At 55.9% G+C, this 254,835-nt stretch overlaps 74 protein-coding genes across 74 annotated transcripts; 37 read left to right on the forward strand and 37 right to left on the reverse strand.

The window, feature by feature from the left end:
• Nucleotides 1-610: 610 nt before the first annotated feature.
• Nucleotides 611-3,499, forward strand: SPSK_00691 (uncharacterized protein; the record flags this gene model as incomplete). Its single annotated transcript, XM_016727641.1, has 2 exons — nt 611-1,520; nt 1,626-3,499. 2 exons carry the CDS (start codon nt 611-613, stop codon nt 3,497-3,499), a joined length of 2,784 nt encoding a protein of 927 aa, XP_016584231.1.
• An 898-nt stretch (nt 3,500-4,397) lies between these two features.
• Nucleotides 4,398-6,019, reverse strand: SPSK_00774 (uncharacterized protein; the record flags this gene model as incomplete). Its single annotated transcript, XM_016727722.1, has 2 exons — nt 4,398-5,304; nt 5,385-6,019. 2 exons carry the CDS (start codon nt 6,017-6,019, stop codon nt 4,398-4,400), a joined length of 1,542 nt encoding a protein of 513 aa, XP_016584232.1.
• Nucleotides 6,020-8,379: 2,360 nt separating this feature from the next.
• On the reverse strand, nt 8,380-8,604 carry SPSK_00964 (uncharacterized protein; the record flags this gene model as incomplete). The annotated part of the gene is made up of 1 exon (XM_016727903.1): nt 8,380-8,604. One exon carries the CDS (start codon nt 8,602-8,604, stop codon nt 8,380-8,382), a length of 225 nt encoding a protein of 74 aa, XP_016584233.1.
• Nucleotides 8,605-12,645: 4,041 nt separating this feature from the next.
• SPSK_00885 (endo-1,4-beta-xylanase) lies at nt 12,646-13,412 on the forward strand (the record flags this gene model as incomplete). The annotated part of the gene is made up of 2 exons (XM_016727831.1): nt 12,646-12,902; nt 13,001-13,412. 2 exons carry the CDS (start codon nt 12,646-12,648, stop codon nt 13,410-13,412), a joined length of 669 nt encoding a protein of 222 aa, XP_016584234.1.
• A 196-nt stretch (nt 13,413-13,608) lies between these two features.
• On the reverse strand, nt 13,609-14,157 carry SPSK_00913 (uncharacterized protein; the record flags this gene model as incomplete). The annotated part of the gene is made up of 1 exon (XM_016727855.1): nt 13,609-14,157. The coding sequence occupies one exon, from the start codon at nt 14,155-14,157 to the stop codon at nt 13,609-13,611; it is 549 nt and encodes a 182-aa protein (XP_016584235.1).
• A 466-nt stretch (nt 14,158-14,623) lies between these two features.
• Nucleotides 14,624-16,015, reverse strand: SPSK_00799 (D-lactate dehydrogenase; the record flags this gene model as incomplete). Its single annotated transcript, XM_016727747.1, has 1 exon — nt 14,624-16,015. One exon carries the CDS (start codon nt 16,013-16,015, stop codon nt 14,624-14,626), a length of 1,392 nt encoding a protein of 463 aa, XP_016584236.1.
• A 2,578-nt stretch (nt 16,016-18,593) lies between these two features.
• On the reverse strand, nt 18,594-19,461 carry SPSK_00872 (adenine phosphoribosyltransferase; the record flags this gene model as incomplete). The annotated part of the gene is made up of 2 exons (XM_016727818.1): nt 18,594-18,742; nt 18,906-19,461. The coding sequence occupies 2 exons, from the start codon at nt 19,459-19,461 to the stop codon at nt 18,594-18,596; spliced, it is 705 nt and encodes a 234-aa protein (XP_016584237.1).
• Nucleotides 19,462-20,046: 585 nt separating this feature from the next.
• SPSK_10980 (uncharacterized protein) lies at nt 20,047-20,268 on the forward strand (the record flags this gene model as incomplete). Its single annotated transcript, XM_016737201.1, has 1 exon — nt 20,047-20,268. The coding sequence occupies one exon, from the start codon at nt 20,047-20,049 to the stop codon at nt 20,266-20,268; it is 222 nt and encodes a 73-aa protein (XP_016584238.1).
• Nucleotides 20,269-24,818: 4,550 nt separating this feature from the next.
• SPSK_00690 (uncharacterized protein) lies at nt 24,819-27,746 on the reverse strand (the record flags this gene model as incomplete). The annotated part of the gene is made up of 1 exon (XM_016727640.1): nt 24,819-27,746. One exon carries the CDS (start codon nt 27,744-27,746, stop codon nt 24,819-24,821), a length of 2,928 nt encoding a protein of 975 aa, XP_016584239.1.
• A 1,000-nt stretch (nt 27,747-28,746) lies between these two features.
• Nucleotides 28,747-31,172, forward strand: SPSK_00706 (nitrogen permease regulator; the record flags this gene model as incomplete). Its single annotated transcript, XM_016727655.1, has 2 exons — nt 28,747-28,792; nt 28,858-31,172. 2 exons carry the CDS (start codon nt 28,747-28,749, stop codon nt 31,170-31,172), a joined length of 2,361 nt encoding a protein of 786 aa, XP_016584240.1.
• A 246-nt stretch (nt 31,173-31,418) lies between these two features.
• On the reverse strand, nt 31,419-33,559 carry SPSK_00726 (tyrosyl-tRNA synthetase; the record flags this gene model as incomplete). Its single annotated transcript, XM_016727674.1, has 2 exons — nt 31,419-33,204; nt 33,270-33,559. 2 exons carry the CDS (start codon nt 33,557-33,559, stop codon nt 31,419-31,421), a joined length of 2,076 nt encoding a protein of 691 aa, XP_016584241.1.
• Nucleotides 33,560-34,246: 687 nt separating this feature from the next.
• Nucleotides 34,247-34,924, forward strand: SPSK_00895 (succinate dehydrogenase (ubiquinone) membrane anchor subunit; the record flags this gene model as incomplete). The annotated part of the gene is made up of 2 exons (XM_016727838.1): nt 34,247-34,409; nt 34,554-34,924. 2 exons carry the CDS (start codon nt 34,247-34,249, stop codon nt 34,922-34,924), a joined length of 534 nt encoding a protein of 177 aa, XP_016584242.1.
• A 4,877-nt stretch (nt 34,925-39,801) lies between these two features.
• Nucleotides 39,802-40,916, forward strand: SPSK_00833 (uncharacterized protein; the record flags this gene model as incomplete). The annotated part of the gene is made up of 2 exons (XM_016727780.1): nt 39,802-40,554; nt 40,584-40,916. 2 exons carry the CDS (start codon nt 39,802-39,804, stop codon nt 40,914-40,916), a joined length of 1,086 nt encoding a protein of 361 aa, XP_016584243.1.
• Nucleotides 40,917-41,509: 593 nt separating this feature from the next.
• SPSK_00840 (cleavage and polyadenylation specificity factor subunit 4) lies at nt 41,510-42,601 on the forward strand (the record flags this gene model as incomplete). Its single annotated transcript, XM_016727786.1, has 1 exon — nt 41,510-42,601. The coding sequence occupies one exon, from the start codon at nt 41,510-41,512 to the stop codon at nt 42,599-42,601; it is 1,092 nt and encodes a 363-aa protein (XP_016584244.1).
• A 501-nt stretch (nt 42,602-43,102) lies between these two features.
• Nucleotides 43,103-44,869, reverse strand: SPSK_00755 (uncharacterized protein; the record flags this gene model as incomplete). The annotated part of the gene is made up of 3 exons (XM_016727703.1): nt 43,103-44,152; nt 44,224-44,751; nt 44,834-44,869. The coding sequence occupies 3 exons, from the start codon at nt 44,867-44,869 to the stop codon at nt 43,103-43,105; spliced, it is 1,614 nt and encodes a 537-aa protein (XP_016584245.1).
• A 676-nt stretch (nt 44,870-45,545) lies between these two features.
• On the reverse strand, nt 45,546-46,595 carry SPSK_00846 (uncharacterized protein; the record flags this gene model as incomplete). The annotated part of the gene is made up of 3 exons (XM_016727792.1): nt 45,546-46,327; nt 46,381-46,483; nt 46,545-46,595. The coding sequence occupies 3 exons, from the start codon at nt 46,593-46,595 to the stop codon at nt 45,546-45,548; spliced, it is 936 nt and encodes a 311-aa protein (XP_016584246.1).
• Nucleotides 46,596-47,103: 508 nt separating this feature from the next.
• On the reverse strand, nt 47,104-49,007 carry SPSK_00743 (uncharacterized protein; the record flags this gene model as incomplete). Its single annotated transcript, XM_016727691.1, has 2 exons — nt 47,104-47,364; nt 47,529-49,007. The coding sequence occupies 2 exons, from the start codon at nt 49,005-49,007 to the stop codon at nt 47,104-47,106; spliced, it is 1,740 nt and encodes a 579-aa protein (XP_016584247.1).
• Nucleotides 49,008-53,958: 4,951 nt separating this feature from the next.
• SPSK_00879 (uncharacterized protein) lies at nt 53,959-54,777 on the forward strand (the record flags this gene model as incomplete). The annotated part of the gene is made up of 1 exon (XM_016727825.1): nt 53,959-54,777. One exon carries the CDS (start codon nt 53,959-53,961, stop codon nt 54,775-54,777), a length of 819 nt encoding a protein of 272 aa, XP_016584248.1.
• Nucleotides 54,778-57,185: 2,408 nt separating this feature from the next.
• Nucleotides 57,186-59,453, forward strand: SPSK_00715 (uncharacterized protein; the record flags this gene model as incomplete). The annotated part of the gene is made up of 1 exon (XM_016727663.1): nt 57,186-59,453. One exon carries the CDS (start codon nt 57,186-57,188, stop codon nt 59,451-59,453), a length of 2,268 nt encoding a protein of 755 aa, XP_016584249.1.
• Nucleotides 59,454-60,015: 562 nt separating this feature from the next.
• SPSK_00929 (uncharacterized protein) lies at nt 60,016-60,428 on the forward strand (the record flags this gene model as incomplete). Its single annotated transcript, XM_016727871.1, has 2 exons — nt 60,016-60,026; nt 60,080-60,428. 2 exons carry the CDS (start codon nt 60,016-60,018, stop codon nt 60,426-60,428), a joined length of 360 nt encoding a protein of 119 aa, XP_016584250.1.
• Nucleotides 60,429-62,507: 2,079 nt separating this feature from the next.
• SPSK_00791 (alpha-1,3-mannosyltransferase) lies at nt 62,508-63,939 on the forward strand (the record flags this gene model as incomplete). The annotated part of the gene is made up of 2 exons (XM_016727739.1): nt 62,508-62,964; nt 63,005-63,939. 2 exons carry the CDS (start codon nt 62,508-62,510, stop codon nt 63,937-63,939), a joined length of 1,392 nt encoding a protein of 463 aa, XP_016584251.1.
• Nucleotides 63,940-64,339: 400 nt separating this feature from the next.
• On the forward strand, nt 64,340-66,862 carry SPSK_00702 (uncharacterized protein; the record flags this gene model as incomplete). Its single annotated transcript, XM_016727651.1, has 1 exon — nt 64,340-66,862. The coding sequence occupies one exon, from the start codon at nt 64,340-64,342 to the stop codon at nt 66,860-66,862; it is 2,523 nt and encodes an 840-aa protein (XP_016584252.1).
• Nucleotides 66,863-67,077: 215 nt separating this feature from the next.
• On the reverse strand, nt 67,078-68,331 carry SPSK_00814 (uncharacterized protein; the record flags this gene model as incomplete). Its single annotated transcript, XM_016727761.1, has 1 exon — nt 67,078-68,331. One exon carries the CDS (start codon nt 68,329-68,331, stop codon nt 67,078-67,080), a length of 1,254 nt encoding a protein of 417 aa, XP_016584253.1.
• An 873-nt stretch (nt 68,332-69,204) lies between these two features.
• Nucleotides 69,205-70,657, reverse strand: SPSK_00788 (NADPH dehydrogenase; the record flags this gene model as incomplete). Its single annotated transcript, XM_016727736.1, has 2 exons — nt 69,205-70,221; nt 70,274-70,657. The coding sequence occupies 2 exons, from the start codon at nt 70,655-70,657 to the stop codon at nt 69,205-69,207; spliced, it is 1,401 nt and encodes a 466-aa protein (XP_016584254.1).
• A 2,566-nt stretch (nt 70,658-73,223) lies between these two features.
• Nucleotides 73,224-73,712, forward strand: SPSK_00920 (uncharacterized protein; the record flags this gene model as incomplete). Its single annotated transcript, XM_016727862.1, has 1 exon — nt 73,224-73,712. One exon carries the CDS (start codon nt 73,224-73,226, stop codon nt 73,710-73,712), a length of 489 nt encoding a protein of 162 aa, XP_016584255.1.
• Nucleotides 73,713-74,107: 395 nt separating this feature from the next.
• On the reverse strand, nt 74,108-75,888 carry SPSK_00754 (uncharacterized protein; the record flags this gene model as incomplete). The annotated part of the gene is made up of 2 exons (XM_016727702.1): nt 74,108-75,686; nt 75,737-75,888. 2 exons carry the CDS (start codon nt 75,886-75,888, stop codon nt 74,108-74,110), a joined length of 1,731 nt encoding a protein of 576 aa, XP_016584256.1.
• An 821-nt stretch (nt 75,889-76,709) lies between these two features.
• On the reverse strand, nt 76,710-77,584 carry SPSK_00869 (uncharacterized protein; the record flags this gene model as incomplete). The annotated part of the gene is made up of 3 exons (XM_016727815.1): nt 76,710-77,051; nt 77,074-77,528; nt 77,572-77,584. 3 exons carry the CDS (start codon nt 77,582-77,584, stop codon nt 76,710-76,712), a joined length of 810 nt encoding a protein of 269 aa, XP_016584257.1.
• Nucleotides 77,585-78,465: 881 nt separating this feature from the next.
• Nucleotides 78,466-79,899, reverse strand: SPSK_00790 (uncharacterized protein; the record flags this gene model as incomplete). Its single annotated transcript, XM_016727738.1, has 1 exon — nt 78,466-79,899. One exon carries the CDS (start codon nt 79,897-79,899, stop codon nt 78,466-78,468), a length of 1,434 nt encoding a protein of 477 aa, XP_016584258.1.
• Nucleotides 79,900-81,189: 1,290 nt separating this feature from the next.
• Nucleotides 81,190-82,785, forward strand: SPSK_00775 (Cytochrome P450 oxidoreductase; the record flags this gene model as incomplete). The annotated part of the gene is made up of 1 exon (XM_016727723.1): nt 81,190-82,785. The coding sequence occupies one exon, from the start codon at nt 81,190-81,192 to the stop codon at nt 82,783-82,785; it is 1,596 nt and encodes a 531-aa protein (XP_016584259.1).
• Nucleotides 82,786-83,062: 277 nt separating this feature from the next.
• On the reverse strand, nt 83,063-84,126 carry SPSK_00843 (uncharacterized protein; the record flags this gene model as incomplete). Its single annotated transcript, XM_016727789.1, has 2 exons — nt 83,063-83,504; nt 83,591-84,126. The coding sequence occupies 2 exons, from the start codon at nt 84,124-84,126 to the stop codon at nt 83,063-83,065; spliced, it is 978 nt and encodes a 325-aa protein (XP_016584260.1).
• Nucleotides 84,127-84,449: 323 nt separating this feature from the next.
• Nucleotides 84,450-85,255, forward strand: SPSK_00883 (uncharacterized protein; the record flags this gene model as incomplete). The annotated part of the gene is made up of 2 exons (XM_016727829.1): nt 84,450-84,518; nt 84,575-85,255. 2 exons carry the CDS (start codon nt 84,450-84,452, stop codon nt 85,253-85,255), a joined length of 750 nt encoding a protein of 249 aa, XP_016584261.1.
• A 320-nt stretch (nt 85,256-85,575) lies between these two features.
• Nucleotides 85,576-86,244, reverse strand: SPSK_00898 (maleamate amidohydrolase; the record flags this gene model as incomplete). Its single annotated transcript, XM_016727841.1, has 1 exon — nt 85,576-86,244. One exon carries the CDS (start codon nt 86,242-86,244, stop codon nt 85,576-85,578), a length of 669 nt encoding a protein of 222 aa, XP_016584262.1.
• A 1,191-nt stretch (nt 86,245-87,435) lies between these two features.
• SPSK_00957 (uncharacterized protein) lies at nt 87,436-87,678 on the reverse strand (the record flags this gene model as incomplete). The annotated part of the gene is made up of 1 exon (XM_016727896.1): nt 87,436-87,678. One exon carries the CDS (start codon nt 87,676-87,678, stop codon nt 87,436-87,438), a length of 243 nt encoding a protein of 80 aa, XP_016584263.1.
• Nucleotides 87,679-88,032: 354 nt separating this feature from the next.
• Nucleotides 88,033-89,613, reverse strand: SPSK_00780 (major facilitator superfamily; the record flags this gene model as incomplete). The annotated part of the gene is made up of 1 exon (XM_016727728.1): nt 88,033-89,613. The coding sequence occupies one exon, from the start codon at nt 89,611-89,613 to the stop codon at nt 88,033-88,035; it is 1,581 nt and encodes a 526-aa protein (XP_016584264.1).
• Nucleotides 89,614-90,807: 1,194 nt separating this feature from the next.
• SPSK_00781 (cytosine-purine permease) lies at nt 90,808-92,346 on the forward strand (the record flags this gene model as incomplete). Its single annotated transcript, XM_016727729.1, has 1 exon — nt 90,808-92,346. The coding sequence occupies one exon, from the start codon at nt 90,808-90,810 to the stop codon at nt 92,344-92,346; it is 1,539 nt and encodes a 512-aa protein (XP_016584265.1).
• A 135-nt stretch (nt 92,347-92,481) lies between these two features.
• SPSK_00854 (uncharacterized protein) lies at nt 92,482-93,489 on the reverse strand (the record flags this gene model as incomplete). Its single annotated transcript, XM_016727800.1, has 1 exon — nt 92,482-93,489. The coding sequence occupies one exon, from the start codon at nt 93,487-93,489 to the stop codon at nt 92,482-92,484; it is 1,008 nt and encodes a 335-aa protein (XP_016584266.1).
• Nucleotides 93,490-94,505: 1,016 nt separating this feature from the next.
• SPSK_00800 (uncharacterized protein) lies at nt 94,506-95,894 on the forward strand (the record flags this gene model as incomplete). Its single annotated transcript, XM_016727748.1, has 1 exon — nt 94,506-95,894. One exon carries the CDS (start codon nt 94,506-94,508, stop codon nt 95,892-95,894), a length of 1,389 nt encoding a protein of 462 aa, XP_016584267.1.
• A 216-nt stretch (nt 95,895-96,110) lies between these two features.
• Nucleotides 96,111-98,045, reverse strand: SPSK_00740 (uncharacterized protein; the record flags this gene model as incomplete). Its single annotated transcript, XM_016727688.1, has 1 exon — nt 96,111-98,045. One exon carries the CDS (start codon nt 98,043-98,045, stop codon nt 96,111-96,113), a length of 1,935 nt encoding a protein of 644 aa, XP_016584268.1.
• Nucleotides 98,046-99,000: 955 nt separating this feature from the next.
• On the reverse strand, nt 99,001-100,590 carry SPSK_00778 (uncharacterized protein; the record flags this gene model as incomplete). The annotated part of the gene is made up of 1 exon (XM_016727726.1): nt 99,001-100,590. One exon carries the CDS (start codon nt 100,588-100,590, stop codon nt 99,001-99,003), a length of 1,590 nt encoding a protein of 529 aa, XP_016584269.1.
• A 1,287-nt stretch (nt 100,591-101,877) lies between these two features.
• Nucleotides 101,878-102,984, forward strand: SPSK_00835 (uncharacterized protein; the record flags this gene model as incomplete). Its single annotated transcript, XM_016727782.1, has 2 exons — nt 101,878-101,888; nt 101,964-102,984. 2 exons carry the CDS (start codon nt 101,878-101,880, stop codon nt 102,982-102,984), a joined length of 1,032 nt encoding a protein of 343 aa, XP_016584270.1.
• A 126-nt stretch (nt 102,985-103,110) lies between these two features.
• Nucleotides 103,111-103,544, reverse strand: SPSK_00925 (stress responsive A/B barrel domain protein; the record flags this gene model as incomplete). Its single annotated transcript, XM_016727867.1, has 2 exons — nt 103,111-103,398; nt 103,446-103,544. The coding sequence occupies 2 exons, from the start codon at nt 103,542-103,544 to the stop codon at nt 103,111-103,113; spliced, it is 387 nt and encodes a 128-aa protein (XP_016584271.1).
• A 1,353-nt stretch (nt 103,545-104,897) lies between these two features.
• On the forward strand, nt 104,898-106,058 carry SPSK_00826 (alcohol dehydrogenase (NADP+); the record flags this gene model as incomplete). The annotated part of the gene is made up of 2 exons (XM_016727773.1): nt 104,898-105,912; nt 105,988-106,058. The coding sequence occupies 2 exons, from the start codon at nt 104,898-104,900 to the stop codon at nt 106,056-106,058; spliced, it is 1,086 nt and encodes a 361-aa protein (XP_016584272.1).
• Nucleotides 106,059-106,515: 457 nt separating this feature from the next.
• On the reverse strand, nt 106,516-108,108 carry SPSK_00776 (quinate permease; the record flags this gene model as incomplete). The annotated part of the gene is made up of 1 exon (XM_016727724.1): nt 106,516-108,108. The coding sequence occupies one exon, from the start codon at nt 108,106-108,108 to the stop codon at nt 106,516-106,518; it is 1,593 nt and encodes a 530-aa protein (XP_016584273.1).
• A 1,836-nt stretch (nt 108,109-109,944) lies between these two features.
• On the reverse strand, nt 109,945-112,962 carry SPSK_00687 (uncharacterized protein; the record flags this gene model as incomplete). Its single annotated transcript, XM_016727637.1, has 1 exon — nt 109,945-112,962. One exon carries the CDS (start codon nt 112,960-112,962, stop codon nt 109,945-109,947), a length of 3,018 nt encoding a protein of 1,005 aa, XP_016584274.1.
• A 1,272-nt stretch (nt 112,963-114,234) lies between these two features.
• Nucleotides 114,235-117,320, forward strand: SPSK_00684 (uncharacterized protein; the record flags this gene model as incomplete). Its single annotated transcript, XM_016727634.1, has 2 exons — nt 114,235-114,490; nt 114,571-117,320. 2 exons carry the CDS (start codon nt 114,235-114,237, stop codon nt 117,318-117,320), a joined length of 3,006 nt encoding a protein of 1,001 aa, XP_016584275.1.
• A 393-nt stretch (nt 117,321-117,713) lies between these two features.
• Nucleotides 117,714-118,754, reverse strand: SPSK_00849 (quinate dehydrogenase; the record flags this gene model as incomplete). Its single annotated transcript, XM_016727795.1, has 1 exon — nt 117,714-118,754. One exon carries the CDS (start codon nt 118,752-118,754, stop codon nt 117,714-117,716), a length of 1,041 nt encoding a protein of 346 aa, XP_016584276.1.
• Nucleotides 118,755-120,158: 1,404 nt separating this feature from the next.
• SPSK_00738 (4-hydroxyphenylpyruvate dioxygenase) lies at nt 120,159-122,120 on the forward strand (the record flags this gene model as incomplete). The annotated part of the gene is made up of 3 exons (XM_016727686.1): nt 120,159-121,249; nt 121,439-122,000; nt 122,067-122,120. 3 exons carry the CDS (start codon nt 120,159-120,161, stop codon nt 122,118-122,120), a joined length of 1,707 nt encoding a protein of 568 aa, XP_016584277.1.
• Nucleotides 122,121-122,742: 622 nt separating this feature from the next.
• Nucleotides 122,743-123,792, forward strand: SPSK_00847 (myo-inositol-1(or 4)-monophosphatase; the record flags this gene model as incomplete). The annotated part of the gene is made up of 1 exon (XM_016727793.1): nt 122,743-123,792. The coding sequence occupies one exon, from the start codon at nt 122,743-122,745 to the stop codon at nt 123,790-123,792; it is 1,050 nt and encodes a 349-aa protein (XP_016584278.1).
• An 831-nt stretch (nt 123,793-124,623) lies between these two features.
• On the forward strand, nt 124,624-126,033 carry SPSK_00794 (MFS monocarboxylate transporter; the record flags this gene model as incomplete). The annotated part of the gene is made up of 1 exon (XM_016727742.1): nt 124,624-126,033. The coding sequence occupies one exon, from the start codon at nt 124,624-124,626 to the stop codon at nt 126,031-126,033; it is 1,410 nt and encodes a 469-aa protein (XP_016584279.1).
• A 362-nt stretch (nt 126,034-126,395) lies between these two features.
• SPSK_00827 (zinc-binding protein oxidoreductase) lies at nt 126,396-127,538 on the reverse strand (the record flags this gene model as incomplete). Its single annotated transcript, XM_016727774.1, has 1 exon — nt 126,396-127,538. The coding sequence occupies one exon, from the start codon at nt 127,536-127,538 to the stop codon at nt 126,396-126,398; it is 1,143 nt and encodes a 380-aa protein (XP_016584280.1).
• An 898-nt stretch (nt 127,539-128,436) lies between these two features.
• Nucleotides 128,437-130,265, forward strand: SPSK_00750 (translation initiation factor 3 subunit D; the record flags this gene model as incomplete). Its single annotated transcript, XM_016727698.1, has 2 exons — nt 128,437-128,638; nt 128,713-130,265. The coding sequence occupies 2 exons, from the start codon at nt 128,437-128,439 to the stop codon at nt 130,263-130,265; spliced, it is 1,755 nt and encodes a 584-aa protein (XP_016584281.1).
• Nucleotides 130,266-130,650: 385 nt separating this feature from the next.
• On the forward strand, nt 130,651-132,371 carry SPSK_00760 (uncharacterized protein; the record flags this gene model as incomplete). The annotated part of the gene is made up of 2 exons (XM_016727708.1): nt 130,651-131,337; nt 131,697-132,371. 2 exons carry the CDS (start codon nt 130,651-130,653, stop codon nt 132,369-132,371), a joined length of 1,362 nt encoding a protein of 453 aa, XP_016584282.1.
• Nucleotides 132,372-132,817: 446 nt separating this feature from the next.
• Nucleotides 132,818-136,750, forward strand: SPSK_00666 (snf2 family helicase; the record flags this gene model as incomplete). The annotated part of the gene is made up of 1 exon (XM_016727616.1): nt 132,818-136,750. The coding sequence occupies one exon, from the start codon at nt 132,818-132,820 to the stop codon at nt 136,748-136,750; it is 3,933 nt and encodes a 1,310-aa protein (XP_016584283.1).
• Nucleotides 136,751-139,482: 2,732 nt separating this feature from the next.
• Nucleotides 139,483-139,899, forward strand: SPSK_00928 (uncharacterized protein; the record flags this gene model as incomplete). Its single annotated transcript, XM_016727870.1, has 1 exon — nt 139,483-139,899. One exon carries the CDS (start codon nt 139,483-139,485, stop codon nt 139,897-139,899), a length of 417 nt encoding a protein of 138 aa, XP_016584284.1.
• Nucleotides 139,900-141,766: 1,867 nt separating this feature from the next.
• On the forward strand, nt 141,767-144,799 carry SPSK_00686 (uncharacterized protein; the record flags this gene model as incomplete). Its single annotated transcript, XM_016727636.1, has 1 exon — nt 141,767-144,799. The coding sequence occupies one exon, from the start codon at nt 141,767-141,769 to the stop codon at nt 144,797-144,799; it is 3,033 nt and encodes a 1,010-aa protein (XP_016584285.1).
• A 648-nt stretch (nt 144,800-145,447) lies between these two features.
• Nucleotides 145,448-146,428, forward strand: SPSK_00859 (molecular chaperone HscB; the record flags this gene model as incomplete). The annotated part of the gene is made up of 1 exon (XM_016727805.1): nt 145,448-146,428. The coding sequence occupies one exon, from the start codon at nt 145,448-145,450 to the stop codon at nt 146,426-146,428; it is 981 nt and encodes a 326-aa protein (XP_016584286.1).
• Nucleotides 146,429-162,163: 15,735 nt separating this feature from the next.
• SPSK_00865 (40S ribosomal protein S13) lies at nt 162,164-163,063 on the forward strand (the record flags this gene model as incomplete). The annotated part of the gene is made up of 3 exons (XM_016727811.1): nt 162,164-162,398; nt 162,772-162,818; nt 162,890-163,063. The coding sequence occupies 3 exons, from the start codon at nt 162,164-162,166 to the stop codon at nt 163,061-163,063; spliced, it is 456 nt and encodes a 151-aa protein (XP_016584287.1).
• Nucleotides 163,064-163,749: 686 nt separating this feature from the next.
• Nucleotides 163,750-164,197, reverse strand: SPSK_00924 (COMPASS component SDC1; the record flags this gene model as incomplete). Its single annotated transcript, XM_016727866.1, has 2 exons — nt 163,750-164,013; nt 164,087-164,197. 2 exons carry the CDS (start codon nt 164,195-164,197, stop codon nt 163,750-163,752), a joined length of 375 nt encoding a protein of 124 aa, XP_016584288.1.
• A 434-nt stretch (nt 164,198-164,631) lies between these two features.
• On the forward strand, nt 164,632-167,286 carry SPSK_00696 (fanconi-associated nuclease 1; the record flags this gene model as incomplete). The annotated part of the gene is made up of 2 exons (XM_016727645.1): nt 164,632-165,104; nt 165,177-167,286. The coding sequence occupies 2 exons, from the start codon at nt 164,632-164,634 to the stop codon at nt 167,284-167,286; spliced, it is 2,583 nt and encodes an 860-aa protein (XP_016584289.1).
• A 3,594-nt stretch (nt 167,287-170,880) lies between these two features.
• SPSK_00808 (uncharacterized protein) lies at nt 170,881-172,218 on the forward strand (the record flags this gene model as incomplete). The annotated part of the gene is made up of 1 exon (XM_016727755.1): nt 170,881-172,218. One exon carries the CDS (start codon nt 170,881-170,883, stop codon nt 172,216-172,218), a length of 1,338 nt encoding a protein of 445 aa, XP_016584290.1.
• Nucleotides 172,219-183,130: 10,912 nt separating this feature from the next.
• Nucleotides 183,131-183,985, forward strand: SPSK_00875 (nuclear transcription factor Y, alpha; the record flags this gene model as incomplete). The annotated part of the gene is made up of 1 exon (XM_016727821.1): nt 183,131-183,985. One exon carries the CDS (start codon nt 183,131-183,133, stop codon nt 183,983-183,985), a length of 855 nt encoding a protein of 284 aa, XP_016584291.1.
• A 3,487-nt stretch (nt 183,986-187,472) lies between these two features.
• Nucleotides 187,473-190,669, forward strand: SPSK_00680 (uncharacterized protein; the record flags this gene model as incomplete). Its single annotated transcript, XM_016727630.1, has 3 exons — nt 187,473-188,881; nt 189,355-189,551; nt 189,636-190,669. 3 exons carry the CDS (start codon nt 187,473-187,475, stop codon nt 190,667-190,669), a joined length of 2,640 nt encoding a protein of 879 aa, XP_016584292.1.
• Nucleotides 190,670-191,037: 368 nt separating this feature from the next.
• On the reverse strand, nt 191,038-191,865 carry SPSK_00878 (cell surface protein; the record flags this gene model as incomplete). The annotated part of the gene is made up of 1 exon (XM_016727824.1): nt 191,038-191,865. One exon carries the CDS (start codon nt 191,863-191,865, stop codon nt 191,038-191,040), a length of 828 nt encoding a protein of 275 aa, XP_016584293.1.
• Nucleotides 191,866-195,521: 3,656 nt separating this feature from the next.
• Nucleotides 195,522-197,676, reverse strand: SPSK_00725 (uncharacterized protein; the record flags this gene model as incomplete). The annotated part of the gene is made up of 2 exons (XM_016727673.1): nt 195,522-197,054; nt 197,149-197,676. The coding sequence occupies 2 exons, from the start codon at nt 197,674-197,676 to the stop codon at nt 195,522-195,524; spliced, it is 2,061 nt and encodes a 686-aa protein (XP_016584294.1).
• Nucleotides 197,677-203,737: 6,061 nt separating this feature from the next.
• On the reverse strand, nt 203,738-205,989 carry SPSK_00717 (uncharacterized protein; the record flags this gene model as incomplete). Its single annotated transcript, XM_016727665.1, has 2 exons — nt 203,738-204,743; nt 204,806-205,989. 2 exons carry the CDS (start codon nt 205,987-205,989, stop codon nt 203,738-203,740), a joined length of 2,190 nt encoding a protein of 729 aa, XP_016584295.1.
• Nucleotides 205,990-206,587: 598 nt separating this feature from the next.
• Nucleotides 206,588-207,857, reverse strand: SPSK_00813 (26S proteasome regulatory subunit T4; the record flags this gene model as incomplete). The annotated part of the gene is made up of 2 exons (XM_016727760.1): nt 206,588-206,708; nt 206,806-207,857. 2 exons carry the CDS (start codon nt 207,855-207,857, stop codon nt 206,588-206,590), a joined length of 1,173 nt encoding a protein of 390 aa, XP_016584296.1.
• A 696-nt stretch (nt 207,858-208,553) lies between these two features.
• SPSK_00917 (U6 snRNA-associated Sm-like protein LSm2) lies at nt 208,554-209,076 on the forward strand (the record flags this gene model as incomplete). Its single annotated transcript, XM_016727859.1, has 4 exons — nt 208,554-208,567; nt 208,639-208,786; nt 208,870-208,972; nt 209,033-209,076. The coding sequence occupies 4 exons, from the start codon at nt 208,554-208,556 to the stop codon at nt 209,074-209,076; spliced, it is 309 nt and encodes a 102-aa protein (XP_016584297.1).
• A 434-nt stretch (nt 209,077-209,510) lies between these two features.
• Nucleotides 209,511-212,360, reverse strand: SPSK_00692 (DNA cross-link repair 1A protein; the record flags this gene model as incomplete). The annotated part of the gene is made up of 1 exon (XM_016727642.1): nt 209,511-212,360. The coding sequence occupies one exon, from the start codon at nt 212,358-212,360 to the stop codon at nt 209,511-209,513; it is 2,850 nt and encodes a 949-aa protein (XP_016584298.1).
• A 619-nt stretch (nt 212,361-212,979) lies between these two features.
• SPSK_00733 (splicing factor U2AF 65 kDa subunit) lies at nt 212,980-214,988 on the reverse strand (the record flags this gene model as incomplete). Its single annotated transcript, XM_016727681.1, has 3 exons — nt 212,980-213,218; nt 213,284-214,891; nt 214,964-214,988. The coding sequence occupies 3 exons, from the start codon at nt 214,986-214,988 to the stop codon at nt 212,980-212,982; spliced, it is 1,872 nt and encodes a 623-aa protein (XP_016584299.1).
• A 370-nt stretch (nt 214,989-215,358) lies between these two features.
• SPSK_00804 (N-glucosyllase/DNA lyase) lies at nt 215,359-216,716 on the forward strand (the record flags this gene model as incomplete). The annotated part of the gene is made up of 2 exons (XM_016727751.1): nt 215,359-215,474; nt 215,546-216,716. The coding sequence occupies 2 exons, from the start codon at nt 215,359-215,361 to the stop codon at nt 216,714-216,716; spliced, it is 1,287 nt and encodes a 428-aa protein (XP_016584300.1).
• Nucleotides 216,717-217,210: 494 nt separating this feature from the next.
• Nucleotides 217,211-220,972, forward strand: SPSK_00668 (splicing factor 3B subunit 1; the record flags this gene model as incomplete). Its single annotated transcript, XM_016727618.1, has 1 exon — nt 217,211-220,972. One exon carries the CDS (start codon nt 217,211-217,213, stop codon nt 220,970-220,972), a length of 3,762 nt encoding a protein of 1,253 aa, XP_016584301.1.
• Nucleotides 220,973-222,362: 1,390 nt separating this feature from the next.
• Nucleotides 222,363-223,771, reverse strand: SPSK_00795 (S-adenosylmethionine synthetase; the record flags this gene model as incomplete). The annotated part of the gene is made up of 3 exons (XM_016727743.1): nt 222,363-223,490; nt 223,527-223,652; nt 223,706-223,771. 3 exons carry the CDS (start codon nt 223,769-223,771, stop codon nt 222,363-222,365), a joined length of 1,320 nt encoding a protein of 439 aa, XP_016584302.1.
• An 807-nt stretch (nt 223,772-224,578) lies between these two features.
• Nucleotides 224,579-225,781, reverse strand: SPSK_00821 (uncharacterized protein; the record flags this gene model as incomplete). The annotated part of the gene is made up of 3 exons (XM_016727768.1): nt 224,579-225,358; nt 225,520-225,579; nt 225,764-225,781. 3 exons carry the CDS (start codon nt 225,779-225,781, stop codon nt 224,579-224,581), a joined length of 858 nt encoding a protein of 285 aa, XP_016584303.1.
• Nucleotides 225,782-228,114: 2,333 nt separating this feature from the next.
• SPSK_00762 (uncharacterized protein) lies at nt 228,115-229,808 on the reverse strand (the record flags this gene model as incomplete). Its single annotated transcript, XM_016727710.1, has 2 exons — nt 228,115-228,245; nt 228,305-229,808. 2 exons carry the CDS (start codon nt 229,806-229,808, stop codon nt 228,115-228,117), a joined length of 1,635 nt encoding a protein of 544 aa, XP_016584304.1.
• Between the last annotated feature and the right edge of the window lie 25,027 nt (nt 229,809-254,835).

Raw genomic sequence — 254,835 nt, forward strand, 5'->3', positions numbered from 1 at the left:
GACTCTTTTCCGTCGCGGTCGTCACCTTGCTGCGGCTTGATACATGAGTTTCACATTTTACATGTTGCAGCCCCAACAGGTCCCATCCATTGTATGCGTGTGTCGTTCTCTCTTCCCCTGCCTCTTATCCTCTTCGCTTTCTTTCCTCTGGCCGCAACTTTGACCCACATCCTGCACCGAGCAAACTTATCTGCCTGCGTTCGGTTGTATCTTCGTGCATTGAATTGGTCCTTAGAGATTCCAGATCTGTTCCTCCGTCGCTGCCATTGTCTATCGTCCATCGTTTTATTTGCCTATTTGCTTCACCGTAACTTTATTTGCGGTGTTCGTTGGGCCTTATCGCTGCATGGCGTTCTCTCACTTTTCATTGTTGCGTCACACTAAGTTCCACGCGTCTCTTTATCGCCAAGCCTTCCTTGCACATTTATCCCTGGTGTCATATGTGACTCCTGCCCACAATCCATTGCTGGTATCTGCCGGTCTGTCATTAACTTGCCAATGGTTTGTACTTCGATCGTTTCAATAACTAACCAGACTTTCGCTTCAGTCTGTCCGTTTTTCCATTAAAAATCGTACCTAATCCTCAACAAACCACATACACACAGTCACAATGTCTGCCGCAACACAACAACCGGTCGTCCCCCCGCGCCCGATCAAGGCCCAAGACACGCCCAAGATCCCGCCACGCCCCGCCCGCCGTGCTGTCGACCGCTCTCTTTCGCCTAGCCGTGACCGGTTTGCCCCGTCGCCATTAGACAGCCTTCTTTCTAAGAGCCCCAGCCGGGCTACTTTCAACCCTGGCTCATCAAACCTGGCCTCCGATCCCATCGACCGGGCCGGCTCCGTCGACCTCCCAACTGTCGGTCAGGAGGGCATAGAATACGATGCTGTCGCAGAAGAGCTCAGCGCATCCAAGTCACATGCTGGCAGCAGCCGCGCCGCCTCCCCGGAACACACTCGTACCGTGGGCGACGACGTGAAGCTGCACGCCCCCAAGCCGTCGCTGCCTGCCATTAGCGCTAAGCAGCGCGTGGCCACTGTCACCCGCACTGATAGCGAAAAAGCTGCCTCGTTCGGCATTGGCCAGGCCACCAGCGGTGGTGACACCAAGAAGAAGGCCAGCACCGCCAGCCAAGACCTGTCGTCCAACGAAGACGGCCTCGAGGATGACGAACACGGCATCCCGGAGATCGGCCGTCAGGTCCCCATGTACCCAAACGCCGGCGATGTCCAGGCTCCCTCTCCGGGACCCGACGCCATGGCTGATGGCGGTAAGCGGAACCACAGCCGCAAGAAGAGCGCGCGTGGTTTCGGTGACCTGCCCCCAGGCAGCTATGGCCTCCACGGCCACGGTGTTATCGCGTCCGACAAACTGGAGAAGGCTTACTATGGCAAGCATCCTGAGCTCATTGAGAAGGAGCACACCCCCCACGACTCCGATCGCGCTCAGGACTACTCCATGACGAGCGCTGACCTGAACAAAATTGTGCGCGAGACGGCCAGCCGTGGCTCTGGAATTGGTAAGTTGAACAGCACACAAATTGATAAGAGTTGCGACGTCGCATAGCCCGCACCCGCATTTGCAGCTTGCCACAGTTGGTATCGGCGCTAACATTTTACTGCAGCGACGCATGGCAGCGCCGGCACCCCCAGCGAACAGGTTGGTTGGCAGGCTATTGACGAGTCGGTTTCCCGCCCCGCATCTGTTGCACTCAAGGGCAAGGCAAACAGTTTCGGCAGCCAATCCTCCGCTGCAGACAAGGGCGAAACCCCTGGAATCTCCTTTTCTGCCCCCAATGATGACAACAATGTCATCCACGTCGATGACCCCAACAACCATCGTAAGAGTGTAATGTTCAACGAAGACGAGGGGCCCGATTTCGATTACGAAGGTGAAGCACCTATTCTCGCGCCCGACGAGGTCGCTAAAGACCCATCCGGCTACGAGCACGAACCCGCCGTGGTTCCTGCATTTGAGCGCCGCCTTAGCTCGTTTGACGGCGAGGACGGCTCCAGCCGCCATTCTAGTCGCCCTGCCAGCATCTATCGCGTTTCGTCGATCCCCCAGGAGTCCGCCATTGCCGAAGAGAAGGCCGAAGACGAATACGAGCCACTGTTCCAGGACGGCGACAACAAGACCGGCCGTGCCGCTTCTGTCTCCGCCAAATCGATTACCGAGGAAGGTGCTCCCCGTTTCCCCAGCCGCGACATTTGGGAAGACGCCCCGAGCAGTGCCCACCACACCGCCGAAGTGTCCACACCCGACATGCCAATTGAGCAGCACCAGGAGGGCTATGTTGCCCAGCGCCCCTCGACCGACTCTCCACGGGAGGGTGAGACCCCTGCCCAGGCTTTCGCTCGGCAACAGGAGGAGCTCGCCGAGAAGGAGCTACAGGGAGCCGATGCATTTGCCGAGAACCGCAAACCCCGCGGGCCTACGTCGTCCCCATTGGCCAAAAAGGAGATTCTTGCCCCGGCGGGCAACACCCACGCGCCCTCCAGCAGCCCCGCCAGCGCCAGCAGCCTCCGTCGCCCACAACTCGGCCAGCGGTTCCCCAGCCGTGATGTCTGGGAGGATGTGCCCGAAAGCCTGCGGCTTCAGACTGTTGTCTCGAACCCACAGGGAGAGGAGGCATCTTCTCCTCTCGACGTATCAAAGCCCACCGTGCCCCAGAGACCGGCACGGAAGCTGACGGACTCGTCAGACAAAGCAGCACCAGTCGTACCGAGCCGGCCTAAGCCCAAGACTGCTTCGTCTGAAGAGGATGCTAGCAAGCCCGCGGTTTCCGACAAGCCCAAACCTGTTGTTCCCACTCGCCCGGCCCGCCACCAGCAGCCCAGTGCCGACCAGGAGCCCGAGTCTGTTCCCCGGTCTAAGCCGGCCGTCCCGGCTCGTCCTTTTGGTGGCAAGATTTCTCAACTGCAGGCCAACTTCATGTCAGACCTGAACAAGAAGCTTAAGATTGGCCCCCAGGCTCCTAAGAAAGATGACCCGGAGCCGACTGAGAATGCCCCTGAGGCTGAAAAAGCGCCGCTTGTGGATGCCCGCAAAGGTCGTGCCCGTGGCCCCCAGAGAAGCGCCCCGCGCGCTGCCGCTGCTTCGACGACAGCCCCTGCCACTTCCTCCGCACCGACCCTGGCCTTTTCCACAACCACAACCCTCTACAGTATCGACCCCGAAGATGGCGGTCTGATCGTCACGTCTGGCAAGATTTCGTCATCAATTCCAGAGGCCGAGAAGGACGAACCTGCTGCAGTTGAGCCTGATGCGGTTGAGAAGAAAAAGGGGGAGGAGCCTGCTGCGAAGGAGGAGGCAAAGGCTGAGACTGCCGAGCCAGCCGAGGCAGCTGAACCAGCTGAACCAGCTGAGCCAGCCGAGAAGACCCAGACGATTGCCTCTAACACGGCTGGCGAGCCCCTCGTCGAGGCCAAGGTTGAGGCATCGGGCGATTCAGTAGAACCCGCTGCTGTTGAGGAGCCAGTTGTTGCCGAGGAATAACTTGGGGGCGGTGTCTGATTTATCGTGGCGCATTTTGTTTTCGATTCTCTACATGTTACGCATGTTTATATTTTCTTTTGGTCCCGTGGAGGCTTAACTAGAAAAGAACACATTAATTCATAAGACGGGGGATTTGCATAGTAGCATAGCTGTTCCTGCGGCGAGTTGGATTTTATTTTCCTGCGGATTTTCAGGTATCCCTCATTTGTTCTTCACTGTTTCTTTCTTGACGTTTCTTTTTCTATTTATAATTTTACACGCTGCATTGCTGGGTAGTCTCTTGGCTTGTTTCCTATATTGAAACCGTCGTTTTTGTGCATTCTCAGCTCACTCCTTGTGATTGAGCAAAGCTTGACAGTACGACCGCAGACACAACACATTTGCTAGACACTGGTAAACATTACCACAATCTTTATGTTAACCCACCCTTAAGAGTAGCCTGAGTCATGGCTTGCGATCTGCTGGTATTGTACACACATATAAAAGCGCCAGTCTTTTCATGACATGGTAGAATTGAATATGGACAATTATATTTACTTAGTGTAGCTAGTTCAATTTGTAAAACAATCTTGTATTGAAATAAAATAACGTACTGATAACGGGTAGAGAAAACGTCGTAAGCATCAAAATAAACAGAAAAGAGAAACATAGTATCTGTTGAACAGGCCTGGCCAGCAGGGTATCCAATAGCCTCTTCTGTAATATCATTCTGTAATGTCATAAATGCCATGAATGTCACAAATAAATCAATCTGGTCTTCATCTTCGTCTCTCCAAATTCTGCATCCGTCCTGACAGCCGGTATTCACCGGAAGCGCCCGGCATCCGCCGAGGTCTTCTGTCGCTGCCACCTACCTTATCCGCCCACCACCGTCGGATGCTGCCGGTGAGGGACCGCTTCAAAAATTCTGATTCGCGGTGCTGGGGATTCTGTCGCTGCCGCTGGACCGCCGAGCAGAGGCTCGGTTCACACGCCGACTATTGTTCTGCATTGCCGCAAACTGGCCCACTTCAAGCTTGGCCCGAGCTACCTGGGCCTTGGTGACAACAAAGCCGCACTGGGCGACGTTACCGTTGGACATGAAGAGGGGCCAGACGTGGGCAGCGACGTCGTTGATGCTGTCCAGAGGTAGAACAGGCGACGGCGCATTTCCATCGTCTTTGTCCGGTGTGTCCGGCAGGACACGCCACTCGTTAACCTCGAGTTCGTCGTCATCCAGGTCAAGGAGGGCCTGGAAGACGTCGCGCAGAGGTTGAATGTCGGTGCGCCACGTCTCAGCAGTCTCGGCACACCAGCGGCCGAGGGCGACGAAGAAGGCGTCGCTTGCCTCTTGCGAAAGAATACCTCCGACAGCACCCCGGACACTGAGTGCCCGCCCGACGGCCTTGGCGCGGGCCGCCGCGTGGGTCTCTGCGTGGAATAGATCGTTCTGGACCCCGTCCATGGTCGCGGGCCTGGCCTCAGCACGGAGAAGCACACGGCGCACAAAGTTGAGGTGCTCGTCATCATCGATGCGTTCGTGGAGCCAGTCGCTCAACTCACTGCCGTGCTCCAGAGTGTAAAATGGCTGGAACAGCTTGGCAACGGCATTTTTGGCCAAGAAGCGCAGGACGGCAGCTGTGCGCATACGCTTGGCGTCAAGAGTGTTGGACGGCGGCAGCGGTATATTGGTGTCTCCAACAGCGCTTGTGAACGCCTTCCAGTCATCGCTGTCGCGGGCAAAGACGTGGGCCGGTAGGTCGGTGGCGAAACAACCGCTGACAAGGCGATGAGCACTCTGGAAGATGGAATCCAATTTTGCCGAACTAATTCAAGTAATTGCATGTTAGTGCGTTCGAGGGCGAAGAGTTGTGGGAGGTCAAGGGCATCGAGAGGATGGGCTTACGCGTCTTGCAGAGGCAGGTTGTGGATCGGGATGGCATAGCCGTTGAGCGTATCCAGCTGCCTCTTGAGCTCGCCCACTTTGGCATGGTGCTGCGTTTTCAGCGTTTCGACTTGGGCAGTCAGTTTGGCGAGTTGGGCTGATTGCTGGGACAATTTTCCTTCGAGAGATTTCTTGTCCCGCGTGAGTGTATCATTGGCCACAAGGAGGGCTTCAATCTTTTTCTTCTCTTCCGTAGCCTCGGACTTCAAGGTGGCATTCGATTCCGTGATGTTTTTGAGGTCACGGTCTTTGATGGCCGCTTTCTTTCGCAGCTCTTCCACACGGCCTTCGAGCCTCCGAATGGTTGTCCCTTGGGACGCAATTTGAGACTGCATGTTGTCGTTTTCAGCTTTGACCTGGTGAAAATGTTCCAAGCTGGCACGCAGAGCCCCTTGGCAGTTTTTGTTGTCAGAGAGTACGGTTTCGACGTCCTTGAAGACATTGCGATTCTGCCAGAGAGTCTCCATGCTCTGCTGGAGTGTACTCAGTCTCTCACTGAGCTCGATGGTCTGCAGCGGCGGCGAAGGCGGTGATGTGCCGTTTGACGGTGCATTGAGAACGGCAAGAGTGCCGTTGAGGCCGTTTGGAGAGGCCATGCTGATACTTGTGTAAATGTTTGAAGTGAAAGAACAAGGAATGTGGATAGCGGTGGTTGTGGTAAGGTATGACGGGCAAGCCAGGGTGTAGGTACTTGCAAGGTTAGGCTTGACGATGGATCTCATCAAACTGATGCTCGAGGATCATGCCGGGTTATATATCCTGCGCTCGCCAAGCTTGCTCAAGTAATCGATGAGCAGGAATGCAATTACTTTGTTGCCATGCGGGCTTCTGCGGCGCATGCATCGGGTTGTCATGTCTTGTAGGCCTCACCTCGTTCCTCATCATCTTGTAGATTTCTCCTCTTCCTGTTCCTGTTCCTGATTTGATTCTGATCATGGTCTGGCTTGCTAGCTTTCATCCAGTGCTTCCTTCCATCATCCTCTCCGTTGTATCCGTTTGTTTATTTCCAGCCGTTGACAGCCCCGGGATTTGGTACGAGGCTGGCCTCAATTCATTTTGTGCACATCTTTCCGAATTTCATGATGATTGTTGTGGTGCGGCCTCGGCCTTGCCCAGTGAAATCATAGATCACATCACCCTCTTTTTCTGCGGGGATTCCTCGATGCAGAAGGTTGTGTTTGCCGTTGTCCGCCTTTTTGAGCCTCTTTGCGTCCTTTCACCTCATCAATTGTGTGCTCATAGGCAAAGCGAAGAGAGGGAAAATGGTCTGGCCCCCAACTTTCCAAGCTGCAACTTACGGCGTTGACGTGGCACCGTTTCAGTGCTTGCTGTGGGCTGTCGGCCGACCCTTCTCCGCGCAACTGCGACAGGCCGTAAGTGCTTCGGACTCGGCTGGACCAACCACAGGATGAGGCGACCCCGATCGCCAGAGAAAATACGGATTAGAAAGCACAAAATTCAAGGCGACAAGGCGACTAGGCAACAATTCTGCAAAGCGAACATGATCCTCGGACGCGACAACAGCGCAAAACCGCGACAACAGCGCAAAACCGCGACGAGGTAGCAAAGAGCGGACACGGGCAGTTCGTGCAACAGTGAGGCTTATGCGGGGGAGCCTCTTGTGTACACAAGACGTTGTGAGCGTCAAATAGGAGGCCTTTTCTGGACGCGAACGGACGAATGGCATGACTTGTGCAGAAATGCGTCAGTGATCATGGACAACAACAATAAACAACCATAAGCCGAAGCTACGGATTGACTCAACCGCATCGCAGGCAGCCATTACCACACGAATGGTGCGGCAGAGAGAGACTGAGAGGTTAGAAGGCGAGAAGTGAGAGCCGGCAGTATTCCCGCTCGACGAGGTGGTCGACGACGATGAGAAGAGGACGGACAAACAAGGATACTATTTTCGAGAGAAATCAAAGCCCCTTAATCGAGAAAACATGACGCATCACGTGTATGGCACGGTCGTAATGTTCTTTGTTTTGGCTTGCCGACTATGGAAGGCGCGACCGGTCCGAATGACTTGTCCCTTACCTTTTGGAACCACACGGCGCACAATTTACAATGTTTTTATTGCCTGAATAGCAAGAATAAATGAAGTGAAAAATCACGTTCACCTTCATCAGCATCAGCCATCATAAGCAGTCTTTCGTACAGCCCATCAGCTCACCGACAGACGACTGCACGCGTGATGCTGCCCAAATCTCGTTTAGCTATGTGCTGTACTTGAGTAGACCCTTAATCATGTTTATTTGTAACTCCTTTGCCTTGTCATTTTGTTTTTGTTGTACAAACCTAACTTAACAATCCTCAGCAGATGGCCAATCATGGCATTAGCGTTGCCTTTGTCGGCTAAGACACTTATCCGTTAGTTTATACGAGTCGGCCGCCTTGAGACGTAGAGACTTACGGTACACTTGATAATAATTAATGAGATCGAGGAAGCGGATGGCGAGTTGGGAGGCTACGGACCAGGGTTTTACCTTACTGTAATATATGCTTGGTGGTGAGACTAAGCTCGGTGAACGTCGACGTCACGAATGGTGGACTGCGTAGGAGTGTAGGTTTCAGTCTAGAAGGGGTTTCCCTACACTTAGAACCCACAGTAGACTGGTATAACTTACGGTGATAGCCGTATAGTAGTAGTAATGTAATAATAATATTTCCTTATATTATTATTCACGATATAAGTGATCATTACTCTTCCCTCCCCTCGAATTATTCAAGTCACTATCCAACGAACAAAAGACGAGGCCGATACAATAAAAATATAAATCACCATCCAACCCAGCTCCCAGCACTGACACCATCAAAACAACACAACTGAAGCTGTGAGCGCCACCAGCGCCATTCCTGCAAACGTGACAGGATTGATTGAGTTTGACGTCGTGCCGGCCATGTGGATGAGCACTCCGTTGGACTGCGAAAGGTTGCGCTTGCTGGCGATCATTCAATCGTTGAAATCCGCTGAGACGTCATGCTCGTTCGTGCCGTTGAGCTGGCACCATTCCAAGCAGGTATTTACAACGTGCACGGGACTAGGGTGGCAGCAATCGACCATCCACGGATCGGACGCGTTGGTGCCAGGGATGACGGCGTAGGTAAGGTTGCGCGGGATGGGTAGGACGTCGGGAACGAGGTTCGTCAGGCAGCTCGAAGTACTGGAGTTTGACATGGTCGTGGTGCTCGTCTACTGCCTACAGAACGAGGCAAATTTGACTGGTCTTTTCAAACGATGGAGGTGGTTAAAATAAAATAAAAGCGAAGATGTGTAAGATCTACCGTGAAACAGCGAAACAGCGAGTTGCGATAAAAAAAGTCAAGAAGTCGAAAAAATCAAAAAAAAAAAAAAGAGGAAGGGACAAGGGGCGTTGTATACAGTGCCAACTATTTATCGGTACTATCGAGTTTGTTTGGTCAAGTGCAGTCAGCCTCTGCTTGACTGGGGCACAGTTGCTTCTATAATAATAGGAAATGCGACGGACAGGGCCTGGACCACGGTGACTACAGTATTTATTATACACCCAGTCTTATTGTGCGACTTTTAATTAGGCTGATAGTACCAGGCCCCCTTTTATGCTGTACCGAACATGTTGGACGCCTAACTGGAGAGTGTTTGCCGGTCGTATATCCGGGCCAGTAGACAGACCGTCAAGTTGGCTGTCTACTGTGGTTGACTATGTCCAAAATCCATAGATAACAAAATTCGAGGATTTTCTGAAAATGGGGGCCAAACCGGGTGTATTTGTCGGGCATCTAGACATCGGATGTGTATGATACACAACAAATCGAAAAGAAAGCTGTTTGCAGGGATATTGATAAGACTGTGCGTAGCATTCTGGGCAGTCTCGGCAGGATAAAGATTTTTTTTTTTGAAAAAAGACTGCCAAACTAAGTGGGAGGCTTGATGTTGCGAACTACGCAGCTACATATACGCACGTCGTCAGAGACAAGCCGGATATTTTGGGCTCTACGTTGAGTTCCAACTTTTTGCGGCTCGTACACATCAAATTTTACAAATTATCATGGTAGTAGGTGCTCAAAGTCATATGTGGCCCCCCGTTAACTGTGTATATTGTTCCTTGTGAGAAACTGCGCCCAACAAAACCAGATACCCTTGGATGCAACGAGCCATTCGATCCGTCAAACCTAATCTATAACAGAAGATGCCACCGGCCTTTGCGATCTTTGAATATCTGATCTCGACGGCCCTCAAAAAATATGGAGCCCCGATGGCAGTCCGTTTGTCATGTAGTCTCTCAATAAGGTCAATCGCAACGGTAGCTGCAACTGCGTTGTCGGCATTTGCCTGGCCGAAGATGATGCCTATTGAGACAAGAACGGCCGTGCTGGAAGTCCTTAGAGGCATGCCGACCGGCGTACCTTTATATCATTCTATCGATGGATGCGATGGCAATAACACGTGGCCAACCGGGCCGTACCCTTCGCATCCCCGGTATATATCCCCGGTATTGATCGGTGGTATACACTAGCGGTATCATGATAAGCGGTGGTAGGCACAATACTCCGGGTGTATATGTATGGGTTGGTAGCGCCGGCAAACAGTAAACAAGAACTCTTACCTACGTCATACCAAGAACTAAAATTACTGTACACTGATAAACCGATCTCTTTTTTCATTTTGCGAATGAGTTTCCTCCATTACTGCATTGTCTAGACAAGCCTTCACCACTCGCTGCCCTTGTAGATAATAGACATATCATGAGACTCGTACAATAAAATACTTATTGAAACTAGTTTTAAATTAGCAGACTATTTATTGTGTTGATTTCTTATTATACTCTTTAGATGTCGAAAGCGGCTTATAGGGGCGCTTAGGTTACTGGTAGTAGCCTTCAGTATACAGTGTAATTAATACGTCGTATGACTTGCTATTTACTGTGCATTTCCCCTCCCCCTACACAGTCAGTGTGTAGTTCGTTCCACTGGTTGTTAAATGTCACGCGGTGCTGCTGAGAGTGGCGAGCCACTGGGTCTAGCTGTCGACGAGACCGGTGCCGTTGAGTAATGTGAGGAGGATAACGGATAGGATAAGCAGTGATAAGAAGGTCTCTCAAGGACGAGGTGTTGGGGCTGGCGAAGGACGTGCGGAAGCGAGGACGGGCGTGTCTTATATCACTAGTTAGAGAGGTATATGCCGCTTGAGAACAAGTGGTAAGATTAGCCTTGAAGGACGCTACCGCCCGACGACGACGATGATGGCACCAGTCCTTGTCCCAGTCCAGCCGCATCCCAACTCAAAGTCAACTTGACGAGGGTCTTTCGAAGAGCATGGCCAAGAACGGGACGCCGGCAGCAACAATCATCACCATCATAGGAAAGGAAAAAGCGTTGAAGATCGCGAACATGAGTTCGACGAGGAGCGGGGACAAAAGGCCATGATCCAGGACGTAGCCGCAGCAGCAATTTTCCGAGGAACAACTCAAGCGGCCACCATACGAGAGTCCGTACTTTCCGAGGCCAAGAATATATTAAGGGTTCGCGGCGCGCGCGTATGAACAAACTCTTTCGAAGCTTGAAAACACGCGGCCATGAAATGGCCTCCACTTCGGGTCGACTGCAGCTGCTATTCCGCAAGCAGGAGCTACTGCCACTGGTTGGTATCTTTATCGGACCGCGCGCTGAACCTGCTGCGGGTAATGGTTAGGACAGGAGGCTGCAAAAGTCAAACATTAGATAGGTGTCAATATTCGACTCCGAAATTGGAGTATGTACGTAGGAAGTGGTTGAATTACATCATCATACTTTTCTTTTCGTCAGACAAGTCGACAACTGAAAACAACCTAAATCAACATTCGGGAGAATTCTCGTGTGGAGGAGATGGCCGTTTTCTCGTCTTACTCAACAATATAGTCGGCTGAGTTTAAGAATACAATAAAGTGGAACGACTGAACATTAGAGGACGGCTTCTTTTCGAAACTGTAATAGTCAATGAAGTGCCACATAATCTAAACGGCTATTCGCATTGTAAACAGTTCGTCCCTTCTTCCAATGTGGTGGGACGACTCAATCAAGTCATACTATAGAAAATGTTGTATTTTAGTTCCGTATTCATAGGCAACCGTTCACGTGGCCGTCAGGGTGCCTCGGGCATTTAGTCCGCCTAGACCGGCAGCCGTGGTCCTTACTCCCTCCGCGGAGTGGATGATGAGACTTTTGGTCGTATGATGCCTTGGTAACGTTGGTTTGCCAAAAGAAAAGGAATGTGGACATGGTGGATGGACATCTACGGGTCGTTCAGTTGGATAAAAGCTGATAAGAGCCGAAGCAGGGGCCTCCATGCCGAGCTGGTGAGCTTTTGGATTCTCGGACAAGCCTGCCGTATGCCATCTAGTGAAATATGAGAAACAAATGAGGTGTGGCCAGATGGCATTCGTCGAGGATGGTTATTATTTACTATAAACGGCAATGAGGGAGAAAGTTTCCAGGGAGTGGGCACTGAACGGCAAAGGTAAGCAAACGCAAGTGTTGCTTTGACCTACCATTTTTGTCAATATTCGTAAATAAATTGTTGAATCACGAACTGCACACTTGAACTGCGAAAACCTACATGAATGTTCGGCTCGCCGGACAACTTCCTATACTTTTATAAAGATGCATCCTTTATTCCATATTGTCTTCTAATACCCTCTGTTGTGGGGTTAGAATGGCCCCAAAAAAGCCGACTATATGAGCATAGCAAACAAAAATCGACGAAAAGGAAGAAAAGGAAGAAAGGAAGAAAGGGAGGCGTTCGGCTCCCCGCGTTTCGGAGACTGGTCTTCTCCGATCAGGTTTATCCAAAGTACGGAAGATCTGCACAGTAGTTCTGAGAGTGAGCGGGCGCCCCGTGCTAATCTGGAGCAAATATAACCCCATACAATAATATCTCAAGGATGGGTGCAATACTTTGGCACCCATGGAAGAATATGGTGATCTTATATAAGGTGGATCCTACCCTATTTTAGCCGGGAAACGTACACATGAGCGGGGAACGACAGAACAGGAAATACTGAGGATGAAAGACAGCCAAGAATGGACAAACGAGAAGATCAGGGAGACAATGCGGAGGAGGGCACGACAATACGGGGAAACTATATAAACTGCCGAATGGAACCGCTTGGCGCCTTGTCTTGTCCTGCCTTCTTGTCGTATCGTTTTCGTGGTCCACAAACACCTTGCAATTCGTTCAAAAATAACCAAACACCTAACCAACATGGTCGCCCTCACATACTTGGCACTTGCTGCCACGGCCGTCTCGGCCGCCTTGGCTGCCCCCACGGCTGAGGCCGACGCGCCTGACTTTGTCATCGGCCCCTCTGAGGCGGCTCTGGAGGCCCGTCAGGACTACAACCAGAACTACAAGACGGGAGGCAACGTCAACTTCCAGCCCACCAACAACGGCTACTCGGTGTCCTTTTCTGGTGCCGGTGATTTCGTCGTTGGCAAGGGCTGGAAGACGGGAACCACCCGGTTAGTTTTTCTTTGTTTTTCTCTTTCTTGGACTATCCTCGCGTCCCTTGTTCTTTCTATTTTCGCTTCGCTCGACCGTATCACTAATCCCTCTGTAGCAACATCACCTTTGACGGCTCCACCACCCACTCCGGTGGCACTGTCCTCGTCTCCGTCTACGGCTGGTCCCGCAACCCGCTCGTCGAGTACTACATTACCGAGTACGCGTCCGACGGCAAGGGCTCCGCCCAGGGCAGCAAGGTCGGCACCGTCGAGAGCGACGGGTCGACATACGACGTTTGGAAGCACACCCAGGTGAACCAGCCGTCGATTGCGGGCACGACGACCTTTACGCAGTACATTTCGCAGCGGCGCACCGCGCGCCCCGGCAGCGGTACGATTACGACCAAGAACCACTTTGACGCGTGGGCGTCGCTGGGTCTCAAGCTGGGCTCCATGGACTACCAGGTGCTGGCGACGGAGGGCTGGGGCAACGCCGGCGGCAACAGCAAGTACACGCTGAGCACGTAAAACGTCCCAATCTCAACGAGCGAAGCGAAGGGTGGCGAAAAGAAAAGAAGAAAAGGAAAAAAAAAATGCGTGTGGCAGAGTTGGCTTGGTGATGTGCACATATTGTATATCTTCGTTTTACGCTCTCGTAGTGTCAGAAATATTCAACTATTTCTTTTGGTCTAGATCCATATATATTATCAAACCACTCCCCATCCTAGTTTTTCGACTTGGCGTACTTGACCAGACCGTCGAGCCAGCGTTGGTGGCCATTGAGCATGGGGTTCGGCTGGGCCTTGGCCAGCTGGGCGGCCGGCTTGCCAATCTGCGTCTCCTGCGTCAGAATCCGCGTCAACGGCTTGTCCTTGGTCGACCACGGCGCATCCTCCACGATCCACGCGTGGTACACCTCGATCGCCGAGTCCGCATCGCCGTCGTTCCGGGCGTGCCAAGCCAGACGGCCGGGCGTGGTGGCCGTCGGTGGCACGCACTCGACGAGCTCCATGTCGAGTGGAGGAAAGCCAAACGTGGCAAAGCTGAAGTGGCTGCCGACAGCCGCAGGCATGAACAGAGAGCCGCCGGCGGGCGGGGTGATTTGGCCGATGTTGTCGTAGTACGCCTCCCAATGGGCGCTGTCGGCCAAATAAGGCCAGACTTGAGTTGCTGTCAGACCAACGGCGAACACCTCGTTGGAGACGTAGTTGTCCGTGGCGCCCGGGAGGAACTTGGTGGGCCAAATGACGGCAGAGGCGGTGGGGGTGGCCATAGTAGGGTTGCGTCCCCTTGTGGGCGGAACGAAGGAGTGATACTGATGGGTGGGCGAATAGAGAGTAAATAGTAAATGAGATGCGAGTAGACAATATGCAATATCAGGGACGTCGTACGAAGACGTGAAAGGCGAGTTGGGACGCAGCACAACCCGTTGCCGTCCACGGTATAAATGCAGCCCACCTTTTCGTCTAAAGTGACAAGTCGGAAAATCCATTGCCCCAATGGCCCCGAAAGCGGTAACGACAAGTCGTGTTGCTGACAAAATCGGGGTACAAGGCTATTGAGAGCTTAAACGGTTGGTCGATTGTATTTGACCGTCAGTTACATCTGTTCACTTTACGTACATTTTAATCGCAAAGTCCACATTTAATTTTCATTTCATGTTCATCCTAAGTTTGACAAACTCTGACGTGTTCGTGTCCCAGAAACTTTCCTATTGAGCCCGTCGCCAGCCCCAGCTTTCAATACGATGCAAGCTTGGGAATGGCATGCTTAAAAACATTCTTTGGATCGTACTTATTCTTCAACGCCACCAGCCGGTCGTACTGCGCCCCATAGATCTTCTTGTTGTCCGAGTCGTCGTCGCCGCCCAGCGACACGTACGTGCTCTCCAGGACGTTGTCTGGATCGGCTGCGCGCAGGTCCCGGACGAAGGCCTTGGCCCACTCGGCCGCCTTCTGTTCGTCGGCCGGGTCCGTGGCCACCGCAATGACCTCGAGCATTGCGTGGTCCTCGCGCGCGCCAAAGACGGAGGCCTCGTTGGCGGGCGGTGTGCGCAGCGCATGAATGGAAATGGCGCTCTCGGACGTCGGCAGGCTGGCGTTGTACTTGGCGAACACGGCGGCCATCGCGGGCGTGTACTTTTTAAAGTTCAATGGGAACACACGGCCATAGACGCCGTACGTCAGGTTCTTCTCGTTGTTCTCGGCGAACTGATAGACCGACGTCGGCGCCGCCTGCTTGACAATGGGGGGCTTGCCAAGCGAGCCCGCGACCTTGTCGACCCACTGGTTCGCGGCGTCATGGTCTTCGCCGGCCCATGTCACGCCGAGCGCAAACACGTGGCCGACGCCCGGGAAGGACACGCCAAAGGGCTGCAGGTACAGCTCGGCAGGCAGCTCGCCCGATTCGCGCCAGCCCTGGTAGGCAGCCGAGAATGCTGTCCAGGCACCGTGCAGGTCGCTCGGGTCGGACACCACCATGCCGGCCACAATCTCCTTGAGGGGGAATGCCTTGGCTGTCGTCTCGACAATCACACCAAAGATGCCGCCACCACCACGCAGGCCCGTAAGCAGTTCGTCGTCGCCCTGCAGCTCGACCAGCTCGCCGGCAGGATTAACCAGCCGGACACTCAGGATCTGGTCGACGCCGGGGCCGTGCTTGGGCGCGAAGGGACCGTAGCCGCCCAGCGTGGCCCAGCCCGTGTAGCCGACACTTCCAACAGTGCCAACGGGCGTGGCGAGTCCAAACTTCCCCAGCTCTCTAGACACATCACGTAGGAGGGCGCCGCCACCAACCTTGACCGTCTTCGACGCCTCGTCGACCACGACCGAGTTGAGGTCACGCAAATCAATTGTCAGCACGCCGTGGATCTGGGACCGCCCTGCCGTGTCGTGGCCGCCGACCCGCACGACAAAGTCGACATCGTTGTCGACGCAGAAGCGGATGAGTGCCTGGACGTCCGCGGCGGACTGGGGCCGCGCAATGGCAAAGGGCTGGGTGGCTGGCTTCGAGATGAAGGCGGCCTTGGTAGCAGCAAAATCGGGCGAGTTAGGGGTGTAGTATTTAATGGCAGGGTATTGCGCAAGGTAGTCGCCGAGAGTGGCCGCGGTGGAGGCATTGCCGGGAGCCATTTTTGTATGGGAAGTATTAGTAATCTTGGGGAATGCTATCGGGAGGAGGGAAGCTTTCTTAGGAAGAAGGTACGATCGTGATATTGTTGACCAAGGTCAAAGTAATTATTTACAAAGTCCAAACGGCAAGAGGCGGCGACGAGAAGATATAGAGACTCGCACCTGCCTAATGAGCGTGACAGCAATACGCGGAATGACGCCAGGTCCCGGCGCTCTCATTTCCTAATACTGAATTGCATGCATCGGCCACCAATGTCTGGCTCCATTGGCGTGGAATCAGGAAACACACGAATAACAGGAGGTAATACGTGGTAGAACTATGCGTAATACGGGACAATTACATGTCAACTGGAGTGAGCAATGGCTCGCATCAGCACTAACCGTCAGCCCTCTGATCGTCTCCACTCGAAACAACGACTGCAAGACAAGAGTGGATGATTCCAAAGCCACAAACCGTCCTCACTTTCGTCGCATTAACTACCAAAAGTCTTCCTTGAAGTTTTGGTAGAAATGGCGTCGTGGGCGTTGTCCAAGTTAAAACTCAGTTCAGGGCCGGCCGTCAAGATAACGGGAGTATGTCTCGGTCCACCGGGTTTGCTTGCTAGTGGGCTGGCAGAACCGCAGCCATTGCCGGCTAACAAGACTAAAATAAGCCGGTGTAGATTTTGCGGCCGCCGACACTTCGGGGCCGCCAGTCGCTGTGATCATTTCATTGTTGCGATACATCTCCGGGGAGAGGGTTGCTTTTCTTACAATAATAATCATCTCTGACACAGTCTGAAGCAAGAACCGTGGAACCTTTCTTATAGGAAGGAGCGTAGCACGACCAGAGACGATGACCAATGTCAACAACGCCAGGCAAAGACGCTCTGTCTCCAGTGAGTGTGATTTTGTCGAACCTTGAAACAGCGGCTTGTATTTTTGCTAATCGACGCGAATTGCAGCCGGCTTCATGGATGATGTTGTGGCTCATCAAATTGCCAACCAGGTCAGGCAGGCTATCCTTTTCATTTTCCTGCGTGGTCAGCAAGCCAACAGAGACGATATGGACCATGAAAGGATGTCAGACGACAAAAGACAACAGCTGTTTAGTTTCAATATGTATGTATAGATGGTCAATTTCTTAAAGTAATCTTCATTTTGTCTCGTATCAGTCGTCTATTGAAAATAATAATTGTCAATACAAATTATGATTTCATTATCAAAAATGTATCCTTTCACAAGAAATGCCATAGGAGCGACATTAAACAGGGTAAAAATGCCATGGCGACTTCACAAAGACTCGCGATTGCCAGTCTTTTACGGGCCACGGTCGTCATGTTTCTGAGACAGCTGTCGGAGAAGTGACCTGAGTGTTGTGGACCACTGTGCATATCGTTGTACAGCAAGCCCGGTTTGCACCTTTGCTGACTGACAAGTCTGTTGCACTGCAGTTCTATTGCGGGGGGAGAAAGAGAGACAACAGTCATCGTGCGCATCGGAGCTGTTGTGCAACCGGTTCCTTCTGACCATGTCAAAGGATGATGGAACACGAGAGACAGAAGTTGTCCCAGGGAGTAGATGAGGGAAGAAAAGGATAGCGACAGTGCGTCCTCGGCACGGAAGCGTCGTCCCTCGGGATCCCGCAGGAGCACAAACACATAAACAAAAAGCACAGATGCCGCACACATGCCCATTCCAGGTTGACGCGTGTAGCTGGGATTGGAGTTGGCAGGTTGGTGGCACACGTTTCTCCAGGTGGCACAACATAGCAACATGTGGTATAGGAAGGGGACACGAGAAACGACACATGGAGCAAGAAGCACGAAGCAGGAGGCAGCAAGCATCAAGTGCAGAAATGGAACTGCAAAGTGCAGAGACCAACCCAGAAAACACGTCTTGGAGCTCTATCTAAAATTAATGCCCGCCAGCACAAACCTGTGTTATTGCATGCGCGTCGAGAAGAAGAGGCAGGGCCTGTGAGGAGAAGGAAAAGATCAAGCAACGTATAAAACGAAAAGCAAGGCAGAAACCCATACAGATGAACACGTAAAAATCAAGAAAAATACAAATGCGGCAAAAGAAAACAGCAGATTGCCAACCCAAAAGCCAAATATGTCCAGCGACGCCCGGAATTTCCCCTCTTGTTGAAGATCAAAGGTCGTTCAGGCACCCGAGGGGCAAGATAAAGTCGTGTGCAGCGTTTGTGGGGGAGCAAAACGTCTCTGCAGCCGGCGTTTGTCGCCCTCGGTAGTATGGTATGCAGACTGGCCGTATTAATGTAGCGGGGCTGTACTGTGTATAATTTGAGGGATGCAATAGCGGAATAGATGGTGCTCGTAACGTGCCGGAAAAAGAAAAAAAAACGAATTTTCTTTTATGAAGTCTATTGTTTGTTGAACGCCTGGTACCCGAGTGTCGTGTCGTCTAAGTTACCCGGTAGTGCGGTCGAGGCGTTGATTTTCAAGTGTTTTTTTTTTGTATCGCTTTTCATATTTCTCAAAATAAATGCGAAAAGAACAAAATGATTCGAGCGAGAGAGGGAATGTCGAGGCAAGTCGCAAAAAAATCGAGGATAAGTAAGAGAGCACTTCGGTGGCTACTCCGCCTCCTCGAGCAGAGTGATCACAGGTACATCGCCGAGCTTCTCGCGGCCCTTGAGGAAGGAGATCTCCAGAATGAACATGTAGCCGACGAGCTCACCGCCGAGTTTCCGGACAAGTTCACCGGCAGCGGCAGCCGATCCGCCTGGAAAGAGGCACGTTAGCGGAGAAGAGGCACCCAAAAAAGCATGTGATCGAGGGGTTGGGATCAGAAATGCGCCCTAAGACCGCCAAAGCGCAAAACAACGCAACAACGAGCGCAACCGCGAGCGCACAGCGATCAATTGCGCAAAACAGTAGCAACTTACCCGTCGCAATGATGTCGTCCACAACAAGGACCTTCTGGCCGGGCTTGATGGCATCCTCCTGGATCTGGAAGAAATCGGTGCCGTACTCCTTCTCGTAGCTGGCCGTCACGCATGAGCCCGGCAGCTTGCCCTGCTTGCGCACCGGCGCAAAGCCGGCGCCAAGACGCAGGGCCAGGCCAGGGCCGAACAGGAAGCCACGGGCATCAAGACCGACGACGACGTCAACCCAGGGGGTGTTGGGGGTGGCGGTGACAGCGGGTGAAAAGTGCAGGGCCTGGAGTTCAAGCGCGCGGAGGAGACTGGCATGGACAGCAGGGTCGAGGAAGATGGGCATGATATCGATGAAGACGATGCCCTTGATCGGGAAGTCGACGAAGCGCCGGAGGGCATCATATAGGCCTATCTTTGTACTGGCGAGTTCGGTGGCGGCGGCGGCGGCGGCGGCGGACTGTCCTCCCGAGGCATTTTGGGCAACGGAGACGGTGGTGGCAGCGGGTCTGGAGGCGTCTGGACTTGTTTCCTGACTCTGGGCAGTCTGAGAGACCTGGGAGGTCATGATGGGGAAGAGAAAGGAAAAAAAAAGAAGAGACGAGAGAGAAAAGAGGCGGGGAGGGGAAGCGGAAAGAAAAAGGGAGTGGACGCGATCGAAAGGGCGGTATCAGCGAGGAGGAGGGGTGAAGTCGAGAGAGGAAGGGGGACGAAGAGTGTGTGAGAGGTTGAACACGAGAGATGCAGTGCACGGAGGGGTGCAAGATGGGAAATCAAACGCTGTACTGCGCAGAATGTAGGTGGTGCACAGGTGCTGGTCGACGAGGGTGCAATCTATGCGAGGCAGCGGATGAGGAGGAACGAGAGAAAAAAAGAAAAGAAAAAAAATCGTTGGCTGGAGCACAGCTAGGCTGTAATGGAGGGGTGTGCCGTAAGTGGGAGCCGTGTAAAGGAAAATAGTGAACGCTAAGGAAGAAAAAAATTGCAGCTGGGCACTAAAGAATAAAAAAAGATAAAAAGATAAAAGATAAAAGCAGACATAAATTAATGAGAAGTACTAGGGCCGAAATAAAACAGTTGTTAGAATGGAACCTGGAAAAAAACGGCCTATGAAATTCAACGCAAGGGCAACAATCTAGCGAGAGACATTGCCATGTATTGGCCCTTTACCTCGTTAACCACGAGCGGTAATCAGACGTGCTGCCTTGCGTCGGGGAAGCAGGAAAACGGCGTGCTGGAGCCACTGAGACAGCATATGGATAAGAAGGCGACGCCGACGCGGGAGAAGGAGGGCGGTGCAGCCTTCCGACGACCTTCGAGTCGCCGCGATGCAGAGAAGTGGCCAGTTGCAGTGGCAGTCGACGCAGTGGAATAGCAACAAGAGGATAAACAAGGAAGCATGGTCGGTGCTGGTGTGGAGAGGGAGGTGTGGGATGTAACTGCAAAAACGGCGCTGGAGATATCACGAAGTGGGATGGAGGAGGAAACGTGGGATGGGATGACTACAATGCCGCTTTTTGGCCGGACACACCCCACGGCAAGACCACGATAGGAGCGTCCTCCATCTTCTCCTATCAGGCTATCAACTCGAAAGGTGCGCCGTTTGCGCTTTCTGTTCTGGTTCCCCGGTCTTGCCATCGCAGCTGTGTTTGCACGTTTGCGCCTTCCTATTTTCGATCCAGACTCGTCAAAAATCCACACTCTCCATCCCCTGAAGCATGACAATAGTCCGTCCTCCCGACCAGTCCTCTCGTCTCTCGTCTCGAATGTGGTCTTGACCCACCAGGAAACTCAGAGTGAAGCGGTTTTTCTTTCGCTGTCTCTTTTGTGGACAAGCGGTTGCAGATGTCGAGCGAAACGACTGCTCGGCGCGGTGGTGCCTGGGCGTGCAACTGTCGCTCATTGGTGGTGCTGCAAATGGCTTTTCTGCGGGCAACCCACCATCACTCCTTCCCCGACGAGTAAATTTACAAGCCCCCAATGCGGCAACTACGCCCGCAATACACCAAACAGGAAAGTGAGATGGAGATGGAGCGGTGAGGCTGCCTCTGTTGAGTTTTCTTTCTTCTACCCCTATCTTTGCATCTTTTGCTGTCGAACTTTGCTTCACCCAATTCCCTCAGTTTTGGAGGCGTCGGCAATCGTTTTGTGTTCCTTTCACGTTCCTTGTCGCGTCCGTCCCAATCGCCCAGAAGACGCCGGTTTCAACGCCTCTAAACATGCCCTGCCAACCGCCGTCTTTTGCGGCCCGCACTCCGCCTCTACCAAGTCCGTTTCTTCCATAATGTGCAACTAAGTGACCTTTTTCACGCACACCGGTTGACTCATGTCTTTTACGCAACTCGTGTCGCCCCTGTCGTAAGTGCCACGCTCATACCGCCTCGAGATTCACTCATGTTGAGCGCCGACATTCGAATACTCACGCCTTCAGCCCACACGACGCGTGTTGCTGACATGCCTAGATTGTATCCATTGCCAGTCCTACAAAGAACGCATTCCGGGCGGTATCAAGTAGGCTAACAGCCTCGGACACAGCGACACGCCCTGTGCACTGAAACCGGCAACCAGAAACATACAGCAATGGACAGTCAACACTGTCCGGTTTTGCATTACAGGAGATAAAAGGCAGGTCTGAATCAACACATCAAAACTATGAAAAACAATGGATATGGCATAAGGAAAACCCGTCTTACCACATGTGGCCGTCTTAACAACCCACCTCCGCTGCAATGAAGCCACATCGTTTTATCTCATCCCATCCGAAGTCTTCTCTTCGCAAACGCGCGGCGCACTGGTATGCCCTTTTTTTTTGCGTGTCTGTGACTCCAAGCCGAACAGATCCTTCGCTTGCATAAGAACAACGGCTCTAGATTTCAGTTGGTGAGATACTCGCATCGACAAAGGGTTGAGGCAGTTCCTCGTTGCCTCGCTGCCTGGCTTCCGTGCCGTCCCTGCCCTGGCCTGTACCTGAATGGTAGCGGTTAACCGCCCCACGTATGCAGCTAAGGTTACTGGCTCAAGGAACATGTCGTTCAACGGACAAAGCTGGGCCAGGCCGAGCCAGAAAATACAACGCGGCGCTGATCACATCATTATCACCTCGATCGCTGCTTTCACCGTCTCTTTGTACAGAAGTACGTTTCCAGGCTCCACCAAGCCAGACCTCCAAGTACCACCACCCGCCCCACCTACGACCGAATAATATGCACAATGTACAACATACTTGGGCAGCTGCTCTGTACGCCACCCGTTGAGAGCATAGATACCATTGACCTTCGGAACTAAGCTTTCCCTGGCCTGTCACTACTTTGTATCCAGCTTTGCCACGGTCTGGTTTTCTCTCCTACTGCTGTCATCCACCAGTGTGCGTGGGAGGGAACCACAACCACATTGCTATCAACAACACAATCGAATATGAGTTCCACATCATGAACACCATACCACATTGTACAAGTATACGTCACTCGCGTACAGTGGGGCGTCACTGGCACTCACATTATTTCGAACCTGGTCCGGCCAGAACATAGAAGCGTCTACCATAGTTTCTGGTGTGCTCCCCGCCCGCGATGCCAACGGCCATGGCATGAACTTTTCCCGGGATTACTTGACTCTTGTCTAACATGAAACAAGGCAAAATGTTTTGAGCCTCGCCTTCTTTCTCGAACCCGAGATATAACTGCATTTTCCACTGTCACCGCTTGTCTTTCTCTCGCCAGTGGCCAGGTGAAGAACAAAATCACATATCGCTTTGTGATGGCCTTTTATGGTGTTTACGAGGCACTTTGCGTTCATTTTTCAACTCCTTGTGTGGCACACTCCTGCAGTTCTTCTGCCTCGCTTCTTCTCCTCGTTTCACGGCATAATCTGGTTGTTTGACAGCTGTCTTGCTGATGTGCATTGATACTGAATACTTCTGTCGTTTGCCGTGAGGAATGAAAAAGTCTAAACTTCCCTCTGGTATCGAAAGCTAACTGAGGGAGCAAAGTCGGGAGCTGTCTGGGAGGATCACACTTCAGAACTCTCGACACAGTGTTGTTCTAGACCTCAATTTTAGGCTGCTGACAAGCATACGATATTTATGTATATTTTATTTGGCGTACATCAGAAATACTTCAGACTTGGACAATTCTTTTTCACACATGCACTTCCTCTCATCCGTCGCACTCTTGGACCGTGCGACAACGCACCTGTATTTTGTACCTTCGCGCGGACAGCTAATGCATGTCTCATATGTTACCTGCGGGACATAAAGAGGATTTTGATTTGCATTCAGACTGTTTCATACTCGAAATACTTCGCCGCCTGTCCAGCCCACGGCCTTCTGGCTTATATGCACTGCAACATACGGTGGCTGTTCTCTGGCCGCCGGCAACGAGACCCGCCGACCTGCATCGGCTACTTGTTTATTCTATTCTCGGATTAAAATCCGGAACTATTTCCACTCATGCCCAACGCAAGTCCAGACGCGGCCCATGGCAGTGCCAGGTCAGGATGCCTGATTCACTCATCCATTTGGAAGAAACTTCCGGTGCCCTGTCATAATTGACGGCATCTGAGATGCATCTTGTTGGTGTGTGCCTTGCTCTTATGCCGCACCAATATGCATCAGCAGGAATGCTTCTCGATGAACAAGTCAGACAAAGAATATCCTTTTTTTTTAAAAAAATCTCCGGCAGGTTAGTATTCGGCCAGGAAGCCTCGACCATCATTCATTCTATCGAATACCGGAATGTGCCTTGGCAACAAGCTCGCGATACGGCTGATGCACCCCTTCTTGTCCTCTTGCAGCCTACCGCAGCAGTTTGTTTTTCAATCTGTTTTAACGCGTCATCGGAAAACGTTCAAGACAACATCTAGAACCTCGTCGTCGGACATCACATATTTCTACATCTATCCATCACACTTTCCATGTTGTCATGAGCAGAGGACGGCTGAGTAGTGAAGCGGGAGCAAGCGGAGCCCAATGCATCTGGTGCATTCAGAGTGCAGCAATCGTGCATCCGTGCTGCAGGGCGTTAGTGTGCTTCCTTTCCACGCATATTCCACCGTTCGCCCAACCTCGAAATCATAAACAGCAGAGATACGTACAGCTTCCGCCTTTATCTTACACGCTCTACTCTTCGTTATCCTGTAGTACACCGCTTTCCTATGCTCTGCGAGGATTCGGGGTTCAAGTTTTCGGCGTTCTTCTTTGTTTTCTATCAGTGCACTGCCATGGACGTGTTCAGAGCGCATTATTAGTTGCGATTCTGCTGTCATCCATCACACAACGGTTGCAGAAATTCTTACACCGGATGGACGTCCGAAAGGCAGCTCATCGACGTGTGTGCCAATAACAACTATCGAAATTCCCACCTGCTTCATTGCGGCTTCTAGTCAGGGAGAAGCAATTTGTTAGTTGGTGAGACTGTTTTTCTCGTCTCGACTTACACAATTTCGGGTCTGTCAATAGTGGAATAACGGCTGTGCATCTGACGTTTGCCGCCAGGACACTTCCGAAACTAGGTTTGGGCACCAAAACACGACGTATTACAACGTCAGGGTAGACGTTCACCCTCGCAGAAAGAGAACTGATGACAACAAGCAACACAATTCAATGATACGTATGAAGTGGGTATCCATATTAAGACATTGATATATACATTGGGTGTGCAAAATGACAGGACCATGATGAAACAGGGAAATGATATCATTAAGGGTATCGAGGAAAGAACGAAACAAGCCGGCGAGAGCCGAAAGGCAGCAATGACGTGTGAGATATGCAAAACGATGCAGAAAACCAAATCATTGCATAAAACGGGACAAGTATCAAGGTACCGGGGCCATGTTGAGATGGCCGTCGTTGTCGGGGGAAAAACGCGAAAAGAAACACGCACAAACGCTTCAGACAACATGGGTGCACGGAGTACACGAGGAGAGTGCATATTACCAAAACTGGATACGGACAATGGAAAACAACATGTTCTGCAGAACGTGCACAGACACGGCCACGCTCGTCGGCAGCAGCTCCGGCCACACGGCCAGGTCCATCTTGCCCTCCCCGACGACGCTGAGGTCGTAAAAATAGCGAATCAGGCCGGACACGATGAAGGCGGCAACCAGCTCGCAAGCCCACGTAATGCTCGAGGCATACAGCGTAAAGGAAAACGTGTAGCCCGGCCCACCATCGAGGCCGTCGTCAAAGGCAAAGTAGGGGTAGACGTCGCGATTGGGGCCAAAGTGGAGGACAAAGAGGCTGCCCAAAAAGGCGAGCATACTGGCATTCTCGGCGACAAAGCGCACAAAGATGTTGCGCACACAGACCTTTTGAAAGGCGTTGTAGGTCTGAGCGTTGAGGCCGAGGGCGACGAGCAGCCGGTGGGTCCAAGAGGACATGAGCAAGGGGCTGATGACAATCAGGGTGGTGGACGACAGGACTTGCAGCAGGACAAACTGCGAGGGCGAGCGCAGGCGCACGTACAAGGCACGCACGTAGGTCTGGTAGGTGAGCATAAAGTAGAGCTTAAAGACCCAGCCGAGCGGGTAGCTGCCGACGCGCTCACCCTGGCGGCCGCCCAGAATCCACCCGGTCACGGCGTCGAGCAAGAAGACGGTCACAATCCAACCGTAGACGTAGGCAACAGTATAGACGGTGGCGTGCTGCAGTGTGGGAAGGGCGGCTAGGAAGAGTGACGCCGATGCCTCGCCGAGCTCGTATACGAGAAGCGACATGAATAGGGCGCTCATAAGCCACAGGAAACGCACAAAGCTGGTCGGCAGCCAATGGCCTCCTCGGCGAGACGAGGCTACGGCTCCCCCGACTACAGCTGAGGATGAACCAGGGCCAAAGGGAGGCTCAAGTTGGCTGGCAAACGGTGGCAGGGTGGGCAAGGTAGACGATGATGGTCCAAGAATGTCCCCGCCAGGTGTATTTTTTGCAAGACGCGACGGTTTCACGGGCGATGTCTTCGCACTCGCACTTCCTCCGCGGCTGCCACCCAAAAGTGCCGACGTCTCAAGATCGTGTTGGCCGAGAGCGACCTCGGCATGTTCGTGGTGCATGGCCGGCGACGGCGGCGCGCTCTCAGCCCGGCTACGGCGCCCAAAGAGACCCACGCGAAACCGCCCCTTGGGTGTTGAAGAGGTGGCCTCCGCCGCCGCCGTCATGTGGCGCTGGTAGTTCAGTTTCTGCTGTTGCTCTTCACGCCACCGCCGGGGTAGCGTGTCCGCTTCGCCGGCCCACCGCGCCGAAGTAAATATACGCTGTGTATCCGACAAGGCGTGCCGGATCATGCGATGCCGCTCGTGCAGCAGCAGCAGCACAAGAGCCGCAGCCACAGGCATAGCCATTACGGCGAATGTCCACGTCACCCATGCGGTATTGTGGCTGGCCAAGAACTCGGCCGCGGGTACGCTCGTAAATAGCACGGCGGGCATGGCCAGCGAGAACGCAGCCAGCAACGACACACTCAGTGGGAAGCCGAGCGACGACGGCCACCAGTTGAGACTGTAAAGGTTGAACACTTTGGTGATCCAGACGAGTGCCGTGATGTTGTAGGGGCCGTAATACGCAAGCAGGAAGAACCAAAAGTGGATGCGCACACGAGCCTCGCCGTGGCCTGGTGTGCGGTGCTCGCCGCGCTTGCCGTCGTCTGCATCCAGGTTGTCACTTAGTGGGTACTGCGGAAAGGGCAGCGCGCACCAGGCGATGGCAAGAACAGCGGGCACGACGACCAGCAAGGTCCAGCGGCTCCACCAGCGGTCGACGGCACGGCGCACGGTCGCATTCTTGGGTGTCAACCAAAGGTTGCGTAGGTGCCGCCCCGCGCGATAGACCGAGCGACGCACCCAGCGGACAACACGACGGCCACAGTAGCGGGAGATGCGGTAGGTGCGGCGGAGTTTGCGGCGGATGCGGCGGTGTTGGAGCTGCCGTTGGCGCTGGCGGTACTGCTGGCGGCGGATACGTTGGTTCAGGCGGTACCTTTGGGCAGCGGAGGGCCCGAGAGCACTGCTGCGGCGCCGACGGCTGTCGTTGTTGCCCTCGGAGGTGCCTCCCGGTGCCGCGACCGAGCCTCGTCGCTGGTTGCCCCAGGGCAGCCAAGCCCAACGAGGCCAGCGTGCCCGCCGCACGGTGTGGTCAATGACGCCTCGACCTGGCACACTCTTGCCACCCTCGTCTTGGTTGCCAGCCACACCAACAAGATCTCTCGGACCAGAGACCGGTCCACCCAAATCGTCGTCGACGTAGGCGGGTTCGTCCTCATATTCGTTTTCAAGGTCGTCATAATCATGGCCGCTGATATCGTTATCGTCGTCTTCGTCTTCGTCGTCCTCGTCGTACCCATCGTCATATTGTTCTACCTCGTCATCTTCCTCGTCTTCCTCGTCGTCGTCCCCAATACCATCGTAGTACCCAGCCGCCGCAATGGCACCATACCCAGTATTGTTATAGAAGCCGTGGCCAGTGGCAACGCCTGGTGTCCGCTGGCCGCGACCTTTGCCACGACTGCGTCCGCCAAGCCGGCCATACCCAGTATAGCTGCTGTAACCACTCAAACCGCCATCACTCGACGACTCGTATCCGGTCGTGTTCCGCCGGCCAAGCCGTCCACCGCCCGCGGCCGAAAACGGCGACGGCGACCGCGAGGGTAGCCGCGAGACTGGCGCGTTCCAGTACGAGCGGCTGGCGAGGTACGGTGGACGCTGCGTGGGAAGGCCTGGGCCGGCGGGCAGCAGTGGTGGCGGCGTGGCCGCAGCCTCAGATGCAGGCACAACGGCCCGAAACCGGCCGACCAGCAGCGGTGTGGTTTCGGCCCCGCGCAGACGCGGATTGTTCTCGGCACCGGGCGTGAAGGAGAAGAATTCCGGCATTTTGAGAGATGCCGTGGCCTGTATTTCCCTTTCATAAAAAGATGCTACCGTCCAAAGTCCCTTAATCCTCCGCAGTTGGATTACCGTAGGCCAAACATGGTGTGTTGAAGACGGTGTGATTTCCTTATCTTCCGTGTGTCGTTTGCCGTCTGTCGTCGTTTGTCGTCTCGTTTTTGGTTGTCGCAATAAATCTGACCGTGATCGGACTGGTCGGCTGGTTGTCTGCACGTGTGCAGTGTGAGAGGTAATATGGTGTGGGTGATGTGGTGTGGGAAAAAGATAGACATATGCTTGGAAACTGGGAGGCGGGAAAGCACCAGCTGAGCAGATCGTTCGTTCCTGCCCCTTGCGTGGAAACAGCCGCCGTAACCAGACCCTTAATACGACGGTGTTTTCAGTCCAGGTGCACCTTCCCCCACTATCCGCGCACTAGTCTGGCCCGTGAAAGTGGGCCTTGCAAGGCTGGCGCTGTGCAAAGGAAGGCACATGCATCTCATCGAGTTCGAGCCTCGAAATGAGTTTACTTTCATTCCTCGTCGTCACTATCCGCCTGTTGAATCGACCAAACTACTTTCCATTTCTCAAACTATACGTATTTCGAGGTAGCACGAAGTAAAAAATGAACAAAGTGTAAATGGCCGCAAGAGAAAGAACAGGCCCAAATGCACGACCGTAACGCCCTACCACGTGACGTAGTTCGCTACTGTTAGCGCTCCCCAGAGAGTCAAACAAAGCATTAAGTAATACTCCATAGTGGGGCGGTGAACACTGGAAACTACGAAGCTTCACTTCAACCCCTCTGTTTAACATCAAATTCGACTCAAGAACTCGACACCACGAGCGATAAGCAGACCGCTAACCCTCGCCGACTCGATTGCAAGCTGCACTGTTCATCTAAGCACCGTTTCCACATTTCAACCAGGCCTCCGCGCGTTCGCAATGGCCGTGTTACAGGCATAGATCCAGCGCAATCAAGAGACAGCCTCATCCATTTGCTGGGATGACCATCCGCGGCATTTTTTATGCCCGGTTCCTGCCGCAGGAGGGTACGCTCAACGGCTGAATAGGTCGTTTACTAGAATTGTGGAGTCGGCTTCTAACGTCTTTCCAGGCACCAAGATTGTCGCGCAAAGTCCCCCCGGCTGCATCGTACCCGTGGCCGTGGCCGACGAGAGCGACGATGACTTTGACGACCGACACCGTGAGACCGGAGCCGCCTCTGCAACCGCAGCCACAGCCACAGCCACAGCAGCAGCCGGAGAACGGAAGGAGAGTGGCGATTCACTAGTCTCTCCCACATCTACGCGCGCTCTGGTCGGCGACGACAGAGACAATAGCGACAGCGACAGCGGCGATGACGAAGAGGACGATGCCACAATTACCGCAGCGGCTGCGGCAGCAGCTGCGTCGGCCCTGCTCGGGAGCAGCAGCGGCCACACACGCAATACACAATACACTCAACCCGGCACCAGTGGCCTGCCCAAACGCGGCCGCGGCAAGCCACTCGTCGACTTCGAGGTCATGCAAGAATACGTCATCCCGCGCCCGGCCTTCTTCAACCACTATCTAGCCGCCCAGGACCCCAGCGGACGGTACATCGTCCTGGGCCTGCCCGTTGCCATCCGCGACGCCAAGTACGACCGCAACGAATTCATCTTCAACTTCGGCATTGTCGTGGACGCCGGTGACGACCAGGGGCCGTACGAACGAGTTGTGCGTCGCCTTGCGTCAACATTTGCCGAGATGGAGAAGCAGAACCAGTTTCTGAGCCGCGAAGAGCTGCGCGAGCAGCAACGTTCGCGGAGCATGCTGGGACCAAGGACCGTGGCGGGAACGGGAAGTAGAATTGGCGGCATTAGCGAGTCCTGGCTTTCTCGGGGCACCAGGCCCGGCAGTGGCCTGCCCACCAACACCTATCCAGCAAGCCCTGCGGCTGGCATTGGCAGCCATGCATCGGGAACAGGGTCCGAGGCTGGTTCCGGCACACCCGGGTTCCACGCCATGGCCGGCGCGCTAGGAAATACCAAGGCTATCAGCAACATCGACGAGTTTCTCGACCGGCGACGCATTGCTGCACAGTCCCCTCAGACGCGCCCCAATCAACACGGTGGGGCGGGCAGCGGCAGCATTTGGACGGCCAGCACTAGCAAAGTTTCTGGTGCCAGGGCCGGAACAAGCACAAACAACATTGCCGCCAGTGCGACGGCTGCGTCCAATACTGCCATGGCCATGAACGAGCACAATGGCCACAGCCCGTACCACCGGCGGTCCATCCAGAGCCTGCTCGAGATTATCAAGGAAGACCTGAATCTGTATGGCGAGTGCATGATTCCCGTCGACGATGCCAACACCATCAACATGAAGCTGTTCCCGCTGCACCCCAACCCGCCCGCCGTTGAGGGCTGGCACGTTCCGGTCCCCAAGATGCGCCTCGCCGACACCGTCGACCCGTCGTGGGATCTGACCCTTCAGCGAGTCATTGCCCACATGGACGGCGTCTCCGACGTGCGCCGCATCGCCTTTGAGGCCGACATCTCCATGGAGCTGTGCCGCTCTGCTCTGCGCCATCTACTCTACTACGACACCATCTTACTGCTCGACATGTTCTTTTTCGGCTCGTGCTACGCGCCACGACCAGGCATCCACGATTTTGTCGCCAATGTCGGCGGAATCGTGGACGAATGTGCTCGGTATGTGTGTCTGGACAGGCAAAATCACCAGAACTACTACCAGCACGACGAAGACGTTGACGACGACGATGACAACGATGACAACGATGACGACGACGACCTTACCATTGGAGGTCACGGGGGCGGCTCGCGAATCAACATCCATAGACAACGGCCATACAGCGGTCTCTCATCAGATCTTGGCCATGGCCTCGATCACAGTCGTCGTCGCTGGCACGGACTTGACTCTGGCGACAACTCCGACTCCGACGACCGGCACGGCAACGACCACCGCCCGCTGCGTGTCAGCAACTATGACCTCGTCCGCCTCATGACAAGCTTCTGTGTAGGCCGCACCGTCACCGAGTGGCTCAAGAGCCATGCCGATGCCGGCTTTGACGTGCTGCGTTATGTCGACGTGCGCCGCCTCGTCCAGTTTGGCGTTATCAAAGGCTGCCTGTACCGTGTGCACAAGTATGTCGTCTCGAAGCAGTACCTAGCTTCGCTCGTCACGGGACGGTCCGCCCCTGACCCCATTCCGCGCCACGGCTACCGACCCAACTACAGCCGCGGCCACGACGAGCAGCAGCCACCGCTCCATCACGGCACCGCCAAAGACCCACTGCAAAGGTACACCGATGGACACCACCATTTTGACCAGATCATCACAGAGCAGAACGTGACCGAGGTCGAGCTGATTGAGCGGTTGAAACGGCTACCTCTGCCTGCCGGCGATCTGAAGATCTTGTATCGGTAGACGTGGGCTGCATATTGCAATGGTGATAGAGCATGTAAAGTATATACCAGGTCGGCGTTAGTAGCATCGTAAATAGCGTGTACAGTTTTATTTTGTTTTATTTCAATTTACAGAACGCCTACAGTGCCGTCTATAGTTGGTGTGTTGTACATATCTAACAGATGAAACAAGAAAGTGGCATGCGCTCCATGTTCATAAAGAGTGGTGTCATACAAAGCCGATCCGCCATTCGTCTCGCCGCCGTCATTAAAAGCTGGCCGTATCGTTGCCGCCGTTGCCGCCGTTGCGCCGCGCCTTTTCGGATTGCCGAGCGCGCTCGCGCTTGATGTCTGCCTCCAGGCTGCGCACCTGCGCCGGTTTCTCGTCGGGGAACACCAAACGGCCGTCGTCGGCACTGTCGGCACCGTCGGCACCGTCGGCACCGTCAGCTTCGAATGTCGCCATAAACGCCTGCTTCTCAGTGCCTGTGAGTCGGCGGTCCTTGTTCTTGCCGCCGTAGCCCGCCTTTGACGCCGACTTCTGCTCGTCCTCGGCCAAGTCCTCACGTAGCGACTTGAGCTGTTCCCGCAGCTGCCGCACTTTACCCGTATATGGCTGGCCCGGGTACGTGCGGCCCGAATCGGCCCACTCCTCGTCGCTGACAATCTCAATCACGCGCAGGTTGTGCTGCCCGCGGCGCAACACCATGTACTTGTCATCGATGATAAAGTTCTTGGTGTCCTCGGGGTACCACAGGTGCACAGGCGTAAAGTCGAGCTGCGTCAGCGGCATGCCCTTGTTCACGTGCGCCGCTTGGCCCGGTGACGCGCCGACGTAGGCGCCTTTTTGGATCGCCACGCGGTTGCCCTCGGACACACTGCCGACCAGGCCGGCTGCATACAGGATGCGCGCGACCTTGCCGGCCTCGAAGAGCGACCGCGGCAGCTGGATGTCGGCCTTGGGCGCGGTGTTCAGTGTCACGGGGTGTTTGCCGTCAGGTGCTCCGCCTTGTCCTGCGGCCGCTGCCTCCAGACTGGCACCGTCCTGCTTCTTGCCATAGGTAGCGAGGTGCCTGTCGCGCGTCTCGTTGGCCTCGGCCGTGCCGTGCACGAGCGCCACAACTTCGTACGCCAAGGCGTGCTGAGCGACGCGCTTGCTCGGGTCCGCTGTGTGCTCGGCCATGATGCCCGTAATGTGCTCCAAGGGCATGAACGTAAAGAGGCGCAGCAGGTGCTCGACGTCGGCATCGGGGCGCCGCACAAAGTAGCCGTACAGGTCAAAGCTGGCCGTCCGGAATTTGTCCAGCCAGATGGCGTTGCCAGCGCTCTTCCCGAACTTGGCGCCCGCGCTGTCGGTCAAGAGCGGCACGGTGAAACCGACGGGGTCGTGCATGAGCCCCGACGGCAGCTGCTGGGCCGGGTTGGGCTCGGAGGCACGGATGATCTTGAAGGCGTCGGCTCCCGTGACAATGTTGCCGTACTGGTCGGAGCCGCCGATCTGCATCTGCACGCCCTGCTGGACATACATGTGCCACCAGTCCCATGCCTGCATCAGCGGGTATGTGAACTCGGCAAAGGACATGCCGTCGCCCTGCGTCAGCTTGCGCTTGACCGAGTCGCGCGACAGCATGGGCCCAATGCGCAGGCCCGCGCCCAGCCGCTGCAGCACCTCGAGCAGTGGCAGCTTGTTCCACCAGTGCCCGTTCTGCAGCACGCCTCGACGCCACGCCCAGGTCTTGACATAGCCGTACCGGCGCGCCTGCTCCTCGACGTTGGTCCACAGCTTCTTGAGCTGGAAGTGGATCTTGACCATGTTCATGGCCACAACGGCATTCTTCATCTCGTCGCGGCTCTTCAGGCGGTCCGTCGGGTCGCCAATCTTGGCCGTGGCGCCGCCAATCAGCGTGACGGCGCGGTAGCCGTTCATGTACATCCAAAAGAGCGGCATGAGCGGCAGCAGGTGGCCGACGTGCAGCGACGGGGCTGTGGGGTCGATGCCGACGTAGGCGCCGATGCGCTTTTCTGTGAGGAGTTTGCGGATATCTTCGCGGGTTCTGTGCGCACTTTGTCAGAAACGCCCTAGCCACGCGCAATTTTCGTCCCTTCCACAGCCACTTACCCTGCCACATCCTTGACGTATCCGCGCTCTTCAAAGACATCCCACATGGCCTTGGCCTCGCCGGCCTCAATCTTCAGTGCCCTCTCTTTCCATTCGTCGTCGGCCTCCTTGATCTTCGCCGTGTACTTGGGCCCGTATTTGGCAAATGCCTTGCCGGTCATTTGCCGTCTCTGCTGTGCTTGTACTGGTTGCCTTCGCCGCTGCTGTGTCAGAATAAGCTGTCGGGCGCATCGCCGGCAGATCTCGGCGCCGGGCGACGGCCACCCCCGAACAACGGCCGGGAGCGACATTGTCAGTGTCAGTAGCCGGCTGGAGGCAAAGTGTGATGCCGGATATGGTGTGTCCCTCTGTCAGCCCATGTACTGCACGATTTCGCCCGCTTCCCCTATTCTGTAGGCAAATTGGCGTGTATCGCGTGTTCTGCGTCGCTTTTGGTCTTTCGTCAGATGTGTATTCCGTCCCAGCAAACAGCTCCTAACCAAAGCTTCAACTTTTTAAAGCGGGTCCTTGTAGCTTCTCACCACTTCATTGGCTCGCGCGTGGCTTTGGCATGTGCTTCGGAGAAACCATATCGCGGCCCCGCCGTCGCTCCTTCCCCCATTCTCCTTCTTCCCATTCCCAGATGTTCTCCGAGCCTTTCCCCACCTTCCGAACCCACACGGGCCAATCAAGCATGTGCGAATTGCGATTCTCATCAGTCATCCTCGGGCCAAGTGCAAGTGCAAGTGCAGGCGTGCCTGTTTTCCTATGAATCTCGGCTTCCGGCTTCTTCCCTTTTCGCCTACCCAAATCCCAATCGTCATTGCGTTTTCTCCAACGCATCCAATACAACGCAAACACGACACGGGCTTTTCTTGATTACGACCACGACGACCGTCCATTGACATCGCCGCTCCGTCCAATTCACAATCCTCTTTTCCTTGTCACCCTTTCCGCCATTCCCCTCCTCTTCCCATCAACATCGTCACATCTTCGCCATGGCCTCCATCGCGCGCACTTCTCTGCTCCGACAGGCCGCCACCGCGTCCCGGATGGCCTCTGTCCGTCCCGCCTTCCAGCAGCAACCCCTCTTCCAGACCACCGCCCGGATAGCCGCGTTCCACGCCTCGAGTAGACGGAACTTGCTGCCGCCACCGAAGCGTATGTGCCTGTCCTGAATCCGGCGCATGTGATCGACCGGAGCAAGCCTGTGCTACGTGCACTGTTACTTTGCAACGCATTCATGTACAGACCATATACAAGTTGCATGTTATACATGTTCTCGCTAACACCTTCCCCTTGCAGAGGTCGTCATCGGTGGTGTCAACGATGCCGCCCCCGTCCCGGCGCCCAACCCCAGCCACGGCTCCTACCACTGGACCTTTGAACGCCTCGTCGCCGCCGGCATCGTGCCCCTGACCGTCGTGCCCTTTGCCGCCGGCTCGCTCAACCCCACCACCGACGCCGTCCTGTGCGCCCTGCTGCTCGTCCACTCGCACCTCGGCCTCCAGGTCCTCGTCACTGACTACATCCCCGAGAAGCGCTTCCCAACGGCGCGCAAGGCCGCCTCGTGGGGGCTCAACGCTGTCACGGCCCTCGTCGGCCTGGGCCTGTACGAGTTCGAGACGAACGATGTCGGCGTCACAGAGCTTGTCAGCAAGCTGTGGCACGCATAAGGATGCATCGGTAGAAATGTCGTACGGTGGATCCCAGCAGTTTAAATAAAAGAGAAGGATTACAAAAACAATATAAAAACTTGAAAAGCTAGGAAAACTCGACAAAACGACAGGCGCTCGAGAACGGAAGGCATCATTACTGGCATTTCTTATGTGGAAAACCCCGGCCGAGATGTTTGCTGTTCTGGGACTTCTTTTTGTGTAAATATAACCAAACGAACTTTTTTTTTGTGTTTGTGGCAAATAGGCAGACGGTCATTTTATTTATTCAAAATAATTCATAACAAATCTTTCAAAAAATACGACACGTGAGTTGGAAGATGCAGATCGCAAAGATGCCTTCTGAATATTAACCCCCTTCATCAACTGCCAATGTCGTGTCTCTGATGGCAACTTCGGCTTGACAAGATCCAGAGGCGACGTTGGTATTGTGAAAGGGAAGAAGCCGCAGTGTCTGGTCTGTTCCTCCTAGGTTGATTCTGAGCGGTTTGAGATCGAGAAGTTACGGCAGTTGATAAAGAACGAGTCTGTTCAACTATCATGCTGTTGACATTGGCGGTTCACAGTTTAAGGTCATTGCTCAAGGACAAACATGAGTGTGCAGTGTCTTGTTGGAATACACTTCGTGTTTTGGTGGAAAACCACAATGGATTATAAAATGGCGATACGTATCGAGTCAAACGCAGTATTAAGGTCACGCTCCTAGTATGTTTGAGTATTGTAACCTGCCGGGAGCCGATACAACCTGTATGTTTGTAATGCTTACGATGGCCTGTCGTTATTGTTCGAGATACGGATATGTCACCTTGAGAAGATCCTTGTCATTCGACTACCGAGGCTCGAGGTGGGTATTACGTCGTAATTACTACGGATGAAATCTCGCAAATACGGTGTTTTGGCCGGGATATGGCCTATTATCTTAGACAGATGAAGGGAACGGCCGGTTCGAGATTGGAGACGGGATGATGAAACTGATAGCACAAAGAATATAAGAAGGCAGCAGGGAATGTAATTCGTAAAGGAACAACAATTGCCATTGATACAGCACGAAACTGATACATGACCCGGCCGTTCCCTTCAACTAACTTCAAATGGAGCAAAATCTCCGGTAAGCGTACTTGACCTTAACCATAATAAAAATTACTAGACAAACAGAGACAACGTCGGCGCAAAGGAGGGCTCGCGGTAGCCGGTCCCTTGAAATTGGGTCACTCACAAACTATTTCTACTACATTGTAAGCGGCCTTGTCAACAACTTCTTAAGTGAAAGCATACGGTGCCAGAATCCTGCAGCACAGTCTCACACCCGATTATTGGACACGGCAGATCCGCACCTTCCCGTCATTCCCGACGTTCCCGCTCGGCACTGAGGTTGGTTGAAACTGTACTTTCCATTACAAAGCCATTTGTGCCAGGAGTATCTAACAATGCACAATGACTATTTATGAGAGACTGCAAGGCTCAATGAATATCATATTACAACAGATAAAGAATATAGATTACACTCTCTCAATGTTCTGTATGCCGTACGCGGACGAAGAAAATAAAGACGCTCGAAACATATGTAAAAGAAAAAGAAACTATGGGTGGCTGCGAAAGGACAAGCCACCAACACACGAAGCCTAAACGGACGGCAAAAGGTAGAATGTCCCGGGACCCTGGTTCATTATGTGACATTAGAAGCGGACGAACGTAACCTGGTCCGTGTCTTGGCGACTTGCGGATAGCACAACTTTCCTGGGATTGCTGAATTGGGGTTTTTGCACCGAAGCAAATCGTTAAAAACAGAGCGTCGTAAAATGCAAGATAAGAGAAACAATACAAGGTCAGGAAACAACCCTGGCCAACTCCCGGAAGCTTGACCCAAGAGTGGACAACGGCTTGCGGAAAGTGTACGCGTAAGAATACGACCGAGCCTCCCCTGGCTTTCCGCAACACATGCTTCGTCAGATGTTTTCTATGGAATTGTTTTAGAAGTGCAGAAACAGAGGTGCTCTTCCCCGTCACACTCGATCCTGTCCTCTCCCTGCAGCACCTGTCGGGACCGATCCCCGGCGTAGCATTTTGTCTAACAAGGGGCGCTCGACCGGTGAGCGACAAGTGCGTCTTGCGCCCACGAGGTGCGTCCTGCGAGGTAGGTAGTTGCAGGAAAAAAGGACAGAATGCCAATATCCCCCCACGAGGGCCGGGTTTGGGTGATCTGCGAAACATGGAGCGAGAGATACTTTTGTTTCTCCTCTTTCTCACCGCAACATCCACTTGGGCGCGATGCAACCCTCACTGACTTCACCGGCCCCCTCGCCTCGACGAATTAATTCTTTTGTACGAAATAAATATAAATGGTTCATTAATAGGGAATAAAACAGTACTTGCTGAGTAAATCGTAGAGCTTACAATACCCTCATGGTTTGTTCGTGGAACTACGCAGGCCAGAGAAGAAAACTCTGTATACAACAGAGCTCCAAATTGAAGGCAACCCTCCTTGGGAAACTGCCCCGAATTATCACTGCCACTACCGTGCTGTGTGCATGAACTAGGATGCAGAGGTGGGGCAATAATACAAAGGAGAGAGGGAAACAAAAACCAGAGATGCTAAGCGGACGGACCACGAGCCGTGTGGATTGGCATGTCGTCTACAAAGGGAAATGCCACAACACGGAATATTCCGTCATCTACAGAGTAATAAATCGTATACGTCGCCAACATGAACAGGCCGACATCGTGATTACATGACAATTCACAGCCGGGCCAGCTGCCTTGGATGAGTCGTGGACAGCGATTTCAAGGATTTAAATTAGGAGGCGATATTCGAGTTTCTTGGGTGTACCGCGGAGTACCGTACGTAGACAGCCCAAGGCGCACAAAAAAAACAATCGGGCGTAGGACAAAGCGATCCCCAGACTGAGCGACCCAGTAGGGCGACCCAGCAGAGATATTCTCTCCGGCCTCTGAGACGATGCGAGCGGAACGAACAAACGAGCCAACCAGGGCAGCGGGTCCTACGCCACCAACAGCTCCCTACTACGGCCTGTTCGTCTCGCTTAACATGGTGCAGTCAACAGGCCCCAAGTATTGTCGTTAGCGTGCATGACAAGGTGCCGGGACGAGCTTGCTGGGACGAGCTTGCTGGGACGAGCTTGAGTTTGCTGGTTGGGAGGATGGAAGAGCAGGCCAAACACAAGAGCGGGACGTTCGGCGCGTCGATGAAGACGGAGAGGAAAGCGGGAATGACGGCCGTTGAAGCTTGAAGAGCGGTTGGGAGCGAGGCTTTTAGAAAGAGAGGTTGATCTCCAGCAAATTACGGGTACAGCAAAACGGGCAGTATCCCGGAACGGTAAGGTGAAAGCATGGGAGAAGTGGAAAAAGGATGGTAGACGGAGACGAACGCGCGTAATATGCCTGATGCAAGCAAGTGATTGAGCATCGAGGGGGCGTCAGACGGAAATGAAGAGAAGTACAATGCATGGAGCAGGGAAAGAAACGAAAGAAGGAGGCACGAAGAGATTATGAGAAAGAAACCGAAGAAAGAGGGGCCAGGGGGCCCCGACAACAGGGACCGGGGCGCCGATCGCTGGGCCGGGCGTGGCCAGACGCCTGGGAACCTGACAAACGCGATGAAGAGCATCTGTCGGCTAAGCGAAGTGAGCAGAAAAGGAAATAGATAGGCGGTCAGAGACAAAACGAAACAGCGAAACAGCGAAACAGCGAAACAACGACGCAACAACGCAACGACACAGCGTCACAGCGTCAAACGCGAGTGCACAGACACGAACCAATCTCGCCGGTCGTAGACAAAGAAACACCAGGCAACACAGAAGACAAAGACACAAAGACACAAAGACAAGACAGCCACCGCCAGATGTCAAACTGTGCGACGTGGCGTCACTGTGATACGCCAGCGCCGTTGATCCCTCAGTGGCTTGAGATGTCCTGTCCTCGGCACTCGTGCTCTATTCAATGTCTGCCCACAAAAGGGGTCCTGTTTGTTTCCACTCTCAGGCCTGTGTCCGCCAGAAAGCCCACGCCTTGGACAGTTCTGGTCCCTGGAGTTTGCATTATGCAGCGAGACTGATTGGGATGTACGGTGTTGCGGAGTATCTTGTATCTTCCTTGTCCATTCGTTCCCTCCGTCGTAGCTTTCTGTCTTGTCCTGTGAGATGTAATTACGGGGTACGACATAGTGATCCATTCTATCGGGCCCTTTCGTTCTGGGATGGATTCGTTTCGACGCCTGTTGGCGCCTTTTTGACGCCTTTTTTTTTATGGGGCCCGCCCCTAACCACCCGCACCCAAACACTCGGTAACCAGCCCATTTGGCCCCCTCTTTCTCCCTGGGGCCTCTCCCACCAGGCCGGTAACCAACTGCGATATGTCGACCTTCTCGCCACCAACATCACATCGTGTCTGCTGGTGTCCTGCTACCGGGTTCCCTATTGCACAATCACCTTTTACGTCTTTCTGTTCTCTTCATGTAGTGCCATTCTGTTTAAAACTGTGTACGGACGCTATTGGTTTTTTGCCGATTCGCAAAGGGGAGCAGCTCACTATCCACACCATATTACTGTTTTGCGTGTGAAGCAGACGCCTCTATTATTCGCCCAGGAGCTCCTCTGTTGTTTTCTCTTTTCTCTCGTCGTCTCTCGTCTTTCTTGTCTCTTTTCTCTCTTCTCCTCTCTTCTCTTCTTTGCCTGTTCTCTGCTACTTTCTCTCATCACTTATTTCTCTTGTCTACTATATTTCTCTTCCATTGCCCTTTTTTTTTCTTCATTCGTAACTTTCTTTTGTTCTTCCTCTCTTTTCACTTTTCACTTTCTCGTCCTTCTTCCCTTTCTTTGTTTCTCTAGCCCCCGACCATCGTCTCACCTCACACCCACACAATGGCTTCGGTGTCCTCAGGCCAGGCCTCGACACCCATCGAGTTGGCCGACGAGCCGCCCGAGAGTGACGAGTTCGACCCCGTCGCCGACTGGGATGATCTCAACTTGCCGCCGCGAGATGCCGCCACCGGTGTCTGGCAGCATGTCTACGAGAATGGCCGCCGCTATCACCTTTATAAATACGGCCGCTATCCCATTCCCAACGACGACGCGGAGCAGCAGCGCGAGGACATGAAACATGCCATGATGCTCGAGCTGACGAACGGCAGACTGTACTTTGCGCCCATTGGCGACAACCCGCAAAAGATTCTCGACATTGGCACGGGCACGGGCATCTGGGCCGTCGAGATGGGAGACAAGTTCCCCAACGCCGAGACGATATTGGGCACAGATTTGTCGCCCATCCAGCCCGAGTGGCTGCCGGAAAACGTACGCTTCATGATTGATGACTGCGAAGCCGACTGGGCCAACGGCTCCGACTGGGACTTTGTGCACCTGCGCCAGCTCGTCGGCTTGGTCACAAAGCCGGACGATGTCGTCCGCAACATTTTCACCCATCTCAGGCCGGGCGGCTGGATCGAGATCCAGGAACTGCACGCGTACCCCTTTTGCGACGACGGCTCCATGGAGGAGCCCGCCGAAGATGGCAGCGGCGGCGACCCCGTGGCCGCCTTCTATGACTTGCTCCGCGATGCCTTTGACCTGCGCGGCATGAACCACGACAAGGCACGCGCCATGCGGGGCCGCTGCAGCGTGCCGGCTTCACCAACATCCATCTCAAGAAGCTCAAGGTGCCCCTGGGACCCTGGGCGAAGGACAAGACGCTGCGTCTCATTGGCAACTACTGCAAGACGGCCGTGCTCGATGTGCTGCCGACCGTGCTGGCCCGGCCCATGGACGAGCTCGATCTGACGCCCGTGGCCAAGCAGGTCTGGGCGGCCAAGGTGCGCCAGAGTCTGGAGGACACGAGCATCCACCGCCATTTCCACTTTTACTTTTGGTATGCACAGAAGCCGTGTGGTGATGGCACCGAGGCAGGAGACGGAACGGGAAAGACAGAACAAGGCAACGAAACGGAGCCACAGAAAGGACAACAGAAAAAGGAAGATCGATAACAGGAAGAGAAAAGGGAAAAATCCCAACATCCAGTACATATACCCCAAAGATACCCTCTACAAAGAAATAGACAATCCCATCAATCCCATCGATCTGTAACAGCACGTCTGGAGTCACATGGAGTCGCTGTAGTTGACAGCTGCTGGGCTAGCAAATTTGTAGAGAAGACGAGCAGACGAGCAGCATTCTACATTCTGAACTGGAACCAAACCAGTTCGTTTCAAATTAAAAATAAATTAATAACAAAAAAAAAAACACGATAAATCGGTGAGGCACTGTGCTGTGGTACAATGCCCAGCGAAACATTAGCGCTTGTGTCGCTGTGAGGAAGCCGTCGGCATTAAAGATTACGTAACACTCGCCACCACCCAAAAGGTGTACGGGCCGCCGCCTGTTTGCGGACGCGAAAGGCTCAAGAACAAAGCTCTCCAGCTTTCGTGGAGCTGTGTGTGGAGAATTCAACTGCGCTCCAAAAAGAACAAAACCGCAACCTCACGACAATTGCAACGAACCAACGCCCAAATATTGCGACACTACTCCCATTATCTTACGAATCGCACTTTACAAGACCATCACTCACCACACGCAAACCATGGCTGCTGCCGTCCAGCGGCCAGGCGCAAGTGCCGCGCCGAACGAGTCGCCCTTGCAAGCCGCCACCAACCCGTCCGGCCGCCTCGCTGCCGGCATGCTTGTCCGCGGCGCCGGCAGTGCTCCGTCCCACTACGCCTTTGCTTTCACGCCCTTCCTCCAGACCACATACAAACACGGCCTGCCCGCCGACCGCCCCGTCTGCCGTGCCTACAGCACTACCGGATCCTGTCCGCTGGGCTCGCGCTGCCCGGACCGCCACCTCGCACCGGCCGCGGCCGCTGCCGCGATTGCTGCCGGCGCCACCTACACGCCCATCGGCGGATCCGGAAGCAGCCAGCACCACAGCGGCGGCCGCGACCAGGGCGGCTTCAACTCCCTCGTCTGCAAGCACTGGCTGCGCGGCCTCTGCAAGAAGGGCGAGGGCTGCGAGTTCTTGCACGAGTACAACCTGCGCAAGATGCCCGAGTGCAACTTCTTTTTGCGCAACGGCTACTGCAGCAACGGCGACGAGTGCCTCTACCTCCACATCGACCCCCGCAGCAAACTGCCGCCCTGCCCAGACTACGACAACCGCGGCTTCTGCGCGCTGGGCCCCACGTGCCCCAAGAAGCACGTCCGCCGCAAGGCCATTTGCCCCTACTTTTTGGCCGGCTTCTGCCCCGACGGCATGCGCGTCTGCAAAGAGGGCGCGCACCCCAAGTGGACGTCCGTGGCGATTGTCGCGCCGCAGGTCGCCGCCGAAAAGGCAGCAGCCGAGGCTGCGGCAGCCGAGGCGGCCCTGCGCGGCGAGACGCTCGACGAGAGCGGCCAGCCCGGGTCACCGTATGCCGGAGGCGACGATTACAGCATGGGCGGCACCAACGACCACCTCCAACACGATACGGACAGCCACAATCAACACCAGAACCAGTACCAACACCAATACCAACATTATGGCGGTGCCGACGATGCCAGCAGTATTGCAGGCAGCGACCGGACATCACGGGGCGACCACCGTGGCGGGTTCCGGGACCGAGGCCGCGGCGGCCGTTGGCGTGGCCGCGGCGCTGGTGGGCGTGGTTTCCGTGGACGGGGACGAGGGGATCATTAATGCGTTGCGAGGAAAGGGTTGCGAAAGCTATCTATATTGTACGCGTTTGTGGGCTAATTTTGTGTTATTTTGTGAACCATCATTTTTATCAAAAGACGGTAAACTTTGTCTCCATTGTATATGTATGTACGGTTTGGTACTTTCTCAGCAAGCGAATCATTTGCAACAGAAATAATGGAAAAGGCGAGGAAAGGCAGTATGCAGGACGCCACACACGAAATGTAGGAGAATAAAAGGTTCCATTAAAGGGGAGAGTATATGAAAAAAAGCATCCTCTGTAAATAATTTACAGAACATGCTTCCCAAAAATAAGAATGAATGTCTAAATAAGAGATCGTTTAATGGTCGAACCAATATGGTTGGACTTAATATTGTGCCTACCCTGTGTCGTATTCGTTTTCAGATGTTGCGTCGTAGAGTCGTTATCGAACAGCTTGTGCATGTCCCGTAATAGTTGTGTTTGTCAACCGTATATCACCGTAGATGAAATCAGTCCCCCATTTACTGCCAGATGTGCGAGTCGCCCACCTCCGAGCCCACAGCAATCACACCATTGGCCGCCCCTCGCTTGCTGCGGCGGCCGGGCGACGGACTGTCGCTGTTGTTGGACACCACCGATGACGTTGCAGTTGGCGGAATCGGCGCCTGGTACCAGGCGCTCAGGTCCTCCACCTTGCGCACGCCCATCATCCACGCCACCAGGCCCCGCGGCACAAAGCTGCCCACGAACCCGTACAAGTCCGCACCCAGGCCAACCCGCACAATCGCGTTCGTGTTGGACCCGTCCAGTACGTCAAACACGGCATGATGCAGGTCGTGCATCGACGTACCGCGCACACCACGGATCGCGCGACCACTGCCGAGCGCCGACGTGCTCTGCGCCGTAAAGTTACGGCCGTAGACGTGCCGTGCCGGTTCCGACCAAGACAGCGTCTCAGCAGCGGGCAGCGGCATGCGACCGGATATCGAACGGTGCGCTGTAACGCTCCGTGCGGGTGCAAACCCGGTGAAATCAAAGGTACCGAGTTGGATGTGTGTCACGGGGATGGCCAGCGGCCGCAGCTCGGCGGCAAGTACTTCCGTGAAGGCCGTCAGGGCCGAACAGACGGTGGACTCGGGCGCGTGGAACGGCGGGTTGACAGAGGAAATGATAGAAGGTGTAAAGACGAGCACCTTGGGCGGCGTCGGCGTCTTCTCCTTCTTTTCCTGAGACGCACTCGCGCTGGCCTTTTGGCGGATCTTGGCTAATGAGAGGCCAGAAGCGGCGGCCAGGATCGACGGCGGCTTGTCGCCGGGCTGCAAGGCCGTGCGTGCCGTTAGGAGAGGCAGGAATGCTTGAATTGAGAGGATCGGGTGAAGGAGGTGCGTGTTGAAGAGGTCGGCGAAGTTGGCGGGCGGGATTGTGGCGATGGGCGATGTCTGGTAGTTGAGCGAGGGAATGAGGATAATGCCGGTGAGCTGAAGGTGGCTGCGCTTCGCACCGGGGACCGCGGCATGGGGTGCATGGAGGTAGAGCGCGAAGCGCTCGAGGGCAGCGCTGGCGGCCGCAGTCTATATGAACGGTTAGAAAGCGGTGTACACAAAAGCGGGAGACAGCATCCAGAACGCGACTTGAGACATACGTCGGTAATATCAATCGACAGTGGTTTGATGTCGGGCCGCGACATGTGGCGGACGGCCTGTTCGTCTTCGGCAGAGCCGCACACAATGTACACCATATAGCCCCGACGCTCCATATCGAGGGCAAGCGACTGCGTCACAGGCAACGCAGGTGATGCAGCAATGACCACCACCTCACACCGAGCACCGTTCTTGGCCCGCTTTGCCCGCCGGTATTTCCGTGCCGATATTGATCGCCGCACAGCTCGGTAAGACAGTGTGCCGGCGAACAACACGGCTACGGTCGCCAGGATCTTGTGGCGCACCAGCCAGTCCTGAACACGCTCGTAGAAGCTCATGTCGGCTTTCGAGGTAAGCTCCATGGCGGTGGAACTCCGCGGCTTCGGCAGGTAGACCTTGACCTGTTCAGGAATCCACGGGGCGGAAGCCAGCTGCTCACGCAGCATGTCGGCAGCTCTGTCGAAGTTGCTGTCGACATACTGTGCTATCTCACCCGAGTATCGCCGGACTTCGCTCGAGACATTTGTGAGCTACATGTATCGACATATTAGCACAGACCCGAGGAAATGACGATCGAAAGGTATATTTTCGTGATTGTTGCATAGTACGCACCATGTCCATATACGGTTTGTTATCGTCGCTCGACATGTTGGCAGGTTTATCGTCGAACTACGGGGAGATGAGAGAAGAGAGAGGGCGGTTAGGGGGAGCGTGGTCGGGGGGTCAGGGAGAAATCATCGGCCAGCTGAACCGTGGATGAGCCGGTTGTGTCGTTGGTGTCGCTAATCGTCGCCGTCGCCTTCATGAAAGTCCAAAGACGTTTCGCTTCGAGAAGAAGAGGAGGTTCGTCGAGGAAGAGAGGACGGAAAGGCGGTGGACGTGAAAAACGGGCTCTACGAAGGGAGTGTTCCGGGGTTGGGCAGAAAAAAAAAGGAAATAAAAAAACAGCGTAAAGAGGATGCAGCACAGTACAGCGAAAGAGGGAAGGGGCGATCCACAATCCACATGCCTGCAGCGCGCCAGGCAAGGGTTTGCGTTATCGATAGAGGAAGGAACCGCCGTCTGCAATTTAAAGCGAGCAAACGTGAGGAAGGCACGAACCAACGGACGAGAGGTCCTGTGGCAATTGGTGCAATCACAAAGCCCAAAACGTCATTTGTTGCTGCTAAGGAGTTGTCCACTCCACTTTATTCTCCAGCTAGCGCAGCGCTGAAAGGTTTGTGCTCTAGGGTCTGAACTATCCCTACCAAATAGCGTTTCTCCATATAATTACTGCTTCATTGATCTCTTGGTTTTTTGCCTCACCTCATGCACACCTTCACTCTTACAGTTTCCGCGCCTGGACGCGCAGACGCACGTACTGCATGGTATGCGATCCCTTGGGCGTCCGTGTCGTGTACTCCAGCACCTCGACAATCTCGCGTGTGCACGCCTCGCGCTCCGCCTCAGGAACCGCATCCAAGAACGGCCGCGCCATCAGCCGGATCCAGCCATCGATGCCGCCGGCATCCGCGGGCGTCTCGCGCCACTCGCGCTCAATCTTCTCGACCTTCCAGCCGCCGACGCGGTTCTCCAGAATATCGCGCGCCCACGCTTCGTCGGGGAAGAACCACGGGTTTGCCTTCTTGGCCGCCTCCAAGCCGATGCGACGGCTGACGCTCGACACGACGCCCGTGACGAGCTCCGTAACGTTGCCGAGGCCGCCCATCTCAAAGACGAAGACGCCGCCGGGCTGCAGTGCGTTCTGGACGCCGTGGAAGAACTGCTCGTGCTTGGCGGTGTTGCTGAGGATCCAATGCATGGCCGCATTGGAAAAGGCCTTGTTAAACTGTCCCTTTTGCAGCTCCGGCTTGTCCACAATATCGTTTGCATCGTAGACTAGACGGCGGGGCGGTGTGTTAGCAGTGTGAGAGACAAGTGACTGTTTGGATGCGTGAGACAGTTTCACACAGTGACTCCACATGCCTTCAAATGTGCTGTTTGTGTAGCCAGCAGCCTCGACAGCTTTTTGTGAGGTCTCGATCAGAGACGGCGAGCTGTCCACGCCGTGCAGGCGGCCGGTGCCCTTGGATAGGATCTCGGCAAACTGCAAGTCAAGGACGCCGTCTAGGGATTGTTAATATGGATCACAGTCGTTGGGCAAATGACGAAATACACACCACCGCAGCCGAGATCCAGAATCACGTCGTCCTTTTGCACATCGAGCCAGCCGATGACCTTGCCCACCAGCTTGGGGACAAACGAGGCGGCATTTTGGTACTTCTATAAGTGTGTCAGCAGTTATTTACAAAACCAGCAACAAACGACAGCACGACATGATAACCGGGAAGAAGCCTGCCTCGGTGGACCAAATGTCCTTCTTTTCGGATGCCATTTTGATGGAGTGATTTTAACGGGTGTATGGCAAAGACGTAGTATGGGGTCAACATAAATCTGAGATAGGACAAGACTGGGATAGGTGTCAAGAATGAGCAGTAAAGGGGGATTGTTTACAGACAGCTTTATATATCTGTAATTGCTCAGCATCAGAAAGTGAAAGCCCCGCTTTTGGTGATGGCCTGGTTACAAACTCCGGCCATGATGATGAATTGCTAGGTCCGATTTCGGAGATCCGTGTTAGTCGACTGACACTGTTGACTATTTACAAAGTAGTACGGTAGGCCACACGATGTGTCTGAATTACGACCAAAAGGCGACCCTTGCAATCACGCTGCAGGTTATACGACATGTTTTGGCCGCTACATACGTTGACGGATATGGAGCATGGAAGAGTATTGATATGCGAGCGAATACGACGTAACAATGCATCATTGTTTCGTTAAACTCGCAAAATAAAACAAAAGCTAACTGCAATATCATACTTTCTCCATGCATCTCCATGCTCAGTCCAGGCTCAAGAGCTCGTACTTGGCATCTCCAAGGGCATCTTCGACCCGCTTCATAGCAGCTAGTACCTTCTCCTCCTCCAGTCGGCGACCTACCACTTGCACACCCACCGGCAGGCCGTGCATGGCGACGGAGTCATAATGCTTCATGGCGCCCTGTGCAACCCCATTCAGCTTGCGAAGTGAAAAGTCTGAAGGAAGGGCGTCTTCTTTGGCATCTACCCGAGTAACGGGCAAGACTCCGGCCGTGTAGTCGAGCTGTACATATGGTGTTAGTGTGGGAGCGATATCGGCCGTCAAATGGATTGGCAACATGTAAGACAGCGACACCTCGGGGCTGCTGAACCTGAGATGACCACTCATAATAAAATAAATAGGAAGCAGAAAATTTTAAAAAGAGCCAGAAAAGAGGAGGTGCATACCAAATTAAAAAGGAACGTGTAACCACAGCTGCTGACCGCGTCATGCATGGCATCGTGTGGTAGCGCCGGGGTCGCATTTGGAGGCGTCAACAAAACATCAAACTTGGTCGAGTCCCACCACTTAAACCAGCGTGCGCGGTAAGCCTCGCGCTGGGCGACGAGTTTCCAGTTTTCAAACGCACTCTTCGGACCCCAGTCACGCACCAGGCCGGCCCAGATAGGATCCCGCCGCACGTACCGCACCCAGGCGTAGTACATATAGCGGAATAGCGAGGGCAGCTTAGCCAGGAATAACAGCTGCTTAGCACCAGCGTCGAGCCACTCACCCGGCCGACGCGCAACCTCAAACATCTGGCAGCCGTCTGCGTTGAGGAGCAGGGACGCGAGGCGTAGTCCTTCGTAAGCATCAGGCGGCGGGTTCGGCTCGTTCTGGCCGACCATGGTGACGCTGTGGCCAGCCACCTGCAGTGCATCGACCACCGTCTCGACAGCCCGGCGGCAGGCAGGACTCGGGTCAACCACACCATCACTCATCATGACACCAACGCGCAGCTTGCGTGACGGCGACGAGATGTCGTCCTCGGTCTTCTGGTCCCAGGTAATGCGATGGACCGAGTAGTCGTACCGCCATGGCTCCATCTGAATCAAGGTCCGTGTAAAGTACGTCAAGTCAGCGAGGGTCCGTGCCATGGGGCTGTAAACACTCGGCACACCCTCTTGGCCGGGCATACTGGTGCGAAAAGCCATCTTGGGCCAGCGGCCCGTCGAGCAACGCACACTGTAGCAGCCCGCCCAGTGTGCCGGCAGCCGGACGCTACCCGCCACATCGCTGCCAATGCCAATACGGCTGCCGCCGGCTGCCAGTAACGCCGACTCACCGCCCGTAGAACCGCCGGGCGAGTACTTAGCGTTGTGCGGGTTCGTACAGCGACCCCACACATCGTTGGTCGACTCAAAGCTGAGGAGGGTGATTGGCATGTTGGTCTTGACAAACGGCACGGCGCCTGCCTCCTTGAGCATCACCACGACCGCGCCGTCCTCTTCCTGTTCCTGGTGCGTGAAGCTACTGTATCCTACTGTAGCATCGTAGCCACCGACCACCACCGTGTCCTTGAGACTGACCGGAATGCCCGCCAACGGGCCCTTGAGGTTGATGGTATCCTTGTTCAGCCACTCCTCGGCCGACCCAATCATGACCTCAGTCAGGCAGTTGGTCCTTTCGTGGACCTGTATCGCCGCCTTCCCGTACGAGCGCAGCACATCGACTGCCTTGACGGAGCCATTTTGGACCTCTTTGGCCAGCTCTTCGACCGGCGTATCGAGCGTTGCGCGGTCCTTTGCTGAGAGCGGCGTGTGGTACTCGGCAGGCAGGCTGCGAATGCGCTCGGCGCGCTGGTCCTGCTTGAATTTGCTGTCAAACAATGTGTTAATCCAACTGTAGAATAATAACAACAATAACAATAAGCCATAATCAAGCATTGTGGTGGATCACGTTACCAGTCCCGCTTGTGTTGTAGTCCAAGGAAGGATGACATCGCGATAACACGATGGCTTCTCTGATAAGAGGCAATTCAAAGTTCGGGTTCGTTTTGTTGCGAGAAGTTTCCTTAGCAAAGTTGATCTCCTATTTCTCAATTAATTGGGTTTGTATTGGTAAAAGAGGAGGGAATCAGATTGGGGAAGGAAACGGCGAACAAAAGTCACTTGAGCTCTTGGGCCGGGGCAGCCCCGCACCTGCCTTGTTGATAGTGACACAGGGGATAAGAGGGTGATAAGAGGCACACGGGCGACTTGGGGAGCCGCAAAGCCGCTAGAAGCCGATGCGGTCTTCCCCTGAGGCACCCGCTCGCCGTTGAGCTCTTTCCGTATGCGGAAGGTTTTACCTTTGACCTGCTCATAACGGCTGTCCAAGCCTCCGCTCTTAACAAAGCTAACAAGTTGGAAAGTCCGGGTCGACTCGCCCTTGCCTGTTTTAGTACAATATCGTGTAAGATGCCCACGCCAAGATAAACCGGACGATAGTTCTTGCCGTCAAGTTCGATACAGGTACACTTTTGAGGAAAGAGCACTCCTGCTTGCAACACGTCGTTTGTAGAATGGTGCTTTCCACGATGTTTACAATCTCGTCCCCCTTTTCACCCCCTATTTGTCATGATTGCGTCTTGACTGCATGTTCATGAGTCGTTGCTATTGATTGACTCCCCTTTGCAAGCAGAAGCGCCAAGACAACCACCAAATCCTCTTCTGCTAGAACATCCTTCGAAAAATGAACATGTCTCATACTGCCAGCCGTCACAGAACTATGCAGAAGTGCACCCTTTCGTGCACATGGCGGGAAAAGATTACACAGAGATACTGACACACACTATGCATTTTGTTTTTTTGTACTTCACTACATATGCGAAAGCGACGACGCGGCGAGCACGGAGAGTGTGCAATGCTCACCCACGCGGATGCACCCCTTCATTGGCGGACGTGCCTTGTTCGTTGCAGCAAACTGCGATTTCAAAATTGCGGCCGATAAGCTACAAGGCCTAACTATCTCGCCGAACCAACAAACACGAGAGAAGGGCAGCAATGTTGTTTTGGACAGCACGTGGGACACGGACGCCGTAACGGCCACAAGACGCCACCAACGTCAAAAGACAATCCATTTGCTTTACGTTGGATTTGGTGAATCACCCAAGGGCAGCCAGCGGTGCTCCTAAGTGGTGCCTGTTCTGCGGGGATGCCGACCAGTTTATTTTCCATGCAATCACCAAAATCATGCATTTAATAACTTTCAACTTGTATCTGCGTCGGGTAAGGTATCGACCACGGACTCTCATGCTAGGAATATGATGTATCGTTGGCAATTGTACTAATATCACTGCGTTCGGAGTCCTGAGGATTTCTCTCCAAGATTGTGCCCGCTTTAGTTACCACAAGGCTTAAAATACAACGGCCGATACAAGCAATATGAAACGCGGTTGCACTCAGTCCTCCAACTTCGTGACGGTTTCTCACTACGACTAATAATACGACCAGTCCGAGTCCGTGTTAGTGATTCAAGCTGCGGAGTAGAGATACGGTGACTTTACAGGGGGGTCCCTGCTCTGCGCCTGCAATGCTGCACCTCTGCTTCACGAACATTGAACTTTCTCCGCAGAGATAATCTCTGATGGGCGTATTGACAATTTGAGATCGGTTTGTTAAATGCAGTCACCCGCACTTCGCCTGCTTGAACTCATGATTCGTTTGAGTTAACTATCCTTTCTTTCCAATACATGCAGTTCTTCCTCTTCAAAACCATGGCCCGTTGCGTAGCTTAGTTTGACCCGGAACTTAGCTGGCTTTACAGAGACAATCCTCTCATATCATTTCCCGGCCTGTCGAAAGAAATATCGCCAGCGTACTCCTTTACGCTACTAGCAAGAATGCAAACAACGACTTCTGGCCGGTCTTGTTATTTTGCTCTGTGACGGTAATTTTCGATATTGACTTTGAGCTTTCCTGCTTCAGTCCACGGCGTACGATTTTACGCGGCACATGATTGTCAGTTGACGCGAGTTCAGCTCTGACAAATGGCCCGGCTGCGGTCAAGCCTCGATCGGAGACGACGGAATACGTGGTGCGACCTTCTGCAAAGCCACCCTCCCCACCTAAATGATACGCTCCGTTGTATAAGAATACTCGTTTTAATATGTTGTCTTGGTCCTGTCACCAACAAGTCCTTCCGAGGCTCAGGCCCTTAGTACCTTTTGTGTTGTTCTTCCGTTGGCAAGAGGCAAGGAAAGCCCCTGTGGGTTCTGTTTACCCATCTCACCCTATTCCCCGTGCAAATTACACACACCACGCTCGCTAAGTAGGTTGTGTCAAGCCAGACGTGAAAAGACAGTCCTCGAAATTTCGTTTCCAGTCTGTCGGGTTCCGGACATAGGTCGGCGCTTAATGGTCTCCGTTTGTTGGTTCAACACTGAGCCTAACTCGGCATAATATTCTGTCCGCTACGGTTTGGGCATTCACGGCATCCACATCCACATCCACATCCACCAACAAGTAACCCTCGCATGTTGGATGCCACCAACTTAACGAGAGTTGCTATGTTTCTTTTTTATTTCTTGCTTTACTTCTAGTTCTCTCTCACTAACACGGACGTATAGGCCATCATCACCTGTCCATATCCACGCGTGACTGGGAGTAAGCCATGAGCCAACCTTTGCTCACAACATACGAGTGCGTAAACGAATTGCTTCACATTCGCATGCCGCATGATCCATGCAGATTTTACTGTTTACTCTGTTGGTCAAAGGTACGGGGTTCATTGCTGTGCACTCACGAGGCTGAACAAGGGCGTATTATGCTCCACTTATCCTGGGCCCTGGTGGGCTCAACGACCTCGAACAGCCAGAGAGGCAAAATAGACGACGAAAACCTGCAAACTTTCTTCCGCATGTACATGTTGCTGATTATTCGCCCACGGGCCGAACCACGGATAATCACTTTACACTTTCACTCTAGAAAAGCACTCGCAAAGATATTGCTGATAAATTTTGCCACGGATCTGAACCAGTTTACCAACCTAGGCCAGCACATGTTTCCGGCTGCTCAGCTTGAGCTGTTGGCCCGTTTTGAGATGGATCACGATATAGCCATCTCGCTCCAGCTTGGACATGTTGGCAATCCGTGTCTAGCCTAAACGAGCCAGGACCTCGGTGATGCTATGTTGCATCCAGGGTGGTCGGCAAGTTGGAGGCCCATACTGATATGCCCTCGGGGGATTGTTGTGCTCGGAGGCCCGGGCGAGAAATAGTGAGAGAATTCCACCTTACTCTAGAGCTCGCATTTAGAGAAGCCCATCCCGTTTTTCATCAAGAAAAGCATTCGTCATGCTACCTCATCGTGGTTTGTTTGCCCATGATGTTTAGCACTTACTCCGCAACGCAAGTCAGGTATGGCATCCGCTGACGACTACTCGGTTGTGGTCATAATATCTTCTTGTTTCACCGTCAACCTTCGTCAAGCATGCGTAAAGAATATTATGTGCACCGCACAATGCCATTGCAGACTGTTTCCCTTTTCTTCGTCACTGGATAGCGGACTAGAATGGACTGCAGACATAGGTGGGTGGCAATGGTGGCTTCGGATGCGAGCAAGAAAAGCTGTCCAGAGCTTTTCAAGACCGTTTAAGCCAACAGATACGCATGGATTACTGCAGTGTTTGTCAAGGATGCCAATCCGCGTCCTGTTGGTTGCAAGCCACCCTCTTCAATTTTGCCATCTGCCCCTTGTCGCAACTACCCCTGTACTTTCTTGTTTTTTGTTCACCCCCGAGTTGAAATCTCAACGGCAAGCAAACATTTCGTATCCTCCGTGCCTCCTATTCGACAGGTGTGTTTTTAGCCCGGAGCGGTTGCTGATCCAGGGCCTGCTCTTGATTTTTCTCCATACGTCCTCCGTGCCCCCAAAACCTTTCTTTTTATTTATCTTGTTGTTGAAGATTTGCCTGCTTCTTTTATTCTTTCTTGTTCCATATTGATACACTTCTGCATTTCTGTTATTTAGAGACTGTTTATGCAATGCACATACTCGAGATATGAGCTAACAGATACCGTTTTGCGCCTTCAGCTGTCTCTGTTTTGCCACCTGTTTATCACAGCAACTGCTCTTTTTATTTTGTCCGCCTTTCCCCATTCACACTGCGAACTGGGCATGCTTACACACAATACCTGTCTACGTTTCGACACTCAGTGCTAATTGTTCACGACGTTGTTCCACCTTCCACCCACCTCGCACAGCTAAGCCCTTTCTGCGTCTGCTTTGCCTCCTTGTTGCTACTCGTTGCCTCACATCTATTTATGAGACATATGTCCAAAGTCAGTTAATACCAAGCAGCGCCGAATCAACGACTGGAAAAGACGTCGGCTACGCCGGCACAAGCGACTGCCCAACTGACAACCAGCAGGACAAACGCAACCGATACGAAACAACGCAACGAGCATTATACCAGCCTCGGACCGGATAGTCTTTACTGTCTCGTCAAAGAAATGCTATGTCTTCGTTCTTTTGATGTCTCCACTAGGATATGACGCTGCATTAGTTCATGGTATATAATGACCTCTTGCCATTTGTCTTTCCACTTCCATCCCGACCTTCTGCCCCTGTTGCAAGTCGACCTTCAATTACTTCATATATATTCCCCGCTGTGATTTACAGCGTGCAACCTCTTCCCTTTGTCTCTTTCATCGGCTACTCGAAGGATCTGTTACCATAACTTCGCCGATGCGATCACTTACACATCGACACAAAAACAACTTCCAGTCTATGTCTCGGTACTACCGCCGTCAGCCCCATGGTACGTCCTCGCCCCTGCTCTGTTAACGAACACACCATCAGAAAATCCTGCTTTCCCCATTTGAATAAAACATGGCAACTAACACGCATGTTTACCATGGGCCAGTCTGACCCGTCACCGGTTGCGCCTCATACACAGCACTGGCTTCTGCGGCTGCCACCTTACTTTTGGTCGCAGATGTATCTCTACCTCGACTACGTCGACATCTTGAATCTCTCCTCGCTAAACTCTGACTTCTTCGCCGAGGATGTCGTAAAATACCTACCTGAATCTGTTCGCTACACAGCGGTTGCAAAGGTTCATGCCAATTCCGACCCAAAAACACACAGTGCTTGCTACCTCTGTTTCCGCATAAAACCCGTTGAAGAATTCCAACAACCGTACACAATGGCCTCATACGCGCGAGTCTTGCAGCGCAACGAATATACCGGTCAGCGTATCTTCGAGGTGATTTCAGAGCCTTCTCCAGGTTACACAAGCAACATTTTGCAGCCTCCATCCCTCCCAGTGTCACCCGCCACGGTGAGCATGGGTACGGGCATGAGCCCTTTTATCTTGAGCACCGCAGTCAGTCCTTCAGAGCCTGTAGGTTACAGTATCGATATCGGGTTTCGCGGTGGCATCGGCGGTATCGGTAGCCAAGCTGCTTCCGGTTCGTCCAGGGCGGGCCGCTTGCACCGCAGATGGCAACCACAGGCGCCGGGCGCCGAGGTGGGCCAGATTGAGAGCCTCCGCACATACTGCATCCAATGCGCACTGGAGACGCACCTCGCGATTGCCGGTGATGTTGTGGAGCCACGTGTCGGGCCGAGGTTGTGGGTGTGCGCTTGTCAAGTGGCGCGCAGGCAGGACAACGGCCAACGGTGCTTGACTTGCGGCATGAGCCCAGTCTATCGAGATGCAGTGAACCAATAACTGCAGTGACGGATTACGTGGCTAGACTCTACTTGGTGTGTTCGTGGATGACAGCCGCTTTGATTACAACCTGTCCTGTCTTTCTTTCGTCGATGCCCTCTTTACACTGTACTCTCTTACTATACTCGCTCCTGTTCGTATTGCATAGCTAGAAGTGGTTGTTGTTTTCTAGATCGACTGTTGGTTTCCTTATTGTCTTTTTTTCTTCATTAAACATTAGCTGCTTCTGTTTTTTAAGCGAAGAGCGATTGCAAACTCTTGTTACTGTGCGTTCACCCGGAGAGGTGAACTGGTTGGGCAAGAGAAGAGAAGGGACTCTACACATGAAAACCACGAAAGCGGTGACATGACATCCAGCTACTAGCCAAAGTGCACATTGTGCAACGCTGCACTCTTTTGGATTTTTACTATTCCCTGGCCAACGCTGAAAATCCTTCAACTTTCTTCGTTTTGGCCAACTATCGCTCTTATTTTCATATTTGAGTGCATGTTTTGCTTTCCTTACGCACCATTCGTTTTATACTTTTAGACTTTCCATTCCCTGTGCAAATCCAATAGCTTTGAAGCTGCGATTTTGGCTCTGTGTTCTTTTTGTCCCTGTGGCTCCAATACGTATACTGTCAAGTTACTATAAAGTGGTGTCGCGGCAGCGGTCCGTATCGTGGTTGACAGAGGGGAAATGGACGGGATGGACAAGTGAAACAACGGTAACTGCATAGTATAGAAGAAAAGACAAGAAATTAACTGCGTGTAAACTGACCATAGCATAACACAAGCACAGCGCCCGCATGACAGCGCTCAAGCCGCGACGGCAGCCGACAATCTCCCATTCCCGGCCCCCATCACAGATCTGACACACAACAAAAGGCCACCTCATACATCAAGCGGGTCTTACGGAGTGGTTTGTCCTCCTTCGCAATAAGGCAGCTAGGAGACTTGGGGGCCGCACCAGATACAGAGCCGTTGGCCCCGGAGAATCTCAAAAATGAACAAACCACACACACATCAATACAAGTACACATTGTCACTATTGAAACTTTTGTGGGGCCAAGCAGTCACCCGCTTGGGTGACATGATAGAACATGGTTTAGTCCGGGGGCTGAAAGGGCGGCGCGGGCCCGACGGGCGGACGAGAGGCCGGGACAGGGCCTTGTTTCCATGCCCGAAGAGCCCCCGATCCGCTCAAGGCTGCCCCGTCCTCGGTTTCTTGTCCCCCTGTCATCTTCAGCGATAAAACTATGGGTTATACAGATAACAAACAATGGCCAATGCTGGTTCGCGAGGATCGCGCCGTCGCCATTTGTTGATGAGTACGATGTAACCGCTTCTCCGTTTATCGAGTTGGCCGGTGCCCCGTGTGCCCTGTGCGTATTACATGACAGGAATGCGCCTACGGTGCTCCGTCGTACGCCATTGGCTTAACAGAGCAAGGTCACTCCCAGAAAAGCACAGAACCAGTAATGATTACTTACTGTTTGCATTGCAAGCTGATTTTGTATATGTTGTCCAGTTCAAGCGGTTATCTTCGTGGGTCTTTCCCATTTCCCCTAATCACTCTTTCATTACCGCGAGGCAAGCGAGGAATGAAACTCAGCCACTAAGAGCAACAGCCATAAACAGAGTAGATCGGCAACGCACCAATCGCCGCGGCACTTCTTCCCGTTACTTTTTTTCCTGGTGGCCCAGCTTGTACATGTTACTCTCGTACCGCCAGATCTGTGGCGCGGCTCTTGGCAGTAATCGTATTTCGCATTCCGACCCTCCATCCCGCCAGCCCTACGAAGCAATGCCCCGTACTTCGAACACGTTCTCCTTGTGCCATTCGTGCATTTGATGTTTTAATGAGAAAGCCTTGGAGGGCGCCTTGTCCGCGATACGACAGTACGACATACAGTTAGCCTTCTGGGCGACAGACACTGAATAGTGCCGGCGACTAGGTAACACCTCTTATTTTGAAAGAGCGCAATACCATTTTCTTATTCAATTTTACTGTCTCTGTAGTTATTTAACTTCGAATTGACTGCGATGTATCTTGGAGGTCGAAATGCTGATACCTGGGCCTTGCGAGAGTGGGGCTAAAGGAACCCCCTAAGCCACACTAAATCTACGTATTTCGCATATTTCTCGGGCGATAAACCCCAAACGGGCTTAACCAGGCAAGAGTTTGGGCGAATCACGGTCCCGCCGTCACAGTGAGACGTGAACCAGAAGAAAGAACAAAATGGGCGACAAGGTCGAGATTGGGTTTGATGGTTTTCTTGCGTCGACTTCTCTTCCCATATCGTTTGTCTTCCATCTCTCTTTCCTTGTCTGCTGTTCCTTCCACTTCAATGAATTAGTTGACCTTGGAGCGATCCCTTCTCTTATCGCTACTCTTCGCCCTGTAACCGCCCACTCAGCGCGTCACAATGGGTTCCGACGGGAGGACCGTCGGCACGGCAGAGGAGCTCCTGCTGCGCGGCGAGCGCTACCGCGACACGTTTGGCAGGAACGAGATCGAGAGCCTTCCCGTTTTGAGCAACGACGACGACAACGACGACGAGGAAGGCACATCGCAAGCACCTTCCCGGCAGACGTGGCTGCAAAGATGGGGGCTGCGCCGCCCTGCTTGGATGGCCTCCAGACAGCAGCCTCCACGGCACTACCAACCGATTCACATTGGCGACGACAGCGACGACGTCGACGACAATGCCAGCACTCCGTCCGACACGACGACAGATGTTGAGGCCGATGCAGGCGTTGACTACAGCTACAGCGACGAGCCGGCGGCAAGGGCACAGAACAAGCAAAGACAACAAGAACGACGCGACAGTGATGACGACGTTGATGAGGACGACGCTGATGCTGACGCCGCATCCAACCCCCGTCGACGCGTCGCTGGCGCGGCCTGGTACCAAGCCCAACGGCCCGGCAGCGTCATTGCCCTCGTGGCCGTCCTTCTCTTCTTCCTCGTCTTTGCCGCCACGCTGGCCCTCGTGCCCATGTTGCGCCTCGTCGAGGACGCCATCTGCCGCCGGCATTATGGCCTCAACTACGGCGACGATGGCGGCAGCAACTCCACCGTCAGTGTCAACACCCACAAGCAGTTTCTCGAAAACGACTTCACGCGCACCGCCACCAACGGCACCGACGAGCGCCTGTGCAAAGTCGACGCCGTCCAGGCCGAGCTCGCCTGGCTCGGCGGCGTCGTTTCCGTCACCGAGGCCATCTTCGGCCTTCTTGCCTCGTTTCCCTGGGCTCTCTTGTCCGATCGCATCGGCCGCAAGCCCGTCTTCCGCATCTCGTTCATCGGCGCCTCCCTGTCCTTTGGCTGGACGTCGCTCATCCTGCTGCGACGCGACGTTCTGTCCGTCTGGTGGGTCCTGACCTGCGAGCTATTTTTGCTCGTCGGCGGTGGCGCCGGCGTCGCCGTCACTATCTTGCACTCCATCGTCACCGACGTCGTCGTGGGCGACCGCGCGTCTGGATTTATTTGGCTGGCCGTTGGCGCCGTCACTGGCTCAATCATCGGCCCTGGCTGTGCGGCGGTGCTGATGATGACCGGCGGCCCAGACGGCGAGGGCCATTCGGCGTGGCTGCCGATTTGCCTGACGCTGTTTGTTTTGACTCCCATCATTTTGCTCCTGACTGTGTTCTTGCCAGAGACTCTGCCAAAGAAGGTGGCAGCCTCGTCGTCGTCGTCATCGTCGCGGTCGACCGTCACTACGACGTCCTCCATGTCCACCGCCTCGTTCTGGATGGGCACCATTCCCGCCCACCTGCGCGAGACCTTTCAGCAGCTCCTCAAGACGCTGGCCGTCTTGCGCCGGAGCCGCCCTTCGCTGCTCCTGCTGCCGTCCTACTTGTTCCAGCCCGCCATCCAGAGTGTGCAGGGAGGCATCCTCGCCCAGAGCGTCAGCAAACGCTTTGGCTGGTCGCTCGCCCAGACCGGCTATCTCTTTTCCTTCCGTGGCGTCGTCACCGTTGTCGTGCTCATCCTCATTCCGATTATTACCAAGTACATTCTGGTCGGGTCAGTCACGGCCGCCGCGCTCCACACCAACAACAACAAGAAGAAGGCGCGAGGCGGCTGCACGGGTCTTGGTATGTCCGAGGTCCGCAAAGACTTGTTCCTTGCCCGCACCTCGCTTATGTGCCTCATTGTTGGCAACCTGTTGATGGCCACTGGCACATCCTTGTCTACCCTGGTTCTCGGCCTCGTACTCTCCACCTTCGCTGTCGGCTTCGGCTCCGTCTTACGGTCTCTCATTACCCACTTTTTCCTCGAGCAGCAAAAGTCGACTCCGACGAACATTGCAGCTGCTGGTCCAGTCGCGACCACCACTGCCGGCGGCCAAGATGGCCAGGACGACAAAGACAGCAAAGACGACCACACGTCCCGCCTCTACACCCTCACCGGCATGGTGGAGACAGCCGGCTCCGTCTTGGCCGGCCCGATGGTGGCCTGGACCTTCTCGTCGGGTCTTGCCCTTGGCGGCGCCTGGATCGGTCTTCCATTTTTCTATGTCACGGGCCTGTGTGTCGCCGCACTCGTGTGTCTCGTCGTCATTGGCGACGGCAGCCGCGACAGTGCTACCAGCAGCGGTAGTGGTGGCCGCATACGGCTGTCGACGACATCGGATCGGCGCGATAACGACCATGAAGAGGTCGGCAGTGGGCAGATCGCGTTACCGTAGATAGAAATAGAAGAAATAGGGCCGGCGTGTTATTTATGTACTTATTCTTTGGGACTGTTGGGGGAGGCTTTGATATTAGATACCTTATTTTGGCATTTGAGAGTACACTGGGACATTTTAGATTTTCTTTTGTTTTATTTTCGGCATATTAATACATTGTACTTTCCATTCAAATATATGAAACCGTGCTTTTTTTTATTGCGTTCGACAAAACAATTAAGTATAAATATATGTATATACAAACGACGCAATTTAACTCTTTTGCGTATTTAAATATGTAGCCAATGCTGATGGGCATAGTTCATTAGCATCGCTGAAAACCTAAACTCCATTTTCAATTTCAGACAAACCCCGTAATCATCGAAAAGCTTTGATAGTGTAGGCACTTGCTTCATAATTTTGTCTCCTGGTTGGGTTGATCTTGGGCATCAGTATCGTTCGTTCTTGTCCAAATTCGGGTCTGTCCGGCCCTCGAGGGTTCTCTTACATGCGACGCTGTGTGTTTGAAGTTGTCTTGCTTTTCTCCGTTTCTATTTTTTGTGGGCAGCCGAAACCACAAATAATGCCTCTCACGTTATTGACTTATACCTTCAATTTCCGAACAATATTGAATTTTAATGTTACAGATTTGTGCGGTCGGTGGCCGACCTGGACGAGCTGCAAAATATCAAGGTTGTGCTGGTCGCCCCGGGCTACGTGCACACGCCCATGTGGACGGCCGACCCGGTCAAGATGAAGCAGTTTGGCTACAAGCCGTCGATGGCGGTGATGCCCGAAGAGGTGGCGCAGGGCATGGTGGACCTGGTCACCAAGGCGGAGTACGGCGGCGGCGCGTGTCTGCAGGTGGCGGTGGGCGAGCGGCGCACGCTGGGCGTCTGGAACATCCCCGCGCCGGACACGGACGGCGCGCGGGTCAGCAAGGAAGTGCTGGAGCAGAACTACAAGCCGGTGCTGGAGAAGATGCGGAATGTGTAGGCGGGGGGACGGGGGCGTCGATAGGCCCGGGGTGCATGGAGCCGAAGGGTCAAAAATAGAAAACAGCTAAAATAAGCTTGAGTGAGATCTCGGTGACCTCTCGTTTGTAATGCTGCTGCCTGTTTCTGTCATTGTCGATCTTGCATCTCTGCATAAGACGTCGAAGGACGGTGCAGGCCTCCGCAGAAAAGCTTATTTTGAATGTGCCGACGGGCCGTTGAAAACACCATCACGGGTGAGAGTGTGAGATGCAGTGATGGGGCGTGATGGGGGTGTGCTGGTTCGTCGCCTAGCCTTCGGGCAAAACTCGTGTTTAAAAATAAATTAAAAAGGAAACGTGGACTGAGATGCAGGAGAAGGAGACGCGGAGCCAAGGGGCTAACAAGTAGAAAAGGGACGTTGGAGCGGCACGTCTGCATGGAAGCGGCACATTGAATCTGGACAGCGAATGGACGTCTGCTCTCCGCCTGTGTCGCGGGTTTCGAGGTTTTTGTCGTTTCTCCCGTCTGTCGTCTCGGCTCATTTCATTTGAATTGCCAATTTTGTGCGATACGGTGAAAATGCAAACATGGGCACTCCAAAACCGGGGTCTAAGCAAACACAGTGGCATTCTCTGGAGATTGGCTGGGTCCATCATTTTGGCAGAGTGGCATCTTACGTACACGGCGACGACACGCGAGCTTGCGATCGTTACGATCGACAGGGAGTGGAATCAAAAAGGGAAAGGCCAAGAGAAAGGGTACTTTGAGAACAAGGGAGACGCGAGAATGGAAAGAAATGGGAAAGGGGACGACGGGGATCTATGGAGACGAACCTATGAAGTACAGCCACCGTTGTGGAGAGGAGTGGGACGCCGCATCTGAGTGCCGTCGACAGCTTTAGCTGGCGCTAGGCAGCAGAATTAAATTCAACACGAAACGAATTTGGGCTGTGGGAGCACGTTCGACGAGACGTCGATGCAACGAGAGGCGTCTATTGAGTGACTTTGTTGGATCGCTCCCGATCCGTCCCATGTCCTTCGGGTAGTGTAATTATGCGCTGCTCACAGCCGACGTCCCCCTTGGCCCTTTTTCGTCGTCGGGTCCTGGTTGTGGTTGTTTGAATGTGCCGCTTCCCTGTTTCCAACCATTGCCTCGACGCCAATAGCGCACCTCCCAGGAGCCCCTTTGTTACTGGGCAATTGCTGAAAGGCTTGACCTATCCCTGGCCCGCGCCAAGTGTCCACCCGCAACCAAACAAACTCCCGGAGCTGCGCTGCAACGCCACTAACGTCGGGCGCGACGTCATCCACTCCAAACATCTGTACCTTACTGTGCCGAGGACCTTGTTTGGACATGTCATGCAGTGACGGGCGCTTTGTCTCATCACGTTGTTCCTCCTTGCGCGGCACAGTATCTGTTGGGCGGGAGTTGACTGGGATGAGTCGGAGGCGGGCGAGGAGAGCAAAGAAACCGAGGAAAGTGAAACAGACACAAATAAGTCGTGAGATAGAAACCGAGGACAAGCGCAACGATGGAACAACGTTTTGGCGTGAAACTCCGTCAAGAATAAGACACAAAATAAGAGACGGGAGAACTGCAGACAGGTCGAAATACAAGTCGAAGAACAACACGAGATGACAGCCAAAAAAACAGTCGTCGCCCCGTAAAAACTTGGTCGACAAGTGGGCCAAACCTCCCTGAGATCGGCCAGCAAATACAAGGTAGTCGAGACAAGCGAGGCAGGATACTTTTACTTGTTGTGCCCAGCCATCGCGTGGCCTGCAATTGAGCTCGCGTGAGCGTCTTCTATCGCAGACTGACACATTCAGTTGGTCATTGCAATCCCATTGTCCTTCACCTTTTGTTTCTTCCTTTTTTTTTCCTATTTCTCTTCTTCTTCCTCACACCTTAGTAATTTAAGGCTGGCATGCATCTGCGGTCCACGCCATTGCGAGTTCCTTCTTGAGCTGTGCTCCCTCGGCCGTGCGACAATTGCACACCTCGACCCGACCTGACTCGCCTTTCGATCGTGTCTCGACCGTTCTCGACAGTCCTTCCACCCAGTCCACCACTTCTCGGCGACCCCTCTCCTCACACCATGTTCCGCCAGCCATGGCACGATCGCGTGGCATCACGGCGTCGCCTTTTCAAGGTCGCCGTTGCCGTCGGCTTGGTCGGTCTGGTCATGCTTTACCGCAGCCTCTGGTACGACATCTCCTCGCCCGTTCCCTATGTTCCCTGGACACGCACCGACTACGGCGGCACATGGATGAATGGGGCCTATGCAGACGTTGAGGGCGTCACAGCCGCGCCGCCCGCACGCTGGACGCTGCCACCAAACGCGCCCGGCAAGGCCAAACACCAGCGCACGGCGCGCGTGCACGCCCAGCTGATCCTCGAGCAGGCCGAGGCGACGCCCGACCAAAACCACCTGGGATGTCCCGCCCTGAACCACGAACGATACGCCGAGCTGGTGCCGCAGCCTAGCGAGGGGGACGGCAACTCGCACAACTCCCACCGCACCTACTTTTTTTGCACTCGACTTGCGCCGGGTCGTTGGTCTGCTGCCCACGCTGCTGGGCTCTGTCGTCGAAGCCGTGCGCTTCCTGGGCCCCGCCAACTGCGTCGTCTCCATCGTCGAGGGCCACTCGAACGACGGCACCTACGAGACGCTCCTCCTCCTGCAAAACGCCCTCAACGCCATGGGCGCCGTCGTCTACATCCAGAGCACCAGCATCAACCCCCTCTTTGGCGACCGCATCGGCAAGCTCGCCAAGCTGCGCAACCTCGCCCTCGAGCCCATGCACCTCGAGTCGGCCAACATGCACCCCGACCAGAGCGTCATTCTATTTCTCAACGACGTCGCCGCCTGCACCGAAGACCTGCTCGAACTGGCCCTTCAACGGCGTCGCCAGCACGCCGACATGGCCTGCGCCATGGACTACCACCGCCTCGACCGCCAGTACGACTACAAACTGACCTTTTACGACGTCTGGATCTCGCGCACCATGGACGGCGAGGCTTTTATCATGGCCCCACCGGGCCTCGCGCAGTGGCGCTTCGCCGACGACCTGTTTCCGTACGACGACCTCGCGCGTGCACGCTATGCCCAGCGCCGGCCGTTCCAGGTGTTTTCGTGCTGGAACGGCGCCGTCGCTCTCACCGCCCGGCCGTTCTTTGACAAAAAGGTCGAGTTTCGCCGCGCGTACAAGAATGTCGGCGAATGCGGCGCCGGCGAGCCGACCTTGCTGTGCAAAGACATGTGGAGCCAGGGCTACGGCAAGATCGTGGTGGTGCCGTCCGTCAGTCTCGGGTACTCTGTGAACGAAGGGCTCGACGTCAAGGGCAGCATGGGCTACACGGCCAATTGGACGGCCACAGAGGACGCCGGGGGTGACGGCATTGAGCCCATGGCCGTCGACTGGGACCCGCGGCCGCCCACTGTGGTACGCTGCATTCCCAGTTGGCGCAAGCAGTTCTGGCAGGCCTGGGACTTTGGCGTGGGCAAATTGCGCGCGAGCAAAGCGTAGCCGTAATGGGCGGGGCGACGACTAACTCGAGACGACAATTGCATTTCTGGCGTCGGGCGCACATTCATTTGCAGCGTTTACTTTGTACAGGATCAGAATACCATTTTGACTTTTTAAATAGCACTTTTAAGTGGCAACTTTTGCATACCGCTCATTGTTCGAATACCACCACACGCGCCAAGACAGGGCTGAATTCCATGCAATCCCACCGACCGCCCCGCTAACCTGTCCTGACCCCGCGACAGGACCATGAGCTGAATGTTGCCGTGGGTGGGTTTCTATTGAGTGTCGTGGCTCTGATGAAAATAACGTGTGATGTACGTTTCTCATTTGTCCTCGCAGACGTCACGCTCGTCTAATTCCGTATTAAGACACAGCCGCCCCGCCACCTGCCGCCACAATGCTCTGCTCACTTTGTCAGGGCATGTCCCTCCAGCGACTGGTGGACCTCGCCAAGCGCGACTTCCGATCAGGCTTCTTTCCCAGTTCGGACTACTACCACCACCACGCGTCCTTTGCCGAGCTTGAGGCATGCGCCACCGGGACCAACCACAACGGGTGTTACCTCTGTCTGTTGATTGTCGACTGTTTCGCCAGTGCGCAGCACGATGCCAGCAACCCGCTGTGGCCCGTGCCGCCCAAGCCGGGAACGGCAACCCCGGCGGGAGTATCCGCGCCCCATACGGCAGGCGCGACCATGCGCGACGTCGCCCGCAAACTCACTCATTCCGACGTCCGCATCGCCCTTTGTGCCCGGCACGCGGCCACGGGTGCCACGATCCAGCGGGTCCAGATGTTTGATATGTTAGCAGTGCGACTCGGCGACCGGCTCGAGCTGGGCGACCCGCTGCGGGTGCCAGATCTGTTTCTGGTGTTGCGCATCCTCAGTTTCATACAGTCCGCTACGGAATACAAAACGCTCCAGAACAGCCTTCCCGTAGTGGATGGATACCGCATTGGCTGCTCTACGCCAGACAGGCACCTGGGCTCGGCCGGAAACTTCAAGCTAGCCCGCAGCTGGCTCGACGACTGCTCTCAGCACCATAAACACTGCTCAACGACGGCACATACAAAATTGCCACCTCAGCTGCCGACACGCGTAATTGACGTAACCTGCTCGCCAGCCAGGATTGTGCAAGCCGTGGACATTAACAAAGGCCGGCCAGACCATGGGTGTGCCGAGTACGTCGCCCTCAGCCACTGCTGGGGACGGCCGCCCATCAAGACTCTGTTAAAATCGACGACGATCAAGGAATACACGATTGGCATCCCTGAGCAGGACCTGCCTCGCAACTTCCGGGATGCCATCACAGTGACACGCAATCTTGGCGTACCCTACGTGTGGATCGACTCGCTTTGTATCATCCAGGATTCAGTCGACGACTGGCGGTATGAGTCGGTGCGGATGGGCGCGCTGTATAGCCGGGCGACATTCTCGCTGCTGGCCATGGCGGCCGACCAAAGCGGGAAAGGGCTTCTCAATGATGTGCCCTGGTCCATTGTCCCGGCGTGCACTGTGCCCTTCGTCACAGATGCGGGTACAGCCACCCTCCAAGTATCGCCCATCTACCAAGACAGCGAGAACTTGCGTCAGCTCAGCGACACGGCGCCGCTGAGTGTCCGTGGCTGGACCCTGCAAGAAGTTGTGTTTTCGGCACGCATCTTGTTTTACGGCGCCCACCAAATCTACTGGTTCTGCACCGAGGGCGGCTACAAGTCGGCCGAGTCGCTGCCGGACGGCATCTTGTATCCGCACAACAAGTATCCGAGCATCGCGTCGGCCTACTTTGGAGAGGACACCACGGCGACGCCGACACCAGCACCACTGTCGATCGCGTCCGCGCCCACCGTCGCCGCCTCCACCACGGAAGCCATCCTGACCGACTTTTACCACTTCGTCGAGTCGTATGCCCGGCGCACCCTGACCTTTGGCACTGACAAGTTCCCGGCCGTGGCCAGTTTTGCCCAGAATGTGGACCGCGCCATCAAGCGCAGCCAGAGCCAGAGAAGGGGGGGGAGCAAACCGGTCGACTACTCGTACGTGGCCGGCATATGGAGCGGTGACTTTCGGCGCGGCCTGCTGTTCTGCCCCGACGGCATGCACGCCCCGCACGTGCTGCAAACGAACGAAAAGGACGGGCTGTACCGTGCGCCGTCGTGGTCGTGGGCCGTGACGGATGCACCCATCGTCTTTTTGGCCGCGCAGACGCCCTTGACAGGCACGCCGAGTCCACTGAATGCCCAGCTGCTGTCGTGGTCCGCGCGCCCACGCGACCCCAACAACGCGTTTGGTGCCATTGACGGCGCCCGCATCGTCGTCAAGGGACGAGTGTGTCGGCTGCGACGGAGTGCCACGCACTTTATCGGGGCCTATACGTGGGACAAGGACGAAGAACAGGGGTCGGCATGGTTTGACGACCAGCCGAATATGGGTGCCGGGCCCGACTTGCTGTCCACGGCCAATGGCAACTGCATTGTTTTTGATGGAAAAACAGAGGAGGATACCGACGGTGAAGACACGTTCCTTTGCACATATTATGCGCCAGGCACGACAACAGGTGCAGGCAGCAACAAGCAGACGGTGGCGCCAAATGTCAAAGACTATGAGAGGCAAGAGTATACGCTGCTGATGGTCGACCTGGGCCAAGCAGACGACGAAAAGCAGGTGGTGAAGAACAAAGTAGATAGCATTGATGGAGGCAGTAACGACAGCAGTGATGACGACGGCTCCAACGATGACTTTGACGATGATGGCGATTTCGGCGGCGATGAAGACTGGGATATGGCCGAAAAGTTGATTCACTGTCTGATTCTGCGACAAGCAGCAGCCATGGTGTACGAACGCGTCGGTGTCGTCATTCTCGACTGGAAGAGCCGCAGTCGCGTCAACCACTGGCGTGAAGAGACCATGTCACTTGTCTAGACATATGGGAATGTATGTGATGATAGTATATGATGACAACATGACTATAAATGGATGTTTATGCTAGTCTAAACCAAAGCCAATGTGCACTGTATGCAGTGACCATTTCCGGCTGCGCACAGCTGCGGATCAATATAAATGAGAATCAAATGTACAATAACGCCAGTCTTTCCTTGTTTGTCATGACCTTGCGGTCTCTCTTCCCCCTCGTCTCATCATTGTTGCCCCTCTTCCACCAGGTCCTTGCAGAAGAAGCGCATAAATGGGTAATCGGTCGCCGTCTTCTTGCCCAGGGTCCAGTTCTCCACCCGACGGATGTGGTTCTCAAAGATGGGGCTCAGCACCAGGTTCTGGCCGTCGCCCAGGTCCAAAAAGGCACCCGAATCTGTGTACGGCCAGTTTACCGACATGTCGGCGCCCGTTTTGACGCGGAACTCGTCAAACTCAAAGTCCTCTGTGAGCCACGACTTGCTGCGAATGATGGCGTCGCGCGCCTGCGGCCACGTGATGATGTCGACCCACGGCGGGTGCGGGACGGTGCGCTGCAGGTGCGTCGGTTTCAGAAACTCGGGCAGCTTGTCGTAGCTGGACTTGTTGCGGCAGACGAGCCACCGCAGCAAGTGCGACAGCGTGTACATCAAGGCAATGCGTGTCGTGACCGAGCGGACGTTGCTCTTGGCCACGACGTGTGTCGCCAGGGCAAATGTCAGCGGTTTGGACCCGTCGTCGCCCAAATTGGGGTTGAGCAGCGACGAGATGCTGGGAAACTCGGCCTGTGTGAGCTCGCCGGCACCGCCCGACTGCTGCTGCAGCCGCCGGCCTGAATTGGTCGTGTCAAAGATGAAGCGGTCCAGGTCGTTGGCAGGCGCCAGGTGCAGCGGCACCGTCTGCCAGGCGGGGGTCGTGGGCGGTGCCAGGCTGTGTGCAAAGGCCATGGCGCTGCCGTCGCCGGCACCATCGACGTTTGCCAGCATCGGTGGCGACAGCGTCACGTCGTCGTCTGGGGGCGGCATCGGGAACTCAAAGGCAATGTTGCCGAGCTCGCTGTCATGGTGGTTCGGGTCCAGGATCTCGCGCAGGTTGACGGTCCAGATGGAGTCGCTGTGGCTCGCGTCGACGTCGTCGTCGGGGAGCACGCCGGGCAGGCCGCTGCGGTGGGCGACGGGCACGGCAATGGTCGGCATCGACGACAGGGACGACATCGATGTCGTCGACGTGGGGGGAGTGAGGCTGCCGCCGGCTGTGGCCGCCACCAGCTGGCCGCCGCCGCAGACACACGCGGCCGCTTTGGCTTCGGCCGCTTCCAGCGCCGCCGACAACCGCACCACCTCCTGCTCCAGCCACTGCATCCGTGCCTTCTTGCGCCGCTGACAGTGCTGCTGGTTCGCCCGGTCGATGGCCCGCTTGCGTTCGACCTGCGAGTCGGTCAGGTTCGACACCCGCCGCGCCGCCGGGTCCTGTCTGCCCATGGTCAATGATGTGTCCCGTGTCCTTTACGACGTATCGATCAGGCAGGTTGCTGAAGGCCTCGACGACAATCGTCGTCTTTCTGCATATGTCCCGGTTTGTCGTTTGTCGTCTGCTTGATTTGCAATCCAGGCTTGAAGAAAACCCGCATGAATCATGGTGAGAAAGAGGGGGCGGTGCGCACTAGAACGCTTTCGGGCGTTTTTGGAGCATCCTTGGGCCATCCTGGATCGTCTTGGGCCGTCCTGTGCCGTTGTCCCCCAGGACCGCGCGACTGGGGTTTTTCTGGGGGGAAAGGGGGTAACGGGAGAAAAGACCGAACGACTCCGCTTCTCCGCCTTTGACTCCAGGTGCGTGCAGCGGGGGAAGGAGCGACAGTATGAGCCAAAAAGGACTTGTCCCGAATAGGAAGGGCCGCACCCATGGCAATCCACCAATCAGCAGCATCGCAACTCGAGATGTCGTCAATGACAATTGAATCAACTATGGCTTACCCTGAGGGTATGGTGATTCAAAGACGAAAGTCGTTTCGGTTGTTAAAAGAAACAAAAGTATTGGGTGGTGTGTATAGATTTATTTATTCGGTTTTTTTTTTTTTTTTTTTTTTTCCTATTTAATCTGCAAAGTAAAACGCAGAAACATTTTATGCCCGTTCCTATTCCTCAGAGGATTATTTTTGTTGCTTTTGTCGATGCATACGTAAAATATTGAACCATCAAACTAGCAATTATAAAACGCGTTTATAAAACTACTTTACTTTGCCCCCATTGATATCTTACTTCCCTTTTTTCTTACGGGTTTCTGTTCTTTTGTAAACTTACGAAGTAATCTGCAACGAGCATTGTACTTCCTGTGCGCCTCAAACCAGAACGGCATCAAGGAATGCTAATCTTGGCATGGTCGCTCTTCTTGGCAGCTCGTCCGCCAAAGCCCCAGCCGATTTGATGCGCTAATTGGATTTGTGCACCAAGGTCATCGGCCCAAGCCCAGACCAAACCAGGATTTTTCTGGAACATGCGACCTGCTGCAATTAGGTCCAGGGGCACATCGTCTTCCGATTTGCCGCCCGAGATCAGCTCCTCGGCCAGCGTGCCCGTCTTGATGCTGCCGACAGCACTGACGAGAAGTGTGTCGCCCACAGACTTTTTGATCTGCTTCGCAAACGGTGCCTGGTAGCCGGGCCTGCCATTGACCTTTTGGGCAGCGTGGTTGCCGCCACTGGACACGTCCAGCACGTCGACGCCGCGCTTTGCGAACAGGTGCGCCAGCTGCACGCTCTGGTCCACCGTCCAACTGCTGCCCGCGTAGTCCGGGTTCGTGTCCAGCCAGTCGGTGGCGCTGATGCGCACAAAAAGCGGCATCGTCTTGGGAATGACGGCGCGCACCTCGTCGACCAGCTCCAGCGCCAGGCGCGTGCGGTTCTCGAAGCTGCCGCCGTACTTGTCGGTGCGCTTGTTGACGGCGGGCGAGAGGAAGGACGAGACCAGATAGCCGTGTGCGTAATGGAGCTCGATGACGTCGAAGCCCGCCGACACGGCACGGTGTGCTCCGGCGACAAAGTCCTTCTTCAGCTGGGCAATCTCGGCGAGGGACATGCTGCGGGGCGTCGGATAGTGCTCGTTGAACGGCTCATCGCTGGGGCCCACGACGTCGTCGGGCCATCCGCCGACTTCGACTGTCGCCGCGGCCCCGGAACTGAGCCACGGCGCGACGGTCGATGCCTTGCGGCCGGCATGGGCGAGCTGGATGCCGATGAGTGCGTTTTGGCTGTGGGCAAACTGGACGTGCTTGCGCAGCGTGTCGACGTGCGCATCGAGCCAGATGCCGGAATCCTCAGGCGTGATGCGCCCGTTGGCCTGCACCGCAGTGGCTTCGACCATTACGAGACCGGGCTGAGACATGTGTTAGTCGTTAGCGAGGGGCAGTGCTATGATGTCATTGAACGCCAGCGGCGGCGCGAAGCATGGAATGGGGCGTAATTACCCCACGTTGAGCCATGCCACCAAGGTGTGTAATGTGCCACGGGGTGTGGAATCCCTCATGGGCGCTATATTGGCACATGGGGCTCACCCACACACGGTTCGGCAGCTTGATGCTTCGGATTTGGAGCGGCGTGAACAGTTTCGGGAGCGCTGAGCCGTCGGCCGGTGGTATGCCCGTGCCCGCTGGCGGATCCTGCTCTGGCGTGTAAAAGGGCACATTCTTGGCAGCTGGGTTGGGGATCGGGGCCGTGCACTTTTCCTGCTTGGCGAGCGCAGGCGTCTCCGGGCGCGACACGGTAATGCCGTGGTGCGGATGGACGATTCTTTTCTGAAGATAGGCAGCCATGGCGAACGGTGGGTTGGACGTGACTGAAAGACGAATTGATGCGTGGTTGACTTGTCCGATGCTACAGGAGTATGGGCCCCCACAGCTGCTGCCCGTATATATATATATGTACGTAGAATTCTACAGGCAGGTGATTTCATGCTACTCTACGACGTCAAAGCCCGCAAATCGATATATTAATAAGGACCAAACACCGATGCAAGCGTCTGTGGCATCTGCCGTCCGCACCTGGGCCACGATCGACGGCGCTAGAGGCGCCCACACTGGCGAGCAGAGGCCAACGTCGAGCGGCAGAAGTATTAACTGCTTTACCGTCGGAATCTATGATGAATAATGCGGGTAGCAACAAACCTGAAATTCCGAATCGATACAGACCCTCCTGCTTCCGCAACGTCCGCTTCCGCCTCATCCCGGACTACTGACGGTAGACGCCGAGTCTGCTCCTGGGCGCGCACATCCCTCGGTATGGCTGAATAATAATGTAAAAATCAAAAATATTTGTCATACGACGACACGGCGTACGACAACCATGAAGGGCGATTTGTCATCACGTGATTTGTCCCTGATGGTGACGTGATGATGTTCTGACGGTTGGGGGGGGGGGGGGGGGAACGAACAGCAGCAAGACGGCTTAGGTCAGCAGCACTGTCCAACGGCCTCGATGGGTGCGATACATTCACTCGAGAGTGATCTCGCTCCTTCTGGCCACATTGTTATCTACCGTGAGTCGACACGAATATAGGTGGCAAAAAGCGTGCAGAGACGGCGGCCCAGACCAGATGCCGACCAACTCACCGCCAGAGGGCAATGCCGACCTCGGTGAATTTGTGACGCGTCTTGTGGCGCGTTGTGGGCGTGTCTTGCTTTGGATCAGCCAGTAGTGACGTCTGCGAGCCGGCTTGGCGACGTTGATGTGCAAGCCATCGCCAGAGAGAGGTCCGTGAACGGACGACAAGCAAGCAATCGTTGCCCGTGTGAGCCAGAATGCCTTGCCATGACCTGGCCACCAAGCTCGAGGTTGTCGTGTATGCATAAACGTTATCTGTCCAGCCAGCTGCCACAATTGCTTAGAGTTGATCTTGAATACTGGACCATACCAATCCGATTATGCTAGTCTCAACCTCACCAAGGAATCCAATGACTACTTACTGCTCAACATTACCATGGAACGCGACCTGGGGCGTAGTCTCTACGGCGTGCCATGGCATATCAACAGGCCTTTGGGGCGATTTCGGCGGCTGCATCCTCGACGCAGTAGCAGATTCGCGCGATTGGCACCACCCAACGAGTTTGCGTCGGCAGACAGTTCTTACATGCTTGCAGGAGTTGGCAGTAATACATGGCGTCGGGGGTGTTTTGTTTGGTTTTCTTCGAAGCTGGACGTGGCCAAATAGGCGGAGTGCCCTGTCGCCATGGAACAAGCCCGCACTGCGCAAAGACGGGCCAGCATCTTCCAGCGCGCCGGCCCAACCGCGAGCGAAGGTCAAAGACTGAATAATGCGGCTGCGTGGGCGGTGCTCTTGACTCTTAAAGTCTGAAACCTGTACGATTTAAGTCCTGCTCTGCATTGTGCAATACGAAGTAGTGATTTCACACATGAAGAGAAACATTTGCTACAATTCACGCAAATATTGAGTAAGCCTGTCAGCGCAATGTGCAGAAACTCCCCAGGTTTGGACCATTGGTAGCAGCGCTAACTCTGAAAAGCAGCTGTCACATTTTCGTCTCACAGCCCAATTTCCAGTTGCCGTACAACCGGGCGCGAAGTCGCGAACTGAACGTCCAGGCCATTGCCTAGCCATTGCAAAGCGCTCCACTGTTTTAAAGTATCTTAAATTCCAAATATGGGTTTCTAGCCAGGTACACAGTGACAACGGGTGCGTGCCGATCACCCACGGAAATTGTTCCGCTGCCATCACCAACCATTAACAACCAGCCCTGCTCGACCCACCGGTTGCCAGGTTTAACGTCCAACGTCCAATGTCCAAATGTCCTGCCACAGAGACGAAAATAATACACCGGATACATCGTGTCTCGAGGCGCAGTCGCCAACCAACGAATAAAAAGGACGAGCGCGGCTATTCCCTGTCGCGTCTCCCCCGGACTTGGCATTCTTGTTTCCGTCAAGCGGCAAGCGAGCATTGATCGCCGTTCTGCCGTCAGCACTATGTTGTATTGAAGCTCCTTATTCATTTTAACGCAGCTGCGAGCTGCAGTCAACAGACGATGAAAACAAGGTCGTTTGTTGTCTGAGCAGTGTGAACTTTGAGGATACGGCACGTCACAGGGGATGAGACGTATGCGACGGATACGAAAGATGATGGAGGAGAGGAAAGGAGAGCACTGTGTTTTCGTGAAGATTACCTTATCGTCCAATGTATACATATACCGCCTAAAATGTGTATGGACCTTTTGTTGGATGTTTCTTCTCATCGTTTTTCCTTCATCTCATCTATGTTTGCTGCATATCTTCCGATCCTCCAATAGTAACTCAACAAACTCGACTTGCCCAACCATCCACGCACTCCTCCTCCAGTTCCCACCCTTCTCCTCACCAGCAACCAATATGGTCCGCGGTCTCTTTGCTGTTGCAGCTCTGGCTGCCTCTGCCGCCGCCGAGGCGCACGTTACCGCTCTGGCCCGCCGCATTTCCGGCAACCAGCTCAGCTCCGCCCTCGAAAACTTTAGTACAGGGGAGCTTTCTATTGGCGGCGACGGCTCCGGCAATGGTAGCAGTGCCGTTGTCGTGATCAATGGCAGCACCGTCAATGGCGGCACCCAGACGACAGAGACCGAGTCGAGCGCCGCGACACAGAGTGCAGCAGGCGGCTCCAGCCCCACGGCCACGCCCACGGCCACCGACGGCAATGGCAACACCCAGTCGCCGACAAACACCCAGAACGGCGGTACCCCCGCGGCGACCACGTCGAAGTCGGCAGCCGCCGCTTCGCTTGGCCGTGGCAGCGGCATGGGCGCCGGTGGCATCTTTGGCCTGACCTCGGTCGTGGCCGGCCTGGTCGGAGGCGCTACCATCGTCATTGCGGCGGCTCTCTAAATGCACTTTGCCGTCTTTACTCTGTCCTTGTCGTACATACGCACACATCATCATTGGAGAGTATTGAATAGAACTCTCTGTTTCACTTCGTTGCTTCTTTTCTCGCCTGCTTTCTGTTGTATTCACCTCTTCTGTATCTGAAACATGTTTTATCATCGTTTTGCATAGGCCAAATAATTATTCGATTTTCTCAAGTAACTGCACCAATCTTCCTGCGGTTGCACCCATTTTAACTCTTTGAGTGCATTCCGAAAGTGGCCATGTGAGCAATCTAAAAGTTCTACTTTCACAACCTCAGGCTGACGGCAAACACGCTCGAAACTTGATTCACGCAACGAGAGCTCAAAAACAACTGGGAGGATCTAGCACCTCAACTGACTTGGAGCACAGACTGCTTATGCAAGGAATGGGTCGTCGTTATCGGCCGTATTCTTGCCTTTGCCCTTGGTCTTAGCCTTTCCTTGTCGCTTGCCGACGTCTCTGTCAGTGTCGCTGTCACTGTCGATGTTGTCATAGTCGTCGTCGGCGTCATCGTCGTCGTTATCGTCGTCGTTACTCTCTTTCTCCTCGTCCTCTCGGGCAAGCACGGCGGCAGTCGCTTGCGTCGCGAGCGCTTGTGCCGTTTTCTTGTCATCAATGCTGAGGCCGGCCATGACATCGGCCGCGTCAACTCCCCAGAAGAGCTTAGCGTCAGCCGCCGTGAGAATACCGTACTCGCGGGCAAAGACATACAGGATCGAGTTGCGCAAGTACTTGCCGGGACTGCCCCAATAGCTCTTGGCCACGGGCGGGAGGTTGTCAAGGTTAGCCCAGCATTCGTCGATTTCGGCGCGCTGGCGACGCAGAAGAGAGACAATAGCCTTGAAGTAGAGGTATTTCCTGGCAGGGCGGAAACCGTTCAGAAACTTGAGCGGTCGGCGGTGGAGGTCCTCGTATGTCCAGAAAATCGCGTTGCGCTCCCCAAGGTTCCTTGTCAGGAGGTGCAGGACAAACTCGGTCTCCTCAGGGTCATCGCTCGCCGGCAGGATAATGGCCTTGGCTTTATCTAGCAGCTCCTCGTAGCCTTTGCACACGAGCAGGCCGTTCCGCGGATTCCAGATATGATCCTGGCGCTCACCAAATAACGCTTCGGCCGTCTTCGGGCCCACACTAGCATTAACAATGTGAGCCGCCACGACGTCGGGCATGTGGGTGTGCGCAATAGGGCAGTATACGAGCTTGCCGTCGTAGAGTGCGTCGCCGCCATAGGAGCCAACCAGTTTTTTGCGAAACTGGTTCCTCTGCATTTCGGCGCGGGAGGCGCGGACGGTTTTGCGGGCACCCTCAAGCTCCGGGTAACAACGCAAGACAGCGTCGATCATCACCCAGTCTTCGGCCATGTCCCGCTTAATGCCCTCCGACACGATGTCGGTGGCCCAGCCGCTCACCAGCGCGGTGCTCTTGGACCGCAGGACCGACAATGAAATGGCCATGGCTTTTTGTTTGGCGAGGTAAGGCGCCATCTCAGCCTTGTACCGGGCCGTAGGCAGGTTAATGCCGCCCTCCTCCCAGTTTTCTTTGAGAGAGACGATTTTGTTTGTCATGTCCGCATACCTGTCAGCGAGAACTCGCTCATCCTCCTCCATATTTCGAAAAGCGCGGATAATCTTCGCAACGTTTCCATCCTTTTCGGCCTTCTCGTTAGGCGTCTGGGAGCAGAGGGGTGTCTTCTGTATCGCCTCATGCTCGGCCACGTCTTCGGCGGACATGGCTTGGCGTAGAGTGGGTGTCAAAGCCGGAATTTGCATCATGCCCTTTACGGGCGTAACTGGACCCGCGAGCCGAAGGGTGAAACGACTCTGCCGTGTTGTAGCGCGAGTGGTCGTGTCGGTGGCTTCTGGCGAAGCCTTGCTCTGTACATTGTCGACATTAGGATCGCTGGGAAGTTGGGGCTCATTCTTTTCGACGGGAGAGGCAGGGGCGTCTTGGGAGGATCTATTTAGTATCGAGTCAGTAAATTGGCGAGACAAGTAGGGCAAACACACGTTGTTCTTATGCTGCTGTTGTAATCGAGATCCACAGAGGAGGCGTTATGGGTGGTCGTTGCTCCGCTGTAGCTGGGGACAACATACGTCTTGCTGGCCTTTGCGGCCTTCTTCTTGGCGTTTGCCGCCTTCTTCTTGGCCTTTCCGGCCATTGTAGGAGCGTGGATGAGGGAGTCAGGGAACGCAGAGAAAAGATAATGAGGAAGAAATTGACGGGAAGCTTCAAGAATATGGGGTGTGGAAATGAGAAGCTAAGTAGAATGTGGGAGGCTTGTGAAACTGCGAGGAGAGTTGACAGAGGGAATAAGGTTCTGTGTTATAGCTACAAGCATGGTTATTTATGCTCGAACGATACTGGAAACGCGTCGAGAAGATTGTTTTCGTTTTCGTTTTCGTTTTCATTTTCATTTTCATTTTTATTTTATTTTACTTTGTCAAGACAATGTGTCTGGTGACTTTTGAATTCCCGTTTCGGAAGGCACTCGAATTTCGTGTAGCAAAAGAGGAAAGAGGCCGTTCGATGCATCAAACGCGCTGTTGGTTGCTTAGCTGTAGTCGAGACGTAGATGTGTACTCGTGACTGTATTTGACACACTAATGAATTAGGTTCCGCCAACCAGCGTTTGCCGCGTGATTCATGTCGTTCGTTTGTTTAGCTTACTACGTTTGCTTGACTAAAGATCGTGGGTGTTGAGCCTTGTGATCTTCGTGGCTACACAGCTTCATGAAACTTGCTACAGACAATGCCTGATGAGCAGGACAGAAAATAGAATAAATAGAATTAAAAATCCACATTGTATTCCAATGGCCGTTGAACACGAATGAAGCATACCAGAGCATTCATTCACTTAGCATCAGAATTCAAAACAACGCAAAAAGTTCCCACCCTCGTACAGGACATCGAGCAGGCCGTAATTAATGGTGCCGTTGAGCAAAGAGGCAGCGGTCCGGGTGGACAGAGATGGGTGGGTTTTCATCGGCGGGTGGTGTGCCTTTGAGGGTGGCGCGGAAGGAAGGGACCGTGCCAAAGGAAAAGTCGGTTTCGTTGCAGGGCAGGCGTGTCGTCGTGTCTTCCAGACTCGACGGGGCGGGTGACAATCTGCCAGAGTACAGGCTCGGGTGGCGCCGTTTGTGGCCGTGATGTCGCCTCAGTTGTCGTCGTCATCGTGGCGGTGGTCGTAGTCGTCGTGCTCTGAGACTGAGGAATGGCTACAGGGATAGCCGATGTCGTGGCTGAGTCCATTGAGGCATAGGTCTCCTCTTGTGCAGGCACAGCAACAACGCCAGGTTGAGGGCGACGGCCATGTCGATAGCACTGCGGTCGAGGTCCGCGTTACCCCATTCCGCAATGGACAGGACGAGTAAGGCCTGCGTCCGCTCGAGCGACGGTGCACATCTGCGTCAGGGCTTGCGCCTGGACTAAGCCGAGAAGGTAGTCGGTGGCGGCGGTGGGCGAGCTGTAGCGTTGGACCAGGCTCGGGGTGAAGCGCGATGTGATGGCCAACAGACAGCTCAGCAGGAAGTGACTGCTGCAACCATTGTCGCTTTCGTTGCTGGTGCCCGGACGCTATGGCACGAGTCGCTCCAAAAAGAGCGGCCGCGGCAAGAGACCCAGCCCAGCCGTCGACAACCTCGTCGTGCGGTGGCCAGCAGCCGCCGTCGCTGCTGTGTGGTGGCAAACGACGAAGGGTCTGTCCATACTGCCCCGGCCAATGTGACTGTGCCTGTGGCAGTCGCAGCCGTGGGCGTGGCAGCCTTCGGAGCTCGCGGTCGGCATTATGCTCGCCTCTCACTGGAAAGGCACAGCTGGCGGCCGTGTCGGGCCCAGCAGAGACGCAGCCCCGGCATTGCGTCTGGTCTTGGTCTTGTATGCATTAGGAATTTTTGCCGCGGTGGCAGGATGGTTCGGTTATTGGCTGTGGTCGGGGATGTGCTTGTAAGATCCTGATGAGGACAGGGCAACGAGAGTGGTTGCAGTTGACGTTGGCGATGCAGTGGAGCTGGTCGCTGTAAAATTAGGTGAGGTTAGCGCCATGACGAATGGCAGGCGCTACGTCTGACTGCGGGAAACAAGTGCTGTCAATATGCCCCCCAGTGCATAGCAGGTGATTGGCGGGGACGCAACTCCCGTTATGAGCAGCCGTGACACCCGGTATCCGCGCAGTTGGTTTATTTTACCTTATCGTCCGGGACTTGTTAGCGATGCCGCTACCGGATTTAGTACTTTTAGTGGATGGAACGCCACTCGGTTAGCTATGATAACAAAGTAGGTTGTGTATTAAACGCCCTCCTTGTCAGGTATCTTTTGGCGCGTCTTCCATTGTTTACAACCAGAAAGGTGGGCCACTGTACATGTGGCGAGGGCGAATAATGATCAAGGGCAGTGAAGGTTTGAATACGGCACGGTAGACACACTATGGACAGGGCTGTGAAAGCGGCTCTGCGGGCCCGCCAAGGACTCTCTTAATTGAACATGAGTGTCGGCAACAGGCCAGGTTGAACATGGCGATATTACGAATGAAATTCATAAAGCTGTACAGAACAATGAGTTAAAAATTCATACAAAACACGCGAAAAATACATGTCAAATCTCTCTAAATATGGGCGCGCTCCTCTCTCACGTATATGCATAAATATGGCCCGAAGACTCAACCAGACTCCGTAGATGCATCATTGTCACCCTGTTGACTCTCTCACTCTTCCTCTCGTCTCATATGCATTATACTGTCTCAGAGGTCTATGCTCGGCGCTCCTGCTTTGGAAAGAGCTGCATTGACGTCACTCAGCCTCTCTAAAAAGTGCGGCTTGTAGGCTGCGCGCTGCGACTCGGGTGCCGGATGGGCATCGACCACGGCATCCTTGGCCAGGAGCAGCGGAACTGTGATGTGGAACATGAAGGCGACGGTGTCCTCACAGATGCGAATGGGCACGAGGTCCTGCGTCGTCGCACTGACCCACGTCTCGTAGGTCTCGCCATGCGGCATGTAGCTGGCCTCGTAGCTCAGGCCGCCGGCCTCGAGCGAGTGGGCACTGCCGCCGTAGGTCCCATAGAGCAGGCCCATGACCTCGGAGGACATGTTGCGGTGGTAGTAGGGCGGGCGGAAGGTGTTGCTGGTGGGGATCCATTTCGGCGTGAACACGAGCAGGTCAGTCAACGGAACACCGGGGACGGTGGACCGCACGGTCAGGACACTGTAGACGGTCGGGTCGGCCTGGTCGCGCTCGACGTTGGCGACGTTGATAAACTTCTCGGTGGCGTACTTGAACGGCACCAGGTTGCCGCGCCATGCGACGACGTCAAAGGGCGAGTGGTCGAGCTGGGACACAAACAGCTTGCCCAGCAGCTTGTAGACCACCTCCCAGCTCTGCTCGTCAATGTCAAAGGCGGCCACGGGGCTCTCAAAGTCGTTGGGCAGGGCCATGCCGTTGGACCCCATAGGTCCGAGCTCGGGGAGGTCAAAGTGGGCTGCATACACCTCCTGGATGTAGCCGCGCGCGGCCTTGTCCTTGCCCGCGTCAACGTCTGGCAGCTGCACGCGGAACCGCAGCCCGGCCTGCACGACCACAATCTCGCCGGGCCGCACCATGAGCCAGCCCAGCTCCGTCTGGATCTGCAGACGGCCCTGCTGCGGCATGATGAGCAGGTCGCCGTCGTTGTTGCAGAAGGCACGCCGCCCCATGCTGCGGTTCGCCGTGTACATGTGCACCGCCAGTCCCTGCCGCAGACTCGGGTCGCCCTGGCCGCCCACTGTGCGGATGCCCTCGACAAAATCCTTGCTCTCGTTTTCGGCCGGCAGCGCAAACGGATCCCACGCCAGCTGGTCCGGCACCACCGCCACGGCCGGGTTCGTCGCCAGAAAGCTGGCCTGCAGTGCCGGGTTGAGCTGGTCGGCGGCCTGCAGCGGGCCGTGTGCAACGGACGGCCGCACGCGGTACATCCAGACGTGCTGGATGCCCGACCGCGGCAGCACGACAAACGACGAGCCATTGAGCTGTTCCGAGTAGAGGTCGAAGGCACACTTTTGTGGTGTGTTCTGGCCCAGCGGCAAGGCGCCAAGGACGGCCTCGCTGGCGAACCGATTGCCAAAGCCTGTCTGGTAGATGTAGGGGTCGGCGTCGCTGGGTGTCGTGACGTAGCCGCCGCGGGCCATTGCGGAGGCCATGGTGGGGGTACGTGTGTGTGATGGAGGGACAGGAGGGCGTCGTCTGTTGGTCGGGTGAGATTGTTTCAGCCAGGGTAGGTAAACCAAAACCAACAGGCAGGAGAAGGGGTGAGGGACAAAAGAAACAAAAGAGACAGATGAGTTCAAGGTCGAAATGCCATAAATGGTTCGCTCCTCGTGTATATGTAAACCATCGACACCACGCAGCTGAAGCAGCCCAAGAGAGCCCCTGCTGGTTCGGCAGAGACGGCTGGAGGAGGCACGAGGGAAATGAAGACGAACACTAGAGAAAGGCAACGAGGGAAAAAGGGAAAACGGGAACGAGGGAGAGAGGGAGAGAGGGGGAGAGGAAGAGAGGGAGAAAGAAAGAAGGTAATGGGACGCCTCTCGATCCAGGCCAGACGCCGCTGAAGAAGAGGAGGTGCGAGCCAATGTCTCATCCAAGTCCTCGTTCCCCTTCCGGCAGGCAAGAATCCGTACAGAATACCGACAAAACGAGGCAGAGCCAGCACGGGCAGGCGCAACCCCACGGCGATCTCACTGAACGGCCTAAGGGGGTCCCATTGTTTGCCTGCGCGCCCGCTGCTAGCTCGCCGTGGCGGGGCACGCTGGCTTTGGCCAGCGCATTTTGGTGTGCGACATGCGGTGTATTGCGACGTCGTAGTGTTGTATTGGACTGTGTTTTTGGGGCCCTCTGCCGGAACCCTTGCCGGAACTGCTGGCTAGGCCACACCGGTCGAGCCTGCCCACACAGAGCCAAGAGGTTCCCCGTTCGTGCTAGCGTTATCGCCGTAGCCTCTGCAGCTCCTCTGCTGTCCAAGTCCCCAACCCGCACCAAGCTCTCTTGGGCTTCTTGGCTGTTGCCGGCGGCAACGGGATTTGCAGGCAAGTGAAGTGCAGCAGGCCCCTGGCGCCCTCTCACCCTTTTGTCATCGTAGCGATTTTTACGTCAATCTCACAGCCATCACCACTTTTCTCACCGCTGCCCTTGCCAGCAGACTGGCCAGCCACCGTCATGTCATATCTGATCTGCGACGGCGGCAGCATCCTTTACGGAATGTCAAATACCGCTTGAGCGAGAGCAACAGACGACGAGCGGTCGCCAAGGGCCAAGTCAAGCTCGAATCGAGATCGCCACATCAAGCTCAAATAGCAAGCTCGCCGCGCCAAGCGCAACACACCAAGCTCATACAGCAAGCTCATGCAACCAAGCTCGGCACATTTGACAAGTCGATATATTCGCAACGACACCCACCATTCCCCTCCTCAAATCGTGCCAAGACCTTTCCCATGGCCGTAGGCTCAACCATCGTCGCGGGTGTCGCAACCTTGCCGCCCAGCGCGTATGCGTTGCTGCTCGTGCTCGCCCTTGCCGGCGTGGCCGTGCACCGCCAACTTGCTTATCGGCGGCGTCGTGCCGGCCTTCCTCTGCCTCCCGGACCGCCGGCGGAACCTGTCCTGGGTCACCTCCGCGTCATCCCGGCGGCCAACCCCGAGTACACCTACATGCAGTGGAGCAAGGAGTACCAGAGCGACGTGCTCGGCTTCCACATCCTGGGCCAGCCCATCGTCGTGCTCAACAGCGCGCGCGCCGCCATCGATTTGCTGGACAAGCGCGGCGCGAACTACGCTGACCGCCCGCGGTTTGTCCTGTTCGAGGCCATGGGTTTCAAGAAGACGCTAACCTTTTTGCGCATGGGCCCTGCGTTTCGTCTGCACCGTCGCATTCTCCAAAAACGCTTCCAGAAGAGCGCCATCACGGTCGACCAAGACTTGCAGACGCGCGAGACACACCAGATGCTGCGCGGCCTGCTGGCGACACCCGACCAGTGGGAGACGGTGCTGCGCCGTTTCGCGACCGCCGTTGTCCTGGGCATTGGCTTCGGCATCGGCATCCACTCCGACGCGGACCCGTACATCCAGATGGCCGAGGACGCGTCCTATGCCCTGGGCCACGGCGGTGCACCGGCCGGCACGCCCGTTGATTATTTCCCCGGGTTGCGGCTGCTGCCCAACTGGATGGTGGACCGCTCGCTGCGGTTTGCGCGCACATGGCGCTGGGCCATCCGCCAGCTGCACGAGGCGCCATACCACGCCGTCGTGGCCTCTTCGACCGCAACCTCGGCCGACGACGGCGCGCAGGCAAGCAGCCTGATTCACGGCCTGCTGGCGCAGCGGCAGTCGCAGCTGCGCACGGGCGCCCAGCCGGAGTTGAGCGAGGACGACATCAAGGGCGCCGCGGCGGCCGTCTACGCCGCCGGCCAGGACACGACGTGGGCCACGATGATTGTTCTCATTCTCAACCTCATCCGCAACCCAGATGTCCAGCGGAAAGCACAGCGCGTGCTCGACGACGCCCTGGGCGACCGGCTGCCGACGTTTGCCGACCGCACGCGGCCCGAGCTGGAGTACATTGAGCACATTGTCTCGGAGACGCTGCGGTGGTGCCCCGTGTCGCCCGTCGGCGTGCCTCATCGCACCGTCGCCGACGATGAGTACAGGGGCATGTTCATCCCCGCCGGGGCCTATGTGTACGCCAATGCGCGCGCCATCACGCACGACCCAGCCGTCTATACAGATCCGGACGCATTCGTGCCCGAGCGGTACTCCCGTGGTGAGCCGTTGCCCGTTGGCCAGTTCGGCTTTGGACGGCGTGTCTGTGTGGGCCAGCACCTGGCGCAGGCGAGCGTGTGGATTGCGGCAGCCTGTTTATTAAAGAGCTTTACCCTCAAGGCAGCGCCCAACGACGATGGCGACGGACAGACGACGAAGCCCGACTGCGAGGTGAAGCTGACCTACGGTCTGACGAGCCACCCAGAGCGATTTGGCTGCATTTTTGAGCCGCGAGGAGACGTGCAGAGTCTAGTGGACCGGGCGGTTGTTTGAGGGGATGAGTGAATGATGACTGAGTTTTTTAAATAATGATGCGTGGCATTTTCAAAGACGGCAAGATATATTGAATTTCATAGCGATAGTGTATTCATTGATAAATGACAAAGAAAAATATCATGACTGGACATCAGTTGATCAATTCGTAATGAAGCGCGAAACGAAAACATTAAGGCCAAATTTGACAGGGTCAGACCGGCAGGTCGCTGTTAACCTCCTTTAGCCGCTGTATGTCGCTCACTGTACCCTGAACTAAACGAGTGCACCACAGCACTTACACCAACCAGAACGGGCCCGTATCCCAAAGTCTGTTGCCGTTGTCATCCACAAGCTCCTCGCCAGACTGGTCCAACCAATACACGCCTCCGGTGACTGGGTCGACCTTGCGCGTACATCCAAACGGGCTGCTCGTAGAGGTCCCATCTGCCAGTCGCCAATGGGGCTTTCCAGAGAAAAAAGTGCAGCTCTCGGCAAGGGTGTTGTTGATGGGCGTATTGAAACGCCGCATGCCCTGGACCCGCCGAAATCCCTGCACAAGCAGACGGTAGAACGCATAACGAATTGGCGTGCCACCGACATTGTCTCGCGGGAATACCCAGCAGTCAACAGTGCAGTTGGTCAAGATATCCTCTGGCTTCGAGATACGGAACTGTAGCATCAAAAAGGTTGTGTTGTCAAAGCAGAAGATTTGTGGGCAGTTGTATTTGTGTGCGTAGCTAAAATGTTTAAGATAGTATTAGCGTTTATTATAACATATCACGTAAAATAGTAATAAGAGAGGGGGGATATAAACTCCACTGACCCTCTAAGCTCGCGAGAGAACTGTGACTGCACAGAGTCTAGATTTCCTTCCTGCCACGCGACTCGGCGTATGATGTTTCTCTTGAACTCCCCGATTGCTATATTGGGCCTCTCTCGACCACCCTCGAGACCTTGGACAATGTAAGAGAAATCCACCCGTTCGCTCCCGTGTGGTGGCGGATGGTGGCTGGTCTGTGTCACGATTGGGTATCGGTGGAAGGCCGGCAGTAAGACGTTAGACACCTCGTTATGAAACCAAGAGATTCCATCTTCTTCAGAGTAGAGTCGGTACCGTCTAACGTTCGGTCGGTGGGCCTCTTGCTGCATACGAAGGACATCATCGTCATTCTCCGGTGCAAAAACGTCAAAGTTGGCCGTGACCGTGAACATGTCGGCATTCATGTAAGTGTGCATACGTAGCTTCTTTATGGGAAGATAACTGTGTGTCCAGGCCTTATTGCTTTGTGGCATCATAGCAGTAGCTTCATCGACAAATGCTGGGTGCTCGTTGATGAGAGCCCCAACAGTGGTCGCCATGATGGAATGAGGTTGCTTTGACACAAAATGCTCGTGAAAAAGAAAAAAATAAAGGAAAACGAGGAAAATAACAAAGTAGGTACTTCATCGTGATTTCATTTGTATTAGGCAACAGCCGCCCCCAACTCTGCGGAATTGCTGTTGACGTACAGGGAAGGAGCCACCGAATCATATCATATCGTTCTTTTGAATTTCGTCACGTGATGTGGATTACCACTGTCTCAAATTATTGCCGCGTCGCTTCCCCTTTGACGTTCAGAAAGAATGTTACGGCGAGAACAAAATCAACCGCGCAAGGTAGCAACCAAGACTATCGGGGCACAATGGGGCGGCGCGACTCTGACTCCGAAGACTTCGATGAGCCTGTTATCACGTACCCGCGCATGGTCCAGGTACGTTTGTTGGCCGGCAGCTCCCTGACCTCCTCTCGCAGCTAACACGACTTTAGTTCAGGCTCGGTCTAAGCCGGATCCATGCGAAGGCGGACTTGCTCAACAGTGTATTCCCGCACGTCCTCCACCTGACTATTGTTCCGCGGCGTTGGTACGGTCTTGTCCGGCGCTGTACAGCATGGCTGCCGGTGACGTTCCAAGCCGTGGTTCACCGCCTGTGGCCCGGCGCATTTTTGCCCGCGCGTGTGGTCCTTAAAAAACTCTCCCGGCCAACACAATGTCGGACGGAGCTCTTTAACAACGAGATTGCCATATACACACGCCTACGCGCCATCCAGGGTAAAATTATACCCAACTTCTACGGCGAGGCGTCAGTCCGGGAGGACACCGGCGAGCGCAAGCGTGCCATTGTCCTATCTGTCGTCGATGGCGAGCTTGCCAGTCGCCAGACTGTTCCTATCCCTATGGAGGAGTTTAAGCGACGTCTGGGTGTGGCGCATGCAGAGATGTTACGGCATGGTGTTGCATACGATGACGTGCAGCTAAACAACCTGGTGCTGCAGGAAGATAGCAGTGGTGACGGTGGCGGACGAATTGTCTTTCTCGATCTGGAGTATGCATTTCCCAGCGAACCGGAAGAGGCCGAGCGGCGTGCAAGAGCCCTTGTGACCGACTACGGCTATCTCTATCGAGATTGTCTCATGACTTGGCAAAACAGGCAACGGGACGGATGGTGATGTGACCGACAGCATACACTGGAGGAGCTTGAGAACGGCCCACGCTCTTTATTTCCACAGCGTATTGTTTCTTGGTTCTTGTTTCTTGTGTAGCCCGAAATTATCATATTATTTATCTCATGTCTCCGAATCCATCGTGTCCCTCAACGTACCAGATCATTGGGCAGTCCGACTAATTTCATGGATATAGCCCTAGTTGAGCTCGTCATGTTGAGTTCGACAGTCTAGAGATCTTGATCTCAAACACAGAGAGCATCAGCGAATGAAGCAAAAATAATGAAATGAAGTGGTATATACAACGCTCATTATAATAAAATACCCTATAGCCAACCCTTCCTCAACTTGTCGAGTGCTTCCTCTTCTGCGACGACGTCAGCATACTTGCTGTCGAGATCAAACAAGTTGGCGTCCTGGATGGCCTTGGAGCGGTCGCCGCAGGCCGAGGCGACGACCATGGGACGGAAGCCGCTCTGCATGGCGTCGAGGGTCGACGCGCGGACGCAGCCGCTGGTGCTGACGCCGCAGACGACGACGGTGTCGATGCCCTGGACGGCGAGCTCGGTGGCGAGGGTGGTTCCGAAAAAGCCGCTGGCGTAGCGTTTCTTGACGACAATGTCCTTGGGGCGGGGCGTCAAGGTGTCGCTGACAAAGTCGGCGAGGCCCTGCCTGTTGAGCTCGCTGCCCGCCTGCCACACCGCGAGCGTCTTGGCCTTGTGCCAAAAGAGGCCCGCGTCCGCCATGTCCGGCTGGGTGTACTCGACGACGGTCCAGGCGACGGGGCAGCCGCCGTCACGAGCAGCGTTGACCAAGCGCTCGGCACTGGCCGGGACGCCGACGGCGTCTGGGTTGGCGGACAAGTCGAGCGGCGAGCCGGGGGTCCAGTAGGCCTTGCAAATGTCAATCAACAAGAGGGCAGGCCGCTTGCCCCAGCCCATGCGGCGGCCGTAACCCGAGGCAGCATACGACGCGGCGTCCTGGTGGTCGTCCATTGGGCGGAGGCGGTGATTGTGGGTGTGAGGTACGATGGTGTGGCGTGAACAGTGATGAAGGTGTGACGTTGATGCTGTGTGGTGATGTCGTTCACAGGGCTGTAGGTTTAGCGGGCTGCAGTGGTTTTAGTGCTGGAGGCGGGTGTTGTAGCGGTCCACTCTGACAGGTGTCTCGCTGCAGGTGGGGCCTTTAGCGCAAGCAGCCCAAGATACGTGCAAATATCCCGGCAATCGTCCGGCAAGTTAACTGTCCCATTTCCATTTCCTCACATTGTCTTTCGACGCCCACTTCTTGTTATCACCCACCAACTGTTAAGGCAGTCAGGAGGCGTAATCTTTTTATTTTTTATTTTTTTTTAATTTGTTTCATTTTTTCTGAGTTGGTTGGTTTTTATTGGATTTACTGTGTCTGTTGCAAAATTGTACTATATGTTCATTTGTGGCTTTTATTTTCATTATTTGGACCTCCTCCCATTCTTTCACAGTATTGAGACGTCGTTTTAAAGTAACGCACACCACCTTTCACCCATAACCCATACACCCATACCTCCCATGCAGCATGTCCCGCCAGATCTACCAGCCACTGCACCCGGCGGTCCGACCACTGCTTGACCCGCAGTACGTGGCATTCCACGATGCACACATGCAGTATGTGCAGCCAGACGACTCCAAGGTCTGGGATGGCAGTGCGCGGACCAAGCCGTCCTTGCCGCCGGGTACGCTGGATGTGGTCCCAGTGGGGTCGACAGAGGACATTGACGTGCCGGCACTGGACGGCAAAACCACGTTTCCGATGCGTGTGTTCCGGCCGTCTTCATCGTCGCCGTCGGCTTCGTCGACATCGTCGTCGACTGCGCCTCCAATCTTCCTCTGGTGCCACGGTGGCGGCTGGGCGATTGGCAGCGTTGCGAGCGAAAACGACTTTTGCACGCGCGTCTGCGAAGGCGCCGGCGTGATTGTGTGCTCGGTGGGCTACCGTCTGGCACCCGAAGACCGGTTTCCTGCGGCGGCGGACGATGCCTATGCAGCTCTGGCGTATGCATCGTCCGTCGAGGGTGGGCAGCGCATCGGGGGCGACCCGGCACGAGTGGCAGTGGGAGGAACGTCGGCTGGGGCGACGCTGAGCTGTGTCGCTGCTCTGCGGCAGATTGAGGCGCTCGGCAACAGCACCTCCCCGCTCCGGGGCTCCCTCTATATTGTTCCCGTGGTGGACAACACGGCGACGGTCGAGACAGCATGGAAGCCGAACGCAATGACCGCGCCGTGGCTGACACCCGGCCGGATGCTGTGGTACCGGCGAATGTACATGCCCGACGAGAGCGATTGGTCCCACTGGCATGCGTCGCCCAATCTGGCACCGCGTGAACTCCTGGAGAAGCTGCCTCCGGTGTGGGTGGCCGTGTCCGAGCAGGACCTCTTGGCGCCAGAGGGCATAGCCTTTGCCAAGCAGCTGCAGAAGCTAGGCGTAAAGACGGAGCTGCAGGTGCTCAAAGGCTGCACACATTCGGTCCTGGCCTTGGACGGGTGAGTCTGTGTCCCGTTTTCAGTTTCCCGTTGGTGGGCCACACGATTTACTGACTACTACTAAAAAACAACAGAGTCATGGACAAGGGGACGAAGCTGGTTGAGGATGCTATTGAGGCTGTTCGGACGTTTTTCAAATAATGGGACGCGCTGAACTGCATGATTTCATGTAATGCTATATGCGACGTGCTAATGCTATATTTATATCTATTATATGTACGTGGTTATATATACTTTTCTTACATTGATTGTTGTGCTGCACGCCTACTCCCCATCCACCTCCTTCTGTGCAGCAATCTCGCGCGCGCGACGCCATTTGCTGCCTATTTTGATTTCGGCGTACATGAGCGCAAGCATGCTCGCACTCACGAGACCCCAAAAAACATAGGTCCAGCGGTACGAGAGCGTGTTGGTCATCCTGTCGATGACGGCGACCAGCACGGTGGCGAGGAGACACCGGACCAGATTGGTGCAGGCGGTGGCGGACGAGCTGCGAGACTGCAGGACATCAATCATGAGCGTCATGGTGGTGTTCAAGATGGAGATGGAGGTCCACCCGAGGACAAACTGGAGGACCAAGGCGACGGCGATGTGGGCGCGGTACTCGAGGCAGAAGCCCCAGCCAAAGACGGCGGCCGTGAAGACGACCAAGTGGATGGGCATGGTGCGCAACCGGGCGTATTCGCGGGGGAAGTCGGCCGGGTTGGCCAGCGATTCCGGCGGGAACGTTTTCTTGACACGGGCAAAGTCCCAGTCGAGGAATTTGCCGGTCGTCGTGCTGCCGAAAATCATGCCGCCGCCGGTGGCCAGGTAGCACAAGCCGATGGATGTCTCGTCAAGGAACGGGTAGATGGTGGCAAAGGACGACGAGATGGTGGCCGTCACGGTGTAGTTGATGCTGTAGACGACACCGGTGAAGAAGAGCGTCATGGAGATATCCGGGTACAGGAAGATGCCAAAGGGGTTGGCCGACACTTTACGAGCGCTGGCCGGCGTTGGTGGATGGTTTCTGGGCACCGTTTGGCCATGGCGGCCGACAACAGGCACGAGTGGCCGGTAGACGCCCGTCAAGGCCACACTGCCGTTGCCGGCAATGCTGCGCATCGTCTCCGGCAGGAAGAGGATGACCAACAACAGGCAGACGGCGGCCATGACGACCAAGAACCAGAAGATGGACCGCCAGCCCAGCTGTTGGCTGAGGACGCCGCCGATCGCCGGCCCAATGCATGGCGCCAGCATCGGGCCTAGGTTGAAGTACCCAAAGTAGCCGCCGCGCTCTTCGGGCGTGGAAATGTCGCCAATGACGCCGGCACCAAGGGCAATGGTGCTCGCACAGCCGGCGGCCTGCAGCAGACGGAGGACGATCAGCAGCCAAAAGGCCGACGTCGGGCACAAGGCGAGGCCAATGCAGGACGCGATGAGGATGGTGAGGCACACCAAGAAGACGGGCCGTCGGCCGTAGCGGTCGCTCAGCGTGCCCCAGAGCATTGGCGAGACGCCTTGCATCAGCAGGTAGGCGGTGACGGTCTGGTTCATGGCTTCTGTCGAGACGTGGAAGACCTTGGCCAGCGTCGGCAGGGCGGGAAAGTAGATGTTGGCGGGCAGCGGGCTGTACAGGCCCGTGACGGCGACGAGGCCGACCATGACCCATTTCTCGTTGCGGGAGTAGACATGGTAGGGCGGGGGACGTGGTGGTGTAGCAGCCAAGTCTTGCAGGACGCCGTTGGGGGTGAGGGCATTTGGTGACGACACAACGGGCTCCGATGCGATGTCTCCCTTCTCGAGGTCCAGCCTGTCAGTGTCTGTGTTGACGTCGACTGGTGCATGTTGGATTGGTTCTGCCATTATGCGCCATTTCGTGGCGGTTAAGATGTGATTTAAGGGTGATCCTGGTGATCCTGTTGTGATCAGTGGGATTCGAATGGTGATCCGAGATGCAATTGAGCCGGCGACGATGACGGGAAATCAAATAAATAGGAAGACTCAACTCCGCTTCAAGAACACCCGTCGATAATTGTGAATAATTCCAAGCGCATCAAATACCAAACAAAACCAAACAAATGGCCCTTCGCCGAACACGGAGAAAAGCGAAATTTGCAGGGAAAATTAAGCTACATTCCGGTACAGCACGAGTCGAAAGAAGTCGCCGACTCACAGTACATTCGCACCGCAGTGGAGTCGGCAGCCTGCTGCTACAGCCTGCGAGCCTATTTTCAGTGGGCCCGACTGCATCGCCGGCAGTCCTCAATCAGTGGCCGTCCCTCGATATCGTTCTGTGTTATTCCCATTATTCCCATTTTCGCGATGTATGTCGGGCGTAGTATTTTACGATTTCATCCATGTAGTTGTCTCCCATACGAACTCCAACTGGCCAATCAGTTGATGTGGGAAGTTGAACGTAAAGAGTGTGCTATTGCTTCTGCAATCTTGCCTATCTAGTGGATTGGCCCTGTAGGCATTTGCGCCAGTGTGCCATGTCCATTGTCCACTATCAGTTGCCGGAGGCGCTTAACGGCAAGATAAGAATTGACGTTTCCACGCCAAAGGGTCAATGGGCAGTATGGAGGAGGAAAGCCGGCGACTCACCAAACCTCGAAGCGAGTGCCATAGCACCGCGCAATCGGAGCCGGTCCACTATTAGACCCGAGTCCACCAATCGCCAACGGCGGAAACGCCATGTGGTCCACTTTAATGATTGTCGACAATCGCTTTTTTGTTGTCTAATCTTTATCATGTCCTTGTTGAAATCATCTTTTTCTACATCCCATCCGCCCCTGAGATACCAACATCCGTGTTGTTATCCCACGCGACCGACACAGACCGCGTCGCATTTGCTGTTATCGGGCATATATTAGACGGTGCTCGCAGTCAGGGCAATGTCCAGGTTGGGCAGTTAAGTCATCCCATCAACCGAATCTACGGCTTCCGATTCGGACGACATTACGAATTACATTCCCGAGTCGACGCTTTCCGCTCTCCGCGTTCCTCGCCCATCGCCAACGACCCACTCCTCTTTGTCAACTCGCGCCCATCACCCCCATGGACGCCGACGTCGAAGCTTCCGCGCCTCCGCTCAAGTCGGAGAAGGACGCGGCCGATACCCACGATGCGTCCTTGTCGTCCTCTACCGACACCATGGCGGCTGCCGACGACTCCTCGGCCACGGCGCACAAGCCCTGGCACAAGCGCGCCATCGCGTACTTTACGGCCAACACGATGGAAGCGTCTGCGCAGGGCCCGACGCCGCTGGAGAAGCGCACCGACCGCCGCGCGTACACGGGCTTCACGCTGTGGTTCACGCTCAACTGCAACATCCTGCCCATCACGTTTGGCATGCTGGGCCCCGAGTTTGGCTGCTCGCTGCGGGACAGCGCCCTCGTGGCCCTCTTCTTCACGCTGCTGACGGCGCTGGCGCCCGCGTACTTTAGCTCGCTCGGCCCGCAGACGGGCATGCGCCAGATGATGCAGGCGCGCTACTCGTTTGGGCGCTACCTTGTGAGCATCCCCGTGCTGCTCAACATGGCCACGCTGACGGGCTTCTGCGTCATCATGGTCGTCATCGGCGGGCAGTGCCTGACGGCCGTCAGCGGCGGCAGCCTGAGCCCGTACGTGGGCATCGTCGTCATGTCCCTCGTGGCCCTGTTTGTCTCCTTCTGCGGCTACAAGGTGCTGCACCTCTACGAAAAGTACTCGTGGGCGCCGGCCCTGCTGGCCATCGTCGTGGCCACGGGCTGCGGCGGCAAGCACCTCAAGGAGCAGACCGCGGTCGACGCGTCCCCCGCGGCCGCGGTTGTGTCCTTTGGCATGGTCGTGGCGTCGTACATGCTGCCCTGGGCCGCCATCGCGTCTGACTTTTTCACCTACGTCGACCCCCGCGTCCGGCCGCGGACCATTTTCTTGTCCTCGTACGCCGGCCTCGTGCTGTCCACCGTGCCGCTCATGACCCTCGGCGCCGCCATTGCCGGCGCCCTCGCCAACGTCCCGGCCTGGAACGACGGCTACGAGGCCAACATGGTCGGCGGCGTCCTGGACGCGATGCTGCAGCCGGCCGGCGGCTTCGGCCGGTTCATGACCGTCCTGCTGGCCCTGTCGCTGATTGGCAACACCTCGGCCACCTCGTACGCCATCACCGTCAACTTCCCCATGCTCGTGCCCGCCCTGGGCCGCGTCCCCCGCCACCTGTACGCCGTCTTCCTGGCCGCCGTCGTCATCGGTGTCGGCATCGGTGCCTCCAAGGACTTTTACGACAACCTCAACAACTTCATCACGCTCATTGGCTACTGGGCCGCCGCCTTTATCGCGGCCTTTTTGGTCGAGCACCTGTGGTTCCGCCGCGGCGACTGCCGCAACTACAACCCGCAGGACTGGGACAGCGCCAGCCGCCTACCCCTGGGCATCGCAGCCATCGGTGCCGGTCTCTGCAGCGTTGCCCTCATCGTGCCGAGCATGTCGCAGGTCTGGTACGTCGGCCCCATTGCCGAGACGACGGGCGACTTGGGCTTTGAGTTTGCCTTTGTCGTCACCGCCCTGCTCTACGGGCCTTTCCGCCTGCTCGAGAAGAAGCTGTCCGGGCGGTAGTCCACGGAGCATGGCTATGCACACACACATATGTTGCCATCTATTGTACATTTTGTTTATGTTCTATACTTGTATCTTGTTATATATCGAGTCGTCATAGACAAACACACCACTGCCCCCAACCGCCCACGTCTCCTAAATGACATCGGGCAGCGACTGCTCGTACTTCATGTAGTCGGCAATCTCGCTGCACAGCTCGTCTGCCGCGTCCTGGGCGATGGGCGCTATCGGCAGTCGTGGCGCACCGCCGTAGCCGTGGTAGTGATCCAGGACGGCCTTGAAGCCGGGGATGGCGCGCTTGGTCAGGCTCCAGTCGGCTTTGGCCAGTGCTTGTTGCGCGGCACGCGCCTTGGGCAGGTCGCCCTGCACGGCCAAGTTGTACACCTCGACACAGGCGCGGGGGACGACGTTGGCCGCGCCGACAATGGCGCCGGTGCCGCCGACGACGACGGCGGGCAGAATGCAGTCGGCGACGCCGGAAAAGGCAAAGTAGGGAGACGACGAAGGCGACGCCGCTGGTGACACGTCGGACACGGTGGCCGGGAGGTCGCCGATGACCCTCGCCATCTTCCCCACGCTGCCGCACGTAAACTTGGTGCCGACAATGTTTTTGTGTTGCGCCAGCCGCACCAGCGCATCCGAGTCCAGGTCGAACCCGCCCGCCGCCGCCGGGTAGTTGTACAGCACGACCGGCAGCGGGCTCGCGTCGGCCACGAGCGCAAAGAACCGCTCAATGCCCGCGGGGCCCATGCCGCCGCTGCCACCGCCGACAAACGTGGGCGACAGGATCAGGACGGCGTCGGCGCCGGCCGTGGCGGCATCGCTGCAGAGACGGAGAGTGCCGCGGACGGAGTTGGCCGACGTGCCGGCAATGATGGGCACAGACGCAAAGCCGGCGGCGTCCAGCGCCCGCCGTGTAATCGCGACGACGTCGGCGCGCTCGTCGCCATCGAGCAGGGCGGCCTCGCCATTGGAGCCGTTGCAGACGAGGCCCGTGCAGCCTGCGCGGACGAGACGGACGGCGTGCTTAGCAATCGTGGCGGCGTCGAGAGAGTTGGGCGTTTCACTCGAATCCGAACCAGTGGTGGACATAAAGAAGGTCTGTGTCGGGGCGTAGATGCCCGGGACGAGTGAGCGGACCATTGCCGGTGGGTTGTATCGCCAAGATTGTGGGATTCTTGTGAGTACAAGTGTCTGTGGTGGTGATGAGGTAGAACAGTGCCTCGCTCTTCACGATGTTGAATATAAACTACTTTCTTGCTTAAGTGTGCACCATCAACGACTGATTATAAGCCACTGAAAGAGCTCATCACAGCTTGCGATTTCGCGGTCTGTCTTCAAATCCCCGCGTCTCGCCTCAAGGTATAGTATTTGAGCCTTTACGCCGTTGTCGGGGTTTCTTCCTTCTGTTTCTTTTTTTCCTCTCCATTTAATTCTCTCCGCCCGCAACGCGAGAACCGCACGCTCAGACTTCTTACCCCTTTCTTACCATATCCATCATCCATGCTGCCATGGCTCCCATGATGATCATGCTCGCCAGACCAGCAAGCAAGATCGTGCCTGCCGGGGTGCGGCGCCACGCACCCCTGCTGGTACTTCTTTCCTGCAGCGTAGCCGTCGCGTGTAGACGGCACGGGGAGCGGGGGAAGGCGGCGCGCTGGTTGTGTTTACAGTTAGCGGCTCGTTGGTGTGGATGGTGGAGACGGACGACTCCGAATTGGCGGCGCTGCTATGAGGTCCTCCGGCTGTCGAATTGGTCGTCCAACGGAAACCTCGCTCATAGTGGGCTCTCGCCTCTGCCGTCGGTCCTTACTGCTCCGCTGTCTCCGTGGTCGCAGGGTTGGCTTTGGCTGTTGGAGGCACAAATGCCAGAGCTCCGAGTAGAAGACCGTTTAACGAGGTGGATGCATTGAGGTCGTTTGGATGTGTATGGTCTACTTGCTGTGCCTCTATTAAAACATATTCACTCCGTTACTTTTCTGTTCGTTTATCTATTTCGTCTACTGTTTATTATTTGATCATTTTTGTTCTGTGTCTTGTCCATCTGGTTGATTTCTACTTTCCGACTTCAACCAGAAGAATCAGATCAACATTTCCAACATCTCGAACATTCTCCATCCTCTCCTCATCTCAACATCTCCATCGTCACTCTACCCAACATGGGCTCCGTCGCGTCTCCCAGCTTGACGGTGGCCGACGTCACCATCACCGGATTCACTGTCACCGACATCCGCTTCCCGACCTCGCTCGACGGTGTGGGCTCCGATGCCATGCACGTCGGCACCAACGGCTCGCACCCCTACATCCGCCTCGAGACGAACGTCGGCAGCACGCTGGTCGGCGAGGGCATTGCCTTTTCCAACGGCCGCGGCAGCGAGCTGATCTGCATGGCCCTGGGCATCTTTGCGCAGCGCGTCGTCGGCAAGACGATGCACGAGCTGACGCGCAACATGGGCAAGACGTGGCGGTACATGGTGGCCGACAGCCAGTACCGGTGGATCGGGCCCGAAAAGAGCGTGACGCACCTGGCCGTGGCGGGCGTGCTAAATGCCGTGTGGGACCTGTGGGGCAAGATTGTCCAGAAGCCCGTGTGGCAGGTCGTCTGCGACATGACGCCCGAGGAGCTGGTGCAGTGCATCGACTTCCGGTACATCACCGACGCCATCACGCCCGACGAGGCGGTGGCCCTCCTCAAGAAGACCCAGGCCGGCAAAGAGGCTCGTCTCGCCGAGGCGCGCGCCAACACGGCCGTGCCGGCGTACACGACGTCGCCCGGGTGGATGGCCTTTACAGGCGACCGCATGAAGGAGGTGCTGCAGGACACCATCGACCAGGGCTACACCGTCTTCAAGTTCAAGGTCGGCACCAGCGTCGAGGCCGACCGCGCCAAGCTGGCGGCCGTGCGCGACGTCCTGGGCTACGACAAGGGCTACCAGATCATGATCGACGCCAACCAGGTCTGGAGCGTGCCCGAGGCCATTGCCTACATGAAGCAGCTCGTCGAGTTCAGGCCCGTGTTCATCGAGGAGCCCACCAACCCCGACGACGTGCTGGGCCACGCGGCCATCCGCAGGGCGCTCAAGCCCTACGGCGTCGGCGTGGCCACCGGCGAGGCGGCCCAAAACCGCGTCACGTTCAAGCAACTGCTGCAGGCCGAGGCCACGGACGTGTGCCAGATCGACGCAGTGCGGCTCGGCAGCGTCAACGAGTGCCTGGCGGTCATGCTCATGGCGTGCAAGTTTGGCGTGCCCTGCATCCCCCACAACGGCGCCATGGGCCTCACCGAGCTGACGTCGCACCTGTCGACCATTGACTACGTCGCCGTCAGCGGCAACAAGTCCATGCTCGAGAACGCCGACAGCCACCGCGAGAACCTGCGGCACCCCTCCCAGATTGTCAACGCACACTATATCACGCCGCTGGCGCCGGGCTACTCGACGGGCTACACCGACGAGGCCCTCGAGAAGTACACCTACCCGACCGGCTCTTTCTGGCAGAGCGACGTTGGTCTGGAGATTAGTGCTCAACCAACAGGTGGTGAGTTGTAGAGACAGTCGAGGGAGGGGGGAAAGTGTGAGAGATGACATAGATTTCATGGCTAGGCTGGTTGTTTTTGGTTGCTTTTGGTTAAATTAAATTGCATTGAAGTAACTTGATTTGAATTTGAATTATCGCTGTCGTCGTAGTCGTTGGTCTCCTTTTTCGTCGTGCCCCCGTTCTGCAGTTGGCTGTCGCCTACTTTACCTCCCGCCCGTTATACTCGCTCATACCCTCGACAGTATCCTCTGCTTCCTCTGCATATCCTCCAAAATAGACACCACCGCCTCCAAACTCGACATGTGCCAACTGCGAATGTTGCGAATGGCCACCGTCTGCAGCTCGTCAATGTCTGGCACCAAATGCTTCAGCAGGGGACAGAGCGACGACAGCGTGACGACCACCACGGCAGCCAGCGAGCTCAGCGAAAACGTCCACGTGTACTGGCTGGGCCGCTGGATGATGTGGGTGACATTCAAAATGTACGAGCGGCAGGCGTCGATGCACAATGCGGCCTTTTCCCGAATGGACTCGGGGAGCGTGGCGGTCGGCGGCGTGCTGACAATGTACAGCACAAACGGTCGATAAATAATGTGCCGGGCGGCAAAATACCGAATGCGCAGCACCAGCTGGCGGTCGGTGTGGCCCTCGGGCACGGTGTTGAGGAGCGGTCGGTAGGGTTCGGGGATGGACGCGTGCCACAGGTCGAGCTGCCGGCGCAGCTCGTCACAGACCGTCTGCATGGCTGTAATCTCCTCCATGGTGAAATTGTCCGTGGTCATGAGGGCGGCGGACGACAGCCGGAACAGGTGCTGCTTGACGGGGTACAGGCAGTTGTGGATCCGGTTCAGCAGGCGGCGTATCGAGATCTCGGCCAGATAGCACGTGGACTGCAACGGCGACAAGCTGTCGCAGCTGGGCAGGGCCGTCTCGTCGGTCAACTGCTGGAGGCTGCTGCGGGGGAGCTCGAGCTCGGCCAGCCGGTCACACTCGAGCAGAAAACAGGACCAAAACAGGCGCAATAGCGACTCGTACTCGTGCGCAGCCGGCGACTGCTGTATCTGCCGCGCCTCGAGACCCGACAGCTTAAACTGCAGGATGGTCGACGCCGAAAAGATAAGGCGCCAGCTGTGCAGCGGCCGCACAATAAAGGCAAAGTAGTTGCTGGCCAGCACCAGCGCCTGCGCCAGGATCGTGCTGTAGGAAAACGACCAGGCGGACTGCGCGACGAGCGTCGGCAGGGCGTGCTGCATGTAATCCATGCCGGGTGGATTGGTGCGGAAGTCGGCAGCGCCAGGCGCCGACACGGCCACAGCGCCAATGGCCAGGACGACCATGCACAGGGCGTTTTCAATGCTGCTCAGTCCCGCATCCGCGCGAAACCGCGCATACAACGCTCGGAACTCGGCCTCGTCCAACACCGGGTGGCTCTCGTGGGCCATGCTGAAAAAGGCCGACACGAGGTAGTCGGTGACATCGCGGCCCAGTGGCGGCAACGGCCTTGGCTGCGTCGAAAAGGACGTTGCCGCGTCCAGAGCGAGCGGTGGCGGTAGTGGATCTCGTGATTCGAGCAGGAAGAAGAGGTCCGGTGGGTACTCGCCGATCAGTGCCTTCATGGCCGGCAGGCTCAGCAAGTAGCTCGACGACGTCTTGTGCTTGACGGGGATGGTCAGGGGTGGCACGCCGGCCAGGTCCTCGGCGATGTCAATGTTGGTAAGTGGCAGCGGTGTCATGGGCACGCCCATGTGTGACGTGGACAGCGACGCGGACAGCGACGCCAGCGACCGGTCGTCGGGCACGGCTGCGGTGGCGGCATGGTTGGTGCCGTTGTTGCTGCTGTCGCTGCTATTACCAGCAGTTGTTGTAGTTGTTGTTGCAGGCCGCGATGACGTCGTCGCCCCAAACCCTCCTGCCATCGACAGCAGACTGTCCGATTGCGCCTCGAGAAGGGCCTCGATGTCGCGCAGCCGACTCAAGATCTCGCGGCTGCCGCCCGACGTGTCAATGCGCTGCGAGGGCGCATCGTCATACTCGCAGTTGACCTGTGCCTCGATGCAGTTTTGACACGAGGGTTTGCCAGCATTGCATCGACGTTTTCTGAGGAAGAGGCCAAGATGTGTCAGTAGGCGGTGAAAGGAAGGGGTAGCCAACGGAAGGTACATGACAGATGGAAGGTGGCAGAAAAGTGGACTGTCAAGGAAGGAGCGAATCGACACATTCAACTCACCTGTGCCGACAATAGGTGCACGCCAAGGCAACCCTCTTACGGTTGAAGCTCATGCTGCCGGAGAAACGCTGGGAGAGGCAAGGGGAAGACAGTTACAATGATACCGGCTGGGAGTATTGCCGTCAGTATCCGTAGGTCTGTCAACGGCGGGCTGTCGGCAGTCTGCCCGCTTCGTTTGCTGCAATCTACTTTCGTCCCTGTTTGTTTTTGTTGAAAGAAAGTCCAAGTGGCTGCAAAAGAGCATCGGGGAAAGGCGCCAGGTGACACGCGCCTTATACGGAGACCAAGTGCATGCAAAAAGGCAGCAGGACTCTGAAGACGCTGGAAGCTGGGGACAGTCGCCTGAGGGCGCTAACGACTAGTGCCTAATAGCGTTGCCCACACGCTATGGGGGCCAAGTCGCGTGGTCTCGCGTGGACTACCGAATTATGGGGAAGGCAGAAGCCGAGGACGGCGAAGGAGTCGAAGAAGGCGAAGACAAGCGGGCGAAGAAGAAAGAGGCGAGCAAACAGCGAGGATGGGGAGTGGTGGAAGAAGAGTCCGAATAGCGGCAAAACCAGGAGAAGCATAGGGCGTTTGATTCGAGATCTGATGGTGTTCTTAGCGACAATACAAGGCCGTCATTGATACGATTATTTTTGTGCTGGTTTCGCCAACAATGTGACAAAAGGCGAAACTGGATGAATATCGCAAACAGCCATCACAGAGTGAGAAGTCGGTCATGTCGGCAAAAGGCTACTTGGTTTGGTGACACGGCAATAATCACATTATGTTCCAAACAGAGAGAAACAGTCGACACAATCAATTGGAGGTATTGTACACGCTATCTACAGTTGCTACATTCCAAAATACATTCTTGAGAATAGGGAGTGTGAGAGAAGGATGCTCGCTCACGCCTCCTCGACGTGCTTGCTTCTCACCTGTGCCTTCGTGTCTAGCACCTCCTGCCCCAGCTCCGAGGCCTCGGCGGCCGCAATGCGCTCGTTCTCGGCATCGATAAAGACCTGCGGGCGCTTGCGGTTGGTGAGGGCGGGCTTGCCAAAGACAAAGATGGAGGGGTGCGTGATGAAGATCTGGTCCATGTCCTCAAGCGTGCGGCGGGCTGTCTCGGGGTACAGGCAAAAGACAATGGGAAAGTAGGCATAGCAGATGATGGCAAAGATGAGGTAAAAGGCCCAGCCCAGGTTCTTGACGCCGGTGGCGGTGAACTGGGTGACGGCAAACGAGCCGATCCAGTTGGTGGCCGTGGCGGCGGCGGCACCACGGGTCCGCCACGACAGTGAGTTGATTTCCGAGTTGAAGACCCAGGGGACCTTGGCAAAGGACGTGCCGTACGTAAAGTAGTAGAGGAAGAACATGGACGTGGTGACGTTGCCGAGGATGCGCTTCTTGGACGGGTCGTTCTTGGCGCCGAGCAGGGTCAGGGCCGAAATCAGGTAGGTCGAGCCCATGGACACCGATCCGTAGAGCATCAGCTTGCGGCGGCCGACCTTGTCAATCAGCAGCAGACAGACACAGGCCGAGAACAGGTAGATGACGCTGTTGATGGCGGTGAACAGGCGCGCCTTCTTCTCGCTGAAGCCCAGGCTCGTCTCGAGCAGCGTCGGCAGGTAGTAACCGAGGGCGTTGACGCCCGAGAACTGCTGCATCAGCTGCGTGCCGCACGACAGGATGAGGCGGCGCAGGGTCTGGGTCTGGTCGCGGCACAGCAGGACGTCCTTGAGCGGCATCTGGTCGCGGCGCTCGAGGGCCAGGGTCTGCGAGATGTTGAGGAAGGCCGCGGTGACGGCCGGGTCGTGCACCGACACGCTGGGGCCCTCGAGACGCGCCAGGATGGCCAGGGCCTCCTCGTGGCGGTCTTTGAGCACCAGCCAGCGCGGCGACTCGGGCACGAAAAAGAGCATGGGCACGACGACAAGCGGGAAGATGAGCTGCAGGGCGAGCGGCAGGCGCCACTGCAGAGGCCCGCCCTGGAAGTAGATGCCAAAGTTGATCCAGCTCACGAGACAGAAGGCGGCGGTGTTGCACCACGAGCCCAAGGCCACGAGCTTGCCGCGGACCGTCGGCTTGGAGCACTCGGCCTGGAAGACGGGGCAGACGGACGAGGTGACGCCCATGCCGTAGCCATTGATGATGCGGCCGACGATGAGCTGGGGCAGGTCGAACGACGTAATCTGCAGGATGGCACCGATGATGTTGCAGGTCATGCCCAGAATGATGGACCGGCGGCGGCCAAATGTGTCGCCGTACGTAAAGGCGGTGATGGCACCGACAAAGGCGCCCAGGCTAAAGCACGACGAGGTGATGCCGGAGATGTTGGACTTGAGCGTCTGCGGGAACTGCTTCTTGAAGTCGGCGGACACGAGCACACCCGAGAAGACGCCCTGGTCGTAGCCAAACCAGCCGAGACTGATGGCGTTGACAATCGTGATGGCCACCAGCAGCTTGACGCCGCTGAGGCGCTCGTTGAGGGCCGGCATGGTGATGATGTTGTGGGAAATGTAAACAAAAACAAAAGGCAAAGAGGGACGAGAGAAGAGGTCAAACGAGGACAACAGTCTTGCCAGAACGGAAGAGAGGGACTGGAGTTGGGACAAAGGGTGAAGGTGGGAGAAAGAAACGATCGTCAAGACGGCGAGAGAAGACTCATATATAGACGATCGACAATGGAGGTGTGATTGCAACTGGTGCTAGATAGGGTGACAAGGGAGAAGCGAGTAACAGGGAGGAGAGAGGACGGTAAGGTGCGGACACGGCAGACGTGCAGCAACAGCTAACCGAGTTGGTGTGTTAATGGCCTGGGGGTGACACGAGGAAGACAATAGAGAACCTACTCCAGATGAAAGGAACGTAGGAGAATCTACGTCCGTCTATCAAGGCTGGGTGGCATCTCTGGATCCAAGTGAGGAGTGAGGGACGAGAGACGATGCTGATGCCGACTGTGTGCCGAGTGGGACGAAGAAGGAGACGGGTGAAGAAAGACAGACGAAAAAGAAAACAACGAACAGCAATACAAGGGTACAGAATCGACAGGCGAGAACTGGGGAAAACTGGAGACAGACATGGAGACAAGCTGGAGACAAGATGGAGAGGACGGAGACTGGAGAGACACCCGGGGCCAGGCTGGGGAACGGTGCCAGGGCCGTGGCTAGCCTGCAATTTGTTTCCATCTTGGCTTTTTTTTCCTCTTCTCGTTTCCTTGTCCGCCTGGCATGCGCTTCCCTTAGTGTTGGCGCGTCGGGTGTGGGCGGCAGCGCTTGCCGCTGGGACCGGTCACGCCTGCCTTTGTTGGTGGTTCGTACGCCGCTGTTGCCCTCTCCGGAAAGTGGATCCCTCTCCACGTCCGTTTACCCTTGCGACAAGGTCGTGCCTTCCCCGTCTGCCCCTGTTCTCCAATCAATAACAACATACTTCCCAAGGAAGGGACAACCCCACCAGGTGGGAAAGTGGAAGGCATCCACGGATGAGCTCAAACTATCTCCAATAGCTTCTCCGCTTTAACGCCAAGGTCTATCACAGGGTTCCTATCGGACGGCGTAGAAAGTACCACGGTGGCGGCACTGCCAATTCTATAACAACCGGTAACTCTGACAAGGCTCCGCGCATCGGAGAGGATACTGCCAAACTTCTCTTGACAAAGTCAATGTTTCTCAACATTCCACACTTGGCCTTCAATCGACACAGGCTATGACTGCCAACGCTTCCTCAACCTCGACCTTCCCAGCTACCCAACTCACCTTCCCTACTCAAATACAGACAAACACACCATGTCTTCACCGTAGGTGCCCACACCCTCCACCCGTCTCGACTGTCGTGAAGACCCTCTTCACAGCCACAACTGACCTCCTACCAGACAATACGTCCTCGTGACGGGCGCCACGGGCTTCATCGGTGCCCATGTCGTCGATGTCCTCTTGTCCCGCGGTCTGCGCGTCCGCGGCGCCACGCGTTCCGCGGCCAAGGGCGAGGCCATGCGCGCGGCCCGGCCGCAGTACCAAGACAAGCTGGACTTTGTCACGATTGGCGACTTTGGCTCGACCAACGGTGGCGAGCTCGCTGCTGCCGTGAAGGGCGTCGACGGCGTCATCCACGTGGCCAGTCCGTTTACGTACGACACCACCGACAACGAGAAGGAGCTGATTGTCCCGGCCATCAACGGCGTCAAGGCCGTTCTGGCGGCGGCAGCCGCCGCCCCGAACGCGACGGTCAAGAGAGTGGTCGTGACCTCGTCCTTTGCCTCTGTGCTGGATGTCGACCGCAAGGACCGCACGAACGGCGTCTACTTTACATACACGGGCGCTGACTGGAACCCCCTGACCTATGCCGAGGCCGCCGACAAGGCCACGGGCGCGGTGGTGGCCTACCGGGGCAGCAAAAAGTTTGCCGAGCAGGCGGCGTGGGATTTTGTCAGGGAGACGGCGCCGCCGTTCGACCTGGTGGCGCTGTGCCCGCCCATGACGTTCGGCCCCATTGCGCACCCCGTCGCGACAACAGCCGACCTCAACGAGTCGAACGCCATGCTGTGGAAAGTTGCGTCGGGGGCGACGCCGCTGCCGGTGGCGCGCGTGCCGTTCTGGATCGATGTGCGCGACCTGGCGCTGGCCCACGTCGAGGCGTTGCTCAGACCCGCGGCCGGTGGCCAGCGGTACATCCCTGCATCGCCCGAGCGGTTTTCGTACGGCCGGGCGGCACAGATCGTGGTGGACCATTTCGACTGGGCAAAGGCGGCGGTCACGCCGGAAGAGCAGCCCGTGGACGAGTCACACGGCGTCGATGGCGCGACCGCTGCACAGGCCCTCGGTCTCAAGTACAAGACGTTTGAGCAGACGGTGGTCGACCTCATCACGCAAGCAAAGACGATGCCGTCCAAATAGAGGATAGATGGTAGACAGTACATGGTAGATGGCTGTATCAATGATCTATGGCCGCTATTCTCTACTGGATGGCTTCCGCCTCTCATCGTACTTGTTCGCGACAGCCATTGGCTCGTCGCTCGTCGCTTACTCGTTCGCCAGCGCATCCTCAAAATACACAACCATGGCCCCCTCGTGCACCGACTGAGCAAATGTCCGCAGCTCTGCGTGCGCAGTACAGCCTTTGTCGTAATACTGCATGTCCTCGAGCGAGTCAAACACCGAAATGGCCGCAAACGTAAAACCCTGGCTGCGGGCGTCGGCCAGCGCAGGGCCGGCCTTGACGGAGCGGATGTAGGGTGCGCCGTTCTGCCACCAGTTAGTGGTGAGCAGCCAGAGCGAAGCGATGGCCACAAGCCAGCTGGGTGATAGTATCTACTGCCACAATTGAAATAAACTCAGTCTGCCTTTGCAGGACCTACCTTCAACGCTTTGGTCGGCATGGCTCGGTACAGGGAAACGAGTGCCTGCCGGTCCGCCGCCTTGGGGACTTTAAAATATGTGACGCGCGTGATGGCCATTCTGCTTGTATCGCTGTGAGTCAGATTGTCGATGCAGAAAAATAAAACAGGTAGAGATTCGTCGGCAGCATCAGTTTGGTTGCGGGGCCGATAGTGTTCGGATGTATTCCGTCATCGGATCGGATGTAAGCCCGGACGGCACGTGATTCAACACGTGGCATTATACACGACCTTGCTCAATGGCAACGATGGGACATGCCGAAATAACTGTAAGGACGATAAGACACGATGTGGTGGCGTTCATTAAAAGTCGTATAAGTTGCACGGGATGCAATGTTTCAGGTCGTTTGTGGACGTACGGATTATTTGTGGTGTGTTCCACGGCGTTTCAATATCGCGGCCCCTGTGGTATCCTTCTGCCTTTACTGGCATCGACACACTGTTTTGAGGTTTGCCTTCTGCCACCGCACCGTGCCAGACAAAAGTCCTTGTTTCTTTTCCGTCTTCGCTTTTGATTGCAACCCCCCCATAAGCCCATCACGTTCCAGCGTTTAATTGGGTTTCACCGTCGTCTTGTCAGCGCTCCTGTCGCCAATACTCTTCCTTCGTTCAGCTACTGTAACGCTGGTATACTCTTCGGCTCTGTTTCTGTGTCTGATATACATTATTTACTCCTTGCTGGCTCCTTTTCTATAAAAGCAGATGATAGTACTACCGCTGGAAACAACGGCACAGCCCACTTACACACCACATATGACGTCACATTTCTGAGCGGCTGATTCCCGCTTTTAATCTATTCGGCTGCCGTCCGATACAACTCCCGTTGCAGAATTCAATATCGAGTTTCGTTTATTAGTCGAAGTATCGTGTGAGTAGTCAGTTGGCACTCGGGCCGCAAAAAGTTAGGTTGCTCATTTGACAAGATCGCCACGCGAGCAGGACGCAAGGGTGGAGCTACTAGAGGCGACTCGGAACGCTCCGGGGATAGGCGGCATCAACATGCCGTTGGAGACGTTTGTCAACAGTCTGGCGCGGCGGCTAAGCGGGATACCTGTATCGACGCTTTGAAGCTCGTGATGCCAAAAAGAAGAAGGCGGGGAGACATGCACCCGCTAGTAGATAACATAAGAAACAGCGACCGAGCACCGCGACGGAGGAGGCCCTGTGCGGAGTCGTTGCTTTTTGGAGACAAGAAAAAAAAGAAGAAGAAAAAGAAAATCTAGAACATCAGCTCCGCCAAAAATAGCGCTATCGCGGGCGAGAAGGACGGTATATACACTTTGCCAGGTTAATAAGAAGAGTGTATATCCAGCTACATTCACCATTCATTTCCGTCACTCATCGCCATCAGTCTATTCCTTGTCCTCTAACAACCTTGTCACATCATCTTCGTACCTTCACACAACCCCCACCATGTATCCCGACACATTCGAGGGCTTCGCCATTCCGTCGGCCGAGCAGTGGAACCAGCCGAAGCGCATCGAGTTCAAGCCCAAGCCGTTTGGCGACCACGACATCGACATCAAGATCACGGCCTGCGGCGTCTGCGGGTCGGACGTGCACACGGCCACGGGCGGCTGGGGCAACACGCACTGGCCACTGGTGCCGGGCCACGAGATTGTCGGCCACGTGGTGAGCGTCGGCGCGGCCGTGACGAATGCCAAGGTGGGCGACCGCGTCGGCGTCGGCGCGCAGATCTTTGCGTGTCTGGACAAGGCGGCCTGCGGCGCCTGCGCGACGGACAACGAGACGTACTGCCCGCAGCAGCTGGACACGTACGGCAGCGTGTACCCGGACAGTGGGACGCTGGCGCACGGTGGCTACGCGTCGCACATCCGGGCGCACGAGCACTGGGTGTTTCCGATCCCCGCGGCGCTGCCGACGGCGCTGGCGGCGCCGATGCTGTGCGCGGGCCTGACGGCATACTCGCCGCTGGTGCGCAACGGCGCCGGGCCCGGCAAAAAGATTGGCATTCTGGGCCTCGGCGGCATCGGCCACTTTGGCGTGCTGTTCAGCAAGGCCCTGGGCGCGGAGACGTGGGTCCTCTCGCGCAGCGACAAGAAACAGGCCGACGCCAAGGCGCTCGGGGCGGACGGCTTCCTGGCGACGGCCGCGGCCGGGTGGAACGAGGCGCACAAGATGACCTTTGACATGATCCTGTCGACGGCGTCGTCCAACGACGGCTTCGACCTCAGCCCCTACCTGTCGCTGCTCAAGGTGCACGGGCGGTACATTGCCGTGGGCCTGCCCGAGGACGAGGGATGGCAAGTGCGTCCCCAGAGCCTGCTGAGCAACGGGTGTCTGATTGGCAGCAGCCACCTGGGCAGCCGGCGGGAGACGCTGGACATGCTGCAGCTGGCGGCCGACAAGGGCATCAAGAGCTGGGTGGAGACTATCCCCGTCGGCGAGGAGGGTGTTGGCAAAGCTCGTAAGTGAGAGGGCGGAAGGGGTTTATGCTGTATTACTGTTTGTGGAAGCGTGACAACAAACTAACAACATCTAGTGACCCGTCTGCACAACAACGACGTCCGGTACCGCTTCACCCTGGTCGACTACGAAAAGCAATTCCCATAGGAGGGTAGCCGCGTCCCTACGATGATAAAGTGGTTAGAACGGAAAGTTAAAATAGGTAATGTAGGGCCACTGACCGTGTCACAGCGTGTAATTTTATTCTCTGCTTATTGATAGTCTAAAAGAGGAGCCCCGTTGACAGCCGTTTGTGTATTTTCTCGTTCAAAAATAAATAGATATATAACGACTGGTCCTCTGCAGCGACGGCCGCGTATAAATGGAGAACAACGTCCGGCGTCCTCGACATGGCCCTTGCGGTAGGTGAGCTCGTTGGAGACTGTGTAGCTATTTCGGTACCTCCTACGTGTTTTCGCCTATCGGCCTCAATTAAAACCCGATGAAAGTTATTGCATGAACTTGGTTGAAACTTGATAATCTTGATTAATTTTATTATCAACTTAATTAAACATAAAAAATATAAACGGCCAGCAAAGGAAAGAGTGCACACCACCCCAAACACTTAGGCATACTCCTCCGCTGCTACCGCCGGCTTCTCGTCGCTCTCCTGGCGCTGCACGTCGCTGATGCGCGCCAGCTCGTCCATGACGATGGCGTGCGCGCCGCGGACAGGCTTGGTGGCAAACAGGCGGTCCATCTGCTCGAGGGGAATGGCCTTGGTCTCGGGCAGCAGGAGAAAGACAAAGACGGCCGACAGCATCATGAGCGCGGCAAAGAAGAAGTAGACGCCGTAGCCCATCTTGAGGAACATTTGCGGCGTGAAGCGCGAGATCAAAAAGTTCCAGAACCAGTTGTTGGCGGCGGCCGACGCCTGGCCGAGCGAGCGCGTGTTCTGGTCAAACATCTCCGAGTTGATGACCCAGGGCGTGCCGTTCCACGAGGGCGTGTAGACGGCCGTCCACAGGTAAAAGAAGAAGATGGCCGCGACACCGCCCGGGGACATGCCGGCGGAGGAGTCGACCTTGGGAATCACGTCCTTGACGAGGGCACCGATGATCCACATGCAGACGGAGCCGGCAACCGAGCCAAACAGCAGCAGGTTGCGCCGGCCGAGGCGGTCAATCAGGTACAGCAACCACAAGAACGTGATGGCCGTCTTGACGACGCCAAAGATACCCGTCGTCAGGAAGCCCGTGTTGGTGCCCGTGATGCCGAGCGTCTTGAAGACGGTGGGCGAGTAGTAGTTGATGGCGTTGATGCCCGTCGCGTTCTGCCACAAGAACAGCATGCCGCCGAGGAAGAAGCGCCACTGCACGCGGCTCTTCTTGAGCGCGCGGAACGGCTTGAAGAAGCCCGCGCCCACCTCGTCGCGGAACCGCGTCAGATCCTCGTCAATGTAGGCCACCTCCTGCAGCATGTACGTGTCGTCCGCCGGCAGCTGCCGCAGCCAGCACAGGACCTTCATGGCCTCCTCGCGTCGGCCCTTGGAGAACAACCAACGGGGGGACTCGGGCACCCAGAAGCTGCCAATCAGCAGCAGGCCGGCCGGGATCAGCTGCACGCCAAAGGGGATCAGCCATTGGGTGTTGTTGGAGGGCAGGTGCTCGCTGATGCCGTAGTTGATCCAGAAGCCCACCAGGCCACCAACCTGCCAGCCCAGCTCGTACATGCCGACGAGACGGCCGCGGATGGCCGGCGGGGACAGCTCCGAGATGTAGATGGGGACCATGTTGGAGGCGCCGCCAATGCCGAAGCCGGCCAGGAAGCGCGTGCCGACAATCACGTTGAGGCCGCGCTGCGCATTGGCAGCCAGCATGCCGCCGGCGCCGGCAATGAAGAGCACAGAAAACAGCCACAGCGACTTGCGGCGGCCAATGAAGTAGGAAGACGCATAGGCGGCCAGGGAGCCGAAGAAGGCGCCAGCCTGGTAGACGGAAACGATATTGGCGGAAATCAGAGCGCGCTTGGAGGCCGAGTAGGAGTCGAGGTTGAATTCAGCAATGAACGAGGGCAGAGCAATGGTGGTGCCAATAAAGGCCGAGTCGTAGCCGATCATGCACGACGCCCACGACACAACGACCGCACAGGCGTAGATGCGCCAGTTGTAGACGGCGCTGGGCGTCGGCCGGTCCTCGCGGAGTGAGAGGATAGACATGTTGTGGGAGTATGGTGTAGTCAGAGGCCGGCGTATAAGGGAATAAAAAACGAAGAAAGGCCCAATGATGTGGAGAGGAGACCCCGGACTCGATGACGGACGGAAAAGAAGTTGGTTGCAAGACGAAGGCACTGCCCGATATTATATATCTGGATGGGATGGGAATGGGAGACGTGTGCGAGCCAAGGGTCACACGGGGTACGGGGAAGCTAGGAAGAAGACGAGGTGACCTCTGTCCAAGCCAGGGTAGCATGGGACCGGGGTATGGGGAGGATGCGGAGAAGCTTGAGAATGGGAAGAGAAGAAGGGAAGGACGGGCGCGATGGAGGGGAGATGGAAGAAGGGATGGAAGAAGACGGCAACTCGGAATGTGCAAGTTGATTTCAAGTGGTGACGAATGAAAGGACCGCAGACACCGAACCCAGGACTGTGGATAGAGATGGGAAGACAGGAAAAAGAAATACACACAGCTAAAAGAAAGAGGCCATGGAGGAAGAACAGGAATCAGGAATCAGGAATCGGAATTCAATGTGAGAAAAGCGATGGGGAAACGAACGATGCGGCACATCGTTCAGGGAAAACAAAGAAGACGAGAAGAGATGGACGGCACTCAACCGCATGAGCCACAATGCCAATACAACCTCGACGCGCAACCGAATGCTGTGAACGTTCTTCCACACACGGGGCCGGCAGTGCCCAGTTGTGCCGAGTTGTGTCGACTGTGGTGCGGAGATGTGTGGACGAAGAACTGTCAACCACCTGGCCGACCTCAATCCACGATGCTTGGGGGAAAAATTGCGACTGCAGACATCTGGCGCTAGCGGCAGTGCCTGGTGGTTCCTGCGCTTCCTGGCGCTGTCAGGGCCTTGCCAAGCTTGTCTGTCCTACTGCTTTCTTTTTTGTGTTGACTCTAGGGCGTTGTTGGGCCTTCTGGCTTGTCTTTTGTCGACTCCTTGGCCCCGCAAATGTCCCCGGGTCGCAGACAGCTCCCCGGATTTATGGTCCAAGAAGCCCTGAGAGGATAAGAGTTTATCCAAAGTTGGTGTGCATTAGACCAGGGTCCTGGGTGGCAACGTCGTAGCGCGTGTGTTGGTGTGGGTTGTCAAAAAGGCTCAAGAGTCCGGCACTTGGCAGGTGTCAGGCAATTTGGGACATGTGCGTGGGACTTGGCTGGGGTTGGCAATTGGGTGCTAACCAGTGCCAGAATAGACAGCCAGCCACAGAAAGAGCCCCAGCTTTCTCCAGAATCTCCACAGCATCTCCAGATCCCTGAGTGAATGTTTTCCCGGCGGAGGGTATGTCGTGGAGAGCGCGTCGCAAAATCGGGAAGAAAATACACGCAGGCCGAAGACAGAGCGCCAGAAAAGTGTTACGGGAGACAACACTACCAATTCCAGGAATAAGATTGGCCGGCCAGGGTGATATTGATGGGGAAAACGTGGAGTGGGCATGGAAAACGTGGGCAACATGCCCGACTCGTGGCCAACAATCCAATGAGACACGGTGGGTGGGTGCAGGGTCATGACAGCAACAGGCAGACCACTGGGAAGAAGGCCATCCATTTCGTCTGCCAAGTTGGCAGTTTACTGACAAGTCCGCGGACATTTTCCGCATAAGAGACCATCCAGGTTCGGGACATCTGGAGAACGACAAGACTTGACGAACTGGGAAAGAAAGAAACAACGCTGATGACAGTCATCGTTGATGCCAACGGAATCGGAACAATGAAACGGAAAGATGGAAATGAAATGGGAAAAAAAAAGAACACGAACCGACGATGAAGATGGACATCGACGTGAACATGGAAGTGGCATATCTCATCATTACATAAACAGGCTACAAGCCACCAAACTCGCCCATCATGGCGCCCAAATTGTTGTCTATGCCCGGCGCAAAGCCCAGGTTGGCCATAAACTGCGAGCCAATGTCGGCGTCCAGTCGGTCCAGATAGTCAACCGCCGATAGGTCGTCCAATAGCGCTTCATAGTCGAGCGTGCCACCACTGGCACCGGGCGCCCCGTGAAAAGCGCCGTCAAAGTTATCGACAGCCATATTGTCTGGTCCGCCAACCGCGCCGTAGGACGAACCCGTCATGGGATACGTCGCGGCGGTATTGGCGGCATTGGCAGCAACAGCAGCAGTGGCGGCAGTGGCGGCAGTCGGTGACGCGATCGGCAGGGGAGGGAAGCCAAAGGCAGGCGACGGTCCGTTTCCATTGTACATGTTTGCATCTTGTGGCTGCGGCTGCTGTTGTTGAGTAGGCTGCACTGCTTGCAGGGATGTCTCCAAAATGGACAGTCTATGATGGCGTGCCGTTGGTGGTTGCTGTTGCTGCTGATGCTGCGGACGCACAGCTGCAGCTTCAGGGCTCGCAGATTGATAAACAACAGGTGCATTGTTTGCCGTGGTCATAGTTGCTCCGGGGATTCCTTGTCCCGAAGGTGCCAGCTTCTGCCGCAGCATTGCGTTGGGCCGTGGAGTGGTAGCATTTGCCACTGCAGGCAGCTGTTTTTGCGACTGCTGTTGCGATGTCGCAGTATCCTGCCAAACCGCCACAAGAGCATCTCTCAAGGCGCAAAATCGCTGCTGCAGGAGAGGCGGCAACTGCTGAAACAATGGATGCTCGACAACGGTCAGGACACACGGCACCAGTGTGGGCGGTGCGCCAGCAGATCCGAAACGGGCAACAAACTGCTCGAGAACATCGGCCAAGAGATGGGCACGGTTAGGATTGATGCTGCCATTGACGTTGCCGGGCTCGGAGAATGGTGGCAATAATATGTGCATCCAAATAAAGGTGATGCGGAGGATATGGGCCGATGGGACGGCGGCAGATGCTCGGTCGGTCGACCGCACAAAGGCCGAGAAGGGCACATCGGGTCGTATTACACGGTCCAGGGCATCGCCGTAGGGGTTGTCGTTCGTCCCTGCCGCCGTCGCCGCAACCACATCGTTGTAGTCAGAGGGCGAGGGTGCCTGGGAGAGGTTCGTTTGCTGGTGCTGCATACAAGTAAAAAGATCATGCAGCTGGTTGAATGTCGTCAAGGCGTACGCCGGACTGCGCTCTGATGTGGCCCCGCCGTCTTCAAGGCCAAATCCAGCACAAGGTACCCATGGCTGCCACTCATCGAGACCGTCTTCTGGCAGAGCTGGGCAATTGTGTGGGGAGTGAGGAGAGAAGGAGCCCGGGTTTTGATGTGATCGATACGCCTGTTGTTGGTGTTGGTGCTGATGGTTGTGGTTTTGTGGTAGAGATCGCAACGGCCTCAGAGATGACCGCACGATGGCCAAAAAGGCCTCAATGATGCAGCAACCACTCGTGACTGCATCGACAATGCGTCGGCGGATGGCCATGGGGCTATTCTCGCTGACTCGGGATAGGCAGTCGGCGTCCTGCAAAATCTGTCGCGACAAGGCCACAAGCACGCGTGCAGCTGTATGCCGGCGTCGGCCGATGTTGATCAGGGCCAGCAGCAAGAGAGCGCGCGCATGGGGGATCTCAAAGGGTCCGTCGTCGAGCGGGATCATTTGGCGGGCGACGTTGTAGATACGATGTGGCGGCCATGCGAGCGACGGGTCGCAGTGTGTTGTGGAGGGTGTGGCTGTTGACGTTGCTGTTGATGTTGTTGTGTTTGGGTCGGCCTGTTGTTGACTTCGCGACGCCGCATTCTGAAAAGAGGCAAGGGCTAAGACGCTCCAGAGCTCGGCAGTGGCGGCCGACGGAGACGATGGAGTGCCTGACGCAGTCGGCGCCGACGCTGGCTCACCCAGCTCGCGCTCGTACTGGTAGACGGCCTTGAGCAGGTCCTGGCGCTCGAGGATGGGGAACCAGCAGTGGGTATAGGAAAAGTACACATCCAGAAGTTGCCAGTGGTTCGGTGGGAGTGGTACACGGGAGTTGCAGCGTGCATCGTCGGTGTGGCCACCTGTGCCGGACCGCGGTGAGGGGATGGTGTTTTCAGACGGGGACCATGTTATGGCGGATGCAGCAGGCTCCCCGGACAGTGTATCGGGTGCTCTCCCTGGGCCCTCTGGGGAGGTGTCGTCGTCGGAGCCGGCCCTGTCGTCGGACACGGGCCGTGCCACGGCGGTGCTGAAGCCGTCTGTCGACAGCAGCCGGTTGATCTCGCGCCGTGCGCGGCTCTTGTGCCACCGCCGGTGGAGGCGGTTGTGCCTCTCCAGGTCCTTTTGCTGCTGCTGCTGGCTACCCGCCGCGCCGGCCTCGGGGTTGAACAGACGCTGTGCAGCGTCGCCGCCGTGCCGGCCAAACAGGCCGTCCAACGCGTCGGCGCAGCCCGGCACCTCGTCCAGCAGGGACGACAGAGTCAATTCGAGCGTGCGGATGTAACCCGTCTGGACACCGCGCTTTTTGGGGCTTGTCTTGTAGGTGCAAGCGCGGCGCTGGGTGACACACGAGGAGCACTGCGGCTGCGCACCATCGCACTTTTCGCGCATCGCCCGGCACTGGTCGCAAGCACGAGAGACGCGTTGCCGCTTGGGAGCAGGGACCGATGTCGTCGGGCCGGCTGCCGTGGTCGTGGCGGAGGTTGACGAGGCGGCGGGAGAGTTGTCTTGTGCGGGCGGTTGTTGTTGTTGTTGTTGTGATGAGGGCGGAAGAGGAGCCCCTTTAGACAATACTGTATTTGCTGACGCGGCCATGGTTGTGCCTTCCTTTCCTCGTCCTCCTGTTCCTGTTGCTCCTGCCGTTTGCGCCGCTGGTTCAGACGTTCTTTCTGTTTGTGCTGTGCCAGCTGCCGATGTGGCAGCAGCGACAGTCGATCTTGCCGACCGCGTGCCTCGAGACGGCGTGCCTGCGCCGCGGGCAACTTTGGTTCTGCCGGTGCTCTGTTGCATCGCTGCTTCCTCTTCTCCTTTTCCTCTTCCCTCTTCCCTCCTTCCTCGCCGTGGACTCCGGGGTTGTGGATCAGGACCACAACTGCCGTGGATCGGTGCCGACCATCACTACCAAGAGCCGACGCTGTCACTGAAGCCGCTGAAGCCACTGAAGCCACTGGAGCACCAAAGTTCAGAGAAACGCCACCGGGGCTGTCGTCGTCGTCCGCGTAGTCGTCAATCGTTAATTCGACGTATTCAGTGATCGAGGACGGTCCGGAGCTTCATGTAACTCTGGACATGTGCACGTTCAGGCGCATCAAAATCAAAAAGAATGTCAACGTGGCCGTGCAAATCTCGGCCGTCTTACGGAGTCCAATGAATTCTCCAAGCTACAAGCGTCCTTCCCCTCATTCAACGGTTGGGCGCTATAATTTAGGGTACCATACCCCCGTAGTTGCTGTACTTTGGATGCCATTCTTGGAAATCGCTTTTACTACGGCCTCGAAATGGCTCGTTTCTCGCATGCTCGTTTACTCGTGGTTTTCTCGGTGATTCAGTTTCCAGAAATTCTGGGGGAACACTGCTTATTGGGTTATTTCCATTTCCATGTGCGGGGAATCCTGAGAGCACCTGGTATGCGCCGAAAATGCCTGCCGCAGCGAATCGAGGCCGTTGTGTCTGCCGAAACGACAGGGCCTGGCCTGAGATGGAGTTGGAGGTAAATTGGGGAGGGTTGGGGCGTTACAGCATGTTAGTGGAGTTTTAGTACATTTTAGTGGACAATGAGACACCGTTCGGGTGCTCTGTTGGAGTACTCGGAAGAGTCTTTATCCAGAAAAGTCGCCTAACTGACGTTTGAAAGTCTGGGGGCGCGGGGTAGACAAAATCCCTTTGTTCCTGGCCAGAGCTGTAGGCGCTAACCGGACGTGGGTTCAGGGGACGTCCGATGCTGGCGTTGACACACTGCCAATTGTGTACGCCTGTACGCCAGCACACCAACTGGGCTTTGTGGTTGACTCGTTTCCAGTCCGAACCGGACACCTCTACCAGCATCTCGTGATACTCCTGCAGAGAAACGGCCACACATGCTGGCATATGGCAAACATGACCTTTTGCAGACAAAAACACACACGACAAACACTGCAAGCTCCTACAGCTCACGCATATCCATCAATACGTGCCCATGGTCAACATTTCACAGGCCTCTAACGTTGGCAGTGGGGAAAGCAATCGTCGGTTCTTTTCGTCCACATCCTCGTCATTCCCTCTCGTCAGCACAACATCGTCGCCATGGCTTCTGTGCTGAGCGGCGTCAAGCGCTCGTTCGCTGCAGCGTCGGCCGACTGGGACGGTCCTACCGCAGCAACTCGACCACAGACATTGGAGAGCGAGAGTGCAGCAAACGCAAGAGCAACAGCATCGTCGTCGACATCCTCAGTGTCCTCGATATCCTCCACAAAGTCCGCCTCCTCGGCCATGGACACCGCAATTCCAAGGTTACAGCTGCCAGTGGTACATGCAGCCGTGGCCGCAAACCATTCACGAAGTGAGTAGCAGGGAGGCAGGCAGCCAGGCGAACAGACAGAGCATCACCAGAGCATGGCTAACATCCAACACCAATCCTAGACGCATCGTTGCCCTCGCCCACCTCACAGCCGTCCGGCCGACCACACTATGACGCTGACGCCTCCGTCATCCTTACTGGCGTCCGCGGCGCCGGCAAGTCCACTCTCGCCGTGATAGCGTCTACGGCGATGCGCCGCAAGATCGTCGAGGCCGACAAGGTCTTCTCCGAGACCCACGGCCAGCCCAGCGGCGCATTCCAGCGCGAGCACGGCATCCTCGCCTACCGCAAGGCACAGTCTGCTGTCCTGCAGCACATCCTCGAGACGCACCGCCGGGGGGCCATTATTGTGTGCTCGTGGATGGAACGTGACGTCCATGCCCGCCTGGCGCAGTGTGCAGCCACCAACCCCATTGTCCTGATCCTGCGGGACACGGCGGCCATCCAGACGCATCTGCGCGTGTGGGACGACGCGCGCGTCCAGGACCTGGTCACGGCCAGCGGGCCCGTCTTCCGGCGGTGCGCCCGCTTCGAGTTCTTCAACATCTCGGAGACGCCCTCGACCGGCATCAACGAGGCAGCCAGCATGCATGTCACGTACAGTGCCCAGGCCAACTCTGCCTCGATCGCTACCAGCGCCCCGGCGACCGGCACGACCACCCCCGACGAAGACAGCGACGCCCGCGGGCCCGCGCCCTACCTCACCCTCAAGCGCGCAGAGCGCCACTTCCTCAAGTTCCTGTCCCTCATCCTGCCCCGCGGCGCCATCCCCTTCATCGAGTCCGCCTACCCCCTGGCGTCTCTGGCGACCGAGGACCGCCAGTTCACCTATGCCCTCTCTGTTCGCCTGTCCGACTTTGCCGCCGGTGATGTGGACGTCGAGGAGATGGAGGCCGGTGCCGACGCCATCGAGCTGATTGTCGACTGCGTCTCCGCCGCCCGCGACACCGCCTATCCCCGGCTCATCACGCCCCAGCAGGCCAACAACATCAGCCGCATCGTCAGCCACATCCGCCGCAGTACGGTGATTCCCATCATCTACCACGTCGTGCTGCCGGACCCGGATACGGCGGCACAGAACGAAAACCAGTGCAGTGCCTACCTGTCGCACGTGCTGCACGGCCTGCGCCTGGCCCCAGATTACGTCACCGTTGATTTGAGACTGCATGACGCCGAAATTGCCCGCGTGCGAGCCGCCACCTGGTCCTCGCGCATTATCGGGACGGTTGACGTAGAGGGCCCATCCCCGTCTGCGCCGTCTGCGACACCACCTCCCTCGTGGCACGACCCCACCTGGCTGGCCTACTACCGCCGCGCCGTCGACCTTGGCTGCCACGTCGCTCGGCTGACGCGTCGTGCCGTCGAGCTCAGCGACAACTTTGAGGTCTCCCAGTTCATCTACAGCGCCAAGATGTCCTCGTCCTCCTCCTCAACACCGCCCATCCCTCTCATCGCCTACAACACCGGCCCCAAGGGCCGCTTCTCTGCCTGCTTCAACTCCGTCCTCACATCCGTCGTTGCCGAGCCACCAACCTCATCGCCAGCGGCAGCGATTTCTACTGTTATCGGCTCGGCCAATGGCATGGACACCGCCGACACACGGACATCCACCACGCCCACGTCTGACTCCGTCTCACGGCCTGCACGTCTTCCGTCTCCGTCCGACTTTGATTCCTCCTTATCCTCGTCTTCTCTCACCGCCCGCCAGGCCACTATCGCCCTCGCATCTGCCTTTGTCTACGAACCCATGCGCCTCTACGTCTTTGGAGCCTACGTCGACTACAGCGTATCGCCCGCCATGCACCATGCTGCCCTGGCTGCCTGTGGCCTGCCCCACACCTACCGTCCCAACTCCACGGACTCCATGGAGCTCATCAACACTCTGATTCACGACCCGCGCTTTGGCGGCGCCTCCGTCGGTTTGCCGTTCAAGGTGTCGGCCATCCGCCTCACCCACACGCTCAGCAACCACGCCCGTGCCGTCGGCGCCATCAACACCATTGTCCCCATCCGCCAGCTCAAGGCCGACGGCAGCGTCCCCGACTACGGCCAGATTCTGACGACGCGCAACCAGTCGGGCCCCGTGCTCGCCATTTACGGCGAGAACACCGACTGGATCGGCATTCGGGCCTGCATCCGGCGGGGCCTGTCGCCGGCCAATGCGGTCCGGCCAGGCAGCGTCGGCCTCGTGATTGGCGCCGGCGGCATGGCGCGCGCGGCCGTCTATGCGATGCTGCAGCTGGGCGTCAAGCAGATTGTCGTCACGAACCGGACGGTGGCCAATGCCGAGAAGATGGTCGCCCACTTTACGGGCATGCTCGACCGGGGCGAGATGGCGTGGCTGAGCCGCGGCGACGACGCCGACCAGACGCAGGCGCAGACGCAGACGCAGTTCCACGTCATGCGCACGCACGACGACCCCTGGCCCGCCGGCTTCCGGCTGCCCACCATGATCATCTCGTGCATTCCGACGCACCGCATCGGCGCCGTCCCCGCCCCTGACCTCACGCTGCCGCCCGCCTGGTTCGGCAGCCCCACGGGCGGCGTGCTCGTGGAGCTGGCGTACAAGACGCTGCAGACGCCGCTGCTGAACCAAAGCCGCAAGTTGGCCCAGCAGGGGTGGGTCAGCATGGACGGTCTGGACCTGCTGCCCGAGCAGGGGTTTGCGCAGTTTGAGCTGTTTACGGGGCGGCGGGCGCCACGGCGGTTGATGCGGGAGGAGGTGTTTAAGGCGCACAAGGACGACCAGGGACGGTCGAATTTGCCGCAGCTGCAGGGGCGGCTGGACAATATTGTGAACCAGGAGCCGTAGGCCAAGGCTGCCTCAGGCGATGTCCGCCGGGACGATGAGGCCCGCAGGCGATGTTAACTACAAAAATAGAAGACGATGCAGATACCTTGAATACTACGATGCAAAATGAGAGATGAATGCAATTCAAATAACAATGCTACTAGTACATCACTTAATGAATACAAACAATAAATGCCTCTAACTGTCGTTGCCAATGTTGATGGTGCCGAAATGACCAGTCGCAAGTTTACACGTAATAATATGGACGGGACACGATTGTACATGTGTTTAACAATGTGAAGTTGTAATGTACATTGACTCGGCGCGTTCCAGTACACCGAATGACTGCAGTCTATGTCGCAGATGTCTATGGTCGCTATGAATAAAGAAGAGAAAGAAAACACCATACGTCATCTACATCTTGGGCAGCTGCATCAGGTGCGAGGCAACGGCCTTCTTCACCTCCTTGACCGGCAGCTTGTCCAGCGTCCGGCCCGTCCAATAACGGTCCTGCTCCAGCCCCTGGTAGATGAGCGCCTCCGTGCCCAGAATCACCTGCCACCCGGCCCGCTCGGCCAGCGCGCCCAGCTCCGTGTACGGCGACGGGTTGTAGCACATTTCGAGGAGGGCGCCGCCCTTGGGTGCCTTGGCGAGAAACACCTCGGTGATGCGGCGGGCCAGCTTCTCGTCCTCGCGCTGCGGAGGGACGTCGGGCACGCAGCCGACGGCGGCACCCGCAGCGGGCAGGGCCTCAGCCTGCTTGACGGTGGCCACGTGGACGATGTTGTCGGTGCCGAAGCCGGACGCCTGCAGATCCGCAATGACGGCGGCGACCTCGCTGGCGTCGCGGTTCACCAGGTAAATGGCCGTGCATCCGAGGCCCTCGCGCAGCGCGTAGACGGCACTGCGGGCGGCGCCGCCGCCGCCGACAACCAAGCCGGGGCGGCCGCGGATGCGCGCGGCGAGGTCGGCCTCGCTCAGGTTTTGCGTAAACGCGTCCCGCACGCCTACCGTGTCCGTGTTGGCGCCACACAGCAGGCGGCGGCCCGTGGCCGGGTCCTGCTCCAGGTAGATGGTGTTGCACGCGCCGACGGCGGTGGCCTCGGGCGTCAGCTTGTCCAGGTAGGGGAGGATGGTGACCTTGTTGGGCATGGTGACGGACGCGCCGTAGAAGTTGGGCGCGCGCACAAGCTGCAAGAACGTGGCAATGTCGGTCGAGTCAAAGCGGACCTGGCCCCAGTTGATGCCCAGGTTGGCGTAGACGACGTCGTGCAGCATGGGCGACAGCGACGCCGCCAGCTTCTTGCCAAAGAGGTAGCCGTGCTTGTCGAGGTGGCCGACGGCGGGGACGTCCGTCAGTGCAGTAGCGGCGGCTGTGGCTGCTGCCGCCGGCGTCGGTGCTCGTCCTGGTGCCGGTGGCGGTGGTTGTGACTGGGACTCGACCTGGGTCGCCATTTGTGATGTGCGGAGGTTGACGGGGGTAGAGAGGAGAAAGGAAGAGTAGGGAAAGAGAAAGGGACAACGCAAACGTGGCCGATGCAGGTAATGCTGCGTTCGCTCCTACAATTTGTGTCTGTGCTGAGTTTCGTGCCTGTCGGTGCGTTTGCCTCGGTGTTCTCGATGTTCTTTATTGTAGACCTTCCTTTTTGCGTTTGAAATATGTCCTTGTAAATATGTTTGAAATGAAACGTTTATGAAACCCAGTGAGACGATATTTTCTCGAATAGAGAGTAACCCAGATATATCACGACGGGGACGAGCGGCCGATCTCTCGCCTCTCCACGCCCACAAGACAAAGTCGTGATATGGAGTAATTGCTCTGGAGAAGACCAGCAGAAGGGTCCACTGCCTTCGACATTCCTTCTTGGGAGATGAGAACTGTGTGTTTGGTAGCCGGACCGTCGGCTTGCTCCCGTAAAGCGAAATGGGGAAAGGCAAAGCGTATGTGGAAGAACGCTTTCACTGCAAAGTTCGGCGTTGTTACTGTGTCGTCTTTTTGGCTTGGGATCGCCCGGGTTACAGACGGACTGCACTGAAGAAAATACCCCAAAAGCCCGGCAGATGTGCCGTACCTAACTAGGCCCACTGCAGCGGCTAGCAGACCTGAAAAAGTACCTTGATTCCTCTGGTAAACATTCTTCCGGCCGCCACACAAAACGGGTCAACGAACAGCAGCCCAAGAAAATGCGTTGCGAGTCTGACAATAAGTGGGTCCGTCACTTTCGTCTGTGTTAGTTGTTCTCCCTGCCTAATCAGGAAGTTCTTCCTTGCAGCCGTCGTCGCTTACGCCCAGCGGTATTGTGCAGACAGATCAGCGCAACCACCACTGACGCTCTGGATGGTTTGCTTTACGGAGTGCAATGCCATGCTGTGCAAACCTGGCAGAGACCACACCCTCAGCTTTCTTTGACGCACTGTTGACGTCTTTGGTGGTGCAGCCACCAACCTCGAGCAAAGCCCGTGTGTATCCGTATCAAGCCATCCCTCCATCGCTCCTTCCTAGCCACACTTTCGTTAAACGATGTGTGTCGTTGCACATTCGTAGCTGCCGAAACCGATTGTCAGCACGACGTACAGAGCCGTGACTTGCCCGAGACCGTAGAACGTGACTGCCTTTTCTCGTGCATATCTGTATCTGTTCTCTGTCGGCTCCCTCTTTCCTTGATGAATCGCTTGCCTACTGTTATCGTCTGCCCTTTCCTGAATACGTTGATATCAATTACCCCTAAGACTTCTTACTTTGCTGCTTCTGCCTCACTCTTTTACCCTTCTTTCACAATCCCCTCATATCATTGACTCACAAATACACAAGTCGACATCTCCAATCATCCCTCTCCGTACCTCCTTCACACACACACTATGGACTGCAAACTTGCCATCAGCTCCATGTCCCTGGGGCGGTGCTTTGCCGGCCACAGCTTCGAGCACAAGCTCGACATGGCGCGCAAGTATGGCTATCTCGGCATCGAGGTCTTTTACGAGGACCTGGTCGACGTCGCCCACACGCTCGACACGAACGCCACCAACAACGCCGGTGACGCCGCCACCCCGTCGGCCGAGAGCCACCTGGCGGCCGCCCGCTGGATCCGGGCGCAGTGCCAACAGCGGGGCCTGGCCGTCATCAGCCTGCAGCCGTTTATGCACTACGAGGGCCTGCGGGACCGGGCGGAGCACACACGGCGGATCGAGGAGTGGCGGCTGTGGCTGGGCATGGCACAGGCGCTGGGCACGGACCTGGTCCTCGTGCCGTCGACGTTTTTGCCGGCGGACCAGCTGCTGGCGGGCGGTGCCGTCCAAGGCCGCGCGGCCGACCTGGCGGAGCTGGCCGACCTGGCGGCGGCCGTGCACATTCGCGTCTGCTACGAGAGCCTCTGCTGGGGCACGTACGCGCGCACGTGGGAGGACAGCTGGGCGGTCGTGGACGCGGCCAACCGCCGCAACCTGGGTCTGTGCTTGGACACCTTCAACATCGCGGGTGCCATCTACGCGGATCCTGCGGCGCCGAGCGGCAAGGCCGTCGACGCCGAGGCCGCCGTCGCTGCGTCCATGGCCCGTCTGCGGGCGACCGTGCCCCGCGAGCGTGTCTTTCTCGTGCAGCTCGTCGACGCCGAGCGGCTGGATGCACCGCTTGGGCCGGGCCATGTCCTGTACAACGCCGAGCAGCCGTCGCGCATGACCTGGTCGCGCAACTGCCGGCTGTTTTACGGCGAGGAGAAGGCGTACCTGCCGGTACTGCAGATTGCGCGGACAATCTTCCATGGCCTTGGCTACAGCCACGACTGGGTCAGCCTGGAGCTGTTCAACCGGTGTATGTCAGACACGGGAGCGGGCGTGCCGGAGGCGCTGGCACGGCGGGGTGTTCTGTCCTGGCAGCGTCTGCAGCGGGACCTGGCGGCGAGCAGCGCGGCAGACGTGGCATCGAGCGAGACGCCCAAGATCTCGGCGTCATTGTAAAGCAGGGTGACGTGCTCAAACTCGTTTTGCCTTTATGTTGTATTCATGGCTTGCGTTGCTTTTTACCACATAATTTGACTCGCAACAGATGATGTCTCGTAGTCACACCTGTCGCTCTTGATAAAGCAATTTTTCAATCTGCATTACGGTTTTGATGTATCTCGTTCTTCATTCATCTTCTACAGTCGTGTTCCATTCTCCGTTTTCCACCACCACCTATTTGCCCTTCACTTTCAAGTGCTTCGCACAGAACTCAATGGCCGCCGTGTAGCCGTACGCGCCCAAGCCGGCAATCACGGCCGTTGCCTTGTCGTGGAAGTAGCTGTGGTGCCGCCAGGCCTCGCGCGCGTGCACCTGGCTCACGTGCAGCTCGACGAACGGGATGCTGACGCCCAGCAGCGCGTCCCGGATGACGACGCTCGTGTGCGTGAAGCCGCCCGGGTTGATGATGATGGCGTCGACGCGTTTGTGCTCCGCGTGGCCCGCGACGGGCGTCGTCACCAAATGACCGAAGCCGCCGGCCTCTTGGATGCGGTCGACAATGGCACCCTCGTGGTTGGACTGGAAGACCTCGAGCTCGACGCCCAGATCCTGGGCCTGGGCCTGGGCGGCGACCACGACGTCGTTCAAGGTCGTGGTGCCGTAGATCTCGGGCTCGCGGGTGCCGAGCATGTTGAGGTTGGCGCCGTTGATGAGGAGGATGCGGCGGGCCATGGTGGTGGTGGTGGTGGTGGAACGAACGATTGTGTAAGTGGGCAAAGTGTCCACTGGCCGACGTAAGTGACTTGTTATCTTACGGTGACAATATAGCAGCGACCTCGATGCTCATGCCCCCTCATCTCCCGATACCCGTACTCAAGCCCATGACGCTCTTGGTCTCCGTTGCCGGGGGCCGGTTGCATTTGTGAGTTTGTGGAGGTGTGGGGGCGTCAGAGGGAAGATGTTTGTGTAGTTACTGGGTTACACCAGGACCAGGACAGTGGAAGAGTGCTCTTCCGGTAGCTGGGCGCTGCAGCCACTGAAGGCGCTAAAGGATGCGCTATGAAATGGGAGAATTGGGGTGCTCACGCCTCCACACAGGCCGTAGCGTCCCACGTCCGGGAATCGTATCGACTCACCATTTCTTGTCTGGTCGACGCACTCTCAGTTTGAAGACGCAAGGCCGGCCACTCTCTTCAGATATGTCAGATACGTCGGGCACGTCAGTGAAGATCCGCGCGCGGAATTGGATCCATGCGAGGCTGGCTTCGGCTACTGGCGGTCGAGGAAGGCACGGAAGGTACGGAGGGCAGATCGGTGTTCACAACTGAAAGGGCTGCAGTGTAGCTTCCGTCACTACTGCCAAACAAAGTAGGAACAACAGTAACAAATTTTGAGCTCTTTCTGACGTTTGCTGTCAACCTCTTCTCTTGACATTTCACCTTGCCGTTTACTGTCCAATTTGCATTTACCGATTACCGATACACGCATCTTCCTCACCACCACCACAATGGCCGCCTCCTCCTCCAGCATGTCCGATGCTGAGCTCGGCAGCATCTACGAGTTTGCCGTGCAGCTGACCAAAGATGCCGGGCAGCGGCTGGCCGACGGTGCCAAGGCGCGCATGGCTGGCGGCGGCGTGCGTCTCGACACACAGGAAAAGGACAGCTCGGTCGACCTGGTGACGCAGGCCGACGAGGACGTCGAGGCGTTTGTCCGGGCGGCCATCGCCACGCGGTATCCGACGCACCAGTTTCTCGGCGAAGAGTCGTACTCCAAGGGCGCCTCGCGCGACTACCTGGTCGACAGCGCCGCGCCGACGTGGATCGTCGACCCGCTCGACGGCACCGTCAACTACACGCACCTGTTTGCCATGTACTGCGTGTCCATTGGCTTCGTGGTCGGCGGCCGTCCCGTGATTGGCGTCGTCTACGCGCCGATGCTCAACCAGCTTTTCAGTGCGTGCCGCGGCAAGGGTGCCTGGCTCAACGAGACGACGCGGCTGCCGCTGCTGCACAACCCGGTCGTCCCGCCGCTGCCGGCCAACGCGCCCGCGGGCTGCATTTTCAGCTGCGAGTGGGGCAAAGACCGGCGCGACGTGGCGTCCGGCGGCAACCTGGGCCGCAAGGTCGAGAGCTTCGTGACCATGGCCACCGAGCGCAGCGGACGGGGCGGGCTGGGCGGCATGGTGCACGGCGTGCGCAGCCTGGGCAGCGCGGCCATGGATCTGGCGTACACGGCGGCCGGGTCGTTTGACATTTGGTGGGAGGGCGGGTGCTGGGAGTGGGACGTGGCGGCCGGGTTCGCCATCCTGGAAGAGGCCGGCGGGTTGGTGACGACGGCGAACCCGCCGGCGAGTGCCACGGGGGACTACGCGGACGTGGCCGTGGAGGATGCCTACCTGGGCGGGCGCCTGTATTTGGCCATCCGGCCGGCAGGGCCATCGCCGTCATCCGGCAAGGACGTGCCGCCGGAGACGGGCCGGGAAGCCCAGGAGCGTGTGGTCCGCGAAGTGTGGAAGCGCGTGACGGCCCTGGACTACACACGGCCAGGTGTGTGAACGACAATAGGTGGTTTACGAGGTAGACAATCACGGACTCTCAGTTGTTCATTTCGCCGAAGAGAGAAGACTGAGGCTCGCCCACCGGACGGCGACGCTAGGATCGCCTGCAAGTCCCAAGATGGTAACGCCGCTGGCCTCTCCAGGCATCTCGTTCGTGCCAATTTCCGCGCTATTTCCTTCTTCGCACAGTTGCGATCCCCACTCTGTGCTCTTCGGCATGTGTCCAGGCGATGCCATTATGGCCTTTGTGGACGTCGTGGTTGTGCTAGTTTGGGCTGGGTTGGGGTTTTAGTTCTTCCCGGATGGCTGTAACCGGCACCGACAAACGCAACCTAGCAGCCAAGACCCGGCGATGGCGCAATGGGAACAGAGGAAACAACGGTGAAGGAACTTGACGAAATTATGAGCATGAGAGGAGCAGAAAAACTAGCGGAAAATAAACTACAAAAACTACAAAATAAACACACAGTCTACGGAGCGAGCCTTAACCAGCACCTGAATGCACCGACGAGCGAGAGAGGAGCGAGACTGATGTCGTCCAGTTAGACGGACAAAGACTCCACACGAATTTGACTGCATATTGCGGAGAAGGACATGACAAAAGACAGCCAACATAACCGATGAAAAGACAGCACGGCACCGGCGACGACGAAAAGAGCCAGGAAAGGGGAGGCCATGACATCTGAAGACGAGGCATATTCGACAAAATCAAATGAACGCTGTCAACACTGGCACAAGGCAAAAGAATAACAACGATGAACGCCAAGATCGGTTGACAAGAACAACGTCCACCATCAATGGCATACAGAGCCGATAGACATCGTCGGCATGGACACTCCTGTAAATAAAAAGAAAGTCGAAACAAACACTACACCTCAATCACAACCCCAACCACAACCACAAGAACAACAACAGCCGCTCGACGACACACCTCAGGATGCACCATTGACCGAATCCGCGCCGCTGACGCCCGGCCTGCCCCATGACCCGGCCCCCGACGGCGGCTTCCAGGCGTGGCTGCAGGTTGGCGCTGCGTTTCTGTTGTACTGGAACAGCCTGGGGCTGCTCAACGGCTTCGGCGCCTTCCAGACATACTACGAGCAGGGTCTGCTGGCGGACCAGAATGCGTCGGCCATCTCGTGGATCGGGTCGGTCCAGGTGTTTCTGCTGATGGCCGGCGGCTTCTTCTTTGGGCCGCTCTTTGACCTGGGATATGCGCGGTCCATGCTCGTGACGGGCACGTTCCTGCTCGTGTTCGGCTGCATGATGGCCAGCCTGGCCACAACGTACTACCAGGTCTTGCTGGCGCAGGGCTTCTGCATGGGCATCGGGGCGGGATGCCTGTACATCCCGGCCATCACGCTGGTCCCGAGCTACTTTGCACGGCACCGCGCACTGGCCATGGGCGTCGCCAGCATCGGCAGCAGCATGGGCGCCTCGCTGTACCCGCTGATGTTTGCGCGCCTGCAGCCGCGCATCGGCTACGCGTGGACGATGCGCGCCATTGGCGGCGTGGCCCTCGTGCTGTGCAGCGCCGCAACGGCCGTGGCCCAGCCGCGGCTCCGACGGGCGCCCGTCGTCGTTGTCGCTGTCGGCGGCACGAGCGCCGCCCGCTGGAGCCTGGCCGGCCTCCACCATCTCGCCCACGACGCCGCGCTGCTCGACCGCCGCTACCTCATCCAGTGCGTCGCCATCTTCTTCTCCAACCTGGCCTTTTTCCAGCCGCTCTACTACCTCGTGAGCTACGCCGAGGCGCACGGCACGCCGCCGTCCCTCGCCCAGTACCTGCTCGTCATTTTGAACATGGCGGCCATCCCGGGCCGCCTGCTCCCGTCCGTCGTGGCCGACCGCTACGGCGTCATCGCCACCTTTCTGGCCATTTGCGCCGTCACGGCCGCCGTCGACTTCTACTGGATCTCGGTGCAGAACCAGGCCGGCAACCTCGCCTTCGCCGTCCTCTACGGCTTCTTTTCGTCGTCCGTCGTCACCCTCGCCCCCGTCGTCCTCAGCAGCATCACCCACGACCTGTCCACCCTCGGCACGCGCCTCGGCTGTGTCGCCGTCCTCAAGGGCATTTCGTCGCTCATCGGCCCGCCCATTGCCGGCGCCATCCTCGACGCCAGCGGCAGCTATTTGGGCGCGCAGCTGTTTACCGGCACGGCCATGTCGCTGACGGCCGTGTTTACGCTGCTCATGTACCTGACCGTGCGCAAGATGCGGAACACGTCGGCAGTGTAAAGTCTCGGGATCCAGGGAGTCGTTATGTACATAGACTGAGGCGTTGCTAAAGCATCCACTAGAATATACATTTACTGCTATTTTAAGTGGAATTGTATCAAAATTATTTGATTTTTGGACGGTTTTGCCAAACATTTTGGTAAAAAATAAAAAATAGAGTAAAAGATTGCGACTGCAAATATTTATTATGTATTTGCTTATTTTAATTATCCGTTTTACTTTCATAAAAATCACGTATTTACAAGCAATACGTAAAGAAGTGAAATTATTTACCCACTACTTGATAAGTTCCTACTACAGCAAGCAAAGTGTCTACACAACAACTCAGAACATCTCTTAATAACAGCCACTCCTCACCGCACCTACAGAGTCACCACCACCTTCTCGGCCGACACACCGTTGCGCTGCAGGTCCATGGCCGCCTGCAGCGCCTCCAAACCGTGACCCGCCACGCGCGTCCGCGGCGCTGTGACGTACTGCTGTGCCGCCAGCGCCGCCGGTAGAAACCGTCCAAAGACGTCGCGGCCCACAACGCAGTCGTCCTGCAACAGGTCCTTGGTGTCGACAAACTTCGCTTCCACGCCCGTCGACCGTCCCGCCATCGACGTGCGCACGCCCTGCCACAGCGTCGACGCAATAAACGAGGCACGCCCTGTGACGGAGGCGACCTTGGGCGGCACCATGGCGGCGCCGGCCAAGGCGACGAAGCGGCGGCTGCCCGGGAGGCGACCCAGGACGTTCATGCAGAGTTCGACGGAGCCGTCGCCGACCGCCAGCGCACCGACGACCTCCCCGCCCGCCAGCGCCTGGACCAAGTCGTCCTGCAGTGTCTTGCTGCGGTAGTCAAAGACGGCCGCAGCGCCGAGGGCCTTGACGTAGGCGAAATTCTTGGGCGACGCCGTCGTGACGACCTGGTAGCCGGCCTGGGTGGCCAGCTGGATGCCGTTGCAGCCCACGCTGGAGGCGCCGCCGGTCACCAAGACCTTTTTGGTGGAGCTCACAGGCCGGGCAGGGACGGTCGGCAGATCCAGGGCCAAAAACCCGGGGTGGAAGAGACCGTACGCCGCCGTGGCGAGGGTCAGGGGCAGAACGCACGCGTCCGTGTACGCCATCCACGCGGGGATGCGTGCTGCCAGCGGCGGGCGCACGACCGTGTACAGCTGGAACGCGCCCTCCGCCTGCGCGGCGGTGTGCGATGCCGCCAAATCAGGCGCCGCGCTGCAGCCGAGGGCCATGACGCGGTCGCCCACGTGGAAGCCCTCGACGCCCTTGCCGACCTCGACGACTTTGCCCGCCAGATCGCCGCCGGGGACCATGGGGTACTTGATGAACGTCAGGACAAACTGGCCGAGCAGTTGCAGGCACCAGTCGACGGGGTTGATGGCGACGGCATGGTTCTTGACGACGATCTGGCCGGGGCCGGGGGCCGTGTAGGGTGCAGGTCCAACGACGAGCGGGCGTGCGTTGCGGGCCTTGAGCCACGCGGCCTGGTTGACGGGAGGCATTGTTTGGTCCAGCTGTGGAAGAGACAAGGGGTCTCGATGAGGAGGTGAGACATAAAAACACACTATCACGACAAACGAGCAACAAATGCAAGACCCTGGACATCCTGACACTCGTCTTGTTTGCCTCTTCCAAGACAAGCGAGTCTTCTTATCTGCAAACTTGCAGCCATATTGTTGTGGTCGTGCACCAGAACCGACCGAAACAGACCGGAATTCGGAGTCCGCTTTGGACGGTGTTAAGCCTTGACAGCCAACAACGTCCACATATGGCCCCTGCAGCGGGCTCAACAGTTGGGCCATATCCCGAGAGATGAACGTGTTCGACTGGTCAACTTGGACGAGCTCGCAGTCATCGTGCGCCCGAGCGGCCGAGACGGGCAATTTCGTGACATGGTTGTGTGGATGCTGGGATGGCATCAAATCGCGGATGCTCCTCTGCAGAGCGCGGTCAACTGTGACCCTGCCGGCTGTACGACAACATGGCAAGTCATATTCGCAGTCGGAGGAAATTCTTCCCTGTCTTCCCTTTCTTCCCTTCTTCTTCTTTTGTCAACCCTGGCAATGGTTTCGGACATCAATCAATATGAGATCGTCACCATATTTGGTCGCGTTTTGGTGAGGAATTGGCTTCGCACTACTGTCAGCCAAAGCATTACCATGAACAGTAGTCAACAACTACCCTGCCTGCCTGCCAGCTGGCACCAGCTGCAAGTGACCCACTTTTCGTACCCCGCCCTCCCACAAACGACCCAAACTTTTTTCGTGGTGTTCCTTTTCCCAATTTTTTCGCCCAAGGTGTAGTTGTATTTACGGCGACCGATTATCACAGACGACGAACCCCCCGATTCTGATTCACGATTCCACCTTCGTCGACACACCTCCTTGTATCGACACCACAATGGAGTCTCTCTCGCAAATCATCGCCGCTCTGCCGGACGGTGACGGCTGGGGCCCGCCGGTCTCGACCGAGTCGACGCTCAACGGCGTCCCCTATGCGCCGTTCTCCAAGGGCGACAAGCTGGGCCGCATGGCCGACTGGACCGTTGACGGCAAGGACGCTGGCCGCGGCGGCCGCCAGCAATACAATCGCTACAACAGAGGTGAGTCCGCACGAATCCTAGTAGCGTATGGCCTAACATTTGAACACAGCTGACGTTTCCCCCCCACCCCTCAGATCAACAAGTGTACGGTGCCGGTACCGTCTCGCTGTTTTCCGCACCGCCCGCCGAAGACGAGGGCACTTTCTCCGTTGTCAGCAACGTCCGCGACACCGGCAAGACGAGATTTGGCCGCGGTGGCGCCGTGTTCACGCGCGGCGGCCGCGGCGGTGCTGCACGGGGCGGCCGTGGCCAGGACGCTCGCGGCGCGCGCACGGCGCTGACGGCCCGCGGTGGTCGGGTGGGTGGCGCAGCGGGCGGCAGCGCGGCGGGCGGTGCAGCGGGTGCACGGGGCGGTGCGTCGAACCGTGGGCGGCGGTTCGGCTGGAAGGACTACGACAAGCCGCAGCGCAACCGCGACGCGTCGGTCAACATCAAGGCCGACTGGCACCTGATGGAGGAGATTGACTACAACCGGCTCAGCAAGCTGAACCTGGACGCGGACGACGGCGAGGACCTGGACTCGTTTGGGTTCCTGTACTACTACGACCGCGCCTTTGACAAGCCACCGGTGGCCAAGTCGAGCGAGCGCAAGCTGACGGCGCTGGACCGCGCGGCGTACAACGTGACGACGTCGTCGGACCCGGTGATCCAGGAGATGGCCGACAAGGGCGAGGCGACCATCTTTGCGACGGACAGCATCCTGTCGATGCTCATGTGCGCGCCGCGCTCGGTGTACCCGTGGGACCTGGTGATTGTGCGGCAGGGTGGCAAGATTTTCTTGGACAAGCGCGACAACGCGGCGCTGGACATGGTGACGGTCAACGAGAACGCGGCCGACGCGCCGCTCGAGGCGGCCGACGGCAGCAAGGACACGGTCAACCAGCCGGGCGCGCTGGCCGAGGAGGCCACGTACATCAACCACAACTTTGCCAACCAGGTCGTGCTCGAGAGCAACGCCGCCAGCGGCAAGGTGCAGATGGCGCACGCCAACCCCTTCTACAACGCCTCGGAGGAGACGGAGCCGCCGGCGTCCAAGGCCTACAAATACCGCCGCTTCGACCTGTCGACCAACGACGAGGACCCCGTGTACCTGGTGGTGCGCACGGAGCTCGACGCCGTGCAGAAGAACGCGACCAACGGCGAGGACCAGTTTTTGAGCGTCAAGGCGCTCAACGAGTTTGACAGCAAGGCGCAGGGCTCGGGCGGCGCGCTCGACTGGCGCACCAAGCTGGCCACGCAGCGCGGCGCCGTCGTCGCCACCGAGATGAAGAACAACTCGTGCAAGCTCGCCCGCTGGACCGTGCAGAGCATCCTGGCCAAGGCCGACGTCATGAAGGTCGGCTTCGTGTCGCGCGCCAACCCCAAGACCAACGATAAGCACGTGATCCTGGGCGTCGTCGGCTGGAAGCCGCGCGACTTTGCCGGCCAGATGAACCTGAGCCTGTCCAACGGCTGGGGCATCGTGCGCACCATTGCCGACATGTGCCACAAGCAGGGCGACGGCCGCTACGTCCTGGTCAAGGACCCCAACAAGTCCATCCTGCGCCTGTACCAAGTGCCGGCCGGCAGCTTCGACGAGGACGAGGAGGACGAGGAGGACGCCGCCGAGGAGGCGGAGGAGGAGTAGACAGGGACGCGCAGTGGTCTTGCTTTTCCCATTTATGTTCTGTCGTGTCGTCAGTCCTTGCATCTTCGGGATCGGAACGGTCGGGCAAAAAGTTTTTAATTTTCCAAGTCCTTATGTAGAACGTTGTGAATTTACGAGCGTACACGTGAGAATAAGACATGACGGAGCAACAGTGTGGCACACGTGAAAGTGAGGCAGATTGGTATGTGTACGTCGTAGATGGCTGTTGGTTGTGCATTCTGTAGTGGTGATTCGATACAGTGCGCATACAGTGCACAGTGTGAAATATCACTGTTGGGTCCTCTAATAATTGGCGTAGCCATCGACCTTCGACTCCGTCGATTTCTCCATCCACAACGGCACGGCAGCACGTCCACCCACCGTCATGCCCACAACCCCCATAGCGGCCACACCGCCCATCCAGCTGTACGCCGAACTGCTCGTCAACATCCGCCAAGTGTCTGTTTCGGTGTCGTTTGCGGGACCAATCGAGGCGCGGCAGACAACGGCCGAGGTGCTGCCGGATGGCGTGACGTTGCGAGTGCGACGGCGTGGCAAAGACGATGGAGACCAGCAAACTGCCGTGCTGACCCTGCCCGGCCGAGTGGCCGTGACGGCGGCCGGTGCACAGCTTCCCGTACCAGGCCCGGCGCTGGCGTCGGGGTACGTCGCGTGGCGGCTGCCTTTGCAGGGACCGACGACACAAAACGGGCAGACCGACGACACGGATCTGGCGCCGTGGTCAGCACCCGACTTGTCGCTTGGGTCGTCTGTGCGCTGCCGTGGATGTTCTGCCGAACTGGTCGCCGCCCACCGCATCCAGGCGTGGAAAGACCTGCCGAGCGACAACTGGGCGGAGATGATGGAGTTTTGGCACTGTCACAAGCCGGATGTGAAGGAAACGGAAACAGCAGGCGGGCCGGGTGCGGCTGCAAAGAATGGCGTCGACACCGGCACTGGTCTTGCCAACCGTGGGTACGGGGCCAACAGCACCATCTCGGCGGACGCGGGCGTGGGGTTTGTGGACCTGACGACGCTGCTCGTTTCCGAGGTCGACTGTCACGGAGTTTTGGTGAGTCGTTTCTTTCTTCAATTTTGCACTTTTTGTGTTGAGTTGCCGTGTCCCCCATACGTGGGCATCAAGAAGGCGGCCAAGCTGAGCTCTGCTCGTTCGATAGCATGCCCACCGATACAAATGCCCTAGAGCAAACTCTTTGCGGACGGCGTCACCTGCCACCCTTCCATGATTCAGTGTTTCTCATCAGAAGCATCGGCCAGAGAATGACGGCATGGAGGCGCTCGTTCGTTTTCCTCACCATGCCCTCTCTGTGCCCGCCAAACATACAGGGCAATGCACAGGGAGGTGACGAGGGACATGTCACGACGCAAACCCGTCCAAGTGAATGAATGCATACCGCTAACATCCCGCAGTTCTCCGAGTCCACCGTCGACAAGGCCTCGTCTCGTCTCGAGGTACTGTCCACCGTCCAGACCGCCGCCACAAACGCAGCAGCCACGACAGCCAACACGGTCGCCGCTCCACGCGGTCTCAGCGTCTTTTGTGCTGCGTGTCGTGCCCAGGTCGGCTACTTTACTCTACGGCAGCAGTCGATACACCTCTTCAAGTGGCAGGTGCAGGTCGCTACGACTGGCCAGCAAGGGCAGCCCACGATTGCCGACTGTGTAGCAGCAACGCTCGTGGCAACGATCCAGCGGACGGGCTCGTCCAAGTCGCTGATCTTGCCCATCTACGAACTCGAGGGACGTGTTCTGGGAACAGAAGACAGAGAAAATGTTCTCCAAGTCTGGGTGCTCAACGGCAGCATTGTGTATTCATCGGGGAGGTCACGAAGCCCGTCCACCCCCACGCCATCCCGCGCCGTCAAGCTGCTCTACAAGCACATCCCCCGCGCCGAGGCGGATACCATTCTGGAAAGCCTGAATTCGGACGTGCAAGAGATCAACTTGCCGCGAGAGACGATCGGGGCGGTGACCGAGTTGCTGGAGTCAAGCACACAGCTTCTACCAGCACGAGACCGAGATTTTAAAGAATGGAGGATTGGTGTACTGGACCGTTGGGATCCGAGGAGGCAATCCAATGGATAGTAGAGCATAGACACCAACGTACATCATGACAAAAGAAATACAATCAAGGTATTTTGTTCGTAACCGTATGGCCCTGCCAACAGTGTTTACAGTGGATGCCCCTGTATTTCCAGCGGACAAGTCACACCATTGCATCCGCTAATATTATTATTCAGCGAGGGTGCTCCACTTATTCTAGGCACCGCACGACGTCCCAGCTGGGCCAGCCTTGCGAAATGGGAAGCCGCTAGTGGTCAGCCTCTTTCCCCATTTTATTCGTCGTTTCTCAATATCAAACATCAACGCCGCCGACGGGGTAAATAGGGAAATACGGACATTTCACGCTGACGCACCGATATTCCCCAGACTCGCCTGACTCACCTCGGACTAGCGGCATGTGAGACGGTCTCGGCGTCCTACGGCTTCTGCCTGCCTTTTTAGTATTATTCAACTCCTTCTCTCCCGCCATGGACATCCCATTGTCGGCGTACATTGCCGCGGGCAGCTTTACGGTGCCCCTGGACGGCGCTGATATAGTGGCACCGGACCAGTGGCTGATGGTCCAGCCGGAGGACGCCAAGGGCAGCAGTGCTGAAGGTGCGAGCACACTTCCCCATGACACGACGCTGGCCCTCTTGAAGCTGCCGGCGCTAGCGCCCAGCGTCCGCCCACTCCTGCACCGGTGGATCCGGATTGCCTTTCGGGGCGCAAAGACGGCGGACGGTGCAGCTGCGACGTCCCTCGGCATCTGTCGCCTCTACGTTCTACCCGATGACGCGTACCGCCGGCTGGTGCCACGGTCGGACATCAAGGTGCGGCGTGACCTACAACGCCTGCTGAACGGGCTGGACTACGCGGACGCGGGCTGGCGGGGCGTCGCGACGGCGTCGCCCCTCCTTGTGCACGATGCGCGGGTCAGGGTACGGCAGGATGACGACGACGACGACAACGACGACGATGACGGCGGGGCCACGACCCTCCTGCAAATGTTCAACACGATCCCGTCGCCGCAGCCACGGGTCGACCTGGTCCACGACGAGTCGTACCAGCGTGTGATGGATGCACTGATGACGAGCCGGGTGCCCGGGCTGAAGGAGACGACGACGTTGTACGGGCACCAGATGCGGTCGGCGGCGGTGATGCTGCAGAGGGAGCTGCAGCCGGGGCGCGTGGTGGATCCGCGGCTGCTGCGGTTGCGGGAGCAGTCCGAGCAACCCGAGCCAGAGCGAAGTGAGGACCAAAGAAACGAGCGAAGCGAGGACCAAAAAGACAACACTTGGTACTACGACGACGTCACTGGCGAGGTATTGCGAACGGCGCGGCTCTACGACGGCGTGTCGGGCGGCATCCTGGCCGAGGAGATGGGCACCGGCAAGACGCTGATCTGTCTGGCACTGATTTTGGCGACGCGGGCGTTCCCAGCAGAGCTGCCGGGCGTGTACGACCATCGCGTGAGCGAAGCGAGCGAGGACGACAACAGAAGGAAAGGGCCACGGTCGCTGGGCGACATGGCCGCCACGATCGTGTCACGCCAGTCGGTGCCGTGGAAGTTGTACTTGGCCGACACGGAGGCCAACGCAGACGAGTTCCGCCACTGCATCGCGGCCATCCAGCGCAACCCAGCGATGTACGTACTGCCACGCTTCAAGGCGACAGCGCGGGACAGTCCGCGGGCGTCGACGTCGTCGTTTTCTCCGGCGTCGTCGACGCCCATCACGCTGAGCAGCTGCAGCCTGGTGCTGGTCCCTGCCAACCTGGTGCGCCAGTGGGAGGAAGAGATTGCCAAACACACGCAGGGCCTCAACGTGCTCGTCGTGGCCGGTCAACGTGCACCTGTCCCGACGACCGAGCAAATTCTGGAGGCGGACGTCCTGCTGTTCTCGATCCCCCGCTTCGAGAAACTCGTGCACGACCGCGAGGTCACACGTGCCGGCTATGAACTGCGCTCCCCGCTGGCCGCTGTCCACTTTAAGCGAGTCATTGTCGACGAGGGCCACCGCCTGGGTAACGCCAAGATGGGCCGCAAGAGCAACCTGCTGCTAGTCCTGGACTGCCTGCAGGTGTCGGCACGATGGATCGTCACGGGCACGCCGTCGACTGGCCTGTTTGGCGTGGAGCAGCAGCAGTCGGATGGCGTCGAATCCGTGCCCCCCTCGCCGCCCGGGACGCCCTCCACGCCCTCCACGCCCGCCACGGCCGCCGCGCTGCAAGAGCGCAAAGACCTCGAGCGCATTGGCGCCATGGCCAGTCTGTACCTGCGCGTGCGCCCGTGGGCCAACACCATCCGCGAGGTCGGCGGGCATACCACGGTGGGCATGGCCGTCGGCGACGCCCCCGCCGACTGGGCCGTGTATGTCATGCAGCCGCACCACAGCAACCGCAGCAGCGGCGGCCGCCGCGACGGCCTGCGCGCCACCCTCGACTCGCTCATCATTCGGCACCGCACGTCCGAGGTGGGGGCGCTCTTGCCGGCCGTGGACGAGCGCGTCGTCGTGCTGGACGGCTCGTACCAGGACCGGCTGTGTCTCAACCTCTTCTCGATGATGATTGTCTTCAACGCCGTCCAGTCGCAGCGCACCGACCAGGACTACTTTTTCCATCCGCGCCAGCGCGGCGCCCTCCTGCGGCTGCTCAGCAACATCCGCCAGGCCACCTTCTTTGGCGCCAATTTCTATTCGGCCGCCGAGATCGCCACCGCCCTCGAGACGGCCGAGACGTTTCTGGAGGACCGCAAGGTGCCCATCAGCGACGCCGACGAGCAGCTGTTGCGACAGGCCATTACCTTTGGCCACGTCGCCGTCGGCAACCGCTTCAAGCGCCTGGCCGACGCCTGCCACGAAGTGCCCATTTACGTGGCCGACATGCCGGGCGGGGGATCCTTTGCCGCGTCGTGGTCCATTGATGGCGAGGAACCGAGTAGTGAACGTGGTGGTGGAGGTGGAGGGGGCCTCCTCACATGTACGGCCGCACCCATGGTCCGCGCCCTGCAGCAGTACGTCCGCCCGTGCATGGACGCGCCGACGTCACTGCGCGCCATGTTCGACGATGGCCGCTTTGAGCAAAAGGGGCGCGACGTGTTGCGCAAGCAGCAGGAGTCGGCACAGAAGCAGTCAACGTCACGGGCAGGTGGTGGTGTTGCCAACAACGGAAGCACGGCCAGCGGCACCACCGTTGCTTCTGCAAATACTGGGAGCAGCAGCGCGGCACCGGTCAAGGGCGATCCCACGCTCGCCGGCAACACCAAGCTCGGCGAAGACAACCATGCGGGTTCACTCAAGAGACGGTCTTCATCAGGCACGGCCCTGGACCCCATCGCTGTGGACGGCAATGCATCCTCGGCGGACGTGTTTCTCGCGGCGCCCCTGGCCAACACGCGTCTCGTGTCGACGGCGTCGGCCAAGCTGTCGTATCTGCTGGACGCCATTGTGCGCCATCAAGCCGAGGAGCAGATTATTGTCTTCTACGACAACGAGAACGTGGCCTTTTACTTGGCCGAGCATCTGGAGATTTTGCAGATCCAGCACCTGATCTATGCGCGGGGGATTACGGCCGAGCGGAGGGCGCAGTACGTGGCGACATTCAATGGCGATGCGGCGGTGGCGATGGCGACCGGCACGGCGACACCGACGCCAACGTCCTCGCCGTTCCGCGTTCTCTTGATGGACCTCTCGCAGGCCGCGTTCGGCCTCGACATGCGCTCCGCGTCGCGCGTCTACTTTACGTCGCCCGTCCTCAACCCGCAGGTCGAGGCGCAGGCCGTCGGGCGTGTCCGGCGGATCAGCCAGGGGGCCGCCCGGGGTGGTGGCGTGGGCGTCCACGCCAACGGAGAGAGGCGCGTGCTGCATGTCGAAACATTGGTCCTTCGCGACAGCTTGGAGGAGGTGATTGTCGACCGGCGGCACGCGCTGACGCCGGCGGAGCACCGGCGCATCAAGACGCTGCTGGACGACGGGCCCATTTACGAGTGGGTGCGGAATGCACGGGTCGTGCCGATGGCAGGAGACGGGATGGCCGGGGTCGGCGATGGAGCCAGCCACGGCTCGACGAACGCGACGAACAGCGACGTCGCCAACGCGTCCGGTCCGGCCCAGATGGCCCCTCTGCAGACGCCGCAGTTCTTGTTCGGCCGCGGGTCCGGGCGCGTGGTGCACCCCGACGAGGGACTCGTGGTGATGGAGCGGGCGGCCAAAGAGGTCCCGAACCGACCCAAGGTCAACTTCAGCAGCGACAGCACGCTGTCGACCAACGGGCAGCATGAAAACACCGCCAACACCGACGGAGCGCACACCGGCGGGCCGTCGAGCACGACGCCGCACCCCACAGACGGCGACATCGCCTACGAAACACGTAAACCAAAGAAGCGTAAACTGCTGCCCAATGCGCCAGTCAGGTTTGCTTGAAGGAGGGATGCGGTTGCACGACGACGTGGGTAACGTGAAAACAATTTTGCATATTCGTCGTCTTGCTGTTGTGGTCCTACAAACCGCGACCGTGAAGCAGGCCGTGAAGCATGCAGCGAGCGTGTGCCAAAGGAGGTTTTCTGGGTTTCTGGGGACGATCAGCGAAGCCGTTGATCCGTCACGACAGGATACGATGGGATTGCAAAAAAAGGGTATGGTCAGCGGAAGCAAGCACCCCGGACCCAAACCTGGACCCTGAACGGAGCAGTTTATTCCGTGTCAATCCAAAAGACAAGGTGCCAAGCTGACAGTATCTCGACACTATCTGTCTGGTGCCTGGTAATGTCTGTGAGGCGTGTTACACGGTGTCTGCCAGGGCTGAGCCGCCGATGGTGGAAATGAAGGCTGCGAAAAGAGACAGGAGTTGTGGACGTATCGGGATTTTGGCTGGAGTTGCGATTTAGGTTTTGGTTTCTTTCCGTCCGTTCTGCCTTGCTGCCGTTGAAATGGGACGGCGCCACGGATTGCTTTTGGACGCAGTGTATTGCCATTTACGACAGCCTTTTGTTTTTATCTTGTCCGGCCGACCGGCGCCAATATATTTGTGTTACGCACGGGCTGACGGGCAGACTTGTTCTCCCACACCAAGAAGACGATGACAAAAAGACCTCCCTGGCGATGAGATGCAATATTTTCCGCCCTCGGCCTCCCTGGGCTGAGAGATTTGGTGCCTGGCAATGAGCAGACCATCAGACCATCAGACCATCGGACCATCAGGGATAGGCTAATTAGTATCTTCGGACACCGCTTCCCAAGCTCGTCCCTGTCAACGGGCTGAAGAATTTGGGTGTGCGGTGTTGGTGCACGTAACGCGCCGATCCCTTTCATGGTCCCTTGCATGGTGTTTATGGAAAAGTGGGAGCCAAGGAAAGTTGACGACGCAGAAGCAAGGACAGAAAAAAGGACAAACAGCAATTGACTCAAACGGTCAAGACAAACAGCCAACTACAGTTGCGAGACTGTCTCGCCTGTCAGTCGACGGTCGTCGTCGTCGTCGACTCGTCACTCGCCCACGGCAGACCTCCGTTGCACATCGCCCCGCCCGTCCTACACGGAAACGACAAGGACCGAAACGAGGCCGACGGCCCATTGCCGTATTTGGTATGTGCTCTGGCAATAAGCACCGAGTCGTGTGCGTCTTCGTCTTTTCACCCTCCTCGTATCTCGCGTCTCGCGTCTCTCGAGGTGGTAGCACCCGCCATAGGCTCACAGCGGGTCGGTTGTACCAGGGACAGCGGATGAGGGACGCCAATATCGACCTTGTCGTACGGAGCCTGTGGCCAGAGCGGCGATGCTGTGCGGTCCCGCGTTGGTGTTGTTTTGTTTCTACGTTGTTCTGGGTTGGCCAGTCTCGCTCGCGAGAAAGCGACTGTGTTGCGTCGCCAGGCACACCTAGCGACGACTTTGCAGATGGCCAATTCATACGGGCATGAGTTTCTGCTGTGCACGACGCTGTGGTTTTGCGCCGTGCTGCTTTTCCGGAGTGATCTGTGGTGATGCTCTCCCGGGTACAGAAGTACGTATTGGGCCCGTTTCATTGGCTTCCCTACGAGACTGGAATTCCGATAAAGTGGCGTTTTCGCGTAGAGTGCTGCGTTCTGGAGCTCGTTTGAGGAAGGGTTCTGGAAATTTCTCATTTGCCTTTATTCGAGGGACGAGGGAAAGGGTATGGCGTGCAGCTGGGAAGGATCGTCGACAATGTGTCTTGTTTGTGATTTCAGTCGATTTTACAGAACGCAGGGGTGGCAGGCTGGTGGCAGCAAGTGGCAGTGGTGGAGAGGCAGACAGGCAGAGTGGTGAGAGGCCTGCAGACCTGCTAGATTGAAAGGCAAAGTGATCGGCAGCGATCTGGGGACGATCGACAGGACGCATGCCAGCGTTTTGGTGCACACGCTGATGACACTCTCACACCCGACGCGAACGGCACCACGGACTGGCATGCCAACGGAATGTTTCACCATGAGTTTGTCGTGACCGCCAACTGGTGACATCACTGCGGTCCGGTTGGGCAGTCTTGGTGTCCTGTTTGACTGGCTCGACTGGTTCCAGCCATTAAAAAAGACAATCTCGCACGGCACCTGGGCACACATTGCAGTGGATGAGACACAATGGAGCAAACGACGGCCACATCTGTGGGAAACGAGACAGTTGGCAGTAGCGAGGAATGCGGCTAAGAAGGGTAGCTCGGTAGGAGGGAAAAAAGGGAAAGAAGGGGAGGAAGACATAAGAAAGAAAGTGACAGGGCGAGAAAATGTGGAGGACCGGTGGGAGACGAGCTGGGAGACACGGCGGGAACAAGAAATAACGAGAAACGGGAGGCGATCACGAGAGACATACAAGTGTCATGGAGAGCCGGTAATGGAGGTGATGGACAGATGCACAGAGGGCAAGAAAAGGGATTGTCGCGATGGACAAAGACACGCGCCTCGACGAGAGCCTGTTTTCGATGTGGATGTGGATTATACGTCTCGTCGTTTCTTTTCCTCTTGTCCCTTGGTACTTTATTCTGGTCTCTCCTCCCTCGGTACCTTTGTTTCTGTTTCTGTTCTGTTCTTGTTCTGTTCTTGTGTTCTTGTTCTGTTGTTTTCTCTTTTTCTTTTGAGATTCATTTTTTCTGAGTTTCTCTTTTTCTTCTCGTCATCATGACATCGACCATGCCAACAATGCCAACAATGCCAGCGATGCCAGCAACACCCACTGCCGCCGGCCGGAGAGTCCGCCGACAGAACCCGACTGTGCGGCCGTCCGGAACATGGGCATCGACAGCACCCGCATCCCGATTCAAGCCCATGACGATTCGCGTGGTGACATCCGAGGACGAGGCCAGCAGCAGCAGCGACGAGAGCGACCTCACGGATCACGATGTCGACATGGACGGCTTCGACGACGACGATGTCTTTATGCCCATTGTTCAAGCCACGGCCACGGCCGTGCCGGTCAAGACACAACGGGCACAGGCTGCGAGGACGGTCCGGAAGACGGCCAAGCCGGTGTTGTCAGGGGCAATGTCGACGACAACAGGCAGCAGGAGCCGCAATGGCACGGCTTGTCCACAGGAAGAGGCCTTTCCGCCAGCATTGGTTGCGTGAGTTACTTTTGTTTTCTTTATTATTTTCCTTTACTCATGATGTCCCCTTCTGCTTCGTCGTTTGATTTGTTTTCTCTTTACCTCTGCCTGAAGTCCAGGCCTGTCCGATTCGTACATTTGATGCTTCTCTCCATCGTTGTCTGAACACATCCGATTCTGGTACCAGGATCCAGTCATCCACAGCATAACGCCTGCACAATGCGACGTACGCCACTTTGACAACAATGCCCTGCAAATACAACTACATCTGCATCCGGGATGGGACAGGGGTTGTACGGTGGAGGCCATCGTGAGGGGTTCCTGTTGACAGGGGTCTGCCCAACGAGGCTCTTTCAGCGTCTGACTCCGGCGTCACTCAGCCCTCTTTGCCGAGCCTGGCCTCGATGTCTGCCTCCACACCTTGACGCCTTGACACCATTCCGCCATTCCGCCATCGTCGCCCAAGCTTAAAATTTTAAAATTAAAATTGGCTCGGAGCTTTTTTGGGGGAGTGGGTCATTTTCTCTTTGCGCCTCTACACTCAAAGCAACAGCTCTGGCAGCAAAGCAACAGCAACTCAGCTTCTCAGCTTGGCTGCCGGCGTCAATCCCAAAGAGGACGACGTCAAGCGGCAGTGCGGGTCGGTCAGCACAAGGGTTGGAGCGGGAGTGGGAGACGACTAAACAGGAACGAAAGCTGAGAGGTGAGGCGAGGATGGAGACAGAAGACGGGAAGAGAAATCATAAAAAAAAAGAGAAAAAAAGGAAAGAAAAAACAAACGCACAATCAACATCACGAAAAAGAATACCAAAGGACAAAAGGACAAAAGAGACGCCATCCGACAAAAACAACAACATCAACTCTCAGCACGTCTCATCCACTCAGACGCCACAAATCCACCGGCGCATCCTCGATGCAACTGCACTGCATGCAACTGACACAGCACCACCCGCAACCGCTCGCTCCTTGTCGGGGCTGAGTACTTTGTCGTCTGTGTCGTTTGGCAGTGTGCTGTTTTTGGACCTCTGTTTTGGCCCTCTGTTTCGGCCGCCGTTTCTCTTTGCATGCGTCTGCGCCAATGGCTGCCGGCCACTTTTCTCCAATTTAAGATTGCGCTCTTTGGCGGCGGCTTTCTTTGTGAGGCGGCTTCTTTTAGGCGTTCTTCACACTACTTGGCCGTTGTTGACGCCAGCCGTGCACCAGTCAACGGCCGTCCACTTGCGACTTCGCCGTATTACGACCTACGCTGCCCACTTTCTCCAACAATCTTCTCTTTCTCGTCGTCCTCTTCTCGTCCTCTTCTCGTCGTCCTCTTCTCGTCGTCCTCTTCTCGTCGTTCTCTTTTCGTCCTTCTCTCGCTTGTGTCTCTCCAGCTTTCCTCTTCATTGTCTTGCTCTCAGTGAAGACTGGTTTTTTTTTCTATTTCTTTTTTTTTTCCTTCGTTCTTGTTGTCCCTTTTCCTTCATCGTCTCATTCCTTTTTTCTGAAGTCTCTTCTCATCAATAATACGGCAATACGCACGCCAACACCAAAACGGACTCAACCCCACAGCCCACGCAAGTGCTGGCGAGAGTCTAATTTGCGCACTGGCACGTTTTCTGCACATCACTTTGGAATAGGGGGAATACGACACGAGGACGATTGAAGACGAGGAGACGATCAATATTGACTGAAAAGATCGAAAAAAAGAAAAGAAAAAAAATCGACTATGTACTGACTGTCCTCCTTTCAGCTTCTTGCAAGACGATACCGATCTTTGGTATGCGCAGTTTGCCGGTGTTTGCAAACCCAACAACATCAGCTCACAGAACCAGAACGAAGTGAACACCCACAACACCCACAACACCCACTCTGCCCGCTCTGTACCTGCATCAGCTCCACCGCACTACATGCACACTGCTGGCCCGCCATCAACTAGTCTGCCGGCGAGGCTGCCCACGAACCTCATGGCAGACTCGACTGCTGCCTTGCCCGGACGGTTGACGGGCGCACCAGGAGCGTCAACAGGAGTGTCCACAGGAGTGTCAACAGGCGCGTTACCAGGAGCGTCCTCAAATATGTACGCAGGACCGACCCGCCATACTCTTGTCGAGTCGTATGTGCCTGCACCGCTGCGCATCGAGAAGAAGCCGGCGATCCAGACGACTCAAGCACAGACAGCGCAGACAGCAGTCGCACAACCACAGCAGGCGACGATCCAGACAGCAACACCACCCATGCAGTCGACCCAGGATTTTGTGCGCCGCACCGACCGGAGCATGGCCCGCCAGCAAGCCCAGGAGGCCGTGATGCAGCAGCAGCAGCAACAACAACAAAACTACGGCCATCAGCCACAACAGCAGCAGCAGCAGTATGCCCATCAACAACAACAGCAGCAACAGCAGTACGCCCATCAGCAACAGCAGCAGCCACAGTACTCCTTGTACCAACCGCGCCGGCCGGCACCCGCCCACGCCCCTGCCCACCCTCATCCGCACCACAGCCACCTCCGCGGCCCCAACAGCGCTCCCTTCCAGTGGCAGCGCCCGGCCCTCCTCAAGCCGACCAAGGTAGCCCCGGCCCGCCCGCGCGCGCCGGGGGAGATGTTTGCCGCGCTGCCAGGCGAGGTCTTGGAGCTCATTCTGGACGAGCTCAAGAAGTCGCACATGGAGGACGGCCAGAGCTGCGCGACGTGCTGGATGCGCGACGCCTGCGCGATGGCGGTGACGGCGCGCAAGATGCTCAAGTACGCGCGGGTGGCGCTGTACGAGGGCATCGAGCTCGCGGGCGCCGAGGCCGTGCACGCGCGGCACGCGCCCAAGGCGAAGAAGCTCAAGTCGCCAAAGGAGCGAGACGAGGCCGCGCAGCAGCAGGCCCGCCGCCTGCTCGCCGACTCGCGCCTGTCGCTGCTGCTGCGCACGCTGGAGGCGAGCCCGCCGATTGCAGCGATTGTGCGGACGCTGCGCGTGCCGCCAGCCTTTGCGTCCGACGTGCTGCTGACGGCGCCCACGGCGTCCGTGGCACCCGTGGCGGCCGACGCGTACGAGGCCCTTGTCGCGTCCGTGGTGCAGGCGTGCCCCAACCTCGAGCGCGTGCTGGGCTACTACCCGGCCTACGACCACAACGCCGCGCACGGCCGGTACGCCGCGGCCCTGGCCTCGCGCACGCGCCTCAAGGAGATGACCTGGGTGGTGGCCCCGCTGCTGTCGCAGGAGCAGCGCGAGCAGCACGCGCGGGCGCAGCGCGAGCACGATTTGCAGCAGCAGCAGCCGAAGCCGCGCGCCCGCGGCAAGTCGTTTTCGCACATGCGCCGTCCGGTGTTGCTACCGTCGCCGCCCGTGTCGCCGCGCCTGGCCCAGGACGACGGGTTCGCCGAGCGGATGCGGCCGCGCACGGGTTCGCCTGACGCTGATGGGACGCCATTTTCGTCGTCTTCCTCTTCGTCCGCCATCGCCCTCGCGCCGCGCCAGAGCGCCCGCTTCCTCAACCACCACATCCACTGGCAGTACCTGTCGACGCTCGCCGTACACTGCCTCCCCGGCGCCACGCTGACGCCCTCGACGCTGCTGGTCGACGCCCTCATGTACCTGCCGGCCCTGCAGAACCTGTACCTGTCGCATCTGCCCGCCGCCGCGTTCGACGACGCCAGCCTGCTGGCGCTGCCGCCGCTCAAGAAGCTCGCGCTCGTGCACCTGCCCGGCGTCACCGCGCAGGGCCTGTCGACCCTGGCCACGCGCGGCACCAGCCGGTCGCTGACGGACGTGTCGCTCGTCCACGTCGGCGACGCCGGCAACATGCCCAATCTGCCCGCGCTCGCGCGCCTGCTCAGCAAGCTCGACAAGCTGACGTCGCTGTCGCTCGTGCAGGCGCAGGCGCCCGCGCTGCCGTCGGGCGACGTCATCTGGCTGTTTCCCTACCTGGCGTCGCCGTCCCTCGAGAAGCTGCACTGGGACGTGCCGACACCCACGCCTGTGCCAGCGGCAGCGGCAGCGGCAGCGGCAGCGCCCTCCGAGAGCCCCTTTGGTGCGCCCCTGGCCGGAGACGTCGTCCTCGCCCGCAGCATCGCCGCCCAGGGCTTCCCGCGGCTACGCCAGCTGCGCACGCCCAACGACCCAGAGGGCCTCTTCCAGGCGCTGTGCCGGCCGCAGGAGCGCGTCGTTCTCGCCAAAGACCGCTACCGGGGCGCGGGGACTACCTACCCCAGTGCATTCACGTCACCAGCAGGGACCACGTCGACGCCTCCCTCGGCCGCGGGCGGCCACCGCCAACGCGACTCCGAGTCGTCCCTCTTTTCGGCGTCGTTTGGCACGCACTCGCGCACCAACAGCACCGCGTCCTTTACGTTTGGAAAGTCGTCGGCCGCGTCGTCGCCGTCGTCGTCGCCGTCGTCGTCGTCTACGTCGAGTGCGGCGTCGTCCGCCTCGAGCGCGTCCTCCACGGCGTCCGCGCCGCCCACCGCCGAATGGACCTGCACCCACCTGGGCGCGGCCCGCGTGGCCGCCCAGGCGCGCATCGACGCGTCGCGCCGCGCGCCGCGCATGCTCGTGCACGTCACCGACGAGCACGGCCGCCTGGTCGACCAGTACGGGCTGGCCGGGTTTGTCGGGACCGTCGGCAGCCCCATCACGTACCACCTGCTGCCGGACACGGGCGCGTCGGACGAGAAGGGCGGGCTGGTGGACGTGCACGATGTCTTGTGCGGCGGCGGCGCCGGCGGCGGAGGCGCTGCCACCGAGGCTGACGACGCCGTCGCAACAAAGAACAAGACGGACAAGAAAAAGGAGGCCACGTCAGACGCGAACGCCTCCATCGCCGCCTCCGCCTCTTCGACAGAAGGCTGCACGGGCCAGTGGAACGCCAACTGGGAGCTTCCGCAGAAAAAGGACCGCGCGCGCTGGTGGCACACGGAGCGCCCACGGCCGCGCGCGGTGACGTTGTTTTAGGCTGATGGAAGTAACGGAGACCATCTTGTTGCTACGTTGTTGTTGCTACGATAAGTACTAATGAAAGAAGAGGACGACGGGCCACAAAATCTTGAAGCTATGGGCATCTTGACGATTTATGCAAAGCGATTTCTTTGGGTTTACGTTTCTGGTTGATTTTTGTATTACTTCATTACTTTCAGTCACCCCGTCTGTATCTATTAGCATACCCTCGACGCCAAATTAAATTGCAGAATGAAGCAATACTTCAGACGCCAGCACTGTACATAAAGACGTCTACCTCTGTCCGACATACTCCTTTGTCGCGACTGTTGACATCTCCGCCAATCTCCACGGGCTTTCGGCGTTAATTCGCAGTGGACGTCAAGTGTGCTATCCGGCTGATGCCGGCGCCGAATGGCCACTATAACAGCCCAGTACTACTGCGTAATTACGTCGCCCCCTGCCACGGGGTTCGGCGATGCCAGCGTGCAAGGCCCACCAACGCCCTAAGCCTCGACGTCATATTCTCCCCGCGGGCCTGCCAGCGATCCGAAAAGCTACGTTTTTTTTTCACACGCGAGCCAAAGCTTGCCAGCAACACGACGTCGACAGCCACGAACATCACGACGACACCCACGTCTCCATTTCGCCCACAACAAGCACACAATGCCACGATTCGCAGCATTGCCTGCTCTCGGTCGCGCACCGCTGTGTGCGCAGTGCGCGCGCGCTGCACGCCGCAGTATGGCGCCGACAGCAGCAGCAGCAGAACGGCCGCCCATGTTTACGTCCACGTCTCGCGCCATGACCACGGCACGACGGTCGTTTGCGTCGGCCCAAACGCGCACGTCTCTGCAGCAGTCGCGATGGCTGTCCCTGTTCACCCGGCTGTCTGCCGCCGCGCGCGGCCCACCGGCAACCGATGCGGCGTCGTCCTCATCCCCGTCGGCTGCCTCGCCGTCGGCCGCATCCCCGTCGACGCCGCCCTCGTTCTACGCCCTGTTCCCCAAGACGTTCCCGCACGGCGCGCCCCCCGCTGGGCCCTTTGCCGTCGACGTGCGTGCTCTGCGCACCGAGTTTCTGAGGCTGCAGGCGGCCGCCCATCCGGATTTTCACCATGCGGCGGGCGCAGCCGACGCAGCCGACGCCAGCGATACGAGCGAAGCGAGGACACAAACAGGGACACAAACAGGGACACAAACAGGGACTGGCCACTCTAGTGCCCGCGCCCGCGCCGAGGCGCTGTCGTCGCGCATCAACGAAGCCTACCGCACCCTGGCGTCGCCCCTCTTGCGGGCCCAGTACCTGCTGCGGCAGCGCTTTGACGTCGACCTCGCCAACGACGAGTCGACGCTGACTGGCGACCGTGGCAATGGCAGTGGCGGTGGCAAAGACATGGACCTGCTCATGGCCGTCCTCGAGGTGCGCGAAGAGATTGAGCAGGCCCAGGCCGAGGCGGACCTGGAGCCCGTGCGCGCGGCCAACGACGCGCGCATGCGGGCGAGCGAGGCCGTGCTGGCGGCTGCGTTTGCGGCCGACGACGCGGCCGCGGCACAGCGCGAGGCGGTGCGGCTGCGGTACTGGGTGAGCATTGACGATGCGCTGCGCAACTGGGAGCGGGGCAAGGACATTGTGCTGGAGCATTAGGGACTGCAAGCGAGGACGGGCAAGATGTGTGCTGCGAGAGGACGGCATGCCGGGACATACAGCTGCATCTTGGGACCATCGGCACGGCCATTTTTGTTGATTTGCTGACTGTCTCTGACAAATGCGAGACAGCTATAGAAGTGGCAATATACAACGAGGACGCAACACGATGCCCACAGACCGACTGAATATAGCTAGCATCCTTCATTTGCCCACCACCCTCAACGGGCGAGCCGTGGAGAATGCCGCTTCGCGGTAGTGGCCATGAGATGGACGGATCGTATGGACGAGCAGGTTTTGTGGCACCCGTCCGTGGAGTACAACATACAGCGTGCGACGATATAGGGTCTGTCAAGACCAGCACACCAGACATAGTAAGAGGAGACAAGAGCAAGACGAATAGCAGCCTCGGCATGCCTAATGCAGTATACGAAAAGCATCCGCCGCACATTGTACCCTCCAGCTTGAAGACACGTGGGGGTACGCATGGGGGAACGGTGGATGTGCGGAGTGGGATGGAGGCAACAAAGGTAGCGGGAGGCTTGACAGCGGGATCCTGCAGGTCCGCACGCTGTCCGCATGGCCTGCTTGCCGTAAGCCAAAAACTGCTGCTGAGGCTGCACAGATTGCATGAACAAAAAAGGCGCAAAACAGGGTCACTACGAATAGATGAATGCCATGATGCGTACGGCGTGCTCCAATCTATTCCGTGGTTGTCCAGCCACGACTCAAATCAAAACCGGGCCCTTTTTCATTTCTTGTCTCGCGTCGCCCATTTTCAACCGGCGAGACCTGACCACGGGACCCTTTATGCAAGTCATAGCCGAGGATGGTACGGGGTCAAAGGCTTGTCTAGGCGGCAACGACGCACTCGGAGCAATCAAAGATAGATGACAGGGAGAAGGCCTATGACGCACGATGCGATGGAGAGGGGGGGTAGGAGTAGACTGCGATGTGATATATGATGCGACAGTACTTCGCTTGATGTGCATATTGTACGCATCAAACAAGACAATCAAATGCATCAATGGACGTGGAAGTGGAAGAATACAGCAGGATTGCGCCATTGTGAGGAGCCATGTTTTCCGACATCGTACAGAATACAGATGTCCTGCGTCCTCGGTGGAGAGCAAGACGAACCAGAGTCGACGGAAACGCGGTTGGCACAGCCGGCCAAAACTCCTCAGCACCACAAGGACCAAGAGAGCCAAGACCAGGCACACCAGCCAGGGCAACAAGAACCACGTTTGTGGACTCTTGGTTGTGAGGCACTTGTTTGCGTTGGGTTTTATTTCACGTTTCTTGTCTTTTGTGAGTGGGTGTTTTTTTTTTTTTTAAATGTTCCCAATTCACAATATGTCACACACTAACCGGGCCCGAGCTTCCGTTTATTCACGGTTTATTTCCCGTCGACACCCCTCGACCTCGTCGTGTCGTCCCTGGCTGGGTCCAGAGTCGAGGGATCGTCATGTCGTTGCCTCGCGTGTTGCGCCTCGTTACGGGCATCGGCCTCGTTTGCATAGTGCGATAGACAAAGTGCGAATACGGCGTAGGATATGCTCCATACGAAGTACGAAATACACCCACAAGTGTATGGTTGCAGTGGACCCCATTTCCTGGGAACGGGGAAAGACTGCATGCACTGCAACGCTTTCCCCTGCATATGCCACGGTGGATGTGTCCGGCGTTGTCTTGGACAGCATCCACAGGCCGACCGCGCTGTGAAGATATCTAACCGAGATTCGAGGGGACGATGCCAATACAATTAGTTTGTTTTGTTGTGAGGCGCGTACATAGATAGCACGTAGACTTGGTTACTTTTCTCCATTCTCAATACCTCAAAATGCATGAGCAAGAATCCTGCAACCAAGGAGGCCATCTTCAAAACGTTTATCCCCTTTTATGACAGAGACCTGTGTAAATGCCAACACATCCGCAGCATCCGGCAATTGACGCAAACTGGAGACTGGAGACTGGGTCTCGTTGTATGTTGTAATTACATCCTGATACAGGGGTAGACACTTTGACGGAGCACTGAAGCGTTGCAAAAACGTGGCCGAGTAGCATCCATCAAGGTGTCAAAATTCAGGATTCGTAAGGTAGGGAGATTGGAGATTGGAGATTGGACAATACATCCATAATAATTAATCAGATGGAGGTGGCCAGGAGTCCCTTGCAACTGCAGCATAGATTGCAACATAGATTGCACACCACGACAGTACTGCACCACCAGTCAAATAGTTGCTCTACTAAGGAGGGACCGTTACAAATACTGTCGATGGTCGTCCGATGATCTTTCGGTCTTGACGGAGAGTGCAGTCTCGCCTGAGTGCGAGACACTCCTTTAATTGCTTACTTGTTTGCAATCTGTGTACACTTTATTCCGCTATGCTGCTTCCGTTTTGCTTTCATGATGGGCTGAAAGCAGGTTCTTGGAATGAGAGACGAGCCAATCTGCCCACCTCTCCATGATGCGACGAAAAGTGATGGAGGACGCTGAACGAGTTTGGACAAAGCTTGTAGTGACTCCCTCCTAGACGGGGAACACACGTCATGGTCTTCTCGGCATATGTGTCCATCCTCTGTCCATCCTCTGCCCATCCTCTGTCCTCTCTCGGCCGGCGGTGTGCACATCGTGGGGGTTCGAGCTCCCCCTTGCCCCCAATTCGCCCAAACAGCCGTGTGCTCTGGCCTTGCCAGGCCGCCGTTCCGCGTGGGATGCATCACGGGATGGAAAGATGGAACGATGGCAAGATGGAGGGGGGGGATAACACGGTTATTAAGATAGAGGATCAAAGTTGCAATTAGAGGAGGATGTGCCCATGATGGCCCATGATGACCCATGACCCATGACCCATGACCACGATGGGTGATACTGAGCCGCGCAAAAGGTCAGGGCTAGTCTGGACTGGGCTGGGCCGAGCTCTGCCGTGTCGTCTTTTTCGTCTGTCTCGTCTGTTTCGTCCGCGTCGTCCAGGTCGAACCGGTGTCCAGCTGACCCTGTTTCGGCGGTGAGCCTATTAATTCAGGTATAATAATGTCCTTTTCTCTTGTCCGCTGGCGAGCGCTGCCAATAACACGGCTCTTATCAATAAGACGGGCCGCATTATGGCGCGAGGTTTTTCAGTAGGACCTGATAAACGAGACGGGTTAAAAAAACATCGAATGGCGTCATTCGTATGTACGCTCACAGTGGAGAAGTCGGTCGACGACAGTCACCATGTATTTTCTGACCCGAGCCGTCGCTGTTCGGCGACAGAAACAGCATCTGCATCAGGACTCCGTACGGCGTACAAAGTAGTGGGCGATACGCTCAACCTGGGCACCAACCTTGGGCACGGACGTCCAAGCCAGAAACCACTTCTCCAACGACCAGGCCACACCTTTTGCGCGCAACCAAAACGTCGCGTCGCCACCGCTCGGGCTCGTCAAACGGGATGTGCTAGGAACAAATGGTCGACGGAACCATTGAATCGAGGTTCGAGAAGCTTTTCGAGAAGCTTTTCGAAAACCCTTTCGAAAAGGTTTTGTCTTTAGTCGAGGGCGGCAGACGTTTGAACAAAATAAAAAGAACGTGCGCTGCAGCTTTGTTGCGTACCTTGCAGAACGACTGTCCCTCTCCTAGCAGCACACCTACTTTAGCCCTCTCTGACCATCTCTGACCACCTCGGACCATCTGAGACATGCTGTGCACAGAACGTGCACACGGCCAGTCCGCGTCTGTGGTGTCTGTGAGTTGGGTGCGTTCAGTGTGTTGGGGCGCTGTGTAGTAAATTGCATTCATACGACATGCTTCTTGGAGACACGGAAAGGCACCAGAGCAACTGCCGGGCCGAGAAGAAAAAAGGGGAGACGAACGCGAAAAAAATGGACGGGAGAGACTCGACCGCAACACGTGGGCTCTCGATTCGGTTCTCTATCCGGTCCTCTGCCCACATCACACGACTTGTCCCGTCTGCATTCCTTCTTCCTTCCGCGTCCAGAGCCGCCCACTGTTCCCAGGCAGCAAACATCAAACGGCCATGTGGGCTGCCCCGGGCGTCCAGGAGGGCACATCACGCAGATCGCTGTTGGATCAGTGTTTAGTTTTGGCATGTTTGGGGGACAGGGCGGGACAAAATGCGTGGGGAAGCACGGCAAGCGTTGTGTGATTTTGTGTTTCTGTTCTTGTTCGAAAATAAAATATATGACATATATGCCATATATACCATAAGGTCGAGTGCTGGATAGCCCGATTGGGTAACCCTGTGTTATGAACAGTTCGACGTGGCAGGATCCAACATCGTATCCGCTCACGACGCGCCGTTGTGGTTTCCAGGCGATTGCCACTGCCCAGTCCTGTCGTGCCCGGCACATTCCGTCTGCAGTGCATATGCTCCCTTGCTTCTTGTCTTTTTCTACTTGGTCTCTGCACTGTTTCAAGACTACTGCACTCCAGAATGCAACATTCCGCGTCGACGACAGCGGCCAAGTCTCGACAGTGCCCTCTCAGTGCCCTCTCATCTCTCCAACGGCCGGCTTAGCCCCTTCTGTTCTGCATGACTAGTTCTCTTCAGGTCTCTCCGGCTATACTACTCGCAAACATTGCTGTTTTGAGTTACGCCAGTTTACGGCCAGAAGCGTGTTTTTTGTATCGTGACCTTGAGGCTGTTTATTGTATGTCAGACTGGGAAGGGCAATGTCGACGAACATCTACTTTTGTGCAAAGTGACTTCATAATGCACTGTAGCAGTAAACAAGTCACAGTCACAAGTGTACGCCCACTGACAGGCTCACTGCCTTGGACCCATTTCGCTTGCATCTCTGTTTTGCGTCGCATGGCTGTCCCCATTGTCGATCGCCATCGTATGCGACAGGGCCCGATCCTGGCCTGACTGGCGGACGGTCATTGCGTGTGATGGGAAAATACGATGTAAACCAATCCCAATTTGATGTGCTGGCAGCTTGTACATGTACTCTGTCATTTGTCTGCTGCAAATGCCCCATTACGACCTTGTTGTCAGTTGTTTCCGGCAGTTGCGGGGAGGACTGCCGTTGTTTGTACATGTACGAATTATGCAATGATTTTATTCACGTTGATTTTATTATGTATTGTGTATTTGCAATCCCTGCTTGCAATCCTTGCTTTTTTTCTGTGTTGCTCTTATCCTCTCACATCCGCCTCGGCTATCTTCCGTTTTAGGACAACTTCTTTATGTCTTGTATTTCGCTCTTTGTTATCCCTGTACTCTACTCTCCTATTTTTCGTGACGAAGCACGTTTCGGTCGATGCGCTCGGACCTCTTTTTGGAGAAGAACATTCACGCGACTAAGAAAAGACCACGCGAAAAAAGGGGAGAGCACGGCCAAAGTAGAAAATCAAAAATGGAGAACAAAACAGAGAAAACAACAGGCACACAGACACTCCATATTCTGCCCTCTGTAGTCTGTATTCTGTATTCTGCATTCCGCATTCACAGCTACAAACATCTAGACTTCAAGGTGAAGCAGCAGCATGTGCGACGTCAAGTGATCTGATACATGCTGATCGTTTTGTGGGATGTGTAGAGTAGACAACGCCGTTTCTTTTCTATTTTTTTTGTGTGTCTAAACTGACTCTTACACACGTGCAGCCTTGCATACTCGTGCCTGCATGGCGCCGTATGCAGTCTGTCCTGCACGACTCTGCACCAGTGTGCACGTGGCTCAAAGAGGATGCGTCCGGTACAGCAGACGCCATACAAGAGGACATCACTGGGGAGTGGCTGCACGACCGTACGATGCGAAGAAAGCTGCCAGGGCCTCTTTGGCGCTCGAAGTGACGGCTGAATGCTATGATGTGATAGTCCAGAGTATGTCCATCTTTCTCGTGCCATCTTCTTCTTCTATGGCTTCTCGTTATGCGCAGTCTTGGGCTTGTTTGGCTTCAATATCAGACTCTGTACAAAATATCTTCTTTTTCTCCTTTCCCCCATCTCCCATCACTCTCCTCCCCTCTCCTCGTCACGCCTTACGCCGTAGTTTCCAGTCCGTCCGTGCGCAGAGGCTACGACGTTAGCCCCATGCGACCGTAGTCAGTGGCCAACAGGGGTCAAAAATAGCCCCAACAGAGAGTGACGTTGTCTCCCAAGTCGACTTTTTTCCTTCACCCCTCTGAATCTCCCCTCTCTTCACCTTTCACGTCGCCCCTTTTTGTGCCTCGTTGCCTTTCTACCTTTCTGCCTTTGTTTCTTTTCATCCCCTTGCGCGGTGGCTCTTTGTGCCCCCAACCATCGACGCCTGACAATCTCATTCGTGGACTGACAACTCCGTGTGTCGTAGGCCCTCGCTCTGTAGGGTTGTCTTTGCCAAGGTGGTGGTCTGTGTTCGTCGCTGCCGAGCCATCCTGTATGCAGCCATCCTGGTTTTGTATCTTACTCTTGTCTTGGCCGTCGTCGTCCTGTGTATCTCTGTATGTCGTAATTCCTCCGTAATTTCTGGCCCCTGTCCTGGTTTATTTTGCCAGCCTGGTCGACTTTTCAATCCATCGTTGAGTAGACTATTCGTGTTGGTTGTGCTCATGTAGGCGGTTGACGGTAGGTGGTAGGCGGTCGGCGTCTGTCAGAGAAAGACGGAAGAGATTGAATAAAGAGCACGTCGCAGCAACACGTTTGGATGAACCGGCACTTGAAAGATGAATCGATGCAGGTGATGCGTAAAGTGGTATGCCGTAGATGTTTGTACGACACAGATACATGCAAGGTTGTGCAGGTTCGATGTGTTTTGCGATTTGGTTCTGTCTGGTGGCATCGGTCGTACTTGGGCCACACCCATACTGCCGCCTTTTGTCGCCCAATGCTTCATTACAGATTACTTAGCCTCACCGCATCGTACGTCGCCCATTTCATTAAATCCTGCAAGGCGATCAATGGCGTTTTGGCAAGAAAATATGTCGTAGTAGTCAATGTGTGTACGACGTAATGATTCAAATCTCGAAAATCAAAATAAAAAAGCAGGTGAAATGTCGACTCCAACATCGAATCAGGTCTAGCCCGGCGGAGCACAGTCGTACTTTCCTTGGCGCCCCCCTGCCCTGCGACCGTTTGACGGAACATCGTTTTCTTATCGTGCCACTGGGCATATAACGACAAACCGGTCCGGCCAATGCTGCCCTCCACGTCCGCCAGGCCCAGGGATCGCAACCAGAGACGGATGCCAGGGCCAGGATGGCCGGTCCATGTTGCAGCCCGTCAGAGTCGTAGTCGTACGTCGTCGATGGCCTGTTGGGTGCACGTCACCCCTGGATGTCGTGACGGGGGACGATGCTCATCAAAGTATGCCGACATTCGTACGAATGTATGTGCAAAATAGATGATGTCGGGTTTCGGCCAGTCGGTCACATCTCCGCGAACCAGGTGGCTGTAACCGGGAAGCAAAGGAAATAGTCAGATGCTCCGTACGTCGCGATCAACGGTCAAGCCAGGGACGCGGCAGATGGAGGCCAATCTCCTCCTCGCCATTCGACATTGATCGTCCGTAGTACGATTACACGGATACACTGAGGCTGGCTCCTCGCCAGGAAAAGAAAATAGCCGCAATGTCCGTGTACCTTGGCCTCGTGTGAAGTGAAAGAGTGAAAGGCGGCCCTGCTCTCGCTCTCGGCCCTTTGATCCTTTGCCCCTGGCTCACCTGGACCTCTGTGCGCGCATGATTTGTTGTGTCGTTTTGTCCGTCGTCGTTCGTTCGTTTTTTTTTCTTTATTTTCCTTTTTTTGTCCATATCCTTGATCGTCGCCCCTCTTCATCCCTGTTCTCATACCGTTTCTCCGTACATGCGCATTGCCCTCCGGCAGCGTATCCGAAAATGATCAGTGTTTGTGAGGTAGTGTTTGATTTAACGGCTCATGTCCTGTAATTTGTCTGTCCTTTTTTATTCCTCTTGTCTCCAGCCTCCATTTCTCGGTGTATGACGGTGTGTGCTCAACGTGCATCACGGTACATGCACGTCTTCCCCCATTCCTCATCCCTCGTCCCTATTCCCTCACGTCCCACTTGAAACCAGGTCTAGGCGGCCTCTCAAGCCTCTCGACACAATTGGGGCCTGCCAGTTTCTTTTCATTTTTCTTTACTCGCCTTCGTTTCTCCCTTTGCTTCTTCCTCTTCTTCCCTCCTCCCACCAGCTACTTCTCCACATCCCCACCGATCATCTCGTGCCGCTGTCACTTTTTGACACAACGGACGTGCCTCTAGGCCAGACTAGACTAGACTGTGTTTGAGCACGATCAACACGTCTCTTGACCACAGTCCACCACGCCTTTTGCCCTTTTTCTGACGGCCACCTCTACAAAAGGCTCTCTATTTCGTTCTTTTCTTTTTCCGTTGTCTTGGCATCCACGGCGTTTCCCTTTATTCCCTCGTTTCTTTTCCGTGCTTGTTGACTGTCTGTCTCGAGTTCTGGTTAATTTCTCTTCTGGGCGTTCCGCGTTCTCTGTCTGTGCACCCTCTCTTGCCCCTCTCCCGGCAGGACGACCTCTCTCTCGCGCAATACACTTTATATAAGTCGCCCAAGCTGTACTTTGTCCTCATATAACCCGGACGGACCTTGCCAAGGCCAGGCCACGACAACAGGCCAAGCATCTCGTGGCTGTTCTGTTTGTTCGGTTTGTCCTGTTTTGTCCTGTTTTGTCCATTTCTCTTTCTCTTTTCTCGTTTCTTTCATTTGTTTCCCATTTCCTCCCGCTTCCCGTGTCCTTCGGCCTGTGTTCTCGTCTTCATCTGTCGTCCTTTGCTCGCTTGTGGTGTGCAATAAGGCCCGCAGTCGGTCCAAGGTGGTCCAATTCGACATCCAACATCCAACATCCACCATCCACCATCAATCCACAATCTACAATCTACGATCCACACCCTTCCCCCCCCCCCGTGCCCTGGTCTGCGTCCTTTTTTTGTCTTACACCCTCGTGGCTGCGTTGCACACCCCTCTTTGTTTCTGGCCCTCTCTTCTCCTCTCTTCTACAAAAGTACCCTTCACGTCTCTCCCTTTGACTCGTTAATCCCTGCCTTTCTGCAGAGGACTGCCTTTTTTATGTGTTTGATCGATATTTGATCGTTGTCCATTTGATTCTGTATTTTATGATTTCCGTTTTTGCTAGCCTTCTTTCTCCATTTTCTTTTATCCACTTCCTTAATCATTCTCGTCACCTTTATCTACTTTGCCACTTGCCCTGCAGTGCTTGACTCCTTCAGTCGTACCCCCCGTCTCAGCCAAACTACCTCGCCATCGACCTCTCAATTCGTCAACCTCGTCAACATCGCCAGTTCTCGTGTCCTTACGAGTCCAATTTACTATTTCATCATTCTCTTCCCCACCGCCTCCCCTCCTCCTCCCACCCTCGCCTCGGATCGTCAGTCTTCTCTCGGAAGCCGGCCACTCCCTCTCCCTTAGTTGCACCATCCAGGATCCATCATCCATCGATCCACCTACCTTCTACACCTTGTGGCCCTGTCTCTTGTTGATTGCTCACGCAAGACTCTATATTGTATAACAAGGTGCAGGACAACAGCCCAGGACACCTCGCACACATATCACACACTTCGCTTCGAGGCATCACTCTCGCACATCTACACCCCTCACCGTATCCATCCATCTCTCCATCTCTCATTCTCTCTGGCTCTCCATCTCTCTCGTCTTGGCGCCGATACTCAAGCCGAGACACAAAAAACAGCTCATATCTGCTTCCTCCTTATTCTCGTCCTCCACTATTCGACCAGGCAGAACAGACCGGGGTCCCGGACGAGGCAATACAACAGCGTTTCTCGTCTTTTTTCGTCCTCCTTCATCCCTCTCGTCCAACAACACAGCCGTCACGCAACTGGCTTGGCGTTTCTCGGATCGTTTGGGGTTGGCATCCCCTTTGGTCTTGTCGGCTCTCAAAGCCATCTTGCACCTGTCTCGAGATATATTAAAGACTCCTCTCGCCTCTCGTCTTCTGGACCTCTCAGCCCTCGTCTCTCATCCTCTGTCATCCTCTCTCACCCCTTCATCCTCCTCTACCATCTTTCTCTTCAACGCCAACCACGCTCACTCTCTTTTTAGAGTTCCACCATCACACCACTGCGCCACCATGTGCGACTTTACAAAAAACTACTACATCTACACGTCCTGTGTCGACCCGGGCGCACACTACTTTGGCACCTCCGTCGACGGCAGCCGGAAACACGCGTGTTCCAAAGGGCCGCATGAGCGGTACATTGTCCTGCCGGGGCAGTGTCCTCTGTGTTGTGGATAACCAGCAATGAGCGATGAGCGATGATCGATGACCGACGAGGGACGAGCGAGGCGAGTCGTCAGAAATCGACGAGCAACGCGTCGACAATGAACTCCGCCTCGTCGTCTCCGCTATCCTATCACACTGCTCCTGAGGTGCACAACAAACGCCACTACTGTCAGAGCAACGCCAGAGAGCGTCACAACCGTCCAGCCACCAGAAGGTCGCTTGAACTGCGGTCACGCACCGGGACTGTCACGCGTACAACGCCAAAACGCCTTGACGCGCGGAGCCGGCACTTCTTTACATCACGGACTCGTCCTTTTTCTACGTTGCAGCCTTCGTCTTATGTCGTTTTCTTCCTCCGTTTTCTGCTCGTTTCGTTTTATTATATCCCCTGTTGCCAGCATCCATTGATTGTTTTGGCGGCTTCTTTTCCGGTTTTCTTGTCCAACTTCTAGTCTTTTTTGGTACTTGGAGCGAGGCGCTACAGGATCTTGCGTTTGACTTTATGTTTAATGTTCGTTTTCTATACACTTTCTTATTTTCCCTTTTCCCTCGCCACCCTCGGTGAACCATCACCTCTGTACGCTATGCAAAGACAGTCGTTTCACGGTTTTCTTCATCTTAATATTTGTGGTCGCTGCCACCGGACGACACTTGGGCTCTCCTGGTAGGGCCATTCTTTCGTCGTTTCTCTCGTTGTTTATTCCATTATAAAAGACTACAATAGTGCATTATTACAATACTACAAAGTATCCGTTACTTCAACATGATCTCTTTTGGATTTTCAATCGGTAATGGTCGCTGTCGCTGGCCGTGGTCACAAGGACCTCCATCCACGCCCGACCTTCACGCTGCATTGCCCTGCATCCTTCATCTTCTACAACCTTCCAGAAAGCAGGAGACACGGCACGACCAGCAGGAGGGGAATGGCTAGGCGAGGGACAACACGAAATCAACAGGAGGATCAAGCCAGCCGGGCACATACACGGGGCCAAGAGGGTGTGCACCAGTGTCGTGGCCATCCATCTATGTTGCTATGCGTTGCATGCAGAGGACGTGCAGAAGAGACGCAAAGGACATGGGGACGTTCACAGGACCTGCAGGCAGGATAACCGACGAGAGCCGGGCGCGAAGGCCGGAGGGCCCATCCCTCCAACGGCCAAGAATCCAGGACACCATGATGAGTCTCGACGAGTGAACACGACTGGGCAGCGCACACCCTAATCAGGACACGATCGGACACGACGCACGCCCGGACAATGACAATGACGTCTCTCGTCCATTAATTCATATCGCTTTGCCGACTTGCCCCCCTCTTCACCCTTTGGCTTCTCCTCTCGTCCCTTCACTCGCCCCTCCCTCATCCACACCGGAACCAGGGGGTGGAGCTGGCCAGCTCATCACATATAGGTGCGGCGGGCTATATGGCGACCGGAAAGCACGTAAGACATATGTCGTAGAAGAGGAGACAGAGGGTCAAAAAAGATGGTGTCGGCAGGATAAACAGGCTGTGTTCTGCGGACAGGGATCTCCGAATGGTGGCCGTTGCCTCTCGTCGTCCTTTCGTTTTTTTGTTTTTTGGCACTCCTTCGCGTCCTTCTGCATCCTCCGCAAACACTGTTTTCCCCCAATCCACGTTTGTTCGTCTTGCCTTTTTTCCTCTCCTCGTCTCTCGCCCTCCTCGACCCCTGGTCCTTGGACTCCCCGTCCCATTCCGCATCGCCGCCCGCCTTCCGAAGCCAAGCTTTGCGGGCCTGGTTTGATGAATCAAAACAGATTAACAGCCCATGGCACCTCATGACCGTAAACAGTCAGACGCATCGTCCAGCTTCCCTCGGCTTGTTTGGGTTGTGATGGCCTTGTGATTGCTCCCTGTGCCCATCTTTGCCTGGGCAGAGGATATTCCTGTTCCAGGTATATCAAACAGACGAGAGCAGTGACTGGTCCGGAGAGGATGACTGCCCAAACTACGTTTGTGGTCTGCAGCATATGAGTGGAGTGGGAGGGGGCAAATCATCACTTTGTATGATCTTCCCCGCTTGATGGGCAGGGCAGGCCAGGGAAGAGAAGGACATGTTGAGGTATTATCGTGGGAGGGTGTATGGAGTATCTGCACACCATACACACCATACACACCAAATGCACGTTATGTAGCATGCCAACAAGGCAGACAGGGAGATGAAAAGGGCAGCCGGCCCGGGGTATGGGCATTACGGAGTCGATAAAACGCTACACAGTCCAAGCAGAGGCGAGGTATTGCTTTCAAAAGGATTGAAGTTTTCAAAAGGATTGGAGTTTTATTGCTTGGGGTTTGAAGCGAATAAAGTGAAAATGTAAAACGTCTGAAAGAGGAATGGACCTTCAGACAACACAACTGTCGTACACATCCATCTAGATAACTACATAAAACAATGCAGTGACACTGACAGGGTGTTGAATATGCACGTCGACGCATCCAGCTTACAGGGTACAGAGTGCGTTGCACTTACGCAACTTTTATTCAACAAAATTCATTTTGTTTGCTTTCGTTTTTATTTATTTTGGTTATTTTACTTATTTTGTATTTTGTATTTTGCATTTTTATTTCTTTAATTTTTATGTTCCTTGTTGGTCCCCCTCTTCCGGTCTCTACCTTCATTCTCATACATTTTCAATCTGCGCTTTGACTTGAAGTCGACCAGGTTTAGCTTCCGACATTGTTCATGCACTGCGCACGGATTGCATTATAAAATAAGGACAAACGTGGAATTAAAATTGAATTAAATAAGTACAGCAAAGAAGGACGCTGAGACGCTGAGACGCTGAGACTGTCGAGAAGGTCGTATGTGAAAGAATCAAGTTATCGAGCTGGTCCTTTTGGACACACTCGGACACAGAATTAAAATTAAAACAGGCTACAAAATAATGCCCAGACAGGCAACAAGTCTGGGCATAGAAACAACACAGACCATTTTTCTATTTGTCTGTTGTCTTTTGTCTTTTGTTTTTTTCGAGCGACTGTTGGTTTCAATTAGGCTGTCTGGACTGGACACTGGTTGTGCACGGTAGGTCAAAACGTTGCTCAGGAAATTAAACAAACAAACAGATACTCCCTCGGCAAAAGAAATAACAGAAACGGAAATATAAAAAAATCCGGAAAAGGAATATGAGAAAAAAAAACACCAAATGTAAACGTTGCCAAACACATTGTCCACGTCGTAACTCTTGCCCCAGTCGTCTGCGGATACTCCCTCGCCGTCCCTTCCCTTCCGTTTTTAAAACGCTAAAAATTGGGTCTCTACAGGGGACATGTCTGTAAGGCAAGTTATAACTTGGTACGTGTCCTGACAAGGTATGGTATGGTGCTCAAGCCATTGTTGCACTCTGGCAAACTAACAACAAATACAAACGTCGAAGGGTAAAGTCTGAAAAGGTCTGGCCATGTCCATTTCTTTGTTCTTTATTTAGCACAAAACCTATTGACGGAGAAAAAGGGGGGAAATCACATATTCAAGTGTGCATCGCAGTGTGCAGACGATCAGGACATGCAACGGGAAGGGGGAGGGGAGCGGGAATCGGATCGATGCATCGGTCGAGATGAACTCCGTTTTGCAAGAAGTGATAGTTGACAAGTTGACATGTTTGACAGGTTGGCAGACAAGGCAGACAAGAACGAACACGAATAGGACAAAGCAGACGGAAAGAATACGTACAGGGGCCACAGCCCTGCGGACACGGCACGGGGAAGCAAGTCGAGCGACGCGGCGAGCAAATCAGAGGACAGGGCAACCCGGCCATGTCGATGAGGTATGCAGGGCGAACGGCAAATGGCCAACCATAATTGCAACGTCGACAACAACTGTCGCATTCTCTCGATACGCCAAACAAGGACAATAAGGAGACAGACGGGCAGATACGAGAGAAACGTGGGAAAATACACATCAATGAAGCATAGACTGCAGGGAACAGGCAGTGGGCGCTTGACGGGGCGAAGCGATGATGAACAAAATCAAAATAGCATCGCTGGCCGGCCAGGCTGAAAACGAACCCCACTTACACCATACTTTGACACGGCAGCACGGCAACGCATCGACACGTCGAGGCCCGCAAACGACGGGAAAACCAAACTCGGTGAGGCCCAGGAGATGCGGCCATGAGGCACAAAATCAAGCCGGGACGGGATGTGGGCGCAGGAGACGCGGGAGGACGCGTGGTGGAAAATAGGACAAGACACAGACGGTTCCAAATACGACCGAAGCGAGAAGTTGCTACATTGACCATCGACGGGCCGTGCAGACTTGGGTCCTGCATTTACAATTGTCATTTCGTTTAGTTGGGTGTTGTTTGCCACTATCAGCTTCGCAATCGGTTTCAACCGTTTAACTTGAAGGCATCCCAAGAATAAACACAGTATGAAAGTTGACGACACGCTGGGCAGACAAAAATAGACGACGCCAGAAGGCAGAGGAAATATGAAATGCATTATCCCGGCATATGAGAAGCGTTCTACATTCATCTCTCGTATCCTCAAGAAAAAGCATCAACATGCGGCAGCAACTGCTGGATACAATGGATGCAACTAAACGAGAGCCCCGGATACCCGGCCGCCCCATTTCCTCAACCGCGGCGCTCAACTTGACACGTCGACTCGTCACCGTACCTACGTAGGACATGCCAACGACTTTCGGTATAATTTTATTTTGCTCAAGGCACACCCTCGTCAACATCGTCGGTCGTGATCAGGGTCCTCTTCGATGCGAGGTCATCCGTCCACGAATGATGGTCCCAAGACTATCCCTCTGCCGCTGTTAGCTGAAACTGCAAACACAGTCTAGGAGTAGACGGGGAGAAGCAATGATGGCAGAATGCAGGGCGCGCAGCAACAAATCAGAAGTCCGATGAATTCATGGGGCCACTTCGAGATTCCCGAAGCAGCCCTAACATAAGAGGTACCAGAAAATTGTAAAGGTGATGATCATCATTTGATTGCTGGCAGTGAATGGGAACGAGGGGAGAGTGTGGTCGCAAGAAAGGGCATCGAGAACTTACCAAAAGGCTGAGCAACGCGCCCCGGGAGAGGTCCTGCCTCGCCCAAGAGCGGATGTTGACGAGGAGAGAAAATTTTAGCAGCAAACGAGCAGCCAAAAACGGCCCTTTGAAAGGTAGCGATATGAAGCTCTGGCCCGTGCTCAGTTGCTTGCTAGCATCGCTTAGTCATCTGTCACGTGCACAGCTCTAGAACCTTTCTCAAGCTAAAATGACCCCTAAGATGATACCAATGTGCGCACTTTTATTTTTCCGCTCCCGGCTAGCGTCGCATGGAGCAGCCCACCACAGAGAAAAAAGACTTGGGTGGGAGGTAAAAAATTAGCCCCAGCCAAAAAAATTAGAGAGTGGTGTGCAGTTTTCTTCGAGGCTGTCACGACGCTACGGATTTTCCTCGCCTATTTTTTCCTCCTCTTTTTTGGCATCTCGACAACCATCAACAACCTCGACAATCACCACCACATCCCCATCCACCAGCAAACATGGGTCGTCTTCACAGCAACGGAAAGGGCATTTCGTCCTCCACCGTCCCCTACTCCCGCACCGTCCCGTCGTGGCTCAAGACCACCCCCGACCAGGTCGTCGAGCAGATCTGCAAGCTGGCCAAGAAGGGCGCCACCCCGTCCCAGATCGGTGTCATCCTGAGAGACTCGCACGGCATTGCCCAGGTCCGCATCGTGACCGGTAACAAGATCCTGCGCATCCTCAAGTCCAACGGTATGGAATGAATCCGAATCCCGTGTTTTTCCGAGATCTGGACCGACAGAGCGACGACAAAGTCTTGCGAGCCGAGACGAGAACCGAGACGGCAATTTGCAACGGGAACATTGAGAAGCGAGCAGACGAGAGAAGAGGAATAAGATAACGGAGGGGAAACACCACCAGAGCCTTAGTACCTTGACTCCTCCGTCTTCTCGGCCTCGATTTCTCGGAGAGACCATCGTCGACCGTTTTCGTTTTGAGGAGCACTTTGCGTCGCTTTGTGTATCCTCTCGCCTTTATGTTTCACTGTACCAAACTGGCTTTCTCCTGGTGTGGAGATTGTCCATATGCCTCTGGCTGGTCATAGACTGACAGAGTGATTGATTAGGCCTGGCCCCCGATATCCCGGAGGACCTGTACATGCTGATCAAGAAGGTGAGTCCCAACGCATACTGTCTCTTATCTGTACCCTGTTTGTCTCTCGTCCACGCTCTAACAATCCCCAGGCTGTTGCCGTCCGCAAGCACCTTGAGCGCAACCGCAAGGACAAGGACTCCAAGTTCCGCCTGATTCTCGTCGAGTCGCGTATCCACCGTCTGGCCCGCTACTACAAGACCGTCGGTGTCCTGCCCCCCACCTGGAGATACGAGAGCGCCACGGCCAGCACCATCGTCGCATAAATTGCCATCCGTATAACAATGGATGTGTAGTTTTTGGACGTGTTCCGCTGGACGGTTGCGTGAGCTGAGAAAGCATCTCGTGTCGTGGATGGGAGACACGAAAAGAAAAGCAAACATAAGGGCGTAGGACCTTCTTTCTGGTTCTGGTCTTGTTCTGGTTCATTTCCATTTCATCATCAATGGCGTTCAGAACGGGGGACGTGGGAAAATGCTTTGAGCGTAATTAGACGCTCAATTCAAGTCACGAAAGCTAAAAAAGCAAAATAAAGCATAAAGAATTATGATTCCCGCCCACCCTTTGTATTTCTTATTGTCCTATCCGCGGCACTGTTGGTGTCTTTACTCTCGCTCGCGCATCACAACCCCCAATAGCATGGAACCCAATTGCTAGTTATAGGAGAAAAAAAAAATGGGAAAATGATAAAACGCAACAAACGAATTTTGATGGACCCGTGTCGTGTGCCGTAGAATAACATATAAACATCTGTCCGTTGCTGTATGCCGTGATGCCCTTGCTCTCCATCATGCGCTTCGCGCCTTTGATCACATCCCCGTCCCGTACCCGTAGCCACTCACTTTGTCCCCTCCAGTTCTTTCGATCGTTGCAGCAAGTACTCGCCAAGGACGCGCAATGGGTCTCGTGGCCTGGAAGTGTCAGTTACTCGTCGTCTTCATATTTGACTTCATCAGAATACAGCCCGGTCCAACGCTACGTACTGCTCCTTCGCAATCATCTTCATGCCGTCCAGCAGCGGCTTGGTCAGCTTCGAGTTGATGTACTGCCGCACCGGCGCGCCGTGCAGCGGCGCCTCGCTCGGTATTGTGAAGCTCGCCTCTGGATGAGCCGACGCCGCCCTACTGCTGCTCTCCAGACGCTCGCCGCCGTTGGCCGTGTGCCGCACTGGTGTCCCTGTCCGACCGGCAGAGGTGTGTGCAAGAGGGGCCGGGGACTACACGCGTCGGTGTTTGGGATTGGTTAGCTTTGCATCCTACTTGACGTCGCATCACGGACGGCCCACTCACAGCTGCACCGTCGGTCATGGCGATCTCGCCGGTAGATGCATCGACCGAACCTTCGGGTGCAGTGTCGGCGCCGTCACTGGGCGGCCGTCCCTCAATGTCGTGGTCGGCCATGTTGAGTGGAGACGTAGTCGACGGCGGTGAGGGGGACGGGGTTGGCAGGAGGGAGGATGGTTGAAGCTGTCGTCTCGAATTGTCGCGCTTTTCGTTTGTTAGTCGCGATGCGCCTGAAGAGGGAAGCTGAAGCTTACGAGCTGTCATTAGCGGGCGCGCAGAGGCTTTCAATTAGTGGTCATGTGATAGCGTGTGCGCCTGGCGCCACCAAAATGACAGAAAATGTCCCCTGAAACGCGTTGCGGTCGTGCCCCGCAACCTGAGCAAAGCCGTTCCCGGTCTTGCCAAGTTCACGACTACGCGAATATAGGGCGAGATCGCTCTTTCCTTTCTGCTTCCTTGTCTCTTTCTTAGAGGAAAGAACGACTCAAAAGTGCCCCTTTTCTTTGGCTGTCCCTTTCATACTATACCAGGAGCTAGAAATATGGCCCGGAATGGACAAATTTCTTGTCCGGCGAACACGCCCGTCTTCTTCCACGCCGTCCTCCCGAGATCGTGAACCATCGGACGAGAAACGTGTGAAAAGGACGAAACTTGAGAACGACGACACTTCCACCGACACTGGAAACGAGCATGTTCTTCTTGACTACCTAAAATACGAAGAAGAAGAAGACGATGCTGCTGACAGCGGCAGAGGTCTTGAGCTCGTCGCCGGTAGTTACGAAGGCGTCCCCTTTGAAGAGCCGCTGGCTGCCATTGAGGCGACCGACGAGGTCATTGACGACTCGTACGGTGCGACAGACGGCGCCGCGACTGGAGGTCCGACTCTCTACCGGAGTTCCATCTACGTTGACGCTTTCAACATTGCCCTCGACACCGTCCTCGAGCAAGAGGAGCATCTCTTTAATGAGAAGGAGAAGACCGTCTTTTCAGCCTGGCGCAGCCTCGACTATGAGGCTCAGTACCTGTAAGCACTGTGGTGCTATTTTCCTTTCCTTTTTCAGGGGGCGCTTGAAATTGACAAGCAACTTCTATCCAGATATGTCCGTCTCTTCCTGAGAAAAGAGGCCGCTTGGCACAGGACGCAGCGTCTCAGCTACCGGTCCAACATTGGAGATTTGCAGGCGGCAATTGAGACACTGCAAAAAGAGCATCAACTGCCGCTGTGTGAGGACGATGTCCGAAAATCACCACTCTCTGAAGCTGTCCCCCAAGACTGGGCCTTGGGCGACACCTTTGTGTTTGCCCAGATGTTCGACAATGTCGACACGACCGTCGAAGAGGCCGTGTCACTCTTGTCACTCGACGAGCTCAAGACCATGGCAAAACAAATGAAGGCTATTGGCAAGACAAAAACAGAGCTACAGGCAGCCGTCATACACATGGCCACAAGGCAGCGGACACTCATGTCGGCCGGTCTCCGCCGCCACTCGACCACCGATTCCGCACCAGGGACACCGGCGACACCTGGCACACCAGTGCCGGAGCTTCGACGAGACAGCACAGCTTCGTCCAATCGCGGCGAGCAGCTCATCGAGAAAGTAGCGGCCATAACCGGCCCGTGCATTCGCATCTGCCCGTCTGTGTTCAGACTGTTTGAGCGCGTGCACTTGGTCTTCTACCGGACAACGGAGTGGACCGAAAAGTCGCTCACGACCATCGTCCTCGCCAAGATGTCCAAACGCAATTTCCCCGACTACATCGTCTCGCGAACTGCAAACATTTTCGAGTTCCGCCAGCAGCTGCTCGATTTCGAGGAGGCTTTGCGGCTCGAGTACCGAGTCGATCACATTCTCAACGCTGACGGCAAAGAAGACGGCTTTCGGGACGTTGTGTCTCTGTTCCACAGCATCGCCGAGCATTGGCGGGCCCTCCTCAAAGACGAGAAACGTCGACAAGACGAAACAGACATTAGCGGCTCTGGCGACGAGAGCTACCTCCGGCGCTTCAAAGCCGCACACGTTTTTACGCGCATCGCCCACTACGCAGCCCATTGCTTTGGTCGACTGCATGAGTATGTGGACGAGTATGCACTCATCCAAGAGCTTCTTGACCAGCGGCTACTTCATCTCGCACGCCGAGGCTCGTGGTATCAACGAAAGGCTCTGTTGGAAGAACGCTACATGGCCACGGCCGCTTCCAATCCCAAGTACAACGACGAAGATCAGCAAAAGAAGTATTGGTGGCGGAAAGCGCTCGAGACATGCGAGCAAGCGCTGCAGGACCGTGACTGTCACCTCATCTACCACTTTGATTTGCAGAAGCGGACGCTCAAGCTGGAGAGACGGCTCCGGATCCCTCGGCGGCTTCAGCACGACTTTGGCCACGCACGCCTTCTTGCGCCCGAAGAGCATTTTGTGGAGGGTGTGCAAATCAAACGAGACGAAGGCGTGCTACCACACCTCACAAGAAAACCCAACTCTGGCAGCAACCCGGATGGCACCGTCAGCGTCAGCAGTGTTGGGTTTGGTGGTGGAATGAGTACAAAGACTGTCTGGGTCGACGAGCAAGAGGCCGAATCCAAGGGTGACGGCGCTGCTGCAGAATGCTCTGTCGAAGAAATGTGCCTCAATGAATACCGCAAGCAAGGCTGGAAGGGCTACCATTCTGAAGGGGGCATCGTGCGAACCCTCTTTGCGTACCTGTTTTACGACATTTTGTTCTTGTTTATCCCCAATGTCTTCCAGACGCCGTACCAGGCGTGCCCCCTCGACCTCCACACCGACACTTTCTACCCATCGCGGGCCTCGGAAATCAACCGCCGGCTCGTCGAGATTGCCAATGGCGAGGCGCCACGCATTGTGCGCGAGGTGCATGCCGCACACTTTGAGCGCCGTACGTGCATTGTGGGACTCAAGTGGGACTTCCCACTCGAGGATGTGGTCGAGCTAACCCAGGGCTTCCGCGGCGACGCCCTCGCCCTCGTGTGCAAGGTGCTCGCACAAGAGTACCGCCAGCGAGGCGGCGGTCTGCCGGACCTGTTGCTTTGGCGCATGGAGCCCACGCCCGAGGTCCTGTTTTCTGAAGTAAAGAGCGCCAATGACCGTCTCAGCGACACCCAGCGCATGTGGATTCATGTTCTGGCGGGGGCTGGCGTGCGTGTCGCCGTCTGTCATGCAATAGCCAAGCAGGTTCGAGTCAAGTCATAAACAAGGGGGTGGGAGGGAACAAGCGCGTTACTCGTTTTTCTCCACCCATGCCGGCTTCCCTCCAAACTGCGCATCGTTCTCAGATTGGATACGATGGTGATATCGTCTCGGTATCATTGTTTTCCTCCAAAGATGCATGCACACCACCTCGTCTGTATTAGCTGCGTCATCACACGCACGATGATTGGGGAGACGGTTGCAGAACGACAATAGCGCGGACCAACACCAACAGGCGTTTACAAATAAGCGCGGCCTGGCCACATCCTGGATGCTCTTGTGCGGAAGCGCGGCACCAGCATGGTGTTGGGAGAAGCACCAAATTGAAAGGATTCAATACGAAGACGATGCTTCCCAACGTGACGCCCATCACATCCTCTCCTCTTTCAGACCAACCATTAGAAAACTGTGAGAGTTGATACGTACCTTCGTCTACTCGAGGAAGTCGGCCGAGACATCAAGGAGTTGCGTCGTTAGGCTCGTTGTTTTTCTGGTACACTCTGTGTACGAGCAGGTTCGAAAGTGTCGGTGCTTGTTTGTTCATCCGGCATTTTGTTGGATGCTGTTGCTCGCTGTTGGAGTTTGTCAACGCGACTGCCGGCTGTTATTGTCACACGTTGCAGATCTCCCAGCCTCTACTTTGAATCTCTTCGTGGCCTATGACACGCATTGGACACAGGCCCTGATGAACGCAGCCCAGGCACGACCGCATGGTCTGGCCTTTGGGCCATCTCTGTGTCCTTAACCGCGCATTCAATCTGTTTATTTGTTTACATGTTCCCCGACCCACAGTTCTTATCACCTTCTCGCCCATTCGCGCTTCCTGGAACGACGCTTGTTTGTTTTTCTGCTCGCGGGAGGTGGTCCAATGGTTCACCTCGTTGATGTATGAGATCTGCAACATCTGGGGACCAGCTGTCTCGACCCATCTGGCCCAGGCGTGGCCCTACCTGGCCGAGCTGTCTCGACAAGATGAAAGAGATGACAAGGATGGAAATGACCAGAAATACGGGTGGCTGGCATCGGCGGGTGATCAAATGCTTGCTCGAACTAGGCCGCCAGATATGCGGCCAAGTCATCTAAAGCACGCGCCGAATGATATAACGAAAAGTGAATGGGCCTGTCACAACTGGAGGGGTGGAGGGGAGGTTGGGCCTCCATATCTGGCCGCCGCGACCACTGCGAGGATGCACAACAAGACAAGACGCCGGCCAATGGCTCTTTAAAAAAGAAAAACACATGCATGACCTCGCGCGCGGGTCGGTCTGTTCCTTCGACGTTGTTTCTACGCATCCAAACAACATAGGGTTTTCTTTGGCCTTGTTCAACGCGTTCGAACATAGAGCGCTGCAACGATCAATGCATCAGGGAGATGTGGAGACCATGCATGATCTTTTGTTGACAAGAAGCAAACTTGACAGTTGTTGCCTCAGGACCTTTGGTGGGGTTGGACGTTCGATGGTGTCGATGGTGTCGACGAAGTGTTAGTTGAACGGTCCCATACAGGCGGTCACCAGCTAAAGTTTTAGCGCTGTTCGGGCCGCCCACGTCTCTCTCCGCCCCCTAGCGCCTTTCCGATTTAGGCAACTAAAGCGGTTACTGCCCTGGCCAGGCGAGGCCTGGGCACAAAGTCTCCCCACGACGTATGACGACGAACGACGTGCAGCGCGAGTGAGTCTCAGCGAGACGTTTCTTTTCAGTCACTTTTAACCAGACGCTGAGCCCCCGTACAAGCCTCCAAAGAGACGCCCGCAATCACATTTCAACTTTTTTGTGCACAAATCCTACGTTCCCTGCAGCGAGACCCGCCGACATCCTCATTGGCTCATGGCCCTTGCCTGCAGATTCGACGCTAAGAGAGATCCTTCTGGTCGGGGGTATTACAGCGCTAGCAGGCTCAGCCAATCGTCCTCATTCGTTGCTTGCCGCCGGGGCTGGTATTGAAAGAGGTTGTGTTCACTTTTCAGCACACACGAAGTCACTCTGGGTCGCCTTGGAGCTTGAAGTACCGGGGACAAGCTGCAAACTGAAGAATGGGACAAGACTAGTGGCATCGTGCCGCCTGTCGCTTTGCGTTGCTTTCATCGGCACTCTTGCCCTCGGATTAGCTTGCTTCTTGTCCTTCTCAGGCGCAATCTGAAAAGACGGTTGAGCGCTCAGGCCCGAACTGAGAAGAGCCTTACCGAACAGAGCTGCACGGAGTAGTGAGTACTCTCTCCGGAATCGTCGAACCCCTCCAGCAGTCGCCCGCTGGTCATCGGACCGCCTCATACCACCCTTCACTTACACGAACAATACGCTGACGTCGCGTCCGTAGTTGTCTCAACGTCTCCCATCCCCAAAGCAATTTTAACCTTTTTCAGAGCAGTTCAAGCTAATCCCTCTTCTCGCGCGCTCCCTCTCGATAATCCCCATTCTACGGAGTACGCCACCTCTTCATTTTCTCCCGCCTTGCCTCTCAATGTGCTCTTCTCATTCAGACTTCGTCGCTGGGACCTCTTTTGCGCGCCAACGAGCGGGTCGCAGCCTGCTCAGAAACTCAAACCCCCTGCTAGCTCCCCCTGGCACAGTCCAGTCCAACGGATCACAAAAGAGGGCCTGGGGGGATGGCCTGGCAAGCCAAGGCCAGCGTCAGACTCCAACACCCGGCGGCAAGCAGCACAAAAGACCTGGCCAACCAAACGCAACACACAACAACGGCAGCGCTCGACACCAACGCGCATGGTCCATTAGAGCGGTCTGGCGCACGCGCATTCGTTTTGGTCTTTCGCCAGCTCCTCTGACCCGTTTCTTTGGGATTTCTGGCTTTTTCTCTTCCGTCGCGATCCCTGTTGGCGCCTGCGGGAGGGAGGTGGGGAAAGTAGGAAACGTGATGGGGATGGGTGTAAGTACTCCATACAACGTGCATTCCCCATCGAAGAATAGACACAGACTTCAGACCAAAAGACACGGGCGGCTCCCACGCATCGACGCTGGCGCTGACCTTTTTGAGTATCGACCACTTACGCCGCACTACGGAGTACTTTGCCTGCCCACAACTTTATCTACTGCGACCTGCACTCCTGATGCACAGTCAACACTCTGAACACATTGAGCACACATAGCACACTTAGCACACATACGACATACATCTACCAAACGACACACACCCTCCTTACTCACATATCCCGGCCCCCCTTCGCCAGGCGCCCATTTTCCTTGCCGCCCACCCCATGCTCCCATGCTCCTTGTGGCCCTCCTGCTGGCCCCGAACGCGAGCGTTTCGGTTTCTTTTCCTGGGCCATCCCCCCCTTCCTGCCTTCTTCACCACCCCAAAGTGTTCTTCGTGTACTTGTAGATAGGTGCATTACTATATGTACACCTGGTTTTCCCATCTCCAACATCTGGAACCGTTTCTTCCCTCTTCCTTCCTTCTCCTCTTTTTTTGTCTTCTCTTCTTCTTCTACTTCCTCATCAGCCTTGCCCTTGACGTTGTCCCACTGTTTCGTCTACGCCTGTTGCGTTTTTCCATCTGCCTCTCCTCCGGAACGAGTCATTTGCTTGGCTTGGTCTTTGGTCTTTGACTGTTCTCTCCCCTCGTCAACCGAAACCGCCATCATGCCGTCCCGCAAGCCTACGCTGGTGCTGTCCACACCCGTCACGGCATCGTTTCCCGCCGAGGCGCTCATGTCGGCTGCCTCGGTGCGCACGCCGCACTCGGCTATCTCGACGTCCTGGCGGGAGTCGGCAGCTTTGCCGTCGGCTGGTCTGCCCTCTGCTGGACTTCATTCTGCTGGGCTCCCCTCTGCTGGGCTCCCCTCTGCCGGTCTCCCATCTGCGGGGCTTCCGTCGGCTGGCCTCCATTCGGCGGGTCTTTTGTCGGCGGGCCTCTACTCGCCCATTGTCGCTATCAAGACCGAAGAAGGCTTGATGAAGACGCCCTTGTCACCGCCCGTCGCCTACATGGATTTCTTGAAGCTGGCCAGCCCCAGTGCCACCAGCCCCTGCACTAGCAGCCCGGTCACCACCACATCAGCTGCCGCCACCGCGGACACTAGCACACATACGGGCAGTCGCTCAAATCACACCCGGCCGCGCATGCTTCACCGTGCCTCGATATCCGGACCGGTCAAGATCACGGCGAGCAATCTCGGCTCAACAAAACCCACTGCCGGGGTGAAGTCCGCTGCTGCTGCTGCCGCCGCTGCCGCCGCCACGGCATCGTCGACATCACTAGCGTCTACGTCGTCTGCATCCAACTCAGACACCGAATCTTTGGGCAACGACGCCGAGGACAAGGACACCCTCGACAGCGGACCGTCCACGGCGTCCAGCAACGCCACAGACTGCTGTACATGTGAGCACAGCCACGAAAGAGCACACAAGTCACCCAAGATAGCACGCATCGACACGGCCATTCCCGCCAGCGCCTTTTCCCCGAGCAGCATCCCCACATCGGCCCCGCCCATCGGCCGCACGACCTTCCCGAGTCTCAAGATCCCCATCTCACCGGCCATCTCCAACACCAACTCGCCCATCCGGTCGCCGTTCAGCGCCAAGTCCACGAGCATCACGTCACCGTTTGACTGGGAGTCGGCGCTCAAGGCGCGCTATGCCGAGTTCAAGGCGCCACCGGCCAAGTCGCACGCGCATGCCCTTGCACAGGCCAAGGCGCCTGTCCCAGCACCTGCTGCAGCTGCTACTGCTACTGCGTCGGCTTCCGCATCGGCGCCTGGCTGCGCCAAGTGCTCAAACAAGGCCGTCCCATCCAGCACGTCCACGTCCACCACGACGTCCATGGCCGCCTCGGCCAGCAACGCCGCCAAAACCAGCATCCGCCATATCCGCGAAGTCGTCACGCGCACGGTGACATATACGCCGCGTGTGGATCCGCCACGCATGAACGCACCGCCCAAGGGCAAGAAGCGGAAGATTGATTGCGACGATTCGGCGTGATGGCAGATCTGGTTCCGATGCCAAGGGCCTTCAAAAAAGCAGGATTGTAATGGGCGATGCATATATGGCGTGGTTGGCATTTTTTTACGGAATAATGGGATATCCAAAACTGGACGATGGGTAGGCGTTTTGCTTTTTGTTTCTCTCCAATTTCTGTTTTCATTTTTCAGGCACACACGCACATCTCTGAAAATCTGCAGGGCAGCTTTTCGTCCCGCTGTGGTTTGCGCTACAAAGCCACCCACGCTTTTGACTGTCACCCGACTTTCTCACAACACTCAACACAATCTCTCACAATTTCCTTTGTCACCTTTGTTTTTTTTTCTTATGTTTATCTACGATACCACAAGCAAATGAGGATACGAAGTATTTTGGAGGCAGGATTTGATGTCTGTTTAGTCAGTAATGCAAACAATAACCTCACCAGTGTCTTCCGATGATCTCGGCGTGACGAAATGAAAGACTGTGTCACACCTGGTGACAAATATTTCCTTTTTTTGGCCCTCTGTGCTGGCACTGAGAACAGACCACGTCGGGTTCACGGAAAAGTAATAAATAAAATAAACTGCAGCTGATATCACACTCAGGCCGTTTGCATCCGTCTTTCGAACCCCTCTGCTGTACGGATGTACATACTTTTTACTTTGCGCATGCAATCACCATCACCCGCCCCCTTTCTCGTCACCCAGAGATTTCCACCGGGCACCACTACCGAAAACCAATGGACACAATCCAAGAGAGAGGGGGGGTGTAATTACATCGTACATCGTCGGGCGGATAGAGGAAAACGGCCGTTGCATACGTCGTAGACAGTGTAATATTTTGCTGTCTGAGACGCCCCCATGTGGCTGTTGCCCCTGCCGTCCTTATTTTGTCGTGTTTTGTTTCGCAGTGTTCTTTGGTAGCTTCCCCTATGCAAAAGAGGCCCTTCTTCGGTGATTACGAAGAGGAAAAGGGGAATCTCCTATGTCTTGCTGCAGGGGACGGCGAAGGCGCTGACAAGTTCATTGAAAACAAATACAGCAGCAGAGTACGCCGTGTAGTTTGACGAGGACGAGAGGGAGGCTCATCATGAAGCACGCAAAAAAGTTAAGCGCCGGCTGGGGGTGGGAATTGAGGACAACGGAGAGGTGGGAGGGCGGCTGGGTGACCTGATTGGACAGCAGGTGTCGGGGGGGTGTTCTGCACAACACTGCAGAGAGTGTGCCCTCCTCGGTCGAAAGTTCGAAAGTGTGGTCGCGCTGGTCTAAGTGCCGGGCGCTGATTGGCTTGGGGCGCCGAGTGTGATGAGGTGCAGCAAGAGCAAATAGGTGCAGAAGAAAAGGGACCCACACGACCCAGAAGACGACGACACAAAACAAAAGTTAAGCGCCGGACACCCCCTCGATGAGGCAGCAATGGACAATGGATGAATGAGAAACGGGTACGAATTACAAAAAAACGACAATGAGCGTGCTCTGCGTGCAGATGCAGCAAATATCCCCCGTACGCTCTCTCCTTTTGATGAGGAAGAGATATTGTCCTCCGTCCACTCCTCTCCTCTCTGCCTCTCCCAGTCCACGTCACATCCCATTCCGCCTCCTCATGTGCTCGAAAACGCTGCGTCTCCTGCAGGAGGCAGATAAGTCTAGTACAGACGAGGATCGTCGTTTTGCCCTACTGTGCCGGTACTAGGTACAATATGCAGCTGCCTTTGGCACTTGTACAGAAACGGAAATACGACTCGCCACTGTTGTCTGTACGTCGTATTGCTCTGCAGAGAGGATACTTTGCAGCATCAAATCTTGCACCTATTGTTCGCTGATTTGCAGCATTGTACAGAGTACGTCACGTTCGAAAACGCGACGCATATGTATACACATGTGTATTCAAAAAAAAAATAAAAAAAAAAAAAAGGAACGGAACTAATCCGGCGACGTTCCCTTTACTTTCTTCTCTTCCAGGAACCCTACAGCTGAGATTATCGAGAATGGACCACAAGCCTAAGCATCTACAGACCCATTCCGCCCTCATTTCCGCTCTGCCCCATCTCCCGAAAAGAAGCATATTCTCGATGCACCGAGCAGACGACCAAGCGAGCTAAATAACACCAAACGTCCAAAATAGCACCGAAGGAACGTAAGACGAAATAACTTCACGTCGCCTTCGCCGTCCTTTGCACGCACAATCACAGTCACGCTGGCGATGCTACCCCAGATCTGTTTCGTTTCAAGGCAACAGGCTCACGTACCATAAAAGAGTACAGAAATAAGGGGCAAGGGATGCCGTAAGAACAGGGGAAATGGAAGAATATGAAACAGTGTGCCCTTGCCGATTCGACCAACAGGTCTGACCGACAACCAACGACTCGGTACGAGGTGTCCGGGGTGTACAGCACGCGGAGTAATGGGATGGCATTCGTTTTATTGCAGTGTGTGGCAGACTCTGTATTGTGTGCATCGAACGCTCAATGCCAAATTGCCTCCCGTGTCTTTTTTTAGATCCCGCACTTTGGCGTCACGACATGGTCTTGGTGTTGAACAGTACTGTAAAGGACATGTACGAATAGGGGAAACTTAAAAGAACAGAGGGAAAAGGGAAAGAAACAATTCTTGTTTTCATCACGGACTGCCAAAAATAACTCGGCTACGATAAACTGCTTCGACAACTGGCGATTACGGGATGCAGCTGCCTCGGATCTGTTCTATCAATAGACCTAGGTATTTGTCCGATTTCAGTCGACGATTCCCAGCTGCACGTCATGCTACCTCTAAAAACAAGTGCAATTGTCCAAAGTGCATAGGTGAACATTTACTGAGGCTGAAAGGGAACGACATGCCATATCGTGAATCATGAATGAGAATAAGATGGGTGACGGATGTCAATCAATTTATGACATACCTGTTGTGTAGATTGCTGCTTCAATCAAGCAAAAAAAGAAAAAAAAGAAAAAAAGAAAAAAAGAAAAACAATAAGAACAAATAAATACAACAATAAAATTAGATACAAAAAATCATCATCAGTGCAACACCTTGATTATGACAAGACACTGCATGTGTTTTTTGCATTGTCTGAGTAGCCGTCTCCGATGTGCCGTCTCAGTGAAAGACCCAAGGAACTAATTCTCATCCGTGGATCATATTAGTTTTTTCCTGTTTTGTTTTGAACGTTTCCATGCATTGTTGTGTAGTGAGACACCTGGATGTGTTTTATACGTGTTTAAATAACGAATAAGTGGTATTTATGGATGATAAGAAATATCAGAGCATTTGATTCAAACGATGTGATGAGTGCCGTATATTTTTTTTTGCGAACGACAGAAATGTTGATCAAAACGTCTAGAAAGAAGCGTGCAGGAAAGAAATCCTGTTTGAATCTTAAAAATACGAATATAAAAATTTACAACCAATTTCTTGGTCTATGTAATGAAACGTCTAATAAAAGCCTTCCCATCTCTTTGCAATGGAAGATGATGGACCATGATAGAAAGAAAAAGCTAATGTGTAGGGAGATGCAAAACACGTTGGCAGACAGAAACACGCGCATTTCTCAGTCCGATTTCTTTTGACAGGAAAAATAAAGTTGGTTATCGAGAAGCAATGAGAGCTCAGCCTATTGTGTGGCATTGCAAAATTCTGGCCTTGATGCTCATAGGTCGACCGACTTTGTGAATGTCAACAAACCATCAGGGGGGACCAATGTAAACAGAAAGCCGTATTTGGCATCACGCGACCAATCTACTTTCATTCGCCCGGTTCTCACTCTGAAGGTAGTTATTGACTGCCCGCAGCATTGAAATGCGGCCTATTGCTCATTCCAAAAGTACAATGAGCAAAGCAATGAGCAAAGCAATGGGCAAGGAATCATGACGAGTAGGTCCACAGTTGTGATGATCAAAGACGTGACGTCCTATCCTTTGAATGTTGAATTTAAAACAACCACGCCACGAAATGGCAACTTGGAGTCAGCCAATGTCCGTTCATCTGCACATCTGGGATTCTTCATCACACTCTAAAGAGGAGCTCATTTCCGCACTTCCGCAGTGCTGTGGTCATCGACTCGGGCGAATGCACAGAGAACAGCTCGATCAGACCAAGCAAGGCCTTTATTGGAAATACGATTACTTTTTGATGACGCCGTCTATCGTCATTCTTGCCATGGAAAGCTTGCACCTTGTCTGACCTTTCGTTGCTCGAGTTGTTCACCCAGAGTTATGAGACCAGAAGACAGCCTCCGGTCTCCATCAACGGTGTCTAAAATCGCTGTGCTCCTTCAGTCTCCTCTCCCGAGCAACCCGAGACTCGGGCCACGCTCGTTTTGTGTTCGTGTTTCTGGGTTCTCACCAAGCTCGTGCATTTTTATGGCGTACAGCTGCAAAGCAGTGGCAATGTCTTCCATATACGGCCGTTGGCTACGATCGGTCCGTCTTTGATTCTATATCACCACGGAGGTAGCGATGTGTCATCAACGGCAGGTAAGCTTATTTATTCTTCCTGCAAGTATTATGTATGGTACCGTTTACGTCGTACATGGGTCGTCAGGCCACGACCAAGGAACAAGCTGCCCAGTGTCGAGCTGTCTCGGCATCCGTCTGCAGTTGATGCAACACTGATATTGCAAGCTACCAAACGAAGAGGCTCTTGTACAGCAGCAACGGAAACTGTGACCCAGATTGTCTGTGGCACAAAATAATGTTCGGGTAACATATCAAAGAAGCATGTCCACCAAGACAACTCGCATGGCGATCGTCACGTTGTTCTAGAAACCTTTACACTCTCGACCTTTCGTGCATTGAAAGCAAGAGAACTCTTGTCCTACCCGGCACGTTGAGGTTCCAGGACGCTTCACTTCTCGAATTTGGCCATCTGACAGTGATACAAAGAGTCATACAAAGACGAAAGAACATCCGCGCCACAAGGCGCACAGCATATACTGTGAGAAAGGGATGACGTTGCCCGTTGCTCACTGGCTTGGCCGTTGCCACGAAAAGAGAAACGAGGAGGGAGCCTGCCAACACATAGTACATCCGCTACGAAGCATCCTCCACCTTTGCCCACTGTCATGGAATCTTGCATTCGACTCCCTGCATGCATATCTCTGTTCCTTTCATCCCATATCCTCGCGGCATTATCTAATATTAGCTGCCTACTATTGCCTCTTATCCCTCCCCACTTCAATTCTTGATTTTGTACAAGGAGGACAGCGCACAGTGCACCGTAGGTTTCCTGGGGACGTCGTGTGGCAACAGGTGAGGTTGAATGCTGAGCAAAACCGGCTAAGCCTCTTGGGCACACGAGATGTCCATCGACGTAATGGGCAATCTTCCTCACCGACGACTTACGTTTTAGCCTCTTTGCTTCCGGTGTACGGTCGCCTCATGTAGTAGCTACTATTTTTTAACCTGATCTTCTGAGACTAGAAGCATGCTCGAGCCAAGTGGTGAACGGGGGAGGTAAAAGACGGGCGACTAAACGTGACATTGACAATCTCGATAAAGGACGAGCAAAACGAAGAGAACAGAGAAGAGCAGAAAAAGAAAGCAAGATTCGACGTCGAGTATGTCGCACGACATACAGGTCAGACATGCGTCTGAGTGCAATGCTCATGCCGGCCTCACCGACATTTGGGGCTGGCCCTGGCCTTTGGGGGTCCATCGCAGTCACAGAACGGAGAAAGGCGGCGCAGACCACAGAGACAAAGTGAAACGAAAGCGCAGTTCCCTTGCATAGGGGAGCATGGAGTACTACTGACTGGGCTTTACTTGTATTTTTGATTTTTGGAAGGAAAATAAAAAAGTTGAAAGGTGGTTGGGATGCAAGACAATTGTCGTCACGTGATGATGAAAGACACAGCCAAGAGCCTCGCGGAAGCCACTCCCAGAAGAACAATCTTTCGTGCCCAAGCCATCGTAGCTACGCCTGCCGATCGTGAATGCGTTTATGAATGCGTTTATTCTGCTACGAAAAGCGCGTTGACACTCGGCACATTTTGCATCTTCTCTTTATTCCTTCTTTTTCCATTGCATTTCGATCCAAATTGCGATGTTTCTGTCAAGTAACTGTCAAGTAGCTTTACACCGAACTTGTGTACAAAAGTACCTTGCCAATGCCCCACTGTTCTCATCACCCACGACAAATTAAAACGGCCCAGGATTCCACGCGCCCCACTCGGCGGCCCCGCGACAGAGGAAGGTGCGCGACACGAAAACTTTTGCGTTTGCGACCAGCCCGAAGCCTGAGTCCTGGGTCAAGACTTGCGGTCGGGCCCAATATCTAGATATTCTCTTGTATTTTCGTCTTTGGGCTGTGACTGCTCGCGGGACGAGACGCAAGATGCCTTTGGGCACGGCCTTGAGTGTCTTTTGTGAGGCTTGTGAGCTGAGGTCCCTCAGGCGGCTGGCCAACTCTCGCAGTGGACGAACGCGCTGAAGGGTTTTGGGTAACAACGTTCGCCTTCGCCGGCCCTTTCCCCTTTTGGCTAGGCGCCAACGCACACAACAGGAAAACGGGAAACGGGCAGGAACGGCCAACAGTTTCTTCACGCACCGAGCTACCCCTGTCACGCCTGCCCAGCCACCGCGCCACTCTCTGCTCTGCCCGCCAAATTCGCAGGCTCCACCTACTGTAATTCCTGATGACCGCCTGAACGAGCACTCGTGTCTCACGGATGGTGCCTTTCTCGACAAGGCCCCACTCCATGGCTGATTCAGCCAGTCACAAAGACGGAAATCGTGCCAGCCCCTCTTTTCCCAGTTTTCCCGCCTTTTCCTCAAATCACATTTCATCGTCCCTTCCTTCTCCCCTCTCCTTCTCCGGTCCTGTCTCCTCTGCTTTCCCTCTTCTCCAATCATCTTCATCTTGCCTCGTTTACCTTGTGTCGCTCCTTCCCCTTGAACCAACCAGCTCCGTCCACTCACAGGCCGGGAAGCAAGGTTGATAACGCGAATGAGAAACGCTCACTGTTGACATTGACGACAAGATACGGTTTCATTGCTTGTTTTATGGTCTTGTCTCTCGACCTTCTCGGCTTTTTCTCTTGCTGTTTATTGATCAAAATTCCACCCAACACTCGTCAAATCACCATCCGGCATCCCAGGAGCTGGCTTGGACCAACAAGCTCCAGCTTGCCAATCAGCGGTGAGTCGCAAAACACCCAAGGTGAACCGAACACGGCAAAAGACGAAAAAGAGGAGACGGCCGGCCCAGGCCAGTGGCGCCTCGTCGTCTGTCGTTGGCCAGCCCTGTGGGCAATGACGAACAGCGAATCGACGAGGAAGAAAGACGGTCCATACGACGTGCTGACAGTCTCAGTTGCAACCTCACATCACGCATTTCATCAGACGTCTCAGCGTGAGAGAACAGAAAAAGAAAGAAAGGCAGAAAAAAAGAAAAATAAAACAAGTAGAAAGAACGCAACGCGAACTGCACAAACTGTGCGACATTCCACCACACCACCACGCGCTCTCCAAAAAAAAGCGCATCTGCAACCACTGCAACCACGACTCAACGTCCAGCCGCATCCAGACACGCATCCAACACGCATCCTCGGATCGCACGCCGCCACAGACACCCGCCACGCAACCCATAAGCATCGCACCGTCCGCGATCCGGTTTCTTTCTTTCTTTCTTGTAACTTGCTGCCTGTACTCTTTTGTGCGCCGTGCCCTACGACAAATACAGGACCAGGCCTCGTCACCACTGGATCCTTGCATCTCCAACGGTCAGCTCTGCATCAGACAAGGTAGGCTTTTCCCTGTATCCAGCTCCTCCAGCACCTCCAGCACCAACACCTCCACCCAATTCGGTTCTGCACCAAGCTCTGCTCGACCAGCCCCGGCTCCGTTTGCACACAATCGCTCCTGCCGTCACCTGCGTCACCTGTTTGATCCGGTATTGCTCCTTCCCACTTTTATTCTTCAGCCCGCCAGCCCCTGCCTTCGTTTTCCTACCCACAGAGTCACACCTTTGCACCTGCCAAATTTGCAGCGCGTCTGCTCAGAGCGGCAGTCCCACAAGAAGTAGAAAACCCACGGCGTGCCTTCCATTTTGCTCTTGAAGAGTGTCCCAGCCCCATCCCATCCCATCCCATCCTCGTCCCCATTCCCATCGCCCCCTTGCTCTCTTTATTTTCATTTTTTGCGCCAGCAAATCAGCACGCGACTTTCCACCTCCAACTCCAGCGTCCCTCTCGAACCGCCCGGCCAAAGACACCCCAGAAGACACCCAAGAGCAACGCTTCCTGCTTCTCATTTGCCCAATTCGCCCAATTTTGCTTTGCGCAGTCTATTTTCCCACCGCCGCACCGCCCTATCATCGTCCAGAATCGCCTTCTTTTGCCTCTTCTCGCACCTCATTGGCCTCGCATCGAACAAGACGATACTGTCGCACGGCTTTTCCCCCGTCGTTGCTCGCATCCCTTTTCATCTTTTCCTTGTCGACGTCCCGTGATTGTCGTGGCCTGCGGACCGCCCGGCCTCAGCACTTGTCAGCGATCTCCCCAGACCGCAGCATCACCGCGCTCGTCAAATCAGAGCAGTGCACTGGCCGCTCTTGGTAGCCTTTCACATCGCGCCCTCGTCCAGAGTGTGCGTGGCCCCTTTCGATTCCCTTGTCTCTCACACGTCCGCGTCCCATCCCCATTCGAGGAGCAAGCGCACGTTGTGGAGAGCTGTGCCGAGGACTGTGCCTGGATGAGGAGAGCTCTGGAGCGCGCGTTTCCGAGCTGTCAATTCAGTCATTACGGCCTGTGCTTTTGCCTGGCGCATCTCTTCGTCTCTCGTGCCTCCCTTCCTTTCTTTCCTTCTTTTCTTTTTTTTTTCTTCTCAGCCTTTCACCACGCTCGTGCCGACCTCCATCATTCCTTTGAGCGGCCGTTGACTGACATCACTTCGCGCCAGACTTGGATTCCTCCTCCCGCGACCGATCGCTCTTCGTGCGACAGCATCGCCTTACGGTACGTTTCTGTTTTTCCATCGCAAATGCTCATCGGCACGGTCTGGCGCATTTTGCAAACGTTGCACATCTCTATGTATTTCGACACAACAACTCTGCAAACTGCACATGCCGCATGTAATGTACACCACTCTCGCTCCTCTCCCCTACACCCATTCCGTTGCAAGCACACGGTCCGTCGCGCGCACGTTTGGCTGTTCCCCTTTTCCTCTGTTCCCCATTCGCCTTTTTTTTCGGCTTCCCTTCTTCCCCGGTGCCCTCACCACACGAAGCCTTTCACCTTCGCTCCCACCTTGCCCCTGACTTATTGGTCGGTTGTCGCCAATGAGTTGCCTCTGGTTTAGTTGGCATTTCTCATTGTTTTTTCCCATTGTCTTTTATGTTTCCCGACCGCGTGTGCCAACTCTTGATTGGCTCCACTGGTGGTAAGTGCTGCCGTGCCTCAAAAGCTTCCAGCGCCTCAGGACGCCAAAGACGCGCTGCGAACCCCGCCTTGTCGCGGAAGCCGAAAGAACAGAAACAACGTCCAAAATCCAACATCAAATCCCCACTCCATGCATCCGGGGTGTGCAATGGGCGCGAAACATGCAGAGGTGCAAATTGTCCAAAAGTGCGCCAAACAGCTTGCATGTCAAAAGTTGTCGCTGCTGCTGCCTTGGTTCACCCACACCAATCTCGCCAGCCGCCTTGTGAGCCCAACCACCGTTGGCCGCAGCCTGATGCGCATTCCCCATTCCTGGCGCATACCTCAGCCCCGTCCCTTGGGGCTGGTGTCTCTGGTGTATCTGGTGCTTCCGCCGACCAACCTACCTACCGCCTTTTGCTTCTTCCTCATCCCGCTCTGCTTCTGTCCCCTGGCTCTCCTGTTTCCCCTTTCTGTCTGACTCCGCTCTCGTATCCAGTCTTTTACCTTTTGCCTCTCAAACCTGTATTTCTTGTTTCCTCCCCTTCTTACCCAAGTCTCGCCTGACTATTCTTCTGTGCCGCCACCCTCGTTCGCTCTGTTACTGCTGGCTGCCGAAGCGCTGCTGCGTTGGTTGGCACGAGGGTGGGCTTGGCTCGTGCATATTCCGTCATGCATGCCAGCGCATCAACGAGTGCTGGCCCCCAGGGCGCAAACATAGTACCCACCCACCCTCTCGCCCTGTTCCTCGGTTCCGTAGTTCCCTCGACCTGGTACCCCCAAACCCCAGTCACTCCATCTCCCAGGAAAGACAATGACCTGCTTTTTTGCTGCGTTTTGGCTTGCTACCTTAAATACCGCAGGCACACAGCATCACCAGCAGCAGCAGTAAACTAACAATTGTGGTTGGGCAGATCTCTATTTTTTCGAGTCCCTCTTTCTCTTAGGCAAAATCCGCCAACCATTCGCCAACCAGCCCGGCCGACGCAAGCTACCGCGACGCCGCTCTAGGAAACCAGAAAGGACCTTTGTCATTATTCCGCCTGTTTGAGAACCGCGTTCTTCAACGGAATCGACAATTCGACAAAGTGAAAGCGAAAAGCGAAAAGCGAAAAGCGAAAAGTCTCGCGTTCGACACGCGCCCAGCGCAACTGTACATACGCACTCATCGGTTGCAGGCTGCTGCATATGCCGTAACGCGATCAATTGTTCATCTCCATCCTGCCTGAGAAACAACGCTGCCAGCACATCGCCGTCTGCCCAATAGATAAGGGTGTGCCCATCCCACCCTTTTACCCTTTTTGGTCTCCCACCGCCACCATCGAACATCGAACATCGAATAGCGTACCTCCGCACTTCGAAACGCGAGCCCAACCCGTTGCCTCTCTCACGACCCGAGTTCTCTTTGTTGCATTTCGTTTGCCGCAATCTGCGCGCCCTCTCGACGTTCGCTTCGTTCGCTTGGTTCGCTTTGGCGCATAGAACGATCCATCGCTGCCGACCAGCCTTATCGCTAGGATCCTGAAAGCTGGTCTCGACTTTTCCCCTTTTGCTTCTTTTCCCACTGCTTCACTAGAGCATGGAGTACGGACAATATCAGCAGCCGAACAACGGAAATCCTCAGAACCTCCCGCCCCAGTCGCCCCAGCAGCACCACGACCAAGACCCCAACGCCATGTACCAGCAACAGTACGGCATCGCCCAGCCGGGCATGCACTACGTCCAAGCGGCGGCAATGGCCGCCACCGCCGCCGCCTCTGGGTCTAACTACCCCTACGGCATGGCGTCCGAAACCGGCCTCCCGCAAGCAACGTCTCCGCGCATGAATAAGAAGGATGGGCGGGACCCGCGATCGCCGCCACTGAACAACATGGGTGGCCCGCAGGGCCGCCGAATGAGCAACGTCACGAGCCCCGGCGTGCCGAACGCCCAGTCCATTCTCAACAACCATGGCGCCGCCACACAGCAGCAGCGGGCCCCTGGTGTGGGCGTACCGGCCGGCCAGCCGCAGCAGATGCACGCGCCCCCCTCGCCCGAGCTCGCTGCCGCCCCCGTCGAGGAGTCCCCGCTCTACGTCAACGCCAAGCAGTTCCACCGCATCCTAAAGCGTCGCGTCGCTCGCCAGCGCCTCGAAGAGGCCCTGCGTCTCACGTCCAAGGGCCGCAAGCCGTATCTGCACGAATCGCGCCATAACCACGCCATGCGCCGGCCCCGTGGTCCAGGCGGTCGCTTCCTGACGGCCGACGAGGTCGCCGAGATGGAGCGCGGCAAGACCGACGAAGACAAGGAGAACGACGCCGCAGCCGCTGCTGCTGAAGCTGCCGCGGCGCCGCCGCCGAGCAAGAAGCGCAAGTCGGAAGCGGTGTCGGCCGCCAACACCAAAAAGATCAAGGCGGCGCCGACGGCCGACAAACCAGACGGTGAGGAGAGCTAGACTCCCCGAGTCGGGCGCGCTCTTTTTCCCTTTCTCTTGTGTTTCCTTGTCTTTGTTTCCGGCGTTCTCTATACCCGGCGTTACGACGTGATGAACATCTTCTCTCTTTTTCGACGCAACAAGACGGCACATGCCATCGCATATAACCGACGGAACCGTCCAGGGCCGCGCTCCGGTCGCAACGCCCATCCATGCGCACATTCGCCCTCGGCGTCTTTTACATAGCTTTACATTTTCACTTTTCTTTAGTAGTATTTTTGTGTTTTATGTTTTTATAACTGTTCCTATTTTCTTTTGCCCTTCTGCGCATCTACTTTATACACTTCCTTTCGTTCCTGTTGCTTGTCAAACCACACCCAAGATTGTTTCCCTCCGAGACATTGTTGTCCCTGTCATCTCACTTTGGGGGCAGAAGGCTTCTGGCCCACCTTGTCTATTCTCCTTTTATGCCATTTTCCGTGTTTTTTGTCTTGGGATTCGGGATTTGGAGGGATGGTGCTTGGTTCGTGAATGCGGCAAGACTGAAGAGCAATGGCAAGAACAACTGTTGTCGCATTTTCCACATACACACCCACGCACACACACGCACACGCGCGCAAAAACACAAAACAACCAGCAAAAAAACAAACTAGCGACCCTGTTTTATGTTTATTTTATTTATTTTATAGGATTTATTGGAAAGAGCTGCAGAGCTCGCACAGGGGAGCAAATGGGACAAAAACATGGTTTTTTTACAAACTTTTTCTTCTCTTATATCAATTTGTTTACTATTCTTTTTTCTTTTGCTCTCTTGTGTCTCTTCCTTTCAAACCAACCTGATCCCTGATTCCTCCACGTTGACAATAGCCTTTTATCCTACTATTTTTCTTTTTTGTTTCTTTTGTCAGTCTTCTGCTGTTCTTCAAGCGTCCTTTAAGCGTCCTTTTTACAGCAAGCGATAGCGTGCGTCCTGCTTTTCGTCTTTTTCTTCTTTTTTTGGTTTGCTGTTCTGATTTTGTGACTATTTCTTCCTGACTCTTGTCTCCCCGCCTTTTTTATCTTGCAAATGGTCTGGCTACCATTGTCAGAATAAAAGGCGCCACCGGGATTGGAGTCCACATGGGAGTGACGATGGAAAGCGGCGAAGGAGATAAAAAGACTGCCACCGGCCGCTGGGCCAAACATTAAGCACCAACACCAAGACACTCTATTATTTATTTATTTTGTCTTTACTTTGCCCTGCCTTTTTACTTTTTTGGTTTTTGCTGAATTCATATAGTGTTACGAATTTTACATCTCGTCTCTGTCTCGTGTTTGCCATGACATCTCATACAAAACGTACGTCTTCTGTTAGGTACACCAGTGTTGGTGATGACGAGCCAATTCAAAATCGACCTGTTGCTCCTCATTTTGTTTCTATAACATGCCATTGGTGAACGGCCCAAACGGCCCAAACGGCCCAAAGGCAATTAACAAAAGTTGCTGTCTTGTGGTTGGTGATTTCCATGTTTTTGGCCCTGGTTAGTTCTGTTAGTTCCGTCCTTTGCCCGTGAGTGTTCATGCCCGAAAATTGAGGCACCCATGAACGCCCCCCAGTTGGCTCGCGCGCGCCAATCACAGCCGTTTACGTCGAGGCATTGACGTCGTCGCTCCACTCTGGACTGGCTGGGTTTGGCGGCGAACCGTCAAATGGATGCCCTCACTGTTTTGTCTTTGGCCAGCTTTTTCAAGTTTTTTGGCGATGCTGGCTGCACCTCGTCGTCTCTGGCCATCCACAATCCTGTCTCGTCTTTTCTGCCTTTAGCCTGGCCCCGCTGTTTGTCCCAAGAGAGCCAACGAACCGATGTCTCGCTCGTTTCATGTCTCGCTGTCATAGGATCTACAACTCTCCAACACGCTTTAGGCGCTCGCTTGACAAGCTCAACAGAGCTTCTTAAGACAGCAAGACAGCTCAACCGATCGAAGTTGATAGCTAGAAACTCGCCCCAATCGCGTGATTCCGTTTGCAGCTCTATCCCATCCCCCCGAGCTACTACAGATTTCCTGGATAGCTCTGATGCCCTCGTCGTCACGAGCTTAGGAGACTAGGCTCGCCCAGGAAACCGTCTGATAGTTGGGATCTACGCCTGCACCGGCAGGGGATCGAAGCTATCCCTGTCCGGAGCAGCGCGGTCCCAGTTTCTCTGTAGTCTCGCCTGTACTCAGTAGTCTCGCAAGAGCAGCCGCCTAGCATTGGTTTTACCACCTGAGGACCGCCCCAGGCCGACTCGGGTCGCCTCGGTTTTTGCATGCTCTGGCTCTCTGGACACTACCAGAACTGCTGTCCTGTGCTCTGTGGTTTGCTCTTTCTTGCATGTGCTGTGTTGCGCTGTGCCCTTGTTTGTGTGGCTTTTGTTGTTTTGCGGGCCGCTTGTTTTGGATTCCAGCCATGACGTAGTGGGCACTTGTGTGAGGACGTGGGAAGTGGGGACGACGTTGCTTCCTTTCCCCTGGCCTTGCAGAACCTCTTTCCCTGAGAGCTACCTTGCCAGCTTGCTACCTTGCTACCGTGCTGCTCCTCCCATATCGCATATTACCTTGCAAGGCAAAAGCAAGACAGGCAGGTGTCGCAGTGGCCGCTCTTGCTGTAATTTGGCAGTGGACCAATGTCCCACTCCATGTGGACGGGGAAGGAGCGACCGCGACTAAACACCCAGGTTGTATCGGGAATTTGCATACATGGACACAAGCTGGCAAGGCAAGAACGGCCCAGATCAGGTCCAAATGCCGGCCAATGTGCGTCCAGATTCTCCTCACTCGCAGGTTCTCTGCTCTGTATGCACTCAAGCAAGGTCTTGAATTCATTGCGGACTAGCTCGCTAGCTGTCCAGCCCACGCCCCGGTGCGCGTCTGATACGTTCGATGGCGTCTCCAATGACACCTCTTGATGACGCTCGATGACGCCTATTGCTTCTGCCATCTTCCGCTCCTTGTCCTCGCTGCCCTTTGCTGCCATTCGCTCCTTCCCTGTCATGAATGTCTGCTCCTCACCGCTCGCTTCTCACTTTCCCCCCTGGCCCTAACCCTGTCCCTGTCATTCGCTCCTTCTTCACGACGTATCTTGTCTCTTTCTCGGAGTGGTTGGGTGTCACTTGCAAGCATCGGGCCCATTAAATCTCCACAGGGGTGAATATCTGCCGTCGCTGCGTCGTGCCAAGCACTCCTTACGACATACGTCACACAATATTGTCCATACCCGAGAATCACCAGTAGTTAGAGAGCACGCATGCGACATGCACGCGGCGTCCAGCAGCCAGGCTGAACAACTCTTCGCGACATGTTTTGCCATGACACTCGTACCAGAGAACATGCACGCTCGTGACTGTTTGCATTTGTTTTCTGTCCATCTTCCCGTCCATTGTCCTTGGCTTGTCACGATCCTCATACACACCACCTCTGCATATCAGTCCATCGAACACAACCCCCTTGACATTAGACCAGACACCTCACATTTCCCTTGCCACCGACCATGAATACCGGCGGCGGTGGCCGCCAACGCCACAAGAACCAGCATCAACACCTCCCATCACACGGCTCGACAGGATCGATCGGCGGAACGGCCGTGCCCCTCCCGCCGCCCTTTGGCCCCGGGCCTGCGTCAGCATCGTTGCCGGCGACGACAGCATCGACACCCACACCCACCCCAACGCCCACCCGCGCCAACACGGCAGGGTCGGCCGCGTCTGCCTCGTCCACCTCTACCACGACCGGCTCCGTCCCTGGCCAGCGCAAAGAGCGCGGCGCCATTGCGGCCCAGGCCTGCGACACGTGCCGCAGCCGCAAACAAAAATGCGACGAGCAGCGGCCCGAGTGCGGCACTTGCCAAAAGTTCAAGCTGGCCTGCCGCTACCGCGAGCCCCAGCCGACCAAGAAGGACAAGACCCTGAGCGAGATACTCGACCGGCTCAAGGCGCTCGAGGGCAAGATCGACGGCCTGGGGAGTGGCGGGGCCGTCAGGCAAGCGTCGGCTGGATATGCCGCGCCGGCCCTCCTCGGCCTGCCGCCACAACCACCCGTGCCACCCGTGCCACCCGTACCACCAGTGTCACCGTATACATCCACCACTGCTGCTGCTTCGGCAGCAACAGCACCCGCCACACCCTCGACATACCGGTACTCCCCGGCCGTGTACCAGATGCTGGGCTGGCCCGTCGTGCAACAAATGCTCGCACCGCTGGCCCCGCAGCTGGCGATCCTGCAGATCCACGTTCAAGCACTAGGAACCGAGCACGACGCTCAGGCCGTTGTCCTTGGGCTGCACCATCCGCAGCAGCGGCTGCCGACCAACGACTCCATGGGTGGCGGCGTGGGCCTCGCCATGGGCGGCGTGCCCGGCGTGCCCGGCATGGGCGTCGGTGGCATGACGGCAGCCCCCAACAGCTTTTATCCCGCCATGCCAGCCTCTGTGGCAAGCCCCATGCCCTTCTCGCTTGGCGCCTCCCTCGGCTCGACCATGGCCACAACATCCCTGGGCGGACCGCCGCTTCTGTCGTGGGACACGCTCTACCGCCTCAGCACCGCCTACTTTGACTCGTTCAACTACATTGCGCCCATTGTCGACCGCCAGACCTTTCTGGGCGTGACACTGCCCGTCGCGTTGGAGCTCGGCCAGGATGCCGCCAACCCGGCCGACAAGACGAGCAGCGCCGGCACCAACGACCAGGCAAACTCGGCCCTTGTACTCCTCGTGGCCGCCCTCGGCGATGTTTCCATTGCCGGGGTCCAAGGCGCGCCTGTTCTGGGGGCCACGGGCGGCGTGAAAGGCGGCACCGTACGGCACCCACCGGGCCTTGCCCTCTTCAACGAGGCTCGGCGTCGCATGGGTTTTGTGTCGGGCGACTGTAGCCTGGAGAACATGCAAATCTACGCTCTGGCAGGGTGAGTCAAGTTTGGCACGATGCACAGCCGAGCTGTTTCGCTGACTTGTTTTGTTCTTTCCCTGTTACCTAGAATCTACTGCTCCACATGTCTACGACACATGGTAAGGATGCCTCGACCTCCTCGACACAAATTTCACTACTTTCTTTGACGCATCTAACCGTCTAGGACTACTGGCGACATACAACGACAGCATCCTTGTCCTGTCAAGCCCTAATTACAAGGTATGCCGGGTGCCGACTTCGTCCAACCGCTCATACGTGTCTGCTTACATTGTCCCACTAACACATCCAGCAAACCCTCCGAGTTGGCATCACCCCGTGCGGATCTGATCCGCCACATCTTTTGGTATTGTTTGATTATTGAGACGTAGGTTTTTTTTCTTTTCTTTTCTTTTTCTTTCCTTTTTCTTTTCCGGCTTGCGGCTTTCTCCGCCCCTTCCATGATTCTTAACTCATATCTGACTTGCAAAGCCACTTCAACATCGAACTCGGCCTGCCCCTGACCGGCCTTGACCGCTTTGAAGACCTTGTTGGACTGCCGTCCTTCAATGGACCCTACGCGCAAGACGACTACCTTGCCAACCAGGCATCCCACTTTCAGGAGCATTTTGCTTCGCAGATCGTGCTGCGGCGGCTGTGCGTCGACTTTGACAGAACCCTTCGTTTTGGTAAATACTGGCGACCCGTTCCTCCCGTCTAGGTTTTTGTTAAATACAAACCCTTTACTCTGGATCCAATAAAACTGACAACAGCACTCATCTGGGCCGTGGTCACAACAGGAGCGGAAGGAAATGGAGCAACAACAAAGACGCAGACATCAACGCCAAGTGCAGCAAGCATGGACGGGCAGACCATGGGCTCCATGGGTTCTATGGGTTCCATGGGTTCCGTCGGTTCCATCGATACCCCCGGCAGCCTCCCATCTCCGCGTACGTCCTCCCTCCACAGCGCGCCCGCGCTGTTTTTCTTTCCGGCGAGCATCGCCCAGATGGCCCAGCAGCTTGAGGGCTGGCGCGGGATGCTACCACCTCACCTGCGCTGGCAAGAGTCGCGACCGGCCGACTTTCCCAGCGCCGGCGTCTCAGACGACTTTGTCGTTGTAGACGGCGACTCGGTGGACGAGGACATGGTCGCCCCTTCGGCCACGGCGACCTCCTCAATGACCTCGTCAATGACCTCCTCGATGGGGTCGTCCAGCACATCCGCGCTTGCGTCGACCTCCGCCCCGATTTCGGCTACCACGTCCATCCACTCCTCGGCCACGCCGGCGCCACCCGCACCACCTGCACCACCCGCGGCCACCATGTTCTCGGCCGACCTCGACGCCACGCCCGTAGCGTACCCCTTCGCCCTCGATCTGCAGGTCGCGCTCCTGCGCTCCCGCTACTACTACACAAAGTACCTGGTGTACAAGCCGTGTCTGTACAAGGCCATGCACCACCCGGCGCAGCTGTCGCACGACGACGCCGCCGGTGCCGCCGCCTGCTTGCAAGCGTGCCTGTCGTGGCCCATTGCCATGTCGCCGACGTGCACACGCAAGCGGCTGGTCCCGTGCCTCTTCTTCTACACGCAGAACTTCCTCGGCGTCCTGCTCGTCCTCCGCCTCGCCCAGCAGCTGCCCATCCTGCAGCGCATCACGGCCACGCTGTGCGGCGGTGAGCAGTTTGCGCGGGCGGCACGGACCACGACGGCGCTGTGCATTGCATGGCTGCGTGATCTGCGCGGCGTTGACCGGGCGGCCGAGTGGGCGTGGTCCGTGGTGCAGGCCCTGTACAATGTGGAATGATGAGAAGGGGCTACAACGATATACACGGTCCATTTAGCAGGATAGACACACTGTGGATGATTTGCTATGTCAGCTTCTTGGATATCATTTGGGCGACAATCGGCTGTTCTGATTAGGTTTTAACTCATTTATTGATCTCTCGAAAAGGCACAGCCTCTTCATGATATATGTACAAGATGTTACTGTTTCTCTGTCTCTCTCTTCTTCTCCTCTTCGTCTCTTGCACTCTCCCCTATTCATTTGCCCTTTCTGCTGAATGTCTGCTCTTTCTCTGTCTCGCTGTCTGTGCCATCGTCACTAATATGTACAGGATCTGGCAAATCAGGGGTTGGCTATTGGTAGCCGGGGTGCCCAAGAGGCCCGTCACTTTAAGCGGTGAACTTGACACCACGCTTGCCGCTCTTGTTCTTGTTGGCCTTGGCCGACACCGCCTCGGCCGTGCTGGCCGAGCCGGAGGCAGCAGCGGCCGAGGCGGCGCTGTCGGTGGAACCGGAGGACGAGGAGGTCGACGAGGCGGCGCCGTTGGCGACCTGGAAGGCGACGACGCCGCCAAAGGGGCCGGCCGGGTTCGAGTTGGCAATCTTGGCCAGGCACACGTTGGACTGGCCGTTGACGGTGCCGGTGCAGGTGGTGCCGGCGGGGACGGCGACGGCGACGGGGTAGTCCTTGTTGACGTTGGCGGCGCGCTTGGCGATGACGCCCATGGCGACGAGGGCGCGGCGGATGGGGTTGCCGGAGGGGGAGATGTTGCCAAAGGTGCCGGGGACCTGGGTGGTGACGTCCATGAGGGCGCCGTCGGCAAAGTTGCCGGTGCCGGTGGTGTCGAGGACGGCCTTGAGGGGGCCGGCGCCGTCGGTGGTGACGATGTGGAAGACGCCCGAGAGCGAGCCGTTGTCGGCCGAGACCTGGGGCAGGTCGCCGCCGCCGCTCAGGGCCTGGGCCTGGCTGACCATGTCGATGGTGTTCTTGCCCTGGCCGGTGGTGCGGCCGAGGCCGTTGGACTGGGCCTTGATGGAGCTGAAGACGGTGGTGTCGACCTCGGTCTTGGAGTTGCGGCCGGCGCCGGGCACGACGCCGCCCTGGATGCCGAGGCCGGTGGTGTTGCCGCCAGCGTCGCCCTGGATGGCGGCGATCTTGCCGTGGGCAGCAACGAGGGGCGAGGACGCCAGGGCAACGAGGAAGATCTTGGAGAACATTTTGGTGTGGGGGGTGGAGGAGTGGATCAGAGTGGAAACGTTGAATGTGAAGTCGAGCAAGAGAAGTGAAACGAATCAATCGTATAAGAGTAAATTGTAGTGAGCAGAAAGGGAAGCACGAATCAATCGGCTGAAGAATGGAAAGTAGAAGAAGAAGAAGAGAAGAGAAGATGAGAGGATGGTGTTGAAAGGTTGTCAGAAGATGCTGTTGCTGATGAGGAAAGAGAAGATGGAGGAATGGAAGTGGGCGAGACGACGAGGTGTTTTATACTTTTTTGGTCCCACGATGTCGAACAAGAAGAGGACAAGAGGACGCCATCTATGCTTCTCTTCCAGACTCTGCCCGCCTCTTGGTCGATGCTTGGTCCACCTGGTTGAAACAGGCGTCGGCATCGGCCAGAGATGCGTTGTCGGCCGCGGATGCTGTCGGCGTGTAGGAGGCAGGCGAGCGGCCAGCGGCAGCCCATCACGCCTGGTCTGCCCATTGAATTACGAGACAGCATCGTGACGCCAAGAGTTGAAGCGTTGGAGCGTTGGAGCGCTGGAGCGTTGATGATCTTGGTGGGGGACATAAACGCGATTGGAGCATCGAGCCAAGGGGGTCGTCTACACGGAAACGACATGACACGGGCTGTTTGGACACGGCCCAGACAGAGAGAGTGGCCCCGCAGCACGATCGTTTCGAGAAGCAAGGAGCAAGGCCGCAGGGGGATCTGCGGGAACGTTTACTCGGTCGACAAGGTCTGGAAGTGATGCGAGAGGCTCGGTAGCTGTGGGGAAGCACAAAGGGGGGAGGTAAAGGGGAGGTAACAAATCGAATACCAAATCGAAGAACACAAGGGAAGAAAGGAAACAATGCAAACCGAGTGGCGGAGCGTCGCCAGAGCTGCGACGTCAGAGAGAGGCCTGCACTCATAAGCATATGCCGTGGAGCATGCTCCGAGCCGTCGGAAGTAAGAGTAAAGAGACCACCATATCGTTGACGAACACGAACAAGACACAGCAAAAAGCTTGATGAGCTTGACGAGCTTGGCGAGCTTGACGAGGATTTGAGCTTTGTCGATCCTGGCTTTCTGGTACGAGCGTGTCTGTGTCCGCTGTGAAGCTGCCAAGCCGTGCCAGGACCGCCCACGGTTGCGAGGGGCTTTGTCCACGATCTCTCACAGGGATGCAACCCAGGATCGCTGCGATATTCGCAAAAAAACCCCGTACGGTAGGCCGCCTGGGAACTGCCGGGTGCGACTCTATGTGTGACGGCAGCCTTCCAGGTCGGCGGGCCTTTTGCGGCCCGAGCTTCTTTTTCTTTTTCTTAATTTATTTCCTTGTTAGTTTTTTTTACTGGCTACCCAGAAAATCAATATGAAACGGCTTTGTGGCTGGGCGACTAGCGAAACGTTTTGGGGGAAGGGAAGCAAAAATGCGAAAAGAGAAAAGGAAGCGAGGGACGGCCGTGGTAAACGAGGCTGTGTTGAACTTGATACACTGTTCACTGTTTTTCCAAATGCAGCGTCTCCAAACGCCTGCGAAATGCAGAGCGGCAGGAATTCCCCACACTCCACGCCTTGCGGAGTGTTCTGTACGGAGCATATCTGTTTCACTGCATCCCTGTCTGCGATTCTGCGATCCTCGTCGCGATCTCTGTCAGGAGGCGACCAGCAAAGGGCGATCGCAGGTTGCTCTACAGATGGGGACTGCCGTGTCTTGTCGATGCAGCTGTCTGCGAGGATTCAAGGAGACATGCGGTATGCATTCAGGATCGCTCCAGCATACGGCCACTATTCTCCGCGCCTCGCTTTTTTTCATGCGTCACCATTGGTTGGTCGGCGCTTCTCAGCTTGTCGACGTGAATGAGTCGCCATATGAATGAAACCATGTCAGCTTTGTCTTGTGCTCTCATTTGGAATTCATGAAATGAATTCCGTTCGAGTAAAAAGATGGAAAGAAATGCAATGTCTTTTTAATTTATTTTTACTATTTTTTACTGGTTTATTTTCAATTCATGAACAACTTAAATTACAAAGCTATCACGGACTACTCCATCATTTCCTTGTGCCTCCATCCATAACGCTCTCTCACCCGGTACTCGTTTCCATGATCACCAACCAAGCCGCAAAAAAATCGTGCGTCGTAAAACCCCCAAAACATGTTGTTGCAACACCGTTTCACACACAAATAAGCACAGATGCCGTGGTCGTTGGCAGCCAAAACCTGGAACAGTGGAACGTGCATCGTGAACTGGACGTGCGCACGACCCTGTCTCACGACCCTCGCATTGTCTGTTCGCAATGAAACCCACCAGGCGTAGGCCGTACCAGCTCGCGAGCGTGCGGGCAGAGCCCTCTTTGTGCAGGCGTGGACGTCCGCAGGAAAACATCACCGTCATGGATCGGGGCCACCATGGCCAAATACCGAACCCAGCTCGCCCGTCGCCCTCCTTTGGTTCTCTTGATCGACGTGCATCCGCAACAACCCAAAGGACGCGCACGTCCTCACAACGTTCTCCCCCAAACCATGCCTATCCCCCCGATTCCTGGATGCCTTGGTCCTCTGGCTCTTGGCGAATCGTCAAACTAAGCACCAGGCCCAGACCCAGACCCAGACTCAGGATGTCCCAGACTCGCATCATTGCCCGAACTGGGAAATGTTGCGAGGAAAGCTGCCTGTCGACCGGTGACGCACGAATCACAAACCACAAACCACAAACCACAAACCACAAACAACCAGGGGCCGCAGCGAAGAGGGCTGTGCTCGGGATCGCAGGATGTGTTCCAAGGGACATCGACTCCGCCTGCTCGGAGCTCACAGCTACGGTGCACCGGCGTGCGATGTGCTGCAAGGACGAGGTAGGTCGCAACGGTGGGGTTTTTGGTGTTCGTGAAGGGCCAGTTCTTGAAGGGCCAGTTTGTGAAGGGCCCGCTCTTCTTTGTGTCCGAGACTGTTCTTCTCTTCCTAATGTCGCCGAAAGCACAACCTTTCCTCTTTCCTGTCTCACGATGCGTGAATTATCGACGAGCGCCCCTCACCTACCCCCTCGTTTCTCCCCATCAAAGGCCGAGCTCGTGGCTGTTGTGTTTCAGCTTCTCGTGTTTGACAGTTTTCGATGGACGGTGTAAGTTCAGCAGCGACGTCGGCACGGTAGCCTTGACGTATCGCACCACGGGCAGTAAGCAAACGGCTCCTTGCTCACCAAGAACCAAACTGCAACACACGCGAGATTCTCCTTTTTTCACTCGTATGGTAATGCAATTGTCATGCAAGAGTCGCGCCACAACATGGGCAGAATAATGGTTGGTTTGTTTTGTATTCAAAAAGGTATCAAAATGTCTATTAAAATGTTTCACCAAGAACCATCGTCCATATATATATATAATATACGAAAACGGCAGAAGAGTAAAAAGCGAGGCTGTCAATTTAGATCCAAGAGACTAGACTGCCTTTGTGTCCGACAGACACACAAGGGGCTCAGTCTCGTGTAGGCAAAATGAGAGGCAAGGCAATAGGGAAATACAAAGGCTCATGGCTCATGGCTGATTATGCAGGAGACAATGGTTAAAGACGCACGAGTGTGCCCGGAGAGAGAGGGAGGGGGACAGGGGAATCAAAAGTCAAAAAATACAGAAAAAAGGCGCGACTGCATTGACATGCCGACTCGCAGTTTACTGCGAGCTCTCCGACGGACCGCTGGCCTTCTCGTTGGCGCTGTTGGGCAGCGCAGCGTCCTGCAGCACACCGTTGGCCTGGCCGTTCTGGCCGGCCAGGTACGGGCTGTTGGGGCTCGTGTGCAAAAAGTAGTTGTGCGCCTCGTCGGTCAGGCCAGTGTCGTCGAGGACGACCTCGCCGTCCTTGCCGTGCACCTCGGCCTCGCGCTTGGCGTTCTCGCGGGCCTCCCAGTCGGCGCGCAGGTCCTGGATCTTGGCCTTGGCGTCCAGCTCCGGGTTGTAGTACTTGCCGACGCCCCACAGGCGCTCCCAGAGCGACAGGTGCGTGGGGTGCACGGCAATGCCGTGGTACTCGGAGTCGCGGCCGTCCTTGATGTAGCTCCAGCGGCGCTCCTGCTCCTTGAGGTCGAGACCCGTGGTGTCGGGCAGCCAGACCAGCGTCAGGAGCATGCCGGCCAGACCGAACCAGGGCACGACGTAGAACTTGGTCTGCGTGTCGATGTAGTTGTAGAGCACCGAGGCCAGCAGCGCGCCCGACTTGCCAATGCAGGCCGAGAAGCCGTGGGCCGTGGCGCGGATGGGCGTGGGGAACACCTCGCCGGCCACGAGGAAGGTCACCGAGTTGGGGCCGAACTGGTTGAAGAAGGACGACAAGAAGTACATGGCCTGGAAGGCGTGGATGCCGCTGAGGCCCGAGTAGTACTTGTAGTGGAAGGCGGGGACGACGAAGAAGATGAAGCACATCAGGAAGCCGACCTGCATCATCATCTTGCGGCCGTACAGCTTGTTGTCGATGAGGAAGCACGCCAGGTAGTAGCCAAACAGGGAGACAATGCAGTTGCAGATGTTCCACACCCAGGTGACCATGACGCTCTTCGGGTTGTCGGCAATGACGTTGATGAACTGGCCCTGGAACAGCTTGTTGCCGTAGAAGAAGACGTCGTTGCAGAACCAGGTGCCGGCGGTGGCCAGGATGCGGCCGCCAAAGTGCTGGAAGATGGTGCGCAGCGAGTTGACGTCGTAGCCGGTGACGTTGGCGCGCTTCTTGACGAGCTGCAGCTGGCGCGACGCGTTGGGCATCTTGTACGTACGGTAGTAGACAAGCCAGAGCGTGCCGACCGCGGGGAAGGCAAACGACAGGCGGAAGGTCCACTGGACGGTGGACAGGCCGTACGGCGGATCGCCGTCGCCGTGGTGGAAGACGAGCAGCAGCACAATCAGGAGGCCCTGGTTGATCAGCTGGCCCCAGCCCTGCATCAGGAAGGCCATGGTGACCTTGCGGCCACGGTGCAGGCGGTCGTCGCGGGTCGACAGCTTGCCGGCACCGACGGCGCTCTCCATGGAGGACGTGGCAGTCATGGGGTACTCGCCACCGACACCGTAGCTGTAGAAGAAGAGCGACCAGGCGTAGCAGATGACCCAGCCCTGCAGGGTCAGGCCCCACGAGGCCGTGAGCATCAGCAGACCGACAAACATGATCAGGGCGTCCTGAATGAGACCCCAGCGACGGCCAATCCAATCACCAATGACCTGAATTGTTAGCACGAACTTGACTAGGTATATCGAATGACGAGAAAAAGAACAACAAAACGAAAAAAAGCCAAAACGAAGCCACAGCACTTACACCAACAGACACCTGACCAAACATGATGCCAATGACCTCGAGATAGGTGACGGCGGCAATCCAGTTCTTGTCGCACTCGGTGGCCTTGCTGCCCCAGCACTGCGGCCAGGCGGCGGAGAAGAGCGGCGACAGGTTGCCAATGGAGAAGAGCACGTAGCCCTCGAGGCCGAGACCGGCACCGGGCAGCACGGCATTGCGGAAGTACCAGCCAACGGGGCCGAGCGGATCGCGCTTGAACAGGTTCCAGGTGGCCTTGAGCTCGGAGGCGGCCTCGGCGTTGTTGACCCGGTTGACAAAGGCAAAGCGCTTGGCCAGGGGCAGGTCGGCCCAGTAGGTGCCCTGCTCGTTGTAGCTGTCGTCGGGGTGCGTGATGTACTTGAAGATCTCGCGCTCCTGCTCCTCGGTGTAGAGGCCCTCGGGGCCCATGGGGTAGGTCTCGGTCTCCGCGCCCGTCTCGGGACCGTGCGGCACGGGGATCTGGCCGATGACTGCCGAGTGCACCGGCTGGTGCTGGATGAAGTCGGACATTGTGATGCGATGGCAGTTGGGGAGAAAAGGAGAGTAGAAAATGAAGAGATAAAAAAAAGAGAGACGAGGGAATGGACTGGTATGTACAGTCAAAATCCGCCGGCGATCTGGATCAGTCTCGCGTGTGACGTCCCTGCTGAGGTGTGTGTGTACTCGAAGACACAATAAGCATCCTGGGGAAGAAAGAGAGAAGCAAAAAAATCGACAGGACCGGATCACAGATGGCGATGCGAGCTTGATATACTTTTCAGTCCAGACGGGGGGTGGGGGGCTTGTCTCGGCGGTTCCTGCTGGGATTCCCGTTATTTCAGTTGTGCTCGTTTTTTTGTCCCTTCCTTTTTTAGGTTCGGTTTCTGGCTCTGGTCGCTCTTGCTCACTCTTTCTTGCGCTTCTTGCTTGTCTTGCCTTTCTCGGCTGTTTTTGCTTTGTTTTCTGGTCGCTCCGTCCGTCACTCGCCTTCCTGCGCGTGGAGCTAACCAGGAGTGGGTACGGGCTAGGAAAGAGCGTGTGGCGACCGTCCGTGGGGCTGGTCTAGCCGTGTGATGGGTGGGCGTAGCGTGAGCTCGCGGCGGGATGCAAGTACCTTCCTCGTGTATGGGCGTCGTGCAGTACCTACGGAGTCGACGACGGGCGGCCGTTCCTTCCTCTTGGATCTCTACTGTGTATTTCGTACAATGTGTTGGGTTCGCTCTTTCCTGGTGGCTTTTTTGGCGTGCCATGACAATTACCATTTTTGGCCATTCTGAAGCCCGCTGGAAGAGCTGAGACATTTACTATGTGCTGGCTGTTGGCTGCTGACACAGCGTACTCGACATATCCATTACCGACGACATCCAAGGAAAGAAACACCTCTCCAACAGAGCACAATAGCACGTTACGCATGGCTCCGTGCTCTGTCTCCCGACCGATATGTACTGTGTATGTCGAACAGAACAGCGTAATGTAACCATGGCAGTGTGGGCTGCGGACAATCGCTCCTGCAATCGCTCCTTCTTGTCCGTGCCAGAACCAGCTCAAATTGGCCCGATTGGGAAATCGGTCGGTGACGGATTTGATCCTATGGTACGACAAAGGGCAGCAGCGTGCTCGTGCCCGCCGGGCAGGAAATAGCGATGCTCGTTTTTATGAGTGAAAATAGAAAACGAACTGACGGATGGCAAGGGAAGACCGAGTCAGACACAAAACCCCTGGGTCAGCAAAACCTGCCCAAAGCGGCTAGACCGCCATCTAGCTTGGGTCTCCGCTAAGCACTTTCGTCCACAGGTGGCCCTGGACCAGAGAACTGAAATGCAAGGAATGTCGAACTGCACGATTCAGACGAGATGCGTACGATGTCTTGTCGCATGTCGGATGACGAGTCTCTGCACGCTTGTCCTCTGTACGTCGTACTGCCTCTTCATCACGACAGAGCCCAATTGCTATTTCTGGCGTCAGGCGTCCTCCTCGTCGGGTCGCTCCTTCTGGTGTTGCTGGCTCGCGGCCAGCCCGTCGCGCCTGCCACAGAGCCTGCTGTTTTACTACGACGTACTAACTGAACTGCCTCGTCGGTGACCTCGAGTTGGCATCGGTCGTCCTGCGCGCTTGTTCTGCTGTCATGCGTACATCGTATGTCGCATGCTCTCCACTCCGTCTCTTCTTGTTCCACCCGACCGCTTAACCTCTGACGCTCTCGTTTCGTTTCGCTCCGAGCAATCGCCGTTTCCGCATTGAGTGAATGCTCGCGTGCCCTTCTTGACGTTCCATGTCGCCAAGGAAAGACCAAGAAACGCTCTTGCCATCCACTGTTTTTTTCGCTCATACCCCCACTGCACCAAGGCGGTGCCCTCGACACTTTTTCCTCTTTGCTCTTTCCCTCGACGGATTTGAAGATGAGCGGGTCCTTGCTCAAACTCTCCCACGCTATTTCGACTCCAGACCACGCAGCCAATAAGCGCAGCGGATCTATACACGTGTGTCGATGAGAGGTCTGGAAGGCCGCCCCGCGCACCGACGAACCCCTGTCCCGGCTTTTGAGTTGGAGGGGAGGCGCCTCCCGCCCCACCAACTGGCCCCTCTTTTTTCGCACAGTAGCAAAACAGAGCGCAGCAACGAGCCCACGTGCTTTCTTACTGAGCCTTTTGCGGGTACATCCATTTGCACGAGAATTGGCGCGGGCAGGAAGTACTAGCAGTTGGCTTCTCGTTTCTCTCTCAACTCGCACACCTCGAATGCACTCATTTGGCACCCTGCCAATCACGATTCAGGGTCGCGAGACCATCGACTTGCGGCACCTTGTCGCAACGCCGTATCGTATTTCGTCTCGCCGTAATTCGTACGGACGCCGTCGACCGTTCTGTCGCTTCCCTCAGCCTCTGCCGTCGCAGCCGGACGGCCCCCAACAACACAAAGTCCTCCTGTCCACCTGTGTTTGTTTCTTGTCCCCGTTTTCTTTTCATTTGGTGAAGGTGAAGGGCGTTTGGTGCGATGCATTTTGTGTGGCTTTTTATTGCAGGGCCTAAAAATCGATAAAGCGATTTGGCGTTATCAGTACAGACTACAGACTACGTATCGCAGCCTGGGGTAGGAGCACGTCGTCGCAGGACGGCTTTCTATTGGTCCATTTCAACGTCCCTTTGATTTGGCTGTTTCGCGCATCCTGTTTTGTTTTCCTGCCATGCGCTCTTGGCTTTCAGTGTGCTTCTCTTGTTTCGTATGGGCAAGAGTGTGTTCTGTCGTACTCGTCTTGGTTTACCAGGCGTACCATCTTCATTTGCTGGTTCTTTGCCTTTGCCGAGAAAAGCTGCATTTTGCAGTGGAACGATGGCACGATGGCTGCTGTCCCGTCTGCGCTCGGAACACATGGAAGCAACGTGAACGGCTGAAGTGAGTAGTGCCCTGCTTCGTGCACACTCTATTTCGCCTGTCCTTGCCCCTGGGATGGTCTTTTTATCAAGACTAGCATCCTGTTTTGCTGCACACAATTTATTTCCGTATCGTGTTTTCGTCGCTGCATCGACATCGCGACATTTGTCTTGGACAGCAGGATATCTTGGCCGCTCTTGGCTTCACATCCGACGACGTCAGAGTCGCCCCCCGGACTACCAGTCAATTCCGGCATCGAAACGGCTGCCAGATCCCCAATGGGGCCGCGCATCGCCTGTTGTCTTGGCTTTCCCAGGCGGTCTTGGCGATGAGCATTGTCACCCTTCCCACAGCGTCACCAACACCATCCCCCCAAGGAACTAGCTATTGTTTCTCGGCAGCGCTTGTCAAGACAAGCTTTTGGTAACGGTACTGAGCAGCTAAGAGCAGCCAAGAACTGGGGGAGGAGCTGCTGGGCGCACGGGAAAGGCGTTGGGTTGCCAGGATGAAGAGGAAAAATTCACCAGATATGAGGACTCGGAGGGCAAAATGACGGGAGATGGCCTCGTAGCACCGATGCCGAGACGTGTGTGCCGGCATGGCGACGTCTTGGTATTGGCACGAAGTGGTCCTGACGTTCGCCTCGCGCGCTGTGGCTTTCCCAATCTGTCCCAATCCGTCCCAGCTGCATCCCAGCTGGATCCAATTTCCCTTGGCTTTTTCCTTCAGAGGGCCTGTGAGCGTGCGGGAGCCATGCACACACGTCCGTCAGCGAGACTGCTTGGCTCTGTTGAGGACGACTTGGTGTCAAGGGCGTGATCTTGCCAAGCCTTGCCTGCCACACTCTCAAGAGTCTCACACAACACACACACACATATTCTCCCACCCCCCTCCCCCTGCCCACCTACCGCGGCCCCCTTCCGCCCACCGACGGAGGACCCATCCAGAGCTTGAGCTCGGTGCACGTTTTCGTCTGTTTGGTGCGTTTCGTCGCCTTGCTCCCCCCCTCCTTCATCCTCCGGCGCCGCATTGCCAAGCAAATAGGGCAATGCACCGTACCCAGCGGCCCTTTCCCATGGCGTTTCTCTCTGGTAGAGAGAGCAGTACGTGTGACTTGTTGTTTCTTTGTATGGACGACTCATGTATCTTTACACCCTGCCTTTGCACCCCAGACGGTAAAACCGACAGAAAGCCAAGGCGCTTCCTGCACCTCTCTCCCAGGACGCCGTCGCCGTTCGACGCCCACTCCGGAAAGCTCAGGCCCCCTTGCTTGCAGAAAATGGGACAATATTTAATTATTTTTGGTGGATTCAGCATTTATCGATTTTATTGATTTTATCGTTTTGGCATCAATTTTATATTTGATATTCGTTCACTTACACGAGGAGCTAGAAGAAATTTCTTCAAATTCCTTTTCCTTTGTTTACCTTGCCAATGGACATTATATTTTTCTTATGGCGCTTGCAATTTCCATTTCCTCGGAACATCGCGTTTGTTATTTTACAGTTTCTCGTGTCCGTTTTGTCGTTCCCATCGTTATGTCGGGATGGTCGTACTCGCTCCGTGTCCCTGTCTTCCTCCGTCCTGGCCACAAATATTTCGTACCTTGTTCTTTTGTCAGGACAACTAGTCTGTACATGAACAAAACTGACAAATTCTCATATTCCGAGCTGCGCGTACGGAGTACATGTCTGCGCTTATTTTGACCTCGACATGCGCCTTTTCCTCCGTACAAAGTAGTTTGTAATAGTTTCCCAATTCGGGGACTGACCGAGACGTTGGTTTCGAGAGATCCATCAACTCCATCAAAGCCCTCCTTCATCTTCCTTTGCGTTTAAATCGCGGTGGTGAGAAAGAGTGTTTTTTTTTTTTTTAATTTTAATTTTAATTTTGTAAAGTTTTCTTTTTCAACATCTTTTCAACTATTAACAGCCATGATTGGCGCGCAGTTAGATCCTGTCTTATGCCTGCAGCCTGTTCGGTGTCGACGGGGTTGTCGGTCCTTCGGCGTATGGTATGGTTTCTTGTCAGCGATTGTCATCTCCGATCTCTTTACACACGCCTTCGTCTAGTCTTTCGGCGTCCTCTGTACACTGTCGACACGTTACCGACGGCTGCACGTCGCGTGCCACCGACGACTGGACCCAAGGTCGCCAAAGAACGATTATGAACGGAAAAGGAACCAGTGGGGATCTTCATGCATATGCACTCGTGAAGCTTTAAATTTTTTATTCGCTTTATGTCCCTGTGGTTTTCTTCTTCGTGCAGCTCCTCCCCTTCTAGTGTCACCGAACCACGTACCTTGCCCTTGTTCTCCACGTTTCTCACTCCGTCTTGTTTCTCCTTTGCATGTGTCTCCTTTTTTTGCTCCACCGGACATGGCCGACGGGAGCTAGCAAATTGTCACTTTGCTGCAGAAAAGAAAGCAAAGCACAAAAACGTTACGTTGTAACACGGAGCGTTTTTCTTTTTGGCATGGCGATGTATGTTGTGGTGGGAAACAAATAGGACCAGACTGCTGACGCGTGTGCGTCTGACAAGATGGTTGTCGAAGCTGTTTTGATAGTATTGCGTACTATTGTTTTATTGCCGTACTCGGTAGGTAGTCCTGTTTCTTCATGCTGTTTCCGTGACCGACGGGAGCCTTTAGTCGACACCAAAATAGGCGCCTTTTTCTACTTCTCTACTCTCCCCTTCCCTGCATCGTCCCTAGTCTGCCTAACCCACGCGCTCGGTCAGGATGTGCGTCTCTGCGCCTCATTGGACAACCACGCACATGCACCTTGACCGGAACCGCGTGGCGAAAGCGATCCGTTGTATTTTAGTAAATTTGAATGGAAGTATGTGGTCTACTGGGTACGGGATGGGATGGTATGGGATAGTATGGGATAGTATGGGATGGTATGGGACGGCACAAGCATGTGCATGGTGATACTTTGGGCCAGTGCGGCTCGCATTGCCACTTTGTGTTGCATCTTGACGATGTGTTGTGGTTGTGTTGTTGGACAAAGGATCAGAGCCGAGTGGTCCCTAAAGGCACGCGACAGGACAAGTTTGCAAAAGCTTTGACGAGCTGTGACGTTGAGAGGTTCAAGACAAGCTTTCCGGGGGCGACGGTAGTCGTCGGCTTGGCATCTTGGCGTGCGTGACACGTGGATATTCAAGAAATATACATGGAAAAAACACAATCATGGCAGCGAACAGGTCGAGCCGTCCCCGGCTAGAACCGCGGGAACATGCCCTCGAGCCAAATGTCGCCCCAGCCAACCGTCGTCTGCCCCATCACCGTCTCGACAAGGTGCCATGGCGGGGGCTCGGCCGTGTCGTTCGCTGCAAGGCGACTGTGCCCATCCGCATCCGCATCCCCATCCCCATCCACCGCAGTCGTTTCCAGCCGCGTGGCCACGGCGGCCCGGAGGACACGCACCAGGTGGGCCATGCGCCCAAAAACGTCGTCAATCTGGCGCTGCGGGCCCCGCCACAGACCACGGCCAAGACCGGCGGCGGCGCTCTTGAGCCGCTCGGCAAAGCGGTCCAGGACGTCGAGCAAGTCGACGGTGGCGCGGACGGCGCGGGCGTCAATGGCCACGTCGACACGAGGCGCCCGGGGCGGCAGCGTCGACAGGCGGACGAGGGTGACGACGGCGCGGAACAGCTGGGCCCAGACCATAAAGGAGACGCCGGCAAAGGCGGTGGGCGGGACGCCGTCCAGCAGGGCATCGCAGAGGGCGCGGATGGCGTGGACGGAGCGCCAGTAGCACTGGACGCGGTCGACGTCAGTCTCGGTCGATGTGGTGGATCCCTCCTCGGTGGTGGGCGCATCGGCCGCGCTGGGGCTGTCGGCGGCGGAAAAGGTCATCTCGCTGAGGCTGAGCTCGACATACTGCTCGTGGGCGGCCGAGACGGCGGTCCACAGCTGGACAGGAGACGGCGCGTCCTGGTGTTGCTGGCCACTGGCAATGTCCATGGCCATGGCGGGCGGAAACTGCGGCCGCGCGGCCGTGAGCTCGTGGAGCTGCGTCCGGAAGGCGTCGGTGATGTAGAGCGGCAGGGCGGCCTCGTGCTCGCGCGCGTGGACGGCCCGCTGCACGATTTGCTGCAGACGGACCTGGTAGGCCAGCACGACGTCGCCGGGACAAGCCGTGTGTGCCTCGACGGCGCGCAGGCAGCCGGCCATCTGCGGCGTCCAGCGCATGCCGTCAATCTGTGCAAAGTAAATGGAGGTTCTGGGTCGGTCAGCGTGTTGCCTGGCAACAGGGGTGAGGGCATGTTGGGAGTGGGGACCTACGACGACGCAATGAGGAAGCAGCCCAACACGGCCCGCTGCTTCGCAAGTGTCTCCTCGCTGTCGGAGAGATGGATGCCGTCAGTGTCTGTAACGTCTGCAACGTCTGCAACGCCTGCGGCAACGCCGGCAGCTGCAGGCACCCTCTCGTATCCCTTCTCGTCGCACTTTGGGTCGTCGCCTGTGTACGTCGTCACCATGTGCTGGTCGGCCGGCAGCGGCTTGTGGAGGCGCATGTCGCAGACCAAAGAGAGCGCCAGCATCACCAGCCGCGACAGCGTGCCGCTGCGGCTGACCATGGGATCCGAGCCCCAGGCAATGAACACCAGCAGGCCCAGCAGCAGATCCATGTTCGACCGGTTGTCGACGAGCATCTCGCGCGCCAGCTGCTCCTTGATGGCGCGGCCCTGGGCCGCCTTGTCGCGCACAAGCGTCGTGGTCGACGCGACGATGCAGCGGAGGAGAAAGGGCCGATGGCGCTGCAGCTGGGCGGACGTCGTCTCGGGCGGGAACCACAGAAACGGGCAATACGGCAGGTAGGTCGACCGGAAGACCGACCAGGCGTGGTCGCGTGCCTCCTGGGACAGCGATTCATAGAGTACGGGCGACGGTATGCGTGCCAATGCGGCAGCGCCGGCTCCTGGGGCGCCCTCGACAGTGGCCGGGCTGGTCGACAGAGAGGTCGGTGTATCTGATTGACGCGGACTCTGCGTCTGTGGCCGTTGGCCAATGGGCGGTGGCAGCGGCAGCGGCTGCTGCTCCATCTGCGTCCCGTCGCTGTCGCCGTCGTGCAACACACCCCGTAGGTGCTCGTCCATCCGCCCGCCAAAGACGTCCCGCAGCGCCGCCGCCGCCGCCTTGGCCGGCGCCTGTGTCACCGCCTGCAGCATCGTCATGATGCCGTCCAGCTTCTCCTCGATGGTGGCGACGCGCTCCTCGGTGGCGTCCGCAGACCGCAGTACTCCCGCCGTCGCCCCGGCGGCCGATGCTTTCGGCCGGCTGCGCTTGCGGATGGCCTCGGACGAGTGGCACGTCTTTTGCAGGCGGTGGCATCGCTCACAGCCGTCGCCGTCGGGCCGAGACACGCAGCGGCACTTGGCCTTGAAGCAGTGCAGGCATGCCTGGCCGTAGGGCGCCGAATGGCTGGGCCCGCGGGACGCCGCCTCTACCGACCTGCCGCCGGCCATGACCGTGGAAGGGGACGACCGGAATGAGTCCTGAGGCCTTCGCCGTCGCTCGTGCTGTGATGTCGTTCAGTGCAATCGGGATTGTTAGTCAGCAGCCGGAGTTGGCGGAATTGGCGGAGTTGGTGACGGCAGTGTCGACACGGCTTCCAAACCCACACACAAGAGGTAATCAAGTACAAGTTGAATAGTTCTGGTCCTGTGCATCGCATGTTAGTCATCTCATGTGTTTCTATGTCTTGACATGAAAAGAACGACCAAAGTTGACGTAGTCTCTATGAGGGCGTCAAAGGCCGGACTTTTCAATTCCGAAATCCGGTCCAATCACAAATTCCGATATATCCACGTCCGCAGTGTTGCATCCGACCTCATGATGAGAGGCTACTTTACAGTTCAGTCACTTGGGATCTTTGCCAATGTCTTGCGCGTGCTTTGGATCGACGTCAATTGCCGTCAACACATTTGTTCTATTTATACACGCAGTGCGACATGCACCCAACACCAGAGCACAAGAAAACAAGATGGCCGTATGACATCAATAAAGCAATGCTCGCCCTGTTCGTAAACGCTCCACGACCCCTTCGCCCACCGGCTGTCTCGTCTACAGCTTCTGGTACTCCAGCTTGCCCTCCAGCTTCTTTGTCTCGGCGACCTTGCGCACCGCCTTGTTGAAATCGTCCTGGTTGACCGCGTCCCGATAGTCCTTGATGGCAAACAAGCCGCTGTGCACGTTAGCTATGCTGCAACAAAACGCAATAAAACACAACAAACGCAACTACAATGCCGCAGAGGTGGTAGGGCAAGGAGGGGGACACTCACGCTTCTGTCACGACGTTGCGCAGATCGGCACCGTTCAGGCCGTCGCTCATCTTGACGACGCTCTCAAAATCAATGTCGCCCTCGGTGATGACGCTGGCGGCGTGGATCTTGAGAATCTCCAGGCGCCCGACCTCGTTGGGCAGCGCAATCTCAATCTTGCGGTCCAGCCGGCCGGCCCGCAGCAGCGCCGGGTCGAGGGTGTCGGGGCGGTTCGTCGCCATGATGATCTTGGTCTTGCCCAGGTAGTCGAAGCCGTCCAGCTGGTTGAGCAGCTCCATCAGCGTGCGCTGGATCTCGCGGTCGGCGCTGGTGCCCTCGGAGAACCGCCGGCCGCCAATCGCGTCAATCTCGTCCATGAAGATGATGCACGGCTCGTGCTCCTTGGCGTAGCCAAACATTTCGCGGATCAGCCGCGCCGACTCGCCAATGTACTTGTCGACAATCGCCGACGACACCACCTTGAGGAAGTTGGTCTCCAGGCTCGACGCCACCGCGCGCGCCAGCAGCGTCTTGCCCGTGCCGGGCGGCCCGTACAGCAGCACGCCCTTGGGCGGCTTGATGCCGACGCGCAGAAACAGCTCCGGGTTCTTGAGCGGCAGCTCAATCACCTCGCGCAGCTCGCGGATCTGGTCGTTGAGCCCGCCAATGCCCGCAAAGTTGACCTGGCCCGGGTCCTCGAGCGACATGTTGTACACCAGCGGGTCCACCTCGCGCGGCAGCATGCGCATAATCGTCAGCGTCGTCATGTCCAGCGCCACGCGCGTCCCCTGCTTGAGCTTGGCCCGGTCCACCTTGGACCGGCACCCCACCACGTACCGCGGGCCCGACGACGCCTTGACGATGAACCGCTCCTCGTCCAGCTGCTTGAGCACTTCGCCGATGATCTGGCCCACGCTCTGCAGCGCCTTGATGTTCTCCTCCGTCTGGTCAAAGTCGCGTTGTAAGCCCTTGATCTCGAGCCGCAGGTCTTTGAGCTTGGCCTCCCACTCGCGCGACTCGACGAGCCGCTCCTTGAACTGTGAGAGCGCGTGCTCGCGCTCCTGGTCGGACATTGTGGTGTGTGTGTGTGTGTGTGTCGCGACGGCGAGAGGAGAGAGCAGAAGCGGGAGGGAAAAGAAGGAGATGTCGACGGAGGGGGTCGATGGTCTTGGGGTCGACGGTCTCGTGCTGCCAGAGGGATGGATGGATGGGTGGAAGGAATCGACTCGAAAACTCGTAATGTCGTCGCTCAATCCAAAAATGCGATTGTCGAGGTCGTGAGTCGCAGAGATTGACGTGGTTGTGAATGGTTTGATTTGATGTTCGTGATATTGACGAGGCGGCTGCGGGCGGCGAATGGCGTCGGTCGCCTAGGGAAAGAGCTTACCTCAAGCTTCTGCTGCCTTGCGTTGTTGTTGGCGTAGTTCCTTACAGGCGGCCATTGGGCCAAAGCCACCGCGCTGTTGGTAGCCGTGCAGGTGCCGGACTAAAATTTTTGCCGATCCGATAGCGACTAAGGATTACATAACATATGAAGCATGGGCCCATTTTTACTTGGAACGGGCTGCAGCTGGTCGCATCCCGCCAAAAACGACGACATTTAGCGATGCTCCACGACAGTTGAATTGGCGCCAGACGCGACAACCACGACAACCCGACGAGGATTCTTTGCGTAGAAAAAAAAGCCTGTTTGGACTGGACGGTACTATACGAGCTCACTCAAGGCGTCTTTACCTTTCCTTTCTGGGTGAAAGCCCTCCGTCTTCAACATGTTGTTCTTCAGGTGAGTGAGAAGACGACGAGGAGATGCAATGAGACAACATGCGGGCATACTGACACATCATCCCCCCACAGCTTCTTCAAGACGCTCATCGACACGACCGTCACTGTCGAGCTCAAGAACGACATCCAGATCCGCGGTACCCTCAAGAGCGTCGACCAGTACCTCAACATCAAGCTCGACGACATTACCGTCGTCGACGAGATCAAGTATCCTCATCTGGTGGGTCTCCAGGACGGCCCCCATCCGTTATCTGTCTTACCTATTTGTATGTCTCGTTGGGTTTCTCTAACGCTGGACTGCAGAGCGCCGTCAAGAACGTCTTCATCCGCGGCAGTGTGGTCCGCTACGTGCACTTGCCGGCAGCGGCGGTGGATGTACCATTGCTGGAGGATGCGACACGGAGAGGTATGTAACGCCCGTGGCGATGAAGGGACGATGCAGTTGCAGACAGCTAACCTCGTGTAGAAGCTGCAAACAACGCTCCAAAAGCCACGGCCGCCGCAAGGTAGGCTGTGATGCTGAGAGCTGAGACGGTGACGATCCGATGACGATCCGATGACAACGCCGACAGAGGGACGAGACAGTCGTGGTCCCCATTCGAAAAGCCACATTCGCTACCTAACAGCGCAAACCGAGGGGTACACCGAGACCCAAGCAGAGCTGATGAAGACGCGGCACAATGCCTCGGACCACAGCATGCCCCTGCGCGATGGCATGAGACACGGCGGCCATGCCGCCAGCTTGTTTCCCTTGTCCGAAGCAACGAACAGTATACCATGCAAATAAACGCAATTGTCATGTCATTTTGTATGTCATACGGCACCAAGCGCGCCAACGTGATTTGTAGCTTTTAATATCGTGTACTCCGTACAGCGAGTGATTATTATGGGTGGTTATTTTGGTCTTCCCGATCATACAACCGCTATGACAAGTTGTTCAAATGCTACCAATATGCAACACCGCCCTTCCCATCCTTGCCGTCCCAAAGCCGAGACTTCTGCCCATCTTTGCCGTCTGGACCGCCCTCCACCAGCGTCTGCACCAACCCGCCCCGCCGCCGCTCCGCCAGCCACCGGTCGATCCATGCCTTCATGCGCTTCCGCGACACGTCGCTGCCGACATTGACCGTGGGCACGACCTTGTCGATGCGCAGCGCCATGAGAAAGAGCGCGAGCTCCCGGAACGAGCTGTGCTCGCTGTAGGGCACGCCCAGGCAGATGGCGTCCTGCGTGCTGCCGCGCTGGGGCACGAGGTCGCGCGCACCGAAGCGGGTGCGCCAGCCGGCGCCGTGGAGGAGCGTGGTGGTGGGGAGCGTCGAGGGCGCGAGGGCGGCCGACGGGGTGGCGGCGGCGGTGGCGGCTCCAGACGCGCTGGCGACAGCCGCGGACCCCGGTGCCGGCGCCCCGGATGCTTGGCCGGGGCGGTAGTTCCACCCCGACGGCCGAAACCCCACAATCCGCGAAAAGTGCGCCTTGTACCCGTCCAGGTACTCGGCCAGCGTCTCGGCGCGCAGTTCCATAAGCATCTGCATGTGGACCTGGGCCTCGGTGGCGTCGCTCGTCATGAGCGCCGTGAGCTCCGGGTCGCCGAGCTGGGCGACCACCTTGATCTTGGCGGGCGACGCGTAAATCTTGGACCCCAGGGCCTGGGCAATGGCCTTGCAGATGCGCTCTTTGCCGATGCTGTAGGTGCCGCAGACGACCAGCAGACGGTTGCGGTCGCGGTCGGTCGCGCGGCGACCAAGAACGGCCAGCGCATCGCGTGGTGGCGACACGGGTTGTTGCGGTGTGACAGCCTCCGGTACAGCTGCGTCTCCAGGTCCCCCGCTGCTGTTGGCCCGTTTGAAAAAGTCCTTGACGCTCCCGCTGCCGTCGCCGCCGCCGGTCGCGCGCCGCCGCAGCGCCGTGTTCCACGCGCCCTCGTCGCCGGCCCGCAGGCTCTGGTCGAGCGTGGCGCACAGCGCCGCACACGCCGCCACGACATCGTCCTGCGGCGGGAACGAGTACCGCGGGTTGAGGTACGTCGTGTCCAGGTAGCAGACGTCGATCCGCTGCTGCTTCTTCTTCTTGGTGAGCGCATCCAGCGTGTCCGCCGCCAGCAGCGGGTGGTCCACGTGTGCGCGGCACGCGCGGAAATCGCCGCAGTGCAGGATGCGGTGGATGCGCCCGGTGGGCTGCATCGTCTTTTCAAACAGAAACATGGCGCTGCCCGGGCAGTGGTTGGCCGGGATCATGGTGACGCGGACGCCGTCGATGCCCGGCACGGGCACCGTCGCTTCAAAATCGAGAGCGACGACGTACTGCGCGGCCGTGCCCAGCTGGCTGCGCACGAGGCTGGCCGTGACCTGCGAACAGTAGATGGGGCCGTGGCACCACTTGGCCGTGAGGCCAATGTAGTGGTCGCTGTGGAAATGGCTCAGAAAGTAGGCGCGGCAGCCCTCGACGGCGCCGTACCGGAACGCGTCCACGCAAATCGAAAAGCCGGGCATGATCTTGTAAAAGGGACAGGTGCGCTCATATGCGGGCCTGCCGCGGGAGGCCACCTCGAACGCAGCGGCGGTGGCCCAGGCCTCGTCCTCGGCGTGGCCGGACATGAGCTTGGCAAAGGCCGATCCTGGACCGTTGGACGAGGATACGCCGCCCGGTCCGCTGCCGCCAAACGCAATGGGGTTGGCCTGGCCGGGCCGAGGCTGCGCTGTCCGCATGAACCGCTTGGAGAAGCCGGACAGGGCGGTGCTTGCTCGGGGCTCACTTGTGGTGTGTTGTGTTGCTGCCGTGTTCTTGGTTGGTGGTGGTGGTGGATGTGGTGCTTCTTGTGGGGTGTTTGCGGTGCCGCTCGTCAGGCCGTCCAGACATGCGTTGACATGTACGGTGGCTTGGTCGGAGGTCTTGCCGGCCAAACTCGTACCGCAGATGGGACACCCATCGGCTGCTTCGTCTCTCGGATGGTTGTCGTTCGCCAGAACACCGGCCTCGGCGTCGGCTTCTAATCGCGCCTGGGCCTCCATGTACTTCCGCTCGCGGAACTCTTCGCCGGCAAGAGCAAAGGCGTCGTCGTCGTCGTCGAGGTCCGCAAATCCGGCAAAGTCGGTGTCGTCGAGGTCGTTGAAGTCGTCGATGTTGACAACGTTGTCGGCATCTGTGTTCTCTGCTGTATCGGTCGTCTTCATGTCGATTTTGAGAAAGGTCTCGTCAAACGAGGTGTGGGTTTCGAGGCGGCGTGGGGAGAGCGTGATCGCTTCGTCGTTTTGTGCAGCTGGGGGCCGCAGAGAGCCGCGCTTTTGACTGTGACTGCCACCTTCGGCATCCGAATCCGAGTCGGATTCGTCGACAAAAGGCCCTCGCTGGGTGGCTCTTGCTGTTGGTGTTGGCGTGGAAGTGGGCTGCTCCTCGCTCAAGCGTCGCCGCTTGACAGATCCTGTGCACTCGTTGAACCGGTCTCCTGTGTCGTGCACCATCCCCACCTCGTCTTCTGCCTCGACCACAACCTCGTTTTCTTCGTTGCCTTGGCTTGCCGCCAGCTGCTTCCAGACCGCATCGACCGAGCCGGCCACAAACATCGACTCTTCTGGTGGCGGCACTTTTTTGAAGAAGCTGAGGATGCTCTTGTTCGGCGGGCCCTTGACTGCGGGTGCGGCCATCTTGTTCCGTGCCGAGGCGGGCGACGAGCCCAGCCTGTTGGACGACGGTGTTGTCGTCGACGCCTTTGCTGCCATCGACGTCATGGTCTGTTGCTTGGACTTCTGCACGGCCCCAGGCCGCGCCGCGACACGGGTCCTCGATGGTGTCGGCATGTCTCTAGGTGGTATTGGTGGTATATTTCATGTCGTCGCGTTGTTTTTGCCTTGCGATTTCTCGCAAGCAGCCAGTTGTTGGCTCGGTAGTGTAGACACAGATTGAGAGGATGCAGGCAACCGATCGCCAAAAGTCTCGACGGACACGAAAGGCCCCAGAACGCGGGGCGCGTAGTCACGTGGGAGTCAGATCCCCATTAAAATTCGTCCAGCTGAGCTTATATAATGCATCCGAGTGACAATTAACGGGCCCTTTAGTGCTGATTCAGTGTATCAAGCGCTATAATGTGGTGCTGTAGCGGCATTTGGTATAGTCTACATCAACACACAAACACTCTCATATGACCGATGCCCATGATACACTAGATTGCAACCGTTTGAATTTGCCCTTCCTAGGCCGTACCCCGGTAGCTGTTACTTATTTATATCTCAAAAGAACTGTACATTTTATTCCCTATCCTTGCCACCAGCCTGAACATAGCGCAGCAATACATCAAAGTACATCGATAAACACAAACGGAAAAGATGGAAAGAGATGAGGCAAAACAATGAAAGCAGAGTGCATAAATACGCCCAAATAGACAGGCCCGTGCATGGTTGCATGATTGCATAATCGCCCTCACCACGCATCCACCTCAAAGTTCTCCTCGGGGAAGTAGGTGGCAATGACGGTGCGGTCCGAGAACTTGCGGCCGGCCAGGGCCTTGAGGGCCTTGGTGGCCATGTCGGGCGTCTCAAACTTGACAAAGATCTTGCCGACGCCGGCCGACTGGCGGCTGCCGCCGGCGGGACGGGGCACCTTGAGGCCGGTGACTGTGCCAAACTTTTCGCATTCCTCGCGGACATCATCGCGGATTTCTACAAAGTTAGTGGGCCGTGAGATCCTTGACAAAAAAAGAAAAAAGAAAAAAAAATTGACATACCCTCATAGTCCTCATTGTCGACCAGCTCGTCGGCAGTGACCATGTTGAGCAGCTGCACGACGCGGCTGACGTCGGTGGCGTCGACGGCGACGGTGCCCGCCAGCATGGACATGGCATTGACGCCGAGCTCCATGCCGGCGGCCTGGGCGATGCCGACGCTCGCCTTTTGCACGCGCAGCTTGCGGTCGCCGAGGTCCATGCCGTGGAGGCCCTGGATGGCAATCTCCGTGGAGGCGGGCTCGGCGTACTCGCAAAAGGCAATGCCGCGCGACTCGTCGGAGCTGCGGTCCTTGGCGAGCACAAAGGCGCGCAGCTCGCCAAAGGCCACGAGCAGCTCCGTGACCTGCTCGTCGGTCAGGTAGGGCGGGATGTTGGTGATGCTGATCTTGTTGGGCGTGTCGACGACGACCGTGGACACGACGCCCGGCTGGTAGCCGCTGTAGTCGACGACGGCGGGCACAATGTAGTCCTTGGGGCGGGACAGCTGCAGGCCTTTGGCTTTCTGGGCAGCACCGTTGGCGTTGTTGGCCGCCGCCTCGCCGCCATCCGTCATGGCCGTGTCCTCGGCCTCCATTGTGATGCCGTCCAGGGCCAGGGCCACCGTCGCGTCGGCCGCGTCCCGGAACTCGAGGAGCGCAAACGACGCGTCGCTCGACAGCTGCGCCTGCACGCAGGGGTCCGAGCCGTCAATCACGTTGAGGCCGTTGAGCTGCAGGTTGAAAAAGGACACCAGCGCGTCCTCGCTCGTGCCGGCCGGCAGGTTGGCCGCCAGCAGCCGCTTGGCCTGGCGCGAGTTGGTCGGCTTGAGCACGGACGCGGTCGCCGCATTGTTGGACGCGGTCGCCGCCGGCTGGGCGATGAACGCCTGCAGCTTGCTCGGGTCCATCTGCTGCTGCTGCCGGGGCGCGCCCGGCAGCGGGAACATGCCCGACAGCTTGGCCTGCTCGGCGGTGACGCTCTCGTAGCCGGGGGGCTTCATGTCCCACTGCGTCAGGCGGCGCTTGCGCTCGAGCACGGACGTGACGTCGGTCAGGTCGGGCGTGGGCTCGCGCTTCTTGGGCGGTGGCGATGCGCTGCGTCGGCGCTCACGGTCGTCACGGTCGCCGCGGTCGCCTCGCCGCCTGCGGTTGTGGCGGTCGTCGTCGTCATCGCCACCGCCGCCACCTCGTCCCCTGCGCCGACGGTCTCGATCCCGGTCCCGGTCCCGGTCTCGGTCTCTGTCTCTCTCCCGCTCACGATCTCTGTCGCCGCCACCACCCCAAGGGTCGCGCTCGCGTCGGTCACCGCCCCGGCCGCCCGAGTAGCGGTCCTCCCGTTCCCGGTCGCGGTGGCTGCGTGACGATGAGTAGCTGTCGGGCTCGGCCCCACCGCCTTCTCGAGAGTCTCTCGCTTCGCGCGGTTCTCTCGGTTCTCTCGGTTCTCTCGGTTCTCTGGGTTCCCTCGCTTCGCGCCGCGATCCCCGTGCGCCGCGGTGGTCGGGCGACCGCGACCGTCTCCGCGGCCGGTCACCTCTTTCTCGCTCGCTGCGGCCGTGGTCGCGCCGCTCGTCTCGGTCGCCTCGGTCGCCTCGTTCGCGTTCGCCTCTCGAGCTGCCGTGCCGTCCCCCTTCTGTGGAGGTGTTAGCTGTCCGCCGCAAAGCACAATTTGTGACAGAGCCTTGGCCATCCCCCAATGGCTTACCTCGCGAATGTCCTTCGCCGTTCATGATGGTATGTGGTGGTGTCGAGATGAAATCGACGGCGACGTTGCGTAATGCGGCAGGCGAAAAGATGTCGATTCAGATGCAGTCGTCGCCTTGCAGAACAAGCATATGCAGTGAAGTGCTGAAGTGCGTGGCTGGAGCTTTTGCTTGCCAGCATGTTTTTTCCGGCAGCAAAGCACCCCAGTAAATTTTGATCGCGTTGTACACTAGCCGAATGTGGACTAGTGCGTTTCTCTCATGCATACCACTGCTTCGGAAGGCCCAGATCCCCTATGTAGCTACTTAAGCGATCGCTAAGACAGCATCTCAGCTTGAACCTCTGTAAACATGTATAACTGTTGACCTTCTTCTCACAGACGGCTGCACCACAAGAATGGGGCGATTAGCGGCACAGTGGCAGAAACTGCCCGTTACACTGACGGAGCTATGCATTGACACCACACTGCGGTGCGGCCAGTCCTTTCGTTGGCGCAAATTCGGCGACGAATGGTGAGTGTATGAATTCATCGTCTGGAATGCATTTTCTCGATACTGCACGAGGGCCCTGGCTAACATCCTAGGCGCTGCACATTGCATGGCCGGATTCTGTCCTTGCGGCAAGATGCAGAGAGCCTGTACTACAAGGCTGCCTTCCCCAGCGAGGCGGCAGTAGCTGCTTCGTCGGGCGTGCTCCGGCCAGCCGAAGGGAAGGACGTCCATGACGACGGCGACGACACAAAGGCTCTCGTGCGCCGCTACTTTCACCTCCAGCTGGACCTGCGCGCGCTCTACGACCAGTGGTCCCGCGACGACGCCAACTTCCGCAAAAAGGCGCCGCAGTTCAGCGGCATCCGCATCCTGAACCAGGACGCCTGGGAGGCGCTTGTGTGCTTCATCTGCAGCAGCAACAACAACATTGCGCGCATCTCGCAAATGGCCCACAAGCTGTGTGTGCACTACGGCCCCAAGCTCGGTCAAGTCGACGGCGAGGACTACCACGATTTCCCCTCGCCCGCTGCGCTCGCCCAACCGAGCGTCGAGGCGCACCTGCGGCAGCTGGGCTTTGGCTACCGCGCCAAGTACATTGTGCAGACGGCGGCGATGATGTGCGAGACGGGGCCGGGGTGGTTGCGCCAGCTGCGGAATCCCGCGTGTCCGCCACCATGGACAACGGGGGCGGCGGCTGCAACGGCGGCCACCGCAACGGATGGCTCCGCCGACGCCTGCGTGCCCACCTACAAGACGGCCCACGAGCAGCTACTGACGCTCAGCGGCGTTGGACCCAAGGTGGCCGACTGCGTGTGCCTCATGGGCCTGGGCTGGGGGGAGGCTGTGCCGGTGGACACGCATGTATGGCAGATTGCCGTGCGTGACTACAAGTTCAAGAAGCTCGCGTCCAAGACGTTTTCGCGGGCCATCCACGACGCCGTCGGCGACCACTTTCGGACCCTCTGGGGGCCCTATGCCGGCTGGGCCCAGTCTGTGCTCTTTACGGCGAATCTCAAATCGTTTTCCGAGCAGCTCAAGAACGGAGGCGATCTCGAGAATGAGGACACGGCTGCGAGCGAATCTGGCAAAACTTCAAAGAAGGAGATACTTGAGGACATGGAGGAGAAGGATTCTGTCGCACGATCCAGCAGAGTCACGACAGCGAAAAGAAAACGGACAACAGTCGTCAAAGTCGAGGAAGAGACCAAAGTGGCCGTCGTCCAAGACGTGCAAACGAGGCCAAAACGGAGGAGACGAGGCTGATGTAAATACAGCGTCTTTTGTGGATTTAGTGTAAGAATAGTGTACAAATACAGCGACTGCGAAGGACGGTTACAGGGAATGACAGAATATGTACTTCCCGGCATGTTTTATTAGCAAATATACATGATCACGTGACAAGTCCTTACCTAACACAGTCGCCCTGCAAATTTGCCTGCGTCTCGAGCTAAGTAGCCTTCCGTCGCGCAGGCGAAAATTTTGAGGCAAAAGCGACCATCAAGAGCTCATTCACAACAGACGGTCCCTTGCCTCCGATCACTCGCATCACCAACGGCCATCCTACACGACGAGTGCGGTTGCTGAACCTCCCGAGTTTACGTTTCCATCGACACAGCGCGGCCCCGACGCTGTCGAGCCAAATGACAAAAGGATGTGCACATAGATAGGGGCACATCCACGCACTGCTCCCAAAGAAGCTGACGCCAACGCCGACCGAACGCGACAAATAGGACGACGTACCACAGACCGCCGCCACCATGTCGAACGCCGATTTCGACCAGATCAAGAAGCTGCAGCAGGAGCGCAATGCGGCGGCCGCGGCCAGAAAGGGGGCCTCCCTCGACCCGTCCAGCCAGCGCGTCGGCTCGTCGACCAAAGTCAAGCTGACGGACACGGTCGATACGGAGCTGTACGGCACGGGCGAGGACAAGTTTGCCGGCTATCACACATCGCTGCCGGCGGGCAACGGCGACGACGACGACGACGACATGCCCGATGCCTCGGCAGACCGCTCGCGGCGGCTCGTCGGCCAGTACACGGCAACGCGTGCCCAGATCGACGAGTTTGCGCGCGGCGCGGGCGTCGAAGAAGAGGACGTCCTGCTGAGCCGCGGCGAGCGCAGCAACCGCATCGCCGACCGCGAGACCGACTACCAGAAGCGCCGTTTCGACCGCGTGCTGACGCCGACGCGCGCCGACCCCTTTGCGGCCAACCGCAACGCCGGCGCCACCGCCACCGCGTCGTCGAATGGCGAGCCCAAGGCCGAGGGCTACCGCGAGATCATGGAGCGGCGCGAGATTGAGCGCGAAGAGCAGCGTGTGCGGCAGGCCATTGAGGCGAAGCGCCGCGAGGCCGCCGCGAACGGCGACGGCAGCGGCGACGACGGCGCCAGGGCCACGGAGCACAAGCCAACACTCACCTACCCCGACAAGGAGAACGAAGAGGCCGGGTCCACCGAACTGGCCGCGGGCCGCAAGCGCAAGAAGCGGTGGGATGTCGCGGATCCGGCGGCCGCAGGGGCCGTCGTCAAGAAGGAAGAGGCCGAGCCCGACACCAAGAAGCGCTCGCGGTGGGACCAGGCACCCGCCGTTCCAGGGACAGCAGCAGGCGCCGTCGACACAAAGAAGCGCTCCCGCTGGGACCAGGCACCCTCGGCCACGCCCATTGGCAACACCGCGGGCCTCGTCACGCCGATGCACCCGTCCGAGGGTACTGGTGCTGGTGCTGGGGCCGGTGCCGGTCTGCCGGCGATGATCGGGTTTGGCAACGACCTGTCCGCGCGCAACGCGCCCATCAGCGACGAAGAGCTCGACGAGATGCTCCCCGGCGCCGACGAGGGCTACAAGATCCTCGAGCCGCCCCCGGGCTACGCCCCCACGCGCGCGCCCACCCACCGCATCGTCCAGACCCCGGCCCCCGCCGCCGGCTTCACCATGCAGGACCCGGACAGCAGCCGCATGAACGGCGCGCCCGTGCCCAACCAGATCCCCGGCATGTACGACCTGCAGTTCCTCAAGCCCGAGGACGTCGCCTACTTTGGCAAGCTGTCCGACGGCGCCAACGAGGACACGCTAAGCGTCGAGGAACTCAAGGAGCGCAAGATCATGCGCCTGCTCCTCAAGGTCAAGAACGGCACGCCGCCCATGCGCAAGACGGCGCTGCGCCAGCTCACCGACAACGCGCGCAGCTTCGGCGCGGGGCCCCTCTTCAACCAGATCCTGCCGCTGCTGATGGAGAAGTCGCTTGAGGACCAGGAGCGCCACCTGCTGGTCAAGGTCATCGACCGCATCCTCTACAAGCTCGACGACATGGTGCGGCCGTACGTGCACAAGATCCTCGTCGTCATCGAGCCGCTGCTCATCGACCAGGACTACTACGCCCGCGTCGAGGGCAGCGAGATCATCTCGAACCTCAGTAAGGCCGCCGGCCTCGCCACCATGATCAGCACCATGCGGCCCGACATCGACCACGTCGACGAGTACGTGCGCAACACGACCGCGCGGGCCTTTGCCGTCGTGGCGTCGGCCCTCGGCATCCCCGCGCTTCTTCCGTTTTTGCAGGCCGTCTGCCGCAGCAAAAAGTCGTGGCAGGCCCGGCACACGGGCGTCAAGATTGTGCAGCAGATCCCCATCCTCATGGGCTGCGCCATCCTGCCGTACCTCAAGCGGCTGGTGGACTGCATCGCGCCCTGCCTCAACGACGAGCAGACCAAGGTGCGCACGGTGACGAGCCTGGCCATTGCGGCGCTGGCCGAGGCGTCCAACCCCTACGGCATCGAGAGCTTCGACGACATCCTGAACCCGCTGTGGACGGGCGCGCGCAAGCAGCGCGGCAAAGGCCTGGCCGGCTTCCTGAAGGCGGTGGGCTACATCATCCCGCTGATGGACGAGGAGTACGCCAACTACTACACGAGCCAGATCATGGAGATTCTGCTGCGCGAGTTCTCGTCGCCCGACGAGGAGATGAAAAAGGTCGTGCTCAAGGTGGTGTCGCAGTGCGCGAGCACCGAGGGCGTCACCGCGGGCTACCTCAAAGAGCACGTGCTCGACGAGTTCTTCAAGGGCTTCTGGGTGCGCCGCATGGCGCTCGACAAGCGCAACTACCGCCAGGTGGTCGAGACGACGGTCGACATTGGCCAGAAGGTCGGCGTCGGCGAGATCCTCGAGCGCATCGTCGCCCACCTCAAGGACGAGAGCGAGTCGTACCGCCGCATGACGGTCGAGACGGTCGAGAAGCTCGTGTCGTCGCTGGGCGCCGCGGACATTGGCGAGCGCCTCGAGGAGCGGCTCGTCGACGGCATCCTGCACGCCTTCCAGGAGCAGACGGTCGAGGACATTGTGATGCTCAACGGCTTTGGGTCGGTCGTCAACGCCCTCGGCGCGCGCTGCAAGCCGTACCTGCCGCAGATTGTCAGCACCATCCTGTGGCGGCTCAACAACAAGTCCGCCACGGTGCGCCAGCAGGCCGCCGACCTCATCTCGCGCATCGCCATGGTGATGAAGCAGTGCGGCGAGGACGCGCTCATGGGCAAGCTGGGCATCGTGCTCTACGAGTACCTCGGCGAGGAGTACCCCGAGGTGCTGGGGTCCATCCTGGGCGCGCTGCGGTCCATTGTCACCGTCGTGGGCATCAGCCAGATGCAGCCGCCCATCAAGGACCTTCTGCCGCGCCTGACGCCCATCCTGCGCAACCGCCACGAAAAGGTGCAGGAGAACACCATCGACCTGGTGGGCCGCATTGCCGACCGCGGGCCCGAGTCGGTCAACGCGCGCGAGTGGATGCGCATCTGCTTTGAGCTGCTCGACATGCTCAAGGCGCACAAGAAGGGCATCCGCCGCGCCGCCAACAACACGTTTGGCTTCATCGCCAAGGCCATCGGCCCGCAGGACGTGCTGGCCACGCTGCTCAACAACCTGCGCGTGCAGGAGCGCCAGTCGCGCGTCAACACGGCCGTCGCCATCGGCATCGTGGCCGAGACCTGCGCGCCCTTTACGGTGCTGCCGGCGCTCATGAACGAGTACCGCGTGCCCGAGCTCAACGTGCAGAACGGCGTGCTCAAGTCGCTGTCGTTCTTGTTCGAATACATTGGCGAGATGGCCAAGGACTACGTCTACGCCGTCACGCCGCTGCTCGAGGACGCCCTCATCGACCGCGACCAGGTGCACCGGCAGACGGCCGCGTCCGTCGTCAAGCACATTGCCCTCGGCGTCGTGGGCCTCGGCTGCGAGGACGCCATGGTGCACCTGCTGAACCTGCTGTACCCCAACCTCTTTGAGACCAGCCCCCACGTCATCGACCGCATCGTCGAGGCCGTCGAGGCCATCCGCGTCGCCGTCGGCCCCGGGCTCGTGCTCAACTACGTCTGGGCCGGCCTCTTCCACCCGGCCCGCAAGGTGCGCACCATCTACTGGCGCGTGCTGTCGGACTGCTACATTGGCGCCGCCGACGCCATGGTGCCGTACTACCCGGACCTGGAGGAGGACAGGGTCGACCGGCCCGAGCTGGCGGTGATGCTGTAGCGAGAAGCAGGAGAACGAAAAGCGAGGGTGTACGTAATACGTGTTTCGTCTGTCCCACTTTTTTTGGTATTTTTGTATTTGGTGCAAACGGATTCGGGGACATGGTTCCTACAGCGGGTTATCCATTTACATTTGACTTGAATTTCTTTGTTTCCATTTTCATGGTCTATACTCCTCTGTTTTATTAAACGAATTCCCTTGTTTTCGTCCATTCCTCTTCCCGTTGATTTGTGTACATTAGGGCCCAGGCTGTCTGGTTCGTTTAGACACGGCCTTTCGATAGGCGACGAAAAAGACAGATATTCCAATGCCTCTTTTGTCGTATCTGCCGATGTCGGTTGACACGCGAGTCGTGCCTAAATCTGGGCATCGTATTGGCCTGACGTAGTGTGACCAACTGCCGCCTTAGTCCGGTTTCGTTATGACTCGAAAGGCAGTGGAGTGCACTGCTACAGACACAGAAAGTGGGATGGCGTGCTCCTTACGCTAAATGGCACCCGCCAGGGACAGCCGCACGCTTCCATTGCCAATTGCCTGTGTGGATTGCATGTGTGGATTACAGCATTGCTCACTGCTCACCGCCGGGGCTGCCACAAGCTCCGACAGCTTCAGGAATGACACATACTCGACTTCACCGGACTGGACAAAAATGAATTCATGTGCAGACTGCCCGTTGCATAGGCCGTGTCTGCCAAGCATCTGTAGATTTGTATAGTAGTTGTCTGCATATGGCAGCTGTCTAGATATGCGATGGTGGACGATATGGCAATCATGATATAAAAACGGTAGTAGAAAAAAAGAACACGCAATTATGGAATAGCCCTTCCACCCCTTTTCTCATATTTTGCAATGAAAAAGAAACCAAGGTATGTTGAAACCGTACGCCAGTGCTTGTCATCATTCCCGCCCCATGGGTTGTGTTTTTGGTTGTGGGTCATGAGCATAACAAAAATGCTTTTTGATGAAAAAGGAAAATACAGAAACAAATGAAGAGAGAAGTAGGAAGAGCGGGTCCATCGTCCGGGGAGGAGGGAAGCGACGGGAGACGAGGGGAGAGAGAGAGCGGAGAGAGACCGAACGGGAGGACGGAGGCGGAGCGGATGCGTTGTGAATTAAAAGGAAAAGAAACAAAGGGGAAGGAACCACAAAAGAGCAGGCGGGTGGGAAAAGGAAGTTGATTCGTTTTCGCCCATAAAAACACCCAAGTTGCCCAGTGGTCCCTTTTCTCGTTTGCTTTTCAAGTCTCTCTCCAAGAGAGGGGGGACAACAAAAAGTCATTTTTGTTATGCGACTAGAGGAGCAGAGCCGTCCCAGGAACTCCGTTTCAAGAGGCGAGGGCAGCTGTTCCCGTTGTGCTGTCGAGAAGCGAGTGGAGCCGGGTCGACACTCTCTAGAACTTGAGCGTCTTGGGCTTCTCCCAAGAGAAGCCCTGGTTGGTGCCGAAGTGGCCGTTCTTGGCCGTCTGGAAGTAGATGGGCTTGGCCAGGTCGAGCTCCTTGACAATGACACCGGGGCGCATGTCAAAGTTGTTGCGGATGATCTCGACGAGCTCGTCCGACGACTTCTCCGAGGTGCCGTAGGTCTCCACGAACAGCGACAGGGGCTCGGCGACACCAATGGCGTACGAGAGCTGGACGAGGGCACGGCGCGCGAGGCCGGCAGCGACCAGGGACTTGGCAATCCAGCGGCCCAGGTAGGCCGCCGAGCGGTCGACCTTGGAGAAGTCCTTGCCGGAGAAGGCACCGCCGCCGTGGGCACCCCAGCCGCCGTAGGTGTCGACAATGATCTTGCGGCCGGTCAGGCCGGCGTCGCCCTGGGGACCACCAATGATGAACAGGCCCGAGGGCTGCACGTGGTAGATGGTCTCGTCGTCCAGGTACTTGCTGGGGATGACCTTCTTGATGATCTTCTCCGTAATCTCCGAGCGCAGCTTCTCGGTGGTGATATCCTCGGCGTGCTGGGCCGACACGACGACGGTGTGCACGCGCTGGGGCACGACGGCACCGCCGTCGTGCTTGTACTCGACGGTGACCTGGGTCTTGGTGTCCGGGCGCAGCCACGGCAGGGTGCCGTCGCGGCGGGCCGCCGACATGGCGGCGTTGAGGCGGTGGGCCAGCAGCAGCGTCAGGGGGAACAGCTCGGGGGTCTCGTCGGTGGCGTAGCCGAACATGATGCCCTGGTCGCCGGCACCGAGCTCCTCGAGGGCCTTCTCGTAGTGCAGGCCCTGGGCAATGTCGGGCGACTGCTCCTCAATGGCGACCAGCAGGTTGAGCGTCTTGTAGTCGAAGCCCTTGGCCGAGTCGTCGTAGCCAATGTCCTTGACGGCGTTGCGGACGACCTTCTGGTAGTCAAGCTTGGTCTTGGTGGTGATCTCGCCAAAGACCATGACCATGCCGGTCTTGGTGGCCGTCTCGCAGGCAACCTTGGACAGGGGGTCCTCCGCCAGGCAGGCGTCGAGGATGGCATCCGAGACCTGATCGGCGATCTTGTCGGGGTGGCCCTCACCGACGGATTCGGACTGGGAGTGGTAGTCATGTTAGCAAATGGTCCGCACAAGCTGAAGCTTAGGAAGTAAGCACGGAGGCGGGGTGATGAAGTCGAGGTGAGGGAGGTTGGGGAGCACAGTGAGGCCCAGGTCAGGGGGGGGGGGTCTCGGTTGGAGGGGCAGATGCAGTTTCCCCTGAAGAACACAGTAGCAGCAGTTGGAGATGCTGCAAAGCGCAACAAACATACCGTGAACAGGAACGTGCCGGCCTGGTGCTTCTGCCACGAGGGCACGGTGACACCGTTGGAAGACATTGTGAAGAATTGAGGGTTGAGGGGGAAATTCGGCGATGTGGTGCCGAAATGAGAGAAATATGGCGGGCGACTCCGGACGAGGGTGGCCGGCGAGAGAGATCTGTAGGACGACAAGGCGCCGGTTAGGAATTGGACAGACACGACAATCGGGTCAGCGTCGGGCGATGTGCTTACAATGCAAGAGATGGTGATGCACAAAAAGAGAGGTGAAGAGGAAGAGAGAGAAGAAGGGAGAGAAAGAGAAGAGAGAGACAAAAGACGAGAGAGGAAAGAGAAGGAGGGACAAGAAAAGGCAGGAGTGAGCAAGATGGCGGCGTACACACCTATGGCAACGGCTAAGTGTCAAGGAGGGGTCCTCCCGAAAATTTTAAAGTGGGGATCTCAACATTTGCTGCTTTGGCGCAATCGCACGTGGTGCCGGTTGTCGGTTCATCCTTCGTCCTGCGTTGGCTCTGCCGAATGGCTAATGACTAATCTTGCTCATGCCCTCATTGTACAATTCCCTGCACGAAGCCCATCCAGGTTCAAGGCAGGAGCGAGGGGCAGCTTGTCCCAGCCAATCAGGACCCGTGCCTTGGCGGCATTTGGCAAGAGCAACCCACCATCGACCCGACCGTGACGACAGACGGCATTTCATGTTAGTCAGCAAACGATTTGCATTTTGTGTCGTCACGTTTTCGCGTTTTCGAAGTTCTTGCTTTTGCTGTTTTCCAGTCAAGACTTTAAGATTTATTCTCACGTGTTTAAAAGGTCATATATTCGAAAATGTGTGGGATTATAGTTTTGTTGCCTTTGCCTTGTCGCGGCTCAAACCCAAGGGTCATGCTCCTCGGCATTTTCTTGGTGGCCAATGTGCGCCGCTCCATCACCATTCTCATCTTCCCAATCGTCCAAACTGTGCTTCAGGAAATCGGGGTCGCCTGCGGCACCCGACAAGCTTGCCATGCGTAAGAATGCATGTTGAATATCAATCATGGCCTTCATCTTGAAAGCTTCCTCCATTGTGGGAAGAGTGACAGAAAAACAGTCCTCCGTCTCTACTGCACGACTCGTCCGTATGTTCGTTGCGCCGATCACCGGTGTCCCGCCAACTTCGTCGTCCTCACCAGCATCACTGTTTTCTGTAGCTTCACCGTAGCGCTCGGACCGTTCCCACGACCGAAACCAATGTTCTCGATCCTCCGATGGCACAATTTCATTCCAGGTGCTGGTTTTGTTCGGCTTGCCTCCGGAGCGTGGTGCGGTCCTGCTGGGCTGAACCGGAAGCCACTCCATCTGGAGCATGATCTTTCCGTGAACCGGACGCTTGCCGCCGCTGCATGTGGCCATCCTGGCGACCCATGCGGGTGTCTCTCCATCGTCATGCTCCCGTCGAGTCTGCATCAGCTCGGTTGGGGACACTCCGAGGCAGCGCAGGGCAAAGTAACCTTTTGCCCAATACCCATGGAGCGTCGGAGTCAAGTAAATCATGTTCCACGCCTTGTCCGTGCAGCTCCTGGACCAGGAGATTGGAGCTGTCGCCGAAGAAAACGTCCAGGGCAGTGAGCCTAGCAAGCAGTCGTAGAATTCTGTCGTCGCTGTTGTTTGCTGCGAATGGGAATATATGGCAGACGTCTGTTTCACCCACTCCTGTGATCAAACACCTGTTTCCATCACGGGAACGGCACTTTGCGTTGTTAATATTTCCTTCTTCCAGATTTATCCCCATTTCTTTTTTTTTCTCCCCTCTTCCCTCGTATCCTTCTTACCTCAGAAACCTGGGCCTGGGAGCGCGCTGTGGTGCTCGTTGTCGCTGGGGCAGTGTTGGACTGTATAACTGTTGCGACTGTTATTCATGTGTTCCTTTATACTCGAACGCAAAGGTGGATATGGAACGACAACACCTACAGATTCGTACCAATTCTTCAGTGTTTAACGACAAGATCCAGAGATGCCGCGAGCTGTCACTCAGCGTCTCTCCAAGGACGATGCAAGGAGTGATGCAAGTCGTACTTCTGCTTGGGAAGCCATTTTTGCGATCCGACAGTTTTCGCCGTGATGCGATGTAGAGGCCGAGTTCGCAGTTGACGCCGAATGTGATAGCAATGCCGGACCATGCTAGTATGCGTTGCAAGTCGTAATATCGAGTCGCCGTCTGTTTTGGGACAACGGGAAGATGACAAGCGTTACGGTTGTGGACGCGTCCAAATCGCGACGAGAATTTGTCAGAGTGAAAAGGAAGCACAAAGTTCCAACCAATCCTGTCGACATCTCAGAAAACGCGCACAACGTATCACTGTCAAGGAAGGAGCGAGATCTTGCGAACGCGCGGAAGGTGCGGTCCACTGCGACACCATTGCTCCTTCCTAAATCGTCGATCATGTTCCACGTCGTTTGGGAAGGAGCGCGTCGTGTCACCTTGTTTGCCTTTGGTTGTGAGCATTGTGTAATGGTGAGCAGAGATATTGATAACGCACCAAAATCGTCTCCAACCACAGCGCGGCATCTATATCGCAACGCAATATAGACGACCAGAACGACATCTGTTCCCTGCACGTCGTGTGTCAGAGTTTGCAAAAGAGGCGCATCCGTCATAACGAATGCATCGGACAGCAAAACACGCGTTTCTGATGCCCATTTGTGGGTGACAATTGGTTTGCGGCAATACACATACGTCGTCAGGTCGTTCGTCTACCGGTTCTTGGCATCAAGATAGTAGCAGCGACGAAATCCGGTGAGGTGCAGTGCAAAGTGCAGACGACAACGGATGTTGTTTGCAGCCTGACTTTTTGGAGAGTACGAGACGAAAACGTACTCCGCAGTCTCACTGCTTATGTTGATACTCTGTGTTCCTTGTTTGCATCGCCATTCAGGCCGATGGGTTGCACACAAAACTACGTCATCGAGTCGGAGAACAGAATGTTGGTCGTACGAGGTACAGAAAATGAAAAGCGGTAGAAAAAAGGATCGCAACATAATGCTACTTTACGTCGTATCAATCAATAAGGTATCCAGGTATCCCTTCCAGAAATGTTCCGTTCAAGTTGCATGGAGTTCTTTGCCACCAGCGACCTATAAAAGCGCTCTGCCATCCTCCCCAGATGCTGATCGATCCGCGCGACGGTGCCAAACGGCCCTGATGCGGGCGATGTGGAGCGGCGGCGAGTTGCTTGATGCCCAGAGGCGATTGGAGATTGTGTTTAGTGTTTGTAGTTCGATAGACGGAGCCGCGGAAAAAAAGGACAGAAAGGCCAAAGTACGCAAAGAGGCAGACTAACAAGTGTACCGAGAGCCTATCAGCTTGCCAGTGTACAAACTGCAAAGTGCGACATGTGAAAACGTACGGATGGGCAAGCATTCAATCCGCGTCCGACCCCCACCCATCTCCCCTGAACATCCTGCACATCCTTGACATCTGTACATCTGTACATCTGTACGTCCTTTATCGATCGTACCAGCGCGGCGGGACGCAAACGACGCACATGACGACGATCGTCATGGATCATCAGTAGTATTCACACAGCAGCAACAGCATTTATTAGAGTATACGAGTATCACGAAAATGCAATGTACGTCCAATTTCAGGACAGAATATGTAGCACTTGAACGTGGAAACTTAAAAAGAATTTGCATGGTATTGGAGAAAAACGGCTCGTAACAGATAAATAAATACTAAAAGGGGGTAGTAGTACTAAAAGAGGAGTAAAATATATACGAGGTGATCTGGTTCGCACAAAAAAGATGTGGTAAAAAGAAGAGGATTAAAAATGGAAGCCAGAGGGAAAGAATTGGAGGGGAGGGAGCAGGAGGGTTGATGTAGTGATGTGGAAGGACATTGCGACTCGTCATAGGAAAAAGAACAGGAAATAAATGCAAAACAAACACAAACACGCACGACGGCCTCGTCTTGTTGGAAGCAACAAGCAACCTATATACCTTATAGTTTGGCCATCAAAACAGGGGGGAATCGATGCAAGAGACAATAGTCAAAACCCATGAACAGGAGACCAAAAGCAAGGGAAAATGCAAAATGCAACATGCAAAATGCAAAAGCAAAAAGCAAAAAGCAAAACAAAACACAAAAAGGCCTCCCGTAGAGGGCATAAACGCAAACCGAACCGAACCGAACCCGAATTTCCAATCTCGTAAGACCCAGTTCCCCGCCCGCCTCCAGTCCTGGGAAACCCGATAGAACAAAACCGCCCAGGACCAGTCCGGAACCGCCAGAAACCGTCTGTTGTTCCCTTTTTTGTGTCGTAGAAAGAAATAAACGAAGAGGGAGAAACAGAATAAGAAGACGCATCACATTCCTTTTTTGATATATTTTTGCTTATTTTTTTTCAGTTTTCAGGCAGACTGCACGTCTACTCCGAATTGTGGTGGTCGTCTGAGCCGGCCTCGGACGGCGTCAGGTCCTTGTGGACCTTGCGATGACGGCGCAGGTTGGACACGACGCTGAAGTTGCGGCCACATCCGGGAACCTCACAACGGAAGGCTACAAGAAACCATTAGTATATTGTCAACGCCATTATAAGAAAAAGGGAGGTTACTCACGCTTCTCGCCCGTGTGGCTGTACATGTGCGTCTGCAGCGAACTGGGCCGCGTGAAGCGCTTGTCGCACACCTTGCACTTGTGCTTCTTCTGCGCCGAGTTGGTCATCTTGGAGCTGAACTGGCCCATCATGGACTGCGGCGCCGGCGGCACCGACCCGACAAACGGCGGCTGGTGGCGCTGGCCCGGGTGCACCGCGGCGGCTGCGCCGTGCACGCCGTGGTGGTGCGGTGCCGGCGGTGGCGGCACGCCGCCGTGCAGCATGTGGTGGTGCCGGCGCGACGAGACGCCCTCCATGTCGGAGCCCGAGTAGTCGCTGATGTTGGAGTTGGAGTCGATGGAGCTGCCGCCCGTCGTGTAGAAGCCGCCGAAGCTCTGGCTCGACACGCTCGAGCTCGTGCTGTGCGCCGTCGAGGGGAACCCGTACGAGTCGGCCGAGCCGCGCGCCGAGCGGGCCAGGCCGTTGCTGCCCGCACTGCCGCCGCCAGCGGTGGTGCTCGGGTACCCCAGCGGCCGCGGCGTGTCCTGGCTGTTGAGCGACATCATGCCCTGGCTGGCCTCGAGCGCGTCCTGGAACCCGCGGCGGTTGTCGCCCTGGTGCGCCCCAGCAGCGGCCGCCGCCGCTGCCGCCGCCGCCGCGTCTTGCGAGAAGCGGCGGGCCACCTCGGCCGCCGACGCATCAAGGCCAAAGGCGCCACCGGGCGGCGGCGGCGCCGCGCCGCGCATCGTCGTCGCGGGTGCGTAGCCCATCTGGTCGTACGGCGTGGCGGCCGCGGCATACGCCGCCGTCGGGTGGATGGGCGAGGGAGCCGAGTACGAGGCGGCCAAGTTGCTGGAGTCGGCGTAGCCCGCGCTCGTCGTCGTGGCGCCGCCCAGGGCACCGGCCTGCGGCAGCGAGACGGCCATGCCGCCGGCCGTGCCGTACGCCATCGGCGCGCTGGGGGCCATGCTGGTGCTGCCGTTGCGGTGCAGGGTGGGCGCAGGCGGCAGCGGCTGCTGGCTGGGCGGACGCGGCGGGCCCTGGAGGGACTGCTGCTGCGCCTGTGGTGTCCGTTGCGCCTGTGCCTGCTGATGGCTGTGCTGGTGCTGCTGCTGCTGCTGTTGCTGGTGGTGCGGGTGCGGCTGCTGGTGGTGGCTCGGGGATTGCTGCTGCGGGTGCTGCTGCGTCACGGGCGAGTGCTGTGCGTGGTGTGGCGCCTGGTGGTGGTGTGGTGAGGGCTGTGGCAGCTGGTGATGGTGCGGCTGCTGCGGCTGCTGCGAGTGAGGCTGCGGAAGCTGTTGATGTGGCTGCGGCTGCTGTTGCTGGTGATGTTGGCGCAGGCTGTCAATGCCACCGAGCGACGGGTGCTGCTGCATGCTGCTGTAGGCATTCTGCTGGCTGGCGCCGGACGGCGCGGTCCACGGGTTGGTAAAGTGTGGCGCGGCGGCCGTGTGATGTGAGTAGGAATTCATGTGGTCAAAGTTGTTGAGGTAGCGCTGTTGGCTGGAGTCCACGGCCATGGTCATTCTGACGGCTGGTTGAGGTTGCGTGGTTTGAAATGTGCAAGAGGGAACAAGGCAACGTGAGGAAGGAGCGGTCTGCGTCTGTGATGCCTCCCACTTCGCAGATGGCAGGTGCGAATGTCGAAGATCGTCAGGGTCGTGCCTGCCGTTTGTTCGATTGGCAGTAAGACGGTGGCGGTACTTTACTTTGGTGATACTTTGGTGATACTTTGTGATGATCGTTGGCAATGTCAAGCGAGGACGATCTGATATACGATTGCCGGCGGGGACATATATCGGGTATGTTCAATTTGAAGTCGAGGCGAGAAAGGATATGAATATCAAGGAAAGAGGAAAGAGGAAGAGAAAAGGAAGAGGGAAGATGAAGATATTAAGCAAAGAGAAAATTATGTTGTTTGATGTCGAGAGGTATGATAATAAACAAGGAAGACAAGGGAGAACAGGAGAGAGCAAAAAGAAAAAGGAAAAGAAAAAGAAAGGGATTGGCAATGATCAAATAGGCTTCTCCCGCACAAGGTGAAGTGAGGCGTATTACAACGTATGCGTGTGAGTTGCATGTGTGAAGGGATTCCTCCAGTGTGTCTCTTTCTGGACTTTTAGCCTTTTTTGGTGGTCCTTTTTGGAATTTTAGTCGGTCGTCTTTAACGTCGTCCTTTGGCTTGTTAGTCTGCTCGAGGACGGTACTCGTAGCTTGTATCTTGCCCCAGTGGGGAGGGGGTGGGCGGTAGAAGTGGGAGTGGGAGTAGGTGTAGTGCGGTTGTGGATTATGGTAGTGGTAGTGGGCGTGGGCGAACAAAAAACAAAAAGACACAAGACTTGAGCAGGTGCCGTTAGCTGTCAGCTCTTTGCTCGTCTTGGTGCCTTTTGGCGCGCTTCTGGTGGGGGGGGGGGCGGGACCCAGCAGTGGACGAAAAGGGGATAACACAAAAGGAGACCAAGAGGAGCACAGAGGCAAGTGTGCTTTAAAAGAAGACTAAAACGGAATGAAAATAAAACGAAAAGAAAGATCGGCAAGTCTAAAGTGAAGCTTGGGACAGGGCAAACAGAAGACAGCCGCGGTCAAGACGACCTGAACATGACCACCGAGTACGAACTGTTGTCTGTCTTCTGTCGTCTGTCGTCTGTCGTCTGCGTTTGTTTCCTCTGCTTCTGGTGGCCGACTAGAAACGTTTAGGACGGCGTATGGCGCAATGTCTGTTGGTTGGGTCGCTGGGACGTGTGGCGATGCACAAAGTACTTTGTCGTGGTATTTGGTGAAGCGGATATCGCTCATGTACGTTGACAACTCCCGTAGGATTTCCTGCATGTCTCACAACGCCAAAGTGCAATAGCGACAACAGCAGCGGTCAAATATTAACTTGATGCCGTGTCGCCGTGTTAGCGGACTCCAATCTGCGGCCAATCTGCCGTGCAGAAAGTGTAAAATGACTAGCAAGCAACCGGGTCCAAGATTTAAAATGGAAGAAGAAAAACAAACACACACACAAAAGACAGGACCGAGATGAAGCCTGGAATGGCGTCGGCTGAGGGGACAAGCGCAAGACAGGAAGATCCGTCCAGGGCCAGCTGAGTCTGCCATATGTAGAAAGCAGGCCAAGAACCGGCACCGCATCCCGAGACAGCCAGGACCGGGCGAGAGAGACGCGCGGGAGACGGCGCAGGCCAAGATGGCAGACTGGACGGACAGGGACAAAATATCCCTTCCCAGCTGCCCAGGAGCCAGCTACCTAACCCATACTCATTTTCTCCGGGGCGCCATCACAACATGATCGACAAAAGCATCTCCCCTCGCCCATCGTCCCCCCCTCCCCACCCCGCGGAGCCAGCAATGTAAAAATGATGGGTGCTTCCCCTTACCTTTGTTTCGGTATTTGGTCGAGAAGCTTCATTCCTCGGCATTTCCTTTCGCTTAGAGCGCTGTCTCTTTTTTAAATTTTTGCCTCTTTTTCTCTGATTTATGACTATCTGATTTGATCCTCTTATGTTCTTGTTCGAGGGGGAAAAAGGGGGTTGCCTCTGCTTCCACACCCGTGGGTTGTGATTTTTTTTATTTTATTTTTTTATTTTTGTAAACACGCCGCAAGGTGAGCACAATATCAAGTCTCGGTAGACGCATGTCGACAAACGTGACGTTCACAAACTACGAGCAACAAAGGGCAACGATGGGCAGCGTGGATGCGAACGGCGGCCTGCAGAGAGAAGCTTGGCTTGTCTGGCAAGTTCCGTCTGAGCGCTTGTGGCGCCGCTGATGGGCACGGCTGACGGACCCGAAAAGATCGGCGTGCACCAGGTGAGAATTGGGGAAGAGTCGAGGAGAGGAGATATTCCGTATGGTGTACAATGGTGAAATACTGTCAACTCGTCGTGAGGTTGTATTTCGCAGTAGTTACAGAGAACAAAAAACCGACAAATTTTGTTAAATTGGATGACGAAAGCCGAGTTCGTGTCGTGTAATGTCAGAGTAGTTAGTGCGGGCATGCAAAATACTACGAGGCAAAAGGAGAGGGGAGACAAAAGCGGCGAGCCTCAGGAGTTTGGTGGCCGTTGAACTAGACCCTTAACCGACGTACGACAGACGATGGCGGCGTACGAATGACGGAGTACGAGTCGGCTGGTGGAGATGCCAGTGGGGTCATAGGAAGCGCGGGAAATGGGAAATGGGAAATGGAGGGCAGGGGAGCGAAAAAAGGCAGCAGAAAAAGAATGACAAAAGAAACGAACAGGAGTCCTTTGTGTGTAGAGTCGCCTTTTGAGACGACCAGCAGACTTGGGAGGGAATAACAGTCGAGACGACAATACTATGCAACAAGCAGCCGTCGTTTTTGTAATCTTGTGACCTGGCAGAGCGTCGAGAGTGTGGGAAATAGACAGAGGTAAACAGTACTTGAACAAAGAATCACAGAAGAATCACAAGAGGTCGGTTTGCCAGGCACATGTTTACGGCCCAACTGGCTGGAAGACTGGACAATATATGGGGCCCGGATGTTTCTTTTGGCGGAAGTGGCAAAAGGCCAGAGCCGTCAACAGACGTTGAGCATAATGGGTATGGCTTGAAGGAAGACAATGACGAAAGGCGTACCAGGGGAGGGGTGTGGGGGAGCAGAGAAGACTGAGAAACGATGGAAAGCCCAAGAGACAGGGACAAGGGACAGAGAGCTAAAGGAAAACGCAAAAATGCAAATGCAAATTCGTGTCTGGTAGTGGCTCCGGTGGTGTGTGGCAACGAGCGAGCCAGCTTCATGGGCTAAGGAACAGGGTTTTTGGCGGTCGGGGGGAGGTGAGGGGTGTCTTTACAAGGTAAAGGGGAAGGACAGGGAAAGGGAACATGAGAAAAGAAAAGAAAATACAGCTACTTTTGGTCAGCTGGAGCGACGGTTTCCAAGACAAACGGGTCAAAAAGGAAGCAAACACAAAAAGGCATACGACGAGAAGTCGAAAGGAATTCGAAAGAGAGAACGACGACTGCGTAAAAGGAAGCGGTAGAAAAAATAAATACAAATGCAAATAAAAGTCGACAAGACAGCAATTCTGTAAATTACGATGCAACAAACAAAGAGCACCCAATCCTCAAATGCCAATCCACCACCAGGACCAAAATGCCCCAATGCCTACTTACACTAGGGTCGCCCTGCAGTTGTGTGTAAGACGACAGATATGTCTGATCTGTGCCGACCATAAGGAAAAAGGATTGTTCTAAGAGTGGCATCGTCAGGCGGCAAATGAAGTCACGCTACAGCGGATATTGCCCAGACCAGAGCCCGGATTCAACACGGGCGTGAACAGAAACAAAAGGCAAAGGTATGTCTCCAAATTGGCCAACATCAGAGGCAAAGAACACAATGGACAAAAATGCGGAGGAGCATCCGATCTCCGCGCGTGGTCGAGAATTCAGAGGTCCTTTGTGGGGTTGGCCTTATTACTCGATACAGAGAGAGAAAAAGAGACGAGGAAAAGAGACGAGGAAAAGAATAGTCATCAGCACAGCCTCGCAAGTCGTGGAGACAGGCGTTACAGAATATCTTGTTTTCTGCAGAGGATGTCGAATGTTGCCTCGCCTCTCTGCTTTTGAGGCATTGCAGCAGGCCACATTATGTCATTGGTCGGAACGTGTATGTTGATTGGCCAATATGAGGTGCAGACCCGTTATTCTTACTTTGCATTCTTACTTTGCATTCTTACTTTGCCTTTCGAGACCACCTGGTGACAAGTTTCGCCAGCCACGGACGGCAATGCTGAAAAGGGAATACGAGAACCAAGCAGATACGATAGATGAAGAACGCGACAGGAGAGACAGGCAACAGCATAAACCTACATAATTAGGTGCGGATGCTGAGAAAGGACAAAAACGAAAGAAACAAAAAGAAAATAAGCTTTGCTTTTGCTTTGTTAGACCATCTTCCTCGAGAATAGACAGGAGACGGAGACAGGTTTCTACAGCAGAATGCTCCGGCGCCAAAACTGTCCTCCTGCCTGAAAGAGAATGGGCCCAAAATGACGAGGGCAAAATAGCCAAATGGCAAAACTGCCAAAATGACTAGGGGCTACTCCGTAGTTTACGTCGTACTGTGCACACAGTACGACGCCTCGACAAACTCTGGAAAGAAAAAACTGGGAAGGCCCCCCTGCACAGCGGCTTTTCAGGGTCCTGCCATCTGTACAGGCCAGAGGTACTTCGGACTCCGGGCCATCCTGAAGCTCGTGTCTTTGCCCGTTCGTGTGAACCATTCCTGTCTCTTACCTCGTCACGTCCGTCTTGTCGTTGCATTTCATATCGTACCCTCTCTGCCTCTGTCCCTCTCTCGACTCTCACTTCTGCCGTCATACGTAAGCGGGGCAAGTGTACTCTGTTCTCCGTATTGCCGTTGCATTTGCTGCCGACAGGTCTTGTTTTCATCTTGCCTCCCTCACGCGTCTGCCACTTTACCTGTAACAAACTCGTCTCTATTTCCTGGTTTCCTGTCATCGTGTCCCGTCCAGCCCGGCTTGTGGTTGCGAATTACTGCGTATCTGTCCGCTCACTATTCTGTACGTAGTATTCTGTACATCGTACGCCGTACTGCCAGTCAATACGTCGTAAATTATGTGCACATGCCCCATTGTCCCATTTAGTTTCGACGGCATTTTGTCATAACTACCTATTTGGGATAGTCTTATCTGACGTAGCCTTGATTTTAAGTTTGACGGTGGCACAAGGGTCAAAAAATAATAATAAAATGGAATAATAGAGGAAAATTTATAAAAAAAAATTCAAGTTCCCGCATTGTATGACACTTTTCCTTTTTCCTCCTCACCGCCGCTTTTCTGTTGCTCCCGTATTTGAATTTAGTTCGCTGGAGTACTGCACCGCACCAATTAATCGGCCATCCACTCCGATGTCCATTCTGTTCGTGACCGCGCCAGCGGTCAACCCAAGGCAATCTGAACGAGACATTTAAGGGAGAACAAGACAAGAGGGAGAAAACGAGGAAGGAGGAAACTGGGGAAGGGAAACCGACGAACACGAACGGAGCGAGCGAAAACGTTCCGAAAAGCGCGCTACAGCAAAAGGGACAAAATGCGAGCCATGTAGAGAAAGTCCAAAGAACACTCGACAACGCCGACAAAACGAACAAATAGGACAACATAAATCATAAATCGTGACCAGACAGGAAAAGGAAACAAAGGCCGCCGCGATGTTGCGACGGTAAAAGTGCGTGGAGTACGACGCTGTGGACGTCCATCAATACGACATTGGGGCTACGGCGCATTACGCACGATGAAGCCATCCAGATCACTTACACTTGTCTTGACATCTCTTCTTGGCAAATGTCCTTTGAGGTCCAGAGCTACTTCATACTTTTGTGAACGGAGTAGATCGCCTCGCTCCAAAGCCATGTCCCAAAACGAGAGGGGCGTGCTCCAATATTGCAACGGCCATCGACGATCACGGCAGACAGCCCCCCTCTTCCTCTGAAATAAGAATAAGAATTACGCTGAACGATGCCTGGCGAGCCTGGCTGCCAGCAGCGAAAAGGGAAACAAGGACGGACGCTCTCCCGCCGCCCCATCACCGGTCGAGAAGTGGAACGCTACGACGTATCTGACTCTGGCAAGTCTCGGTTTTCAAGTGCGTTTGACCACCCAAGTCACAACGCTACTTGCTAGTGCACAGCACAAGCCGGTTCTCACAGTCACGCTTGGCTCCTTTCTGTCGACGTCGTTTGTCGTTTTGGGGGCCTGTTTCCCACCTTGTGGGGGGTGCCTTGACTGGAAAACTCCGACGCGCCAACAGGCGGTCTCTGGCAGCTGGGAAAGAACAGAAGAGACGAGACGACGTTCTGTAAAAGTAATACGAAGTACGTCGTGTCCCTCCTGTACTATCCCCACTACGCGCATACAGCGGCTTTGGCCATTCCCACATAGAAAAGGCCTCTTAACAGCAAAAGGGGGATGGATTCAGTTGAGCCAGTTGAGACACAAGAGACATTCACCAAGTATGCTCCGACAGGCGCCTCGCCTGTCGTTGGTGGATATAAGACCAGCTCACCACACCGTGGACGCGCAAACCCGTAAAATCCGGCAGGCCAGGTATTTACTCCATACTCTGAACTGCACCCCTCCACCCTCCTTCTGTTCCCTGTCCCACATCCCCTGCCCCCTGTCCCTGCTCCCCGGAACATTCTTTGGACTTTGTTCAAAAAGGGATGGAAGATGCGCGCTGCGGGTAAGCTTTATTCTGAACGGACACCGTCCACGAAAGACAAAAAAGAGGGGCTCGTTCCCGACCGGGGGGTGTGGGCTGGTGATGGTGACTTGGGGGGGGAGAGTGTGAAAAGGGTGAAGAAGGTGAAAAGGGATAAAAAATATGAGAGACGAAAAAAGGAGACCACAAGGGACGAACGAAAAAGAGTGCACAAGGGAAAGGACGGTGAACAATGACAGATGAAAAACCGAGGCCAGGGCCTTTGTGGTCACAGGTCGTGCATATCGTCGTACTGTGGTTAGTTTCTGTATGTTGTACTCCGTACATACTTGACGTCTCCAGGCTGCCGGGTCAAACGCCCACAGACTTGCACATCTGATTGCACATCCGTCCATCCATGTCCATTTTGCACATCTTCCCCACGGACTGCTGGAAAACATACTCACACAATACATCAACACATAAACTGATCTTCTCCTCTGAACGGATGTGCCGCCTGTCGATCCTCGACCAACAGGAACCAAAAGCCTCCAGTTGGCCGGGCTGTCGAGACGGGAGAACAGCAAAAGTGTTGGACCCGCGTTGGTGGCCGATGCGCGACGAGGACTGAACGTATTGGTCTTGGTGTACTTTGTATGGTGGAATACGCCGCAACGGGGCTCTGGTCGCCGCCCACTTACACCTATGGCCCTCCCGCCCGCCCACAGACACCGGCTTTCGGTACTTGGGACGATCAGTTGCCTCTAACAGCCAAAGGCCAAGCAAAAGCCAAACTCAAACCAGCAAACCCAAAGAGCCTGGCGAGCCTGTCCAACAAGCCCACTGTCCCCCATTAACCCCTATCCCCGTAAAAAAAAAAATACAATTAAAAAAAATACACTCGAAACGGCTCGCCTGTGCAGCAGAGTCCGGTACACTACCAAAAAGGGGGCGCAGAAATAAGGGAGGTGTCAGTATGTCGTAAGTACACTGTAGGGTGTGAGCTTTAGTGTTACAACGAACTGCTTCATAAAGGGGCACGAAAATATGGGGTAGAGTATGTTGTTGCCTCTGGGCCGTTTTAGGGGACAAGGGCAAACGGCAAAGGCGAAAAGGGTAAGGGGAACAGAAAGGGGGTCAGAAAGGGGAAAAAGGGGGCGATCGCGAAAAGGTTGTCCCAAAGGAAAAAAAAGACGAGACGAAAATCTCTGACGATCGGAAGACGAAAAGGGGAGACGACCCAAACAAAACCCGGCCGAAAAGGGGACGCGGGCTTACAGTACACATTACACCCGTCCTTTGGGACGAACCTCTCCGTGTAAGTCAGTGAGGGGGGAGGGAGTGAAGATCAAGAACAACATTGGATATCTACGGATGAAGATGAATTCTGTACGCGCTGGTTTTGCGTCTTTTTTCAGCTTCCTTCACTTTGACTTGTGACTTTCGACTTTGACTTTCGACTTTCGACTTTCTCCATTTCCACTGGGCCCTGTTGATTTGCTTCATTTCCTTTTACTTTGCCCTCGTCTCCTTGCGCTTGTTTCGTTTTCGTTCGGCACTTGTCGCTACAGTCCGCATCCTTTGTCATTTTGCCTTTGCCCTTCTCGTTTGGCGCATTGACGTCGCTGGACAGAGATCCACAACAGCCACAACAACCGCGGCTTCCAGCTAACGGCTGTTCCTCGCTAATTATACTCTTTTCGGGCAAGAGACTGCAAATCCAGAATGTTGGGCATCAAGCCTACGATGGACGAAATATGTCGTAGCTGGGCTGGAAATGTACTTTCAAATAAATAGAATACACCGAAATACGTTAAACGGAGATGTTGGGAGACTCATTGTGTGTGTACTTTGCTCTGTGAATGATTGTACAAGTGGTTACTATTTTATTTTGTATTTTCGTTCATGGTCCTGTTTATTTTTTATTTTATTTTTTGTCAATGCGTTATTTTTTATGAAAAAAAAAAAGGATATGAAAGCATATATTTGGGCAAATGATAAAATACATTTATAAAAAAAAAATCAAAAAAAATTCCAGAGTCATTTGGTCAACAACTGCCAACGTCAATGACACCCATAATTCCATTTCATAACACTACAAACACAGTGTTTTTCAAGTTGGCACCTTGACGGCCAAAACAAACACAATTACTTCTGTATCACGTTCTCACTTCTTGTCCACGTTCACGTCCACATTCGCGTTCACATTCACGTTTAGACCGTCTCAATCTGTCCTTGTTTGTCAACCCCTGTCACCATCTCCACCGTTGCCGAAGGTGGTCGGCGACCAGACGCAAAAGAAAAGGGCCTGCCAAAGATGGATGAAGAAGAGAAGACGAAAGGGGACAAACCGACCAATGTGAACAGACCAATGAGCATCCACCAACCATGGTCGACTGTCAAAAGGCAACAGGGGTGCTCTCTCTCTCTCCTCACACTCTATCGTTGTGCTATCTCTGACGCAAAGTTCCGCCACCCTGTGTGGGAGCAAGGGGTCTTAACCCGGACAAGTGAGCGCGAGCCGTGTGGGTATGGAAAGTCAGGAAAAGACAGGAAAGACAGGAAAAGGCACGAAAAGGCTGAAATATCCGAAAAGGGAGACGTCGCAGCTGGAATAGGAAACAATCGACGCCACAGACGCTACCCGCATGATGGGGCTCTCCCTCCTTTGGTGCAAAGCGATCTAGCACAATAGCCGGCTAGCGTCCTCCCTGCTGGTCCCTCCAACTGACCACAAACCTGACATGAACCACTGCTCGAACACCTAGACACGAGACACCCAAACTGCTACAACAACCGCCAAGTCGCAACCGCATTGGGACATTTTCACTCCAAAAAACGATGCAATCGAAAGACAAAATAAAAAGAAAGATGGCAAAGACAAACAGAGGTCCTCCTTGCCGCCGGCCCTTTTTCGTCGGTGTGTTTCCATGTTTATGGAATGTGGGATATGCATATGGAACCCATCGTGGACTTGGCGGTGTACGCTAGGTGACTTGCAAGATGGGTTTGCAAAAGGAACCAAAAAGGAGCCAAAAAGGAGCCAAAAGGAGCCGAAAGGTAGCCAACGACGCACGACGGAGCCGGGACGTGAGGCGCAGCAGCTTTAAGCTCCAACGCGGCTGCTGTGGGGTGCCACATTTCCAAGGCACAGGAAGACGGGAAAAGACAAAAGATGTAGAAATTTGCGGCTTTTGGCCACTTTTGTGTCGTGTCTTGACGGGAGTGCGTGCCCCCGTGGTCGACACTTGGACGACTTTTGACGATGCTGTGACGTTATGGACATACGATTATTTGAACTCCTCTTTTTGCGGCGCTGCTGTTCGTCCCTGGCAAAACGGGCGCCGCTTTTCTTCTGGCTAGCTTTGGCCTGCTTCGGTTCGAGGTCTTCAGCATGTGATCCCGAAAGGCAACGAAACAATTTAAAGAACGTCCCGAAAGTTGGCCATGGGCGGGGCCGTGCTCCTTTGCGACCGTCTCAACAGCATGACAGCAGCGTCATAACCACAGAGGCCTTGTTTCACGTCCAGCCTGGGCCGCTTCACATGACACAATATCGTAAGGTAGGAAACGCATAAAAAAGAGACAAGAGAACGAGACAATGCACGGAGGTCGGAGCAGGCTCCGTGCTGTCGCCCCGCCCTCGTTCCGCCGTCGACTGGATTACATGATGACTAGACTGTGAGGAGGGTGCACAGTGAGTCTGACGAAACAATACGCTGCACAATACCCCGTCCGCAGAGACAGACTTTTTGTCCCAGACACAAAAAGCAAGAGAAATCACGACGTCGCTCGTGTAAGAGGTGGTTGTTGATTGTCGTCGGTCGTGCCTTCCTTAACCTCCTGTCGGACAAGCGCCCGTGCTCTTACCCATTGTGGACAATTGAAGTAAGATGCCATTGGGGGTTGGATCCCTCGCGCCTTCCCCGAGCGCTGTTCGTGGCAGTCGAGTCGCTGTCTCTCCGCTCCTTCCCTTTCCTTTGTCTCTCCTTCCTCTCTTACCCGCGCCCCTGCACCGTCCCGCCCTGTACGTCCCGTCCGCCCTTGCTCCCCAAGGCTAGCCTTGCGCGCAGCCGCCGCTAGTATCTTACGCTGGTTGTTGGCTTGGGCCAGGAATTCCAAATTGGATATGAGAACATACAGAGAACATACACACAAAGATACTGGTTCGCGGACACAACCACTGTCCAAATTGCGTGATTGCGTGATGGAACGCGACCTGGTCTTAGGCTGCGATGCGAAGCGTGAATAAAGCAATGCTATTGTTCAAGTAAGTTGCCCTGATTTTTGAGCATATTGTTTGTTTCTTGGTATCTTTGCACTGTTATAACTCCATAAGTTGCCTACGTCCTACATGTACAATTTACACATATCTCGTGACCCCCATCCCAATCCTTGTTCACAGTAAATTATGGCATGCACCCCTACAACCCTATTCCCAATACCCAAAATTCCCAAATTTCAATGAACTGAAACATCCCCACTCTCTACTAAATACAGGCGATCTGGGCTGGGCTGTTGGTCTTGGACGCAGCCAAGGCAAATCTTAAAATTGCCCCCGTCCCCCTCACCTTCCCGCTGTCACGATTAAGTTGGTAAGTTAAGATGGGGATGCCTTCCTTATCCCAATGCGCCACCGCGTCTAAGAGTCGCCCGTCGTCTGCCAACCATTGGAATGTGTATGTATGCACACCAGAGTAGTGCCGAAATAAAGACGAAGCAATGGCACGGTGCCTTTTTCAATGTCTTTGGTCGTCATGGGTTAATGCGTTGAAATGTCTTGGATTGGTATGCTGGCTCGAACCGGTGGAGGCTGACTGTGGGAATTTGACAGCAACGCTGGGACAGGGCAGCCGGCAGACTGCTGGACCGCTCGACCACTGGACAGGGAACCAAACAGCCAAAGTACCAAAGAACAAAAGCACCATTGCACAACTGCCGTTTGTGTGATCCTGCACGTCGCCGATTGCACTTGCAGGCGCTACGACTGAATTGGGACAAAACACTGCAGGAATTTGTGACGCGACTAGAACCGACAAGGAAGGCGTGAGCAGAGGTAAATAAGGGCATTTTACATACATGACGCACATTTGTTAGAAAGAAGGTAAAATAAAATCGAAATCGCGATGAGACCAGACGAAAATGACATTGAAAGAGGAAGAAAGCGGTCACCGTTCAATGGCAAGACAGACTGCAAATGTTCCGCAAGACAGCCCTGGGACGTATTAACACCGTTTGGCTGGCAATGTAAACGACAATCATCGACAATCATCGACAATCAACGTCAATCAACGTCACCCACACATGTAAATCCAACGTTTTTGTGCAGCATCAACCCACATTCAGCACATCCACGCCATGTCATGTAAGGTTCACAGGCGAGGACGATCACCCATAGCAGCGCACAAGTTGGCTCCAGGCGTTGGGGTGGTCCGCGGGCTCCAGACCGGCCCCTTCACCACCAGACCACCCAGCCCAGCCCCAGCATCCACTTCACAAGGACGGCAGGTGGGCTTGGGAATGACGATCACCGTCAGTCCCCAAATCGGAGCCCACTAGAGGGGTTATTGCATATTTGTACTCAGTCAAGTCTGTCTTCCCCGGCAGTCGCTGATTGTTCTCCGGATGTCGTTCACGGCCTGAGACATCGTTGCGATGGATTTGTTTACCTCGAACTCTATGGACTGCACTGAAAACACTGGTTTTTATTACAAAGCGAATCTCCAGTAAAAAGTAACAATGGCGCGTCGTATTTGCCTTGGATGTGTCTCGTACGCCGGCATGGACCGGCCAAGGCACAGAGTCCACGCATGCGTCGTATGTTCGACGTATGTTCGACGTATGGACGAGTTGCTCAACTCCATATCGAACCACTCTCACCCCCAGGAAACACTCAAAAACGCACAGGACACAACCAGCGGGCGCGTCGGTTGCCCGTGCTGTCTCGGTGTCCACTGGCCATGGCCTGTGCTTGCCCTGCATAAAATAGTGTAAATTAATACCATCTTTTCTTGCTCCCTCCGACGTCACCGCACAGCAAAATACAAAATAACAGGAGGGACAGGTCTGGTCGAACCCCACGCACCAGAGAGAGCAAAACACCACTCTTGTCCACTCAGGACGCCCAACCGACCAACCACAGCAGCGCGCATTCCAGGGCAAGGCCCACAGCAACTGACAGGGGTGTGTCGCACCATGAGAGAAAGCTTACCCGCTCGAGCGCAGCGGGAGACAAGAAGGCAGCAAACAGCGGAGAGGTGTGTGGGTGGAGTTGGGCAAAAGTGGATGCAATGGGAGTTGAGGTTGCAGTGCGGACACGGACGACACCATTCCTTTTGAGGCGCCAGAGGACGACACAACAACGACGGTACTGTATGTCGAACACTGGAGACAGTTGGTGTTGGCATTGTCAACATACGAGGATGTCATTGAAAACGCAAGATAGTCCGACATATGGAGAGGTTTGGAAGGAGAGCAACGGGCTTCAAAGTAGGACGACGCTTGAAAGCATGGAGTCCGCCAAAGACTCATGACATGAACGTCTGTGAAGACAATGCTGGTTTAAATCCACTCATCTACGATGGACTCCGTAGTCCATTTCCTCACCCCTGTCATTACCAACTGGGTCTTAATTTGGTGGGAAAGGGAAGAAGGAAGAAGACAATCCTCCACAGCCCGGTTAGACGAAATATACGACGGATTTCTCCGGAGCCACGGAGAGAAGATGGAAAGAAACGCAAGGGACAAAAAGGAAAAACGGCCCAAGTAAACGAGAACAAGACAAAGAAAGCAAAGGTGTCGAGGGGCGATGTACCAGACGGTAATGTAAATCCGTGAGCTGGCAAAGAATGATTTCAAATGTCAAAGCAATATTCAAAGCTCTCGTATGTTGTATGTCATCGCTCTTCAGATGCTACTGCTACCCACGTTAGCCAGAGTTGTAGAGATGATAAATTTAAGATGAAAAGTCGACGTCAGCCCTCAGCCCAGCCTGTCGACCGGAGACTCCGTGCGCTGTTTCGTACTCTTTTCGGCGAAGCCTCTCTTTTTCATCTTATTGTTTCGTGTCCGCAACGGGCCATCGTCTGTCTTGTGCTGTGTGTCAGGATCACATCGCAGGATGAAAATGGGACGGTCCACCTGCCGCCTGCTCAACTCGGTCAAGCCTGGTTTGTCCCCTGCAGATGGAGGACAGCAAACCCACTGTCTGTGAGATGTTCGTCGACGCTCTGCCGAGCCAGGCAAACCCACTCACATCAACAAATGACAAGATAAAGATGGCGAGATGAGAGATGAGAGATGAGCCTACCAGGATATCTCTGTTGTGCTTCTCAACGAGCAAAGAGCCGTCCGGCAGCTGCATTTTGCAGGGCGATCCTTTTCCGACCCTTCCTTCTCCCCTTTCCCTTTTCCCTGGCCCTTGTCCATTGCCCGTCCATTTCCCCTGTCCTGACGTCCCCTGCCATGTTCGATGCCGCCTTTCCTCTTTGGCTGTTTTTCGTCCTTTTCTTTCATTTCTCTTTTGGGAATTTCTTTGCGCGCGCCCGACTGGCTCTTGTGGCTGTTTCCCCTCTCCAAGATTGTTCCAAAAAGATGCTCAAGATTGCCCAGCATGGCCCATGTCCCTTTCCGTTCTCGCCCACTGGTACCGACAGCCTTGGATCTGTTCGTCCGTTTTTTTCTTCTTTCTTTTCTTTTCTTTCGTTATTTTGCCCATGTCCTTGTCCATACCCCTTGTCTTCCAGCCTTTTGGGTCTTTCTGTTTACTTTGAACCAGCCTTGGGGGTCACGTCTGGGTTGTCCCAGTCTGTCAAAAAAAGTTAAATTAGAGCGAAGAAGAGCCGTTCCCTCCCCCTCTAAAATGACCCCAAGACACCCCAAGACACCCCATCCCCAACGACGTCAGGTCGCCGATGACTACCCAAATTGGTCACTAATACCAAATGCTTAACCTTGCGACTGCGGAGAACTGACAACGACTTGCCCAATGTGTCCCATGTTAACGTATCCATCGCCAAGTAAACAAAGAGGCCACGGCAGCGCCAACTGGGTGACAAGGTGAATGCCGAGCAGGGTCCAAAAAGGGTCCAAAAAGGATCCACGACATAAAAAAAATCAAGGCACGAGAAATGAGGTGACCACATTGAGCACTACGCCGCAGATAAAACGACAGAGACATCAAGAAGTACATCGAACCGTCTCGACGCGACGAACATCCAAGTCAAGTGACTGCAAAAAAGGCCCGGATGCACGGATGCAATATGCTGCACGTCACAGCCGAGCGCCTCTTGACTCTGTTTTGGGATGCGTCTTGGTGTATGTGAGATACTTGAGATTGTATGTTTACTTTTTATTGAGTCGGACGTTTTTACTGCTTTCTTTTTTCTTTTCTTTTTGTATCCTATTCAACCTCACCGCCGCCACGTTTGGGGGTCATGAAAGAAACGCCGAGATGAAAGATGCCGTTGAAAAAAGAGAGGAATAAAAACAGAAACGTGATGAAAAGAGACTGACATCATTTTTCTACTTTCTTTGTTGTTTCTTTTTTCAGCTGCAACCTGCAATCGACAAAGAGATCCAGGGGCTGGCACCGACGACGTTGATTTGATTTTGTGTCGTTTCCTCCGTATTTCGTACTCCATACTGTGTAAGCACTCATATCCCGTCCCTGATCCTCACGCAGGGTATGTTCATGCTTGCACACGGGACGGCACACAAGGCGCAACAAGACAAGGCCATGGCCCGTTTCGAGTGGGAAAGACCGGTTTTCTGTACATGTTCCTACATTTATGTGCATACTTTGCAAATGAAACCCATGCGTTTCCAGCAGGCCGCATGTTTGTGTGCGTGGTGCAGAGATGCTGCTGCGGGTGGCCAACGAATGATTTCATTTCTTTGTTTCGTTGTTATCACAGTGGGCTGTCCGCACAACGGGATAATGGCGCTCCGAAGGTCAGGACGTAGCTCCGCAGTTGGCGAAATCTGGGCAAGACGTGTGCGGCGTAATACATGCCGAAAAACCAGTATTCTATTCTCTGGGCTTTCTTTTTTCTCTACTATCTCGTCTTTGTTCACCACTCTGTCAACCTCTGCTTTGAGTCTTCAAAGTGTCTCGTTGTCTGTCCACGGTCATCACGTCCTTCTTGCCCTCATGCCCTGAACTCCCTCTTCGGTAGAAGGATGTCGTGCACACAGTTTAAGCCTGTCGATCGCTTGCCTTGTTGGGTACAGTGGCGACCACCAGCTGCTCTTCTGCCCTGCTGCCCTGCTGCTCTGTCGCTCTCCCTCCCGTCGCTTCTCGCGTCTCTCTCCCTTCTCCCTTGCCCTGCGGGAGCGTATTGCTTTCTTTTTCCTGACGCTACTGCAGCCTGCTGGTGTTGGAACTTCAAAACCTCCGCAGGCGTCTTCTGGTTGGACTGGGAAAACGCCAGAAAACAAAAAAGTCACCCCCTGTCGCCAATCAAACATAGCGGCCAGTGTGGACCGGCTGCAGGAGGTGGAGGGAGGAAAACGATGGGGGTGTGGAACCCGTTGACCGACAGGGGAGGGTGCTGAAGTGGGCAGGAGGACACTCACGCTGTCGACAATACTTCACAGAGACCCCATTACGTCGACGGGCAGATTTGGAGCAAGTGCGCCATTGGCTGGGCACAACTTGAGCGGGGCCAGATGGCAGGTCATCCTGACAACCTCAACCTCGAGCTGCTCAGGTCGACAGGGCTTTTGGCTCGGCTGCCTTTCAGCACTTCAGCACCTCATCACCGCAGCACTTCCTTTCAGCAGGGCAGACCCTTCACAGCGTCACGTTGCAGGATGGGAGCGGATAGCCGAGCGGACGAAGAGCAGCGAGAATTGCGTAGGTTGCAGGGAAAATGGGACAGGGGAGCAGGGGAAGCGACAAGGGTGGCGGAGATGGAGAGCAAGGGATGGGTCGGGTTGGGTTGTGACTTGCCGTCAGTTGTGGTCCACCCGCCACTGCTCTACGGAGTACTACCAGCAGTTGTCAGTTGTGTCGGTCCCCGCCCACCGCAACGCTCAACGGTCTAGAGCTTGCGGGAGGGCCATCTGAAGCAGGCTTGACAGTGAAACACTGCAACTGAAGACACAAGACAACAGGACAGTCCTCCCCCGAACAGCCGCCCAACAACCCAGACAGCCCAAACTGACAAAGACAGTTAGCACCAAGGGCCAGCTGCCGGGACTTGGGACTGGGCGACGCCAGGGCTGGGATGGAAAAGTGTCCTAAAAGGCGGAGGAGATTGCAACGGCGGTGTCTCGGCCGCACTCGAGAATCATGACTTTCTTTTCTGTGTTGTTGTCTTGTTTGTCTTGCCTTGTCTTGCTTTTCGTCTTTATTTTTTAAACTTTTTTTATGGTTGATGCGCTTGACGGCTAGCCTTGTCCAGCTTGCCCTGTGCTAGTCTCCTGGTTGGCATTCCAGATGCAACCGAATTACCAGCCCGGGTTTACGACGTTTGCTGGTAGTTTTTTATTTTATTTTATTGATTTATATGACTTATATGATTTATATTTTATTTTCATTGCATTAATATTATTTTCTTTCTCCCTGAAGGTCCCTACTAAACAACTGTAGTATTACCATTTTATCTTTTTCTTACCTTTGTTGTCGCAGTCCAAGTCATTCATACCTTTTTCGTCCGGGACATGTATCCACTGTCACATTAACCTCGGCGAATACGACATCCCCAACCGCTCAGTCAATTCCCGTAACCCCAACCCCAGTTGACCAGGGTCTATGAACAATTGTTGTCTGTTGGTTGTTGCATCTTGATATCAACGTGAACATAGTTCATGAAAATGGAAAATTGGCCAGCAAGCCATCGGGAAAATATCCGATATGACCTATACATTCTACAAAGAAGAGCCGTCGAAAAGCCGACGACAATTTTATTTTCTTTTCATCATGACCGCCTCATTTTTCTCTTCTTTTCTTCTTTCGTTGTTATTTTACGAAAAGGGAATAAAAAGTACCGTCTCACAATTTTGCCCGCATCCTTCCTCTACCGTCACTTTCTTTGCCGATGCTTATTTTAAAATATGTGCTTGTGATGCCGCTGCCAACGTCCAAACTAACAAGCCGGCAAATCTCACGGACTTCACAGGAAGATTAAGAAGCAATAGGAACCGACTAACAAAAGACTCCCTCCACTCCCCGTCAACTTCCACTCATACCATACTATCATCGTCTTACTTTGGTTCCTTGTATGAATGGTCAGGGGGCCAAAGCTAGTGTCGTCGTACTAAATATCGTTCCTGATTCCGTAATGACAGATCGGACCTCGCGCAAAAAGTACCGATGACAGGGAGACACAATAGCTGGAGAGGGTTATATAAAAAAGGCTATCATCTCTCGTGAGATGCAAGGGACAAGGTAAGGTCGTCGATTTTGCATAAAGTGACGAAGCAAACAAAGCGTTAAATAAAAACTCCGAAATGGTGGGATGCCAGCCAGACAGGAGGCCAGAGAAGGTTAGGTGCCTCGGATGCACACTAACTGCATAAGGTCTCGACGAACAGAGACATTAGCACAGCAAAAGACATAGACAACATTTGGGCAGGTTTATGTTTCGTTGTTTGTCGAAATTGCGAGCCAAGTCAACGCACGCAACCCGATGTTCGTTTTTCATGTCTTTAATTATCTTTTCAAATAAAAAGACCTTGAGAGAAGATATTTCTTGTTGACGTAGAACATGCCCAAGCCAAAGGGAGTTGCACTTTTGCTGTAAGTGGTAACCCGAAGTTTTGAACATTGTTTCTCTCTGGCTAATTTTTTCTGGCCGTTTTGATTTTCCGCATTGTTTCATTTCATTCCGCAGTGGAAAATGGCCGAATTAAAATTGAAAACTTGGGCGTGACCCGTTTTTGACTCTAGGACCATCACCATCGGAACGCTGATGTCGTCTATATCGCCCACTATATCAAGCGAGCCAAAAATTACAGAAACAAATACAAAGAATGGGAAAGTCCAAAACGTACGACGTACGACAAAGTAAGAATGACGACTCCGTACGAATAAGCTTACCCATGCACTCGTCAACATTCAAAATGATTTGCTGGTGATCTGCAAGCGTAGACACTCGGACTCCCCCCTCCAAGCGAAATCGACCAGAGTCCTACCACAGCCATGCCGACAGCAAAGCTAGAGCCACAGGGAGGATCAAGCGACTGTGAAAGACTTCAACGGAGCTGCACCTAGAGGTTCTTTTGTCATTTGACCCGCACAATGACCATCGCCACATCTCGAGCCATGGCGGTCTAGATCCCGTCTGCCTTGACTGCCTATCGTACGAAGGTACAATGTCGCAATGGTATGGTCCTTTTCTGTTTGTCTGCGTTACTTGGACTTGCTCGTGCTTAATTCACCATGTTAGACTGTTACTGGTCCCTCTATTGCAATTTAAGTCAAGCCGTTTTAGGAAAACGAAGATGGACTACTCTTGCGAGTGATGAACCACAACGACAAAGTACGGTCGAAACCGCTTCAACAGATGAAGAACAGTCCATACGGCCTTCGACGCGGTCTTTTTGTTTCTTTACTCGATCGCCGCCCGAGTTTCCAAGTGCTAGCGTCGTCCATATTGTCTCGCCACCTGTTCTACTGAATGTCATCGTCGGGAGTCCTGTATGTCGAGAAAAAGGAAGCAGGAAAACGGAAAACAGAAGCGAAGAATGGAACATGTGCTACGGGAGACGATCCGAAACGTGTGAAAGAAGCAACAAAAGGGAAGGGTATGACAGACGATGCTCACGAACAAAGAAATGGCAAAGGCTCGCACGAGACCACATCAAAAGCCGCTGGGTGAAAGAATGGACGGCGAAGAACGATCGACCGGTCGGATAAAGACAAAAGAATGACAATGGAGAAGGACCCTGGAAACAAAGGGACCAAGACCATGGACAGCGTCTTGAATTGGATCTACATCGCGTACGTCGAGCGATGCCGTACTGCGATGTATGTAGCGACATCCGGCCGCGGTTGTCGTCAATGGAGACCGTGTCCGTGATCGCCCTCACCTTGGGGCTTGTCCACTTTGCCTCTGGCATGGGAGTTGACTGCCAGATGGGACGATCTTCTGTAAGCACTCAGAGCTTCACTCCCATCGCCCTTTTGCCTTAGTTTTATTGTACTTTAAATTTTGTGCCGATCACAAGACAATCATCGGGGCATGGGTGCCTCTCTCCTCTGGAACGGCCTGCCTCTCCGCATGTGGATGATCACGCATTCCCCCCAGGAGCCAAGAAAGGAGCGAGCCGTTGCACGGTGATCAAGGACCAAGAGAAGGGCGAGATCATGCTGATCAACCGTAGGAATAAGACGAACGAGTAAAGCATGGTGACAAAGAGCAAACAATGCGTATTTCGTCCAGAGCAAAGGCATGCCGCGAGATCATGATCATTTCCTTTACAAGGCCCTTCTCTACGTCGTCCGTCGTATGCCGTACAGGTCCTACATCCGCTTTATCGCCGTGTCGGTCACTCCACGAACGCACATCTTGTTTCTTGGCCTCCCTGCGGCTGTCGTGTCTCTGGTATTTTGAGGTCAGCAGATCAGCGAGATCAGAGAGTGATGTTCTCGCCTCTTGCTGTTTTGCCTCGTGCCGTCGTTGTCGGGGTCAGCTGAAACGGCCGTCAAAGGGGAGCACGATCCCATTCTGTCCTTCTCCGGGGAGCAAGACAGGGCATTCCTTTTGCGTGCACATCTTTTTTATATCACGAAAGACGACCAAAGAGAGGAAGGAGAGCAGACGACGAGTGTCGACGGATGGCCGTCGGACAAGATGACGATGCACGGCGCCAAAAGTCTCCTAAAGAGGCCAAACAAGATTCAGACAGTGTGACAGGTCAGAAAAGGAGAGACAAAAGATACGCAGTCTATGCGGCGAAGTTTAAAGTCGGTTGTCGTCGTGCAGCCCAGCGGCACTTCCCAGAAGAGAAAGAAACATAGAAACATGACGACAGTGTCCCAAGACAGCCAAGAGCACCACAGTAAATCGAGGGCAAAAAGGAAAGAAGATCGACCGCCAGCTCACCCTTGCCCGCCCCTTTTGAGACTCTCTGTTCCTCTCTTTCCCTTTCGGTCGTCTGTGGTGTTCACACTGGTGATTGGCAGAGGAGGGAAGAGGCTCTGAGGCGGCATTCGCTGACAGAGGCTCAGAGGGTCATTTCGCCCAAAAACCCTCGAGACGCTTCGGAGAGGACAGAAGGTGGGCCGTGCTGTGCTCACACCCCAGTCGCTATTCATCCTTCCCCTCGTCGTCTTGCCCTTTTTGTTTTCCCTCTGCTGTTTCCTCTTGTTTTTTTTCCTCTTTCCTCACCCTTTTGCCACCGAAACGGCTGCTCATTGCCCTTTTCAGCCACCCGTCCCAGGCCGAGTACTGGTGGAAGGGCGAACACATGGTGACAAATGCTGCAGTAGTAGTGGTAGTGGCTCTGGCAGTTCTCAGTGGCCCTTGCAGTGGTAGCAACATTGAGAAGATTACCAGAAAAGGAGGTGGGGAAGGGTGTGAGAGAGAAAGGAAAAACGGAAAGGAAAAAAGAAAGGAAAAAAAGGAAAAAAAAGGACTCAAAGAAAGACGAGCACAACGTGCCATCGTAGCATGCCGACTTGATCTTTTGCCTCATCTTGCCTCACTGGCTAGAATACGACACCCCCCCTTCTCCCCGCTCACTCTTCTACATCCCCTTCTGCACCTCCCCCTTCTGCATCTCCCCCTTCTGCATCTCCCCCCCATCCCACCTTCCACACCTTCTACTCCATGAGACCGACAGTTTTGCTTCTTTCTGTCTTGGTTCAACGTAGCATCGCCTGCCCATTTTGGCTCCGTTGTCGGTCCCCTCTTGGCCCTCTTCCTCTTGCTTCGCGTCGGCTGTGTCTTGTGGCGCGCAGGATGCTTCCTCTCTGGATCCTGGGCAAAAAAGACAGCCATACGCTTCCCAAACTCTCAGCCTCTCAAACTCTCCAGCTCTCAATTTCATCGAGACAATGGTAACCACCTAGACCTGCCTGTTTTCCTTTTGCCGTTCTGTCTCTGCAGGGGGTTGGCAAATGGTCAAGAACAGGGACGGGCCAAAAGAGGGGGGGGGGCCTTCGCGAGATGGTCGATGCGGTGGCGGAGGCCGGCCAGACAGCTGCGACGTACTTCGTACTGGTATGGGTTACCAGCCCATGGCATGTCTGCCATGGCCTGTCTGCCATGGCCAACCGTTGCGGGGGGGCGTAGGTGTATTGTGCATGCTTTGTGCGTGAAACCATACGTCGAGACTGTAAACGAAAAGAGAGAAATAAAGGGAAAAAGACAAAAGGCCTTCGAAAAACCTTGGAATTCCCAGCTGTTTCTCCTCAGCTTTGCATGCGACGAGCCACGGACGGGCTCGAAGCGAGTGCCAGTCCCCCTTTTGCATCCGCTGCGTCTCCTTTTGTCCATGGTCCCAGTGTCCCCGTGTCCTAAGGTCGTCTCCCGTATTCTCCTTCACAGCAACGCCCACTGGGGCATCTTACGTCTTCCCTCCCACCCCATTTTGTCGAATAAGAAAATAAAATGGAAGATGACGGCGGTGGCGACACCGTCAACTTGATTGCGCTGTTTGTTAGTATCCATTCCGCGACTCTCCGCGACTCTCCTCGACTCTTTCTCGACCCCTCTCCACTGCCTCTCGACATGCAACGTTCCGAGGCGGTGTGCCCGAGAGAAAAGGGGCGAATCCGGCGCGAGAGGCGCACAAGAAAGAAGAGAGAAGCACCCACCAGGCTGGACGTGTGCTTTTCTGTTCCACTCTGACCTTAACGGTGTTTGCCATTCTCGAGATGTCGTGTTGGATTGCGACGTGAACCGCAGAGAACGACGCAGGAACGAGCCCTTGCCGTCAGTTGCAGAGACTTGCGCATCTAAGCATTCGTTCTGTATCAGCTTTTCCCTCTTGTTCCGCTTCTCCTCTGCACATCTGCACATTGCCACTCTGCACATCTTTTCCCAATCACTTCCTTGTCGCACCCGCCTGAGCCGAGTTGTCCGTGCTTCCTTTTTTCTGTGCAGATCCAACGGTCACCCACTGCGTGCTGAGCATCCGGCTTCGTCCTCCAGGTCATCCTAGGGGCCCTGAGAGACACTCAGCCGGTGTGAGCAACATGCACATCCAGTTTGGTGGCTGGTGACTGCACAGCAGCAAGCAGTAAGCGAGCTCTCCGGCCGCTCCAAGTGACAACAAAGTGGCAAAGAAAAAGAAACCGAAGAAAGAGACGAAAAAAACGAAGCCGCTGGTGGGGGAGCGCCTACAACGAGGCAGGAAACGGGCAAAGAGTTAGCACTGGAGCGCCTCTGTCGGTGCAATGTGTCGCTCGATGTGGGAGAGGACAAGACGATGTGCGCCGCACATGGACGTGGCATCACAGAAGCCCGTCCAGCCGTTGCAGAAACCCTCAATTTGACGTCGCTCTGCGCTGCTTCTGCCTTGTGTCCGTAGGATATCTTTACATAGCAGGCAGCCGATTGTCGTCGTCTGTAGAACACATACTCATGTGTCGTAGGAACCACGTTGCCTCGTGGCATCCTCAAGCCTACAAGCTGGAAGCTGGCCGCCGGCCTTGTGCACGATCGGACGGCCTGTCAACAACAGAAACTTTTCTGCCGTCCTCTGCATGCTGCCAGCCCTGTTAATCCTGCCCACGGCCTCCATGGCCGCTCAAGGAACGCTCAAGAAGAGACTTGGTTGTCCTGTCTTGCCTCTTGTCGGGGACGGAGGACGGCATCCAGCGTCCGTCCAATCGCTCCCCGAGTATCGTCCGTCCGTATCGAGCGCCCAGCGCCGCGTTGTGGCCGTGTATCCAGAACCCGCTCGTATTGGTCCGCCCGTCGGCTCGAGTTGTAGCGTTCTTGGGACGCGAGTGTCGAGTTTGTGTCACCAGTGATCCACAATGGTGTCCGACAACGTCCTCGCGCCCAAGACGAGCCCAGTCATTGAGACCTCCGACGCCGTGTCCCGATGCGCCCTTGCAATCTGGACTGGTTCAGCCCTGGTGCCGTATCCTGTCCTGGCCTTATGTGCCTGCTTCTTTGACTTTGCAGGGTCATTGCTGTAAGCCTGGAGGCAGCATAGATGAAGATTCGTAGTCCGTAGCAGGTTGCAACACGAGGCCACGACATGCAGCTTCGTCTACCCGAACAGCCAACTTCAGACGCCAGTAAATAGAGTCTTCACTCCAGATACGCATATTCTGCCAGGAAGGCGACCCCCCTCTGTGTCTTTGCTACACGCCTCCCAGGGCAACTGTTGACCGGCGTCCCTGAGAGTCACCACAAGTCACCACACGCCGCAGGAGCGGACGGATTGACGACGGTTCCGTGCCTGGGGTCCCAGAATGCGTCTCTTGCAGCATGCATTGTGTTCAGACACGACTGCAGCTGCTCGCGGTGGCCGCAGGGACGCTTTGGTGGTCCGCGCCTTTCGTCTGCGGTTCTCTGGCCCGCACGGCCTGTGTTCATGTCAGCAATTGAAACACAAAAGACACCGCCGGTCATGTGCCTTCATGAGCTCTGTGTCGCAGAGAATGCCTTGCAAAATTTCGTCAACATGGGATGTCGTTGGCGACCTTTGATTCCGAGTCGTTTGTTCTGTGTATCTGGAAAAGGGGACTCCTGAAAGGGGGAAATTGGTGGCTGAGGCTTATGTAATGCAGCTATTCGTGGCTTCCTTGTGGGACCCACGTTTGCTATCGTCACCTGATGTTTACTTTCTTGCCAAATAAGGGGTGCAGCAATCGCACGTCGTATGCCGTTGTATCCAATTAGTTTATTATTTTGTTTGTCTTTAGTCTGATTTGTATCATTGAATAAATTCTTATTACCTCTCACATTGTAATGCTTGAGATGATATCAAAAGAGGAAAATATGAGTAAAGATTCACAACGATAAATTGCAAATACGACAATTAAAAGAAAATAAAATAGACGAACGAGAGTCGGAGTACAATAAGAACGAATAGAAAATATATGTCTCTCGCCGTGCATGGACAGGAATGGACATCGACACAACTCTGGCAAGTGTTCTTGAATCCCAAGAAAAAACCTCCGCCGCGCGGTCGAGCGGTCGAGCGGGAAGCTCTTGGGGTATAAGGCCTTGGCCTAGTATAAAGGAAGCCATTACGGCTCGCAGCATCAACTTGGGTCCGATGTCGTGAAGCTGTTTCACACTTGGTTGCCTACATTTGTCTGGGTTTTATAGACCGTCATACAACGCAATGTAAACAATAAAGTGCGTATATAGAGTACCGAGTCTTTACCCGCACGGGCATGTTGTCTGAACAATGGGCGAATGCGAGTGATGTACACGCAGTGCATCCTGTGCTTGGTCC

This window comes from Sporothrix schenckii (genome assembly GCF_000961545.1).
Source record: "Sporothrix schenckii 1099-18 chromosome Unknown Cont48, whole genome shotgun sequence".
In the NCBI taxonomy this organism is placed as follows: domain Eukaryota; kingdom Fungi; phylum Ascomycota; class Sordariomycetes; order Ophiostomatales; family Ophiostomataceae; genus Sporothrix; species Sporothrix schenckii.